The sequence below is a fragment of the Mytilus californianus genome, unplaced genomic scaffold (genome assembly GCF_021869535.1).
Source record: "Mytilus californianus isolate M0D057914Y unplaced genomic scaffold, xbMytCali1.0.p SCAF_1, whole genome shotgun sequence".
NCBI lineage: Eukaryota > Metazoa > Mollusca > Bivalvia > Mytilida > Mytilidae > Mytilus > Mytilus californianus.
In genome coordinates, this window is record NW_026262581.1 from 32,974,624 (window position 1) to 33,262,981 (window position 288,358).

A 288,358-nucleotide genomic window follows, 5' to 3' on the forward strand; every position below is an offset into this window, starting at 1 on the left:
AGAATGGAATCAGCATACAAACTTGCAATAGCATCATCAAGGAAACAACAAACACAACAAAAACTACATTATGATTTAAAATCAAGAAATGCTATTTTGGATATTGGAGATAAAGTTCTAGTTAAAATTGTTGCTTGGGATGGGAAACATAAATTATCTGATAAATGGGAGGAAGATGCATACATAATTATAGGACAACCAAATTCAGGAATTCCAGTTTTCGAAATTAAGAAAGAAAATGGTACTGGTCGGAAACGAACATTACATAGGAATTTTCTACTCCCAATAGGACACCTTTCTGAACATTCAAATACTGATCAAGGGCAAATTACTCTTGATTATAAAGAAGAGGACGATAATGATTCATTGATATTTGATCAAGTAGAGTACAATGTGAATGATACAGCAGATGTATCAATTAGTGATCCATTGCCTACACAGGAAACTGGAAGTGTGGTAGCAGGGGACGCCTTGCATCCTGGTGATCAAAGTGAAGATGATGAACAGGAACATTCTGTTAGTTTAGAGTCAGAAGTTGAAAGTGGTCAGGAATCAACAATTATTGTTGATGATGATATTGAGCATTCCAATACAGATATTAATCAGAGCTCTGAGACAAATGATATAGTTGTTAATAATCAAGAAGACATTGCTCCTACACCAGCTCCAAGGAGATCAAAGAGAACAACTACTCAGCCAAACTGGATGAAGTCAGGTGAATTTATCATGGCTCAACAGTCCAACTGGCTAGCAAAAGCTGAATTTCTTAAAGGACTAGCAATGTCTGGAATGTTTCCTTCTGCAGAAAAGGATATTGGGAGAGCACTTGTGAAAATAGTGACTGAGAATACATGAACTCTGTGAATTATTTTATCTTTGTGATTCTGATTGTACATTGCTTTATTTATTTATTTTTTATTCTACTCTCTGGTATGTAAATGGTGGGGTCACCATTTCACAAGCTGGGGGAGTATGTGATAATGTGTATTTCTCATATTTTATAATACATTCATAGAATATGCTTTGTTACATATGAATATTTGATATTTGAATAAAATTATATTTTAAAGTTATTTGACTGATACAGTTCTCTTTTGTTTAAAAAGAATATATTTTATTCATCTACTTGACAAAGTATTGATTTTGTCTTCAGGCTATGATTGATCTTTATAGTACATGTATTGTTATATTTAACTATACATTGGAATTAGGAATTTTCCAGAGGTGTTATGGTCAAGTGAGTTGTGAGTAGTTTAAGGTGTGTCTTGTTTGAGTCTTTCTATTGGTTGGATATTTCTAGATTCCTTTGTTTTGTGGTTGGATATAGTTTTCCCGCCTAAATCTATATTGTGACCAGTGGGTTCTTTGTCTTCATCTAGTTAAGACATATTTTCTATCATAGAGTTTGAGAATATTGCAGATTCTATATTCTTTTGACAGATATATATTTATAAGGTAGATATTCTTCCTTATTACCTTTTTTTCAGTTTATACCCCTTTTTGTGTGAATGAGCATGAGTGATAGATTTATGAAAAAATGTGTGTCTTTTGGTACATTATGGTATTCATTGTTAGATAATTTTAAAGTAGTATTTTTGTAATTGTGATATCCTGCAAGTATGATAATCAGACCTTTTATTTGAATAACTGATAAAGCATATTGTGTTCTGTAGCTTCAACATATAGTTTGATGATTTTAAAGATTCAGACAGTTATAATATTTTCATTGTTCATAGAGGTAAAAATGTTATTACTTTATATTTTTCAGATATTATTTACTACTGAATAAGAATATAGTTACTGATACATATTACCAGTATAAAACCTGGTCCCATAGACAGGTAATTACATGTTCTTGTATTTGTCTTGTGTCATGTCAGTTTTGAATGTATTGTTCGACTGGTTGTATTTTATGTTATTTTTCAAATACACTCTAGTTTCATAATTAAGTACCAATCATATTAAGCAGAGACTATTTTGATAAGCTACGTGTATTTTTGTACACTTGATTCAGTGTATTGTATTGTATTGTATTGTATTGTATTGTCTTACCAATAATGTGTATATGTCTATGTTTATTTGTGTATAACTTAATGTCTATTTATGTCTATTTATGTACTTGCAGGGTTGTTGTTTATACTGTCGTAATAAAAGTATTGACATTATCTAGTCTGCTCTACCGCCCACTGTACCCTACTACATTGTTAATAAAGTTATCTCGTCAATATAATTTTTATATTTTGATTCAAATGATGCTCGTGTTGCATGTACATGTAAACGCAAACACTTAATCAGGTGATTGTTTTTGTCACTGCTTATCAACCGTAAGCCCCCAGTTGATGAATTCTCGGGAATTATCGCGTGATTTCATAGTTTGGCTAATTAGGTTAGAAATGCGCAATTAAATGTGAAACTGGTGTATTCAATTCCATTTTTAAGGAGTAAATCATGGAAAAATGTCGATGACGTCACGGTCACATGACAAAATTATGTCTATGAGGTGATAGACAAAAACAACTTTCAGCCAATCAGAAAACGTGTTACATGTACATCCAAAATTAAATTATTAAAACAATACATTAATTTTTTTTTATATATAATTAGGGTCAAAATAGAGGGAGAAGATACCAATATTCAAACTCATAAGTCGAAACAAACTGACAACGCCATGGCAAACACGAAATACGACGAAATGACCGACATCAGTCTACAAAACACAACAAAGAAAACTAAAGACTGAGCAACACGAACCGCTCCGGAATAGTAAGCAGATTCTGGTTACAATATATGTGTTTTTATGATAAACGTTATGAAAATGATCACTACAAATACGTTCTACAATATTATGTTAGCTTAGCACATACATGTTTAGTTTCTTTTGCGACCATTCAATAAAATTTCTGCAATAGTATAGTACATGTAATGTTTCTTGTATTTTTAAGTCTATAGCCATGATATGATAAGTCTCTCTCTCTCTCTATCAAAAAGTTTAGATCAGTACACACTTTTTCAGTCAATAATTTGTAAAAATCAAATATGATAATTTTAAAATACTATATAAATTTATCTTCTCGATTCTTCGAATGTCGTTATTTAACTTGCGGGTGTCGTTATTTAACTTGGCAATGCCCGTTTAAAAAGTCTACCCATCCCCTTACCACTGAAAGCTATTTTCTGCTACCACTTTTTACTATAAAAAAAAGTGTATAGCTAAAGTTTTAATACATTATATCATAACATACATTGTAAAAAAGAAACAAACCTATTATGAGACTCAGGAATATAATCCTTAACATTTCAAAATCTGTTGAAAACAAGATAAGACCAGAATGTAACGACGTTAAATATATATAGAACACAACCGTCATACTGAAACGCAGTAAATTTTAGGCTATCTCAAAATGTACAAATGATGTACTAAATTTAAGACAAAGCTGTTATATTTGTCTTTCGATATAGCCATGATATGATAAGTCTCTCTCTCTCTCTATCAAAAAGTTTAGATCAGTACACACTTTTTCAGTCAATAATTTGTAAAAATCAAATATGATAATTTTAAAATACTATATAAATTTATCTTCTCGATTCTTCGAATGTCGTTATTTAACTTGCGGGTGTCGTTATTTAACTTGGCAATGCCCGTTTATAAAGTCTACCCATCCCCTTACCACTCAAAGCTATTTTCTGCTACCACTTTTTACTATAAAAAAGTGTATAGCTAAAGTTTTAATACATTATATCATAACATACATTGTAAAAAAGAAACAAACCTATTATGAGACTCAGGAATATAATCCTTAACATTTCAAAATCTGTTGAAAACAAGATAAGACCAGAATGTAACGACGTTAAATATATATAGAACACAACCGTCATACTGAAACGCAGTAAATTTTAGGCTATCTCAAAATGTACAAATGATGTACTAAATTTAAGACAAAGCTGTTATATTTGTCTTCGATTGTCGGTCGACGGCCACATCAAACTAAAGTCTGTGAAGTTTGCATTTGCTGCTTCTCAACTCAAAGCGCGGCATTTAATGTGGGAGTAAGATTAAAAATGGTTGGCTCGGACTCTTATATTATGTACATGTTTCCAGGTAGGATCAGGTGGGGTGTCATGTCTCCCTGTGCACCTAGACATATGTACCGCGTGAACATGAACCCCGACTCGGTATGTCGTCTAGTTCTAACTCGTAGCAGAATTTTACCACTTCGTACATGCGACTTTATATTTAGCAACTTGTATCCATCTTTTAAGTTATAAATGATCGTACGATTGCTTGCAAATTTGTATATCTGGTTACCATAAGTATCATAAAAAAAAACGGATTTTGTCGTCTTTCACAGCTGGTAACACCTGCCTAAAAGTAGAAAAAAGCCTTTCCTAATTGTTATCCTATCTAAATTGACTAGGAATGCCAGTTTTCCTGCCGAAGGTAGGTGGTTCTCTCCGGGTACTCAAGCCACCTCCAACAACTATTTGCCACGATATAGACAAGTGTGATGAAAGTGGCGTTAAACTCCATCAATCAATCAATCAATCAATCAATCATCATCATTGTTATTGTTAACTGCATCATATTCGAAAATAATTAAAACCTGTTTTGACGTATTAACCCCAAGGGTTGACAGGAGTATATAAATGACAACAACAAACAGGATGACAATCATTACAGTAAAAATTGAGAACGAAAACTGTTGTTGAAAGGGGCTATTATAATTGATTGAACTCATTAATTGAGAGATTTTGAATATATAGTTTTTTTTTCCTGAAATGACCATGAGAAATAAATTCACAAACAAAGGTTTCATAACTGGCGAAAAATCTGGAGAGTATACTTAAAACACTGGGATGGGTTTTACTGCATTCAAAGAGCATACCAAGTGTGACAGACACGTATTAGATACAATACAAAGGTAACAAAGAAACAGGCCGGTAACAAGCGTTGCCGGATAGTTTTTCTGCACGAGTAGTCAGGTGAAGGCCCGAGGCGATAGCCGAGGACCTTGACCTGACTACAATTGCAGAAAAACTATACGGCAGTTTGTTTCCGGCCTGTTTTTTGTTACCTTTGTATTGTATCTGACTTGTACGACGTTTCAAGAAAGAAGTAGTACATTTTGCATTTAGAAGAGGTAGCAAAATTAAACAGATTAGAAACTGAAATGACCATATACAAGTTAATGTAAGTTACAGTTTAAACAAACTTTTTTTCACTTTCCTTCAGCCGAGAGTTTTTTTTCTAAAATTCAAAAATCTAATAATTTTATAAAAAAGAACCATATCATATATTGTTTAAAAAATGCAGGATGTGCCATTCCATTCCCCATTCCCCCTTAAAAAAATAATAAAAATCGTCCGTTTGCTCCCAAATATATGAATTCAATATATATGATTTCAATAACAATATAAATGTATAAAAAGAAAGAATTTCTTATTTCATTAGTGAATGAAATGTTATGAAAAAATAGATTTTGGCTTGTTATTAGATATATATAGGCATATATTTTAGTTTTTTTTTTAATTTTCATGCTTGTAGGTCTCTAATAGTATTGATCAGGATTAAACACGTGTCACAATATAATCCAATCGCAGCTTACCGTCCAAAATTGGTGACATAAGTTGAAAGATTTTCTTCAAGATTTGCTGCCTATTTGAATATGTATTACACGGACACTTTTTATTTATAGGATCAATCGTGCATTGGTGAGTTGATAGGGATTTTATCTTTTGACTAGATTTGGTTTTTTTATATATATTTCCTGTCTTTTATATGGTCCGAGTACACAGTTATTTCGTAGTGCATTTCTTTTAGACAATAAATGAAAATGAAAAAAATCCCACCTGCGCTTTCTCAATAATATTTTTACAGTGTGTTGTACTACTTTTGGGACAAATTATATCAAAATTATAGAAAACTTCATCGGCTCTAACTCAAAATATGGACAATTTCATGTTAAGGGGGTCTTCAAATCTTTTGACAGCTTCCGAAGTGCTAATTTTTAACATTTTTCAGCTGGACCAAATCACTACTTTACTTTAAAATTCATGACCCAAATTTTTGTACAGTGTCATTTCACCCCCCTACTTACTATTTGAGTCATAAAACATGGAGAAATAAATTTGGAATGGGTATAAAAAAAATCGACAAGTAACACACTGTCCACACTAGGGACTATACTATAGAAATATAAACGTCGGTACCAGCATTTCTTGACTTTCAGCATTGTCCAGAATACTAATCATGCCCATATATTGAAAAAATACATTTACGGACCGACCATTATCTTCAAAAGGGGGTATGTTTTTATTTACTTTTTCAACGCTATCACCAAATATTTTTTTCGAAATTAGCACTATAATATACTGTATTTGGAAAATCAGGAATCAGAACATTATTTTGTCATCTGCTTGACCACACTATATTTTTTCTCATAAAATTGGGGATCAGAATTTTTTTTTTTGGGAAAAAACCATAACCCCCCTTTTTGGAGTTAAATGGTCAATTCCGTAGTGTACTGATATGAATAGTAATATACTGGAATTATTTGAAAAAAATATAGTTATTTGATGCCAACGTAAATATTTTAATAAAAAAGACAGGAAATATGTCGGTGAAACAAAAACTTCAAATCTTATTGAAATTTAAAGTGCCCATGAACTCACTGATCATGCACGAGTGATTCTATTCATAAAAAGTGTCCGTGTAACAACTAAAAAGTGTCCGTGTATCATCTATAAAGTGTCCGTGTTACACGAGTTAATGTACTGTTTTTCTATAGCTCTGCTGGGGGCAAAGTCGTACAAATTGAAAATATCTTTTCATTCTGGAGTCAAGGGCCTTTTGATATCACATATTTTACAATGATACTAGTGAGTAGATTTACAAAACTTCGTTAATGAGCTCCGTTTTACAAACACTTGTGATACAAGTAGTCAGCCAAAATAAACTATCTATATAGATCAATTTAAAGGTTACTCGAGTTGTAAATATGTGCTAGAATTGGAAAGTCTATGAAAAGGTATATACTATGAAATTAAGAGCTCGTATTCATACATCCTTGGCTTTCAAATATTAAGATTTGAGCGTTCTTGGAAATCCGGAAAAAGCGCCTTGGACGCACGAAATTCATGAAGTGTTATTTTCATTGAGATATATATGTAATTTTCTGCTTCTCAAATCAAAAGTAATACCTGATCGATTATATGCGGGGTTTCCCTTAGATTTGACAATGTCACAGTATAAAGTGTATTAATAGATACACTAGGAAGTAAGTTAAACAAAACAGTCAAAAAGAGCAATTTTGTAAGTATATAATTTATAATTAAGTTCGTTTGAATATACTCAGTTTCTCATTAAACTGAACTATGTGTACTTTTTTGGATTGTATGATGTACAGTTTCTTTTTTCCTCTAGTAAATAAAGTGTGTATGAAGGTGTATTTTGTTGAATTTTGAAGGTAAAATTATATGATTGAATGAAATATTTCAAATGGTATTTATTTATAGCTCAGGATACTTAGAAATATATCTAAAGAGTACCCTACTTACAAAACAATCGGGTATGAAACAGAGCACAATACACATGACAACTCATTGATTTTACTCTACCTTTACCTACGTTATATACACAAAGTTCCTAAAATGTTAGTTAAGGACAATTTTAACTACATATACCGGATGTAACGGATGTGATGGTATTTCATTAAATTCATGGTTGTTATATTTTTAGTTTGAACTGGAACAATAGGCAAATATAGAAAAATCAATATTATAGTAAAAGTACACCAGGATGTGAGCTATTAAACTGTATAGTAATTTTTGTCGGATTTCATGAAGAGAACAATTATTTCTCCGTTACATTATATTACATGCACTAGTCTCTATACCTAAGGATACTATTAGCTAGTTTGAAAGTGTATAAATGATAAGGATACATTTGACTTGTTCTGTGTAATAATGGAGGGGATCGTACGATATTTTTAGGTTAAAGGCGCTGTTATGGTCGGGTAAAGAGAGTCCCGTTGATTCATCTTTCCTCACCCCCGAAAACCTAATGCATCGCAATTGAATATATAACGTTTATTTTGTCTCTTCTCTGAAACACTACCAACTTTGTAACCTTTGCATAATTTTAAGGCTGCATTTTGATTTTATCTTCTATTTGAGTAATTTGGATGTTTAAGCACGTTTCTGATTGAAATTTCCAGTAATTCGTTTTATTTATGGTATTTATGCACAGGAGAAAGCACTTGAAATCAATTACCAATATATCGTTATTGTACATATATTTAAAAACAGTGTCCGAGCAGTATACCATCAATTAAGGCAACAGTGGTTTCCTTGTCCGAGCAGTATATCATCAATTAAGGCAACAGTGGTTTTCTTGTCCGAGCAGTATACCATCAATTAAGGCAACAGTGTTTTTCTGGTGTTCAAATCTAATAAATCAATTAAGAAGACAAACCAAGGTAACAAAACAGTAACTGCTGGAAACTCCAAAAAAGAGTGAGACCGGTTGCGTCGATAGTGTAATCGTCTCCTGCAATGCATGCATCACCGGCCATGCGAATCCATACTCCGTGCTAATGTTACAAAAAAAGGAAACAACACGTTATAAATTTCATGCGTCCGAAGCGCATTTCTGGAATCACCTTCATCAGGAACCCTCGAAGCCGAATATTTGAAAGCCAATGATTTTTAAGAACCGAAACAGTTGAAGAGCTTTATGACCAAAAAGGACCTAAATTAATAGCCATCGCTTAAATAACGTTTAAGACGACTATTCTGGTATATAAAGATCTCTAAGACTGCTAGAACTTATTGCTAGCGATTTGAGACAGAGACATATCATCTCACACAACCAATTCGTCATGGTGACCGTAGTACTTATCTAGTGTCGTTTTTAGTCGTTCTTCCTCATAACCCTTTTGAGCTATGTTGTCAGGAGCACCCCCTATTAATGAGGTCCGTATCATATGAACAGGTACGAACGTTGCGTATTACTTGAGATAAGAAAACGCCATACAATGCAAGGGGTAGAGGGAATGTTATGCTTAGAAATAGGAAGTTGACGACTAAAAGGTTAAAATTATCACGTTTGTCGTAGATTCTAGTGTAAAGTCATCCATGTGTGGCGATATCGAAGCAATTAAAATATCAAGATATGAAACAAACCATCACGTTCTGAAGTATCCTTAATCTTAACTTTACAGGGATATAAGAGATGAAGCACTCACTGAAATGTAGGTTATTGAGTGACAGGGAATTATTAATATATATAAAAGTGAAATTCAAGAATTTTGCGAGTTTTTTTGTCTTTGAGAAGGTTTTGTATGAGTTCTGCTTCATATGATAACACAAAACAAGTCGGCCAGTAGGGGTACACAATAAGGACCCATTATCTTACCAACTGTCTATTGAAATATCAATCCACCAAACTCAACAAATAAGTTGTCGAATAAAAAGTCAAGCACATGGAATCATTGCGGTTCCTCATAAAGTAAGATTTTTCAAGACTTAAAACAAGAAATTTGTATCTACAAACCCCAATATAAGTGCAATAGAAATAAGAAGATGTGGTATGAGTGCCAATGAAACAACTCTCCATCCAAGTCACAATGTGTAAAAGTAAACAATTATAGGTCAAAGGTCTTGTTATTGAAAACACTCAGGTATATAGGAATACACCATTCAACTTATTTGACCTATTTCAAATACCGAAATAAGTGATACTATCAAATTCATCTTTTCTTTTAGATCAAGCATTTTACATTTGCCAACATTAAGGACGGATATATGAAGGACTGATTCAATTGTTTGCCTTTTGCAGAAAAAAAACATATTTTCAAGTAAGTATATATATATCATTTTTAAAGGAGGTAAATGTATCTATTAAATAATTACGAGTTTTATTGAAAGTTAGAAGTAAAACACTAGGTATAGAAAAGGTCGGATATTCAAACAGAGTACAATTTCAAAAGTCAGTTCGGGGCGTATGTTTTGCTGTCGGTGAAGTATAAATACGCAACACCGTCCGGTCGAAGTTGTGACGTTAAATCTAACCCCTCGCGTTCACAAAGGGAGAATCCCACGCACTTTGCATGCTAAAGAAACCTTGCAGAAAAAATAATTGTATTATCTCCCGACGGGCGTATGTTATATTGCCTGCTGTGATATATGTCAAGTTGAAAACCCCTGACCAAAAATTACCCTTTTATACTATAAAAAATCAGTAGTTTCAATCAAAGAAAAATGTACTTGTGTGCCTCTGCAAACGATTATGTTTTCTTCATGCTTTGAGAATTTCAGCACGTTCAATGTCTTACAATATTAATTTGATATCATGTTAATCAATGAATCCAAGCAAAAAAAGAATTTGCAAGATTAAAAATTATTGTTAGCAAAAACAAATCTTATTTTCATTTTCAAATATCATCATCAAAAATCAAAGGAATAGGTTCGATAAGACTTTAAATGGCCACTATTTGTAGCTTAAATCTAAATTTAGTATGTTGTAATGGGTATTATTACAATAAAATCATATTTTAAACAATTATTAGATAGAATATATGTTTATTTTTGAAAATTAACATGTAAGCGATTTTTTTATGACGCCTCCTTAAGCACCAATTTTAATTTTCCATCAAATTAATTCAAATCGGGACACTCAATTGTTGGCCTATTTTGGTCGTAGATGTTAACGTTGCATAAGAACAGATCAACAAAATGATTCAATAGCACTTTCTAACATGTTTATTCGTCAACTTTATGTTTGAAACAATGGATTTGAAAATAGTGAATAAATATGACAAACTTTTTGAATTGACTTTTAAAATAGGGCAACATTGAAATACCGAAATACCGAAAAAGACTGGTCTTCAGAAGAATTGAATGCATACTTACAATGTGTATTATCATCACATATATATGTATACTCTAAATATATATAAGATCATAGAACAATATTTCCTTTAAACAGGACAAAAGCTTTGACCTTTTGAGGTCAGTTGTATTTCTTTAAAATCAGTTTATTTATAAGAGTCTTCGGATATGACTCATAAAATAATTTCTGAATCATTTATCAGAACTGCAATTTCCGTACAGAAGTTTTCTGTAATATCTTAATATAGATGTTGGAAGTGGCCTGTGATTTATTGTGGTATATCATGCATGTGTATAAAGTATTTAATAACCATTATTCCACTCGTCAATTTCAGTGCATGAGATATTGCTACAAGAGATTTTGGCAAGAAATAATCAACTAATGAATTACAATGTCTGTTTCAGAAATGACTGCTGAGAATTTTGATTGGAAAAATGCTTTCAGAAAGAATAGAGTTAAAATCGTGAAAGGCTTGGCCAACCCTGATGAAGTTGGAGGTCATCTTTATCAAATGAAAATTTTTAATGACGAAATGTACGACACTGTAAAAGTAAGTAACCTCATAACAAAGTAAAGTTAGCTTATTCAACCGTAACGAAGAAGAATAATAGTAGGAAAAGATCGAAATATGTGATTTGCGAAAAGAAAACGACGTACACATAAATTCTTCTCCATTTCTAAAATTTGAATGTTTTTATATCAATAAAAGATGCTTTAAAAATACATTAAATATTTTACAATGAACAGTAAAAGAGAAAAGTAAGAGGACAGTTGACCGTGAAATGAAACGAGTATTTCCGCAAATATGATCAAATATCTAATCGTTGTTAGTAACGTTTGGCTGCCCAGCATATCATGAGAACAGACAGTTTTTGTTAACGTGTAAAAACCAAATGTCCATGAAACGTAAACGATACAAAAAAAAAACACATTATTTTCCAACACTTGGCACAACACTTGGCATTTTGAAAGGCTGAACTCCAACCTTTCCGAAAAAAAATATGTTTTCGTTTCTTTTAATTTAGACGAACATTTTCATTGAATGAATATATTCTATTCAATATGAAATCCATTGATCAATAAACGGGTGACAAGTTTGGATACTCAAACAATACGTCTATTCTCGTCACATGATTATTTGGCTGGTCCATTTGAGAAACCTCGAAAAGAGAATTCAACGCTTTCCTCATGTTTAAGGTTTCTTGTGGAAACTCTTTGAACTAACAATTGTACAAAAAGGATTAAGCAACATAAGCCACAACAAGAACGGAGGTTCATTCAGATGATATGAGCTATACTTGGTTAGACATTTATTTCACAAATCATTGTTTTTGACATACATCAGCCCGATGCACACGGTATCTGGCTGTGAACCGTTCATCTTTATATCTTTCATTTTAACTTGGTTTTTTTAACCTTCAAAATTATGGTAATAAGAAAGATTTATTTTAGTTACATAAAAATGAAAAACAATTGGGAAGTTTAGCTTTTAGATAGTTTTATTTGAATTAATGTGCATTCATCATAAAATACATTGTAAAGTTGTAATTGGAACATGTCATGTGGATTCAGGCCCATGTATCAAGTGTTACAGTACTAAAATGCTAAAGCTCATGTCCCAAAAAAGCTTGATTTTTAGATACCATGTTCAAAATCAAAATCATATAATAACAATGGTATGACATATTCTCAGCACAAAGATTTTTGGGGTTGACTGTCTTTAAATGGCAGTGTAATTGACACATACTTCATATCTCATTATGACTATAGTACATGTATATCTTGATGGGAAAGAAGGAGCTATAGCTGTCAAAGTATGCATTACAACGTGTATTCCCCTATATTTAACCACAAAAAGCGTGCTATTACATTTAATTTGAAATTTAAATTTTGAAGCGTAACTGGTAAAAGAGAGGCGAATGATGCCCAAGGGACACTCGAACTCATAAATGTAAAAACCAAACTGACAACGCCATGGAAAAAACATAAGAAGACCAAAATACAAACAACAGTATGCAAAACACGATCAACATAAAAAGAGAACCTGGACCATATCAAGGGATTAGTTACTCCTCTTATCTATTTGGAGTGAAAATAACCATTAAAGTAAATTTGTACTGCACGAATAATCATTATGTATTCAAATAAACGAACAAAAAAGAATTTTACGGTCATTCGAAATTTTATTTTCTAGCTTGACTTATAGATACTTTTTTGTCTTTACATAATTCCAGCAAATAGAGGAAACTGAAAAGAAAACGAGAAAGATTTTGGACCTTTTAAACTATCGAGGAAAGAAAGGTGTAGCCGCTCTTCATGAAGCTTTTCTGGACAGTAACAACGAGGACCTTGCAAAAGACCTTGCACCTTATGTTATGGAAGTTGAAAAAAGAGACAACAAGACGGAACCATTAAGTGAGTATACCCTCCGATTTAAACATATAAAATATAGAATAATTTTCTATTTAGGTTTTACGAAGCATGTTACTTCTGTCATTGTAGCACGAGGCTAAAAGTTGTTTAGTGTTCGAAACAGTTGATTGTCGTCTTTTTTCTCGCCAAGTTGTGTTTGCCTCCAGAGTACAGGACAGCAGTGACTTATCTTAAAAGTATTCATTAAAATTGGCTTTGCTTTTCATATTATTTGTACTATGTTACCTCCCTTCAACTTGTTTGTTCTACTTTAATGAGTTCATTTTACTTTATATAAACAGCATTACGCCATATTTGGCACACATTTTAAAATAATACTAAGTGCTCTTCAACATTAATATTTTTAATTTTAATGCTATTGAAGAGTCTTCATGTGGACGAAACGCGTCTGGCGTGCTGAATAATATCTTTGTTAATTTTTAAATTATTTCTTACATTTGGCTATACTTTCTCAAGATTTATAAGAGGCAAACCGAAAAATCAGTGACCTTGCTCTTATTTACTTCTGTAATTATTACATTTTGATCTTTAATTAAAATGAAAATTCTGTTACATATATATCCGATTGTTTCACGATTAAAGCTTTTCAGTTTTTCTTCAACCGGTTTGTGATCAATTTTAGATAGAGTAAAAGTCATTTGTATTGCGAATTATCAAACAAAATATTTAATTATATTAGATATATTTATCAGCAGAAACATTTTTTATTGTGGAATTCTCAACTGTAGCTAGCGTAGGAGTCCTTCGACCATATACGTTTTAAAAATGAATACCATAAACTTGATGGGTAATTAACAGCTATTATAAGTTACAAACTGCGATGTTTTATTTAATAACATTAACGGTATGTGAAATATTGATTAAACAGTAACTCAAAACAATGAAAATATAGAAAAAATTATCTCCCGGCGTTGAGATGAAATATGGAGTAGCAAACGTTTGATTTACAATCAATGATGTTGAAGGTCAAGTTGATCTTGGTGTGTATGCATGACACACCGTACATAACAGTTATGATTCGTTCCTTTCAAATGTAGTTAAATTTATTGTTTCTTTTTTTCTTTTTCAAACTTCAAAACCAAATTAACGCACTGTTAAAAAAGGTGAAAAACAATTTGACATGTAATAATACGAAGAATGACAAGTGCTATATGTAGATCACAACTGTCCTTCGTGTTTTATTACTAATGTTAAACATTTTCTGATCATTCTATTATTCAGACGAGTTATAAATTCATTTTACTTAATTACTTAATATGTAATAACAAAAGTAAACTGCATGACTGAGGCTCACAAATAAATCAGTGCAACATATGTTCATTTTCTGCAAGAATCCTGATAATTAGCCCGACATTGGTATATGCACAAACACTCTGCATAATCAGAGAAAATACGTAGACAAACAATGTACCTTACATGGGATTGTATGACGAATAGGGGATAATTAAGGCAACAGTAGTTTACTGATGTCCAAATCTCATAAATCTATTACGAAAACAAATAAAGGTAACACTGATATATGGGGTTATATGATGTACGAGAAGAATAAAAGCAAAACCAATTTAAGAAATCACCATAAAGTCTTCCAAAATAGGTAACCTTGAACCCTTATCAAACTCTAACAATTTCTCTAGGTCTGTATTAACAAATTGTGATAAAATTTTAGACGGTAAGAATGCACAACAAATACCATATTTCTCAACGAACAAACTATATTTTCAAACCACTATCATCAACTTAGTTCTTTATTTGGGACAATTTCAAAACAAAAAAATGTGGTTTGATTGCCAATAAGACAACTGTACACCAGAGATAAAATTAAGCTTACGTCAAGCTTGCAACTTTATCTAATCAACTGTCTTTAACAATGAGGAAAACCAATACCGTATAGTAAGCTATGATAAGCACATTGTGTTACTGTTACAATAAAATTATCACGTGCTGTACACTTTTCGTGTTCTTTAAAGAATGGCCTCCAAGCAAATTAGAAAACGAGGATATGCTGAAGGATCAAGTCATCAAGTTAAAGGATCCCAAAAGTCCTTGGTGTATTCACGACTATGGAAAAGATGTAAGATATTGTTAATGCTTGGAGAGCAAAATGCATATACAAGTACTAATTCCTACGTGGAAAATGTTGCGCTTCTGTGATGAGTTTACTTACAACCACTGCTGGTGTAGTTTTCATTCCAGAGAGTATCACCAGCTCATGATCAGTAGTCAGCAATTCTGTGTTGACATTAATTATCATTGATATGGTCATTATTATAAATCAACCTTTTTAACTTTGAATTTTCCGAAAAACTAACGACCATCTACCCAAGGAATAGATTTCCTTACCTAGCGCTATATTTGGAAAAACCTTTCGGAATTTTGGGTCCTCAAGGCTATTCAAATTTTTTATTTGGCATTTTTAACTTTGGTTCGAGCGTCACTGATAAGTCTTATGTAGACAGAACGCGCGTCTGTCGAACAAAATTTTAATCCTGGTATCTATGATGAGTTTATTTAGTACAGCAATATATAGACTATTCTTTGATATTATCTTATTGTTAGGAAATAATCTGATTGATTCTTGAATGGAAATTTGACAGCCAAACTTTTAGTAAAAAAACGCAAGCGATAGTAATTACTATGCATTATACATTAAAATCTACATATGCCTATACTGCGTACGCGAGAATTTACATAAGTATAACATGTATAAGTCAGGACAATAAAGTCGTCTTTCTTCTTACAGACAAGTGTTTGATGAAGATCGTTTACATTACAAACGTGCGTTTAAGGAATCATTTACTATATGGTCTGTTTACTCCTATATCAGACCAAGGTTTTTAATGAGTCTGATTTTGATTCGACGAAAGCTACATGGGCTAATGTGCAAAATGATTTTCACAATGCCTTCTCAAGCATGTCATATATAAAAGGTATAATGAGTACCAAAAAAATACCATTCAATCATCTAATTTGAAATGAAGCGTTACAAAATGCAAACAGTATTAAAAAAGGCATGTCCATGAAATACTAGTGCTTGTGATCAACGTTATATAGCTTTTACCGTTTATTTTCGATACGCAAATCTAAATAAAAACGAAGTAGAAAACATAATGCACTGTTCAATGTTATATAGTTTTATTAGCAGGACGTTATTTAGGTATAAGTATAAGTATAAGGATATTGTTACTTCTACAGGTAGGCAAAATATTGATATCAGTTTCTTTTGCATAAGCAAAAATCCAATACGTCGATATTTGGTAATTGGAGCGAAAAGGCAGTTTTACTGTATTTTTACAAGGAAAAATTGCTTAGCGATGCTAACTCTATGATTCATTTACTTTCCAATGTATACTGAAAGACAGCAAATTTAATTCTATCATATATATTTAAATCTCATAGTATACAAGTATTTTAGAAAAGTGCTTCAAACATTTAATTCTCTCACAAGTTTGCTTTATATTTTGCAGCACGCATACACGATTCAGAATGAGTGTCGAGGGAAAGTTTTCATTATCAACAATGTAAATTTTAATGGACCATTGCAAAATCGAGTTCCTTCTAATATTGATGCAGAGAATTTGACCAAATTGTTCATTGAACTCCATTTTACTGTGTTGCAAGAAAATGATTTAACAGCACAAGTAATTAGATATGAATAAAAATTATATATTTTAATCAGAAATCTATCGCAAAACAAAATGACATTAAGATATAAACAATATTTCGAGAATTTAATTGCATTGAGTGTTTGAAGGTAGTACTTAAATATTTTAAACATGCGTTCAACGATCTAATTCACTAACGGTCAAAATGTTTAAGAAGAAAGAAAATCAAATTGCAAATTATGTTTGTACGGTCTTACCAAAAACAACTGCTTAACTTAATATCTATTTACATCTGTGTATTACATCTTGTACCAAACATCTTTTTGATGAGGCCTTGAGTCAAATTTATATACGAATTACAAGCTGTCAAAACGAGACTATTTTGATTGCTTTTAAACTGCATTTAAAGCAATGAGTTTGAAGCCCTAATGCTAATGTGTCACGAAAAATCTAAATATGAATGTAGACATCTGACCAATTTAAGTCTTGCAAACATCCCTTGCTCTTCTTTCGACCGTTGGTAAATCGCTTACCAAATAAGGGTAATTCGTTCGGCTATGCGGGATGTATAAATTTGCAACCACGTCCTATTAAAATAGGGACGTTAACTCCGATGCATCGTGTAGTAGGGCGTGTCACGCTCACTGCACGTTAAGAACCCTTGCAACAACTATTTGAGATTTTTATAATTTTTATATTTTTTGTCCCTATCAAATAAAACCTCATTTTCCAGTGGCATTCAAGATTTCTCAAAATTCATCCAGGTCTTCTCTCTTTACCAGGACCTTCCTATTGAATTAATTGTTATTTTGATCTCGTCCTTTACATGAATGAACTATTTACCACTGGATATTGAGCAAACAACAACAGTGTTTAGTAGATATATTTTTATGCATAACTGGATCTGATTTTATCCTAATGAAAACTGTATTCAACTAAATATTTCTCGGCGTACAAAAATAGTAAATTATACGACAATCGTTTTTAAAATCGAAAGATAATTTTTACTTACGCATTGAAATGATCCGACGACGTTAAGTGATTGAATTGTCAACAATATATCATTACAACAATGTTACTAAAGGAAACTAAAGGAAACGGTTTGTAGATATTGCAATCTTATATTTTCATTAAATATGATGTCAAAATGCTTGACGAAAAGAGGGTTCATTTTCTTGAGATAAACTTACAATGTCAATGACCAAAGGAAGTTCGATTATATATCATCGTGTAAGCTTATTGACAATCTATAGGTCACTCAATTGGCTTTTAAGTATTTCCTTATGTCATATTCCTACAAATTTATTGCGAAAAGAAATGGAAAAGTACAACTGTAGATAATAACAAATGAATTTAAACATTATTTTCTGGGCTGTCTTTTTTTAATCATATAATGTAAAGGGCCTTTTTTAAAAGCTGCGTAGGGGACTCTTTTATTTGAATTATTACAACCCCTGACAAAGATGAATGGTTAGAATATTGTTTAGCGAAAATTATTCATTTTAGGGTATGCAATCTTTCCTACGCAGTGAGGCTAAACAATTAGAAAAGGAGGAAAACTGTGCGGAATGTGTTATTTTGATAATAATGAGCCACGGCGTGGGGACAAAAGTGTATGGAGTTGATTGCTTGCCAGTTGAGATAAAAGAACTAACAGATTGTTTTTCAACTGCTAATTGTGAAAGTCTACATGGAAAACCAAGGCTTGTTTTTATTCAGGCCTGCCGTTCTGGTAAGGAAATAAAATAATTTGTAATGTTTACATAGTCAATTAATTGTTTACTCTTGAAAGTCGAATGGTGTATATTCAAGCATCATCATGTTTTTATCTATTGATATGAATTATTTTATCGATAAATAAACAAAATGTTGAATTCAATAGCGCAAACATTTTGAAATTTATTTAAGAGAAGCCAAACTTTATCATATAAAATAACTGTATGACAGAATAACTTTTGAACCCAAATATCACAATCATGACGTAGCTTTTAAACAAAAGTGAACTCAACAGAATATGCGAAATCGACTAAATATAAATAAGAAGATGTGGTATGAGTGCCAATGAGACAACTCTCCATCCAAGTCACAAAGTATAAAAAATAAACAATTATAGGTCAAAGTACAGCCTTCAACACAGAGCCTTGGCTCACACCGAACAGCAAGCTATAAAGGGCCCCAAAATGACTGGTGTAAAACAATTCAAACAGGAAGTCAACTTTGCATGAGAATATTATAATTTATATTTTTGTTGTTCTCTCATTGGTAAAATATTATTGATACCATAACAATACTTATAGGGGAATATCAACAAACAGCCTTACTTCTAACTATGACGCCCCCTGTAGTGAGAGGTCCAACCACTTCGAGGACACTTCGCTCTTTTAGTGGTAGGAGTGAGCAGCCGAAACATTGCCTTCCTCATCCTTTTCATATATTTTGAATGATACAAATGCATACCCTTTCATATTCATTTAAAAAAAAAAAAACCTGAGGCTATCATGATCACGATTTTTTTTTGAGAGATAAATTGATTTGACTAATATGTGTAAAAATCGACATATGACTGGTTTCAGATACTTATAATTCAATCAGCAACCTTGTCATATATTTCATCTTAAATTCTCTTCCTTATACATGTTATAACATTTCACGAAGCTGAAAAAAATTACCTATTCCTGTGGCTTATCCCATCTGCACATAACATGGTAATTCCCTGCTACCTCCCCCCTCCCCCCCCCCCCCCCCCCCCCGTTGGTTCAAACACCTCCTTGAGTGGTCCGACGTTAGCCTGTTACAAAGTAAAAAAAAGCAGTTATCAATGCATGTCCTCATGTTCCCTTCCAATTGAATTTCCCGTCCATCATCATTCCAGAATCTACTGGATATTTTGTTTTTTTGTTTTCTTCCTAAATATGCATGAAATATAGAGTTTGACATTTCGCAAATTACAGTGTATCTATCATAAAAATTGATACTTTTGCATTCTTAGTTTCCGTCCCAATACGTTTCCAAAATTTACTCAAAATTGATACAAAACAAGGCTTTTTGCCTAGTCATGTAAGGACTAATTTAAGACAAAATATAAGTAATAACTTTCAAATGAGGACTTAATTTGGGAGTCAATTAGGTGCCTTTTTGCCCCAAGGGCATTTGATTTATTTGAAAAAAGGAAAGCAATTTAAATTTTTGTAAGGGCAAATTTAAATTGCTTTCCTTTTGACATAAACAATTTTGGATTAAAAACCTGGACCATCACGTGAAATAAAAAGTTCTTAATGGACCTAAAAATACCCGGCTTTAATAATTCAAATTCCAGTTATTTGTTTTTTTTTTGTGTGTTTTTTTTATATTTATGTTCTTTTTTTTGGGGGGGGGGGGGGGGGGGGGGGGGTATATTACGGGTCATTAATCCCGAACCCGGATCAATGTTTTGGTTTCAAAAGTTATTTTTTATCACTATTTATTCTAAGGTAGTCATAGCTTTTTTGCTTTTCGAAATTTAAATCTAGTGAATAATTTGCTGAAAGGAAACAACTATACAAATTTAAATTAATTTCTCGCATATCGTCTGGTGCGTTCAGTGTACACAAAATCCTTAAGCCTGCTTTTATCTTCGTATTGAGAGGGATTTGATAACATTATATGGTAATCTTGTTTTCATTTCTATTTTCTTGTAACTTTATAATCAATTGCATGCTTGCGGAGAACGTGTAAAACTTTGAAGGATCTAGTTTTAAGTCTTTGTAAAAAAAATATTTTGGACACTAGTTTCCCTGATCTTTTAGGTCTTTCACGTATTGTCACATTTTAACCTATTATTTCTGTTTAATGGAACTTTAAAAAAAATTGTCATACAAGGGAAAGTTTAAACTAGCTATAAACCCAGGTTTAACCAACCATTTTCTTTGGAAAATGACTGCACCAAGTCAGGAATATGACAGTTGTTTTCCACTCGTTCTGTTGTTGATAACGTTTGATTTTGTCAGTTTTTATGGGCCTCTCCTTTTTAAATTTACCTTGGAATTCGGTATTTTTGTTATACTTCCCCCCTCCCCAGATTATTAAAAACTATCAAAAGAGTCTAAAGTTGGAGGAAAATATTACAAATATAGATTAAAATAAAGTTATAACTCTTATATTTTCATATCTATGTCTTTTAATTTTATATTAAATTTCAACGACGAACTATGAAAACCTTTTAGATTTGTATTGATCGATCCGTGTATTTGCAGGTATAATCAGATCTTTTAGTTCCATGTTCAAGTGTTTTACTGTCATTACTTAGCTAAAATAAAATATATTGAACACGGTTATGTAATTCTTTCATTTTATTTCATTCAATTTAAGTTGAAACAGCGTCCATAAATAAAACTGTCCACTTAGTAAAGCCTGGTGGGCAGGTTGAGATCGAATGTATTGTTAAGTCTTGCAAATCAATACAAAATGTGTATTGGGAATGGGATAAAAACAAAGTGAAGAAAGAAGATTTCTACCGTATAACAGAATGGAACAGCTCTAATAAATATTGCCTTCAACAGATGAAAAACGTGAGAAGCCTGTTTGTAAAAAATGTTTCAGAAAATGACAAAGGAAAGTATAGATGCATTGTCAAACATGACGATGGATCTTTTTCTGTCAGTAATTTTACTGACCTGCAGCTAGATATAAAAGATGGTAAGTCTCACACGCAGATAATTTTTTTTAAAGACAATCAACATTTTTATTGCAAAATAAAACAAAAACAAAAAGCACCACAAACAACTACTGGTACTTAATAAAACAAAACGAAAGTAAATAAGATCTGACTGATTTAATACTAGAATTTGTAAGGTGAAAAAAAACATCATTCTAGAGGTGTATTACCACCAAATCATAGTATGTCAGATCCGGTTTCATACGAAAAAAATATTCCCTTGATTTAGACAGTTGAAGGAAATTTACCCTGCATTTCATTGCAGAAAAAAATTTCTGAGTCATAAACATATCTCTTGGATGTCTAAAAGCACCATTCTTTTTATTTGCTTTTTATATAAATATTTCGGAATCTTCAGGTGACATGGTTACTATAGCTTGTTAACGGAAAAAAGGGGTGAAAAATTGATTGGTTTACTTCTGGTGATGGTTATTATCTTATATACAATGAAATGATATGTTAAATTTTCACTGTAGTACTGGACAGGATAAAACTTTACTCATGCCAAGTATTTCCTTATTTGAAACAAAGATAAATTCTGCACAATGTTTTAAAAAGTGCCAATTTAACAAATAGATATAAGAAGATGATGTATGAGTGCCAATGAGACAACTCTTCATCCAAGTCACAATTTGTAAAAGTAAAGACTAATAGGGAAAATTCAATGGTTGTGTTATTCCTTGGCAGGGTTACTGATTTCGACTATACTAATATTTTGTTTGTCTCTTTACGACGAATATACAAGCAAACCCTTTCGCAAAGATGAACTGCTACGGTAGACAGATTTTTATTTTATTGATAAAATTTCATAAGTTGCGCGGTCATAGCTTAACACTGTCCGTGTATCCTTAAATCGATTAGTAAAACCAGCAATACACGAACAAATTGCGGTTCGAGATATTGATACTATGCAAGAAGGTTAACATGGGGGACAAAATCAAAGAACAGTGCCATAAATATATGTACATCACAAGAAAAAAACAATTGTAATTCAATAGTTATGTGTTTAATACCGCAAACGTATATTGTACCAAATGTTTGCCTTTTCTAAAAAAAAGCATTGTAAAGCCACACATATAATTAATTTCATAAAATAGAATATAAATGGTCCTAAACTTATCAAAAACTAAGTACCTTAAACCTTTCTTGAGGAAGTTTATAACTAAGTTTTGTGCAGTAACATTGGTTATAAACTTTTGTTAATCCATTTTTATTTATTACAGTACTGATATATTCAAATATCTAAGATAATAGTTACATGTTAACTAAAATTTTCGAATACACTTCAGACAGCAAGAATGAACTGCCGGAAGAATTTGAAAAGTTGACAACGAAAGGACGTGATGAAATGGATTCAGTACCTTCAGTTCAAGAAACGCAGGATGAGATTTTACCAAAATGTACATTCCTTGATCATCCATATGCAGATTTCCTAATTGCATATGCAACACCAGAAGGTAATTGATAAAATATCAACATATATATTATATTCTTAAAAACGTATCTTTATATAGGGAACCCATATAGTTTGATCTTTAAATGCCGTTTCTAAAAGAGAGGCGAAAGATACCAGATGGACTATTCAATTAAACATAATCTCTGAAACAACTTATCGGGTTAAAGCCAAAGTCTGGTTTCTCTTCCAACTTGTCAATATTTGAGAGGAGTAGGTTCACGAAGGGCAAACATTGGTCCTTAGATTTTAATGTTTTCATTAGGTCAAAATATTACAAATCTCCATTAGAAATAGTAATTTAATTACTATTAATAAAGCATATAAAAAATTCTTTTTGGCACCCCATATTATAAATAACGAAGTAATAATCCCTTAAGTATGCATGATTTCCGTTGTAATGTCAGTTTTTGTCCAAGTTTGCCATAATCCATAATAGTTTAAGAATACTTTACTTAGGCTGCCATTCATGATCCAAATCATATTATATATAATTAGTGTTCAGTACTAACATCTGCAGCTTTAGGTAACAGAACACTTTAGGTTGTAAGTTTGGGACAGGGTTTTAGTTTGTAACCCGGATTTGTTTTTATCTCTATCGATTTATGAGTTTCGAACAGCGGTATACTACTGTTGCCTTTATTTTTCCTAAAGCTTTAGATCTAAACAATGCACAAAATCATCGCATTTTTGACAATATCCCTATAAAAGTTGCTTACTTTGGAGCCTATAATGTATGTACTATTGTGAAAATATTTGTTTAACATAGATATGAAGGCTTTTGATAAAGATCCATTTGAAAATCCAATACGGCATTTTTGAAATTGTGTTATAAAGTTGAAATTGAAGGTCAAATTTTGTCAAAAGCGAAATGTGTCCTTTGTTCAACAACACTTGTATTATGTTGAATGCACGTATGATTAATAAATTACGAAAAAGGAGTTTAGTTTTAGAATAAAAGAAGATGTGTGGTATACGCAAAGGGACAGAAATAAACAATAAAACAAACCAAAAACTTAGAGACACAAAAAGGTAAATGTATCATAAAAATATGTATGAACAGTACGTATATGAAAGGTTAAACCCAACGAAGCTAGCAAAGCGAAAAGTGAAAGAGGTTAACAAAGACTTTCAAGTATCTGTTATTATTACCTAAAACTACACATGTGTCACATCAAAGAACAATATGAAAAAGACAACCATTGACCTGGTTCCTGTAAAGAAGTTGAGGTAATTTTGGGCACTTATTCATCGTTTACGATTGATCTGTGGAAAAACAAGAATTGCATATTAAAGAACGCAAAATAAATCTCAGTTCATAAAAGCACTTTTTTATACAAGAAAACAAAAAAGTCACAAGTAAAACAAAAATTAAAAATAGCATGGATAAATTTCTATTAGTTGAGGAATAATTTACGTGGATTTCGTGAGAATACAGGGGTCATTGATGTATGTACTAGTATCCAATATGATGCAGATTTCCCAGAAAATGAAGTTCCTAAAAGCAAGCTCAAACTTCTTAATTTCTTAATTAATAAATAACGTCACCTTTTTATATTGTACTTTGTTCTCTGGGAAGATTTTATACAAAAACGTGATGAATCTGCTTTAGAAAAAAATTCTTATGCAATGCCAAAAGTTTATAGGTACAGAATAAAAAAAAACAGGAAAAAATGAAAAAAAAAACATTTTATGAAAATAAGGAGATATGATGTGATCACCGATTAGACAACTATCCACCAGATACTGGATAACGTGACTGTAAGTAACTTAAGATGACCGCACAGTCTTGGCTATAATGTAAATGAGCAATCTTGAACAATATTTCTTTTTTTTTCTTTGTTTGATTTTTATGATTTTGTTACTACATTTTATTCTGAGGTGTTTTGCCCGTCGTGTGTTCATGTGAATGTTTTTATAGATTGTTACCAACTATTTGACTATTGTTTGTTTGATTTATTGCTATGTTGCAGTAAATTTACCAAAAAAGGAATTTGAAAGTGTGAAAACCAAATCTAAATATGTTACTGGTAAATGAAATCAAAACAAGGCCTCGAGCATCATTGAAGAAACACTGATTGTCGAAATGCGCATCTGGTGCAGAAAAAATGATACCGTTTATGTTATTATTCAGATGGATGGTTTTCGGATCAAATAAACCACTTCTGCACTCATTAATTGGTTTTTTTTCGCACTCATAGAGCATTTTGCTCAACCTTTATATCTTTTATTGTGTGTTCACTCACTTTGTCCGTAATGCTCTTAAATTTCGTACTTCATTTGGCCTTTTTACTCTTTTGATTCGAGCGTCACTGATGAGTCTTGGGTAGAAGAAACGTTCGTCTGGCGTAAAAATTTATCAGCCTGGTATCTTTGATGATTTTGACAATCACTGGTCGATGCCACTGCTGGTGTAGGTTTCCTCACTTGGAGTATTGACAGCCCAATAGTCAGCACTTCTCTGTTGACGTGAATTGTCATTGATATGGTAATACTTATAAATTTATTCTTTAATGAACGTTGAATTGTTTGTAATACTTAGGATATTATTCTAAGCGAATATAATACCTTAGTTGTACTTGGCTAAACCTTTCGGAATTTAGGGTCTTCAAAGCTCTTCAATTTCGTAATTTAAATGGCCTTTTCATGTTTGTTTATTTGAGCGTCACTGGTCAGTCTTGATACTTTATTAATTATCCTCAGCATATAAGTAATATTTAATAAGCTACGGTAACCGCAGTTGAAATCAATTGTTTTAACCATGTTAGATTACGAAAATAAACTCATCATAGATACCAGGATTGAAATTTTGTATTTGTGCCCGACGCGCGTTTCGTCTACGGAATTTTGACATTCAAATATTATTTTACAGCCTATTATTATTATTATTATTATTATTATTATTATTATTATTATTAAGGTACTTCAGCCTGGCTTAATAACGAGGTTGGTTCATGGTTTATGAATGCCATTGTATGGACTTTCAAATACCATGCGCATGAAGAGGAATTACATCATTTATTAATCAGGGTATGTATTATGTGTATTTACAGTTATAAGAACGATATGTTTATAATTGAAATTCAAATTGAAGCTTTAAAGAGCCTGTATCGATCTCCTTAGTCAATGTGCATCTTCAACAATGGATATTCTCCGACATTGTGGACTAGTATAGAATTCATGACAGTGCCTCTATGTATCTTTTATAGTTTAATAAATAATAGGCAAAATTGCAAACAAATAGTAAATCGTCATTAAAGAGCAATAAGACTGAAGATTTCTGCCTTTATACTGACATGTAGATCTTTTCTTGCTGATCATTTCTGTTTTTTCAAGTTAAAGTTTAAATTTAAGTTTAAGTTTTATTATATATTATATTTTTTTTTTAAATTGTCAAAAACACCAAAGAATGTTAAACTTGTTCATTATATTGAAGTTTTCCACTAAGGAGTCGTCTGACAATTTTCATTTGACCTTATGGTTCATTTTGTCTTGCTGGTCATTTTTGGCTTTTTCAAGTTTCTAATATAGATTTTAAGATATAAGGCAAAAATGCAAAACAATTGGTCAAAATCGCCATTGAAGGGAAATAAGGAGTCGTCTGAAAGTTTTGAAGTCCATAGACAAAACGTAGAGCCCAGTATACAAACTATTCTGCAACTGTCAGAGTTTCTCTGTCTACAGAGGTTTCAAAAAATGTAGACAAAACATACATATATGTTGAACAGCGGTATACTACTGTTGCCTTTATCTATATTGGCCATGTGTGTTTGCAGGAGGGCTCGTAGTTGTCATGCAGCATAAATTATTCAACAATAGAATAGAGAATGGAAAAGGGAATGTGTCAAAAATATGACAAGCCGACTAAAGAGCAGAACACACCCCTAGGCCACCAATAAGTCTTAAACGCTGCGAGATAATCCAGCAACTGGAGGCGGGCTTCATACTACCCCTAAACAATAATGTATACTAGTTCTGCAAAATGGACGCCACACTAACATGACTAAACTCCGAAACATACATATTAACCAAAATAAAAAAAGACTATCAAACATGTGGCAGTGTTAAATATGTTTTCTGAGATCTCAACCCTTCCTTTATACATCTAGCTAAGTCCGAGTCCAAAGTTTGAATAGGTTACCAAAAAAAAAACTAAGCAAAATGACAATGATCAACATAAATCAAAAAAGGACTATTATCAGTTACTGACATACTAGCTCCAGACCTCAATGCAACTGATCGAAAGATTATGTTTTCATCATATGAAAATCAATAACAATTCCAAAAAATACCATCTTTAATGACTTGGCAACAGTATTGTTACTATATCCCTTGTGAATAAGTCTGTTTAAAGGTTTGGTTAACATCTTTTTCAAGCTTCTTGACAAGGAGCAAATTAATTTTAAGAAAGAGAGACTGAAACATATCTGATATCATTACCACATTCATCAAAAGATAATGTCATATATTTTAGTCAAAATATTGCATACACGTTTGTACAACTTCCAAATGTTAAAATTGTTTTATTACCTTTTCAATTTCTTTGGATATTTATTGAAAAATTAAAGATTGCATATTTGTATAAATTACAGTGGAAATCTTAGAAAAACTTCACAAATCTTATGATATCTCATACACTCAATTTTGTATTATATATCTTCATAAATTAAAAACTGTGAAACATTCACGTTTTGATAAATTTCTTATTGACCATCAATGCAGATTTGCGCATAAAAATGATCGAAATCGTATGAATAAGTATGCTTTATAATGCTCCATGCCACGAAGTATATATTGGTTCACCTGTCCATAAGTCTGCATGTTTGACGGTCAAGCATCCGAACTGTCATTTTCGTTTCTGAATGCTAACTCATTTTTATTGATATCCGATTGCAACTTACTAAGATATATGGATATATATAAAGAAAAGTTAATAGAATCCGTATGCTGGTAACATATAAGAAAATTAATAACGGTTTCAATTCAATTCATTGTATATACATGTTTATATGGCAACGTATATAATGACAGGAAGATCACTGTTGATCATGAGGAAATTGCTTCAATTTCAAGGTTACATTTACTAAAAGTATTTATTCAAAAAATTAGTTACCAAATGTTTAGTAAAATACTACATTAAGGAGGAAAACCTCACTTGGATATATGTTCACATGCAATTAGCAGAAGAGCCCTATTGATTTTGAGGCTAATGATTTTACTTTATTTGTTAAACAGATATAGGAAGATGTGGTATGAGTGCCAATGAGACAACTCTCCATCCAAGTAACAATTTATAAAGTTAATCATTATATGTTAAGGTACGGCCTTCAACACGGAGCATTGGCTCACACCGAACAGCAAGCTATAAAGGGCCCCTAAAATTTACTAGTGTAAAACTATTCAAACGGGAAAACCAACGGTCTAATCTATATAAAAACGAGAAACACGTATGAACTACATAAACAGACGACAACTACTGTACATCAGATTCCTGACTTAGGACAGGTGCAAACATTTGATGTTGCTTAATCTAAGGTCAAGGTTAGACTTTCTAAAGTAGATTTGAGTAAGACAAAAGTACTGTTTAATAGCATAACAGAAAAATATCAAACCGTAAAATAAGAAGGAAAAGATATATTACTTCAGGACACTACAGGCTGTTTCTCCTGATATGAAACGTGAAGTTTGTTCTCTTTTTGACTAAAGGTTGTTAAATTTTGATTCTTTTCGGCTGAGTACATTCGCGTATTTATTTGCCTATTAGATTAAATCAATAAAGAGTTTATAAAACAAAAGGTGGGAATTTCGAATTCGAAATTTTATAATCAACAATTCTTGAACTAACTTGATGATATTTACTTTTATCAAAGGTAAACAGATTAGTTGGAAAAGAAGGACATACAAAAAAGAAGGAAATGACTGTTGCTGAGGTGAAATCCAATCTAAGAAAAAAATTCTACTTTTTCCCAGGAATCCACAGCAACCCTCCAGAACTTTTTAAATAGTTACGATTGACAATATTATCATTTTGCATCTGAATTGCTATAACAATAAATATTATTTTTTTCGTTTTTATTAATTGAATGATAAGATATGGTTTAATTTTATGATGGCTGATATTGTTATTTTTATTATGCTTAGAATATTATTTTCAAATTTTTAACGTAAAAGTGTAAATGTAAATGCTTTCCAATGTTAATTATTGGTAATAATGTCTTAAAATGACAATACGATGATGTAAGAAACATATCATACTAAAACCAGTTTTAAAAAGGAAATTAAAAGTCAAAATGGTAGTATATTGTTGTTACCGAGAACGAAGTACTGGTATCTGCTTATTCATCAAAATTATATAAAGGTTTAATGAGGGTTTCATCCACCAATGTGTTTGTTTCATAAATTCTATATATGGTGATATAACTTTCATTTTACGACAAAATCTAATTGAAATTGTATTTCCCTCAAGATGATTTCATCTGCAATAAAATTTGCTATTCTTTCAAGGTTGTGATTTGTTTTCCCCTCTTGCTGGTGTTCGTGTCGCTCAGTCTTTAGTTTTCTATGTTGTGTTTTGTTAACTGTTGTTTGTCTTTTAGTTGTTATTGTTTTTTTACACGGCATTGTCAGTTTGGTTTCGACTTATGAGTTTGAATATTTCTTATCTCTTTTGACGAATAACTGATGATTGGATATGTTGAAATCTTGCGTACCCGATGAAAATGAATGTAAAAATATAAATGATACAAACAAAGGCAAACCTATTCATCCATGGATACATTCTTACTTTGACATTTCAAAACCGGTTACGCAAGGAAGTGATGGTTTGCTTACAATTGTAACTCCGAACAAAACGTGTAATGTAAACTTTTACACAGCATATCATTAAACAAGGACGAGGAAACGAAGGTGATTGTTTTTTTTCATTATATCAGTCTTTCATGTTTAAAAGCCTATGCTCGGATATTACTAAAACGGTGCTGTTGTCAACGAAAATACCAATATCGTGAAGTCATCCTGAAATAAGTATCAAAAACACAGGACATGGCAATACCCAGTTGAATAGAAGATCGCGGTTTGACCCCAGGTCTATCAGCAACAATAGAATCAAGCGATCGCGAAAATGCAGTAAAACTATGGAGGAGTCAATTATCAGTTTTACTCCTAACTACTTATTTACCACGATTTTTCTTTATTTGTTAATTTCTGTCTCTCGTAGAAATTATATATTATGAGGGATGGTAATGCACATGCCAGAGTTTCTGAAAAAAATATGGGGGGTTTAAATGAAGTTACCCATATGACGATTAACGGCAAATATCCATATGTTAAATAATTCTATAAACCTTTTATCCGTTTGACGCTAATAAGAGCTTAATAGTACAATGTGACGGATGACAATAAAACGTTGAGTTCATTTAACGCTAAAGGATGCGAAAGATGGACGTTTGCCTTGCGAAAACTTGATGTACAATATTTCAGAATTTTGTTCTAGATAATTAGACTAATACTTGATAAATGTTGCGCTTTTCTGAGTTAAATTTCAACAGGAACGCTCCGACCTAATCATTTGAAAGCCAGGAAGGAGTAAAACAGAAAATGTAGAATATTGAAATTATTTCAAAAGTGTTTCCGAAAAAGACGTAAGGATTTGACAACATTATGGTTATACGTTTACATCATGTAAGACATGCGAGACAATTCCTTAAAATATTTTCATTATCAATTATATAACTATTGAAAATATGGTTTAAAAAACTGTTTTGATAAAATGCATGCGTTTAGAATAGTATACATTACTATTGTCATTTAATTATAGCTTCCGCTTTATTAAATGGTATGATCAAATTAGCCCTAATGCAGTTAAATCAACATCTGCAATATACAGACGACGCGACGTTGCACGTTGATACTGATACAGCTTTGTAGTCGTGGGGCAAATAAACAAACAGATTAATTGACCCAGTTGTAAGTAATCCATGTGGGAATAGAAAAATACTTAAATAAACAAGGCATTAAATCAGATAAGGTTGTAAAAGAACAAAGTTTACCATCTTTAGGTAAGTATTTATAAAATATTATCAGTTTTAGTCGATTGCCAATTACTATGAATTATTCAATTAAATTTAATTTCTAAAACAAAAATCTACACTTTTGTCAATTATTAATGAAATAAATGGTTTACACTTTATTTCACAAAACAATAACAAATCCTTTTTGTTCAAATTTTTTTAAAAATTAACGAAAATAAGCATGGAATTAAGAATCAAAATCCGAGGTTACTTGACTTTATATTACTGAGAAAGATAATAATCCCTACTTTCAAAAACGACGAAAGATTTAAACAGATCTTGAATACAATATGTATATCATACGTCACATTATTCAGCTTTTTTTATGTAACCTTTACCTAGACTTTTATATATGAGAACACTATTAAAATTTCGTTGAAATTTAGATGGACGAGTTTTTAAACCATAATCTTATTTTTATAATTCCACGAAAAACATAAAATATATTAATAACTCTTTCTACGAAAAGACTTTATAAATTAAGGCGTTTTTTTTACCGATGTATATAAACCGATCTGATGTGTGCAAGAATTATTCAACGACGTATCCGACACTCGTGTACATGTAAGTGATTTAAAACAATAATGTTGGATTCATTAGATCATTTCTTTCTTTTTTAAATTAATAATTCAGTTTTTATTTTGCTCTGCAATTAATAATGTACGTGCAGTTATTAAAATACATGTATCGTGAATCTTTATACTTGATGGAAAGTCGTATTTTACGGATTTCAATTAATAAAATTCATAGTGTTTTTGTTTCTAATTTTTATTAAAGATATTATACCGGTACAGAGCATCCACATTTTAATTACATTTTTATGATCGTTTGAAAAGTGTCCCGTTTTTGTTGTTTTTTTTTTTATCCCGCCCAGATAATTCATTACCGTTGTCAATATATAGCTTAATTTGTTTTTTTTTCTACCTACTAACAATAATATAAAATGTGTAAAATGTTAAACATTGAATTTAATTTTGCAAACGTGACCTGATCTTCCTTTCAGGTAGCTTTTGTGTAACATTTTTTTTTCAATTTAATTTCCATGAAAAAATATCACATTTTTACCTCCGTTAGATTCATTAAAGACAACCTTTTGAATCATAAACCGACATAAATGATTTTTTTTTGCCACTTCACGAACATTTGTTTTGTTTTGCTTAATCAGGCGAATTAGTAAAATTCCATAAAATGAAGTTTCTGGCGTAATTCATACCGATTAGTCAAATCATTTAATATTTCCAAACCATTCGGTGATGAGAACTGAACTCATTGACGAATGATTTACTACTGATCAATGACTGCTGCCTGCGTGATAAAACATTAACGCCGAATATTGCAAAGAATGCAAGCTAATTTGTCAGCGTCATTTCAACACAAACATGTTAATGCCTTCAGATTTAATGGATCGTAAATCCGTAATAAAAAGCAGTGAAGATAGCAATTGAAAAATCTTAATTTGTTAGTCGAAGACCGGCAACATCATTGGAAAAAACGAAAACACAAATAACAGTCCACAAAAATCCAAAGACTGAGCAACATGAAACCCACAAAAAACCAGAAGTGATCTCTGGTGGCTCAATTTGGTGGTTTTCAGTAATCAAACCCTGCTTCACATTTGGCATACTTCGTGTTGCTCGTGGTAAGTTTCGGTAATAAATTCCGGGGTTGTCACAAACAAAGACAAAAATGCCGATATTGAGGCTACCACAATTGGTGCATATCCGTGGTCATCTGCGACACATATGGCACATAACGCTCAACCATCTCATGCTGCCTCCTATAAATTTTCAACATGCCGACTTCACCTTTAGCACTTGATCAATAGCTTCCTTGTAAGCAGCAGCCCTAAATCGGTAAAAATTACATTTTAACTGAATAATCAGACAATCGTCTAACGTAAATTTGGATATTTTGCCTGCCATATTTTGTTTTATTTTTGTTTCAATTAAAGTAACACAATTGTAAATGTTTCCTGATCAAATTCAGCAATTATTAGTAACATCTGTTTAATGTGTGAAAACATTTGATATCATATTTATTTTATATTTTATAATTTATGTAATTATTTTTCTTTTATCCACATAAAATTTTAAGACATCTTTATTCACAATCACATACTGCTGACTATTCATGTGTAATAACACATACATTTGAAGAAACCAACAGATAAAGATAATGAAGACTTAACATAAATTTTAAAGTATAATGCACTTAAAAAACTCTATACTTGAAATACATTATCAGAAATTGTTTTTTAATTCACTTTTGAAGGTTTTGATTTTTGTTGGCAGTATTTGTCTGATAGACGTTCAACACCATTTGCCAGAGTATACACAATAATTTCGAAGCACTGTTTTGATGAGATGAAATTATATTTGTTTTAAAACATATACACTCCTATGCCTTGTTATGCTGTTGCTCTAAATTATTATTTGTAAGGTTGTAAACGGACTTACAACAACTGCAAAGTGTAAGGAAAGAAATGAAAGCGTTTTGCATTCATGTAATATATTGCATCACTGAAGAGACATTGACCGTCGAAATGCGCATCTGGTGCAGAAAAAATGGTACAGTTTATGTTATTACTACCACTGGGTCGATGCTGGTGGACTGATAGTCCCCTAGGGTATCACCATCCCAGTAGCTAGTACTTCGGTACTGGCATGGAAATACGGATTTTGTGTTATTAAAATTTGCTGTTACAAAATTTTTGAAATTATTTAAAATTAAGGAATGTGTCTCCCTCATGCAAAGCTCTGATTCCTTGCCCGGCTTTCGCTATACTTTTTTGTCCTTTTTGCTTTATAGCTCTTCATCCTTTTAATAAGCTTTGGATTTTCAAATAGTTTGTCCTCGAGCATCACTGAAGAGACATTGATTGTCAAAATGCGCATCTTGTGCAGAAAAATTGGTACCGTTTATGTTATTACTACCACTGGGTCGATGCCTCTGCTGATGGACTGATAGTCCCCGAGGGAATCACCATCCTAGCAGAAAAATTGGTACCGTTTATGTTATTATTCCCTTGTATGAATATATCCCTATGCCTATGGGTTATGTCTTCTTTGTGAAATGAGTAATTAGGATGTTTATTCCAAAAACAAGTGTTGTACACATGATGATCATACAACATCTTTTTCAGTTTACTAGATTTCACGTTTTCAGAGCAATTCTACTTATGTTAATTATTAAAACGACCGGATACCGTGAAATATTACAGGGAATACAGAAAAGGTTTTTGAATATAAAAATGAAGACGTGGTATGATTGCCAATGAGACAACTCTTCACAAGAGACCAAATGACACAGAAATTAACAACTATAGGTCACCGTACGGCCATTAACAATGAGAAAAGCCCTTTTATTTTCGAAATAAGAAAGAGTTAAGATATTTTTCTACTTATAAATATTACATACCGCTTTTCACAGTTAAAGTCCTTGTAAACAATGATGGCTTTTTTGTTTAAAGTTAAAACATTATCAAAACTATTTGACTCTTTATAAGAGGGAGTATGCTATATTTCGACATTGATAATGGATTTTATTTAAATTGTCGTTTTAAGAGTGTTCTATTGACGCAACTCTTGATTGAGATTAGATTAAACACACTTTTACTTCGATTGAGCATTTACATTTGAGAACAAATATTTCTTTCAAATAAATTGACCTCAAGCCTCACAGAACACGTATTTATTTGAAAGGTACATCTAGTGCAATGAAACTGGCACCGTTAATGTTTTGCTAGGAATGATATATGAAGGATTGGTAATAATCTGCTTTGGACAGAAAAATGATAATCCAAAGTATGTTAATAAAACTTTTAAATAATACCGAAAGTACGAAGCTGATTCAATTCGGATTTTCTTTATCCGCAAGTATGTGTATGTGAAAGTACCTTTGTATGAATATAATCATAACACGAATTTTATCGGTAAAAGTATGTGACTGAAACGAATATGTTGCGGTTTTTGCATTTACATATTACTAATACGTGTAAAAATAGTTTTATATCAACCTGTTTACAAAGAGATATGAGATTTAAACAGAGTACAATACTTCGACTACATATCACAGTCAAAAATTACGTTTAAATTAGCTTACCTACACGGTAGATATATAAATTATCATTACGTTGCAATTTAAAAGGTTTAATTATGAACCGTAATGATTCCCGGAAAACATTTCTGAAAGATTTCTTTGTAAATAATATATCCCATGACATTACTATATAAGGTCCGATTTACTGTACTTCAGTTTGTCCAACGTCATATTTGAATCGTATGTGCATGTAAGTAAAATTAATTTATATTTTTCATTTTACTTTGAAAATCAGTGATTACATTTGAATTTTATCTCCTATCAGATTTTTGCTATTTATTTCGGTCAAATAGTTAAAACTACTTATACCGTAATTCGGGGTACATTGGGTAGACATCATATACAGATTTTAATTCGAAAGAACATTGGGCCTTCGTTTTTTTTTGTTTTTTTTTCATTTGAAGAATATGTGCAGATAAAAGAAATAAGTAGTTTAAGTATAAATGTTTAACATTAAATGTGAGGAAGCATACTATAAAATGATGATTTTTTTTTCCAAATAAGAAAAGGTTAAGATATTTTTTCCACTTATAAATATTACATACCGCGTTTGACAGTAAAAAGGTCCTTGTAAACAATGATGGCTTTTTTTTTTTAAGTTAAAACATTATCAAAATTATTTGACTCTTTATAAGATGCTACAAACTTATTTTTTGAGTTTGCGTATGTGTAAATATAGAAGAGGGAGTATGCTATATTTCGACATTGATAATGGATTTTATTTAAATGGTCGTTTTAAGAGTGTTCTACTGACGCAACTCTTGATTGAGACTTAACATATTCTTGTCATTTTTCGAATGACTAGAATTCGTTAAAATTGGAAATATAACAGTTTGTTTTCCATTCGTTCCGTTAGTTGATATTGTCTACAGTTTGATTTTGTCAGTTTTTATGGACTTAATTGGTTTATCCTATTAAATGTAATATAGTATTCATACCCTTGTACATTTGATATGCTATATATGTCTTTCGATTAGTATTTTTCCTAAAGTCTGCTTGAAACATGAAAATAAAATAAAACGTATGAAACAACACTAAAATAAAAAAAAACACTTCATAAATTTTGTCCGTCCAAAGATCTCTCTTGAATTACCTACATAAGGAATGCTCGAACCATAATGTGCAATCCAAGGATGTATTAATATCTGAGGGGGAAATAAATTATATCGATGAGTTTTGTTAGACTTTAATCATGATTGCATTCAACAAGTCTTTTGTTCTGATATAATATACGGTTTCAAGAATCCATTGTCGACTGAAGTTACCTTACATCGTAACTTAAAACTCATTCACTATTAAAATGTAGGGATCCACCCCACGCTCCCTGCCTTGTAAAATTAATCAAATTCTACAAAAAAAATATACTTTTGACGCTTTATAATAAACAAAATTATGTCTTTGCATAGAACTACGCATGAAGTCTTAAGTGTTTCTGAGTACGTACAAGTTAACAAGGTAAATAACATGAAACAAAAAAGCAATATACTTTCACTTCAGATAGTGGATTGCCATATAATATAACCGAGTAATAGTATATGACGGATGAATTCAAATATCATAAATCAAACATGAATGAAACAGAATGAAGAACGTTTGAAATATGCAGTAAATTTGTGTCGGAAGAGGAGCTATTTGTGTGTTTATTAAACTTTCTGGTCCGTAAGAATATTTGTTTATTAGTCGAATACTTGAAACCCTTCTTGGAAAGAATTTTAAAATGATTCTGCACCACATAAGAGATACCGATAGACATTTTTGACACTATTTTACATAAAAGTAAGTAATAGTATTCGTTTTAATTCTTTTTATTGGATATGTTTTCTATTTTTCTGGTGTAGATATTTTTCAGTTCAGTACTAACCAATGCAAACTCCGTGCGAATGGATTTTTGTTTTTGAGTCAGATGTAACAATGGTCGTTTTTCATCAAAGATACATTGATTATAATCTAGATATTAACAGTTAATCTTTTAAAAGATACCAGTAACTGTTAAAAAGACAAGCAATAGTAAGCAGTTGGCTTTCTATCTTGATCAATTCGTACAGTACCAAGGGATTGGTATCTCATTAACAGACATCGTATATACCTTCCCCTTGAAAGAAATATTTATTAACATATATATGTTTAAACAATAATTTACATAAACTGAAATCATTTTATATATATGGTTCATTATTGCTATTAACTGTTGCAAGGCAGTCTAAGTTCATACTGGTCGAACTACTTTGTAAAAACTCCGTGTTGCAATGAATGTTAAAAAATGTCACAAATTTGCGTGTTATGTTAGCAACAGGAAAGCAACAATCAATCAAAAGGGAGAGAAGAAGAAGTTGGACTTTGAAATAGCAATGCATGTATGTGCTTTATATTTGTCTGATTACGCCCATTTAGTTCCAATACAGAACTATTATTTGGTAGTTGAATACAAAAGATGACAATATAAATCGGCAAATAATACCTTTGTTTGGATATTGCAAAAAAAATATAGCCTTTTTAGTGCATTACCGACATGTATCTGTCAAACTGAAAACAGGTCTGTATATATGTGCATTTACGGTTTTGTAAAAGGGATCATTACACGATGTGCTACATGCTGTCTAAAGATATGCATAATGACGACTATCTCTACGGATATGCATCTCGAATTTGTTTTTATCCATAACATTCGAGATAAAATATAGGCTAACTATATAGAAGTGATTTCTTTTATTTTAGACAGAAGACACGCGTATTTTTACCACCATCAAGGAGGAGATTATAGTGAACTGCTCAAAGATTCCAGTGAAAAGATACAACGAAACATTCAAGTACGTAAATATCATGTGTGCCACTTTGTTCCACACACAGTTAATTTGTGTCAGTGATCTGTGTATATTTGTTACATGATTAGTATTTTCTATTCAAAAACGTTATAAGGAAAATTTGAATTACTAGTATTAATATATGAATCAAAGGATCTGTATTCCAGTTTAACCTTTTTTAAGATGTGCAAACAAAATCGGGTATTGAAAGTGCACTACTTACTGTCTTGTATTTTTATAATTGACAATACAAATAATACTGCAAACAAGGAAGAATTGTATTTATAAAAAAAGTTCATTAAAAACAGTTTATTTTAGCGTGTAGCATTTCTGGTAAACGCGCGAGGGTTTCCGTGTTACACTTAAGGGTCTAACTAGATGTTGTGAAAAACACTAAACCAGCCAGATTTGGCACCATGTTTTTAATTTCTTGGATTGCAATATTTTGTCCATAACTTATGATTTGTTTTAATGAGTATCACTGATGAGTCTTCCATACAGGAAACGTTTGTCTAAATCATGATCTTCAAGTATTTGTTTTTCTTTCAAAACCACTAAATGGTGTTCTAGTGTTTAAAAAATATGTAGATAGGTTATAATTTGTCATAACATACTGACTTAATATGTAGATAGGTTATATTTTGTCATAACATACTGACTAATTTTGTTGAATTGACTAGATAACAGTGATAAATGCATTTTTCGTAATACCATACAACCGTTCTGTCCTGTTTTAACATGCGTCAAATGTACTTCGATGTTTCTTGACAGTTCAACACATTGCAAAAAGATAGAAAATGCATTACTTATCTTTAACCATCCTCAACGTACTGAGCACTTGCCTTTCCAAAAGTTATGTTGGTCTTGAGTATCACTGAAAAGACCTCAATTGTCGAAATGCACCTCTGGTGCCAAACATTGGCACCGTTAATGTTATAATTGAATCTTTGAATTAATTTCAAGCATTCTTTGTACTCTTTGTGTTTATTATATTATATTTACGACAATAATAATCCGATAGGAAGAATGGGGGATTAACATGGTGTCATTTAAAACGAAATGAAATTATCAGTCCATACATACTGAAAATTGCTCAGATGTAGTACATAAGTGTACTTACCACCAATAACAAATATCAAAATAAGACATTGATAGAACAAAAATATAGGAAGCTTTTATTGATTCCGTGAACCTTTGTGTCCACCTGCAAATAGCATACAATAAAAACAGGAAATTCAAAACGATGAAAATTGATAATTGGTGAACTAGGTGAAGATATATCTTTAAAGCTTTCAGAAGGGCCTTTATCACATTTCTTTGTATTAGTGTGAAAACCACTGATCGAAAATTGTCCTTCTAAATTATACAATATAAGAAGTACTTCCAACCAAAGACAAATTTTCTTTTCTGACTCTGCAAACGATTATAGTTTTGACATTTACTTAGAATGTAAGTCCGTTCAATGTCTAACAATAATATACCTTAAAAAAGATTCGCCTAAAATCCAAGAGTAAGTAATACTTGGGAGATTTAAAAATGACTTCTAATTACATACTGCAATATTAAAAACAAATTAAGTAACAATAGTCTTGTAAGATTAATCAAATCATATTGATACAATAAGATAATGTACAATTTATTTTAGTTAATTAAATGCTCTTTTTAACAATTGCCACTTCTGATCTATCTTAAATTTTTGTGCAGGGGTTAGGAAGCATACAGAGTATTTTTTTATACTTACCCAATATCTTAAATATTCTGTCCCACCATATTCTGTTGGTAATTGGTTCTTATATCTACATTTATATATAGTATTTAAATAGCATCACAGTTTTATTTATTGTGTTACTGTTAACAAAATCCCCAGATCCCCCCCCCCCCTCAAAAAAAAAATTATTTCGTCCTCGCTAAAAGGCAAGACAATGTCATAATTGCTAATCCAGTCTACCATGGATAGCCAGAAATTTTGTACAACATTACTTTCCCCAAAAATGTGGAAAGATTTTTCTCTGATTTCTGAACAAAAAGTACCTAGTTCAGATTATTATAATTTGCATTTTGATAAAAATGAATTAGAAATACATTGTAGATTCCTATAAACAATCTTAAAGTAAAATTTTGTGAAAAAGAAACTTCTGGTTATAATAAAAGGCATAGAGTAAATAGTATCCAAATTGTCAATCTGCACATTTAAATCTATTTCCCATTTATAACGCTAATACTTTAATAACATGAATAATTTATTAAATAATTTACAGGAGCTTGGTTCTTATTTTAACTTTATCTATACCAATTTATATTCAATATTGTTCAATATCATACTTTTCCGTCTATTTGGTATTGCACATATAATACCATAAAATTCAAGAAAATAATTCTTGATATTAACTTTTTTTTTTAAATTCCTCATATGAAAATGATGAATTGTTATCTGACACCAGATATTTAATTAAGAATACACAATGTTTAATATATTTGAAATTCAAAATCATCTTGATATCTATTATGATGTTTGGGTTTCAGCCATATTGACTGGGCAAGATTATCAGTATGTTTTCAACATTCAACTTATTTAGCAACTTGGAAAAATTTACCAGGATATCATACCAATAGGGGTTGACTTATTTACCTAAAAAGGTAATCCATCTTGGCTGAATTTGTCTCTTCCCTCTTTATTTTATCTGTTTTCCCTTGTCATAAAAATTGAAAGATATGTTCTGAATCTCCTTCAGAACACCTTTCTCGGGTTTAATTTTTTTTTGGGGGGGGGGGGGGGGGGGGGGGGTGAAGAAAGGACAGTCATAAACCAATTGGGGTGCTTAGAATTTATAACTCTAACCCTTCCAATATATATTAGTTCTCTGTAAGCCCAAGTATTTAACAATGACTTAATACTGTTTATCTAAGCTGTAAAATTACTTAGTGCCTTATCCTCTTTGGCAAGCTAAAACCATATATCTAATAGCTTGAACATCCCAGAAAGATTCCAAACATTTTTTCCGTCAGGCAAAAGTTTTTCCATACTATCTTTTTTTTCCTAATCCATATGGCTTCAGCTGTGTCAATATTACACTTCAGGCCAGCACAAAAATCTATCAAACAAATGTAAACATTGATTTTTGATCACCATCCAGGACTAAGGAATAATCAACAGCTTATTGACGCAATAAAAATTTGTAGTCATTAATTGTTACCCAGCAACATCAGGGTCCCCTTTCTAAGGAAAACATTTCTGAGATATATCAGTTATTTAACACTGCACTAGAAACATCACAGTATCAAAGCCATAAAACTGCAATGTTTTAAGATATAAAAAAAAACAAAACATTCGACTGTGTCTGATGAGTTAAGCCCTTTTCAACTGATCTTTATAGTCTGGTCATATGTTGTTGTGTTACACTACTATCACAGGTTAAGGGAAGGGTAGTGCGCCCGTAAACATGTTTAACCCCGCCACATCATGTATGTGCCTGTGCAAAGTGTCTGGTTTAGTGGTTGTTGTTTGATGCTTTATGTCATATTTGTTTTTTCGTTCAACGTTTTGTACATAAAGTTTTCTCGTTTGAATGGTTTTACATTTGACATATGCACTGTAATTGGGCCTTTTAGAGACGACTATGTGGTTTTTTTCTCATGTTGAAGGCTGTACGGTGATCTATAGTTGTTAACTTTTATGTCTTTTGGTCTTTTATGGAGAATTGTCTGATTAGCAATCATACCACATCTTCTTATATTTATATAAAAGTAAAAGTCTAGGAATGTCATTATCCTACATCTTTTCGATCAGTTATAGATAAATCTAGTACATTCGCAACATCGGATACGGAACTTCTAAAATATAACTTTCTTCTACATTGTAGATCGGTATTGGTCATCAAAATGCCATTCCTGCATGGGCTCCAACAATTAAAATATAAAATCTGAGTCGCTGCTGATTCTCCTTTCCTCACTGGGGGCTCCAAATGTAACGGAGGTTCATGTGGCTAACAAAACCAATCCAGTAAAAGTTGATAAATTTATTATTGGCACCAGACGTATTCAATATAATGAAATAAACGCCCTACAAAACATAATAAATACAATTATAATTATATGCCAATATCTGTATTAAAATTCTTAATATAACATTCAACATATATAAATGCATTTACATAACACAATGCACAATAAAACATAGTATTTGTATTTCTCATCTTCTTAATCTGTATGAATTATCAAAAGAAAATAACTTTAGCTGTACGAAAATGTTCTCGGAACTTTAAAGTATCATTAATAATATACTCAGTCGAATTCTCCCGTGAATATGATCAATAAATACATACGATCGATATTACTGTTATCACGCAATATTCATGAAAACTATTATATGTAACTCTACAAAAATATACCTCGTCGTGCAATTGTAATTTGCACACTTGTATCAAACTAAGTAAAATATAATTATCTCAGTATTCTCGACAAAAAGATGTCGGCAATCACTGTATTTAAACAATGAAATATTTCTTCACGCTCATGTTAAACTGTATGTATTTCGTTAATCCTAAAACGGTCAAAATGACAATCCTTCTTAATTCGTAAATATTTTTCAATGTAATAAAATAAAAATAGTAGAAAACATTTTCTACATTAACATACACATTTCACCGGAAATATGGAAAAAGTACGCTCACACTAAAATAATATGTTTTTATAAAACATTATTATACACATACCAAAATTATGGATTTTAGGCTCACTGACAACTCATACTTGTGCATCAAGGATGTGCACTCACTGTAAAAATAAGAAACATGCATGCAATAAAGTGTTAATTTAACAAGAATAGCAAATCCCGCATTACTAGAACTAATTTGACAAATGCGCGCTATATGAACTATATCAAACCGAAAAATACAGAAACTCGACAATACAAATTATCCTACACATACCTGATATTTCCAACTATAACAACCACATGACTTTGGAAAAATCTTCAATATAAAAAAACATCCAGCCCCGTCAACTTTCAGCAGCGAACTAACTAGATAACTATCTACCCGTAAAACGAAAACTATAATCAAGCGTGCATGACTAGCGGGAAATCTACCCGGACTAAACTCATTTGCATAATAGTGTAAAGATAATTCACATTATATAAAGAGACCAGTTTCTATACAATAAATTCTAACACTTTAATTACGTAATTCAAACAATTTATTTAAAGATTTAACTGCTATCTTTTTATTATTTATTTTCTGACTTTTATCATTTTTATAGCAATGGTTTCACAATAAATTATTTTGATTTTTTTAAGTAACTTTTATTTTATAAAATAAAACACATATGTAAAATTAAATTCACAAACATCATAAGACCACTAAAAATGTCACTATTACATATATACCTACCATTTAGAAAACCTTTTTTGTTTTGTTTGGCTTGTTGTACTTACCAGCACCATTTAGGGTCGATTTGCTAGACTTGTTGTAGCTACATTATAGTCTACACACAGGAATGTGATAGGTCGCCAGTTCTTAAGATACAATGTTGACTTACCTTCCTTTTGTATACATGTAATGTGTCTGTCTTTGAGTGATAAAGAAATGTGTCCTTTTGAAATTCAAGTAACAATGTATTAGAACTAGTATAGATTTTTTAAAGAATATTTTTGTTCATTTCTAATATTACTTTTATCTGTTATCTCCGACTCGTCCTCCATTAACCCATTCAAGGCGTATGATGCCTCAAGTCATTACCTGGTAGACGCCGTTTGATGCCTGAAAGCATCACCTGGTAACGGCCGCGTGATGCCTGAATGCATCATGGAAAGTGAAAAATGCACTTCCTACTTTCAGTTTTAATATCAGATTAATTACGTAAATCTGTAAAGCGTACGTTACCATAGTATGTTAACAGGTTTCAAATTTAAATATTATGTATAAATTTTGACAATAATAATCATAGTAATGTCATTTCATGGTACTTTCGTTTTGAGTTTATGTGCCGCCATTTTTCAACTTTGTCTGACATGTGCAGTCAACGTGATCGCTTTAAAAATTGAAAGTTCATTACCTTACACACGAAATCTTTAAACCATTTATCTATCGTTGATTTAAAAATTAATAATCTATACTTAGGAGTGTTTAATAAAAAGATAAGCCGGTAATTTCTGTCTCTATCTGTTTCATCTTTGCATGTTTTTGATTTAAGCTCTGTTGACGATCGGAAGTTTACGGTTTAGCCGACAAATGAATTTCACACGACCATGCAGGTGTTCTCCCAAATAAGGAAATCCATATTTTTGTGCAGCCAATCAAAATTTGCTAGGCTAGAAGGCGGTCCCATAGTAAAATTGTAGTAAAACACGTAGTATTGGCGTCTGGGTGAAAATAAAAAAAATGTCTGAATCTTCGGATGAAGAGTTTGAAGGATTTTCTCAAAATGAAGTTGATGCTGCTGCACAGCGGTACAATCAGAGGCTTCAACAAATTGGAACAGGTGAATTAGATGCAGTTGAAAGTGAAAATGAATTTTCTGATGAAAATGAACCCCTTGTTGATGAGGCTGGTGACCGTCCTGCTGAAGCTGATGGGTGGCATGATAATTTTAACTATTATGAAAGGGGTTTACCACATTTATTTTTACCACGTGGGAATACAGGTCCTACAACAGTATAAGAGCCAAATAAAGAGCCTGTTGATTTTTTCTCATTGTGTTTACCAATGCAATTTTGCAATACATCATACAGGAGACAGCCAGATATGCTAATAAACAAATTCGTGACCATCCTGATGAAAATAAATCCCCATGGGTTACGCCAAATGCTGAGGAAATGAAGGCATTTCTTGGTTTATGTTTCCTGATGGGTATCAATGTAAAACCAGATATAAAATCCTACTGGACCACAGATGTTATGCTTGAGACCCCGTACTTTGGTAAAGTCATGAAAAGGGATCGCTTCATGCAAATCATGAGGTACATTCATTTTTCAAACAGCGAGCAAGCCCCACAGCCAGTTGATCCCAATTATACAGCTTTTTACAAAATTGAATCGTTAATGAATATGTTCACAGACTCCATGGTTAATCAGTACATTCCTAAAAGGCAATTATCAGTTGATGAGGTAATGATTCCCTTCAAAGGAAGACTGTCTTTTAAGCAGTATATGCCAGCCAAGCCTACCAAATGGGGCATTAAAATGTGGGCAATAGCTGAAGCTGACACAGGGTACGTTTCATTCTGTCAGGTGTACAGTGGGAGGATAAATGGAACAGCTCATGGTCTAGCAAACCGTGTAGTTAAAACTTGCATAGAAAGGGCAAATGTCATAGGGCAAGGGTACCATATTTATATGGACAATTACTTCACTGCTCCCTCATTATTTACAGACTTGTTTCAACATTATAACACTGCTGCATGTGGTACTGTAAGACTAAATAGGAGAGAGCTTCCTAAAGATATCATGAAGAAAAAACCAGAAGGTGTAACTATTCGTGGGGACATGCAGTTTAGACAGAAGGATGCAGTAGCTGCTGTTGTATGGAAGGACAAAAAAAATGTTAACTTAATTTCTAGTATACATGATTTCTCAGTTGGTGCAGTGCAGAGAAATGTGTAGCAAGCAGATGGTATTTTCCAACAACAAGAGATACCATGTCCACAAATGATATGTGATTACACACAGTACATGGGTGGGGTTGATAGGGCTGACCAGTACATCCAGTACTATGTTTCCAACATAAAACATTGAAATGGCCCAAAAGGATTTTCTTTACAATGATAGAAATGTTGAAATTTAATGCCTTTAGGCTTTTTTTGCTCTCTCCTCATCATCAACCAGGACCTGGTAAGAGACCGACAACCTTTTTGGAGTTTTCTAAGGCAGTAGCAGCGGGACTGATAGGTGGATACACAGGGGGGTCAGTTCGTAAGGGCCGTCCATCACTTGTCCCGGTTGACGACCGTCTTACACAGAGACACTTGCAAGGTTCCTTTGGGAATAAAAGTTGGTGCCATGTCTGCCACAAGAGGGTGAAAAATAATCATCAAGACACACGTAGACAAACAAAATATGGCTGCCTAGAATGTGGAAAACACCTCTGTCTCCCAGATTGTTTCACCTGTTCCATTCCGTTAAAAATTACTGTTAGTGTTATATCTATGTTGTTAGTTTGAGACAATTTTGAATTTATTAACTTTACCGTTTCAATTTGTGAATTTATTTATTTAAAAACTATGAACAAAACTAAAGAATAACTGATGAAGGATATTTGTAAAAGGATAGTATCAAGAGACATTGTAAAAATAAAGAGGGAATTTTATAGAGTGATCAGGACAACAAAATTTAAGGTCAGTGTGGGATTCCGCGATATACCATTTGTTATAGTTTTCCAGATACCGAGTATCAGGTCAGTGTGGTTTTTTCCGCGCTATACCAATAAGCTCACCTGAAAAAAAATTTAGATCAATGTCCTGAAATCTATGATCAATAATTCGACAACCAATGGATCCAATATATGTATATATTGTTGTATAGCTAGAGTTTGAAATATTTCAGGAAGATATTATACAATAAGGTGGCTTTTATGTGGGTGATGGTGCTACTAACACTAACAGTTAATTAAAACTAAGTCTGCAAATATTCATATACCATCAAATAATTTATAAACATATCCTTCGGGAGTGCTCCTTAGATAGGAAAAAACTACCAGAAAAAAGATAAAAAGACAAAGTAGTATTCAAACCAAAATATAGTAAAATGGAACACTGAAAAAAAAGACTAAGAAAGAGGCAAATAACAAAAAATTAAATTTGTTATTTTTGTTTGTTGAATAACCTTCTAGCAATTTAAAAAAAAATCAAAATAATCATTACCTTTAGTAGAATTTTGTTTTTCGATTATCTAATTATTCATTTGATTTTTAATTTTTTAAATGTATATTTTTATCGGCTTAAATTGCAATTAGGTTGCATGCCTGTTACTTTGTTTGAAATGTCCCTCTATTTGCCAGGAAGGTAATTAACTATGACAAATAGACGATTATTTGTTCAATCATTGGACAAATACACATTTTTATTGGTAATAGAACCGTAACAAGAATTTCTGAAATACCCCAAGTGACTTTGAAACATAACGGCAACGTATTAAAGAGTTGTCATCCGCCAAATTACAGTTGAGTTATCTCTCTTTAATTGTTGTTGACATGAACGACGCTTTGCAAATGGCGGATTTCAATCGCTGGTACTTCTCATGTTGTCGGTCGTTTATCGGCTTCCCAATCAGTTATGGTGTTGTCATAGACATTTAATGTTATTCTTTGTAACGAAAAGAAACATCGAACGTAAGTTAATAGCACGGAAAGGGAACGGTCAGAAGAAACTCGTCCCTTCGCAGTCATTTATTTGAAAACATTCAGTCATAAAAAAAAAACCTCGTTCGTCACAGAGCTAAACTGTTAAGATTGCTTCCTTTTCATATCGCTCTAACCACACCACAATGCATAACCAGTAGGGTACGACTTAACCTCAAAATATGTTCACGAAAATCGATCCCAAATAGCGGTAATTGTTGTTTGAAGTTCCAAGACTATTTTTTTACGAGCACATGTCAAATTAATCCCGGCCACGAAGCCGCTCGTGCTGATAAATCTCCGGCTATACGAACGCGCAAAACAAACTCAATTCCGTACTGAAAGTGTTAAAGTTTGGGAATAATGTATCTCTGTAATGTTGCTTTTCCAATTTGCAAAAAATTGTAAGTTCCCTTTTCACCCTCTAATTACCATCTTCCCTTTGCCCTTTTAGTTATCCATTTGAACTTTTTTCCCTTAATATTTTTAGTTCTTGTTCCACCCCTTCCATTTATATCCACCCCTTCCATTTCTTGGTGTACTGATGGCAAGTTATTGGCCAAAACTTTCTTATCCAATAATGACTACTTATTTTAGTATTTCTCTTTCTTTTTTATTTTCTTTTTTTTTCTGATATTACGGAAACGAGATTGCAGATCCACGGACTTGCACCATAATCATATCATATAAAAATTATAGCTGATAGCGTCATATGTTAAACTGTTTATCCTCTTTCTCAATATCCATAGATGGATGAGACTTATATTCTTCAATGACAGTTTTGATGCCCCCTTTTACTTTTCAACAATTTCAGTTTCCCTCAAAAGACTGATATTGGTATGGGCGATTTGTTTATTGTGCTTTATTATGACGTGATCAAAGTATTTAACAACTAATAGTCAAATCTTCAATTACAGTGCATAATATTTTGCTACATGACGTTAAGCAAAACAAAATCAATCAATGAACTATAATGTTTGTTTCAAAGATGACTGATGAAAATTATGAATGGAAAGATGCTTTCAAAAAGAATAGAGTAAAACTCGTTAAAGGCTTGGAAAATCCTGATGCAGTTGCAGGTCAACTTTTTCAATCAGCAATTTTGAATGCCGAAATGCACGAAATTATCGTAGTAAGTAAATGAAATAGGTCAGTTCGTCAAAAACACGAATATTCAGTAAAAAATCATACACAAGGGAAGAGAAATAGACAGAAAAGAAAAAAACATTTACATGAAATACTTATCATAGAATAGAGAACTATCGTATTACAACAGTCTGTTCAACTTTTCAGTTTCTTCTCCCAAAATCAATTAATTTGAAGTATGTGATTTGAGAGAGTGGAAACAACGTATTACGCATGAACACTTTTCCATTTTCCCAAGGTCGCGCAAAATGTTCCTCTTGATATCAATCAAGCAGTTTGCTTTGACGTCTAATATCAAATCTCATTTTGAATTGAAATAGGTTACAAGACGAATTAGATCTTTTTTATCGTTTTTTTCTTTTAGTGGTCCAAAAGTGTGGAATTCACTATCCAGTGAAATTAAAAATTCAAAAAATATATCTGCATTCAAATACTCTTACAAGTCATTATATTTTTAAAAGTGTGAAATTTTATAAGTTAAGCCACAGTGTATACTATAGGTGTTTTTTTTTTGTTTTTTTTTTTTTTGGTTATATTTGTGTATATATATATATAGATCTATTGTTTATATGTGTGTAATAGTAGATTAATTATGTTTTATTCATGTAGTTGATATTGTATGTAGAGAGCCTTATTGAAAATTGGTTTAATCCAAATGAGTTACTCTCTTTAAATAAAGATATTATTATTATTATTATTATTATTATTATTATTATTATTATTATTATTATTATTATGGGGCTAGCACCTCTTGTCTTCGTTTTTTTTACCTGTAATCACTGTATATTCACGATTTTTCACCATTCAAGCAAATGGATGAACGAGAACAGAAAACGAGGAAAATTTTGGACACTTTAAACTATCGAGGTAAGAAAGGTGTTGCTGCACTACATGACGCTTTTATGGAAACTGAAAACAAGGACCTTGCAAACGTCCTTGCACCATATGTTATAGCAGTTGAAAAAATAGCGAGCAAGACTGAGCCCAAAGGTGAGATTACCTTCGGTTTTTAGAATATAACAGTTAAGGGCATACGATACAGTTACAGGGGAGGTAATGACGTTGCTAACATAAAATGATGTATTTCGCGACGTCGAACTGTGACATAAGGGGGAAAGATACATTTTTCGACTGATTTTTATCATTCAGACTGAACAAGTTCATGAACCCCTCTTTTTAAAAATGATATTATGTTTGATTAGGTACGAAGATTATTTGTACCTATTCTTATTAAAAACAAAAATCACCGATGATATTTTTTGTAAATTTAAAAAATAATCAAACAGCAAAAAATGCCGTTTTTTTCGAAGATCATGAAACTTTGATAAAAAAATATTTTTTTCTAAAGAGCTGTTATACAAATTTAGAGCATACTTATGTAAAGAAGTTTTTCCAAATGTTTTTACAAAAATACGCTTGTGTTTGTCTTAAATAAGAAAGTAAAGTATGTCTATCCAAAGGATAGAAATGTGGAAAAAAAAACCATTTTGAGTATATGTCTAAAATTCCAACCCCATTTATTTCTTAAAGTAGCACATGAAGGTATATTTTTTCTAACATATTTGCATTGACTAGGTGAAAAATAGCTTGTATGAAAATTTTCGTGAAAAATCACCGTGGGAATCAAAACTGTATCGTATGCCCTAAATCAAGTTTGCTGTTTGCTATGTACTTTTTTTTTTATTTTAAGTCGTTATCTCTAAACCAGTGTAAAAGTTAACAATCTTGTCCGAATGATGTTGCTGTATTCAGCTTTCATGTTATAAATACCAAGTTAACACGAAAAAATGAACATTTCCTCTTCATTCTCTGCACTGCTTGCCTTTGATCATCTTTACTTTGGAACTCATTCTATTCAATAGAATGTTGTAACATTTGACAGGACGATTTGTGAGCTAAAGTGGGTTTTTTTTTGCGTTGTATCAAGTATGCCAGATTGTTCTCAAACTTCAGTTCATCATGTTTATTGTGATGTTGTCAATTAATTACACATTGTCTTTCTACATTAATTATGTTAATGTGTTATTGCATTCAGTCGATTTATTTACCTTGAGTAAAGTTTACCAATATTATTTAATGACTTTTAGAGCAATGTCAATGAAGTTGTAATATACACGAAGATCAGAAAAGGGGCAACTCAAACGTTTTCAAGGAGAATGTCTAATTGTCACTTTTAAATAGGTATCATCTGCGTCACCGACGGCAAAAGAATGTTTAGTAGCCGCTTAACTCCGTCCGTCCCTCTGTCTGATTGTCTGTCCGTACAGGGGTCGAACATTTTCGTGAAATCTTTCCATGAGAGCGAATAATCTAATATTTGGTATGCAACTTGATAATGCTGAGTTGTTGCGAGTAATCATTTTTTAGATCATCCTTGTGGCCTCTTTCTGTTAGTTTGTTTGAAAGTTTACAACACTCATTGTATAATGCAAATTGTCATCAAAGTTTTCGTGGCTGCTATAAAGGGGAATGGTTTAATATTTGATCTGCAGCTTTATAAATAAACTCATTATAGATACAATAGTGAGTTGTTGCGAGTACGCAATGTTAACATCCGACATGTAGCTACTTCCTGTTTCCTGAAAGTTTAGAATTCACAACACTCATTGTGCAAAGCAAATTTTCGTCAAAGTGTTATTGCCATTAATGAAAGGAAATGATCATTTATGCTTTAGTATACATGCTTCCTCAATCAATTGCATGCAGAAACGCAGGTCCTGACCCGATATTTTGATCTTGTTTTAATATCTTTTTTCTGAAGAGTCGTATAAGGAAGAAAATAAAGTTGAATAGCACAAATCTATAATTTTCGGGATTCAACTTTATTGAAAGCTAGAGCATCAGAAGTCAAAGAACTACAACGAAATTTGTACAGAAAAACAAAAACTTTTAGTTACTTTGGTTGCCTGGTTGATGCAATAAGAATTATTATTTCGATGCTTACTATTTATATGATATTACGTTTAATACATACAATGTAACGACCGTTCTTTTTAAGATTAAAAAAAAGAGGCAAACCGAAAAACTCGGAAGCTTTGGTTTGAAATAAGGTCGTTCATAGTGTCAAGTTGAACAGTGAAATAGAAAACAAAACAATCTCATCAAACGAGGTTATGGCATACAGGATTAATTGATGTCAACAAGTTGGATTGCCCCGGTGATGGATGTACATTGCAAAGGTATCATAAATACAGTGTTTCTAAAAAGGAAATTTTGACTAATACAGTCATATGGTAATCAAAAATCTAAAATAAAGCATCATAGATTTAAGGTATAGAACCACTATTTCGGCCATGTCAGAAAGAATATACAAGAAAGAAGTACATATTTTAAACAAAATAGTTCCTACGCATAGCTCTAACCTTGCCAATAATTGACATATTTGGGTAACTTTGAATTCAAAATGAAAGCTTAAGGACTCCGGATCACTGTAGAACCCTTGTTAAAAGTTTCTTTCGAATAATAAAAAAAATATATGAAATTAAGATAGGAGGCCATATTTGCCCTGTTGGTCAGATTAGAGGTACCTGTTTTAGTACTACAATTGTTCTACAATGATCACTAGCCCTTCGTCAACTTTCACTTGTTACCAAGATTACCATAATATGTAACACTTATGCGTAGGAACTTTTTTTTAATATGTATAATTTTCTGGAGTGCTCTTTCTGACCGGGTCCTATGTAGTGATGTTACACCTATGACTGAAGTAAATTTGCTATACTGACTTTTGCATTACTTGATTTCATTGTATGATCTATTTATAGCAAAGAAAAACATATATAAAGCTTTAGTCGAAACACTTTTTCACCAAATTTAAGCTCAAACTGGATTGGTAGTAACATTAGTGTTATGCAAAGAACACTGCATTTGCATATTACCATATACTTACCTATATGTCATCTTTTTGTCAGAATGTGTTTATTGGATTAAAATGTAAGATATAATTGAGAGCTCTACTTTCGTTTTTAGGCCTTTTTACACTTATGAGTCTCCTGTAGATGAAACTGCACGTCAGGTGTACAGAGTTCTAAGCTTGGTATCTTTGATGTGTTTTTTTAGATTAATTTGGCTAACCTTTTCAGATTCCCTTAACTCATATAGCTTTAAACGTTTCTACTTATTCATATAAAATATATTGGGTGTGAGAGTTCCTAATTAAGCTAAATCCAGGAAAGTGCTTCGGGTGTGCGAGGTATTGTCTTTTGTTCATGCATAGGTTCATCTGTTAATTGTTACATTTAATACGTTTTATGTATGTAGCAATATACATATACTGTTTATGTTCTATAAAGAATGGCCTCCGAGTAACTTAGAGGACACAGCGATGACGAAAGAGCACCTTATCGAGATAAAAGATAAAAAAAGTCCTTGGTTTGTTCACGAATATGGAAAAGAAGTAAGATATTGTTAGTGCTTGTAGTATAATCATGCATATATGTTATCATAACGATCTGTTGTTTTTGTGTGGAATATGTGGGCATATATATTATATTTAGCGTACCTATTTTCGTCCTTTATGAACTATTTGATGCTAATTAAGCAACAAAATAAATTTTCTAAAATGTTTGTTTGCTTTGAAGCACTACATTTCTTCAGTACAACCGATAAAGTGGGTGGAATTTTACACTTTTCGAAAATGTTTCGACAGAGCAAATATTTTTTTTAGAGATACTAAAACGATTACTATTAAAGTTCAATTAGTCATAGGTGAATATAGTGCAGACATTAGAAAGCAAGTCTTGGCATACCATTACCATATTTGATCTTTGCAACATCAGAGAGTGATGATATCAAACGAGCAGATGAAAAACATGTTTTCCGTTGGTATCCTATGTTTTTATCTATTTTAATATGTTTTATTTTTCATTCTTTAACAAATTAAGAACAACTAGTCACAAGCAACCAAAAGAGCAGTAAAACAAAATCGTTTCAGTTAGCATTTTTTTCTTTCCAGCAAAAATATTCTGGGCCAATTTAGCCTATATATACTTTCAGTCCACGAGATTTTATGAAATCTTATATCACAATCATTTCCAATTTGTCATGAAATGAGAACGTTTGATCTAAACTGAAAGCATTTGATATTACAAACAAGTGGATTTATCTTAGAGCATAAACCTGCTTTGTTAAGCAAATCTTCATTTCAGTCATTCTGGTGTCATTGTTTTGAATTTTGCAGTCCGTCTACGACATGAAAGGAGAGTGTCGAGGAAACGTTTTTATCATCAACAATGTATCATTTGGTAAAAAATGGGCATGTCGAACAAGTTCTTTTACTGATGCAAAAAACCTTAGTCAATTGTTTAAGGAACTCCACTTTACTGTACAACAATGGGACAATTTAACAGCAAAGGTAAGATATGAATGCATATTACCTACTTCGAGCGCTTATAATACCATATTCTAGTTAAGGTCGAGTTAGTGCGCATGTCTAGATAATGAATTCACTAAAATGTATTTCCCGAGTTTATAGTTTCTTAACATTGTGGTGTTGACAGACCTACTTTAGGAATTATCTATAGTTAATATAGTCAATCCATAATTCGCAAAAATAACTTTGGTTTGACCATAATAACGTCACCATCGAACTATCGTACAAAACGATCAGCAATATTGCTGGTGTGTATCAAATACATGTGGCTTAAATAATAAAAATTAACCGAAAACATTAAAAAAAAGATGAAGTTGGTCGTGTTTTAGGTAATCATAAATATTTTTGAAGATATAAAATAACATTGACAGTTTAAACACTTGTCGGTCATTTACAAAATGGCGAAACCCGAGCAGTGGCATGGTAGACTATAGATCGGTTGTGACTTTGTTATGGGCGAACTTTGGAATTTTTCCATGACTTTTTCTGATCTAGCTGCATATATATGCATATGATTAGCATGTTCCAAAGAGGAATACGGTCAGTAGAAAAAATAAATTGAAGTTGGTACTCCAGGAATTTATTCGCATAGCAACATTTTAAACCAATTTTACATCAAGCTACTATAGCCTGCTGTTCTCGTCGTGTAAGGAGGGGAAAAAACATTAAATGACGTGTATTTTCGTTAAAGGTGAACAGATTAGTTGGGAAAGGATGTACATGGTCGAATGATATGACCGTTGCTGAGGTGAAATCGAATCTAAGAAAAAAGTTATACTTTTTCCCAGGAATCTATGGAAACCCACCGGAACTGTTCAAAGAAAAATAGTCTGAATAACCAGAGAGTATTTCGAAGAGTTATAAGGATAATTATATTCATTGTTTTCTTCTTCTTATTGTAATATGTAATCATTATAATATTTTTAAGTGTAGGTATATTGCAAATAGTGATTTTTTTTATCTTGTTGGGGTTTGCCCACAGTTTAGTTGAATTCAGTTTCGAATAATAATAACAGGTACCTTAACAGAAATTCTTAATCAATAATGTATATATTTGAAGATGTGTTGATGTTGATATAAAAAGTTTTGACGTTGAAAATGTTAAAAATATTTTTATTAGTAGATATTGGATTTACTGGAAAATACTATAGATAATAATGCGAATGTTAAAAAAGGAAAATTGCTTAAAATTTTAAAAATTTAGAATTAGTGTTCATCTGTTAGCTATTGAGAAAGGTCAAAATAAATAATCGGCAGGTTGAAGATGAGTTTCAGTTTTTAATTGAATGCACTGCAAAGAAAATGCATTTTATTCTTGAGGAAACATGTATTTATGTAAACACTTCCCTTATATATAAGCACGAACACGAATATCAGTGTCAAGATTTATTAGTACTTGTTTTGAAATATGATACACATTTCCTTCCAGTGACTAAATATGCATGTTGTAGTGTTGTAATTAACATTCTTTATATTACAAAGGGTTAATATTTTTCTTAAACTGAATCTTGTACTGGGGATAGTTATTAATTCATTTATTTTCAATGTAATATATCTTAAAATTACTGTATAACTAATGATATAAAATATATATATATATATATGAATATGCTCGTAAACGGGCCTTTTAGTTGGATCAAATAAAGTATTTATATACGTATTCGTATTAAGAAATAGAGATGCTAGCTACTTGATTCAACATTTTATTTAAATATTTTAAATTTCTAGAAAATTAGCAATGATCTTAATATTATTTTGTACCAATTCTTTTGAAATAAGAGACTGACAAACTAAAGCAAACCAGCGTGAATCGTCAATATCACTTGACATTGGTAATCCATTGTCCAATATTGAAATTTGAATGCAATGTTGAACGGTTCTCGATCTATTTAACAGAAGTAGTTTTTGCCGACTGATACCCCGTCTGCCGGTCCGTCGTACTACCAAATATTGATCACCGTATTTTTGTTAAGAAAACCCTGTGAAAATTTGAATTTCATCATGGCGATTAGAGTTTTTGACGATTTTATGAGTAAACGGTCCATGACTACTTACCTGTTGATATAACCTAGAGGAATTTTGCTGAAAAAAATAAAGCAATAATTTACGAATATGTCAATAAATTAAGATTTCAATGATTATAATTGCTGTTGTAGACTATTTTGAGAAGAACAATAGAAAATTGTACATGTTTAAAAAAAAGTAAAATCACAAAAATACTGAACTCCGAGGAAAATTCAATCGAAAAGTCCCTTATCACATGGCAAAATCAAATGACAAAACACATCAAACGAATGGACAACAACTGTCATATTTCTGACTTGGTACAGGCATTTTCAAATGTAGAAAATGGTGGATTGAACCTGGTTTTATAGCGCTAAACCTCTCACTTGTACGACAGTCTTATCAAATTCCGTTATATTTACAACGATGCGTGAACAAAACAGACATTATAAATAAAATAGTCAAAATATGGGTACAAGTCACATTTTCACTGCAGGATTGGTCGATTGATTTTTGCGTAAACGCATAGTGGCAAATATCCAATGTATTATATTCAAGACAAACATATAAGACGTCGTCATCCAAACATATTTCTGAATTTCATGTCTAAAAGAGAATACCGAGTTTTAGTTCTGTGCAATAAACTTCTGAAACAAATTCTACGGCTCCACCTCGGCCAATATTTCTGAGCACTATTTTAACTACACGTTCGCGTAGACCTTTCGGCAAAGAAGAATATCAAATAATTATTGCACAGACCGCAAAACAACTCAATGAATATGTATGACACATGACATTTACAGTACAATATAGAAGTAAAAAGTGATTGACAATGCAGAGGCATGAAAATATTCTAGTGCGCAATGCGAATATTTTCCACGCCTTTGCATTGTAAAACACTTACATTTCATAATGTGTACGGTAAATATAACTTGTACGTCTAAGCAATCGTTACAGAAACTAAAAAAAAATATATTAATGCGTTCGTTCAAACCCAAGTATTTTTGTGTAAGAAAGCTTGCCCAAAATCTTAGATCCATAGAGAGACAACATGTCGAATATATACGTACTTGGCGAATGATATCTCCACACCCTACAAGATGCGATGAAGACCGAAGAGAATAACAGACGCAGAAGTAGCGCTTAAAGTCCTATGCGCTAAACGTTCGATTACTGATTTTCACCCTAGTTTCCAGTAAAGTACCAACACTCATTAAACTTTTAACGGGTATAATTGGTTCATTGCATACGAACATATCTGGTCAAGTAATTCATTCCTCAGAATTTCGCTATTTGCAGGCGAAAAGGAAAAGCCACTCGAGTCGCTGTAGCGTTCACGTGATGATACCATTTATTATTTAGATTCTTGAATGGAGGCAATAGAGAAATGTCATCAGCCTGAACAGGTCACTACAACAGTGTTATATAAGTAAGCCCCTTAGCTAGCTATAAAACCAGATTTAATTCAACATTCTCTACATAAGAAAATGCCTGTACCAAGTCAGAAATATGACAGTTGTTATCCATTCGTTTGATGTGTTTGAGCTTTTGATTTTGCCATTTGATGAGGGACTTTCCGTTTTGAATTTTTTCCTGGGAGTTTCGGTATTTTTGTTATTTTACTTTTTGATACTAGATCCAAGTTCGTTTTCCAGCACTACATTGACGCACACCTCTGTTAAGTTTAAACCAAATGGAAAGTTTCCCACCAGATAAAATATAACTTTATAAAAGCAAAAAATAATTGACTAACAGCGTTCAACAAATGAAATATAACAATGACATATCGTTGGTCGCTGTCTGTCATATTGGTTTTCTTTATTGTTGTAGTATAAATCAGATGGTAGGTTTTCTTTTTTTAACTACTTCTAACTTTATCATCTTCTGAACCTTAGTAGCTAACTATAAGATTTGGTTTGCTCCTTGCTGAATATCATACGGTTATCTTTAATTTTGCCCTTTTTCTTGTTGTTTCGTTATACCATATCTCCTTATGTTTATACTAATCCTGTTTGTGTCCACGACTCATTGGTCAGTTTACAAAATACTCCTGTAATGAAGTTCATCAATCGACAAATTTAAGACAATTCAATATAAAATAGATTACAATCGGCTTCTCCTTTTCTGTGTTTTTTCTTCGAGTGTCTTACACTTTAAGCGTTTTGCGCATACGATGTAAACTATTTCAGTTTTAAACATGGAATGCAGCAACGAATTCAGTAAATGCAAAGTGCATGGTTTATATTGATTTGTCGTTACTGATAACATGTGATGGTTTAAGTTTGTTTTCCTTTTGTTTTCTCGTTTTGTTAAAAATAAAAGGTCTCAAGAGAAAATCAACATGGAAACACAAAAACCAAATTACAAGCAAGTGCACACTCAATAGATAAAATATTATCAGAGAACCTTTGCAGTTCCTGGAAGCTACTTGAATTTTTTAGATGCAAAATAAATTATATTCTTCGATAGGGTAATTTGGATACATCCTAAAGCTTTTTTAACGAATTCACTCCAATAAGATTTGCTTGAACTTACAACATTGTTATGCAATTCGGTTTTTGACAGCAAATCTAAATCAAATATATACAAAATTTATTTGGAGTGCATTACTTTAAGGACACCATCAACTGTAATTTAAAAAGAATAAAAAATAAAGGATACCGAATAAACTGGGAATTTCAACAAAAAAACCATCAATGTACCGAATTGAAAAAACTGAAATAAGAAAATATTGTCAGACTTTTCCAGTATCAAACACATTTTGCCTAAGGTTAGGAAAAGCTGAATTGCTAAAAAAAATAATAGTGACACCAGCGTTCTATACAAAGTTTTGTTTCTTTTATTGAATAATAATTGCACGACACTTGTATTCTTTTTTTACATATATTTATTCTTGTTTACTAATGATACAATTTTGGAACAAGTATTATAATTTTTAAAGTATGAAAATACTTCCATATTATCAAGGTAATGGGGTAGACGTAACTTACAAAAACTCAAATACACACTTTTCTGGGTTGACATTTAAGTGTGTGCAATAAATCTATAAAAAGCGTAATATAAATAAGAACATGTGGTATGAGTGCCAATGAGACAACTCTCCATCCAAGTCACAATGTACAAAAAGTTGACAATTATAGGTCAAAGTACGGCCTTCAACACGGAGCCTTGGCTCACACCGAACAGCAAGCATAAGTCTTTAAGGCATTAAACTAAAAGAAACGGAATCATTTACGATCAATTTTAAAAAGGCTATTTAAAATCGTTTCGTCTTGACAACAGATCAGCACGATTTTGTAATTTAACATTCGGTTCTATGGAACGAAATTAATTCTCACTCTTTTTATTCACTCGATTTCCTGTTGAAGTAGAACAGAGAAAAATATTCCATCATACTGTGAGTAAGACTTCTAGTAATGTTGATTTTGAAATCGGACAATCAACTCCCAACGGTATATTACAATGTAATTAAGTTGAACTTCACTTTGATTTTACTTTGATTTCGGAGTAAAAGAAACTGCAATTGAAAATATTTCCTTAAGACAAAAGCAATCACCTTTCACATTCCGCTATATAGCACTTATAAACACGTTTCTATCAGCGCTTTTTTGTATTTCTAATAAAACTAGCAAACCATTATCGATAATCAAGATTTAAATGCGATGTAAAAGGTTTTTGACTTCTGAATCAGTGCTCTATGTAAATTTCGAACTGAGGTATGTTTGAAACAACCCGTATTACTTTTATCTATTTTGGAACTGAATGCTTTTATATATGCTAATCTACCTAACCAGTATCTTCTCGTATATTCTTTGTTTTATTCATCAAAATTATATAACTATCTATAGATTGTAACTTTTTGACAAATTGACTGTAGATAAATATATCTTTATTATGTTGTCTGTGATTTGTCTAGTGGCTTATAAGTTTTCTCTTCAGTCCAGAATTGTTATGAATTCATTATATATTATCATGATTAAAGTATATTCGAAATAAAGCCCAAATATGCCCTCAAAACAATTTAACAAAGCAAACAAAACATGTTTATTTTATTATAGATTAGTACTGAATCAGGTATACCTTCAACCTATTCAGCAATTCTCCAAATTCTCCCAACCGACTTTGGACCTTTTTAACCTCATGATCTAGAATTGTTTTGAACGCATCTACGTCACCTGGGTTAGGAGCTTGAAAATAAAATGACAATTTATTTTTTTTAAATGATAATACATGTATTCATAATAGAAATAACTTTTTTTTTCAAAAACAAATAGTCATGATTGAGATTTGCTGATTTTTCAACACCACAAAAAAGTGCCTTTTGGACATAGTGAGATGATAAAAATGGGTTTATTACATTTTGTTAAATCCTCAGTGTACAATTCTTGCTGCTAAATGTCCTTCATATGAAACACATATGTGTTCAAAAGGTAAAAATGGTTGCCAAAATGTATTATCATGCTGCATAATATGTTGTGCGACAGGTATCGTATGCAAGGAAATAGTGATATTTTTAGTACAAACGGCATCGCTCTAGTTTGCGATGATGTTTCATTTTGTTATTTGGATCAAGAAGGTTATTCTGCACTGAATTCGGTTCGAATGTTATCCGGTGTTGAATATATAAATCTTGGAATGACCTATTTCTGATACCTAATTTGCTGTAGTGGTCTTGGGTATTTTGTTACAAATAAAACATAATTATAAAGGATTGACATTAGTTATTTGAGATGAGTATTCTTATGTCACTTCATCTAGTATTACACAGTAAGAGTTATTCTGTATGTTTCTTGCAAGACGATCGGTAGTATACAAATTGTACCAAACGAATGTCCGAAGCGCTTTTCTGGAGTAACCTTCATCAGGAACGCTCACATCCGAATATTTGAAAGCCAAGGATGTATAAGAACCGAAACAGTTGACGAGCTATATGATAAAAAAGGATCTAAAAATAGCCAAATCCATCAAAGGTCTATTTCAAAATTTATAAACTGACAATTTTAGAAAGGTTTGTTATAAATCATGTCTATACCGAAGTAGTGACTACTGAGCTGAAGACACCCTCGGGGACTGATAGTCGTTATCTTTGTTAAATGGGTTAAGTTGTGATTTGAACCCTTACCAATTAACTCAATAAACGTAATACTAGTAATTATGTTCCTGGCATCATGTCTCTGCATAAGTAGAAAACTCAGTTTAGATATATCAGTGTCAGTTAGTGAAAGAAAGACTGAAAATATATCCTAATATAAAACTGTCAAATTCAATTTATTTGGTAGAAAGGGTAACATACTACTGGGAAATCAAAATAATTAATCATAAATTATAGGAAAAAAATCAAGCATGGTCATTTTGAAGACAACAGCAAGGTTTTGCGGTTGAATCAATACAGAACGATTGTTGTGTCGATGAGGCACCGGCCTTTTATTTATTTTATTTTTTTCATTTTGCTAAATCTGATATACATGAGCCAATAGCTGTTTCTAAGAATGCTCGTCGCACCGAATTTTTGGAATATCTATTTAAGCACATCCATACAGTCTGCATTACTATAAAAGAAGGAGATTTGCCAATGAGACGACTTTCAACCAATGACCAAGGGACAAGGATGCAACAACTTAACGTCAACAGGTGTCCTTCAACAATGATAACTAATATTTTTAATATGTTTAACAGATATATCATGTTCAGGAGGGTTATTACTGAAATATACCAATCAAGATCAGATAAATTTCATGAACCGTCAGGCAAATACCCATTCTGAAGTTTTTTTATCTATTCAATTACACAGAATGTGAATAGAAATTGTATATTTAAGTTAAACATTCGAAATTTAATGTTTGCGCATCTCTAATGACGATGGTAAAATATGAACACAATCTATCTTAAAAGGAAATATGCATTAGAAATATCGACCAATGAAAATCGAAGATACTTATATAAGGTGTAAGTAATATAAAACAAAACATACAATGATACCAGTCCGACGATGTAAGCACTTCGCTCATCTCTACACAGTAAACCAATATCACGTGATCATCATGTCTGTGTACATGGCTTGCGTACCCTGTAAAATAAAACAAATTTAATTTTATCAAAGTTATATCAATCGAAAAAGCAGTTTCGATTTGTTAACCCCCGTATGTTATCGGAAGAATGTGAGGCGACGAAAAATCTTTATTTTCAATAATTTAAGATACATGTCCCGAATCGATTATTCGACATTTTTAGCATGACCGTGCATTTATTTATTCTAAAACGGTACAATGAAATACACAAGACGTTTACTCATCTATTTATGTAATGATTTTATTCACATTTAATTGAGTCAAAAACCATATGAAAACTTGGTCAAGCATGTCGATAAGGACTTTCATATGATGTCACAGTGACATCACAAATGACATTACTGCACTCAAATTACCAGACTATAACATCAATCATAATAGTGAAATTATCAAAACATTTTGCAATTTCGGGCTCAAAATAATGGTTGAAGATTATGTTAATATTTGATCTGCATCAGATAACTTATTTTTTGTTTTACTAAGCATGTCCCTAATGGGTAATGTTACAATAATAATGTGCACATATCGTTTATTTGACCGAAAAGACAACAATACATGCATGTATAATATATCAATAGCCAAAACTTCATTCAATCATGTTTATTCTACAGTATTATTACATTGTACGCGCTAAGACATACTTTGCATATCTGGTCATAAAATGCATATGACATGTTGTAGTCGATTTGTTTTTTCTTTGGTTTTTTTTATATTCTTTTTTTTTTTTTTTTGGGGGGGGGGGGTCTGTTTTGTTTCTTTGAGTTTTCTAATTTCTGTCTTCGTGGAGAAGTGTAACACTTTGTCAACTAATGCATTGTAATAATGACACAAGCATAGCTGAAAAATATAGACATAAATCCGTCGTTTTAGATGTCTCCACGTTTGTCTTTGAACATACCTGTCGAAAGTTAATCCAAAATCCCGCATTGAAAGCATAAAAACAAATAACCTTCAAAACTGAGTAAGTCACATATTCCAGAAATCAAAATAAAGTATAACATCAAGGTTACAGATCATATATCTCCCAAATCAGCTAAGAAGACATAAATCAAGTTAACAAACAAAAACTGAGGAAATTGCAAACGACTTGTCTTGTTCTGCTTTTCAAGTACAGTTTGATTTAAATACACTTATTTTGAAACACGATGTTATCTAGACATGCTTGAGTGGAGGAACTATGAGCTGATTTGTGCATTATACTTTTAATACCTTATTTCCTGACCTTGTTTAACACATGATAGTGTATATTTGTAATTGTTATAGCAAAAGATTGGATTTGCATGACTTATTCCGCTTATTTGCGGGGCTATGATAGTTTAATGCCATTGGATCTGATAATTTGGTAATACCACATAAACTAGTTGCTTTATGACAATGTAAGTCCGTCTGTCCGTCCTGCATAAGATTTATGTTGTATGACAAGTTAAGATTGTCTCATCTGATTTTATTATTTTTTTTGCATATCTATAAAACGAGGATCCTTGTTAATTTTTGTATAAATTGGGGAAAAACACATAGTTTAAAAAAAAACGTAGGGAAAGCAACTGTCATATTCCTGACTTGGCACAGGCATTTTCCTAGAAAAAGGTGGGTTAAACCGGGTTTTTTAGCTAGCTAAAACGCCTACTTGTCTGACAGTTATTTAATGTAACGTAGTATTGACAAATTGGATGAGCAACCCAAACCGACATAATTGGTTAACGTGGCCATAACTGGTACCGAGCAACCAGAAGTGTAACAACTTAGCAGACATACAACACAACTGGATTAACCATTCATACATACTTACAATTAAATCAAACAGAGACGCAAACAAAGAAAGTTTTTTTGTAGTTGATACATTTTGTAATACAGTGAGTATAGTAAAGCATAATAATCTATACACTTTCCAGATAAAACACAAAAACCTGAAAGCTGGATGTACATATACCGAATCACGTCAAGACTCATACGTCCAAATGAAACATAATAGTATAGAGACAAATAAAGGTAAAACTGTACAGTAGATAGAATTCTACACACCTAGAATCTATAACTTAAGACCATCCTGTATTATTTTTGAAGTAGACATGGAATATTTATCTATTAGGTCTTGGTATTTTTCATGGAACTTTTTTAGGAAAAGGACAAAACGTTCTTTCACAAACCCATGGCTCATTATTCTTTGAGAAGCAGCTGCCAGCTCCTGAATATCGTATAATTTGAGAAGTGTATACTCCATACGCGGATGAATTTCATAAATTGCTGCTAAGGTGAGGAAAATTTATAATTTCAAAATTGAAATCATCTCGTTTGTCATAGACTCTGGTATTGAGATGACCGCTATAGTCAAATTCGGGGTATATGTCTAAAAATGAGGCCATGGAAGCTGCATAATTTATGTGGTGTCTGTAATCTCTAGTTCAGGACTATTAATGGGATCCAATTAGAAAGGTTTATATTGTTAAGAGAAAGAATATCTTCAATATACCTTTATGTAAAGTTAAATGATATAGCTTCTTTAGTCCAAGTTAAACCCTTACGAAAACAAAAAACGTACACATTAAGATATTTCCAGGAGAAGACCACCAGACCCCCTCTCGCTTCACTCATTCGTGGATGCATCTAGCATTATGAATAAATAGATTTTACTTTTTGACAATTTACGCTCCTTGGGGTCTTATTATCTTGGATGCCTAGTTAGCACTGTCTCTTATATGAAAACAGGTTTAAATATGGGTTTATATGTATACTAGTAATGTATATATACCACCAAAATAATGAAAGCATTAATTTACGTTCTTGGTAAATAATTACACGTTTCAACCAATTACAGGTATATCAATTAGTAAAAAGAAGTTGTTTTCTGATCTTTCAGTTCAGTTTATTAATAAACATATCTTATTTGCTAAATCTATGCAAAATGGGTGAGACACAAGTAAATCATACTTATGAAGTGTTCTCCAAAAAGTCTGGTCATTCAGTCTGGTCACGCCTTGTCTTTCACGATCAAAATAATTCGTTGCCTGATCTTTCACGATTTTGATTAAAAATAAACACAAATTTACTTTTTCAAAAATATAATGAACTTTTCAAGTAATAACATAGTTTTATTTTACCGGAATATCTGACACACTAAAGATTAAATTTCAAATATATCATGATATATTGGAATGTGACCACGTAATTTTTTTCTGAATGATTCATATAAGATTGTGTGTCGCCTTTTGTGTTTTCTTAAAAAGTACAGCATTTTTTCTTTAACGTAGTGCACAAAATTATTAAGGAAGATGAATCATTTTGACAGACATATTTCTATTTTCTAATTTGTTCCACCTTTTGAAAATACTGCAGATTTTTCACAGATTTTGAAGTAGAATTACATTTTACTTAATTGCATTCACGATCCTAACGCAATGCTTGGCCACCGTTAGTTATTCTTTTACGATCATTTTCTCGATATACCGAATGATACTCGTGCAATAACAGAACAACCAATATGCTTATCAGAAATGAGTTAACCAACGTTGACCCTAATTAAATGTTTACTCTGTCTGCGGACAAAAGGATGTTATGTAATATTACAACCTATCATTTGCAGTAGCTACATTTTGACGTATTGATTAACTAATCATACAGGAAAATGAATGATTGATAGAGGCAGATAAACAATTACTGATGACAGAGAACACGTTAGAAAACACTGCTTTTTATATATGAAATTATAAATGACAAGTTCTATCAATGGGTATAAATGCAGTGATTTAAATAAACGTATATTGGTATGAAGGACCTCGCGAGCTGTTAATAAAAAATGATACATAGTATACAAGTATTAAGCAAAAAAAAATGCACATCCGGTGCTGTTACCGTTAATTTTATCACAGGGTCGGTACCTCTGCGGCTGGACAAGGGGACCACCAGCTCAATATGAATATTGTGTTGGTTTTTGATTTTTTTGTTCGGGTTTGGCAATACTTTTAGTCTTTTTCGTTTGTTATGATAAGCCTGTAATCTTTGTTTAGCTTTATAATGTATGAGATTTTGGATGTTAAAATATTTTGACCTCTAGCAACACTGAAGAGACTTATTGTAATGATTTGCGTTTAATCCCTTGTTACTGGCAAAACTGATTGAAATTGTACATTCCAGGAATTCGAATTCATATAAATAAACTATTATAGAAGAATCTGTATATTCATAACTTCTTGAACGTACTTTCAAATTCTATTTTCTTTTTACTGTCACTAAAATAAATCTTGTAATAAAATCTCCCTTAAATATCAAGAAGTCTGGTACAAGAAGCTAATTTTGTTTCCTGTAAGAGATATAAGATGTCTCAAAAGATATACTACAAGCTTCTAGTAAGTCTCTTACGATCAAATTATGTAATTATGTAAAAGCTGCATGGAATATTCGATCTAATATAGTTTCATAACTTTATATGTCATTGTATTATACTATTGTTCTCTGCTGTCTATTCATGTTTTATATTATGTAATATATGTTGTTAATTTTGCCATAGCATTTTTATGCTTTTGCAATAAAGATTCATTCATTCAAAAGTCTGGTTTTTATCTATCAGTTATCTGTATATGTCGTTGGTAGACTGGAAAATTACCATAAATGCATATACACACGACTTTAAATAGAGTCATTTTCATCCTAGGTTTATGGCAATTCTTTCCTATTGATAGCTGAAGTACATCTTTAATTATCGAATTTTTGCATTTAAAAAATAACAAAAGGCATAGCGGTAGACCTGAAATCCGTTACCCTACCATTAATTTGCATACAGCGAACGATGAGTTAGAATTCATACGGTAGCATTTTTATGAGGTATCGCCGACGTTAAGAAATAAGAACTTAGTTCATACTTATAACAGTTTATAGCATAAGGTTAAATGACAACTTTTAACATTGTTTCCTTTTGCCCACCTTTCCAAATTTATCTGTGAACGTAGAAGTTTTCGCGGTCATTAAAAACAAAGTTGAAGAACATTCAAAACTGAAAATTTCGATAGGTTGTGACCAATACGGCTAAGGCAATCTTAACCAGGATGTAGAGAAACTTTAATGTATTTATGCAAAGTTTCATCGATACATCATTACTTACTAACACTAGTAGAAGCTTCGAATATAAAAATGAAAAGGCTGAAAAAACTTCCTGGAAACTTTAAAGAATTATGATACTTGATCTAGGTATACCCCTATAAATGAATCTGTATAAAATTAAAGATGCATTTATTTAGCAACAAGATTTTAAGTACAAATACTTTGAACAGTTCGGTGTTTATGTATTTGCAATTATACGTTTAGGTGAAAGTCTGAAAAAAATACCTGTTTTACATTATTTTTCTTTGACGTCTTTACTATAAACACATACAAATATTCCCCGTTACTTATCTCCGTGACAACAGTGTGGTGTTTTATTTCTACATGTATTGTAATGTATTTGATGTCAAAAATTAACTTACAAAAATCAATTTGACGTTGAATTACGACACTACCTAAAAGTATATCTCTCTTATAAGCAGATTAATGGTTGTTGTTTGTTGTTGCATCGTTTTTTCGACACTTAGGTATTGATCTTTGTGTTCTGACTTAAGTTACAGTCCATTAACTTCATATTAATTATTGAACACTGGGTAGTAATTAAAGATTGTTTAAAAACATTAAAAACATAACTTTGCGTCTTTTGTTACTGATTAATACTTTTTAGACAAGAAGATATCAAGGGAAAAATAAAACGCATACACTTAAAAAAAAAACAGAAAATACAAGGCACAACGATAAAAAGATCATAATCTGTAAACCGTTACTCGAAATCTTATAAATGAGCCTCACGAAGCCCATTAAAACACCAGATATGGTTTTATGTGCCCCAAAAAGTTCCATTAGCGACACCTGTATCCTTTAAATAGAAAAAAATATCATGGTGTTTGCAGTTAATCATTTCAATCATGTCTTTAAATAGTATTGTTTCTACTGATGTATGCTATTGGAATACAGATTTTTCAAACCTTTGTACCTTGTTCTTCGGTGGATAGTTGTCTCATCAGCAATCATACCAAATCTCTATACTCTAATCATGCACACAAGTATTTGTTAAAAAAAATATATCTTTTCTTTTAAAAAAGATACATGTTAGTACGTCGCTTAAATTAAGCACTAAACCGTTATACAGTCGTATGACTCTTATTTGCCTTCCACAAACTGTTTCCTATTTTGGTCCGTGAAATCCGTATTAACATATATAAGTTTTCGGCACGTGGTTTTCGGTTTAGTATATCAACATTAAAAGACTAACTATATTTACCAAGACTTTTACATTGAAGATTATTAGAGAATATTAGCAATGGAAAATGTCGGATTCAATTGGTCATTCTGCACAGTTACACTACTGAAGATGCATTAGTTCGAGGATTAATGTTTCACATTAAAAAAAAAACATGCAATTTTGCATCATTTCACTCATATTCTCTGTTGCATGCCAACATCGGCAAATACTAGATAACAGTATATAGAACCACCAAGACAGAGAGCAGCTTATATATTTCAATGTGCATTTCCCAAGATAACTTTACAACTAGTTTAACGTTAAACTGTTTTTTTTTTCTAACAATTAGATATTATTGGTTTTGAAACATGTCCGGAAGTAGTCGTGAACAATTTGAATCCATTTTATTAGTTGGTCAAATATATGAATAATATATATGGCAGTGTCGTACCGATTATGAAAGAAGTACAAGACAATACAAAAGACAATACTCATGAATACAACATAAGGTAACAGGGTATATAGCTGAGAGAAATAATTATCTGAGCCAATTACAAGCGGTCAAAGCGGGGCATACCAACTTTAAACATCAAGTAGTAGTAAAATCCTTATTGTATAAACAACATTATAAAAACATGTTCTGTGAAGCAAATTTAGCAAGGATAGAATAAATACATACAGGCTGAAATCCAGTTTAAATCAAACAAAAGGAATTGAACTGTTTATAAGGGAAGGTAAAAAGCAAAGTTGGTATATTTTAATTGTTTACACCTGTTTCTATGGTCTTTAAAAGATGAGTGTAGGTGCAGAATGTAGGATTTTTTGCATCTTATATACGTGTGCATACTCAAATTATGGTATGGAGCTTAGAGATATTCGCAAATTTTGAAATTACAGAAAACAATCACAAAAGAGTCGATTATGGTAGGTGCACTATTTTTGAATTTTGATATAAATAAGCATAAATTTCAGTGATACAAAAATCCCCATCAAGATAAAAGATTTATCTTTTTTTAAAGCGTTTCAATTTGGATCTCAGACTCCGGCAACGGCAAAAATATCATAAAATTGGGCAATAATATTTTCAAAGAGAGAAATTCGAGTACACCTTTTTACGTTCATGCGTGTTTTGTTCTGAAACCGAATAAATAAAACAAATTTGGAACATCATATCGCATCAGATTCCATTATTTCCATCTTTTATGGCTTCATGTTGATATAATAACATTCAAAATTCACAATACTAGACAAAAATACATGGGCCCAGTAAAATATCTTTCTAATAATTCATAACAACAGAGTAGGTATGTTTGAACTTGGGTTGTAGTTCTTACTTTTGTACATGTATTTTGTTGGGGGTTTTTTTTTAGGGGGGGGGGGGGGGGTTCGTTCACTCGTTTTTTAATTAAAATTTAACCATATTAGTTATTTTATTCATGAAATGTACTAACATTAAAAAAGTCGGACACACAGTTCACTAATACCCCATAAACTTTTCTTCTAAAAAGCCCTTGACGACATACTTGTTGATCTTAGGAGCGCATAATTTAAAGAGAAAAAAATTAAACCTCTGCAATTTTAAGTTCTCCCTTCCACGAAATATTCAGAGAGATTTTTTGTTGGTGTTTTTTTTTTTTTTTTTTTTTTTACTTTTTAAAATTCCCCATGACAACCAATCAGACAAAACTTGTAAGTTGACAAAAAGCCTTCAAAATACATCAAATGATGCTTAATAGCTAGAACTTCTAAATACAACTGTCATGTAAAGATTGTGTTGATGCCATGTGGACAAATTTATTGGTTTTTAATAGCTAAATTGACAGAGCGTCATCCATACCATGGCATCCATTTTCATGATTGAAATAAATAGGTAGCATACTGGTGAGATAATTTTGACAATGTAGAATCGTGACTGCATAACAATCTTTATCATCAGAAAACACAGGAAGTGAGATATCAAGTTTAAAGATCGATATTAGCAGATACATTTTAAAAGCAAACACAGTTCAAAACATTATTACACTATATAACACTTGTATGTATATCTTACTTCTATAAAAAGAAAACAGTAACGTTACCTATTGATTTAACAAGAGATTTGGATATGAAGACGCACCAAAACTGGAAAGAACACATGCTCTCCAAAAAAGGTAAGAAGTTCCTGCTCCATACATCCTGTTGATAAACAGCATTTACTAATGTCATAAACGTAAAAGGAAGGTTGGGGGGATCTTTGCTACGATAGATGAAACATATTATGTGGTTATCATAAAAATTACATAACCGTAACCCAAATAAATAGCTTCGATTTAATAGTTTCCTTTAAAAAATCAACCTTCTATAAAAAAAAAAAAGTACTGATAAGAAACGCAGTCCTTGGAATATCGTATCAGCTGGTAGGTATATACTCTATTTGCTGATGATCCTTGAATTTCGAAACATAAAAATAAAAAGTTCCCTATGAGAAATTGAAGGCATCTCTAAATTGCAAAAACGATATTTCACTACAAGCTTAGAAAGATATGCATATTTAGTCATAAAGTACACATTGTTATTATACACAGGCGAGACAAATAATTGTTTTGCGTGACTCTTATCGTGTATGTTAGTAAATAAACTCATTATAGATACCAGGATCAAAATTTTGTACACCAGACGCGCGTTTTGCCTAAAAAAGACTCATCAATGACGATCGAATCTATAAAGTTAAAAAAGGCCAAGATAATTGAGGACCAAAAATTCCTTTACAGCCTTTTGTCCAAGGCAATGGAATTTTAAGACCCTTCTTATGAAGTCTCGCCTATTGACTAATGAGGCAACACTCATTTTCTCATACTAAAGCAAACACAGTTCAAAACATTATTACACTATATAACACTTGTATGTATATCTTACTTCTATAAAAAGAAAACAGTAACGTTACCTATTGATTTAACAAGAGATTTGGATATGAAGACGCACCAAAACTGGAAAGAACACATGCTCTCCAAAAAAGGTAAGAAGTTCCTGCTCCATACATCCTGTTGATAAACAGCATTTACTAATGTCATAAACGTAAAAGGAAGGTTGGGGGGATCTTTGCTACGATAGATGAAACATATTATGTGGTTATCATAAAAATTACATAACCGTAACCCAAATAAATAGCTTCGATTTAATAGTTTCCTTTAAAAAATCAACCTTCTATAAAAAAAAAAGTACTGATAAGAAACACAGTCCTTGGAATATCGTATCAGCTGGTAGGTATATACTCTATTTGCTGATGATCCTTGAATTTCGAAACATAAAAATAAAAAGTTCCCTATGAGAAATTGAAGGCATCTCTAAATTTCGAAAACGATATTTTACTACAAGCTATTTTGAAGTCTTTTCTTTAATCACAAAGTGATTACAATTGTCATAGAGTTGTCTGTCTTTGCTTGTTGTTATTGTAATTCACAGATACCAAGATTAAAATACTACATGCTGTCTGTATACTATAGTCAGTTGTGTAGAGGTTCCATCCTCTGTTATGCATTGATAACCTTTACCACTTATACAAAAAACAATCATTTAAATTAAACATACATTTTATTACACCAACTTGTATTTACATTTTCATGACTAGCATATACATATTTACTTTGTGGCATTACTTTGGCTACAGAGTATTTTATAATATTTTGTTGAGGCGCCAGGGTGACTACCGATTACTTATACACAATGGCTATCAACTGACCTATGTTGACATAGTGTCATAAAACACCTGGTAGTTAAACACGGTTAAACCACCACCTACTTTGGGTAGTGACCGGGGAAAAAACTCGTATTACCAATGCTCCAGTTATAAGTGCCCCACCTGTTGGCAGGTGTAGGCATCCCCTCTAACAGATGAGGTGGAGGAGGTCCCAGAGTTACCCATCTGTAGACCACACCGTTACCACTAACCACATTTTCCAAACCTGTAAATTGTAGAACTTGTCAGGCCAAGCGCAAGGGCCGAGTGAAATACTCCCCCAATCACTACCAGTCTCCCTGGACCGCCACATGAGAGCCCAAGTCAGCTACCAAATGGTCTGACTTGGGTTCTCACCTCCACAAAATTTTAATTATTGAAGCATTGTGGAAAAGTTGATTGTGTTGTGCTTAGAAAAGACTCAACCCCCCCCCCCCCCCCCCCCCCCCCCTCTTGTATATTATTTATTTCCAGTTTGTGATAAATGAGTTCCAACTGTTCTGTATAAAGACACTTCCCTTGCCCTAATGTTCTCATGTAAAATAGCTTTCCCCCCATTTTCTATTACAAAGTTTTTGACCACTGAATTAACTCTTTTCCTCTTCTGTTCAATTATTGGACCAGCATTTAAGGGTGCAAAATGCCAGTAACTGCGCTGTAGCATTGAAGACCAGATTATAATAACATTTTTGAATAAAGCCTGGTAACGTAGGATAGAACATTTCACATTTTCAATTAAACCCTTCCCTGTCAATTCTAAATCTGTCAAATCATTAGCTCCACAGTGAATAATCATGAAATTAGGAGAAAGTAAAAATTTCCTTTTCGCATCCAGTAGGGAGTCCAAATCTTTTAACTGTAAACCAGGTTGACCAATCCAGTATGTTGTGACTCCTTTGGACTACAGTCCAAGGTTGGTCCTACCATATTTCTTTGCCTCTACATTGGCCCAATGAACAAGGGAACTTCCAACAATCCATAAAATCTTTGGACCTGTGAAAACTTATAGCTTGTTAGCTTTTTGGTAAATAGAAAAATTGCAACCTAATATAGCGAGAATAAGCATGCGATTTCCATCTGCCTAATTTCTTAATTACCTCCTCTGAGACCCCCTGCCTGGCCAGTTCAGTGGCACCACCAATTCTAAAACTATGTGACCTAAAATGACCTTTACTGATATGAAGGAAATTTGAAGCCTTTTCCAGTATACTGCTGAATTGGTATCTAGTTAAAGGCATACCATTATAATGTAAAAAAAATCTTTATTGTTACAGCTAGGTCGTACATTTAAGTAGTCTTAGTGAGTCGTAGCGGACAGTAGTTTTTTTCTGTTTCCGGGTATCAATAAAGTAACGGACTTTCCCTTTTGGTCAGTTTTTGACCACCTTACTCTCAGCTCCAGGACTTTTCACTAAAATATCAGCAATTGTTAAGTTGGAGCCATTTATAACAGACTTATTTTTTGAAGTAGTGATTTCCCCCACGCTAAGCAAACCAAAGAAGGCAACTGAAAAAACTGCTTATAATAAAGCCGATTCATATATCTTACATACTTTATCTAAACAACTTATCATATCTGATAACAATTGCACTCTAATTGGTGCTCTAATGTCATTGCGTTTTCCTCCTTGAATTCTTTTTATTCCCTCTAAAGCCTTGCCAATGATAAAGAATTTCGTAGTATCCTGTATGCCTTGTATTTTATGATGATATGAAACTCCTGATATATAAGATGATATGGTACCCCCTGAAAGACCTTGTACTGACAAAAAAGCACATATTTATTTAGCACTGGCCATAGCTGTTTCAATTTGTAAGATGATCTAAAATTACAAAGTTTTGACAGAGCCAAATTGTATGATTTTTGTGTATTTTTTTACACTCCTTGGTTGAAATTATAATCCGCCACCTGACTTAAGTGTTCCAGATCTGTGTTGGAATTTTGGTTAGCCACTAGTCTGCTTCTGGAGCTAGGTTTCTGAACTTTCCCACTGAGAACGAGAAAGACAATCAGCAATTTGGTTTTGTTTTGAAGGGATATAAATTGCCTTAACTGACGTATTATTTTTTTTAGTTCATTAAAACCATTTGTCTTACTTAAGTCATAACTCTACTTGATTTGCTAGTTTTCATATTAATGATTTGAACAACCGCCTGATTATCATCATGAAAAAATACTTTTTGTTAAAAAAATATGATTCCCAGGACATAAGTGCTGCTACAACTGGAAACAACTGTAACAGTGTCATATCCCTGGTTAATCCAGTTTCAACCCAATGTTTTGGCCATATGCCTTGGGCCCACTGACCTGCGAAATAGATTCCATACCCACCTTTGGACCCCTCTGCACTATCCGTGAACAACTCCATTTTTTCGTTTGAAACCCATACATTGTCGGTTATTACAGTGACACCATTGTATTGTTTTAAAACGTCTAACCAAACTTCTAAATCTGCTTTCATCTGCTTGTTTACTCGAATTTTGTAATATGATTTCCTTACCCCCATTGTTGAATTTATGAGTCTGCGGCAGAAGGTGCGGCCTGGCGCAACCACCTTGCAAGCAAAATTCAGGAGCCCAAGAAGAGATTGCATGTCCTTAAGAGTAATTTTAGAACTGTCTAAGGTATCTCTGTTTTTTTGTGCGAGTTTGACAAGTTTTTCAGTTGGAAGCCTCATGATTAAATTTGGCGTATCAAATTCTATACCCAAAACAGTGAGTATTGTAGTAGGCAAAGTAGTCTTGTCACTAGCAAGAGGAATACCTATTTTATCGCATACCTCTTGAAATATCTTCAAAGTATTGCCAACTTCTGATGTTTCGCTCGACTCGACAAAATAATGGAATTATATTAACATTTCCACTTTTTTGCTGTATTATCCAATGCAAAACTTTTGCAAATTTCTCCCAAAGGGCGCAACTGATTGAAGCTCCCATTGGAAGCATTTTATGAAGATAATATTCACCCTGAAATTTTATCCCCAACAAGTCAAAATCCTGCGGGGCAATAGGCAATAAGCGAAAAGCCGCCTTTACATCACACTGGCTTAAACGGGCAAATATTTTGTGTCTATTAATCAAACATGCTGCTTCGTCCACTGAACTGTACTGCACTGAACAATGTTTTTTATCAATAAAATCATTTATTGATTTATTCTCAGGATAGGATCAATGTTGAATAAGTCTAAAATCCCCATCCTTTTTGGCACTAACCCCATTGGTGATACCTGAAGTGTGGGAAAATGCGGGAATCTGAAAGGACCAGCAGTACAACCAAGTTTAACTTCTTCATTAATTTTTCTTTAAAAATGTTGGTTAGCTGTATTGCACTTTTTAAATTGGAACTTTCCCTTGGTTCCCTGGAGCCAAAATATTTTAATGAAAAACCATTTTTGAAACCAGATATAATTTCATGTGCTACAATTTTATGTGGGTAAAATTCTAAATAATTTTCCAAGACAGATTCTTTAACAGGAGTATTTCCTAATGAATAAAAATTAATACTTTTTGTTACTTCTTCCTTGGGCCCGATTATTACATTGGGCCTTTCTGTGTTTGCCACTGCATAAAAGGGGGGAATGACCGTGCATCCTCCTCCGACTCATTACCTGATAACACGTCAGCTTCTTCTTGTTCTTGTGTCTCCACGTGTGCCACCTCGGCCTCCTGTCTTTTCCTGTCCATTCTTTTACGTCCAACTCCGTTCTTCTTTTGTGTCATGTCCACGGTCCTAACTCCCTGTCCATCTTCCCTTCTGGTCGTCTTCCTCTTCATTCCAATGGCCCTTGATGGCGATCTCCTGGCATTTCTTTTGTTTGGCATCTTTTAGTTTTAATTAAATAAACTATGTCCTGCAGCACCTGCTTCGTTGTCGACAACAAATTAACAAGTGCCAGACACGGGAATTCCAAAATTTAAATTCCATTTGAGAGCGCCACACAAATATTTGATTGAATTAAACCAGATTATTGAAAATATAAAATTTTGCTAATCTCTATTATACACAGGCGAGACAAATAATTATGTTTTGCGTGACTCTTATCATGTATGTTAGTAAATAAACTCATTATAGATACCAGGATCAAAATTTTGTACACTAGACGCGCGTTTTGCCTACAAAAGACTCACCAATGACGCTCGAATCAATAAAGTTAAAAGGACAAATATAGTAGACAGTTGAAGATAATTGAGGACCAAAAATTCCTTTACAGCCTTTTTCCAAGGCAATTGAATTTTAAGACCCTTCTAATGAAGTCTCGCCTATTGACCAATGAGGCAACACTCATATTCTCATACTAGTACGCAAAACGTTGGGGATTAATATTTCGACAAATGTGTAAATTACAGATATGTATTCATTTGCTAGAACATGAGAAAGAGCCCTTTTCCTCTGATAACAAATTGACTTTTCATACAAACTGCATTATATTTTTTTTTTAAATCTGTCTAAATGGACAGAAATTTAGTCTTGGAAAGTTTGTATGCCATTATCTATAAATCAATGCAATTATTCCAGTTATGACCCCGAAACATGTAAGTTAAATTTTTGTTCCTATGAACTTTAAATGTTGAAGCATGGGACAACATAAGCATCTTTCGAATATGGTGTTAACTTAATTTATAACAGAGAAATCAATTCACAAAATATGACGAAAACCATAAGTAAAGTAAAGCTTTTAATACTTCAATGAAATAACAATTTGACACGACTATCATCTTCGCTAGCTAAGGGTAACGATCCAGTCCCTCCTCTCAACCGTTGGCGGATTAAGATAGAATTTCAGATCCACGATTGGTCGCAGTTGTATATGGCTGAATCCAATCAAAAAGCGCCTTTAAGATGATCACGTGTAAATGTGGGAAATGTAAATATACAATTGCCACTTGTAGATTGTGCAACAAAGTCTTTACCCCAAAAACATAGGACGATATATAGTGACAATTTTAGAGTTCTTAAGCAACTAATTAAAGTTCCTGGGTATGTTTATCGAGCAAATGTTGGAATGCCAACGTATATTTTCAGTTACTGCTTCACGAACTTGTAAAAAAAACATACAACAATTTTAACACCTTCACACTGTAGAGAGTTCAAGCACTGCCATTGGTCAAGAATGATGTAGTCAAAATGGCCGTGACTTCTATCTACCGGTAGATGGCGCAGCATTGTAATCGCAAATGTTGGCTTAATCTGCCAAGGGTGAAGAGGAGGGGGACTGGATCGTAACCCTTGGCTAGCGAAGATGCACGACTATATGTTCTATAAGAAAAAAAAAAGATAACTAATATTATGTTTACTCCGCCGAAAGGAAAAGGATTGACATACACTGCGTTGCAATATAGTAGTTGGTGCACACAATTCATTCGACCGCCGTGCTATATTGTGTATGTACAAATGATTTGGCAGATTTATTAATATCAATCAATGCCCTTCTTACACATGTTGACGCAACCCAGACAAGAATTTATCCAAAATTACATCTGGATTTACCTTCAACGATCAAACCCAAAAAATTAAAGCCAACTAGAACATTGTAGAAAGATGCTTAAACACATGCATTATTGAGAAGCTTTATTTGGAATAGCCAAAAACATCTTACATAAACTTTACATGAAGGAGTGTCAGCCAAAGTTTCTTTACAATTTTTTTAATTTGTCAACTGAAGATGACACCTGATTCTACCTTAAAAGTGATTCAGATATCTTTCCAATGTTGAGACCAAATAGGAAATGAAAGAACATTTGAAATTTGCATCAAAGTAAACGAGAAATTAACAAACATTACTGTGCCATTCTAAGGTCTCTTCAATTTACCAGCATGTATTGATCCTTAAAAAGATGTTGAGTGTGTGGTCAAAACAAGTTGGCATGGCAATGAAAAAGATAAACATATACATTTGAACACTTGATAGTCAAAACAAAGATGCCAAGATGACAACGGAAATTCAAAGACGAAAAAGAAGCTGCAACACTATTGCTAAAAGAAAAACACAGAAACACAAATAACTGTCCAGTAAACATGACAGAAAAAAAATTGTGCAGATAAAAAACAATTGGCAAAAACGGTAACTCATGCGCATTGTATTGTACAAAATGTTTGATTAATTATTGCCAATTATCGTAATGCTCTTAAAACATGCATGTAAAATACTTAAAGTGAATCTCTAACAAGTATGAAAAACTCATCCAGGCAAATTACACAAACAATCGTCATTCACCATTCCTTTTGAACTTGTCTTACCCTCTTACGATTTGAGGGATAAAAACGATCCTGCAGTGGATTTTCAGAAATGGAATCTCAGTTTTCATGTGTAAGAAACATGTGTAAACTAACGTGTGTGTCATTACAACTATTCAGTGAGTGTCGTATTTACTGAGGGATGATAAGACGATTTTAAGAGATAAATATAAGAATTACTAAAGACGGAAATATTAAATCAAACAAATCGAAGTGAGTTCGTTTTTTATAATGCGTTAAGTGGACACAGAATGATCATTAAGGCTTTTCTGTAGTATGACACAAACAAGTCTAACTACAATGTATTCTAGTGTATCAATCTGTTATAAGCAGTATAGCTATTATGTACGACGGAACATACATAATTTAAGTAACTAATGGCTTTATATTTAATTTTTTCAAATGCTGAACATAATTGAAGTGATTATGTTGGTTTTTATTGGTGCATCACATAAGAAATTATCGATTATATCACAGCATGGTTCCAAATGCTTATATAAAGTAGTTTCATAGTAAAACGTACATAGTTATTGACTAGCGTTTGACTGTTTTATCAGACAAAACTGTGCCAAGAAGCTGAAGCAACAGGTCAATTTGACGGTCAAACAACAACTGTTTACCGAGAGTCCTGTCCAAAACTGTTTTGTTAAACCGACACCCTATCAACTGTTTTATATCCCATGTCATCAATGACCAATGTTATACGATATTCTAATGAGCTGGATTTGTTGTCGTTCAACAGTCCATTTTCGGGAGAGTGTTTCGAAAACTGTAAAAATATAATGTCACTAAAAAATATCACCAGAGAAATGTTATAAAGATTAAAACAAATGACATATGCTCTCTGTCATAGATTCCACTTTGCCGCTGTTGTAAATGCGACATTCATATCTGGTTAGTATTGTTCCTGGCATTGATTCTTACTTCATGTAAGTGCATTCGTGTGACAAATGATGCTTTTTGGTATAAGTGTGAAAAGATTCCCCTGATGACACAACTGATTACATTCTGTATTGAGTTTGTTTCATACATTGAATTTTTTAAATATTAAATCATCCGACTTTAATACTTATCTTTCGACTGATAAAGATTACGTAGTATAATAGTGATGTGAATAAAAAAACTTTCCGGATTTTCTAACTATTACAACAGTATTAGATTCTATGAACAAAATAAAATTAGAATAAATATACTAATTATATCGACGATATGACCAGTCGTAGGTCAGAGGTTCTATACGAATACCCCGGTTTCTTACACCAAAAAACAAATACCGCCATGATCTAGCACATAGTGCTGAAAGTGACGATCAAAACCCACATTAAATCAGCTTTTATATGTCTTTACTAAATAATATAGTGCTGAAAGTGACGATTAAAACCCACTTTCAATCAACTAAGAAAATGTCTTTACTAAAACTATGTAGTTGTTTACATCCTCGTCATTTTGTCACTGTTGGAAGTTTGTCTCACTTGAAGTCAAATTACATTTCCTTATTTTTACGATATGAACCGAGGCTCGGACTTTATTTTAAATTCGATAATTTAACTATCTCGATTGGACAAATTCGATAATCCACTGGTACCAATGTAAGAATCTGTATATATATATTGTTGTAAATTAGATAAATATATTCAAGCTCAATAAAAATTAAAAAAAAATAAGAAGATGTGGTATGATTTCCAATTAGACAACTCTCAATCAGAGACCACACGACGTAGCAGTTAACAACTATAGGTCATCGTACGGCCTTCAACAATGAGCACAACCCATAACGCAGAGTAAAGCTATCAATTGCCCCAAAATAATAATTGTGAAACAATTCCAACGAGAAAACATATGGTATGAACAAACGACAGTGGTGTTACAGTACAACATACGAAAAACTGTACAAATCGATTGAAAAAAGTCCTGAAGCATGAATGTCTCCTCCTGTATCTGTATCAGAAGGTTTGTTTTTGGACGGATGGTAAGTGATGGTGGATAAACCCGCACCAACGTTCAGATAAAAAGGATCAAAAGAAAAACAAATATTTGAAGTTCGAGTTATATATTATCTAAATAAAAAGATATCTATGTATAATCATTGAGATTATATATATCTTATTCTCAGTTTTTGGTTTTGTGATAAACGAATATTCTAATCTTACTTTTGCTAGCTAAATAGATAACTAAAAAAAATTCCAGTGAGAACATTTTTTAATCATAGCAAACGGAGATGACATTTGTTTACTTTTACACGGCAACTACTTACCTTATTTTGGTGAGGACGGGCATTGGCTTATTTCCGGGAGAATCATTATTTCAACTTTAATCAAAATCATTGAAGAGCTATTTTTCAAAAACAAATTATAAGAACAAGGATGTTTTAAATCAGTTTGTTGTTTATCTATTTTTTTTTAATTATTTGTAACATGTTTAATAGAGCGAACAATGTTTTGTTTCACCTCCCTTTCTGAAATAAATTATTCTCCTTAAGAATCAATCAATTTTAATTAAACGTTGCAAAATATTGTATTTTTTTGTAAGTGGTCTTAACACTGTTATGTGTTTATGATGACAAGGTAACAGTTACTCGCAAAACATTTTTTACATCGAAGTATTAATTAAAAAATTACTCCCGGGCTCGTCATCGGTTTAATGTTTTTGGCAGAGCTCTGAAATTTCGACTTTGAAAAAAAAGTTAAATGTCAAATTTTTTTTTACTACGTCCCTAATTCGCTTCCGTAGAATAGCTGCTTGCAATGTCTACTTTGACACTTAGATATATCTAGCAAAACGATGAATAATTTTTTGGTTGGTTGTTTCATATTTAATTTCTGCAATTTCAGACCACCTCAGCTGCAACGTCATTCTACAATTAATGTTGCACTTCAGTTATCTGTCATATTGTCGAAAACTTTAGACAAACTGTATTTTATTCGAAGCTTTGCTATTCGACATACATGTTGTGCTTTTTAATGTTTATATAAACGAAGAAAGATTTCTTTGATTATATAAATTACCTATCAATATAATTAATTTTAAACTAAACAATCATAAAATTCAGGTGATTCTCAGGATAAAAGCACCGATAAAAACACAGGTAAATTCGTGTAAACGTAAAACCATTTTTTCGCACAAACGTTATACCTGTGAAAATTTAAATTCGCGCAAATGTAGGTTGTCAACAAGCAGGTGGTCGTATCTTACTTCATGGTCATAATCTCAAGAATATAACTATAGCAAACAAACTTGTACTGAAACAAAACCATAACATGTTTTCCGAGAAGCTTTTAACTGTCTAATGTAGAGCAGTTAAATAAAGTGCTTAGATCACGTGGAACTAATCATTTGAATTCGAGCCCCCTCCTTCCAGGAATAGTAAATATTTTGTTCTGGCAATTGGATGTTAATTGCATTTTTATTCTTCAAACATATCTGTAACATCAAACAAACAAAAAACTGAATACTTCATTCGCAACATCTTTGTGACGGATGCGAGGCTAAAATATGTTTCATGCGGTGTAAATTTTTACTTATTTAAAGATGATTAATTCTTGTGTGTTGAAAAGTACATAATTATTAATAATTTACCACGATACAGAAAGTTTATATTGCACTTTAACTTCGCAATAGGATTTTTTTTGTTGTACATGGAAATCTTGCAAGGTGGGAAAGTTTGTTATGATATTATCTATCATCAATTTATTTGTTCGGAAGATAATTTTTTAAGTTTACAAATTCAATGATTTTTTAATCTTACTTCTATTTATCTGACTTATTCTTTATTTTTAAGTAATTCTTTGAAGATGAAAAAACACAATATTATACTTTAACAGTGTCAGATAAAGGCAATAGTAGAATACCGCTGTTCAATAGTCATAAATCGATTTAACTGAAACAAATCCGAGTCACAAACCAAAACTGAGGGAAACACATCAACTATACGAGGAAACAAAACGGAACAACAGAAATACTGAACTCCTACAAAAACAAACGCCAACATACATAGAAACGGACTCTGTGATAACAACTGCCATATTCCTGACTTGGTACAGGACATATGTTTTCTTTTAAAAAAGAAGTATGTTTTCTTTTAAAAAATACAGGTAAATCTTAGGTGAATTTTTAACTAACCGTGATTGTTATAAAAAACAAATTATTAATCAAAACATCTATTGTTATTTGCATGTTGGAATAGAAGGAATAGTGATTTTTAAAAAGTCGGAATAGGAGGAAGACACCGTTTAAACAATGCAAAAATGTTGACTAAATATGTGTGTTTTTAATTGCCAATTTCTTCACAACGACTTATATTACACACATAAAATTTGGAACACACGTGAACTGTGTGTTATTGCTTTAATCAGAATAAAAAATATAATTTTGCTTTCGATGAAAATGTAGTTAATTTCGGGTAATATTTTAGTTTATTAAAATTCTAAAATACTTATACTAAACTTACGTAAATATTTTCCTCGTTTGTTATAGGTATGATATATTAAATAAATAAACTATATTCTAAATACTATATCACCCACCAACAAAGAGCGCAAAATTATCATATTAAAGATTCCACTTACAATACGGTATCTGGGGGTACCCTGTAAAAAATCGTGACCACGGGAAGTTACGACGACAATCATGATTGTAAAATATTATGATTTCCCTATAACTTGCAAATAAATTTAGCCGTGTGCTATTCCGTTAACTTAAACTCGTTAACTAGAGGTCTTGTTTGACACTGGGCACTCTACTAAAAGAGCCCCGTGATTAGGAAACTAAAGAATTTGAATTCAACACTAATAAACTAAGCGTTTAGTAAAGATTTAAAGCAAATCAGATGTTCATTATGACTGTGTGAAATGAATTGCCTGCTTTTCAAATGTATATTCAGACAAGTGGCGAAACTGCATCAAATATAACCGGCAACCGACAAAGAGAGACATTTTTTTACTGACATTTATGAAAGTGGAACAAACTGCCATTAGTATCTGACGAAAGGTCTGTTGTAAAAAGTGCTGAAGAACGGTGATGCTCGAACTCTCATGAATCAATGACATTGTTGTGGAAATAACGAAAGGTGCTACTACATAATCACGTGTTGTGTAAATAACGAAAGGTGCTACTACATAATCATGACTGTGTAATCCTGATACAAAATAAAATTGATTTTTCACAAATTGCTTAGTGAAACATTCTCCCGTAAAATCTTATTCCCTGCACTTATTTTATGTTTTTTAATTACAAAATTGCCTAAATCTTGAACATTATGAATATGACTTCTACTACAGACTCACAATCTCATTTATTTGATCGTATCTCTAAACAAAATAATTGCAATAACATGCGAATGATTATATGTTCAAGTAAGGTTTATGAAACTTTGTTACCAATTTAAGTTCATTGAGACCATTTACCTCTACTAACGGTAACACTGTTTACGTTTATTTTATGACTCACTAAAACTTAGTTACAATCTCTTTATCCGTCCTTGCGTTCGTGTTTCCGTCCGTCCGTCCTTCCGTCGTTCCGTCAGTCGTTTCAATAATATTTTGATCATAATATTTACAAAAACTGCAGAGCTTCCTGGAAATTGTATCACGGTTTATGTGAGCATACTATACTGTTACTGTCAAACCAGTATATTAAGGTCAACCTCGGGACAAGAGTAAACTAACCTTATAAGGGAGGCGCATTCAAATTAAGGTCTTTTTTTACTCGAGCGTTACTGGTGAGTTTTTTGTAGACGAAACACGCGTCTGGCGTACAGCGTTTTAATCCTGGTATCTATGATGAGTTTATTTACAACCACTGGGTTGATGCCACTGCTGGTGGAGGTTTCCTCCCCGAGGATATCATCAGCCCAGGAGTTAGCTGACATTATAATCATTAATATGTTCATAGTTATAAATGACTAGTAACTGTTAACAAAACTTTGAATTTTTCGAAGTACTAAGGATTTTCTACTCCAGGAATATTTTACCTTAGCTTCCAAATTAACTTCTTGTTAACCGAACACTTATTGTGGGGGTATCATTACCGAGCAAAAGCTCACCGTTCAACTTGTCAATTTGTTAGTACTTTATTCTTTCCAAATTTTCATAATTTTAAAGTCAACTAATTTTTCAAAAAGATACATCTTTTTAAATACTTACCAATTTAAGTTCATTGAGACCTTTTACCTCTACTAACGGTAACACTGTTTACGTTTATTTTATGACTCACTAAAACTTATTTACAATCTCTTTATCCGTCCTTGCGTTCGTGTTTCCGTCCGTCCGTCCTTCCGTCGTTCCGTCTGTCGTTTCAATAATATTTTGATCAGAATATTTACAAAAACTGCAGAGCTTCCTGGAAATTGTATCACGGTTTATGTGAGCATACTATACTGTTACTGTCATACCAGTATATTAAGGTCAACCTCGGGACAAGAGTAAACTAACCTTATAAGGGAGGCGCATTCAAATTGAGGTCTTTTTTTACTCGAACGTTACTGGTGAGTTTTTTGTAGACGAAACACGCGTCTGGCGTACAGCGTTTTAATCCTGGTATCTGTGATGAGTTTATTTACAACCACTGGGTTGATGCCACTGCTGGTGGAGGTTTCCTCCCCGAGGATATCATCAGCCCAGGAGTTAGCTGACATTATAATCATTAATATGTTCATAGTTATAAATGACTAGTAACTGTTAACAAAACTTTGAATTTTTCGAAGTACTAAGGATTTTCTACTCCAGGAATATTTTACCTTAGCTTCCAAATTAACTTCTTGTTAACCGAACACTTATTGTGGGGGTATCATTACCGAGCAAAAGCTCACCGTTCAACTTGTCAATTTGTTAGTACTTTATTCTTTCCAAATTTTCATAATTGTAAAGTCAACTAATTTTTCAAAAAGATACATCTTTTTAAATACTTACCATGTGCCGCAGGTACACGAACAATGTGTAAAAATAGTTTTGATTCATTTTGTGGGCGGAGCAAATAATTGTTCAGCTGCTTAAATAATAAAATATGACGGATTCAAACGATTTTGTCATGCAGCTAATGATAAATCAGTATTAATATATTGATTATTATCTTTTTTTCATTGATAATGACATATGTAAATGATGTGGTTCATATATCTTAAGTATATGTTATGTATCACTTTATTATACATAAATGTATATATCATGAAATTTCTTTCATAAATGCAAATACTGGCATGTAAAAAATCGACTCACCACAATTGCGGCGACTTTATTGTACTCACGTATTCAATTGCCTATTAAATTGAATCAATAACAGGATTGATTGTTGATTGCTAAACCTCCAGTGGCAATAGTTTCAAGCATATTAAGGACGAGAGCAAATTCACAATTCATACAATAGGCACGTTCTGGAGGGTCGACCGGGGTGAAAGATGATAAACTTTAATTACTATTGAAAAAGAGTGTATGTTGTATAGGGGCAGACACTTTGCCTTACAACAGGTCACCTACAACCGATCAAAGACATGTTGTACACGTCTTGGCACTCTCCCTAAATGAATCATCGAGTTTAAAGTTCCCATTCCGACTGGATATGACTGTTTATTTATACATCCCATACGGACTCTCAACTTTAGCAAGGCTTTTACAAACGGTAGAAGTTCAGGAATTTCTATATTTTTTTGGATACCCAAATCACCCCTTAGGGTGTAAAAACATTTTGCTGGGATGTTGCTATATCTATGTATTCACATTCTTGAACAAACTGGATCATATTCATTTTAATTTAAGGTGAACAGATTAGTTGCAAAAGCATATACAAAGAAGAACGATATGATCGTTGCTGAGGTGAAATCAAATCTAAGAAAAAAGTTCTACTTTTTCCCAGGAATCCATAGTAAACCAGCAAAACTGTTTTAATAGTTCGAAAGAACAAGAGTAGTATTTGGAATATTTAAAAAAATTGATGAATAACAATGAATGTTATATTTTTTTGTATCAATAATTATATTATGTGTATATGTAATTTAATGTAATAATTATTTTTAGGTCTTTCCATTTTTCCGTGGAAAGACCTATTGATTTTGTTCTGATTATTTTCTTTTTTCTTCCTCCTGATTTTTTTCTTGCGTGGTATTGTTGTTTCAAAAGATGTCGCTTAGATTTTTGGTATACGATATCGAACAGTTTATACACTTTTGAAACTGACTCTGCTTAACCGAACACTTTACTTTGTAAGAGATATCTTCCCAAACACTGTTTTTCTTGTGTGCACTACTTCTTCGCAACCGTAAAAGATTACGACAAATTTATTTTACCAAATTGCTCGTTATATCCTCAGGTTTTCGTGAATAATTTTAATCGAAGAGATCTGAAGATTCCTTATGGGATTTATTTCCTTTTATGTATTTGAGATAAGAGAAATGTAATAGTAACTCATAAACCATAAGTGATAGAGACCTAGGGTCTTAGATTTGAGGGCCACCGAAAAAAAAATGAGGTCAAGGTCAAAAGTCAAGGTCATGTTTTATTTTTTTGCTTTTGCTTGTGCATGGTACTCCTAAAAAACTGTAATATATATCGACAAAGGTTTTTCACTAAATTGTTCGTTGCGAACTGTCGTAACGGGATTTGTTTTCTTCGAAGTGATACGGTTACTTTTACTAGGATTTTTCTTCTCTAGAATATTAAGATTAAGATGTATGGTAATATAAGTTATTAACAATACATAGTAATGACCTAAAATCTTTTGATATGAGGTCCTTGCTTAATGACCTTGAAATTGAAGTCAAGGTCAAAGGTAAATTTGACGTCCTAGATTTTGACATTTGCTATAACTTCATTTCGATACATGATTAACACAAAGGGTCTTTTGCATTTGGAAGGAATCAGATGACCTTGAAAAATTCAACCAGATGTGACCTTAAATAAATCGGAAGTAGTCATTTTTTGCATTAATCTAATAAAAAAAGGTATCTAAAACCATATATTTTTTGAATGAGTGTCAAATTACCTATCATGTAAAACCAAAAATCACATTTTTCAAACGGAAGTAGCAAATTATCCTCTTATTTTAAGCAAAAGTGCGCAGAAACCATATATTTTTGGAATCAGCTTCAAGTAAGCTATCGTGTGACGCCAGAAATGACATTTTAAAACGGCTTTTAATATTTTCAAACAAAATATGTGCATTTCGGGTGGAAAGACCTTCAATTGTTCTCTGAACAATTTGTTTTTAATTCTTATTATTATTATTATTATAATCGGTGTCTTATGATGGTCTTAAAGATAAATCTATTGATGCTTAATTTTTATCTCAAACTCACTGTTTGGAACTATTTATTGCAACATTAAAAAGTTTACTTAAAACAAAAGATTTCAGCTTTTCCGTTTCATTCAGTGGAGCCTATTGATCGAAATCTGTAAAGTAAGGATTCCTTTTGCAGTACTTAAAAAGTTGAATTACTCTGTATATATTCATATATGAACGATGGAGGAGGTTTGCCTTTTGAACTTTGTAATGTATGAATCTGTGACACAGTGATTTCAATCACTCAAAAATATTTAAATATTTCTATCGATGATTTAGCACATACTTACATTTTCTCGTCCAATCAAATGGCTTGAATTTGCCTTCTAATTTTATAGCACTAACCTTTTCCGTGGACTAAGTAACTATGCATGAATGACCTCAAGGGTAAGATTTAATTGTATCGTAATCGAGATATAAAATAAAAAATTGCCACTGGCATGACTGGCTATTTTGGAATAAAATGCTGTGTCCCAAGTTAAAAAAAATTATTGTAATTAGTTTTCACATTGATTTTTATATATCCTGCTATTAAAATCTTCGGTTTTAAAATATATTTTTGACATTTGCAAGTTTCCATTATTTAAATAAAGAATAACAAATATGGTGCTTAATATATTAATTAGAGTACAACGCTATCTGATATTGGTGTTAATTTATCATCCATGCAATTACTTTGTACACAAAAGTGTGTGTGCATGTACTTAGAAACCTTGTGAAGGGAAATTATTAAATGCAACTTGAAAATGATTTTTATTTAACTTTCTTAAGGAACTTGATCCATTTCATCATGAATTGAAAGTTTAGTATAGCTTGAGTTTTACTGTGAAATTGAAAAATATTTTCAAAACGTGTAAATCTCTCACTGCGATTTTTAAAATTATATATGCCTGTTTTTGGTGAATTTATTTTGTCATCTTACCATGTAAAGGAGTACATGCAGTAAAACAACGCTTTATATCAATATACATACACCAGCAGCTACCATCTTTTCATTCTGGAGTCAAGGGTCTTTTGAAATCACATATTTTGATGAGAGATTGACTTATAAACCGTTATTTTCGTGTTTGCTGCATTTATAAACTCATGATCTGGTTAATCACTGTCACAAAATGAACAAATATGATCGCTTTGCAACTAGTAAGTAAATTTACAAACCATAAAACTTTATAAATGAACTCCGTTTTACAAACACCTGTGATACAAGTAGTCAGCCAAAATAATCTATCAATAGACCAATTAAAAGATTACTTGAGTTGTAAATATGTGCTAAATTGGGTAGTCTATGTAAAGGTATATACTATGAAAAAAAGTGCTCGGGGCAAGCCCCTCGCTCTAAATTTCATAGTATATACCTTTTCATTGACTAACCGATACATAATCTGTCATGGTACATTTGTAATAGTTGGTCATCATTGGATTATTTCATTACTGTTAACAAATTGTATGTATTAAAACTTCCTTTGCAATATTAAAACATGATGTAAATTTACCCAATATCAATTGAAGAAACGACTTGAGTTTACATGAATATTTACATTTGACATGCTCATTTAAAAAAGGTGCAACATCTATTTCATACTCTTTTATTTACTCTCGAAGAATAAGGCTTTTCGGTGCACAATCTTTGATTCGTTTAATTTAAACGCCTGAGCACCTGAGCCCCCCTCCCCTGATTTTGGTGGGTTTCGTGTTGTTGAGTTTTTAGTTTTTGGTAATTATTTATAGACTGTTGTTTATAAAAATAAGAATATGTGGTATGCTTGCCAATGAAAAAACTGTCCAACAGACTCCAAATGACGTAGAAGTTAGCAATTATAGGATTGTCCTATTAAGTGTGTATATTTTTTTTTCTTCATAATTTTGCCGGTGTCTCTTCCGCTAATGAGTTTCGATTCTCATGTTGGTATCCTCCGACTCTTTTTTCAATTGGTCATTACAAATTAATTTAAAAAGCAATTTTGCTTAACATTGTATAGTGTGAATGCTTTCTACATAAAGATATGTACTACGAAAACGTTGAAGCTATGACGAGATTGTGTGTTCAATAGAACACTTTCGATTTAAATCTGTACTATCAGCCGTCATTCAATGATCTCGTCAGATATTTCAATTCATAACATCATTATTAAAGCAGCACTAGCTACGATTAAGACAAAAAGTTGTAAAACATCTTCCTCATTGTTCAGATCTATCATTTCCTTGTTAAAGAAAGGCGAAAGATACCAGAGGGACATTCAAACTCATAAGTCGAAAATAAACTGACAACGCCATGGCTTAAAAAGAAAAAGACCGACAGACAAACAGTAGTACACAAAACACAACATAGAAAACTAAAGACTGAGCAACACGAACCCCACCAAAAACTGGGGGTGATCTCAGGTGCTCCGGAAGGGTAAGCTGATCCTGCTCCACATGTGGCACCCGTCGTGTTGCTCATGTTAGTACAAACCCGGTGATAAGCCAAGTTAAAGTTATTTCAGTTATAATAACTCATGAAAATGTCTATTATTCAGATATTTTTAAAAAGTCAGAATGCGAATTTCGAATATGTATGTATGTCATTTTTTAGTAACAACAAACAAAAGAATCATGTTAATTGGACCTGCTTTGATACGATAACTGCACTTGAATTTTTAGTAGATAACACTTTTGTTCCCTATGGAGATTCCGTATATCGTCAAGATATCGTAATTCCAATGGGGACTTACTGTGCACCACTGACTGCGGACCTGTTTCTGTATTGTTACGAGTTACAATTTATGACTAAAATCAGCAAAGACCCATCGAAACAATATCTCATACAAAAATTTAATAATACTTTTAGATATTTGGATGATATATTGGCTGTCAATAATGACGATTTCAGTGTGTACACTAAAGAGATTTATTCTGCTGAACTGACTTTATATAAAGCTAATAACAATGAACACTGCCCTTTCCTGGATCTTGATATATATATCTCTACCGGGAAACTTAATACCAAAATTTACGATAAAAGATATGATTTTTCATTTATATTGTTAATTATTAATTTGTAAGTGGTGACGTTCCTTTGTCACCATCTTATGGTGTTTATATATCTCAACTTGTTCGATTCGCTCGTGTATGTAACAACGTTTTGATTGTAACGAAAGAAATTTCTATATTACTGAAAACTTATTACACCAGGGTTTTCGATATCAAAACATTTACTAAATTTTATCATCGGTACAAGGACATCATTCGGAAATATAAATCAACGTGCAGACATCTTATACGTTCATGTATTTCACATCCCATCTTTTATGGTAATGTTCTATACAAAGCACAAAAATGTCGTCATTCACCTCAAAAGCTAACCAAACCTTTAAACAGACTTACTCAGAAGGGATATAGTTACGATACTGTTGTCAGGTCATTAAAGATGACAATGTTTTCGAATAAATATTGATTCACTCATATGGTCTTTGCATCGGAAATAAACATATTCATTCTAAAACCAGTTGTTGGCATGATACAGGTTATGTTCTTCTCGTATATTTTATGATGGTAAGATACTAAACCCTTAACGGGAGGGATTGTGCTTAATTTTCATATGATGACGACAACCTTTCAATCAGTTTAGTTGAGGTCTGGAGCTGGCATGTCAGTAACTGCTAGTAGTCCTTTGTTAATTCATGTTGATCATTGTCATTTTTTCCTCAATTCTACTGGTACCTATTCTAACATCGGACTCGGACTTCTTTTAAACTGAGTTTTACAGTGCGTATTGCTTTGTGTTTGTTTATTCTACATAAGCTAGAGGTATAGGGGGAGGGGGAGATTTTACAAAACATGTTTACCCCGCCGTATTTTTGCGCCTGTACCAGTCAGGAACCTCTGGCCTTTGTTAGTCTTGTATGTTTTTTTTTTAATTTTGGTTCTTTATATATGTTTCAAAGTTTAGTGTGAAGTCCATTTTCTCTGATCAAATATACATTTTTGTTAAGGGGACAGCTAAAAGCCTGCCTCCGAGTGCGGGATTTTCAGGCTTTGTTGAAGACCCATTGTGGCCTTGAGCTGTTTTCTGCTCTTTGGTCGAGTTGTTGTCTGAGGCCTATCTATTAAAATTTAACCATTTTGCAAGTGGTTTTCCGATGTAAGCGAAAAATTTTATTAAAATAAGTGAACATGAGATCATTTTGATGATGCATATTCTGGTTTATTTCATTGCATGCTAATATATTAACTACACATTTCCGTTTTGGACGGAAGAGGTGCATGTTAACTTAACTGATAATACTGTTGTACTTGTTTTTAAATTAACGTTGTTACACTCATTGCTAATCATCCAATTTTTGTTCTGGTAAGTCTTTCCTCGTTAGTCAACTTTTGGTATTAATTTAAATGTTGTTCTTAAGATCCTATACGAATAGATCAATTGAATCGTTTTATTTTTTGCGAGATATTAATGTAGAAAGGGAAGTTTACCAAGTTCAAGTGGAGAGTAAGGAGCCAGTATAATAAATTATATCCATCATACCGTAAATTGTTCTCAGTAACTTTTTGATATTGCAATGATCGATATAAAGAAAAAGGCTAAGGGTTGATTATTTATTGTAATTACAATAAGGTAAACAGATAAAACAGTCAATAATTATTAGAAACTGATTAATCGATCCGACAACAATTTACTACGTATTCCAAGTACAGGATTTGCCAGGTCACAAGTTATCTTTGTTTATATCTTGCAATTTATTTTGTATTTATGAATTTAATTTTAAAGGAGAATCTATTGAATGTATTTTTGGCCTGAAAGGAACTCGAAACATAACCTTGACCAATGAAAAGTTTGCCCAGCAAAGATCAAGAATACTTAATATGTAAAAAAAGTAAAATAAACTTTCGCGTGTCAAAGCAGCCCAAAACAAATATTAAAATTAGGTGAAAATTAATATTCCGTCGATTAAAAAAATTCTTGTCTTCTAAGTCGGAGCACACAATGTCTTCTGTATATGTTAAAGGGTAAGAGCGATAGCCTCCTACAATGTCCCTACACACGAAATTATTCCCCGAAGTCGAAGATGAAATGGAATTGATTGGCCATGCAGTAGTCGGCACTGCTGTGTTGACATGAATTATCATTCATATGGTCATAATTATAAATCAAATGTATACAATACTTTGAATTTTTCGAAATAGAAAGGATTTCTACCCAAGGAATAGAATATGTCAAAGAACGTCTCGTCCTTTTTTCTAAAAAAACGTTCATCGGAAGATACGAAGACCTTGTTGATAAATATTCCGTATCAACTTCACAAATAATACATGATGATGTTGAAGTATAGATTCTAGGTGGTGACGTTGTTTGCTATCTTAATTGCGTGTTATTGTGTTCTTACATTTGTCTTTGTGTATTATTAACCTTCACTGTTTAATTCATTTTGCTAATATCCTTTTGGCGTGGCTCGGTCCTTGTGTTATAGTGCTATGGTAATTTTTTGTATTCTTGTCTTTCACGTTTGCTTATGTGCTTTGTCTATATGCCATTTTGTTTTTCTTTGACGACATATTTGTTTGTTTTTATCTATACTACTAAAATAACGAGGTCCAATTTGTTAGCCGGCATGACGTAAAAACGACGAATCAAAGAATTCAACTTTATATATAAGTTAGGAATCTGATGTTCAGTAGTTGTCGTTTGTTGATGTGGTTCATAAGTGTTTCTCGTTTTTTATATAGATCAGACCGTTGTTTTTCCCGTTTGAATGGTTTTACACTAGTAATTTTTGGGGCCCTTTATAGCTTGCTGTTCGGTGTGAGCCAAGGCTCCGTGTTGAAGACCGTACTTTGACCTATAATGGTTTACTTTTATAAATTTTGACTTGCATGGAGAGTTGTCTCATTGGCACTCATACCACATCTTCTTATATCTATATATAGGACAATGGTGTTGTTAAAAAATGACACCATTTCAGGCCCTTTTGTTTTCCATATAATCAATATTACCTATAATTAACAAGTTCCGGGTCGAATCCGATACCGATACCAATAGAATATATCACATGCAGTTTCCGGTTGTAATCACCTATTACCTTCTGTAAATCCTTCCTCTATCAGAAGAACCTGGAATTCTTCCAGTTGTTGTTATATATCTATGTTGCACTATAGTACACTATTTAACAAATCTGCTTTCTTCTACCTCAATACCACTATTAATATAAATTTTGGTTAGTTAGTTAAAAAATTATATTTTGTTTATAGTAAGTTTATTGTAGTAAGAAAACCAGGACGGGTTCAAACAGAAAGATTTAGAAAGCAGAGAAAAACTGTGAACCTTACCATCAACATGGCTTTATCAGAAAACAATACGAATACTAAAAATCCAGTCTAAAAATAAGGCATAGGTACTTTAATTCAGTCACGGACCCGCGAGTGTGTTCTAGTAGTGATTAAGATTATAACCAATGTTGACTGCTGTACCCCAATTTTTGACATTTTTACATATTATGTCTGTTTGTTTTGTTCACACATTGTTGTCAATATAATGGAATTCTATTCGACTGTCATACAAGTAAGAGGTTAAGCTAGCTATAAAACCAGGTTTAATCCACCAATTTCTACACAAGAAAATGCCTGTACCAAGTCAGGAATATGACAGTTGTTTTCAATTCGTTTTGATGAGTTTGAGCTTTTGATTTTGCCATTTGATAAGGGACTTTTCGTTTTGAATTTTCCTTGGGGTTCGGTACTTTTGTAATTTTACTTTTTAGCTGTATTTAGAAAAACCTTTTGAAATTTTGTGTCCTCAATGGTCTTCAACTTCATACTTTATCTGGCCAATTAGTTTATTTATTTGAGCGTCAGCAATTTTAAGCCTGGTATCCATGATGGGTTTATTGGTACCTTTTATGTTATTAGTCAGTAAAAGTGGGAAAAATGGTTCATAATGACCGATGTTACAATATAAAATGTGTGCATGTCTTAATATAATAAGAATTATTTGAAACATATTTTTTTATCCCTTGAATTGAACTTGATATCCATACTTTGAACTTAAAATCTATACTTCATAAATTTTGACAGCTGGATCTTAAAATTTCGACTGGATTTGTTTCCCAAGCTATATGATAACAATCACTTTCTTATAAAGGTGGACACAATTAGGCGTTTTTTAAAGAAATGGACATAATTTAGCGTTTATCGAAAGGACACATCTCGGCGTCCTAAACTAACTGGACATAGTTAAGCGTACAGTGACGCCATATGGACATGTTTGGGGGAATTTTACACGTGTGGATGAAAAGGCACGTTTCTGACTGTTACACAGATTCTGGTCATTAAAGAATATATCATACCAATATAATGATAAATGCAACAGTTTAAAGTTGTTTTTTTTATTTTTGTTTGCTTAATGTCCTGTGGAAAATATTTATTGCATATTCAGGACAAGGAGGAGTCGGAGAAATGGAGGAAGCAGATACTTAGCGTTGTAGTTGCCTTCTATCGACCATCAAAGAGATTAAGAATGTACCTTTTTTTGTTCTTTTTTGTGTTTTTTTTTTTTTTTTGTTAAATTCCACTTGACCATGGTCTTGTAATAATATTATACCTAATGCACTAAGATTACATTTGTGTGAAGGCATTTTGTTCCTTTAATAAAATGTTTGATTATAAATTTACCGAAGAACGAGTTTTAGAAGGGTGTAAAAAAATAATAAGTTTCTTTAAAAAAACAATCGATGATTAATCCACATTTTTTTTAATAAGCACATTAATGCAAAATTCTTTATTTTTCTAATTAAAGTGAAAAAAACTATAAAAAAGCAAAGTAAATAGTTGGTGTCTTATACTTCCTATTTCCGACCTTGATGTATGATAGGGAAAAGTCATCTTCTAAATGCCCCTCTTAATTAGTAAAACATAAAAATGGGTTTATATAGACCAAAGACAAGTCTTACCAAAAAGGAGATGTTTCTATATTCTATGTTCAACCGACAATGTCTGAAAAAAACGCAATGATAGCATTGGATCTAGACTATTTAACAGGATGCTGACTCTCAAAATATGTAGCAAAAATGTTTTTCGTTATTTTGTATCACAAGGAAGAAGGAAATGTCTACCCCTAGAGACATACGGCTTTGTGCAGCAATATAATTAATATATATGTATATGTAATGTATATACAAAGACAAAAGATAGTGGGAATTCATACTAATTCAAAATGTTCAACAGACCATGAATGTATAAATTTTGACGATAAAGATCAATCTTGAATATAGAGACATCAAAATATGTTCTTTTCTTCTTCACGTTCGTCTATTTATTATACTTTGACGGAATCATCAGCAAAGTAGTCAGTGCTTCGGTACTGACATGATTTTTAACGTTTTTTTTTTCTGAAATTCACTTGATAAAATTAAGAAACTATTAGGAAACTGAGGTTCCAACTCCCTAAGGAAAAATGAACTTATAAACATTGACGATAAAAATAAATCTTGAATATAGAGACATCAAAATATGCTCTTTTCTTATTCACGTTCGTCTATTTGTTATACTTTAAGGGAATCATCAGCAAAGTAGTCAGTGCTTCGGTACTGACATGATTTTTAACGTTTTTTTTTTCTGAAATTTCCTTGATAAAATTAAGAAACCGAGGTTCGAACTCCCTCAGGAAAAATTTCATCTTGTATAAACTATGCTTATCATTTAGGTTCGTTTTGGTCATATAGACCTTAACGATTTTTCGTATTTATACATCATTCATTGTCCCTGGTTTATAAGTGTTAGATTTGAGCGTTCCCTGAAATCCAGAAAAGCGGTTTGGACGCACGAAATTCATAAAGTGTTAAATGTAAATGTAATGTACTGCTTTTCAAACCAAAAGTAATACCTGGCCGATCAAATTTGGGTTTTCCATTACATTCAACATTGTCACAGTATAAAGTATATTTATAGATAAACAAGGAAGTAAACAAAATAGTCAAAAGATCAATAATGTAAGTACTCAATGTATATTATATACAAATTCGTTTGAAGTTACTTTGTTTCCCTTGTTTTCTATTTTTGGATTATAGGATTTAAAGTTTATTCCGTTAGTATATATCAGTGTATGTTCATGTGGTATGGAGGTGGTGTTGTGCGGATATATTCATAAGTAGAATTGTTTAGGTAAAATTATTTGATTGAATGAAATATTTCGAATGATATTTATTTATAGAATACTAAGAAATATACCTACAGATTACCCTACTTACAAAACGATCGGGTATTTTCACAGAGAGCACAATGTACATTAATATTATTAACATCTATTTTTGCATTACTTTACCTACGTTATACATGTACACGAAGTTCCTAAAAATGTCCATTAAGAAGTTATTCAAATGGCCTAGTTTTTAACCTTAATAATATTTTGATAATTCCAGGACTACTTTTCTTTAACATTTCTTGTAAAATATTTGTATAAAAACCGAGCTATTGCAATTATGACTTGTTCAATTACATATTCGACACTGATGTACATGCAAGTAATATAAATGAAAAGTCTTCATTTATGAAATTATTTCTATCTTTTTAAACACGAATTCTCCCCATGTCTAGTAGGTGTTAGGCTGTAGGAGAATTTATCACCTTCTCGATCGTTTTAAAAAATCTTGAAGACTAATTTTGCCAGCTAGATGGGATGCCTTTCGCAAAGATTTTGATTTGAAACTAAGAAGTATATTAGTATGGTGTTTATATATCTCAACTTGTTCGATTCACTCGTGTATATCACAACGTATTTGATTTTAACGAAAGAAATCTCTGTATTACTGAAAAATTATAACACCAGGGTTTTCAACATCACAAACTTGTCAACACATTTACTAAATTTTATCATCGGTACAAGGACATCGTTCAAAAATATAAATCAACGTGTAGACATCTAATACGTTCAGGTATTTCACATCCCATCTGTTATGGTAATATTCTATAAAAAGCAGATAAATGTCGTCATTCACCTCAAAAGCCATGAAAGCTAACCAAACCTTTAAACAGACTTATTCAAAGGGATATATTTACGATACTATTGTCAGGTCATTAAAGATGGCATTTTTTGGAATTATATTAATATTGATTCACTCATAGGGTCTTTGCATCTGAAATAAACACATTTATTCTAAAACCAGTTGTTGGCATGATACGAGTTATGTTCTTCTCGTATATTTTACGATGGTATGACACTATACCCCTAACGGGAAGGATTGTGCTTGATTTTCATATGATAAAGACATAATCTTTCAATCAGTTTAATTGAGGTCTGGAGCTGGCATGTCAGTAACTGCTGGTTGTCCTTTGTTAATTTATGTTGATTATTGACATTCAGTTACTTATTCTGATACTAAACCCCTAACGGGAGGGATTGTGCTTGATTTTAATATGATGAAGACATAATCTTTCAATCAGTTTAGTAGAGGTCTGGAGCTGTCATGCCAGTAACTGCTAGTAGTCCTTTGTTAATTTATGTTGATTATTGACATTCAGATACTTATTTTGACATCGGACTCGGACTTCCTTTGAAATGAGTTTTACTGTGGGTATAGCTGTGTGTTTGTTTATTCCAAATTGACTAGAGGTATAGGGAGGATTGACATCTCAGAAAACATGTTTAAACCCACCGCATGTTTGCGCCTGTTTCAAGTCAGGTTCATTTATATGTTTCGGAGTTAAGTGTGACGTCCAATTCGATTGCTTAGGGGTTAGCTGAAGCCCGGCCCCGGGTTCGGTACTTCCTCGCTGCGTTGAAGACCCATTGGTGGCCTAGGGTGGATTTCTGCTCTTCGGTCATTTGGTTGTCTCCTTTACACATTCCCTTATTATAATCTCTATTGTAAATTCCTCTTTCCGCCAGTATATATTAGTTTTGTGAAGATGACTTTGAGTGGATATAATCATAATAAGAATTTTGCGGGTAAAATTATACAACTGAATGGAATATTTCGAGATATATATTATTTAAATAGTACTGAGAATTACTAACCTTAAGTTATAAGATTTAAACAAAGTACAATAATTTGATCAAATTTTACAGTTAACAACATTTTTTACATGACCTTTAACGACACGTAGTGTATATAAATCATCGATCATTATGTTGCAATTTAAAAGGATTACTTGTTTACCCTTATCATTCGCGGTATACTTTTCTGAAAGATTACTTGGAAAAGATTTTATCCGAGAAATCATTTTATAATAACCGAGCTACTGAATCTAAAGTTTGTCCAAACGGCATATTTGACACGTATGTGCACGTAAATAACATTAATCTATATTCTTCATTTATTACAATCTAATTTATCTTTGCAAATCAATTAATTCAATTTCTATTTAATCAGATTGTTAATTTATGTCAGCAATTCAACGGACCCTCGTTTGTTAATTTTCCTGTCAAAGGTCGGTAAATCTCTCCGGGCACCACGGCTACCTACAGCAATAAACACTGACCCTCACAAATAGCCAATAGTGCTGAAAGTGACGTTAAACACCAATCATTCAATCCAACGATTATACTTATAACGTAAATCGAGATACATTGGGTAGTCATTCTATACAGATGTTATGCCTTCGTTTTTTTTATTTTTATTGGAGATAAAATAGAGACGAAAGATGCCAAACACATAAGTTGAAAATAAGCTGACAACGCCATGGCAAAAAAAAAAAGAAGACCAAAAGGCAAACAACATTATACAATACACAACATAGACATGTTGAGTTCAGTTATATGTAAATGATTTTCTTTACTTATATAAGCTTGACGTATTGTTTCATGATCATATACATAATCTGGACATTAATAAAGGATCAAGGTTATATGATTAAAAGGGAAAATGTTAATTGCCACTTTAGCACTATTGGCTGTCGTGGCGGTCAGTGTTTATTTTTTGGTGGTAGCCTGAGTGTCCAGAGAGAACCCCTATCTTTATCAGGAAAACTGACAATCGAGTGCCTATAAAATTGTTGGACATAAATTAACAATTTGATAGCAGATTAAATGAAAATAAACAATCTGGTAGCAGATTAAATGAAAATTGAATATATGTTTCTTAATGTGCAGATACACCAAATCAGTTGTTGAAGTACAAATGGATAAATGTTAAACATTACATATGAGCAATCATGCTATATAGACAAAAAAAGTAATTAATCGAAAAAAATGAATAGTTCAGACATTTTTCCTTTTACAATTGAAAGTAGAAGTCTTTGTAATCAATGTTAACTATTTGCAAAGTTCACAAATGATTAAAATCAATTTGACTCTGTATAAGATGCCGCAAATTTTGTTTTAAAGTATTTGTGTAACTATGTGGAATTATACAGAAAAGGAACCCCCTTTTCCGTATAATTCCACATGCTATATTTTGAAATGGACTATATATTTTAACTAAATGGTCGGTTTAAGGGTCTCCCGTTGACGCACCTCTGATTCAAACAAAACTAGCTCTGAAACTGACATCATCATAATTCATGGTTTTTCGATTGATATAATTTTTTCCAAGGGTTAGAGGACGTTACTTTCCAACATACAATCGGCATCCCTATGGGAACCAATTCTTTTTGTCGACTTGTTCCTTTACTGGAGCTTACCAGGAAATAAGCTGTCATTATCCTTTAACTTCACGTTCCGCTATATAAAATATGTCCTTTCACTAAAAAATTCAAAGGTTTGTGACTATGTTGAACTCATCTTTTTCCCTTTTGATTATAAAGCCTTGATTCTTATTAATGTCCAGATGATGTTTGTGATCATAAAACAATATTTCAAGTTTATATAAGTAAAGAAAATATCATCAACATATAACTGAACTCAATTTACATAAATGATTCGTTTTTTGTGTCGGAAAAAAAAGTTTATTATTCCTTTATTGTGTCTTGCTTTTGGTTATTTTTATTACATGTACGGTAACCATTCAATCCTTCAAAAGAAAGTGTCTTATTAAGGTTTGCCTGGGAAATAGAAATATGGTCATACTTAAATTTCTCTCCTTTAGCAGTAAGAAAATATCTTGCGTGGGGCTTTTTTTTAAGTGGGGGATGTATAGATACGCAGCCACTTCCGGTCAAAATAGGGCCGTTAAACCAAACACATTGTATTGGGTGAGTTTCACGCTCTTTTCGTGCTATATAATCATTGCACCAAAACTCTGAGCGTTACATGACAGGGGTGACCTATTCCAATACACAATGTCTGTCCATATCGAACACCCCCTAATTTTCTAGGTTCTGTTTAATCTCCAATACAAAACTGGCGTAGCTACCATTGACGCAACGACGCATGTGCTAGCACAAACACAAAAGCCGAAAAATATTATTGGATGAAAAAAATCGAGAAAGAGAAATATATATAGAGAGAGTCGATAAATAAAAACGAGGGTCCATTTACCTGGACCTTTCTGTATTTTATTGACAGTTAAGAATATCATGTCAAAAATAAATATTCTTGTTTCGGAGGAGACAATCGAAAAAAAGGATGCATCAGATGCAATAGCTAATCTGTTTTACTCTCTGAGTATAGAGTCAGAACCTCATGCCACTAATCCTAAATAAACTAAAACTATGCCAAGTAATTCATAAGATATTCAACAAATAGTGCAAATATTGTGAAATGCTTTTCAGAGTATACTGATATCGGAGAACTTTCAAAAGAAAACATGACGAAAAACAATGACTTCATTGAAATATCAGACAAAATGGCAATCTATTGACCTGCTAGATAATTTAAACTATGAAAAAGATTATTCAGGGGGAGGGGAGGGGTAAATACACCGCACGAAGAACGGTTAACCCGGGTGAATTATCAGGTCATGTGTGCAATCATTAGTTAATTAAAAAAACAAAATGTATTTGTCCCTATGATACAATCTCATCTTAACTAAATACGAGTTTCAAAGCGAAGCCAAAATAGAACTGTGGAGTCACTGAAGAGGACATGCAAATTCCAATACAAAAATAAAAGTTTGCTTGCTTGCTTTGCGTGCCTTTAAAACTTAGTCATGAACAATCTATGTTCGGAACGACCGTCAAACATGAAATAAAATGCCAACCATTAAATATGAAATTATTATTCCATATAAATTTGTTTTGTTTTTTTTTGGGGGGGGGAGGGGAGGTGGGGTACATTGCATTTACCTTATCCGTCCGTCTAACAAATATTTCCTTCAGACTTCTTTATTTATGTCGACCCAAAGGGTCACCTTGGTCTTCTTCCGACCTGCACTAAATTCCTTGCCAAAGCGGGCGCCTGTTTTGGCTGTGGGATGTATAAATATACAGCAACGTACGTGAGAATGGGGACGTTAAATCCAACGCCTCGTGTAGAGAGCATCCCACAATCTCCGCACTTTAAAGAAACCTTGCAACAGTTCTCTGCTAGTCCACATGGCCATTCGCAAGGCAAAATGTCTGTCTCTATCCATAATAGTCCATTTGTTTTCCAGTGTCAATTAATCCCTGCAGTCACAGCTTGTAGGACCTACATATCGTATTAACTGTTTATAGTTTCTCGTCCTGAATATGCCTGAAATAAATGCCACTTATTTTCATTTATGGCGATAGGTTGCTGTCTCGCTTGCGTATGTATACCCAAAATGCCAGCAAACTTTTATACACCATTCATATATATCGGTATGTCAAGCAAACGTTGAATAATTGCTTTGTTTTGAGTCTGTATGATTTGTTGTCGAGACTACTATGTTCCACGTACGAAAAAGTCAAAAAGTAAAATGTATAACCATCGGCCTAATTTGTGCACCTTTTTGTTTTATTGACTTACCCAATGACATTGTTTAATTCATAATATCATGTGAAGGCTTACATGGTACATTTGTACGAGGTTTTGTAAGGTTTGCATCACTCTCTGAAGGTCGAATGGTCGCCATCGAGTTCTCTATAAAATTAAGGAGAAATTATCTAGTGTACTAGTACTCAATAGGCAAATTAACAGCATGATATTCTACTGGTCATTACAAAAAAATGTTGTCAACAAATGACCTAACCGTTTACTTCAATTTTATAAAAAAAAAAAAAAGACTGGACAGAGGAGCTGTTGAAAAACAGATAATTTCCAATATCAAAATTTATTTTGGTATTTGCTAAATCCACAGAACCTCCGGGGGCTTCGCCCCCAAAGTTCCCCATACCGGTCACCCAGCGGTCCAGACCCCTTGTCGACCGATTCTCACTGCAAGCAGAACCTAGTTACGCAACTGAATTTTGGTTGTTGAGTACATACGATGAACGCATACATCGGCGACCATACCTGTGTTTGATTTTGTTTTAAAGTTTAGGCACTTTTTTAATTCGTTAACAACATTCGACTGTCAACATGAAAACCGGATTAAAAGCGCTGTATATGTGATCATTACTGTTACAGGCGGTGTATATGTGAGCATTAAAACTCTGAATTTGCATTGTGTGTATATAGGTATATTCAAAAGTTACCTCTGCAAATGTGGACATTTAAAGCGCTGTTGTGTATTTATTATTATCTAGTTTAATTCGCAACAACTTTAAAAATGACTTTAAAAAAGTTGTCTTTAATTTTAGACATAATAACTACTTTTCTTAAATAACACCAACGAGGGATAAATAATAAAAGAGCTCAACGATTCAGTGAAACTTTCAAGTAAGTTAATAATGTAATTGTGCATTTGTGTGTATATTAATCTCATAATTAGAATTTTCTATGTTTATATGTTTGGTTCTTAAAATTATTATTTCAGTTATAACTTCTTAAATTATAGTCGGGTATTGAAAGGTACTAACTGAAGTGTATTTTGAAAACTGACAACTGCACGGATTTATTTTTTTATTTACTATTATGCCTAGATCTTCTGAGGAATTTCTGGCTTTCAATGCACTTCGACTTCGTTATTAAATTTGGCTTTTCTACTATTGATTCGAGCACCTCTGGTGAGTCTTATACACATGAAAAACATACGGCTAAATCATAGACACGATACAATATTCTGACTTATTTAGTTTGCGGGTGAATTCTTTATGGCTATAATCTTTAACCTTTCTCAATTTTCTGAGGAATTGTGAAATCCCGAGTCTTATATTTTTTTGTCAAAAACTAAGAATTGCAAATATTACCGTCTGACCTGTTATTTCATTAAAAAAACAAACCAACTTAATTAAGATTGATAAAAAAACGATTGAAAGGAACCTTGACATAACTCAATACTTTCTATAATATTTATGACAACAATAATCGGTTAAGGAAGAATTGGGTTGGTTGACATGGTGTCAATTAAAACATAAGAAAAAATGATTAGTCCAAACATAAGAAAAATATTACCGTTGTGCCACAGTTGTGTACTTTTTTGAATAAAATGTCACAAATGTATTGACAGTATGAGAAAAAAGGAAACGTTTAATGATTCGGTAGATTCATGAAACAACCTTCAGTTATCAAAGTATCAAACCAGAAAATTCATAACAAGGAAAACTGAATATTGTTCAATTGTGTAATTGAAATATGTATTTTCCTACGGACCTTTGATAAATTTCCTTCTGTTTTGCATTTTTAGAATTTTAAACCCCCATCTCGATCGCATTCTCTTTTATGCAATAAAAAATTTATTACAATTTTCAATCAAAGAATTTTAATTTCCAGCCTCTACAAACTTTCATATTTGTTAACATGGACGAGGATTCCAGCAGAATCAATGATAAACAATTAACTTAATCTTAACAACTTATGTTGTGTTTTGTGTACAGTTGTTTGTCTTTTGGTCTTTTTTTTTTTTGCCATGGCGTTGTCAGTTTTTTTTCGACTTATGAGTTGGAATGTCACGTTTGGTATCTTTCGCCTCTCTTTTGATCAAAAGTTTATCTCAGAATCTACGAATGAGGGGAATTTAGAAGATTTTTTGACATTATGAAAATACCAATAGACTCTGGCTTCAGAAGTAATGATTATTTACTTACAATTTGTATTGACATGACATTTTTTATACTCTAAGTATACACAAAACATAATAAACAAGTCTAAATTGAAAACAACGTTCAAACCTATATTTGCGTTGGATAAAAACCGCATTTTTTATTCGTGTGCATGCAAAACAAATTTCTTGGTAGAGGGGTCTAAATACAGCACAAACAACATTTTCCAAACGACCAAAAGAGTGAGAAAGTATATTTTAACAAAACGCATTTGACTAGCAGGTCGAACAACGGATGTTCTTATACCCTGCTGACTGCCATTGGCGATTGCCAAATAAACGGATCACCAGATGTAACAAAATGGATCTTAACTATAAATTTAATACCAAACAGAAAACAATAAAAAAAAACTTGCGGAAAAGATGGTATACCGCAAACAAAAGGTGCAAAAATAAGTACACCATATCCGGATTTCGACAATTAATGTCTCTTCAGTGATGTTAGGAATCGAAACGGTATTTGGAAGGCCATAACATAAACATCTTTCAGCAATCATTGCAAAATGTTCACCCTTCGGGTATTGCTTTAAAGTTAGTTAGCTTACAAGAGATTTCTAAAACGCTACCGTAAGTCATCTCAAAAAAGTTCGAACTTGTGTCTTCAATCTCCGAGTATACATTTTCGATTTCTTCATCTAAACTGCTATTTGTGTACAAAGGCTTTTTATATTATTTCAATATGCTAATATAGATATTAGGAGTGGCTCATTTTATTTCTTGTGGCATATCATATAGTTCACTGTATATAATATTTGATTTCTACCAGTAAACAATTCAATTACAGTGCATGAAATATTGCTGCTGGACGCTTATTTTATAATAATAATCAATTACAATGTCTGTTCTAGAGATGTCTTGTGATTGGAAAACCGCTTACAAAAAGAATAGAGTTAAAATTGTTGGAGGCTTGGCAAATCCTGATGCAGTTGCCGGTCTCCTTTTCCAGTCGGAAATTTTTACTGACGAAATGCACGAAATTGTAAAAGTAAGTAAATAAAATAGGCCAGTTCATAACAAACACGATTAACCAAATATTTATGTTTCTAAACGGAAGAGAAAAAGACGCAATAAACCTGCATTGATCATAGAAAAGTTAATATTAGTATTTGAAAAATCTGCTCAACTCTTTTGGATTTTCTCTAAACACTAATTCGAAATGAGTGATTTGAGAAATGAAAACATATTAAATATAAACTCTTTTCCATGTCGTAACTTATGTTTATATCGATGAGAAATTATATCAAGTTATACATTTCACAATAAAAAAGTAAAAAAAAAAGATGTTTAATCGAGAAATGAAAAGGGGTCTATGCGCCATTGCTGTAAAAGTCGATTATCCGACCGTTCTTCTTTAAACGAGATTTTGATTCATATATTAATTATCATCGGGGAACAGAAGTCACCGTAGTCCATTCAAAATTCAAAATTCAAAAAAGATTCTTTGGTTCCAGTCAAAAGTTTAAAAAATGACAAAATTCAATCACACCTTTTTATTTAATGCCATGTCTTAAGTTTATGATATTTCTAATAAAATATTATAGTATAATAATGCTTACTTGATTATCCGTACTGGCGTTACAAATCTACAATACAAAGAACATACACATAAAAATCAAATAAATAAATGTTAAACAGAGCATTTGAAAAACATGTTATTTCATTTTTTATTATTCTTTATTTGTGTGACCCAGCAAATTTTTAAGTTTGAAAAAGGAAAAATGGACGAATTTAAGCCTCAGATTGGTCTGTTTGTCAACTTAAAAATTGATGTCAAAGAGAAAGTATAACAAAAATACCGAAAATTTAAAAAAAGGGGAAGTCCTTAAAACTGACAAAATCAAACGATTTACGTAATCAACCAACAGCACGAATGGAAAACACATGTCATATTCCTGACATGGTACATGTACAGGCATCTACCAAAGAAAATGGTGGGTTAAATCTGGAAATATTTTCAATTACATAAATATGGGAAAAAAATGTTACTTTAGCTTTAAGGTCATTTTACATGTTTTATGTGAATTAGATGTTCTGTCATCATGAAATACATTGTAAAGTCGAAGTTTGATTATGACATTTTGATTCAAGCACACATATGTATTAAGTATCATATTATTACGTACGATTGTCCCGAACATTTTTGATTTCTGCATACCGCGTTAACTTGAAACATTAACAGTTTCTACTGAGTTTTGAGGATTGACCATGTCATTTGATGACTTGGTAATTGACGCATTCCGAATGTCTCCCTTTGGCATATTGTATCATGACAGGAAAGAAGAAGGTATAGATGTAAAATTATGCAGCATACAATTAAATTTTATTAAGGCGTAATCTTGTTTTGAAGTGTAACTGGTACATGTAAAATACGATTTTGACCACCTCGATCATGGGGTTAACCACTTCTGTTGTCAAATTTGAGGAAACAATGTAAAGTAAATCAAATGTGTACTACACGAATAATCATGTGCCATGGAATGAACGAACGACATCAAAAAATCTAGATTTAACGTTTCTGGTTTGTACTTATTACTGATATTCATTTTTGGTTTTCCATAATTCAAGCAAATAGATGAAAATGAACAGAAAACGAGAAAGATTTTAGACCTTTTAAACTATCGAGGAAAGAATGGTTTAGCCGCTCTTCATCAAGCTTTTCTGGATACTAGCAACAAGGAACTGGCTAAAGGTCTTGCGCCTTATGTACTAGCAGTTGAAGAAGGAGACAATAAGACGGAACCAAAAGGTGTGTAGATACTTCCGTTTGAAAAATGTAATACATAAACAGTCTTTTTTATAAATAATAAGGTTTTACCGGATAGCTTAACAAAGCTTGTTGCTTATGTCATTTCACTAATATGCTATACGGGTGTACTTGCTTAAGTCTTCATAACAGTGAATAGTTTTCTGCTTTTTCGCAAAACTGTTTGCCGTCAGAGGTCAGGACATTAGTGGCAAATTTGTACTGTGTTTTGTTAGACCAGTTGCCTTGCTGATTAGATAATTCTAACTATGAAACTTCTCTTCAGCAATTTCGTTCCATCTTTGATGAGTTTGCTTTACTGGATAATCTGGACCGTTGACAGAAGTCTCTTTCGTGTAGTAATTTAGAAGTTGTTTTCGTTCTAATTATGTAAGTGTTAAAGTAAAATCACTTTATTCAATACAATGTCGAAAAATTTGACAGGACTCTTCAACCCACACTGAGCACAGCTTATGTTTTTCCCTTTGATAGTTTATGTCGACCAAATGTTAACAACACTTTCATTCACTATAGTGCAGTAATTGAATTACGTTTCCATCTTTCCAAAAACAATTTGAGGGGATTTTTTAGATTTGTTCTCCATTAACAATGCTCAGATCTGTACTTAGTGTCTTTTTGTTGTGGAGATGTATAAGTACCCTGCATTTAGGAGCTAGAACAGAGATTGAATGAAATGAAAAAACTGTTTATCATGTATATGTAATTACTGAATATATATCAAAATATATTTACAACACATCAGACCACCGACTTCTATCTGCAAGTTTTAAAAACAAAAAGTAAAAAATGCAAAGCAAATAGCTATAAAAAACTAGACAGTAAGAGTTGATGAAGTGGAAATAAATCACAACGACAATATCAAAGATATTCAAAAATATTGTTTATCTATTTTTTTTAACTATCATCTTGCATTCAATCAAATTTTTTTTTCTATGTTCAGCGAATTTAAGTACTTCACATTAGTACCAACTTAAAGACAGTTGTCATACTGGGTTTGTTTTATTTGCTACAAGAGATTATTATGTTCAAATTAATTTTCAGACGTAGATAATCTTAAAATTTTCATAACTGGTGATTTGCAATGTAAGCAGGGGGTAAAAAATAAATTGAATTATACAAAGAACGTTTTAAGTAATATATACGTTGTAAGCAAGTGTCCCTAATGAGTAAGGGACCAGTGTAAAACTCTTTCAGAGCATTTTCTTTTTCACATGAATAGTTATAAAATATAAATGCATTTTTACTTCATTATTTATGTTATTACAAAAGTAATCTGCTGGACTTTTCCTCACGGGGGCACACAATGAATAAGTGCAACATTCTTTCATTTTCTGCAAGAATCCTGATTATGTGCATAATTTAAATATATGAACATAGCCTGGTAAACCCATGGCCTACATATAAATGTGACGGAAGAACGGATAGAGGTAAAATGATTTGCCTCCCTGGTATTTCGATGGAATAAAGATGAAACGAAATGAAATACAATATCACTACTATGTCTTTCTCAACAGTGTCGGTACCTTTATTTTGGCATTGCACAAGGTCATGTTTTTCTCTGACTGTTAACGACGTCTTTACAATAAATCCACTGGATGTTGGATGCGTACTGATTGATATTTTAGTCTTAGATACATGTTTTTTTTTATTAGTTAATATTGGCTTTGAACTAGCTGTCAGTAACTGCGAGTACTCTCAGATCTGTACTTAGTGTCCTTTTTGTTGTTGGGGATGAGGGATGGATAAATACCCTGCCACGTCCGGTTTGTGTTTATGTTTGATGTTTTTCTGCTTTGTATCGATCTGACGAGTTAAGCCTTTTTCGACTGATTTTTATAGTTTGTTCTTATGTTGTGCTGTTACACCACTGTCCAAGGTAAGGGGAGGGTTGAGCGCTCACAAACATGTTTAACCCCGCTGCATTCTTTATGTGCCTGTCCCAAGTCATGAGCCTGTAGTTTATAGCGGTTCATGTCTGTCTTATTTGTTTTTCTTAAATTGTTTTGTTATAAATTAGACCGTTAGTTTTCTCGATTGAATTGTTTCATATATCTCATGTGGGGGCCTTTTATAGCCAACTATACGGTATGGGTTTTTCTCATTGTTGAAGGCCGGCCGTACGGTTACATATAATTGCTTATAACATCCACTTTATTTGAACTTCGGTGGATAGTTGTCTCATTGGCAATCATACCTCATCTCCTCATTTTTATATCCATATGTCTATACTTAAATTTCGTTATCAAATTAGAAAAAAAACACTGTTACAATCTGGCAATAATACCATATTTCTCAATGGCCTAAACCATATTTAAAAGTATTATTAAATATCATGATTTGAGACAAGCATATTTGGGTGATGTAACAATTTTAAAAACACTAACATTACATGCTGTATACTTGTTTATGTTTATTAAAGAATGGCCTCCGAGCGTCAAACAGGTAGAAGTTATGCTGAATGATCCGGTTATCAAGATAAAAGATACAAAAAGTCCATTGTTTATTCATGAATATGGACAAGAGGTAAGACATTGTAAATGCTTGTAGTATATTACATTTCATTCATTCATCTATTTGCTGTGTCAGATCAGGTAAAAATTAAATGTTCATCCGTTAACTCCCATTTATTACGTTGTTTAACAAGGAACATTTAAATTTACGTGGTCGCCAAAAGTTTCTTTAACCAAATAACTTGCAAAAATACTTAGGGAAAAACATTTGTTTTGATTAACATTTTAATACTTGAACATTCTTTACTGGCGTGTTAGTTAAGTTTTGATGTACAAATAAATATGTGTTTGCAAAAATCATTGTAATCGATAGTCGCTGACAAACAAAATGAAGGTAAATCGTTCGGTATTTTTTACAAAATACGAGTTACATTTTTCGAGCCATTTACGGTTTTCCCTCATTTTTCATTTTTGGGTTTTTTTTTTGGGACGGCAAAGACAACAAAGATGATAAATAAAGTAACAAATATAAAACTAGGTAAAAAGAAAATATCAGAAGACAAACAGCAATAGAAAATGTCGGAGCCAATGTTATATGACTACCCAGAACCTTTCTCAGTAAAAATCATTTTAGTCCTCTGTACTAGATAATGATTGAAACAAATGAAGTCACATTGAAGACATCAACGATCAGATTTGTTTGTTTGTTTAAATATAATGCTAAAAATTTTAACTCCGGGAAATATATCATTCAAGTATCATATAAATCCGGTCGTTGATGTTTTGTGTGATCACAAATCGCGGCTCGTTGTTTTGAATGAGTTTCCTTGAAGAAATAACTAGACAGTTTATAAAAAAAAGTAATTAAGGTTTTGATTGGTGTAGAATAATATTAAAGGAAATGTCGGTTGTTTGTCAATGAAACAGCATCGCAGCGACACAAAAATCTAAAGATATATAATTATAATTCCATCACGAAAAAAGTAACAAAAAAGGAAATGTTAAATATTCAAATTGAAAAGTTTTTGCTTTAATTGCAAACGACCCGGCAGTTTGAAGTTTGAATGGAACGGATCTCAAAAATCGAGCTGGTTATTATATAATAAGGTCATTTATCAAACGCACCACAAAACACCGTGTCCTTCGTCAGATACTTGTTGACTAGGTTGACCTAAAGTTTTTCTCATTTTCTTTCGTTCAGTTGCATTTATTCAGAAAATAACAGAAGTAGGATTTCATTATTAGCTAAAACGTTTAAGAATAACTTTTCAGGTAAAACGTAGGAGGTAATTCCGGTCAATGAGGTGTATATACACTTAAACTGTATAATTTAATTTGAGGACCCGCATTTGAGACTATCATTTTCATTTTGTAAGCTCAACCATTTCCAACATTTCAAAGTCCTCATACCCCCACGTTTTAACAAAATAATTTTCCCTTTTACAAATAAAATTCGCACTTATTTTTTTTTTTTGGGGGGGGGGGGGAGGGGGTAACCCTATATGTGTTTCAAATACATCTCCATGAATTAAAATATTATGTTCATAATACAGAAACATAAAAAAAATTTGTAGATAATTATGCCAAAATTAGCCTGTTACAGTGTAATCATACGCATTTATTTAAGTGTGACTAAATATGTGTTGTGAAAATATTATTCTAATACAATGTGTAAAGGAAAGACTTGACGTATTGATTTCAATAAAGTAAAACTTACATATACTTGAAATAATTATAAGTATAAGAATAAAAATAATAGAAATAAGAAGTATAAACGCTAAAAAAAAACTTTTGTCTGTCCTTCACAACTCGCGCCGGTTTTAACAATAAACATAATCGGTCCAAGTAAAACAACGCACTTAACCCCGATTTGACCTTACAAATACGTTTATCAGCAACAGCAGAGTCTCGTGACTGCGAAAATTCAGTAAAACTTCAGTGGAGACACATATATTAAGTTTTTCTTATTTATATTTTAGCGTCATGATAAAATCTTAATGCTCAAAATAATGTTGTATATATATGTGTTTCACTCGTCAAACCTTACACAGCAACTAGTAGTTCTTACCGCCAACTTGAAGATTGTATGGAAACTGTCAAGTCTTCTTATCAAAAAGTCTACTGTTGTATCTTGTAAACAAAGTAATTGAAAATACTTTGAAATAAGCTGCAACTAAATGAAGCCAATCCTTCACTGTTTTAAACTAGAAACACTCCCAAAACCAGCAACCAAATGGCATGGTGGTGGTAACCGAAATTAAAGTATATTTTAAATTAGTAAAATAAATAATGGCTTAATTATAATTATTTACATGTAAAAAAAGTATTCCCAGTTTCATGTAAGATATTAAACGTTCTTTTTCGTAATTGCATATATAAAGTTACGTCAAGTTATATAATTTCGATTTTTTTTTTACAAACAAAAAGTTGACCGAAATATTTGAGGACTGAAGCGATGAAGTGATTTGATAATAAAATTTTATCTGACAAATTTTGGATGCATGTTGTATTTATTCACAACTTTGCAAACTTTGAAATTTAATTATATAACAAATCATTGCATGTATGCTAAAGTAATAAGTTTAAACGTCAAATGTTTTAGCCGATTGAATTTCGCGGAATTGTTGTCGTCACCGATTATTTTTGCCACTTCTTATGTTACAGATAGAGCTTTACGACAATGGACGTTTTCTAGGAGTTTGATTCCAACTGATTATTGTTTGTCTCAGTCAAAATAAATGTATGACGTCATACGTTGACGCCATTGATGTTGCCCGGAAAATAGCGATTTACTGATTATAAATTGTCTTTTCATTCTTTTTGTTTAAGACCCCATTGATAATGTATAATTTACTTCTGGTAAATATTATATACACTAGGAAAATGGCAAATATATATTACATTTGAATTTAATTTAATTTAAACTGGAGGCTAAGACATCAACATGTTTTTCTATCCCAAATTTAAAACGCATAGTTTAGTATCATCGCAGAAAGGTGCTATTGGGAAAACAAATTATTAAATTTTATGTGTATGTTTTGCAGTACGTGTACACGATTCAGAGTGAGCTTCGAGGAAAAGTTTTCATTATCAACAATGTTAATTTTAAGGGGCCAATGCAAGATCGGCCAGCCTCTATAAAGGATGCTGAGAATTTGACCAAATTGTTCGAGGAACTCCATTTTACAGTGCTAAGAAAAGACGATTTAACATCACAAGTAAGATATGAATAACAGTTTGTTTATTGTGATAGAAGCAACTCAAAAACAAAACGACATCGAAATAATGTCATCAACAATAAACAGCAGTCTAAACAATATGCCGAGCATTAAATTGCCATTAGAGTACGCAGGAAGTTAATAAATTTTACATAGACTTTCAAAGTTGAACATTAAATTCTGTAACGGGAAAACATGTTGTTTGTTTGTTCAACGTCGTACAGAATAAGTGTACACAAGGAACTATTTTGAGTTTACCGCCATTTTATTGGTTGAGACATTTTGTGGACTTCTTACCATTTAGAGTGCATGTAGAGCTATAACGTAACACTTTCCATTCCGGTTATCACGTTTTCATAAAGATCATCGACGTAAGAGTGAGATTTGAACACTTTCAATGTGTGTAATAAATTGATGGTCATCGTAATTCGATTTCCACACAAACATTTCCAGGTTCTCGGCATTTAATGGCAATTTCCAAAACAGTACCATTCTTCCAAAGTAATTTTTTTTAAGTGTAACTGTCTATGAAAACCTGGTGCAGTAGTTTTATTGATCGACAAGAATATTAGGGAGCTACCGTTTGATTGTTATGGGGGGCTAGGATGAAAAATTTTGTCCTGCATTTTTTTTAGTTGTAATCTCTGTCCTGCCTTTTTATTTTTCAATCTATTCGGTCCTGCCTTTTTTTTATTAGTTTATCCTGACTTTTTTTACATAAATTGTCATCCTGCCTTGTTTGTTTGCCAAGTTGCTCATCCTGCCTTTTTTTTTTTTTGCTCAAAACTCCTGTCTTGCCTTTTTTCAAATTTCATCCGAGCCCCATGATTAATGTTACCGAAAAAAGTGGTTACGACACAAGTATGAGAAACATAACAAATGCCTTGATCACAGGAAATATATTAATTTTAATATACCAAATTAGTGGCCGTGGCTTCGGACATTTTTTTTACTAATGAGAGATGTTTTATTGCCTTAGAAATTAGCATACTTTGTGGAGTCTCTTCCCTCATCAAAATGTAATTAAGACAATGAATGCCTTCAACAAAGTAGGACAACACGTGTGGTCTGAGTAGTTCATATACATTGACCACTAGCCTGTCAACACCGAGGTTGTAAGTTGGAACCCCGCTTCAATAAGGTAAACCGAGGCTGTAAGTTGGAACCCCGGTTCAGTAAAGTATGCCGAGGTTGTAAGTTGGAACCCGGCTTCAATAAGGTATATTCGACTCCTATCTTAAATGAATAGGATTGATTTTTTTGCAGGAGGGCTGTGGTTCATTTCAGATACTACAGTGTAATCCACCAATAAAAAGTAACCTCCGTGATATACATGTAGCCAAAAAAAGTGTGCTGACAATTACATTAAATGCTAGCAATCAATCAATCTCATTTGGTAAAGATAAAGAATTTGTTCCATAATTTACTTGCACAATGAAAGACCAGGATGTCAGTTTATAAATCATTAAATAATTTCGACTTCGGATTTCCTCGATAAATTCTGTGTTTGCAGTTAATTGTTATCTTATATCAAAATGTCTGCATTTGCATCGCTTATTTCATATTTAAGTGATGTCCAAATTTATTTTCATTGGCATAGTTATCTCAGAAATTAGTATGCGCTGTTTTTTCATTCATGGTTCATTGACTTTGAGTATTTAGCATAATTAACATATAGCAGTATTGCTATTTTAGTATCTACATTTACATTTTACTATCAAGCTATATACAGGCGAGACATATGTCTGTGTCAACAGATTATTTTTCCCCAAATATATCTCTTTTTTATACATAGTTGTGTGGGGAAAATCTAAATCTTAGCTAAATGATTAACAATATTTGAAAATCCACAGATAATCTGAATGCATTGACATGGTCTATTGACGTTTAAATTGCTAAATTACTAAATTACTTACAATATTATTATGACCACGCGTGATTATCGGAATATTCAAAACATATAATTATTTCCATGAATAAATAATTTTTTATGCCACTCTTCATACTTCTTCAGAAGTTTCTTCCAACATGTCAAATTTTTTCAGTTAAAAAGGCTGTTTAACTCCTAGAAATAAACCACTTTACAAAATATATATGACTTAGGTAATATAGATCATACCAGTATACCCGTGTAGACTGTTTATTTTATATATAAGTGCCTAAGAATGTAACTTTAACACACTATTGAGTGTTATAAAATTAGTTGTTATATTTTATATCATTCACGCAATATTTCGCTAAACAAATTAGCTTCATCGGGCGTGTGCATCTCTCAAGGTGAAATCGGATGCATGACAAAAAAATATTTTTGTAGCTTGAACTACACAAAATTTGAGTAAAAGTTTAACAAAATTTATTGATGTTCTATAAAAAATATATGTTTGTAAATTATCTATATAAATACTTTTGCCGCTTATTGTTAGCTTGAAATACACAAAATTTGAGTAAAAGTTTAACAAAATTTATTGATGTTCTATAAAAAATCTATGTTTGTAAATTGTCTAGAAAAATATTTTTGCCGCTTATTGTACAAAGCAATTCTTAAATCAAAACAAATAGTTGTTTTAGTTAAATAGAATGAAGTTCAGGATTTATTCCTTTGGTTTTGGGTAGAACTGTTTTTCATCTCTCTCATTAAGTCCATGAGGTTCAAGAGTACGTAGCTGATGCATCCAGAACCTTTCTCTCTGTTTTCTTCTTTGGGAGTCCCAATTTTGGTTTACCTCAATTATTTGAAAGGTGATATTTTCAAAAGTATGCCCTGTTCTTAAGAGGTGTCTCGTAATTGGACAGTTTCTTCCTTTTGTATAAAAAGACCGGTGATTGTTAAGTCTGATGTTGAATTTCGTTTCTGTTTCACCAACATACTGCAGCTTGCAAGTTCCACAAGTAAGAATATAAATACTATTTTCCGTTTTGCAATTAGATGTAACATAGATGTTGTATCGCTGTTTTGTTACTGTGCTGCTGAAAGAGTAGTCAGTGTTGGCGACTTTACAGCACTTACAATTGGTTTTTCCGCATTGTTTGTAACACCCAATTTTAGAAGTCTCTTGTTTCTTTACTTTAGATGTGACAAGTATGTCTTTGAGATTTTTGGGTCTGCGATAGGCAATAACAGGAGGTGATGGAAAAATTTCTTTTAAGGTATAAAACCACTAATTCATAGCCCCATTGCTTTCTATGTTAAATTCTGCAATTTCAAGCATTAATGGCTACTTTGTCTTAAGTTCAAATAAAGTAGCAGTTATTTCATGTCAAAACTATACCTTATCCTGACTTGTGCTGAAAAATTCAACATACCTTTAATTGCATATTAGAGCGTACTGGTTCCCGGAAGTTTGATAGTACAAAAACAGGTACTTCTGATCAGAACAACAGGGCAAATGAGCCCTCCTATTAAAATTGTATATACTTCTTTATTATTCAAAAGAAACTTTCAACAAGGGTTCTACAGTGATTCCAAGTCCCCAAGCTTTCATTTGATACCAAAACTACCCAAATATTCCACCTATTGACAAAGATACAGCTATGCGTAGGAACTATTTTGTTTAAAATATGTACTACTTTCTTGTATGTTCTTTCCGACCGGGCCTTAATTAGTGGTTCTATACCTTAAGGAAGAGTCATTTTCGATAAGACGCCAGTGCTTGCGGATAGTAGATGAAATATTTGTCAAATCGGGATGGAAGGTGACAACAAACGGAATTCTATCTGCGTGGGTCGTCTTATCTTTGTATTCCAAGTGGATATCTCGATCTTTTTCTAGGGCTTTATCAAAAGCGTCTGTGATGTTTTTGCTTTTGTACCCTCTTGTTTTTGTTGTTTTTTTAGTTGTCCCAAACGATAGTTGAGTTTGGATTCCGAGGAGCAAATTCGCTTTAGTCTGATGGCTTGACTGTAAGGTATGCTCCTGGAGCAGTGTTTCGGGTGACAACTTTTTGGAGAAAGGAACTGGTGTTTATCAGTTTTCTTTGTGTGGAGATCAGTTGTAATGACCCCGTTTTTTACAAATGTGGTGGTGTCGAGAAAAGCAATTTTCTCGCTTGAAAATTCAGATGTAATTTTAATTGAATGATGGAACTGATTACAATGATCTAGGAAATCTTGTAAATGTTCTGCAGTATCGTTCCATTTCATGTCAATATCATCAATAAAACGGAGCCATGACAAGGGTTTGTATGGCACACTCAAAAGGATGCGTTCTTCAAGATCCCCCATAAAAATGTTGGCAAAAGAAGGTGCCATTTTTGGTCCCATACTAGTTCCGTCAATCTGTAAAAAGTGCTTGTCGTTGAAAATAAAGTTGTTATTTTCAAGCACTAGCTTGAGCAATTGAACTAGACAGTCAGTTTGTGGATGTTTATCCTTTCGAGTGTTCCATACTTTTTCACACGCGGCTATTCCTTCATCTTTTGGAATATTTGTGTATAAAGAACACACATCCATCGAAACCAAAATTGTGTCATTAGGTAAAGGACTTAAGGAATTCATTTTTTTCAAATAGTCAGTTGTATCTTGAATATGAGATGGCAGTTGTCTAACATGTGGTCTAAGGTGGTAATCAACAAATTCTGAAATTTTTTCGGTGGGATGGCCATTAGCTGATACTATAGGTCTCCCTGGAATCCCTTCTTTATGGAGTTTTGGAAGTAAGTAAAATCGACCGGCTGTGCAAGTTTCGTCTGGGCGTAGATAATCGTACGTATCGTCATCAATTTGTTTATTTTTATTCATTTCTGAGAGGACGTCATTAATTTTTTTTGTTGATTTCTTTGGTTGGATCACATGTTAATTCTTTATAAAATTTAGTGTTGGAGAGCTGACGATTCCCTTCTTCGATATAGTCTGCCTTGTTCATCACAACAACGGCACTTCCTTTGTCCGCTTGTTTGATAACAATGTCATCACGGTCTTTTAAGTTTATCATGGCTTGGCTTTCTGACTTTGAAATATTTCGCACTTGTTTACCACTGATTGAAGATCTGACTTCAGCTTTGACTGATGTAATAAATGATTCCAAATTATCGTTTTTGCTTTTAGGTGGATTCCATGTACTTTTCTTTTTAAATTTTGGGATGCATATGTCTCCTTCATCACTCTCATAACCAGATTCATTCATTCCGGCTTCTTTTAGATTTTTCTTCTGTTGTCTATTGAAGTGTTCTTTCAAACGAAGACGCCTGGCAAATGCTTCTACATCTGTCTCAAGTTGTAAATTATTGACGGTTGCTGGAACTGGACAGAAATTAAGGCCTTTACTCAATAGTTTTTCTTCAGAGTCAGTTACCCACCAAACACAGAACATTTTAGAAACGTTTTTTAAAGGTTTCAAATAAGTTAGTGGCGAAAAAACGTTTTAGAAATGTTTTTAAAAGGTTAAATTGAAACGTTTTCTGTAACTATAGTAGAAATGTTTCTGCAAACATTTTTTAAACGTAAAAAAAACATTTTTTCCAAAACGTTTTTGATGAACATAAATAATACATTTTAAAACAACGTTTTGAATTTGTTTTTTAATAATGTTTCAAAAATGTTTTTTTATATAGAATAGAAAAACTTTATAAACCATGTTTCTCATATTGCCACAATAATTTTGTTAATAATAACTTTCAGTTTTTGATTTACAAAATGTCATCTTTGATCTTCAAAATGTTATTATTATCTGGGAACAGTATATCCAATATATATGTTCCTGTTATTATATACGTTTAAAAAATTTTGGCGCCTTGAAACTGGTTTCTTTTCTTTAGAACCGGAAACCAGTGTAAACTATTAGATAGTTTCGTATTTTATTTCTATATTTTCCTTTATCGCACCTCTAAAGTATTATAATATTAGAAGATTGACATTTCAATTAAGAAAATGTATTATTTACGATAATAATTGGTATTAAAGCAGAAATTTTCACTAGATTTAATTTGTTCGAAACTTCCGGATACTCTCACCGCCTTTTTTAAACCGGGAAAACAACGACACCAAAGACAAAGTTTTTACGAATACCTTGCAGTCATACCTTGTTGACATTTAGATTGAGATTGTTGGCTTTAATATAACGGAACAAAATACAGAATTGCGTTCAGTCTAAGAGGTATTTAGTAAATCATTAAATGTCCATGTATTTTGTAGAAATTGAGATTAATTGTTGCATTATTTTCTCCATGACATTTTGTGATGGAATTGCATGAGTCTATTAACAGATTTAACCGTACAGGCTTACAATGATAATTTCACATTCACCACTGCTTCATATGTCATTGTGTCATGCCTCATGCATTCATTGGCTACTGCAGTGGCGGATCCTGCTATTTTAAAAAATGGATAAAAGGGGGGTTCCATTCTGGCATTCATTTATAACGAAAACCCATGAGACGATGATACATTGATTGTCAAAGAAAGTGGTTATAACCCCCTAGAACTTCCTGGATCAACCACTGTACTGGTTTGATTTTCACATGAGTTAAATAAAAACAAGTCTCAGAAAACACCATAATTAATTATTTTAACTAGCACAGTCAAATAATATCAATGACATTTTGTACAGCTTTCTGATGTGAATATAGAAATATGAACGCCTTTCTTACTTCCAAACAACAGCAAAAATCTACATTTATAGTATCAAAGTGAAGTACTTGAACTCTTGCATGTGCAAAGTACACATGTCACGTGTCCATTGTCAGTAGTCCAAACAATTATGACGTCTTGAAAGGCTATTATATCTGTTGGTTGACGCCGTCGATGTACATTGTAAGGCGTCAAAGAAAAAAAATGTTATAGCCTTTCAAGACGTTATAATTATTTGGACTGCATAAATGTCAGTAAAATGCTCTAAGGACGAAGATTTACGGACGCCATCACGAGTTGGTTGACCATTATGGAATAACCGTTTCACAGATGATATCGGATATGTTCCTTATGTCGTAACTACAATACCCTTCCCTTTTCACGAATGTGACTTACCGAATTAGACTATTTACCGGATTTGTAATAACATAAGCAGCACGACGGGTGCCACATGTGGAGCAGGATCTGCTTACCCTTCCGGAGCACCTGAGATCACCCCCAGTTTTTGGTGGGGTTCGTGTTGCTTAGTCTTTAGTTTTCTTTGTTGTGTCATCTGTACTATTATTTGTCTGTTTGTCTTTTTATTTTTGGCCATGACGTTGTCAGTTTGTTTTCGATCTATGAGTTTGACTGTCCCTCTGGTATCTTTCGTCCCTCCTTTATACTGAGCATATTTTTAATGATGATTAAAAGAAACTTTGCATGCATGCCATGTATTGTTGTTTTGTAAATTTGAAAACCTCCAACCAATTTTTCTTAAACTTTTAATGATTATGGAGGATATTTAGATGTTCTAGGACATAGGATTTTCTTTCTATTTATTCATTCATTGAAAAGTGGTGTCAACAAAACCGAAAATTAATCCTCACAGATTAAATTGTTAAATGCTTTAATTTGTGCCCAGTAGGTAGGTAATTATACGTGACAAGAGGATTTTTTGTATGCCGGACATGTAAAATTACACAAAGTAATAAAAAAAATTAAAGTACAAATTTAGAAAAATATTGTTATACATTGTAGGTTACTACCCAGCACTGTAGTCTTAGGTCTGTCTTTTAAAAATTATTGATGAATGTTTCACTGCAATGCAAAAATTAACACTTCAAACCAACGCAGTCTATGTGAAATTTCATGTATATTTTTAACTAAATTTTGATGTTTAAAAGACTTAATGAGTTCAGGTTTAACTGATTTACAGACATGACAGGTGCAATACTTTATGGAAGAAATATATCTGTGAACAATTCCAAAATGTATTCCTGATCTTAAGTCATTCTAAACTGACATCCTTTTTTGCTGGATGTTCTGAAAAATTTCACTTAGGCTGCCAAGGTTTCACAAATAACTTTTTGCTTGCATGTCTGATTAAATTTTTTTTATTTATTTAACATGTTTAACATCCAACAAAGATCTGTTACTGCTGGTTATAAATGATGTTTTGAACCACACTGACTGCTTATAAACATTTTGTGTAACATATATATTTAAAGTGGTTATAAGTACAAAATTCATTTTTAGCTCACCTGGCCCAAAGGGCCAAGTGAGCTTTTCTCATCACTTGGCGTCCATCGTCCGTAAACTTTTACAAAAATCTTCTCCTCTGAAACTACTTGGCCAAATTTAACCAAGCTTGGTCACAATCATTATTGGGGTATCTAGTTAAAAAAAATGTGTCCGGTGAACCGGCCATCCAACTAAGATGGCCGCCATGGCTAAAAATAGAACATAGGGGTAAAATGTAGATTTTGGCTTATATCTCTGAAACCAAAGCATTTAGAGCAAATCTGACAAATAAAATTGTTTATCAGGTCAAGATCTATCTGCCCTGAAATTTTCAGAGGAATCAGACAACCCGTTGTTGGGTTGCTGCCCCTGAATTGGTAATTTTAAGGAAATTTTGCCGTTTTTGGTTATTATCTTTAATATTATTATAGATAGAGATAAACTGTAAACAGCAATAATGTTCAGCAAAGTAAGATCTACAAATAAGTCAACTTGACCAAAATGGTCAGTTGACCCCTTAAGGAGTTATTGCCCTTTATAGTCAATTTTTAACCATTTTTCGTAAATTTTTGTAATCTTTTACAAAAATCTTCTCCTCTGAAACTACTAAGACAAATTTAACCAAACTTGTCCACAATCATCATTAGGGTATCTAGTTTATAAAATGTGTCCGATGACCCCGCCCGCGAACCAAGATGGCCGACATGGGTAAAATGCAGTTTTTGGCTCATATCTCTGAAACCAAAGCATTTAGAGCAAATCTGACGAGAATGAAATTGTTTATTAGGTCAAGATTTATCTGCCCTGAAATTTTCAGACCAATCAGACAACATGTTGTTGAGTTGCTGCCCCTGAATTGGTAATTTTAAGAAAATTTTGCAGCTTTTGGTTATTATCTTGAATATTATTATAGATAGAGATAAACTGTAAACAGCAATAATGTACAGCAAAGTAAGATCTACAAATAAGTCAACATGACCAAAATTGTCAATTGACCCCTTAAGGAGTTATTGCCCTTTATAGTCAATTTTTTACAATTTTCATAAATTTTTTTAATTTTTACAAAATATTTTCCACTGTAACTACTGGGCCAAGTTCATTATAGATCGAGATAATTGTAAGCAGCAAGAATGTTCAGTAAAGTAAGATCTACAAACACATCACCATCGCCAAAACACAATTTTGTCATGAATCCATCTGTGTCCATTGTTTAATATGCACATATACCAAGGTGAGCGACACAGGCTCTTTAGAGCCTTTAGTTTATTATACCATCACAGCATATATGAAGATTGTAGTGGTCCTAGTCATGCCAGTCAGGATCCTTTTTCGGTTAAAAATTTAGAATGCAACAGTAGCTATGATCATCAGAGCAAATGCCCTAGTTTAAAAGTGGAAACATTCAAGAGTAGCATATTTTGTACTCCAATTATTGGTCCGGTAGAGTGGCTATTTCCAAATTTGTATATACTTATCATTGACCATTGATGACACCATACCATAATATTTAATAAGGGATAAATATACAAATGTAAATTTGCATGTTTGCATGAGTTTTGTTGTTCTTTACAGTATGGATGATACCTGCACAAGTAGAAAACAATACAGAAAAGAATACAAGAGACAGTGGATAGCTGCTTCAAGAGCTTTGAGGCAGTCGTCTAGTCATGCTATTACCCAAGAAAACTTATTTAACAATTACAACAGTGATGTTGAGCATCACTTCAATCATGAACAAGAAGATGAAGATGAGGGCAGCCTATGTAGTTCATCATTCAATACTTGTTTACAGTTGGCGTCACATGAACTGGAAGAAATAGTTCCAGTATCAGATAACAGTTTCCCTACAATTGATCTTGAAGAAGATGAAGATGATTTGTTTCACTTTCATTCAATAACGACAGACCTAGAAAATGTTTTGGACTCTGATTAAGAAGATTTTGAAATTGAAAAAGATACTATTTTAGCAAATGATCTTGCTCAATGGGTGAATGAAAATTCTATTGAACATAATGCTGTTGATGCTCTTCTAGGTGTCTTAAAAAAGCATGGACACTCTTCATTGCCATTGACTGCCAGAACATTGTTAGGAACTATGAAAAATGTAACAACAGAAATTAAATCAGGCATGGAATATATTTTTTTTGGTATAGTTAAACAGCTGCAATCTTGTTATTCTTCGCTCTCAGAAGAAAAACAGAGTGAATTGTCAGAAGTTAGCTTATCATTCAATATTGATGGTCTACCATTGTTCAAAAGCACTAACACATCTCTGTGGCCTGTCATTTGTAAGGTTCACATCAAGCCTGTTCAAATTTTTCCAGTTGCCCTAACATTAGGAAGATCTAAGCCATCAAATCTAGATTTTTTGAGAGAAACTATAAGATAATTAGACAATGTACTTCAAAATGGATTTCCTTCTGGCAATCGCACTATTAAAGTGAATTTGAAAGGCATAGTGTGTGATGCTCCTGCTAGAGCCTTTGTCAAAGGAACTAAACTATACTGCGGCTACTACGGCTGTGATAAATGTTCCCAAAAAGGAAATTGGATGGGTAGGATGACTTACCAAGATATTAATAACTTGAGCTTAAGAACAAATGAAACATTAAGAAACTCTTTAAATCAAGAACATCACAATTATCTCTCTCCATTTTGTGATTTACCAATGGACAAATTAGACATGATTAAACAGTTTCCTTTAGATTACATGCACCTAGTATGTCTTGGTGTAATGAAGAAGTTACTTATAACTTGGAAAAGAGGCAAATTGGAAGTTAGACTGTCCAATCAACAAGTTCAAGAAATAGGTCGCAAACTAGTTAGATTACGATCATTTGTTCCTGAATTTTTTGCCAGAAAACCGAGAAACTTGGATGAAATTGATCGATGGAAAGCCACTGAATTCAGACAGTTTCTTCTGTACACTGGCAAAATTGTCTTGAAAAACATTTTGAGGTCAGATATGTATAAGAATTTCATGGCATTAAGTGTTGTAATATCAATATTGGTATGTTCAAGTTCAGTCCAAAATCATGCTGACTATGCACACAATCTGCTCGAGTATTTCGCTGAAAGTGCAAGAATAATTTATGGTCCAGAGTTTTTGGTTTACAATGTACACAGCTTACTTCATATTACAGACGAAGCTAAAGAATATGGAAATTTAGATGAATGTTCAGCATTTGCGTTTGAAAACTATTTACAAACATTAAAAAAAATGGTAAGATCAGGAAGGAGTCCCATGGTACAAATTGTGAAAAGATTAGATGAGCTTGAAAAATTCAGTTGTACCAAGAGAGAAGAAAGTTTTCAAAGGTCAACTGTTCTAAAATTTAAACAACCAAACAATGCTTTTGTCATGGACAATAACCAGTGTTGTGCAATCATTTCAAGGACTCAACAAGTTGATCCAAATGATCCTGAAAAATTATTGTTGCTGTGTAGAGTTTATGAAAGATCAGAACCACTTTTCCATGCACCTTGTGATTCGAGACTGATTGGGGTTTATAAAGCCTCACCAAGAAATACTAGGATGAAGCTCCTGTCACCTGAAAAGCTGGGCAAAAGGGCAATGCTTATAGATATGGACCAGAATGAACCAGTAGCATTTTTAACTATACTGCATGAAATGTAATGTGAGTAAGTAAAAATAAATAGAGCTAATATCTCCTTTATAATGTACATACATTTTGTAATTACATTTGATATGTTAAAAATTTACTATACATGTAGTAAAAAACTTAAAATTTCTTTTTCGATCAGACAAACTCTCAAATTGTTTGGCATAGACTGTGTTTATTAATAACATGTATGCAAGACTTGTCAAAGCTCTACCCACAGAACTAAATCTCCAACTGGTGAGACAAGCAGAAATTACTCGGTAATAAAATGTGTTCCCCAATGATAACATGGTTAAGTGCTGAAAGAAAAGGGTACATTGTACCAAATCATGTAAATGTGCATGTTCGTGTTCATGTAGATATGTACATGTATTAATTACAGCAACATGCATGTACGTGTAATAGTGTAGAGAGCATGGTACAAATGTACATGTAGATAATACTAACACTTAAATGGAAAGCATTGTGCATTAAAGAATGACCATGCAATGAAGTACATTGTAGTTAACTTGGTAAGAAGATAATTTATATGTGACGTGAAGTACATCATTATGTACATTGTACAATGTATTATGCAGATGAAATAGATTCTATCAATGTAGCCACCATGCGCTGAAACATCATTTATGTGTATTTAATTGTACATGGTATTCAGTATTTAACTAGTTTTACTTTTCATTATCTTTCAGATGTCCAACCATAATGTGTATGTTGTTGTTGAGTTTCTAAGAGAAAAATCAGTTGGCGTGGTGCACTAAGCATGGCTCGAGGGATCTGGAGAGGTAATATAATGTTTGTAACTTTTAAAACATTCTTTTAAAAAAATAACTGTATACTTTTTCATACATCCGTTATAGTATTAGTACAGTAGTTTTCCTCAGTGTTAGTACTGCCGGTCACCAAGTTTCTAAATCACATCCCGTCCATAATTACTTTAACACCTGTCTACAGTACAGTTTATGAACATCTTAGTGTATTTTAATTTTATGTAAAAAAAAAATAGATTTTCACTCCATACTATACTTTTGTGTATTCATTTATTTTTGTTGATTGGCTGAAGTCTCTACAAGGCTATAGAAATTTTGTTTTAGTTGAATATTTAATTTCATGGTTCTCCAGTCCAGGAAAAAGGTAATATCAAGCTTACAATTATCCGTGTCAAAAGTCTGTGATGTGAAAATCAACTATTGTGTTGATAAATTATGAGTTTGAGGTTTGTTTACTTTATATTTCTAGGATGCAGTTTGTTATTGGCCCCCAACCACAATAAATATTACCCAAAGAATTAGAAGAGGAGAGATACCAGATAAGGAAAGGTGGAGCGTCCACCCTATTAGAACTTTTCATCATACAGGTAAACAAATTGATGGGCTGGAATACAGTTTATCAGGGAAGGATATATATTTTTTTTTAAACTTAGGGCATAGATAGAAATTTTACATAGAATTAAGAAGATATGGCATGAGAGCCAATGAGACAACTCTCCATCCAATATATATATATTCATATTTTTTTTTTCCATTTTAACTGCACCAAAAAGCAAGTTACTAAAGATGCCTGCCTTGATCTGTCATTGATCATCAAAAAGTGGATAAGCAATTATTTCCAACACTGCTTTAAGCTTACCTAACTCAAATAGACTAGTTAAGACATACATATATACAAGTATTGTATAACCATGCATGGTTATTGGTTATGTTTTCACTTTATTGTTTATAGTTATTACATGTATTTCATTCATGACTTTTTTTAAAAGACAAGACAAACATTTTTATATGTGAACAAGTAAATTGTTAATACATACATGTTCATTTACATTTTAACAGATGACTATGATAAAGCAGATCAATACTGCAAAAAGGTTGAAGTTACGAGTAATGTCGAGTCAGACATAGAGCAAGAAGTGGAACAGGGAAGAGTAATAAATAAGCCTGACAGATTAATCTCTGATGATTCTGATGGAAATAATAGAGGTAGGTATATTTGGTGAAAAGCTATTTTTATGTCTTAAACAATATTTTCAAAAGTAACACACATGCTTTATTTACCATGTATGAAATTCTCTATAGCAGATTAGACACTTAATCATAAAATGCAAAATAATTTCATGCTAAATAAAACAAGTGCAACTTTTATTTGAAACAAAACTAATCTCTGAAATGAGTCTGCAATTACTTGTACTTTAGTATTGTCACAAAACAATAGTTTTAATTTTATCTTCAAAATTGAAAAAACGCCGCAGATGGCTAAACTATTTACCATTTTGAATAATTAAAACCGTTTCATTTTTAACTGTTGCCTTCCCTTAACTGTTCTTGGACGTTTTAGAAAAATGGGAAGAAAATTCATGAAGTAGTGAGATTTAACAGTCAAAACAAGTTCGTTGAGTGAAATTTTGACATCTATTTTTTTTAAAGGACACCCAACTTTGAAGTTATCTCAAAATGACTAAAATTATGTGAAAAATTTCAAGATCCTTGTTCATGTGCTCATTCATAGCACAGCTGTTGATTATCTAATTTATTTGTAAAATTTCTTTCAGAAGAGCATGATAATGAAAAATTACCAGACTTACATGCACAAAAGCAGAAAAGGTTTAAAAAAAGACAGCGTGAAGAAAAAAATTCTGACAGTGATGGTATGTTTTCCTATTCCCACCCTTATAATGAGTCTCCTTTTCTATCAGGCTCTGACATAATTGTGCACCATTCATATCAGCTTAAATTATAGTAGTTATTTTTATGGTGAGGGTTGGACTTTCCTATGTTAGTCTTAATAGGATTCTTATTTCGTCCTTTTTTACACTCTGTAATCTGTTACAAATGCTCTTTTGTCGGGTTGTTGTCTCTGAAATATTCCCCATGACCCATATGGCCCAGAGCTTTTTGTACATACAAAAAGGTGCAATTTTTTTATAGGATATGTAATACATCCTTGAATTAAGGCATAAGCCCAATTTATTGTACACCAAGATTTGATAGTTTATCCAAAATTATAGACTTCCATAATTTTTGAGGGGGTCTCTCACAAATTTACCTTATCATATGGTTAAGCATTAGAAATGAAGGATATATGATTATGTTCAATGGCATTTTGGTGTAAATATTGATATAAAATGTATATTGTAGAAGAAAGTGGACAGGAACCAAGAAAAAAACTTCCAGCTGCACCCAAGGCTCCTACATTTATACCAAACAGAGATGGGTCAAGGACACAGAAGTCAAGTCCTACTCCTAGGCCTGATCAATCTAGCCTCATTTCACCTAATAGAGATGTATCAAGAGGACATAACTCAAGTTCTTCATGTAGGCCTGATCAATCTAGGCTAATTTCACCTAACAGAGATGTATCAAGAGGACTTAACTCAAGTCCTACATGTAGGCCTGATCAATCATTGGTGGTTACACCAAATAGAGATGTCTCAAAAAGACCAGACTCAACATATAGGCCTGTTCCGTCTACTAGTGGCCGATCCAGACAAGATTCCTCATGTAGTAAGTGTTCTATGGCCTTTTTAATGATGTATGTATCATTCTAGAGACATACATTTATGTAATGATGAGCACTTTTAAATAGATAATTGATTAATTATCAAGTAAAATGTGACAGGCTTGTGAATGCAATAATTTAGTACTCACATTTTCAAAAATAAAAATCACATTTTGGTCTGAAATACTGTATAGTGTATGTTAAATTACTTGATTTTCTATAAATAAGGTATACAAAACTTTATCATGTTTTTAATAACTCCTTATACGTGAACATAATTGCAGGCAATAATTTCTGATTTTCCAGAACATCATTGCCAGTATGTCTGTCCCAAAAATTTGTGAAGATGACATTAAACCTTCAGTTGATTATATGTTTAGTTAGCAGGTACAAGACATGTAGTTTTTATTTCACCCAGTGTATTTATAGATAAAAAATTATGCACTTCATACCAAGACAATTTAAGAACTTACTTTCATCATAGAAATAGGCTATTTGATATTTTTTCCAGCTCAGCAGCTGAATTCTCTAAGATTTTTATCAATTTGTCTTGTAGACTGTCAAACTGTTATTGTACAAAAATTAAGAACCTTAGAGGATGGCATCAAAGAAATCAAAACTGCCATTGAACAGCTGGCTGCAACAGGAAATGGTGGTGTTGTGGCCACTAATATTGTGGAAGATGTTATTCAGCACCCCATTAACTATATACATGAAATGAGGGACCTTGCAGATAAAATGAAAGATGATCATTTCAAGAATAAACTTGTAAGTTGGTGTCTCTGATTATTCCAATATGGTTACTGTTCTCTTTGACATCACCTTAAAAAGACTTTCTTTATGTTTTTTTATCAAACTGATGCACTCTAATTTCACTTATGTTTGTACTTTTAAATTCATAGGTTAAATGCATAGAGCATACATAATTGGAGATACAAATTGAAAGAGTCTGTTTATGTATTGTTGTGTAAGTTATCTTAGAAAATCTAATGAGTCGCAAACATTTAATTTCACGGAAAATACATAAATAATAACATGACTAAATTGTAATTTTGTAAGTCCAGTATTTGGTGTCACAAGGTGGTCACAGTCGTTCAGACTGTATTAGACGAATGATGAAGAAGTGTGGCACCAATCTGTTATGGGCCAAATACAGTTTAAAGGGGCAAAAGGGGAAAGAGGCTTTCACAGGTCACCCTTTGTGCAGGATTATCATGAGTAAGTTGATTACGAAAATATGTGGAACATTTAAAAGCCATTGCCATTAATATAGAATGAATTTTTCATCTGACTTTAATCTCAAAAAGAATTCATGTAATGATTTTGAATATCACTTTTCTCACTTATCCAGAAACAGAGTGCAAAGTTATATAAAATAATTATATATGTATGACTCAAATCTATGGTGGGTCCCAGATCTATTGCAGAGTCTAAATCTATGCTAAATATGACGTCACGTCATCCCAAAACTATGGCAGATTTTTTTAATGTCCTAATCAATGGCAAGTTAATATTTCCTATTCTATGGCAGATTTTTCTTGTTTCCAAATATATGACAAATTTTGTGCAAAATGAGGGCTTCTACAGGTACAGCAGATTTCGTCCTAATCTTTGGGATGATAAGTAAAATCTTCCTTTAAACCATCCGCAAATCGTTGACAAGGGAAATACTTTCAACTGGAAATTCAAATCTACAGGTTCAGCTATCTTTAGTGGCTGGGACAATTTAATATGGCATTATTCAATTGTGACATTTTCTGTTACCTTTTTTCCCTGGAAAATGATGCAATTTATCGATCTCCCATAGTAAAAACAAAAATCTGCCACAGACTTGATTTGTTTGACATTTGTAACGTCACATATGCCATAGATTTGAGTCCCAAATATATATATATATATATATATGAAAGTTCAATGAAGTTAAATATAATAAGAAAATCTGTAATACTTTTTCAGAATGTTGTGCAAGAGTGTTTCCAAGATCAAAGGTTGCCGATATGGAGGAAGTATTAATTGACTTCCTAAAACAGGCCCCGCACAAGCCAGGAGGACCAAAATATAAGGTATTTTTCGATTGAATAGAATATCTTTTACATTTAATTGGAAGGTGTTATTTTTTTTAAAGTTTATTTTTTGCAATTTGAATACTTAGATAAATAAACTCATCATAGATACCAGGATTGAAATTTTATATTTACGCCAGACGCGCGTTTCGTCTACAAAAGATTCAGCAGTGACGCTCGAATCAAAAAATATTAAAAAGGCCAAATAAAGTACGAAGTTGAAGAGCATTGAGGACCAAAAATTCCGAAAAGTTTTGCCAAATACAGCTAAGGTAATCTATTCCTGAGGTAGAAAAGCCTTAGTATTTCAAAAATTCAAAGTTTTGTTATCAGTTAATTTATAATTATGAACATATCATGTTCTTGACAATAAAATTATTGTCTTTATCCTGCAATTAAAACTTAGCGTTATGTTTGTAGCATTTGATTTTGACATGTAAAATATTATTTGTTTTTTGCCCATCTTAATAATTACTTGATATGCAAAAATTGCAGAAGTTTCCATTGATTGATTATATGAAATTTGCATACATGAGAGCTTGATTAAAAGGGATTACAGCTAACTGGGGCTAGAGTTATATGCTTTAATAGGGTGCTTGAAAGTACTGATTTTGTTAACAAATTGCTTTTTTATAATTTCAGAAACCTGTAAGAAAAGGACAGACCATAACACAAGATGAATTAGAGTCTGAATAAATAAATGATTAATAAAAGTACCTTGATTTTAGTCCTGTCAATACTGTTTTGTTTTTTTTTGTTTCAAAGTAATTAAAGATGTTTATAGAACTTATTCCAATTTCTGCAACAAGTGAAGCATTGGATATATACTAGATCCAGAGTCAGATCATTTTATTTAAGTTATTATGATAATATGTCAAAGGTCTCCGTTTAAGAGATATGTTATCTCCTGATCAAGGCAAGAACTTATTGTTTTTTGCTATAAAGAATATCTCCTTTTAGAGCTTATGGTGTAATGATGAGTGTGCTCCCCTCAAGTGCAAAGGCCGTGGGTTTGAACCTCAACCCGGCCAAACCAATGATTGCTTCTCCTCAAAATTAGTTAGAGCAAAGACTTGTTGGCCTGTAATCAGAAAAAAGGGACATGTCTTCCTGCAAACATGCCTTGTGGGCTAAGAACCAAAAAAGCTGGCAAAACATGTTGGTCTATTTTAAGACAGGGTTAGTATTGATTTCTTATAATCATGTTCTCATCTAGAATATGCATTTGACTTGCAACTGGACATTTAACAACTATCCATCCAACCAAGCTTTTCTTCAATTAAACGTGCAATACAGATAAAGAAATGCATGAAATACAAAACACTGCACAAATCAATTAAACCAAAGTAATGGTGGTAGCACTGATGCATCATTGTTGCACAAATGTATTAAAAAGGTTTGTTGGAGGTTGAGAAAAACGTTTTCCAAAAAACCTTATTTCAACGTTTTCTGAATGTTCCAAACAACGTTTCTTCAAAATGTTTTTGAAACATTTAGGATAGTCTACAAATTTTGGTTTTTAAAACGTTTTCTTAAAACATTCTAGAAACCAAAACAAAACATTTTTAAAACGTTTATAAAATGTTGAATTGTTTGCTGGGTAGTTCTATTAATGACAGATTTACAACTAAATTATCTTGAACTGAGTGTTTCTGTTTTTGAAACGTGTTTTTCTCGGTTGTTTTGATTTACTCTCTTTTAACATGTTTAAAATTTGATCTTCTTCCAAAACGGACCTTTGCTGGTTTAAACGGTCTCGTTTGAATATTTTATTCTGTTTGGCTTTGAAATTTTGTTTCTCTATTCTTTGGATGTCGGATAGTCTTCTTTGAATTACTTCCAAAAAATATCGAAAATGACTCTTCCTTAAAAGAAATTTTTCCATCACCTCCTGTTATTGCCTATCGCAGACCCAAAAATCTCAAAGACATACTTGTCACATCTAAAGTAAAGAATCAAGAGACTTCTAAAACTGGGTGTTACAAACAATGCGGATGAACCAATTGTAAGTGCTGTAAAGTCGCCAACACTGACTACTTTTTCAGCAGCACAGTAACAAAGCAGCGATACAACATCTATGTTACATCTAATTGCAAAACGGAAAATAGTATTTATATTCTTACTTGTGGAACTTGCAAGCTGCAGTATGTTGGTGAAACAGAAACGAAATTCAACATCAGACTTAACAATCACCGGTCTTTTTATACAAAAGGAAGAAACTGTCCAATTACGAGACACCTCTTAAGAAAAGGGCATACTTTTGAAAATATCACCTTTCAAATAATTGAGGTAAACCAAAATTGGGACTCCCAAAGAAGAAAACAGAGAGAAAGGTTCTGGATGCATCAGCTACGTACTCTTGAACCTGATGGACTTAATGAGAGAGATGAAAAACAGTTCTACCCAAAACCAAAGGAATAAATCCTGAACTTCATTCTATTTAACTAAAACAACTATTTGTTTTGATTTAAGAATTGCTTTGTACAATAAGCGGCAAAAATATTTTTCTAGACAATTTACAAACATAGATATTTTATAGAACATCAATAAATTTTGTTAAACTTTTACTCAAATTTTGTGTAGTTCAATCTAACAATAAGCGGCAAAAGTATTTTTATAGATAATTTACAAACATATATTTTTTATATAACATCAATAAATTTTGTTCAACTTTTACTCAAATTTTGTGTAGTTCAAGCTACAATAATATTTTTTTGTCATGCATCCGATTTCACCTTGAGAGATGCACACGCCCGATGAAGCTAATTTGTTTAGCGAAATATTGCGTGAATGATATAAAATATAACAACTAATTTTATAACACTCAATAGTGTGTTTAAGTTACATTCTTAGGCACTTATATATAAAATAAACAGTCTACACGGGTATACTGGTATGATCTATATTACCTAAGTCATATATATTTTGTAAAGTGGTTTATTTCTAGGAGTTAAACAGCCTTTTTAACTGAAAAAATTTGACATGTTGGAAGAAACTTCTGAAGAAGTATGAAGAGTGGCATAAAAAATTATTTATTCATGGAAATAATTATATGTTTTGAATATTCCGATAATCTCGCGTGGTCATAATAATATTGTAAGTAATTTAGTAATTTAGCAATTTAAACGTCAATCGACCATGTCAATGCATTCAGATTATCTGTGGATTTTCAAATATTGGTAATCATTTAGCTAAGATTTAGATTTAGACAATTTACAAACATATATTTTTTATAGAACATCAATAAATTTTGTTAAACTTTTACTCAAATTTTGTGTAGTTCAAGCTACAAAAATATTTGTTTGTCATGCATCCGATTTCACCTTGAGAGATGCACACGCCAGATGAAGCTAATTTGTTTAGCGAAATATTGCGTGAATGATATAAAATATAACAACTAATTTTATAACACTCAATAGTGTGTTAAAGTTACATTCTTAGGCACTTATATAATTTAATGTAGTAACTGCATCAGTTTATTTACAAACTGATCCACACCTAGATAGATTGAATGTTGATTGTTGCTATTTTTAGACACTATATATATATATATATAAATGTGTTTTTGTTACTCAAAACAATCAAGGACTCACCCAAATGGTTGCCCCTGTTTTCAAGTTAACATTGTCTCATAAAGTTACAAATGTAGCGCAAGAACTAATTGAAAAGTACAACATTAAACAATAAAAGAGGAAATTAAATCATTTTCATAATATTTTACGACAAATGGCATTTAAAAACCGGACCGAATAATAAATATAATTCAATCGTTTTTTTTAATAATTCCTGACAAAAAATGAGTTAATGATCATGGTTTTATGGATTATGTTCATTATAGGATATGAAATCGTTTCTGCTTGAAGAGGCTAAACAACTAGATAAGGAGAAGTGTGCAGAATGTGCTATTTTGATAATAATGAGCCACGGTAGCGGGACAAAAATTTATGGAGTTGATTGCTGGCCAGTTGAGCTGAAATCTTTAACAGATTGTTTTTCATCTGAAAATTGTGAAAGCTTACATGGAAAACCAAGACTCGTTTTTGTTCAAGCATGTCGATCTTGTAAGAAAAAGAAATTTGTTTTTAGACTTTATTATAATACTTGCATAGTTAACTAATGTTTTACTGCATGAGAATTTCTATTATAGAAATTATTTTAGTGAAAATCAATCAAATTTGAAAATCAATATCAAGAGGACATTCAAAACTCATAAGTCAAAGAGAAAAGGACAACGCCATGGCAAAATAAACCGAAAAGATATACAACTTTACAAAACACTACACTGTTACAAGTAACAATTCTTATTTGGTGATGTCACAATTGATATCAGGAGGACGGGATTGTGGTAACGACATTTTGAGAATATCCGTGATCATCTTTGACACAGATATTCCTTACTAGTTAACCAAGTCGTGATGGCATCTGTAAAATATTTCGAAAGATATCTTAAACTTTACCCTCATTGAACCTTTGCTTTGATAGTTTTCTTGTAAGCATCAACTCTTTATCAAAGAAATTTCAAAGAAAATGCAAACAGTTGAGGTAGTAACAACACGACTTAAGAACAAAATGTGGATGGTTTGACCCCAGATTGACAGCAAGCAAAAAAATAACAACTAAAATAAAGATTAAAACAAAAAAACTTAAACATGTACCAATTTAGAATATTAGCATTTAACAAAAGGTAGATTAAAGCCAATACCAACTAATACATAATGATGTAGTACAACACTAAACAAGTCTTGCAATAAGATTGTTTAGAGACTGTGTGCTTGATTCATTCAAAGAGTTAATGAAGGAGTTAGTAATATGCTGATGAGATGCATAAAAAGTCCGTACAATGTACAATTTATACAAACGATACAACTTGTACACATGTACAGCATTTATAAATTAAAACTACACTGAGGTGCTCGTGTAAAGTTTTAACTATAGGAACGTAAACAACGCCACTCCGCGAATTGTCTCGTGCCATATGTCTGATCCTCTAAATGACTTTTCATTCATTTTGTCTGTATAGGTTTTTTAACCAGATGAACTCTTAAGGTAGCACTACAGTCTAACAATGATTTTTTGAAGATATTTTTTTTATCACATAATTTTGAATTAAGTATTATTCTGCACAGTTTGTAAAAATCCCAAAGTCATTATCATATCACAACAGGGAGTAAATTGATAATGAACTTATGTAAATAAAAGCATATGGTAATTAATCTAAATATATAGGCATTTGGGAGGGGCTAATATGTCAATCATCTGTTGATACCAGTGTCCAGCTGTTAATCCCTGACCACAAGATAAATATTGTGGTCTTATCTCATTGTATTGCAACAAAAGTAATTTATATAACATGTTTATAAACAAAGAAAAAGAAAAAGATATGAAGGAAAAAATCTAAAGGGAAGAAATCTACAAAAAATGAAAAAAAATATGGAAAAGAGTGTGAAAGTATCTTTGAAAGCCTCTGACTGCCTGTATAAATTTCTTCTATTTGGTCTTCTACATTTAAATACAGTTTTAGGCATTTTAACCAATTTTAAGTTTATGTGAAATTTTTCAATTCCATAAAACTCAAAAATCATGTGGGAGTGTCTTTTTTTAAAGAAGTGGATGGTCTTGGATCTTTTTATTAACTTGTCTTTTGATGCACAATTTTAATGTTCTAGCTTAAATTTCAGTAATAGTATATTTCTTTTTAAAATACAAATGAAATTTATTCTTTATAGTGAGAATAATGATGTTAAATATTGATTATATGCAGCTGGTCAATCCTGTTATTCTCTTATCTTAGACTGTCTGGACAGAGGCGGAGCTTTGTCTATATTTAATTACTACATCACAGATATTAGTCAAATCTGTGACGTCAAACTCCCGCCAAATGCCAAGTTAGTGTTGCACAGTGCCACACATAATGCAAAATTTACAGCATAAGAGCATCAAAGAGACAAAGTGTGTGGTTCTATTGATAAAGTAATGGTGTCAGAATACTCCTGGGGTGTTCCCAGTGGAATTTTTGTATTTATGTTGCATTTATAGGGGTTCTGAGGGGGAAATTCCGTTTTTAGTCATTTCTCAGAACAATTTTTCATGAGATTTGTTAGGAAAAAATGAAAATATAAACTTTATGGGTACCCCCTTTTGGCTTGACTTTGATATATGTGATTAAAGGGAGTATTTTCTACAATACCGTGTCCCAGTTTCTGGATAATTTGTTTCTAAATGAATTTATAGGTCTCCAAAGATGAAAGTTGAAATGAGGTTTGGCACCCAGCAGTTAAATCAATATATCTTCTTACTGGAGGCATATATCAAAAATATGAGACACAGTTTTGCAGTTCGTGTATGGTTGATTAAAGGGATGAAAACAAATTTTTACTACCATTTGACCTGAATGTGCCATTTCCATCCAAGTTGGAAGACCACTTTTTTGGCAATTAATGAGCTATATTTTGAGATTTATCATACCATAAATAAATTTATCTATGGATTAAGAAAGAGTAATATTTCAGCTTTAAAATGAGTTAAAGATTTTAAAAATCCATTGAGTAGTTTTGGAGAAATTAATCTTTAAAGACTGTTGGTTGGAGTCAGAAAATTCTGACTGTAGTGCTACCTTAAAGACCGACAAATCAAAATGATATCGATCACATTCAAAAGTTGCAACTTGGTAACAAAATATATATTTTTGGTTTGTCCAATTTATGATCTTATTTAGTTTTTCCATAATACGTGTGAGGCACACGAAAATCCTACCATACGTTTTTACTACAACTGGGATGATATAAACGCTGATGGATTATCCTTTGCGATATTATCATGCTTAAAAATTATAATATAATTGTAATGGTATAAGATTGCAACTCATTTAGGCAATCTTGACGGTTTAGGCTATTCTGCTTATGTTTTTAAATGGTATCGTTTTGCGTTACTTTTTATCATTACTGAATCATTAAACGCCTATAGGGCATTAAATCTACGGGGGTACCATCAACCTTATACTCAATGAAACAATTCTTTTTTTGTAAATTTCAAGTTCCTTAAGTGTGTTACTGTTAATAATCTAAGAGTTCCTCAATATCATCCACACGACATTAACAAATATTTCCGATAACATGATCAATATACTAAGTAATCAACATTTTGAAAAGCATATTAAGATATTAAACGTTCGCAGGATTCCTTGACGACATTATAACTACTGATGCCTGCGAGATATTAAAAGATTAGTGAAATAAATATTCATTTATATTTACACATGTGGACGACTTCAAACTAAAATCTGTGACAAACGTGATGGTTTGACCTTTCCTATTGCTCACTTTCCGATTCTCAATAATAACATTTCCTCTGTCCCATCGTATGTGGTTAAGATATCTCAATTTATACATTAATATCATGCATGTTCACACTATACGGATTTCAGTAACAAGGTGTTTCTTTACACAAAAATAAAAAGGTGAAATTGACACATCATACGATTTGTGGTCACCGTCACGGATTGGTTGACCGATACGATATGTCAGAGTCTCAACATATTAGCTATATGTGTTTCGCGGTCTTAGATCTTAAAATACCAAAAATAATCGTGTCTTATTCCGATTGATTCATTTTGTATGAGTCTGGATTTGCATTGCAGGTGATGCATGTATAATAGGATACGATTACCTTGTCGACGCACACATTCTCGCTCCGTTTGAATTTCATGCAATTCCCTCAATGTTTTGTTTAAAAATAAATTTGTACTTATTTATGAGATTTGAACATCGATGAACTATTTTTGCCTCTTAAATATGGTTCAATTGTTTGTAACCGTACCGATTTATCGAAATATCTAAAATTACAATTGTATTGATTTTTTTTTATATATAAAAAAAACTAGACGACAAGAGTGACGTAACAGAAAAATTTCAAAAAATGACGACAGAACCACGCGATGAAATGGATGCAGAACCCTCGAAACTTGAGGTCAAGGAGAATAGATCACCCAAATGTACATTTCCTGATCACCCATCAGCAGATTTCTTAATAGCATATGCTACGCCGGAAGGTAATAACTATATATTTAAGATCTGTTATGTGGTTATGTGTCTGTTTTTCTTAGCTGATGTTTTTTTTTTTATTTTAAAATAGTTTTTAATGATGAAATAGAATATCGGCATTCACCTTAAGCAGACAGTTTTTATTTTTCCACTTGAGTAATGTTTATCAGATCAATCTTTTAAATATATTTGTTTCAAATAAAAATATCAGTTGATATATGCGTGCCTGTCTTTGATTAAAACCTATACATGACATATATCAGCTCTTACTATGCGATGTGATTCGCAAATTGGAGCAAAGGACATATCATGATCATGCGTCTTGTTTTTTCTTTGTTTTTCACTGCCACTGCATTAGTCCAGTATATGTATGATTCTGAAAGGAAATGTCTGTCACAATTGTCTTGGATGAAGTTATAAAAGAAGACAAAGAAACTTAGGGTGCCATTTGATTGCGATTTGTTTTTCAAATGAATTCAGCAAAACATGATTGAATTTTCGTGAACATAAACAAAATTGTGGGCACTTTGAAAGTTTTGTTTTAGTATCAAAAATGACACAAAAGTGTAAAATACATTTTGACATAACATTTTCAATAGATATGACCGTTGAAAACAATTTAAACTTGAGTATGAAAATATCATTTATAACCGACATTATAGATTAGGGTTTTAATTACGATCCTGATGTATATTTGTCAATAAATTTAAAAAATTAACGATTTAAGTAATTTGTGAACTTCATTGCAAATCTATTGTTCAATCTTGTTATTGTTGTTATACCTTTGTACCTTTCTCTTTGGGACCAAACAAATTCTTTATCTTGGAAATGTCCAAGTGAGAATTTCACCTCGCGTTATGGTATTAGTATATTATATTTATAAAGAATAAACACTTATGTAGATGTGCGTAATTGAAATGAAATCATAAACTTATAAGGAATCCTTTCTCATCATTTAAAGATCATTTAAAAGCATTTACAGACCTTGCCGTCACTGTTAAATGTGACAGGTCTATCCACTTATCCACTAATCTTATTGAAAAAAGGTATTGAATGTATGTGTCGTCCTGCAATGTATTTTACAAAAGTTTTGAAGAGTGACCTCTAGTTGTATTAGATGGTGCTAAAGTGAAAAGATTCATCCAGTTTATATTATCAATACCATATTTAACTTTATAAACTTGAATCATTTAATTTCTGTCTCGATGATATTCCAACATTGGTAATCCCAATGAACGTAATCTATCATCGTAACTTAAATGTTTCATATCCTTAATGAGTTTTGTTGCCTTTCTTTGAATCCCATTTAAGAATTAGAATATCTATTTTATACCAAGGTATAAAAGCCTGGTATCAAATATGAGTTTATTAATAACAAATATGCGGTAACAAATCAAAGAAGAACAAATGGTTATGCGGCAGTTTTATTTCGGAGATACTAAAACGAAAATCGTTTTCTTCAAACATCCCGTCAACATATTGTTTTATATACTGATTTTTATTTTTTTAATGAACACTGTACATGCTGTAAATATCTCCAAATCACTACTTAAGACTGAATTTATAATCATGACACTTTCATATTTAAAACGAGCCACATAAAATATCAGGACAAAGAATAAAAGAAAGTTCGTAACCCTTCCGGAGAACCTGAGATCACCCCCGGTTTTTGGTCAGGTTATTGTTGCTCAGTCTTTAGGTTTGCATGTGGTGTTTTGTATACTATTGTTTGTCTTTTGGTCCTTTTCTTTGCGTTTTGGCGTTGTCAGTTTATTTTATACTTATGTACTTTTGGTATATTTCGCCTCTCTTTTATTGCAGTAATCAAAATGAAACTTTGCTTTGAAAATTTAGTGCGTTCGAAGCGCTTTTCTGAATTTACATCAGTAAGGAACGCTCTAGCTAAAACAATGAAGCCTACGAAATATATCTTTCATAATTGATTTTACTTTTATCATATTTCAGCGTAGAGTTAACGAAGGATATGATATAAAATTAAATGCAATCTTACTTTTTTTTTTAGATGAGACTAATTCAGTGAAACTGTTTATATTAATATATGTAGGCAGTTGACGGCAATATTTTTTTTCTATAAATGTTGCAAATTAGAAAGAAAAGTATCTTTCAACCTTCCTAATCAAAAATAAATATATAAAGACAAGACAATATACTGGATCGCTCATCAGCAAAGTAGTTTAAAACAATCTTGTCATTGTCAAACCCATACATCATGAACATGTAGTTCAAAATCAAAATGTAATTTATGTTAAATACGACAGATATATACATATACGTATTCAAAAGTTTTCTTGTGTATCTGCCATATTTTGCAATCCTGAAAAAATCATGAGATAGCAAAAAATTATTATTTCACCATTTTTCATCACTAGAAATTATCGAATATGGACAAACAATAAACAGAGGTGGAAGATATCAAAGAGATATTCAAACTCATTAGTCAGAAATGACTTAATAATTTAATAGTATAAAAATTACTAAATGATAAATAACCGTATACAAAACACAACATAGAAAAACTAGACTGAGCAAATCGAAATCAACCAAAAACCTTGGGTGATCGCAGGTTTTCCGGAAAGGTTAGTTAATCCCGCTGCTATGAAATGCGGTAATGAGCTTTATCAAGAGATTATCAATTATGCATTAACAGATTGGTACTTAACCTTTATCTAACCATGTGAGATTACCAAGTTTGTAAACCGACGATTATGTAAATATTAATCTAACCCAGACACTTGAGTAAACATGTAATTTATTAACTATTTGATATACGTTTTGAACTTTAATAAAACACGTTTTTATGACAAATAATAGCCAAGATTGTTATTGTAATCGGTAAAACAACACAAACACTGAAAAGCACAGAGCAGAGCACTTAAAACTAAAACAAGAGCAATACCCTTTTATGCAAAACTAGGGTTGATCTCAGATGCGCTAGAACAATACACAGATCCTACTCCACATGTGGCACCCGTAATTTTGCTCATGGTAGTAAGAGCCCGGTGATAAGTCTGGTTCGGCAAGTCACATTCGAGGAAAGAAGACAATATTGTAGTTACGGCAATGGAGAGATATCCGTCGTCATATGTGAAACAGATATTACATAACAGTCAACCAACTCGTGCTTGCGTCCGTAATATTTTCGAATGGATGACTTCAACTTCACGAGTTGGAGCTTTTGGTTAAAAAGCTTTTTTGTAAGCGACCACTCTATCAAGGGAATCAAAAATAGATAATGCAAGAGCTAACATATTCTATGTTGTCGTATATTTTGTTTTCAACCGACCCTCATTGTCAATTTCTGGATGTAAGTCAAGATATATGAGACAGTTTAAAATGTATCTGTTGTATCTTTTATTTCAAATTTGATGTTATAGACGATTTCAACAAAGTCATCAAACTTTTTGTTTAGTCCAAAAAAATCAGTGTTGACAATAACCATCAAGTTTGTTCCTCAAAATGAAATAACTCTTGAATAATTGTGTTTGCCTGATGCGGTTTCTATATTAACCTTCATCAAGAACGCTTAAGGGCATACGATACGCAAGCAATGGCGGAGAATAATGAATAAATTTGTATATGACAGTAATTCGTATTGCGTTTTGATGTACGGCGGGAAAAGCTGCTCGACGATGTTGCATTAAGAATACACCGCATCGTAAGTTAGCGCCAAAAAAAGAGAATTCGGTGTTAAGCAATTTAAAGACTATGTGTGTATCTATTTCTAGCTAAAAATGAGCACATGGACCCATATTTCTTTTTTTGCATTCGACTATGTACTATTTCAAGATTGTTATATCGAAAATGCAAGAAAAAATCAACGGTATATTTTTTTCTGTATGGATTTGTAACAGCAAGGGATCTTTTCTGTATCGTATGTTCTTAAATGACTATCATGATATTGGAAATCTGTATTCAACAGTTTGTCGAAAAACCAAAGTTCATCATCAATGAAAATTCTGGCTAATCTCGCAAACAGCCAATCAATTCAAACTACAGCATCCAACTGAGTTTTTCCTAAAAGTAAATCATGATTGTTCACATATAGAAATTTTCTGAAACTAATTGGCAAGTTATATTCAACTTAAGTATAGATAATATCAATTTAACTATCCTGGACGTTTACATTATTGGTTGCTACCATTTCTAACCATTCATGAAGCCTGTGATCACAAATATTAGGAGTTTTAGTATCATTTTGGGGCCTGTCTATGCAAAAAAGTACAGCAAGAGTTGTTGAAAAATATTGTTAAAGTTCATTAAAATATTTTTGAAAAGTTTGTATTAATTTTGATACTTATAAACTAGTTAAATCTGTCCCGAATGTGTCCCATTAAAACTGAAAAAGACGCAGAAATTTCTCAAAATTTTGAATGTTGTAAGTGAGAAGATCCGGAAAAATGTTATACTGGTCCGAAATAAAACCGTTGATGAAAATTAAGAGAGAAATGTCAACAATGTTATCATCTTTACCTATGTGTAAAAACATTTAAAAAAAAACATGTTTAACAGTTACACGAAATGGGAAATGCAGACATGATCTTATCTTGTGTTTTTAAAATTGAAATATAAGTTATATTTAGTTGTTAAATATTATTTGTCTCAACTATCCTTTTCGGCATTCAAACCATCAGTACTATCAAATGGCATCGATTTCTACTTTGTAAGCCAGAATCTTATATTCTCTGTTATATTGGCGACAAAAGAGAGGCGAAAGATACCAGAGGGACATTCAAACTCATAAGTCGAAAATAAACTGACAACGCCATGGCTAAAAAAGACAAAGACAAACAGACAAACAATAGTACACAAAAGACAACATAGAAAGATGAAGACTGAGCAACACGAACCCCACCAACAACTGGGGGTGATCTCAGGTGCTCCGGAAGGGTAAGCAGATCCTGCTCCATGAGTTGACAACAGTCAACTAGCTATTAAGACAAGGACAAATCAATATAAATTTTGAAACGTTAATTCATCATTTTGGAACTTTTTTGATGGACAAGCAGACTCAAATAAAAAACATTACATAAACAGAGAACCTTCTATGCAAACAAAAAAAATCTTAATCATGTAAGGAAATGTTATCGTGTTTTATTAATTACAAGTCTGCTACCAATATGTATGTACACTTTTGAATATTGCGTTTATTTTCCGTTTTTCACCTTTTTGCATTGACTAGTTCAAATAAAAAACTATGTATGCGATACAAGTAAATAAGACCGCACAATGATACAAGGTCAAAAACAGAGGTCGCCACATGGTCCTTAACAATAATCACCTCTCAATTAATCTAAGCTTACAGCTCCATATACATCAATAAAGTCGTAAATAATTTAATAGAATCTTTCCAAGATATGTTATCAACCCGTACGACAACACACATATACTAGTAACCAAATATTATAACTGAACAGTTCCATGTTGAAGTACAAGCACATGGATATGCAAGTCTCGGCCATACTCTTTTAATGTTGATCAATGATATGACAAAGCATTTTCTGAATTAATGTTTCATCACATTTTAGATATTGATGATTTTTACTTGACAATTAAATTGATAAATTTTGCCATCTTGTATGTATGCTATTATATGCAATATTAATATTAACAGTATTAATAGTTGTATTAATATTTTTATAATTATTATTACTATTACTATTATTGTGATTATTATTATTGTAAAGGTACAAAAGCATGGCTTCACAATGATGTTGGTTCCTGGTTTATGAATGCCATTGTATGGACTTTCAAATATCATGCACATGAAGAGGAATTACACCATTTACTAATCAGGGTAGGTTCAACGTGTACTAGTATTTAAGGTTGAAAATACCACCAGTTAAAATATATAATGGAACAGCACTTTCTATGAATTAAATGAGCAGCCATAACATGATTTGGGTGACATTTCAGAATGTAAACAAAACATATTTGGTTACAGGAATGAGACAGCATCAGATATATCAGTAGTACCAAAAAACGACGTTTTGAATTCAGCGGTTTTCAACAATTGATGAGTATATGAATACAATATTAAGTTTGAATAGTCCCTAGTGTATACAAAAAGGAAATTGATGTAACAGAAATTCGAAAGATTTAACTTCAAAATTAATTTCCTGTGAGGACATAACCATTCAGATTAAGCAATAGGAAACGAACGATATCACCGATTTTTGTTATATCATTGCATACATCTTGCACGTGTTCAAAATTCTGAGATGTTCTTTTGTGTTCCCTTATGTACAACTGCAGAATCACAAATCTGTCCTTCTTTCCTATGTTATTAACATAAAGTAGAATAAAGAAAATCGCCTTCCATTTAGATATAATAAAATCATCACATGCACTACGAAGAACGAAATACAGCCGGATTGTCCAAATGTTCAGCAAAACACCCTTTAAAATTCTTCTACTCATTCTTTCTTAAGAAAAATTTCGCTTCAAAAATATTTTCAAGAGACATTATCAACAAATGTTGTCAACCAGATGTTCATCGTAAACATTCTAGTTTCCAGTCAGAGTCTCCTTTTGTTCCGAAATGATAATAGTAATACCTTTGATATTTTTACAATGCAGTCTACACTACTATAACCGTCAAATCTGACTGTGTCTCAACTACCAGAGAATATTTTAACGGTCCTTTATTATAAGATACCATAACAGGCGTTTAATACCAATTGTATCTCTTCATTTTGGGGAAGTATAGACTATCCGGAGCACCTGAGATCGTCCTCAGTATTTGGTGGGGTTTGTGTTGTTTAGTCTTTAGTTTTCTATGTTGTGTCTTGTGTACTATTAATTGTCTGTTTGTCTTTTTATTTTTTAGCCATGGCGTTGTCAGTTTATTTTCGATCTATGAGTTTGACTGTCCCTCTGGTATCTTTCGCCCCTCTTCTATAGTGTGAATTTCCATGAATAATGAATCATGCATTGTAGGAGACGCTTACATGTCATATATCCCCCTCTTTTTGGAGTTCATTCGATTACCTAAGATTTTTTATCTTGATTTGTACATTGTAAATGTTTTTATAAAATTTGAATATCCTTTAGCTACTATTGCCTGTGATTTGCTGATCTAAAATAATTCTAGGGTTTGTCGTTCGTTCATATTCAGTTATTATTTATGTTAAAACTACCCATCAACATTTTAGGTATTTCTCATACGTTTTGCATTCGAAGTCAAATATCAAGTTGACCACGGACATGTTCTTATTGTCAAATTGCGATAATCACAATCTCGTCCTATTTCCTCAATTTTGACATTCTCAAATTAAACAATTCACCGAGTTCCTACAAATCATAAATAACACGATGGTTGACACTTGTGGAGCAAGATATGCTTACCCTTCCAGGGCACCTGTGATAAACCACAGTTTTTTTCGGGATTTTTGTTGCTGAATTTTTACTTTTCTATCTAATGTTTTGTAATATTTTTTTTTTATCAATTAGTCGTCTTTGTTTTTGTCTCATGGCGTGGTCACTTTAACTCGACTTATGAGTATCTTCTACCTATTTTTACGTCCCCTTGTAGAAAAATAGATTAAATTTAAGTTGAATATGACCTGTTGTATTATTTTTTTCCTTTGCATTGTTTGAAAAAGTTATAGATTTTGTTTAAAGGTTTTGTCATTTTCAACTGGAAAAAAAAAAACAAAAAATATTATTTAGGTACTTAAAGGACATAACTCTTGAACTGCAAATGTTTAAACCGTCAAAATAAAACTTGACCAGTATTTTATGATCCATGACATTGTGCTTAAATTTCACAAAATTTTGGTACTCTTATCAACACCCACAAACCAGTGAAATACCAAATATTTAAGATAGGTAAGAAGCACATCTCTTAAACGGTACATGTGAACAATCATTAAAATCTATCTTTAGCTTGATTTAGGTAGTAGGAAATGTTGGACGCTATCTGCATCACTTCGAGGCGAAGGTATGAAAAGATGTACAAACAATCCTCATCTTAACACACGTGTGATGAAGAAAATCAAATTTTGCACTTGCAAAGTAGACTGATACATTTCAATTAGACTAGTTACTGGTCTATACGACGTCTTTTATCAGTTACTTCCATATGGTATGGTTTGCCTAGTTGTCAAACATATTGGTTATAATTGATAATCTCTCAAACATATGATTATTAGAATTTTACTCTTTCCGACAGAATTGACATCAGAAGGTTTCCGATACCCAGTTTAGTTCCCCCTTTTTAGAAACACGTGACATGCGCACAAAAACCCGAATCGTATGGTGACATGAGTCACTTGAACTTATTTGGTTTTGGGATTATCGTTCTTGTGGAATATATATGCAACAGTTTATATCAAAATTTAAGTGCCCTTCGAATATAGCAATCCGTTAAATTTCAAATACTATGAACAAAGTATAGGCAACATAATATCCCTTATTTAGTTTGTAAAGAAATATGTGATACATAATATAACATTTTATAACAGATGCAAATCATTGAGTGTTTATGATGGAGTCAACACAATTGCTGCAACCATATTATATTCACTCAATTATTTGCCTCATAAATTAAATTCATGATATAAGTAGTATAACCAAATGTTCCGGAATTTTTTATGTCAATTTATTGATATCCATATTTTTGGACTAAATGACGTTTATTTTTGTTAAAGGTAAACAGATTAGTTGGAAAAGGATCTACACTAAAGAAGGAAATGACTGTTGCTGAGGTGAAATCCAATCTCAGAAAAAAGTTCTTCTTTTTCCCAGGAATACATAGCAAAATTCCAACACTGTTTTAATAGTTATGATTGACATGAATAACTTGCTTAATCGTGAGAAAAATAAGAGTTATACTATAATTATGTCAATCGTTTCTTTTTATCATTTATTAATATAGATGTGAATTACTCTTAATAATTATTAGTAGTAGTAGTGTTACTGTATAATAAGATATTTTTTCCTATTTTGAATATATAAATTAAAGGTAGATTCACTGTATACCGCCATCTTTGATGGTGACATAGCAGTACACAATCAGTCTAGTTCTTTTACATGTTTAATTAAAACCGCAAGTTTTGAGACAGATTGGCAATTCATTTGTAAGACTTTATTTAAAAATAGAAAAATAAGTGATTTATTACATTATTCATACTGTTCTTACAAATACCAAATATTTATTTGAGTTCGATTAATATTTTCAACTAGCCGTTTAAGGGGAGATAACTCTTATAGTAAACATTTGTATAAAGGATATTCAACGTTAATGAAATTTTCATATGTTTACTTGTAGCAAGAAAACAAGTTCGGTGATACCATTCTTTCATATTATTTTCTTAGAGAATTTTTATAAAACCTATCTTCGCATGTTTTATTTCAGAATTTTATCACATAGATTTCTTTCCATTCCCAAAAAATGATTTTTTTCATGAATAATATATACAAAATTGGGAAGTTTTGCAACACTAGTATCTTGAAAAATCGCACGGTGGCCTATACATTTTATTATATTTTGTAAAATAAAAAGTAAAATAACAAAAATTCTGAACTCCAAGGAAAATTCAAAACGGAAAGTCTCTTATCAAATGGCAAAATCAAAAGCCTAAACACATCAAACAAATGGAAAACAACTGTCATATTCCTGACTTGATACAGGCATTTTCTTAAGTAGAAAATGGTGGATTAAACCTGGTTTTGTAGCTAGCTAAACCTCTCACTTGTATGACAGTCGCATAAAATTCCATTATAATGACAACAACGTGTGAACAAAACAAACGGACAGAATAGGTAAAATGTCAAAAATAGGGGTATAGCAGTTAACATTGTAATCACTTTAAAAACAAACAAATATGTCAACAAAGACAAACAGAATGGCATATAGACAAAGCACATAAGCAAAAATGAAAGACGAGAATACAAAAAAGATCATAGCACAATAACTCAATGGCGGGATGTATAAGTAGCGAGCCACACCAAAAGGATATTACCAAAAATGAACTTACAGTAAAGGTTAATAATTTAAAATTAAGATGATAAACAACGTCAGTACCTAGAAACTATACTTCAAGATCATCATGTATTATTTGTGAAGTGGATACGGAATAGTCATCAACAAGATCTTGGTATCTTCCGATGAACTTTTTTAGAAAAAGGACGAGACGTTCTTTGACATAACTCTGGTTCATCAACTTTCTGCTCAGACACTGGAGACGTTTTATAAAGTCTGAGTAGCAGCTGCAAGCTATTGAATACCGAATGAGTTGGGAAATGTATATCCCATATGCAGTTGGTATATTGCTACTAAGGTGGGGAAATTGATAATTTCAAAATTAAAATCGTCTCGTTTGTCATAGATTCTGGTACTTAGATGACCGCTTATGTCAAATTCGAGGTAAAAGTCTAAAATGAGGCGGAGGAAGCCGTGTCTGTTGTAATTTCTAGTTCTGGAGGATATATTAACGGAACCCAAAAAGTTTGGATTGTTAATGGAAAGAACATCATCAATATATCTGATGGTGAAATTAAATGATCTGGCTTCTTTGATCTTCTTGTTTTTGACAAGTGTCTGAAGGACCTTCGACTCATATGAAAATAAGAAGAGGTCGGCAAAGGGAGGCGCACAGTTCGTCCCCATAGGAATGCCGACAATTTGTTGAAAAAGTCTACATCCAAATTCAACAAATATGTTGTCAATAAGATACTCCAGCATACTGATCACTTGTTCCTCTGTGTAGCATGTTTTACCTTTTTGTTCATTATTAACCAAATATGCCGTATGGTATCCCAAAGTAATGAATTTATAGCGTATGCTACCATTTTTTATATTGAAAAGCATTGAGTAGACAATTTTTCAATTTCACATGGGGAATGGTGGTATACAGGATTGAAAAATCAAAAGTTTTGGTAGAGTTGATTTAAGAGAAAGATCGAGATTTAAAATTATCCAGAAGTTCTTTATAGTTTTTAAGAATCCACATATGGTTAATACCACTACGCGAGTAAACAGTTTTACAGTATTTCTGAAGACCCTCTTTCACTGCGGACAGATTTTTTGTCAATCTAATGGACAATTTCTTTGTAGAACATGCAGATGAGCCGGCAATGTACCGTTGTTTGTACGGAATTTTGTGAAGCTTAGGTATCCAATACAAACAAGGTAAGTCCTCACATTTGCTGTTCAAGATAATGTTCATTGTCTTGAAGGACTTATGATTCGCCAAAATCTCATCCTTGTCAAATGATATGTTTTTGTATGTGGGATTACCTGAATTTATTCCTAATTCATTTAAGACACTCGTAGTAGTACGATCTACATACAGAGACAATATTATTTGAAGCTTTGTGGCTTTAAAAGCATGGTAAAATCATTTTTGCAAAGTATATAAGGAAATATATAGTGATGATTCATCTTAAATGATAAAGTTAATGCTTTCAGATGTAGATTATGGAGTCAAATAGTACATTAAGTAATGTATATTAGTATCTTAAAGTAAAGTTGAAGACAAGATTTTTTGTTAAATAATACAATGAACAGGGTTTTTTTTTAGATAGATTGTTGTTTATGACAAAGAATGTTTTGTTATAAGGATAGGCATTGAAAAATTAAAAAAAGTTTCATTAGAGTTTTCCTCCACCTTGTGTTCTGTTTACTAAATTCTTATGCGATAATGAAAATATCACTTCATAACTTTGGTGCGTCTGAAGTGTTTTTATGAATTAACCTTTGTTAAACAAAAAAATCGAAGATTGCAATTCCCTCAAGCAGATTTCATGTTAAATTAATATTGCGTTTCTTTACAGACATGCATTCTGATGTCAGGTCCCCATAAAATTTGTAGTTCATCTCGTTCCTTATGTTTGGTTGCTTAAGTTTAAGTGTTAGCTTACCCGATGATAATGAAGGTAAAAATAGGCAACGAACACAGCAAATACCGCATGTTTTACTTTTTATTGAAAAGTGGATCGATTCTAACTGTAAGTCCCATGTCGTATCATTCGACCAATAATCAATGTTTCGATGTTTGCATTGCTCAATACGTGTAGCTTAAAGGAAAGGTCTTATATATGACATGAACAAAAACATATCAACACATTAGAAAAGGGGAAAAAAATAAAGCAGACAACATTCGATCTTCAATAATAGAATGACTAGTCTAAGGTAGAATAATGTGTGTTTTTTAAAATTCTTCATCTCCCTAATGTTTTTTTTTTTCTTTTTAGTCCTGTGAAAATCGAAATAATAGCAGTATTTTTAATTGGTAATTATCACACCCGTTTCAACAATGAAAGGACTGTATAAGTACAATGGTAACCTAGAACGACATCAAGAGGTTAAAGTCTTGCCGGATATTCAATATAACTTTTATAAAATAATTTTTTTTAGATGAGGACACTTATAAATCCTGAAACGTGCATTATTTGTAAAGAATACACAAGAGGTTAACCAATTGTGAGTTTAGTTTAAAACATATTTCGAGAACCAATGTTTCGCTATTTCAACAAAACGAACAAATACATGTACATAAACCAGCGTCGTTCAAAATACAAAAGTTAAGTTGTGACCTAATGTACATGTATACCAATTATTTGTTGAAGTACAATGTTAGAACATTGCCGTGTTGACGCTGCGAAAAAGCTAACTCAGGTAGGCCTTATAATCTTTTTTTAATCATACTAAATCACAACAACAAAAAAACAAAAAACAACTATCCAAGTATTAAAAAATGGTGTTTAAAATGTTATATGGTTTTCTAATGTTGATGAGTAACTGTATGTACTTTGGTATCACCAAGCACAATATCTCTTACAAAAATCTGAACAAATGGTGACTCTTTTGGTCATAAAGCTTTTCATGTGTTTCGATAATCAACCATCAATCGCTTACAAATATTTGGCTTTGAGAGTTCCTGGTAAAGGTAAATACAGAAAAGCGCTCCTTTGAGCATTCCAAATAAAGATAAATCCAGAAAGCACATCGGACGCACAAAGTTTACTAAGTGTTATTTTCATTTTTAATTCCTATACTTTCAGCTAGACATATTATTTCTTTCAATCAAAAGTTGATCGGATTGAAATCTTTTATGGTGTCTTTGTCTATTCATCTTTTGTCTTTCGCATACTCTTTTAGCAAAACAAAAACGTAGAGTTGTCTATCTGTACAAACTATATAGGTTAACCTTTCGATCCAGGTTTTGAACATATGATTCAGATATAAGATTTGACTTACTTGGATTTTGACACACACATGAAGAAGATTAATGAAAGCGCTAGTAGAAGTGTATTTAAAAAGGAAAGACATACACGTACACTGAACGCATATTAGTTTAATGGTACAACACTATTGAAAAACAAAATATAACAAAATGATGACAAATGTTTTATCTAGCTTATAACGGCTTCTTAATGACACAACTATAGTGACATCAGGGTTCAAAACTGAAATCACACCGTATGTTTTCTCGTTCTTTATTTTTTCTTCGATGGCCTTTTTATGAGTTACTTTACCATGTTTATTGTATGGCTTGCTAATTGATAAAGACCGAACGGTGACCCATAAGTGCTTACATCCACGTCCTTCGGTTTCTGGTCAAAAGTTGTCTCATTGACAATCATTCATAAAATCATTCATGTAAGGACGCCAGCATGAGTTGGTTGACGACGGATAATTTCCAATTGTCGTAACCTAAATCCCATCCTTTTTTCCTCGAATTTGACCTACCGAATTAGACGTATCACATGGTTTGTACTTACATGAGCAATACGACGACTGTCACATTTGGAGCAGGATCTGCCCATCCTTCCGGAATTCCTGATATCACTCCTGGTATTTGGTTGGGTTCGTGTTGCCTAGTCTTTAGTTTTCTATGTTGTGCTTTGTATACTGGTTTTTTTTTTTTTTTTGCCATGGTATTGTCAGTTTAATTTCGACTTATTCAGTGTGAATATTCTTTTGGTGTCTTTTGCCTCTCAATTATTTGATTACAAAACTGTTATAGTTTATCATACCATTATCCTTGCATACAGTTGTGGAATAAATATTGTAGCTTAACACTGGATCTAGTGTGTAACGGATCGGCATTCCAATATGAACGTAACAATGAAATGTATATGCTTTACTTGCTTTACATGAAATCTATAAAACTTCCAAACTCTTAATACATGATAGGAAGATTGAAAATGTTTTATTCTTTATCAAATAAAGTAAAGGTTAATTGTATTTGGTTTCTATTTCTTTTCTTTGAATCTGCAAACGAGTACAGGGACAGTAGAATGGTGAACTAGATAATCACTGACACTCCCTAATAATGTTCTTCGTATTTTACCAAGACCTCTTGTTCCAGTAACGATCAGAGAAGCATCTTCTTCTTTAGCAACACGGATGATTCCTTCTCCAGGTTTTGGGGCTTGTGCACTCTTCACAACTCCATTAAGCTGAAATATTGATGGGAAACTGCATTTCTATGTTGTCTTAAATTATATACTTTGATATGTAATTTTGACATTTAGAATTGACCTATTATATAGATGGAGGTTTCTATTATATTTAGATCCTTTTGGTTCTGATACTCTGAACAGATTTTAATTTATCTCCCTCGTGTAATTTTTGTTGTCGAGCGTATGTATATTTTAAGAGTAAATGACACATACACAGACATTTATTTACTTTCTTTGGACAGTTATCGTATGTGATGTCTTTCATTGAAAGGAGACTATCAGGTCAGAAGCAAGTGCTGTTGTGTCGTCCTATTGTCATCATTTAAATAACACGGTTTGACTGTTGTTTATATATATGATTTCGTAATATTAATAGATCTAACATGCAGGTTGTCTTTCGGGCAAATTTGGGTTGACACGGTTTTAGATATTATGAATAGATTTACCAAATGTCCCTGCTATTACACGTAACAATGTGTGGTTTTCCAAATGTTAAGATTCTTTTAAACATTCTTTGAAAATATCACATGTATATAAAGGCCAACAAAATATTGATGCATAATAAAGAGCCCTTCCTTTGATGCTTTTCTTATTTGGGTTTACAAAGTCTATGCGCACAAAGTAATCGTTCGCAGTAATTCGTGTTACCCTACCCACACACATTATTCTGATTCAAAGCACAAAAATTCCAATATTTTGCTTCTAAAGCTGTAAATTCCATTCCAAAGGTCTTTGGTTTGACCCGGCCGTTTCTAATTTTAAAATATTTTATTTAACCCTGCCTATTACCAATTTGCGGACTCTGCATACGGGAACCATACATTTTTTAAGTTATCAATCCATAAAATATGGACTCAATTATGATTTCTTTCATACAGATCAGCCCGTTGTTGCAGTTTAACATGCGGTTCCATTGAACCAAGTCGATTCTGCTGTACGTTATCAATTGTAATATTTTTATTAACTCGATTTAACTTTGTTCACAAAGCAACTACCAAACAGTGATCGCAGAGGAAAAGAGACATATATTCCATCTAAGTGTGAGTTAGCCTTCTAGTAATGTAGATTTTTAAATTGGACATTGAACTCTCAACGGTATATTCATTGTGATTCCAATATGATTTCGGATAAAATCTTAACAATTAAAAAACGTGCCCTTAAAACAAAACAATCACTTTCCCCGATTCTGTTATATTGCATTGATAAACATCGTATCTATCGGCGCTTTTTGTATTTCTATTTAGAAACGCAAACAATGATCGATGAAAAAGATTCAAATGTGATGCAAAAGGCTTTTTGATTTCTGAATCAGCGCTGTATGTAAATTTCGAACTGCCGTCTGTTTGAAATAACTCATATTCCTTTTATCTAATTTGGAATTGAATGCTGTATTTTGAAATTTATGTGATAATGTATCTAACTAGTATATTGTCTTAAATTCTTTATTTTAGTGATCACATTTATATATCTTCAGATTGTAGCTTTTTGACAGCTTTACTGAAGATTTTTAATATGAATATGTTATCTATGATTTCTCCAGCGGCTTATAAGTTTTCTTTTCAGTCCAGAATTTTTTTTAATACATTATACATAATTATGATTATAGTAGGTTCGAAAAAAAAACATTTGCCCTACAAACAATTTAACAAAGCAAACAAAACATGTACATTTTACATATAGATTATTACTGAATCAGTTTTACCTTTAACCTCTTCAGCAATTCTCCAAATTCTTCCAACCGACTTTGGACCTTTTTAACCTCATGATCTAGGATTGTTTTGAACGCATCTACGTCACCAGGGTTAGGAGCTAGAAAATAAAATGGCATATAGTCTCATGAATAACAATATACTTATATTCATTAAAATGCAGAATTTTTTACATAAAAATAAATATACATGTATTCATGATTAAACTGACATTTTTAAACATCACAAAATAGTCCATTTAATTTGGAAATTGAGAGAATATAAAAAAGAGGTTTAAAATATTTTGTTAGGTCCTCAGTGTGAAATTCTAGTTGCTAAATATCCTTCACATGAAACAAATATGTGTTCAAAGGGTCAAAACGGTTGCCGAGAAACGTCATTCTGTATAACTATAATTACAAATATTTATCAATATACTATGCGACGGATGTCGTTTGCAAGGAAATGGTGATATTTTTAGTACACGCGGCATCACTCTATTTTGCGATGATTTTTCATGTTGTTGTTTGGATCAAGAAGGTTACTTTACACTTAATTCATTTTGAAAGTTATCCGGTGTTGTACAAATCTTGGAATAATCTATTTCTTACACTTAAGGTAGCTGGGGTGTCTAAATGTTCGACGATCGATTTTTCTTAAACTTCTGTAATAGACTTCTATGTCGATGTACTTTCAAGTTCAAATATACAAATTGGGGGTTACAGGCCTTGTTTTTTCGTTAAAAAATACATTGAAATTTACGAAATCATGGTTATTGTATATGGGTTACTGTTTATATGGGGAAATTTAATTTTTCCTTTTTGAGGAAACTTTAAACGATAGAATTGGTTAACATTCAATGAGATAATTGCTTTTCATAAATACTTCAGAAACATCAAATAAAAACAGGGGGTAACGCGACTTATTTTCCTGAAAAATAATAATAAAACAAATTGTTCTTTCAAATTCTGTATAACTATCTGCCCTTGCTGTAGTGGTCTTGGATGGCTTGTAACAGATAAAACAAATTTATCAATGGTAACATTAGTTATATGAGATGATAATTCTTATGTTTCACTTGATCTAGTATTACACAGTAAGAGTTTGATGTAACTTGCAAGACGATGTGTAGTATACAAATTGTACCAAAAGAATGTTTTTTAATCATATGTATGTACACTTTGTAAATTAATTTCCGTTATTGAAATGGGTTAAGTTTTGACTTGTACCCTTACCAGTTAACTCATTAAAGATAATAATTATGTTCCTGACATCACATGTCTCTACATTATTAGAAAACAACAATTTAGATACATCAGTATCAGTAAGTGAGAGAAAGATTTGGAAATGTACTCTAATAAACAACCGTCAATTTCAATTTATTTGGTAGAAAGGGTTGCATACTACTGGGAAATCAAAATGATTAATTATAACTTATAGGAAAAAATCAAGCATGGTCATTTTTAAAACAACAGCAAAGTTGTGTCGGCCGAATCAATATATCAGAAAGATTGTTGTGTCGATGAGCACCTACCTTTTTTTTAGTAAATCTAATATACTTATCGATGTATCTAAGAAAGCTCGTCAAAGAAGTTTGGAATATTTATTAAAGCAAATCCATGCACTCGATCAGCATCACCATGAAATTATGAGATTTGCCAATGAGACAACTATTCACTAAATACCAAAGGAAAAGGATGAGGATGCAACAATGTTAAGTCACAATGTGACTTTGAGCATATATATCATTTTCAGGAGTTATTACCGACAAATACCAGTCAAGGGCAGATTAAATTTCCTAAACCGCCAAGCAACTATCCATCCTGAACTTTATTTATCTGTTTAATTACACAGAATATCAATAGAATGTGTGTATTTAAGCTTAACATTTTAGCGGATATACATGTACCAAGACGATGGTAAAATATGAACACATTCTATCTTAAAAAGGAAAATGAATAAAAAATACATTCACCCAATAAATATCGAAGATCTTTATATATGTAAGATAATGATAATCCCTTTCTTCATATTTAAGTACGAGCGTTAGCGAGTACTCATCACGAAGAAAGGGATTATCATTCTTTTACAAACTTAGAATATTGTTAAGTGATCAAGGTTCAAATGATCTCTTGATTGGTTGTATTCAAGAATAATTTTCATTGTCAGTTCCATGTTTGTAATTAAAAAAATTAAGAATGGAAATGGGGAATGTGTCAGAGTGAAAACAGCACAAGGCCACCAATGGGTCTTCAACACAGCGGGAAAATCCTGCACCCGGAGGCAGGCTTCAGCTGGCCCCTAAACAAAAAAAATGTGTATTAGTTCAGAGAAAATGGACGTCACACTAAACTCCGAAACATATAAATGAACTAAAATTAAAAAAAACATACAAGACTAACAAAGGTCAGAGGCTCCTGACTTGGGACAAGACGCAAAAATGCGGCGGGGTTAAACAAGTTATGTGAGATCTCAACCCTCCACTATATCTCTAGCCAATGTAGAATAAACAAACGCACAGCAATACGCACAGTAAAACTCAGTTTAGAAAAAGTCCGAGTCCGATGTTAGAATAGGTAACAGAAGAATCTTAGCAAAATGACAATGATACATAAATTAACAAAGGACTACTAGCAGTTACTGACATGCCAGCTCCAGACCTCAATTAAACAGATTGAAAAATTATGTCTTCATCACATGAAAATCAAGCACAATCCCTCCCGTTAGGGATTAAGTATCATGCCATCATAAAATATACGAGAAGAACATAACCCGTAGCATACCAACAACGGGTTTTAAAATAAATATGTTTATTTCCGATGCAAAGACCCTACGAGTGAATCAATATTAATGCAAAAAAATGACATCTTTAATGACCTGACAACAGTATCGTAACTATATCCTTTCTGAATGAGTCTGTTTAAAGGTTTGGTTAGCTTTTGAGATGAATGACGACATTTTTGTGCTTTGTTTAGAATATTACCATAAAAGATTGGATGTGAAATACCTAAACGTTTAAGATGTCTGCACGTTGATTTATATTTACGAACGATGTCCTTGTACCGGTGATAAATTGTAGTAAATGTTTTGACAAGTTTGTGATATCGAAAATCCTGGTTTAATAATTCTTCAGTAATACAGAGATTTGTTTCGTTAAAATCAAATACGTTGTTACATAAACGATCAAATTGAACAAGTTGAGATACATAAAAACCATAAGATGGTGATAAGGGAATGTCACCATCTAAAAATGAATAATAAACAATAGGAAATGAAAAATTATATCTTTTATCGTACATTTTGGTATTAAACTTCCCGTTAACGATATAGATATTAAGATCCAGGAAAGGGCAGTGTTCATTGTTAGTATTAGCATGCATGACTTCCTTTTAGGCCTTTCATTTATGAATTAGTTTTAGTGATGTAAGGACTTTCTTATAATTTTGGAAAATGAAATAGCTTGTGTTTTAGACAGTAGATGACAAAACAGTACAATGAAATGATAAGAAATGTTTCCTGATTGTGAGTATGAATGTAAATCATGCAATATTTAAGCGAGGAATTATCTTTTTTTTTTATTTACAGTTCAAATCAATAAATTGAGTTGAGTTACAACTACATTTTGTTTTACAGCTAATATTTTAGTCCAGCCCTTTACATCAAATACTACCTCATTGTGTCAGGAAAATGTTCGAATACAATGCCTTTAATGTTTGAAATAAATTCAAAAGTTAAACAAAATTCTTTTTTTTTTAATTTTATCCGAATTTTGGAAATTACTATTTTCACCAAACCAGTAATCTGAGTTTTTGAAAGAATATAAGCTTAAGATTTAGGTTTTATTTAATTTTAAAACTTTTTTTTCTTTTTTTTTTTTTTTTTTGCATTGATTTGATATTGTTTATATTTCTTTTAACAATTTGAAGTTATTGATATTCTCATAATAATGTTGACGGTACCAATGTCATTGCACCAGTAAACTTCATCTTATTTTGATTTTTTTGTTTGTTTCAAAATTCAACTTTTAGTCAGTTTCAATCACAAATTCTTTCAAGCAGATAAATGTGCTTCAGGGTAGTTGTAACTCATTTATAGAAACTCTTTGTTTCGAACTGTAAGTAGACCTATACAATAGGATAATCCCTTACTAAGAATATGATTTTATTCATTCTTCACAATTAAGAAACACAAAATCCTACCATTTCATTGGTCGAGTGCACTTTGCTATATCCTAAATGTTAGGTGTAAAATACATACAATGATACCAGTCCGACGATGTAAGAACTTCGCTCATCTCTACACAATAAACCAATATCACGTGATCATCATGTCTGTGTACATGGCTTGCGTACCCTGTAAAAAGTAAAAAATGTCACACATTTACAATAAAACAAATTAAATATCATCAAATATGAATCAACAGAAAAAGCATTTTCGATTTGTTATCCCGTGTAATTCATCGGCAGTATATGAGCCGACGAAAAAAAAAATTCTCACTGATTTTAGATACATGCCTGGGTCTATTATTCATGATTATTAGCATTAATTCTAAAATGGTACAATAATAGAATAAAGACGGTAACTCATTTAATTATATAATGATCTTATTCATATTTAATTGAGGCAAAAACCATATGAAAACTTGGTCAAGAATGTCGATAAGGACTTTCATGTGATGTCATGGTGACATCACTAACGACATTACTGCACTGAAATTACCAGACTATACCATAAATCATAATAGTGAAAGGATTAAAAACTTTTTTTTTGCAATTTCAGGATCAATATGAGGGTTTAACAGATGTTATATATGATCTGCATCATTTAACTAAGCATTTCACTAATGGGTAATATTACCAAAATAAAGTGCACATATCGTTTATTTGACCGAAAAGACAATTATACCTGCATGCAGTATATATCAGTGGCCTCAACTAATCATATTATCATCATATTTATTCTACAGTATTAATACATTGTACGCTGTAAGACATATTTTGCACATCCGGTCATGCAATGCAAATGATATGGTGATTGTCGATTTGTTTTTTCTTTGTTGGTTTTTTTTAGTGGGATGGGGGGGGGGTCTTCTGTTTTGTGTCTTTGAGTTTTCTAATTGTTGTTTTGGTGGAGAAGTGTTGCACATAAAATCGACATAAATCAGTCGTTTTAGGTATCTCCACGATTTTTTGTGAACATACCAATTGAAAGTTAATCCAAAATCCGCCATTGAAATCATAAAAAACAAATAACCTTCAAAACTGAGTAAGTCACATATTCCAAAAATCAAAATAACGTATAAAATCAAGGCGACAGATTTTATAATCTCGCAAATCGACGAAGAAGAGACAAATCAAGGTAACAAAACAAAAACGGAGGGAATAGCAAACGACTTGTCATGTTCTGCTTTTAAAGTACAGTTTGATTTTAATACACTTATTTTGAAACACCATGTTCTCTAGACATGCTAGAGTGGAGGAATTTTGAGCTGATTGGTGCATTATGCTTTTAATACCTTATTTCCTTACCTTATTTAAACATAACGTAGATTTGTAATTGTTATAGCAAAAGATTTGCATGACTTATTCCGCTTATTTGCGGGGCTATGATAGTTAAATGCCATTAGATCTGATTAATTGGTAGAGTGGAGGAATCGATTAGTTGCTTTATGGCAATATAAGTCCGTCTGTCCGTCCTGCATAAGTTTTATGTCGTATGACAAGTTAAGATTGTCTTATCTGATTTTATTAATTTGTATGCACAGTAATATCTATAAAACAAAGATCCTTGTTAATTTTTGTATAAATTGAAAAAAAACGCAGGGAATGCAACTGTCATCTTCCTGACTTCGCACAGGCATTTTCCTAAGAAATTGGTGGATTAGACCTGGTCTTCTAGCTAGCAAAAGCGCCCAATTGCCTGACAGTTGTTTAATGTTTCGTGACAAATTGGATGAGCAACCAAAACCGACATAATTGGTAAACTTGGCCATATTTGGGACCCAGAAGCCAAAGCTGTGTAAACATGCATAGCAGACATACAATACAACTGAATTAAACATTCATATATACTTACAATTAAATCAAACAAAGACGCCAACACAAAAGGTTTTTGTGGTTGATAATACAGTCAGTATAATAAAGCAAAATTACATATACACTTTCCAGATAAAATACAAAAACCTGAAAGCTGGATGTACATATACCGAATCACGTCAAGACTCATACGTCCAAATGGAACACAATAATAAAGGTAAAACTGTAAAGTAGATAAAATCTCTACACAGAGTCAGCACCTAGAATCTATAACTCAAAACCATCCTGTACTATTTTCAAAGTAGAACCTGTATATTTATCTATTAGGTCTTGATATTTTCCAATAAACATTTTTAGAAAAAGGACAAAACATTCTTTCACAAAACCATGTCTTACTAATTTTTGCGCAGACACTGAAGATGAAATGTATATATACTCCATACGCGGATCAATTTGATAAATTGCTGTTAAGATAAGGACAATTTATAATATCAAAATTGAAATCATCTCGGATTTCATAGACTCTAGTATTGAGGTGACCGCTGTAGTCAAATTCAGGGTATATGTCTAAAAATGAGGCCGAGGAAGCTGCATATGTGGTGTCTGTAATCTCTAGTTCAGGACTATTAATGGGATCCAACCAGAAAAGTTTATATTCCTAAGGGAAAGAACATCTTCAATATACCTTTATGTAAAGTTAAATGATATAGCTTCTTTGGTCCAAGTTAAACCCTTACGAAAACAAAAACGTACACATTAAGATATTTCCAGGGGTAGACCGCCAGACCCCCTCTCGCTTCACTCATTCGTGGATACGTTTAGCATTATAAAAAAAAATTTACTTTTCGACAATTAACTAACGCTCCTTGAGGTCTTTTTATCCTGGATTTCTAGTTAGCCCTGTCTCTTAAATGAAAACAGGTCTATATGTATAATGTATATATACTACCAAAAAAATGAAAGTATTAATTTACGATCTTAGTATGTAATTACACTCTTCAACCAATTACATGTATATCAATTAGTCAAAATGTTGTTTTCAGATCATTCAGTTCAGTTTAAACATATTGTATTTGCTAATCCTTACCAAAATGGGTGAGACACAATTAAATCATACTTATGAAGTGTTCTCCATAAAGTCTGGTCATTCAGTCTGGTCACGCCTTGTCTTTCACGATCAAAATAATTCGTTGCCTGATCTTTCACAATCAATTTTGATTGAAAATAAACACAAATTTACTTTTTTCAAAAATATTATGAACTTTTTCAAGTAATAACATAGTTTTTTTTTTCACTGGAATATCTGACACACAAAAGATTAAATTTCAAATATATCATGATATATTGGAATGTGACCACGTGATTTTTTTCTTAATGATTCTCATAGGATTGTGTGTCGCCTTTTGTGTTTTCTTAAAAAGTACATCATGTTTTCTTTAACGTAGTGCACAAAATTATTAACGAAGATGAGTCATTTTGACAGACATATTTCTTTTTTTCTAATTTGTTCTACCTTTTGAAAATACAGCAGATTTTTCACAGATTTTGAAGTAGAATTACACTTTATTTAATTGCATTCACGATCCGATACCAGATCTTTCACGATTCTAATGCAATGCTTGGCCACCGTTAGTTATTCTTTTGCGATCATTTTTCTCGATATACCGAATGACACCCGTGCAATAACAGAACAACCAATATGCTTATCAGAAATGAGTTAACCAGCGTTGACCTTAATTAAATGTCTACTCTGTCTGCGGACAAAAGGATGTTATGCAATATTACAACCTATCATTTGCAGTAGATACATTTTGACGTATTGATTAATTAATCATACAGGAAAATGAATGATTGATAGAGGCAGATAAACAATTACTGATGACAGAGAACACGTTAGATAACACTGCTTTTTATATATCAAATTATAAATGACAAGTTATATCAATGGGTATAAATGCAGTGATTTAAATAAACGTATATTGGTATGAAAGACCTCGCGAGCTGTTAATAATAAATTATACATAGTATACAATTATTAAGCAAAAAAAATGCACATCCGGTGCTGTTACCGTTAATTTTATTACAGGGTCGGTACCTCTGCCGCTGGACATGGGGACCACCAGCTCAATATGGATATTGTGTTGGGGTTTTGTTTTCTTTATTTTTTAAATTTTATCATTTTGAATTAAGAAAAAGGTATATTCCATAAAGTTTTGATTTTTTGTTCGGGTTTGGCAATACTTTTAGTCTTTTTCGTTTGTTATGATAAGCCTGTAATCTTTGTTGAGCTTTATAATGTATGAGATTTTGGATGTTTAAATATTTTGACCTATAGCATCACTGAAGAGACTTATTGTAATGATTTGCGTTTAATCCTTTGTTACTGATAAAACTGGTTGAAATTGTACATTCCAGGAATTCGTATTCATATAAATAAACTATTATAGAAGAATCTGTATATTAATAATTTCTTGTACGTACTTTCAAATTCTATCTTCTTTTTACTGTCACTAAAATAAATCTTGTAATCAAAATCTCCCTTAAATATCAAGAAGTCTGGTACAAGAAGCGAATTTTGTTTCCTGTAAGAGATATAAGATGTCTCAAAAGTCTGGTTTTTATCCATCAGTTATCTGTATAAGTCGTTGGTAGACTGGAAAATTACCATAAATACATAGACACACGAACTTACACAGAGTCATTTTCATCCTAGGTTGATGGCAATTATTTCCAATTGATAGCTGAAGGACATCTTTAATCCGAATGAAGACCATTATCGAAGTTTTGCATTTAGAAAATAACAAAAGGCATAGCAATAGACCTGAAATCCGTTACCCTACCATTAATTTGCACACAGCGATGTGTTAGAATTCATACGGTAGCATTTTTATGATGTATCGCCGACGTTAAGAAATAAGATCTTAGTTCATACTTATAACAGTTCATAGCATAAGGTTAAATGACAATTAAAAACATTGTTTCCTATTGTCCACCTTTCCAAATTTATCTGTGAACGTAGAAATTTTCGCGGTTATTTTCACTTATATTGGTATCGGCCAAATCGAAAACAAAGTTGAAGGACATTCAAATCTGAAAATACCGATAGGTTGTGACTAATACGACTAAGGCAATCTTTGCCAGAATGCAGACAAACTTTAATGTTTTAATACCAAGTTTCATCGATACATTGTTTCTTATTAATAGACGCTCCGAATATACTCATGAAAAGGGTTGACAAAACTTGCTTGAAAGTATAAAAAGTTCTGTTAATTGATCTCGGTATACCCCTATAAATGAATCTGTATAAAATGAAAGATGCAATTATTTAGCAACAAGATTTTAAGTACAAATACTTTGAACAGTTCAGTGTTTACGTATTTGCAATTATACGTTTAGGTGAAAGTCTGTTAAAAAAAATTACCTGTTATTACCTAATTTTTTTTTTTTTGACGTCTTTACTATAAACACACCAAAATATTCCTTGTTACTTATCTCCGTGACGCCAGTGTTATGTTTTATTTCTATCGTAATGCATTTGATGTCGAAAAATAAACTTACATTAATCAATTTTGCGTTGAATTAAAACCCTACCTAAAGTGTATATCTCTCTTATTCGCAGATCAATAGCTGTTATTAATAGTCGAATCGTCTTTTCAACACTTTGATATTGATCTGTGTGTTCTTACTTAAGTTACAGTCCATTAACTTCATATTAATTATTTAACAATGGGTAGTAATTAAAGATTGATTAAAAACATTAAAAACATAGAATAACGTCTTTTGTTACTGATTTATTTTTTAAGACAAAAAGAAACCAAGGAGCAATAATCACATGAATTTAAAAGAAAACAGGAAATACAAGGCACAACGACAAAAAGACCATAATCTTTAAACCCCTTTTAAAATTCCAATGAATTAGCCTCATGAAGCCACCAAAAAATACTAGAAATGGTTTCTTATGCTACGTAAAGTGTCTCTAGCGACACATGTATCCTTTATAATTGTTCACTAACTTTACTAGATTAAGTGCAGTTTAACTGCTGTTAAGGTAAGTGCACACAATGCTGTCAATGAAACAATAGCGATTAGTAAATAAATAGAGAGAAAAAAATCATGGTGTTTGCAGTTAATCGTTTCAATCATATCTTTAAATTTGTTAAATAGTATTGTTTTTCCTGATGTATGTGCCTGAAATACAGATTTTTCACACCTTTCTCCCTTGGTTTTCGATGGATAGTTGTCGCATCAGCAATCATACCAAATATCTTTACTTTAAGAAATCACTTGTCAAGTATTTGTAAAAAAAATATATCTTATCTTTAAAAAAAAACTACATATCAGTACGTCGTTTAAATTAAGTCCTAAACCGTTATCTCGTCATATGACTCTTATATACGATCCACGAACTGTTTCCTAATTTGGTCCATAAAATCCGTATTAACACATGTATATAATTGTTCGGTTTAGTAGCTCAACATTAATAGACTAACTATATTCACCAAGACTTTTATATTGAAGATAATTAGAGAATAATAGTAATGGAAAATGTCGGATTCAATTTGCTATTCTGCACATTTACACTACAGCGAATGCTTGTTCAATGATTTAAGTTTAACATTTTAAAAACCATGCGATTTCGATTTTGCATCATTTCACTTATATATATTTTTTTTTTTTTGCATACCAACATCGGAAAAGATTAGTTAACAGTATAGAGAACCAAATAGACCTAGAACAACTTAATATATATTTACTTTATGCATTTCCGAAGATAACTTTAACTGTTTTTTTTTTTATATCAATAGAGATTATTGATTTTGAAACATGTGCGGAGGTAGACTTAAACAATTTTAATCCATTTTATTATTTGGTCAAATATTTGAAAAATGTCAATGGCAGTGTCGTCCTGATCATTAACGAATTACAAGAGAATAAAGACAGTACCCATGAAAATAAATTAAGGTAACATACTAAATAACTATGAGAAAAAATTACCTGAGTAAATTTTAATCAGCCAAAGCAGGGTATACCAACTTATAACATCAAGTGGAAGTAAAATGTTTATTGTATAAACAATATTATATGTACTGTTCTGTGCAACAAAACGTAGCAAGGATAGAATATAAACAAACGGGCTGAAATCCAGTTTAAATAAAACAAAAGAAATTAAACTGTTTTTCAGAGAAGGTAAAAACAGCAGAGTTGGTTTATTTTATTGTTTACACCTGTTTCTATGGTCCTTAAAAGATGAGTGTAGCTGCAGAATGTAGGATTTTTTGTATCTTTTATACGTATAAATACTCAAATGATAGTATTTAGCCTAGAAATATTTGCCAACTTTTAAATTAAGGAAAACAATCACATAACAGTCGATAATTTTTGAATATTGATATGCATAAGCATAAGTTTGAGCGATAAAAAAAACCCATCAAGATCAAAGATAAATATTTTTAAAGCGTTAATTTGCATCCTTGCCTCCGGCAAAGATATTTTGGCAAGAATATCATAAAATTGGGCAATAATCTTCTCAAAGAGAGAAATTCGAGTAAATCTTTTTACGTGCACGCGTGTTTTGTTCTGAAAGCGAATAAATCAAAAGTATCTGGTAAATCATATCGATTCAGATTCTAATATTTTTATATGTTTAAGCTTCATGTTGATATAACAACATTAAAAATTTACAGTACCAAACACAAAATATTTGGGTCAAGTGAAATACCTTTCTAATAAGTCATAACAACAGAGTAGGTCTGTTTGAACAAGGAATAAAAGCTTAGGACTACACTATAAATGTTAAAACTGGAGGTGTTCTTCTTACTTTTGTATATCTTTTTTTTAGGTTTCGTTCACTCATTTTGCATTTAAATTTATGCATATTAATTGATTTATTATGAAATGTACTGACATTAGAAAATTCGGAAGCAAAGTTCACTAATACCCATTAACTGTTAACTGTAACTGTTTAAAAAAAAACCTTGACGACAAACTATACTCATGTTACTTGTTGATCATCAAAATGCATAAGAAGAGAAAAAAATATACCTCTGAAATTTTAAGTTTGGCCTCCCACGCAATATCTAAATACATTTTTTTTCTTTTTTTTTTGCTTTTTAAAATTCCACCAGACAACCAACTAGACGTAAATTGTACGAGGACAAAAGCTTCAACGTACATCAAATAATACTCAATAGCTAGTAGATACTTTTTTCTTTTGAAATACATCTGTCATGTAAGGATCGTGTTGATGTCATGTGGATAATTTTATTGGTTTTTAATAGCCAAATTGACAGAGCGTCGTCCCTACCATGGCTTCCATTTACATGATTGAAAATATTAGGTAGCATAATGGTGAGATAATTTTGACGAAGTAGAAACCTGACTACAAAACAATCTTTGTAATCAGAAAACACAGGAAGAGAGATATCAAGTTTAAAGATCGATATTACCAGATAAATTTTAGAAGCAAACACAGCCCACTACATTATTACACTATTTTAAAACTTCTATGTATCACTCACGTTTATCAGTTACTTTACAGATTGGTTAAAGAAAAGATTGAGAGAGTTAGACACATAAATAAAACAGGAAAATACTCATGCTCTCCGATCACGTTAACCAGTTCCTGCGTCGTGCAACCTAATTAACTGCATTTACTGATGACATGATCGCAGAAAGAAGGTTGGGTGGGATCTTTGCTATGATAGAAGAAACATTTACGGTTAACATAGAAATTATTTAACCGTAACCCAAATAAATACCTACGATTTAATAGTTTATTTGAAAGAATCCAAGCCACCTTCTATCAAGAAATTACTGATAAGACAAGGAATCCTTGGAATATCGTATCAGCTGGTAGGTATGTACTATATTTGCTGATGATCCTTGAATTATGAAACATAAAAATACAAGCTTAGAAAGATATGCAGAGGCAGGTCCAGGTGAAGGCGTAATTGGCGTACGCCACCCCCTCCCCCCCCCCCCCCCCCTTAAAAAAACAAACTATCGTAATCTGCTAATATTGTATTGAATATGGCAATTTATCATATTCAATAATTAAACACATACTCTGAAAATGGTTCTAATGAATCCACTCTAGTCTAACCATTCATTGAAAATGAGAGTCCGTCAGTATTTCTGTGTTCATTTTAGGTTTTGCGTTAAGGTACATTTATACTAGTAACATGTATATTTGGTATAGCATTTTTACTTCCCATCTGGATAGCCTTTGGTAGTATCATATTTTTTCAAAATCAATTAGTGAGTAACTAAGTCACATTGACCTACATTTTGCCATGAAGTTCAAGCACCATATTTATTTATGTACCATATACAACCTATCGGAACTAGACAGTGACATGATTGCTTTTATTTAGTACTGTAGTACAATGACGTCAATTTTTCATATTCAATCATGTATTCCACATTAAAGCCTACAATATTTAGAACGAAAGAACTTTATACTTCAGTGTTTGTTTGTCTTGTATCATGTGTGTCGTCAACGAAACCAGAACTAAATTTAAAATACAGAGACATTTATCAGTCTGGCTACTTCATAATTTGATGCTAAATTGTTGAAATCCAGGAGCTTCCCCATAGACCCTCTACCAGGGCAACCGTAATTACGCCTCCCGTTCATAAAATCCTGGCGTAGGACTATTGAAATGTTAAGTAACGCCTAATACCTTTGAATTTGGAATTTCTCGTTATTGGTCTACTGCTGTTAAGATCCATCCAATCATTTTAATATACCATAGACAATCAATACAGAGAATTCGGCATAAAAATGTCAAACCCTGACACTTTAACTGTAAAATATACATGCTCCAAGTCAGGAACCGTTACATTAGTGCATTTCACAATTATTTTATCGTAATTTTTGATTTGATTCTACACTCCCTCTTTCAAATATCCTAGAAACGCCCCTGATATGCATGATTAGTCATAATGTGCACATATTATAATGATACACAGGTAAAAAAACAAATAACTTTGTTTTGCGTGACTCTTATGGTGTATAGATATAAGGCGTGACTCTTATGGTGTATAGATATAAGAAGATGTGGTATGAGTGCCAATGAGACAACCCAGTGTGTCAGTTTTAAATATAACCTTTTTTGAGAGCCAATGGAAAATTTTCTTTAACAAGACCCTTCTAATGAAAATTAATGTATTACAACTGGAACCGAGATGAATAGTCAAACATCATAGATAAACTTTACATGAGGGAATATTAGCCAAAGTTTCTTAATAACTTTTAAATCTATCAACTAAAGATGATTCTACCCTACATTTGATAAGGATCTCTTTCAATATTGAGACCAACTGGGGAATGAAAGAGCTTTTGACATTTTTATCTAGGTAGACGAGGAATTAGCAAATATTACTCTGCCACATTGATGAACTTTAAACCTTGATTATACTTGAAAAACCATGAAAAGGAAAGTATATAAAGTAGAGTGAAGTGGATTTCTAGAAATGGAATTTCAGTTGACAGACTGTCAACTGGCGTGTATTTCATTATAATCATTGTATGAGCGTCGTTTCCGCCGAGGGATGATAAAGTCATAAGACGATTATCGAAAGGCTTTCTTCACATTTACCAACTCTTAATGTTTTTTTTTCTCCCAAAAGATGAATCATGTTACAAGTTCAAAGCAATATTAAAGGTTATGTATGGGGTTTTCACTTTCGATATTTTACATCGGTCAAATCCTCCACAAAAGTCCATCGAATTCCACAAGAATAAAAATCTTTAAAAGATACCAGGCTTATCAAGCAGAATGGCAGATGCGCGTTTCATCTATACGAGACTATTCAGTAACGTCATAATCAAACAGTTGAAAGGTCAAATAAATAACTATGCTGAGGAGTATTGAAAATCAAACGTTGTACCAGAACCGACTATGGCAAACAATGCCGGCCTGGGGTAGATAAGCCCTAGTTTTGTGAAAGATCTAAAGTTTTGTCAACAGTAAATTTTCAGAACCTTGTCGTATCAATAAAGTACCATATCAACATGTGTCAATTTTAACATGTTTATGACGTCAGAGTACTTCACTGCTTTTTTTCTGAACTGAAGTGTTCAGATTATATCATTCTATTCAATAATCAGTAAAACGAACATAATTTTGAACGCATTGATTTTCTTCCTATTTTTCCTAATTATACGGACCACATAATGACCCTTGAAATACCACCTGTCGCGTTGTTTTCTACTGACGTTGCTGCTACTATGTAATGAATGTTTTAAAGAGATAAATAAAAAGATACCAAATGACGGAAATATTAAATCAAACAAACCGAAGTTTTTTTTTTATATAATGCGTTTAGTGGACGTAGAATGATCGTTAAGAGTCTTTTATAGTATGACACAAACATGACTTATTATGATGTATTGTTATTGTATCAATTTATAATAATCAGTATAGCTATTATGTACGGCGGAACATATATAATTTAAGTAACTAATGGCTTTATATTTAATTTTTTTTAAATGCTGAATATAATTGATGTGATCATATTGGCTTTTATTGGTGCATCACATAAGAAATTACCGATAACATCACAGCATGGTTCCAAATGCTTTTATAAAGTCATTCTATAGTAAATATAACATAGTTAAATAAATGACTAGGTTTTGACGGTTTAATCAGACTGAACTTTGCCCAAAAGCCAAAGGCTGTGAGCAACATGCCAGTATGAAGGTCAAACAACAACTGTTTACTGAGAATCCTGTCTAACATGTTGTGCATTCGTGTGACGAATGATGCTTTATGCTGTCAAAGGATGAAATGATTCCCCTGATGGCACCACTGGTTACATTCTGTATTGAATTTGTTTCATACATTGAATTTTCAAATATTAACTTAGCCGAATTTTATACCTATCTTTCGACTGATTGACATTACATAGTTAATAGTGATTACAACAAAAATCCGGATTTTCCAACTATTACAACGGCATTAGATTTTATGAACAAAATAAAACAAAATATACTAAATACATCAACGGTATGACCTGCCGTAGTTCTGTGGTTCTTGCGAATATCCCGGTTTCTTCCAACAATAAATAAATACCGCAATGATTTAGCCGATAGTGCAGAAAGTGACGTTTAAAAATCACATTCAATCAATCAATCAATCAAGTATCTGTCTTTCTTAAAACTTCGTAGTAGTTTACCACCCCGTCCTTTGGTCACTGTTGAATATTTGTCTAACTTGAAATCATATTACATCGCCTTATGTTTACATCATATTTACGAAATAGATGTGGAAGACCGTTGATTCTATGAACTGTTCTTCAGTATAGAGATATTCGTAATAATTATGATAGAAATGTCAAAAGTAAACGAATACAATAAAACACTATTTAAACTATACATAAAACACTTTTAAAGCATTGGCAACTCTCTCATCCTAGAATAGAGTTAATCATCTACTGGTTAACTCGGTGGTAAAGTTTCCAAATTATTTATGATATTATTAGTGTCATATACCTGTCTTGGGACCATGCAAACTACTACGATAGGTTGAAGAAGGATGTATAGCCCCAACCTACTATTGCATGATAGTACTTTAAGTTCTAATTAACAATCAATCTTCAAATTAACATGAATATGGCATAATTCTTAGAAAGAATTATAGTGAACCCATTCGAGTAAAAAAATATAAATTGATTTCAGATTAGTTGATATTTTCAACAAATCACAGGTCCTCGAGAACAGGACACTGTCTTGATTCTACTAATTAAATCCCTTATCTTTCTTATCAAAAAATATCTATATGTCCATAGGTTTCATTTATTTATCTCATATATATACAAATATGTCTTTGTTTCGTACTACACATAAAAGCGAATTTTGTATTTAGCTTTTAAATAATAAACTCCTCGTAGATATAATCCATAAAATATGGTGTATGCCAGATGCGCGTTCCGTCTACACAAGACTCATCAATGATGCTAAAATAAAACAAAGTTAAAAAGGACAAATAAATATGAAGTTGAAGAGCATTGAGGTCCAAAAATTCCAAAAGGTTTCGCAAAATACAGCTAGGGTAAACTATTACTCGGGTTAAAATCTTAGTATTTCGAAAATATCACCAGTTAATTAATAATTGTGATCATAAAATGATAATGCATGTCAGCAAATAAGTGCTGACTACTGGGCTGGGGATACCCTTGGGCATGAAACCTAAAATATTTAAACGGATGATGGATGCATGACATGGGGCGTTTACCCTGTCGACGTACCTAGTTTTGCTAATGTTGAAGTTCCCTCAAGATTTGATTTTTCTGTATTTTTCTTCTTGGATTATTAAGATTTGAATACTGGTAAACTACTGTCAGCTCTAATTTAAAAATAGATATTTTGTAGATACGTACAGATAATCTACATGTATACAAAATTTCAATCTTCTTTTTACATTTACTCTAAAATGTCTTCCAATGTAATTGAATATCCAGCAAAATTGTTGAAAAAAAACTCCAAATTATTGAATCTATCATTTTGTATAAACGATCATGTTGTAAATAAGATAAATATGTTCAGGTCAATACAAATATGGTCATCGTAAGGCCTTCAACAATGAGCAAAACCCATAATGCATCGTATGCTATTAAAGGACCCAAAATGACGAAATGACGATAAAATAAATTCAAACGAGAAACATTAGCAAAAGACAACAATTTAATTACAGGCTCCTGACTTCGGAAAGGCAAATACTGAATGCCGTTGGGTTAAACAGGTTTGCTGGCGTCAATTTCTCCCCGTCAAACTCTTCCGCTAACCTTGGACAGTGGTTTAACAATACAAAACAAAATCGGTTGAAAAGGGCTTCATCAGATCGATACAAACCAGTTCACTTGGAGGAAAAAAAAATATTGATTATGTAAATAAATACTTTATGATAAAATGATTTCAGCGTTATGCTCACATAAAATCTTTTTTACACATAAACGTGTTGAAATAGAGAGAATGTTGTAACTAATGTCATTCATTTGAATTCTAATATGATACAACTTTCTTTTACATACAATATTGTCTAGTTTACTTGATAACTGTTACAGAAACGAACTGTCTGAATTAGACCATTTTAAAATTCCTTATTTGTATTCATAAAGAAAAAGGATTTCTATCGGAACTTTTGCCATGCTTTAAAATTGCGTTACGTATTGCAATTGTGTTTCAATAAAGGACCCCGATTAGACCTACTAAAGTGAACGCCCAAGGGAATCCGACGTAATGGAATTTAAGGGTTTTTCTTTCTTAAAATCTCGTCGTTTTACTAAGTGCAAAGACCTAACTTTGTATTTAAGACACATTGAATGATTCACCCTAAAAATCCTGAAAACGCTACTGTAAACGAATATGAAATTAGATATTTATTGTTTGCCATGTTTTGTTTTCAGTCTCTCTTCGACTAATGGGATTTTGTATCTTCTTCCTCTTCTTATTCATATCAATGAATATCAAATATCTGACAAAGGATTATTCTCAATTAGTCAAGATTGTTTTGTTCTGAATAACATATCCTTGATGTAATAAATTGTTGTGAAAAATGAAAGTATGTATGATACTGTGATATAATATTTAAGTAGATGAACATGTTATCTTACAGCAAAACAAACCCACAATTATGCCTTTTGCATGTAATATTTTACTGTTACCTTCAAATCTTTGCGTTTATTTAGGTAGGCCATTAACAAAGTTCTATGTTAAGCAGTGCAATATACAGATGTGATTCAATTTCATTCCAAAGCCTATCAAAGTTAATTCTAATGATGGATTGTGATATTATCAATTGAAACTTGAGTAAATGAATTTGAAGGTATTGTGTAGCCACTTAATTCTAGATATATCACATTTGCTATGAAAATGAAACATGTGAGTGTTGATTGATTGTTTGTTCATTTATTTGTTTGTGTTTCGCGTCTCTTTCAGTGATATTGGAGATATAATGGCGGCATTTTGTATCGATGGAGGAAGCCGGAGTACCCTCAAGATAACCATCGACCTACATAATTGACATCGTTGCCTAGAATTCGAATACAGTTTTAAAACTATTGAACAATTCTTGTATCATAGGCTCAAATTTTTAAACATAGTATTTTTGGTTTAAAAAAATATATATAAATAGCAGCTTCGACCAAAAAAGTATCACAAAATGGAGCTATTTAAGTCAATTTTAGTGGTCTTCGTCAAATAGAGGGCATTAAATTTATAAAACGCTATATAATATTTGGTATCTTACAGACTTGTTTCTTTTGAATACTAAATGAAGGCGTTTGTTTTATAAATAATACTGCTTTATTGAAAATAAGAGTTCTAATTATATCTTCGGTTTACCCTTAAACCGTCGCATGCTGTTCACATCTTCCAGTGTGATAGAAGGACCTGTGCTTAGGGGAAGTATCTCTTTGAATGTTTCAATTAACAATCCTGACCAGATTCAAGTAAATAGTATTTTTATATTAATCAGTTTGCACTTTCACTTTATAGTTGTGCCAATCTCGAAAACATTACAGCGATTAAATAGTTCTTTGCAAAATGATGTGTTAATTTGATTTAACAGTTTGTCTCTTTAATATGCATATCATACTGTATGCATTATGCGTCAAAGGTAAGAATGTGCCTTTATTTTTTTAAGAACTTTATATCTATGCAAAAAGGGTGTTTACGTTAGTCAACATTTCAAAAAAAGAAGAAAGAAATTATGAAATTTAAGATAACTTTTGAATTGGTTGGAGGTGGTGGGAGGGGCAAAATTCTAACTATTTAAAACTTACAGTTCATTTTCAAAGACACCAAATGTTTACAGTAAAGGTAGTGGGACATGTATTGTAATTAATGCGATACTAGCTGTTTACGTTTAGATACGTTTTCAAGTGCTCTTTAACTTCGTCATTAACTTGGACCTCCAACTCTTTTGACTCAAGCGAGATCCCATTCTTAGATTAGACGAACTGCGTATTAAAATATAATCCTGGTATCTATGATGAGTTTTTAATTGGTTTACTTTAAAAACAATTAATGCATTAATTTATCACCTTTATTCATATACCTGAAATTTCAGCGTAGCTTTATTTGACAAAACCTTTTCGGATTTTAGGGTCCTCAATGCTCTTCAACTTCGTACCTTATTTACCTTTTTAAGGATGTACTTAGGTGAAATTTAAAAAATTTAGAATTTAGAATTGATAATTTAAGTCAGAAGAGCATTATTTAAGGAACAAAATAAGCTAAAAATATTGATAGGTTATGGAGCTCCCTTTTGAGATATTTTATTCTTTAAAAATGGCGGAAACAGGCTGACTCGGACTTTTACCTTATATTTACATTGGTATTAATTAGTGCTCAAATCAAAAGAAAAAATTGTTGGTAAATGACCTTTTATGAGCTATTGAAGTCTTATATGAAAAGAAAAATGGGTGTTATGGGGTAAAATATTTTACCCTGTATCGTAGGAAAAAAACCAGAGTCTGAACATCTGACAAAAATTCCTAAACCTGACATATGTACATCCTTAACGTTTTTATTCCAGCGTCACTAAAGAGTCTGCAGGACACAAAACGCGCGTCTAGCGTTCAAAATTATAAGCCTGGTATCATTGATGAGTTGTTTTCATTAGCTTATAATGAATTAAACGACGAGTGTAAGTAATTAAATGCAAAAAGCAATCATTACATGTTAAACAGCACATCCCAGAATGTTTAATTCATTTTCTGTAATCAGACATAATTATTCAGTCTGTCTCAATTGAAACGTCAAAAGAGTTACGGAAAAAGTGCAAATTAAAGCATTATTAGGTGAATACACATTCATAAAGTTAGAGTTCTAATATACGGTAAACCATTCTTATTGCTACTTTTTATTTAAGAACATTTAGATAAAGCATTTTCAATGCATCTATGGTCTCTAAGTTTTTAATTTTTATTGAGAAAAAATCATTTTGACAGTACACTTATGCAGCAAATCTAAAATGATTAAAAAACAAATAGGTTTCTACTATTAATTGTACGGAGAAAGTGTCGATCTATAACCTGAAACATCACGTGTCAAAAGGAAAAAATAGAAAATGGTATTTTTTTATCTCAAAACTTAAATGTATAAAATTTAGTTTCTTCACAGATCTATTTCATTTGAATTATCGTAATTCTCCCTGCTACTGACTCAGAACTTGAAGTATTGAATGTGGTGTTATTGAGAGAAAATATGACACAAGGGATTTAAATATCATAATTATGTTAAGTTATCTTGCTGTTATGTAGACATCGAAGAGCTTGCGGCGATCGGCATCAAAAAGTAAAACAAATCCAGAGATCAACACACGATCTTCAAACTAGGGAAAAAGTAGTATTACATTTTCTCGGCTTTATGTTGGCTTTTTGTGTACCCAAGGCAGGTGAAGGAAGTCATCTTAGGAGCGCTGTGATTGGATGTAAGGGTACAATATATGTTTTATATTTATTTATGAATAACTGCAGTGTGTACAATGTAAATTTTGAAACCAATTGAATATTTTCTTGAGAATTATTCGAAAAACTTCCAAATTTTCATAAATTTGATGTAAAATGACGATGGGCATGGATACCATAAACAAGCTCCGTTGGAAATTGGTCATGATACTATTTGACTTCAATTTCAAAAACAGAATAATAAAGTACTAATACCACACATAACTGTTTTGTCCAGGTTTTTATCATAAAAAGTGGTAATTTTAGAAAATTTTAGTATTGTCGCCTATGGAAGAATAAATACTACCGTTTTCCCAACAGACATGTCCCAAATCAGGAGCCTGTAATTCAGTGGTTGACGTTGTTGCTGTATAACTTCTTTGTTTTTTGTTTATTGTTTTTTACATAGTTATTGTTTTAGTTGTTTTATATCTGTCAATTCAGGGCATTCTGTAGCTAACTATGCTGTACGGGTTTTGCTCATTATTGAAAGCCGTACGGTGACCTATAATTTTTTACTCTTAACTCATGTGGTCTCTGCTGAAGTGTTGTCTCATTGGCAATCACACCACATCATTTTATTTTCTATATTTGTCAAGATCTTAATTGTCCTGGGCATAGACAAGTAGTGAATGTATCTTGTACTTCATGAACTTGCTTTACCGAACGTATATAAACTAAATGAATAATTAATATTTTATGACGAACTGGTAGTTTTCCAAAAGTGTAAACTTTTTTAAATGATAATACTACTTTACTCCGGTTGTTTATTCTCTGAATAGGTAAAAATGTGTTAAGCTATTATCTTAAAATCCAAAATTGCAATGAGCTTCCATATTTTATATCATCGATCAATTATTTGTGATTTATTCTGAGAATATGACACTTTGCTAGTTTGTGCCATAAAACAGAAATACCATTAACACGAATCGTTATATTTCCCTTGTGTAATAGTTTTAATCTCTATTACGATGTTAGTGTTAATGATTAAGTATTATTACGAATAACCAACATATGATATTATTTTCTTTGTCGTTATATACTGTAAAAAGTTTGGTGCACTGTTATCAAAAATGTGGCTTTACTGTAATATGGTTTGAATTTAATCTTTTTTCTTATTTATTAATATTTTTATTTTATTGAACTTTGGGTTCTCAGTGCTCTTCAATTGTGCACTTTATTTGACCTTTTTAACCTTTTTTATTCGAGCGTCACTGGTGAGTCTTTTGTAGACGAAAAGCGCGTCTGGCGTACAAAATTTGAATCCTTGTATCTAAGATAAGTTTATTTTTTGACCATGTATCAATGGAACGGCAGCTTTAATATACAAGGTCTTAATCGTGACTATCACCAGAAAGTCTAAATAATCGAACATTTTAAGTTTGAGTACAATTATCATGATTGTCCCTTCTACTGACTCAATACTGTTAGGAATGAATGTGATGTTATCAAGATATTATAAATGCAAATAGTAAATATTACACAAGGGAAATACCATGTGTTTCGTTTAATTATCTTGCTGTTATGTTGCTTAAACAGGCCAGGTGTCATTCTGAGAGAAAACATCAACTTTTTATTTATATGAGATTCTATTGTCCGCATATTAAGGCTATGTTCGATCTAACGAGAGACAAAGAAACATCCCTTAATGTGGGCAATACAGAAATTGTTTTAGTCTCGTCAATATTTAAAAAAAAAGACGCATCCTATTAACATTTGCATTTCCTATCATTATATCCTTGATAGAGGGTTGCTGCTCACAAGGAAACTATAAGACCAAGAGTTCCAAGTGGTGAAGTTGATATCATCCCTTCGTAAATTTTACGGATGCCATCACGAGTTGTTTGACCGTTATGGAATATTTCGCAGATGACGACGGATATTTTCCAACAATCCCGTTCTCTTTTCCCGAATGTGACCTACTGAATTAGACTTGGTTTGTACTTACATTAGCAATACGACGGATGCCATTTGTGGAGCAGGATCTGCTTACCCTTCCGCAGCACCTGAGATCACCCCGATTTTTGGTTGGTGTTCGTGTTGCTCAGTCTTTTGTTTTCTATGTTATGTTTTGTATACTGTTGTTTGTCTATTGATCTCTTTTTAGTTTTTTTTTTTGCCATAGCGTTGTCAGCTTTTTTTCGACGTATGAGTTTGAATATCCCTTTGGTATCTTTCGCCTGTCTATTAACGTGATGAGCTTTATGCTTTGATATTCGAGTTATCCTAAATGATATCGCATGGCGGGATACCTCTCATTTAGATCAACGAAAAACGCGCCATGTTTTTCTTACTGTTAAAGTCATGCTTAAATCGTAAGAAATTAAAATATTACCGAAATATATATATACAAGTCTTCATAAAAACATATACATTTTAGTGTTAGTAAAAAGTAAAATCACAAAAATACTTAACTCCGAGGAAAATTCAAAAAGGAAAGTCCCTAATCAAATGGCAAAATCAAAAGCTCAAACACATCAAACGAATGAATAACAACTGTCATATTCCTGACTAGGTACAGGCATTTTCTTATGTAGAAAATGGTGGATTTAACCTGGTTTTATAGATAGCTCTCACTTGTATGACAGTCGCATCAAATTCCATTATATTGACAACGATGCGTGAACAAAACAAACAGACATAATAGGTAAAAATGTCAAAATTAGAGGTACAGCATTTATTTGCCCATTCATTTATGTGAACATAAGACACCTTTTTTGTACACAAGAAGTGGTGTATTTTAATGGTCATATCAAAAGTTTAGTGTACTATGTTAAGTCAGTAAGATCCACGTGCTTAGAGGTGATTGTATACATATATTGTTCAGTCTGAGGAAACGGCAATATCAATAAAATGTAGTAAAACAATAATAATACTTTTTTTTTTCTTTTTAAATATTTGAAAAAAATAAGGCAGGCGATTATTGCGCCGTCACATACATGTTCATTGTATCTTTAATTTCATTACTCAGATCTATTCAAAATACAGCAATTACTGATTTGTGCTATCCATATTTAAGATTAAATACGTAGTTTCGAAAATTGATGCAAAATAGAATTCAGGAATATATGTTATTGAAAATGCAGTGAAACCGGTTTGAAGATGTGACTGTTTGGAATTTTTTTGAAAAGTTGTAATTTGATTTTGTTATTTAATCAATTTTATTTATTACTGCGTTTCCAAATTATGCATCTATACAATATATCGAACAATAAATGCATTTATTTCGTCTATCTGACTACATTATACAATTGAATGCTTTTTTTTTTAGAAAATTTATAGAAAAATAAAATCAAAAGAACTTCAGATTTTACATGAAGCGCTTCTTGCTAAAATCTGTGATAGTCACTTGCTTCCTATCGGATACCTTGAAAAAAAACAGCATTCAATTCTTTTTAGATCGAAATATTATTATGTGTGCGTGTATCAAACGCAATCATAGGTTTGAACGTTGTTTTCAATTTAGACTTGTTTATATTTTTTTCGTTTGGGTTTGTATTATACTTGCCTTCGGGTTTATATAATCCTATTTCGACTCTTCAAAATTCAAGAGTCTATCCTAAACTGAGGTAAATTATATGGCCTTCCAAATACCGTTTCGATTCTTAACATCACTGAAGAGACATTAATTGTCGAAATCCGGATATGGTGTACCAATTTTTGCACCTCATGTTTGCGGTATACCATCCTTTCCGCAAGTTTTATTGTTTTCTGTTTGTTATTAAATTAATAACTAAGATCCATTTTGTTACATCTGGTGATCCGTTTATTTGCCAATCGCCATGGCAGTCATCAGTGTTTAAGAACATCCGTTGTTCGACCTGCTAGTCAAATGCGTTTTGTTAAAATATACTTTATCACTTTTTTGGTCTTTTGGAAAATGTTGTTTGTGCTGTATTTAGACCCCTCTACCAAGAAATTTGTTTTGCATGAACACGTATAAAAATTGCCGTTTTTATCCAACGCAATCGTATTTTGAACGTTGTTTTCAATTTAGACTTGTATATATATATATATATACTAGCATATGCTTTTAAATCAGGCCGTTAGTTTGAATTGTTTTACATTTGCCATTTCGGGGGCTGACTATATGCGGTTTGAGTTTTGCTCATTGTTGAAGGCCGTACGGTGAACTATAGTTGTTAACTTCTATGTCATTTGGTCTCTGGTGACGAGTTGTTGCATTGGTAATCCTTACACATTTTCTTATTCTTTTATTTTCACATTTTTTAATCTAAAAGTCAAACTTTAAGCACAAAACTTCGGCAAGAATGTTCTAGTAAGTTGAAAGCAGTTGTATAATTATACATCATTTAGCTGAAATTGGCATGATGAAGATGTCGCTTTCAAAATGAAAGGTCATAAAATATTTATCAAATTTCCATTATTTTGATTTTACAGTTTTGCGATTTTTTATAACATTACCGTTTGCAGGACACCAACGACATGAACGATCAATGTTGTTAATTTATTTTGGCGCAGCTTCTAATTCTCTAGTTGCTATCAAATAGTATTGCAAACATATTATTGCGGACCTGTTTATGTATTGTTATGAGTTACAATTTATGACTAAAATCAGCAAAGTCCCATCGAAACAACATCTGATACAAAAAATTAATAACACTTTTAGATATTTGGATGATATATTGGCTCTCAAACATGACGACTTCAGTATGTACACTAAAGAGATTTATCCTGCTGAACTGACTTTAAATAAAGCTAATACTAACAATGAACACAGCCCTTTCTTGGATGTGTGGAGAAGACCCTTTGGTGGCCTTGGGCTGTTTTCTGCTCTTTGGTCGGGTTGTTGTCTCTTTGACACATTCTCCATTTCTATTCTCAATTTTATTTTATATGGCAGTACAAAATCTGTATGTGTATGAATTGAACGTCTACTTAAAATTAATACTAAGTAATTGAAACGAAAATGGTTTAATATAATCAAACAGCCATATAGTGCATCATAAGCCTATTTGGCTGTCTGAATCATTATGTCAATACTCAATGTACATTATATTGTATATATGCAGGTTGCACTCTAATAAACTATTTATTCATTCATTCATTCATATGATACAATAACAAGAAAATATCAGTCGTTGCCTGAATTTAACATAGATGTTTGAATGAAAACTTGTGAGAATCCATTACTCATTGAAAATCTCTAGCCAGAGGAAAGTGCATAGTTTGTGTTAGAATCCTATAGTATTAAGTTTTAGTCCCCTTATTTTGTTAGCTGTTTGTTTGAAGAATGATTAAGAACGATAGATTTTTTAAGTAATAATCAGTTTATCATTTTTAATAGACAGAAAAAATGATTTTGAATAAACTAGTTACAAATAATTGTCACTTTATCAAAAAATATTATCTTTTTGTCATGTTTGTAAGATTCTTAGATTTAACCAGTTGGTCGTAGACAACGACGTTCATTTATACAGCAATTTGTAAAGATGAAATCGAATTACAGTCATTGAATTTGATATTGTGATTATTCTCAGGAGGAAGATACTGTTGATTACCATACAAAATTGTGTAATGTTTTTAAGACTAAACCATATTTCATTTCAAACAATGTTCAATCTAAAAAGGCTTATATCCTTGGTATCTGATTTTATTCCAATCAAAGCTTACATTCAAGCTCATTAAGGTTTTGGTATGCTAAGAAGAACATCTGACTGTTAATAACTAAGACAATATTCTGATATATAGTTATGCATACATTCAGGACGATAATGAATCAAGCAAAAAAGTATATACCAAAAACAAATTAATACTTCACATTCATCGTCGCCCTTGAACATCTCATTCTCTGTTCAGCAATCCATGACAAGGATATTTTAAGTTGCCGCCATTTCCTGTCATAAAATGTTTTGTACGTTTGAAAATGTAGTCTGCTTATGTTGAAGGTAGTATGGTGACCTATAATTGCTTAAATCAACGTTATTTGCACTCTATTAGATATTTGTTTCTCTTGAAATCATCAACATCTCCTTCTTTTATATACATCAACCCTACGGACAGAGCCACCTCTATATATGGTACTTGTATATGAAGATTTTCCATTCAATGTACATCTATTTCATGTATAATATTGGACGCACGTATGCCTATATCGCTAGGCTTTAATGCAACAGTATGTGACCATGCATCAAGGGAACATCAACTTGTGATATAAAGTTACCAGCAAGGCGTATAAACCAAACATTAATGCCATGCCTCTGAACAGATATCATAATTATCCACAGACAATATTGAATGTATTGTCATTAAATTGCAAATATTACATTAGGGAAGTATCATGATTCGTTTTTAATCTTATAGTTATTTCATTGCCATAACAAGCCTGGTTGTATTTTTTGTTACAAATAAATGTTTTGATGTCTGCATATTTTATGGGCCGATGTTCTATGGACCTCAATTCAACGTGGCATTATAAAATGGTTGTCTGTTGTGGCAGTAAAAACTCCTGTCGTGGGAACTAGACAATCGGAGATTTGTCATCAACATCTCAATCCTCCTTCATTGACAAAATGTTGATAGTAATAAGATTATTTTACAGACGTGCATTCTTGGGTAAATTCGGCGAGCTTTCTGGCAAATTGAATAAAATTTATACATGAAGGATTGTATGTGTTATGCTGATAGTGAAAGCCTAGTAAATCAATAATTCCTTAAAAAGTAATTTCAATTTTTTCAAAATTCAAAAAAATAATCGGATCGCAAAATAAATTGATAATTTATTACAAAAAAAGTTGCTAATTTCTACTTAAATCGTCAGTTCATAGCATTTATAAAATGTTGAATTTGTTCCTTTTTAATGGTGTTTACCATCGAAATTCAATTGTACATACCCTCTGTCTGTCTGTCTTATTAAGTGAATATGAGAACGACTAAAGTCGGCATTACATCAGTTTCAATTGTGCATGTGTCTCATCTTACTTATGACATCTTTTTAGGTCTAAGATATTTCGATGCAAGAGACGCTTACCTTGTCGACACGGTAGACGAAATAATTACGGTTGGCATACTTAGGGAGGCCTGCTACGAATGATTACGACAACAAAGGTAGGCGTGTTATACACCATTGTGTAGATAAATCAATTTAAATTTACGGCATAACAAGTTTTAGTGGGGTTGACAACCGAGAAATCGAAAAATAACGGAATTTCGCGACCGGGTGACATTTTTTCAAAAATGCGAGTTAAGTATCTTGTGTTATATTAAGGTATATAGGAATATGTTTTCAGAGACCAGAGCATGTGCTTTGCAAGGATCGGACAATTTAAATAAAAATCAAAACCTGGTCAGAAAAACACCGCCAACCTTACTATGCTATTTTGAAGAAACTATCATCCTGTGTCAGAAGTAGTATGTCTTTCGTTTCTGTATGTCTGGTAATTCAAAATAACTCAAGATAAGTTTTGGTTAGAATGATAGCAAATTAAGGAGTTATCTGTTAAATGTTAATCTATAGTGCATTCCAACCAAATTGTATCTTCTATTACCAGAACAGAAACGGAAAAGAAAGTTATTTTCGTGCATTACTACCTATTATAAACTGAAATCAAAGTAATCTTCAGTGGGGTTTTATTTGTCATGTTTTCACCAATGCCTGATTCTAAGGCAGACTGGCACTTAATATTATTATATGAGGGATAAAACGGAACAGCCAAACAGTATCGTGTGTATAGGGCTTTCATGATAGACAGCATGTGTCCTATTAGAATCAAAATAATTCATGGCAGCCGAAGATTTGTTTTAATTTAACCATGGGTTGGGCATTAATATTCGATTATTCTATCCCTCGTTTTCGCCCAACCTATGGTTAGATGAAAACAAATCTACGGTTACCATGAATTATTTCTTTAATAAAAGATAAAAATTTGTATTTACTTCAACGTGGTTTTTATGCCGTATCAATCATTTTTCATACCATGAGTGTGATCAGAGTGATTATCTCTCATTTAGACCAATAAATCATATAGTTTTATCTTGTATTACAGTTTTACAGTATTTACACGCATAAAAACTTAAAGTTATTGAAATAAACATTTCGTATAAAAGCATATAGTACTTTTCTTTCTCTGTTGAACACTTTTTAATTCTAATTCTTTTGAAAAAAAAACCGTTATGTAATATTGGTATAAAAAGTACTGCTGCTATTTCAGAAAGTTTGACGTCAGAGTATGCACGGATATGTCATTCAGTATGCGGAAATGATAATATCGATAAAAAAAATAATAACCGACACGATGTTTCAACCATTTTTTTCCCTGGGGAAACGAACTACATACGAGCTAGTCCAAATACAAGTAACAACGTTTAAGATCTTATTTCAATCTTTATAAAATGAATGTTTTTTTCGAATTTGCGCCGACATATACATTGTTTGTTCATTATTCAAATTAAGTCAAAATACAGTCATTAACTGTTTATAAAAGATCCGAACTTTGATTCAATACTTACGAAAGACATTTGATTCACAAAAGGCTAAAACTTACATTTATGTACATTAACATGTACATGCAAAATTATTTCGAGTCTAAAGTATGCAATTATTTATATATACCAATATATGACCCGCCTGATATTCCATCTTCATGCCATCATGAATTAAGTACTGTATTACAACCCTAGATAAAACAGACGATGAAAGCCATCACTTGACTAAAAAAAGGCTATATTTTCATAAAATCTGGTAGACCTAGCCTAGTGGTCGATCTTTCGGCAACTGCGAGTGCTCATAGATCGGTACCTTATTTTTTTGTAAGTTGTTTTATTTGTGCTGCTTACCGATCTTCACAATAATAAACTTAAGTCCTTTACAACAGACTTTTACAGATTGTTCTTATATTGTGCTGTTATAATGCTGTTCAAGGTAATGTTAGGGTTGTGCAAATGTTTTTAACGCCGGAACATTCTATATGTGCCTATCCAAGTCAGGAGTCTAAAATTTAGTGGTTGTTGTTGGTTGCTTCCATATTTTATTTTTCGTTCATTGTTTTATGCTAGCATTAATCATGTCGTTGTTTTTTTTGGTTTGAATTGTTTCACATTTTGTCTATAACAATATATATATATATATATATATATATATATATATATATATATATACGAATAGGTTTGCTTATTTTTTAGACCGATTGGGGACTTATTGCTCCTCAAATCCGCGTCTGTTGTTCTCTGGTTGTACGTTTTCTCATTCGCAATAATATCACTTCGCCCTTTTTATATAAGTTGCTGGATGTAGTGCAGACGGAGTTGCCGCGATATCAATGTTCAAATCCGGCCTAGGGAAAGACGGTTAAAGAAAATTTGTAGACGTAACTATGTTTGCCTATATAACATTACTTTCAACACAACAAGTCAAACATGAAATACATCAATAATAATTTGGTTCGAAATTAACGTAAGATGATGGTTGCAGTATCTTCAATGATAATTTATATGGCACTTAGCAGTTAATTGAAAATTCTGTAATTTCATCAATCTTGATTAACTAGTTATTCTAACGAAAAGTGTAGCATCAATACATCGTTTAGAAGAAAATCGTTAGTCGTGTCAGGATTCCAGGACTCCTGCGAAACCACCGTGACAGCGTCTTGTGTATATCACGAAGAAATCCTAGAATAATTATATTTAATCTCCGTATAGCCATACAGTGTATAAGATTCTTCACAAAATACATGCAAGTAACGAATAGACCAAATTACTAAGTACTAAGGTAAGCCACTTATTACGAATAAAACCCTCAACCAAATTGTGACAGTAAACATTCTAGAGTTAAACAATTAGTTAACGGTGTAGATAGGTTTATGGACTAAAATTTTTCTATTGTTATTTTTAATACAGGCTTGCTATTCCATTTAACAAGTGTCCAAATATAATGCGACCGTTACAAAACGTATTACGCATAAAAGAGTTTCTCTTATTTAGAAATGAAATCTACAGGCGTTGGAAATGATTGACACTTTATAACATTAATTATTCATAATTGTGAAATTTTTATTCAGAGATAATTTGTTTCAAATTATATGTACTGCAATTCCAAAAATTTCGTTTAATATAACTATTTAATTTTGTATTCTGATTATTCTCTGAAAAAAAAGATACTGCTGAATTAAATTAAACTCTGTATAAGTCTTCATTTCTTAGAACTGCTAAGTCTAAAAAGGTAAATATCTTTAGTATCTGAGCTAGCATTCAAGCTCATTAAGGTTTCAGTATGATGAAAAGCAGGACATCCGTTTTCAATAATGTCTGTAATTAACTAAGGCTGATTAAAATCGAACTGGTAGTTTGTCGATTGCTAAAAGAGTAATAGGTTTGCTATGTGAAAAATGACTATTTTCTTATTTCAGTGCAATTACATATAGTTGATTGAAGGAATAAGTGTTGACGAATAGTCTTGAAAAAAAATATCTGCTTTTTGATTGATGGATATTTTATTAATTTCCAGTTGCAAATATTTCATGCATATGCTGAAATATAATGAATCAATCAGGTATAAAAATAGCAGGTAACACTTCTTGGTCAACACCACTTCTTGACTTTTTTTTCAAAGACCTATAGATAGTTTCCAATTGACATAATTTGAGCTTTCAGACACTCATTCTCAGGAAATCAGGTCCAAAACGTGATTTGTTGTCCCTGTAGATATTTGAAGCCTCATCTGCTTTAAAATGTCTAAACAAATATGTTTTTGAAAGTCAAGGAAGATATCTAGCTAAAACTAACACAATTGCTACGTAGAAGAATATTAAAATTACTCCAGCCTTACACTAAAACGTATTATTTTGAGTAAAACGAATGTCCCTGATGGTATAGATATTTTTTCTGTTGAGTATTTAACTTTAGAAGCTTGTAAAACATATACCTGTGTTGCCTTTTCAGATCTATCACCATTTAGCCAATACAAATTTATGTCATTTCAAGTAGTTTGTCATAAAATAAAAATGGTCCCGATTTGCTGAGAATCAGTGTTAAATCAAGAGTTGTTTCCCTTTGTCACCATGTTGTAGGGCAATGTACACAAAATCCTTCATAAAACAACCAGTTGATATTCAAATTGTAATATTGACAACTAGACTTTGAAAAAAGTTGTTTTCATATCCACTATTATTTGTTTAAACACATGTTTAATATCCCTTTAATTGAGTAAGGATTTTTTATCAGATTTGATTGTACCACAAGTTCAAATTTGGTTTTTCAGGTAAGAAAATCAATCTGTTTGCATTACAACATGGATGCCAAAGAGAAATAACTCCAACTTAAATTGTGTCAATGATAACTATCTATTAGGTCGAAATATTGGTCCGCCTTTGTATGTCTTGTGGTTTTTTTTTTGTTTTTTTTTTTGTTTTTTTTTGTGTTTTTGGTATTTTACCTGCAATTTTGGTGCTTGTTTATTAGAACAGATATTGATTTTTGTAAGAAGTTTCGGTGGTAACCTCAAAGTAATTCTCCTTCGATTAAGATCTAAAATGAATGGTCTGTAACTGTGTGCCCGAAGCACTGGGATGACAGTTGGAAATGTTTGGACTGCAATTGTAAAACGAGTGTTAACATATTTTATTGATTTAATTCAAGTCACATAATATACATTATTTTGCAATAACATATTAATAAAACTAAATAATTAATAGGATCCGGAAACAAGCTTTTAGCAGTCCTCGTTTCTATTCGGTGAAAGATGGCTTTTCCCTTGTCAAGTAAATTTTAAATTCCGTATATATTTCTGTTGATCTTATTCATATAATAATTATAACTTTCTTCTTAACTACAGAAACTCAGAAATGTATACCAAAAGTTTCTAGAAAGCTGAAAATTAAGATTAATATGAGGATAAAGGGGAAATATCGTTTTGTTTAATTGTTTTAGTAATATTTAAAGCCTACAGGTGTAAAACTTGATGTGCAAAATATAAATACTAGTATTTATCTTAAAGGTTGTTTAAACAATGAGAATGCATTTATCAGCTGGATATCTTTTCTTAATGTTGATAATGATCTATTTTTGGCTATTTTGTAAAGAGATAATGCAGCAGCTTCATAGCATAGAACGGGTTTATCTAGTGCAATATCTAGTTATATAATACAAGAAACGTTAAGAAATTCTTATTTCTCTTAAATTGTATTTGTATTTCTTTTTATATTCGTTTTCAAAAAAAAACTCCAAAAGAAGTTTAAAGTTATATATTACATTTCATTCTTTCGTCAATGTCTTTGTACGAAATGGCCGTTTCAATATTGTTAAAGTAACGTACTTGTTCAGAATGCGTAAGGTTGTAGGTTTTACCCCCAGCATATAGTCAAACTCGCAAATACTACGAGGTTCTAGCATAGAGTGAAACAAACGACATTGAACTACTAAAACTGAGAGTTGAGGATTCTTCGCAATGCACATGGCATGTAAATAGTATCAAAGAGCATAGAGAGGTCAACAAAATGGGAGAAAAGAATTAAATTGAGGTGTGATTGCATGAAATTTTCTACTCGTCACTCGGGTTTGAGGCAGTTCACAACTTTTTTGTTGTAGGGAGGAGCAGTTGAGACATTGAGTTGGGACACCCTTTTCAAATATTTTAATACCCTTTTAAATATTTTTGTCAAAAATATAAAAAGTTACATTTATCTTGCTTCCGCTATTTTATGGAGAGCTAAATAGATTTGACAAATATCTGATGTATTTACGACTGCAGTTTTAACCGCATCTGCTTTGGTTTCAGATTCTTTTGATTCAATCAGCAACCTTGCCATACATTTCATTTTAATTTCTCGATTTTATCATATAGTATGAAGCTGAAAATAATAACATATTCCAGCGGCTCATCCCTACCGCTCATTGTATAGTAAATGAACCCCCGTTATTACTGGATACCATAGGTTTTTTTTTCTTTGTATTTACATTGTTATAACAAGACTTTGTTATTGAAAATGTCAGGAGTCATTATGGCGCCCTTCGCCTCATTTGCACAGTTATTTTGGTCGACCTTTTGTTTACAAAATGTACAAAACACTGAACATATAAAGCAAGCTCACTATGTTCAACATGTATAAAAATGTCAAAAATGCCATTAGTACGAAATCAATGAACTTGTTTTTCTTTGATGCTTGTGAATTGTCCCAATATGAAGTCAATTGTGTTCATTTGGGATAACACACTATAGTTTTTTTTATGCAAAAAAAAAACATATACCAATCTAAACATGTATTACTAATATAGCATCTAAATAACTAGATAATCAAATGAATTCATAACGGATGTTATTTATCTAGTAATTAATAAAATAAGAATTATGTCAGATGTCTACAAACAAATGAAACTTAAATAATGTTTACTAGCGAACATAGAGTATTACAAATAATCTCGTGCATATGTCGTGCATGTAGACTTCACAGTGAGAAAGCTTAAATATGATAATTGATGTTTATTTTTATAGTTACGCTGAACTATTCCATTTGTTAGTGTCGTATTTAAACGCGTGTGTTCTTACAAGAAAATAGTTTGCATTATGACATTTCTTTATACCTTTATTAATTATTCTGTCCTCGGGCTGACAGAGCAGTCTGTGGTTCTAAATTCGTGTGCTTAGCAGAGAAGCAAAATATTCTGTTCCAAAGTATTTCACTTAGACCCTCCTGTAAATAAGAACACGGCGAGAATTTACCATTATTGGTATTTTATGGTAAACTTCCAAACAAAGAATTGTTGAAGACTGACCAGATTTTATAAAATTATGTTAAATTGAAAACTTGCTGCACAATTTTGATTAGAATAATTATCTAAATGGATGATCACCCTTATATATTTTCGGACAATTGTTGTACTTATATATTTAATATAAAGATTTTTATCTGACAAATTTTACCCTATCCATCACTGTACATTCAAGATTAAATTTTGCAGCACCCTTTGACAAGGAATTCCAAATTGAAGAGATATATACATTGACTCACAATCATATTCTTGTCGTTCAGACCTACGATATACTAGACGGTCTTATTTCAGATCAGCATATTGAGAAGACAAATCCTTTTTTACGCCATATTGGTAACATTTATTTCATCGTTACACTCTCCACTCCCACCACCCCCCGGAAAATATCTAGATCATGCAATACAATCGCATTACATCAAAAACAAATAACAGTCAGTCATAAAGTGATATAACGAACAAGCAAACTTAAAATTGAGAATGGAAATGGGGAATGTGTCAAAGAGACAACAACCCGACTATAGAGCAGACAACAGCCGAAGGTCACCAATGGGTCTTCAATGCAGCGAAAAACTCCCGCACCCGGAGGCGTCCTTCAGCTGGCCCCTAAACAAATATGTATACTAGTTCAGTGATAATGGACGTCATACAAAACTCCAAATTATACACAAGAAACTAAAATTAAAAATGATATAAGTGTTGTCGAATGGTCCCTTGATGGTTGATGGTTATTTCATTAATATTCAGTTGCAAATATGTCATGCATATGCAGGAATATTATGAATCAAGCAATACAATAGGCACAAACATATCAAGTAACATTTCTTACATTTAGTCAACTTCGCTTCTTGACTTTTTTATATTTTCTGTAACACTTGACAAAGACCTATTAGGTCGAAATATCGGTCCGCTTTTGCATGTTTTGTTTTATTGATTTTTTTGCGGTTTTTACCTGCAATTTTTGTGCTTAATTCTTCGAACAGATATTGATTTTTGTAATGAATTTGGTTAGTTACTTCAAAGTACTTCGCCTATGATAAAGATCTGAAATGTGTGATCTGCAACTGTTAAAGGAGGGTGTCCCCGAAGGACTAGGATGAAGGTCTGAGATGTTTGGCCTGTAATTGCAAAACGTTATAAAAAAAAATTGTATACAGAGTAAGGCATAACTTATTGGCTGCAATATTTCTTTCTTTAAATCGGTTACAGGTGGCTTTTCCCGTGTCCTTTAGATTCAAATTCATGTGTATATTTCTGTTGATCTTATCTTTACAATAATCATGACTATCTCGTTTACTATCGAAATTCAGAAATGTATAAAAAACAAATTTCAAGAAAGTCATGAATTAAGGAAATAAAAGTGTGCACACGCTGAAATGTCTCGCCTGCTTTACTGACCATTGATTTTATGTTAAAAGTCTTAAAGAAACAGGTTTTACTGCAAGTATCACATAAACTTAACATTTTTAAAGATCCATGACAATGAGGTCAAGGTCAGATAAATCCAGTGGCACAGACATGTACACCTTTTTAACCCCGCCACATTTTTTATGTGCCTGTCCTAAGTCAGGAGCCTGTAGTTCAGTGGTTGTCGATGGTTCATGTCTGTCATATTTGTTTTTCGTAAATTGTTTTGTTATAAATTAGGCCGTTATCTTTCTCAATTGAATTGTTTCATATTTTTCATGTCGGGGCCTTTTAAAGCCGACAATACGGTATGGAAGAAGACCGTACGGTTGCTTATAATTGCTTACATCAACTTCATTTGAACTTTGATTGATAGTTGCCTCATTGGAAATCATACCTCATCTCCTTATTTTTATATATGTACACCTTACAATTATTCCATACACCAAATATAGTTGATCTATTGCTTATAGCACTTAAATAAACAGACCAAAACACAAAAACGTAACATTGACCAATGAACCATGAAAATGCCCTTACGATCATTCGCTTATGGTATCTGAGAAACGAACCTAAACACGCACCTTTAACCTTGATCACTGATCCATGAAATGAGATCGAGGTCAGATGAACCCTGACAGACATGTAGACGTTGCAAGGAACATATACACCAAAAATAGTTATTCTATTACTCATATTTAGTGATAAATTCACATGAAAAAAAACAATTTTCAAGCAGTCAATGAAGCATGAAAATGAGGTCAAGGCCAATGGACATATTACAGACGGAAACTTCGTAACATAAGGCATCTGCAAACAAAGTATGAAGCATTCAGGTATTCAACCTTCTGAAATATAAAGCTGTATACAAATATTTTACGCAGCCACCGCCCCCGCCGCCAGATAATTATCCCTATGTCTCGATTATTGCGACTTTCGTAGCAGGCGAGACAAAAACAAATATTGGATAAGATATAATTTAAAAGTTATGTTTAAATTGTTTACTTATATTTTACTGCTACATGTGTAAAACTTGATGTGCAAAATATAAATATTTATCTTAAAGGTTATTTAAACAATTACAATGCGTTCATTTATCAGTTGGATATCTTTTCTAAATGTTGATAATCATCTATTTCTGACTATTTTATAAAGAAATTATGCAGCAGCTTCATAGAATAAAACGAGATTTCTAGTGAAAGATATAGTTGTATAATAATACAAAATTCAGAATTCTTTTAAATTGTATTTGTTTCTTTTATATAATTTACATTCATTTTATCAAATGACTGCATTCAAAAGTAATTCAAAGTCTTGTAAGCTATAAGTGTTTACATAAATTGTCTTTCTCAATGTCTTGAAACGAAATGGCCGTTTCAATATTGTTGCATTAATGTTCTCGTTTAGAATGCGGAAGATTGTGGGTTTCACCTTCAGCATATAGACAAACTTAGAATACGGAAGGTTCAAGCATCAGGTGAAACCAACGACATTTAACTACTAGAATTAAAAATTGATGCTTCTCCTCTTGGCACACAACATTATAATAAAGAGTGAAAAAAAAATAGAGAGGTCAACAAAATTGGAGAATACAGGAATTAAGTTGTGATTGTATAATGTTTTACTTCCGTTTTCACAGGATCCTTATGGGAAAAAACGAAATTTTAGCTTATTCTTTGTAATTGCATTGGTCACAAAAACTTTGATTCTAAGAGGTAATTTTGACGCTTTTCTCCTCATTGTTATTTGGATCGACTATTTGTTTATATGTACACAATACACTACAAAAGTCTAAAAGTCTGAAAAGACCAGTTTTTGTCTTAATTTGCATGAACTTTTACTCGACATTCTCCAAAAGTATGACTTGTGTCTTAATTTTTCTTGACAAATTCTCATTTATATTAAATTTGTATGAAATTTACTCGACATATTCTCGACATTCTGAATATGGTCTTAAAATTTCTTGACAAATTCTTGACATTTGAATACTGTCTTGAAATTTCTCGACATATTCTCGACATTCTTATTTTTTCTCAGTATGGCTTGACATATTCTGAACATTTTGAATCGTGTCTTAAATTTACTTGACAGTTCTGAGTTTTACAAATCATGACCAATATTCATGATATAACTTTAATCTTTATTTCTCTTTATATGATATACTGTTGTTTCAAGTTACACTTCTTTACAACAAAACTAAAAGTTGGGCATGTAAAATAATTGAAAATTTGGGTATATAAATATTTTTACAAATGCAAATATGGCTATGAAATATAAAGTATAAAATAATTCAAATGTGGGTGTGTTGATATAAAACAATTTCAATGTGGGTTTTTAAATAATTACAAATTTTGATTCCTAAATCTTATAAATTAAATGAATCAAACCAATCATACTGTAGACATATTTCATTCTACATTCATAATATTCAATGTTGATATGGTAAATAATTATTATACCAAAATGTGGTTTATATAAATAGCAAATTATGATGATATACAAATCATTCATTTAATAGAAGAAAAATTTGTGTAATGTCATCTGTTGGAATATATTAAGTATTACACATGGACAGGATGTTCCCCATAAAATTAAGGTATTCCACACCCCAGAGTTCACCCAACTGTCAAATAGAAGTTATTGCTTTACCTGTAATCAGCCATACAACTTATCAGTTGACCGACCATGCCACTACAATTTAAAAAGTTTGTTGATAGATGAAAATGAAAATCATCATTTTGATGAAAAAAAAATTGAATTGAAATGGATTTTCTTCATCAAAATTATGAAGTTAATTATTTTAACATAAAAACAAATTGAATAATTCCCAAAGATTAAAAGAAAATTATTATCTACTCCAGGAATAATAAAAAAAATGTATTTATAATGGGTCCCATCAATGATTTCTATAGAAATCATCAGTCTTATGAAATGGTTCTCAAACAGACATGCATAATATAGATCTAAACATTTTTTTCTTTTCAGGAAGGAGTTATCACAAATATTTATTTTTGATAAAAAATTATAAAATTCAACACTCAAATTTGAATAAAAAATGTTTTTGGGTTGTTCTAAAAAAAGAATAAGGTTTTTGAATCAAGATGGGAACAAATTCTTTGACCTAAACGAAAGCCCCCCCCCCACCCCCCTCTTTTTTTAGCCACACAAACCCAAAAGATGAATTGTGGGGTCCAAAAGAGATACAAGACACCTATTTTAGTAAAGCAAATTTGACTGGCAGTTTTGCGAACGGCAAAAATCTAAATGCTGTTTGTCAATACCTTCGACTTATATTCCAAGTGAAAACAATTACTTAAATGTTTAATAAAAATAAATCAAAATTAAACTACATGGGGGATTATTCAGGGTATTCCAACTTAGTTGCACCAAAAGGGTATCTTACTATACCAAATTAATCCTTGATTCTTCAAAGTTTAGTTTAGCCATAATAAAAAGGAGTATATAACAGCAATAGAATGTCATAAACAGTGCAAAATAAGTCTGTTCACATTTCACGCGAAATTTATACTGTTGAGATAGTGTCAAGACATATTTAAGACTGTCAAGAATGTGTCGAGACATATTCAGACATTATTTAGAATGTCAAGAATATGTCGAGACATATTCAGACATTATTAAGAATGTCAAGAATATGTCAAGACAGATCGAGACAAATTTAAGACAGTCAAGAATTGGTCGAGACTATTCCAGACTCTTATCAGATGATACAGGAAGTGTCGAGAAATTTTAAGACAATGTTCATACTATCAAGACACTTGTCAAGAAAAATCAAGAACCTTATTAGACAAATTCATACTATGTCAAGAATTTTTAAAAATTATTCAGACAAATTAAGAATGTCGAGTCAAAATTCATGCAAATTCAGACAAAAACTGGTCTTTTCAGACTTTTTGACTTTTGTAGTGATACTAAAGATAACATATAAGTTGAACATTTTTATAAATGTTAAAAATGCAATTATTTTTTTTCTTTGATGCCTGTGAATTCGCTTAATGTGTAATGAATGTTGTATTTTGGAATAACACATTTTATTTATTAAATACTTATCAATATAAACATCTATTTAAAATATAGAATCTAAATAATTACATAACCATACGAACTATCACACAACAGGTGCTGTTTATCTAACAAGGGGATAAAAAATGAATTATGTCAGATGTCTGCAAACATTTAAAAGATAATAATGAAACTATGATAATGTTTATCAGAAAGGCATTACGTATTACGAATAACCTCATGAACACGAAGACTTCACTGTGAGGAAGCTTAGATATGATAATTGAGTTTTATTGGTTATCTTGATACGCATAACGCTTTAACTTGTTAGCTTCGGATTTAAACGTGTGTGCCAACAAGACAATAGTTTGCATCATTACATTTCCCCATACCTGGAATCATTATTCTGTCCCGGGGCTGACCGTGAAGTATATGCTCCTCAATTTGCGTGCCTGGCAGAGAGCAAAAGATAGCAATTTCGAGTATACCTTGCCGCAAATTAAGCACATGACTTGCCTCTGTCCGAGGTGAGACGAGACCATTTTTGATATTTGAAAGTAAACTTCCAACCACATTATGATTTTAAACTGAATTAACAGATTTTGAAAAATAATATCAATTTGAAAAATTCATTATTTTAATACACAAACTTCATAAAAATGCTTGCCTAAATGGATTATCATTCTAATTGACTCAATTTGACTAACAAATCCCAATTGAAGGGAGATTCATTGAATCACAACCATATTCTTGTATATTAGACCTACAAAATATTGTACTGACATCGTTCAGATCAGCATATACCAAATACTGATCCTATTTTTCGCAATGAAAGTACTATGCATTACATAAGAAGTAGCATTAACCCAACCTTTCTCCCTTGATACTCTAAAGATCATGCAATACTTTCTTTTTGTATTAGATGATATTTGTAAGGTGATATAACATTTAGGAGATCATTTCAAGTGGACTTCACAGTATTTCTGTGTATACATATAAAGTATGTTCTCTGCCATCACCATCTAACTTCCCCGCATATATTTTTTCACATTCTTATGTCAAACCATTCCAAACTGATTTTTACAGTTTGTTCTTGTATTATGCCGGCACGCCATTGTCCAAGGTTAGGGTAGGGTTGATAGCTGATTGGCTCAAAAACATTAGGGCGACACGTTTACCAATGTTCAAATCTCAGAAATTGATTAGGAAGCGACAAAACAAGGTAACAAACAAAGAAAAGGGCAATCGCAAAAACTCCAAAAGGAGCGAGACCATGTAAGTCGACAGGATAAGCGTCTCCTGCTTTGCATGCATCACCCGCCATGCGAATTCTTCACGCTCAGTCCAATGTCACAATTAGTAAAATTGCAGATCTGACGACTATACTAAGTCTTGAGACAAACGACCGCGAAGATATGTCGCTAGTGAGTTGAGACACCGACACATCATATCGGTCAACCAATTGGTGATGATGACCATAAAGGTGTCGATTTTAGTCGTTCTTCTTCATAACTCTGTTGGGGCAGGTCTTCGAAAAGAGCGTACCCCTGTTCCGTTAATTAAGTCCGTATATTGTGAACACGCACGAGTGTAACGCATTAACTGATATGTGTAAACGCCACACGATGGAGCAGGCGGTACGCTACTGCTGAGAAAAGGGAAGTTGAGAATTCAAAAGTTTATTTCATCGAGTTTGTCATAGATTTTAGTTTGAAGTCATCTATCTGTGTCAATATCGAGGAAAAGATAAAATATGAAGCAGACATTCTACTTTCAGCATCCTTTAGTTAATCTCAAATTTAGTCACAAGGACATGTAAGCACTCTTTGAAATGTGGGTTATTGAGTGACAGAACATCATCAATATAACTGTTAGTGAAATAAAAGAACTGTGCAAGATGCTTTTTCTTTTGTCTTTGAGAATAAGGAGCCTGTATTTCCGTCTATGTCGTTGGTTTCTGTCTGTTATATTTTTGTTTTTTTCTTTTATTGTCGTTATAAATCAAGAGGGTAGGAATGCCATTTACCGTCAGGCGTCAAACGGTCATTTTTGGCTACCGTTAGCGTCAAATTGGTTAAAATGTTACCGTGATTCGTCAAAATATCCTTTTCGTGATTCGTCAGAGGTCTCAAATAATTATCGTTACCGTTATTTTTGGAAAACATTTAACGTGATTCGTCAAAATCAGTTGATTTTTTTATCGTCTAAAAGAAAGTGTACATTTTATCGTCATGTACCAAAAATTACCGTTAACGTCATTGGGCAAGAATTTTTACCGTTATTCGTCATGAAGGTACCCCCATTACGACCCTCAATCAAGCCTTCTGTGTTTTCGTTTGTATTGTCTCACATTTATTCAAGTCGGGGTCTTTTATAGCTGATTATACGGTATTAGTTTTTATCATTGTTGAGGATCATACAGTGATACAGTGACCTAAATTTGCTTAAATCCGCTTCGTTTGAATCTGTTTAAAATACTAGTAGTCTGATTGGTAATCATACCACAGCTACTTATTTTATATTTATGTTAATACATATGCAAAATATCATACTTTTAAAAGCCAACATATTTGGTTAAATGTCGAAATATTACTTTCAATTCTTGACAATATTTCTTTTAATCAAAATAAAAATGGATAAAAAATTCAATATCACTTACATTCAATTGCAAACAGTGAATTTTCGCTCCCATCAATGCCGATAACTACAGTTTTACCGGTTTTGGTTTTATCAGAACTCTCTGCCATCCTTTTTTCTGATGAATTTCTCAATATCCTTTTAGTGAAAAACTATAAAGCACTTTTAATAGTTGATCGGTTCAATAAAACAAAGTGCTGCTCTTTAAGACAATATGCCAATCGGTGTATAAAATGCAATAGATTTGTTTACACAATTATTAATCATGCTTAGCTTTCCAATTATCAGAGATCATTGATTATAAGAACAGAACAGTACTTAATCAAAGTCCCATATTAAACACAAGGGAGAATATATTTCTCAAGCGTAATTATTCCACAAGTACGACGTCTGTCTTATTATATTGATTGTACTTTTGTAAACGCTATTAATATGAGATAGCTGCTAGTATCCGAAACATTGAACAATTAACAGTAATGTGATCATGATCTACAAAATGTATTTTTAATTATTGTAACATGTAACACACTAGTAGAATGTAAACATAAACAGTTATAAAATGGAGAAAGAAGATACCTAGGACGCAGTCGAAAGTCCTATAAAAAAACAGACAAAATCTTGACGTAAAACAATAAACAACATTAGCAAAACGGTACATAAAAAACTAAAAGCTGAGAAACACTAACCCAAAAAAAAAATCGAGAGCGAAATCATGCATGTGCTTGTGAAGGGTCAGCCGTTCCTGCTCCACATGTGACACCCATCGGATGTGTCATGTTCATTGGTTAGATTATCAGGCATGATTATTTTTATTTAGCAATAATTTAATTTTGGATGTAACGGTCTTCTGATTGGCTGAAAGTTTTTTGTCTATTAGCTCATAGACATAGTTTTGCCATGTGACCGTTTTTTCTTGATAAACTCCTAAAAAATGTTTTGAATTAAATTATAAGGAATGACTGTAATATTTTTCTGTCTATTCGAAATAACCTCAAAAATGCGGCACACTCTTAGATAACCCGCTACGCAGGTTATTTACTGTGCACCACATTTTTATGTTATTTCTTCATAGACATGATAGACAGAAAAATATTACAGTCATTCCTTAAATAATACAAAAGTAGCATGTTGTTATATAATTAAGTGCCAGTCTTTGTAAGAATCAGGCAATTTAGAAAAAAATTCTAAACATTTTGAAGTTACCCTCATCCTGAGTTGGAAATGGTAGGTCTTTTTTTTCTGCTTGTCTGGTAATTCGAAAAATCTCTAGATAACTCTTGGTTAGAATGATAGCAAAATATGGAGTTAGCTCCCCTTAATTGATAATTTTTAGTGCATTTCAACCAAATTATATCTTGAATAACCAGAACAGGAAAAGGAAATGAATGATATATTTGTGCACCATTATACAATTTGAACATAAAATGTGAATAAAAAGAAATGGAAAATGGCAAAAAATAAATACCTGTATTAAAAAATAGATAATATTTAGAAACAAATTTAATAAAAAAAGGGGGAATTTTAACACATTCAACAGTGGTCCAATGTGAATTATTGAACATCTGTCGACAGCGGCAAACTTTTTCTGGCTGCGTTGAAGGCCCATTATAGTGGCCTTGTGCTGTCTTCTGCTCTTTGATCGGGTTGTTGTTTTTTGACACATAACCCGCTTCCATTCTCTTTTCTATTGTCAATGGCAACCTTAGGCTTTTTATCGTTTAAACGAAAGGCGACTTTATTGTAACATTTTCTGTAGTAGGAATTTTAATCCATTTTTTTCACAAAATCTATTATGTCACGAATTTTTCATATTTATTTAAAGCAAGTCGCAGTAGGAAATCTATAGATAAGTTTTATTGTGTTCTCAAAATTGCCATAATCATCTTAATAAAGATAATGACGTCGAGTCTCATGCTGTATAAATCAGTTTTCCTGAGAGGATATCATTTTTCAATAAAATGTACTGTTTTTAGGACAAAAAAAGTTTTGTTTGGAGTCTAATTTAATGTCATACTACATATGTTCTAATTAATAGAAATGAACATTATAAAAGCTTTGAGTATTGCAAGAAGATGTGCTGGATTGTACCAAGTCAGGAATATGACAGTTGTTGTCCATTCGTTTGATGTGTTTTATCATTTGATTTTGCCATTTGATTAGGGACTTTCCGTTTTGAATTTTCCTCGGAGTTCAGTATTTTTGTGATTTTTCTTTTTTCGACATTTCAAATAAGCTGTTCTCAAATATCAGGCAATTGTCAGGCTTTCAATGAATTTGCCAATTTCTAGAAAGGAAAATGGGTCCTTGAAGCAATATAGGCTGAACAAAATTAATAAGGTTGCATTAGGGTATAAGAAGATATGAATTTCAGTATCAGCAGATTTAGATCTTATATCAAGCTAGCTTTCAGTAACAACGTGCATTCCCTTATCAGACGACCATTCGTTACGGCTACACACATTGTGTTTGCGACAGCATGAAGTAAAACTTAGATGTTATAGTGTAGCGATGTATCTTTTACAAATAATTAAGAGGTATGTTTTCCGACAAATAATAAAAATGAATGGAGGAATGAAGCAGTATTTCAAGTCAACCGGACTAAAATGTCATATGTTCAGCAGGGAAACAGGAAATGACACTTTTAGACTATTTTAAAGGCATAATTTTGAAATAGGTAAATATAACCCTGTAGTTCGGTTCTTCAATGCACAGTTGTAGCGTGGTCGACACTTTGCTAAGAATGCCTCTCAAGCTGGTGATAGGAACCGAATAAAACTTGCAGTGAGGAGGGAGATTTTTGCAACATGTTCTGTGACTTGATGAACAACAAAGAAAGTGTTGTTCCTTCACTCGTAGTGTTTAATGTTCATGTAGTAATTTTGTGTCATGAATTCATATACCGGTCCTTTCTGTTCCTTTCTTTTTAAAAGTTCTTACTTTGACCCGAAAGGTAATCTAACATACGATCTCACGCGCCAAAGGAAGCACGAGGACACCGAGATAGAAAACAATGCAAAATTTGGAATATAATTCACATGTGGAGCAGGATCTGCTTACCCTTCCGAAGCACCTGAGATCATCCCCAATTTTTGATGGGGTTCGTGTTGCTCAGTCTTCAGTTTTCTATGTTGTGTTTCGTGTATATACTATTGTTTGTCTGTTTGTCTTTTTGTCTTTTTTAGTCATGGCGTTGTCAGTTTATTTTCGACTTATGAGTTTGAAAGTCCATTTGGTATCTATCGCCTCTCATTTAGAAATGTCTATGTGTTTGATTATGTGAATCTAAAGATTGTTGATAAATGCATCAGCTATTCCATTGTAGCTTTTGGTTTTTTAATCATTTTTTGTTGTTGCATGTAGATCAGCAAAGTTCATTAAAGGGAAACTTCGCAAAAAAATGAAAAATTGATATTATGTTGATTATGTATCAAAAACCACAAATTCATAAATATTAAAGTTTAATTCTGCTAGATAAGAGATCACCATCGATTTTAAATTTAGAGTATCACTTCTCCGCGTGCGGCCATTTTGACATCATCCCTGAATAGAAACCACGATATATCTATAAACCACAAAGGACCAAAACAAGCAGTAACCTAACGTAGCCGTAATTGAGTGTCGATATCTTGTCAAGCGTACGGTTGTTTTACCCGACAAGGAAAGCCTAAACAGTTTCCCGGGTCACAAAAAAAGATTATAATAGACATGGTTGTGCATGCAACCTTTCCTAACTAACTTGATACGGAAAATGTAATTATATATAATTTTTTTTGAATAACTAGTACTATGGTCTGTCGTTTTGAAACTGTTTTTTTTTAATAAGTTTTTGAAACAAGAAATGTTAATGGAAATTAGTTAAAAAGTTCAAAGTGATAAATTAAGTGTTCCGTGTAAAAATGTTTTCGAAAATCTAGTGTGTTCATAATTCATTTATGTAATAATCTTATTTAAATAAATTCGGACCTTCCCTTATCTGATCACCAGCATTGCTAAAGGAATTGTTCCCAGAGGTATTGTGAGTTGACACGTCCAGGTATTCAAGCGATTTCCTGTCGGGCTTTTAAACTCTTATTACACAATTACATAAAGCAAGTTCGTGCATCACTTCACCTCTGAGGGTATTGAGAAGTGTACACGGCCGATAACTTGTAACTTTCCATTTTGAAACTATCAGGTGAATATACATCTTTGTCTTGCGTGTCCGATAGTGATATGCTAGTCTTTACTAAACCCAGAGACATATATATTATATGTCTCTGCTAAACCATAGATATAATAGCAATTATATATATGACTAAACTCATACGCTTGTTTATAAATAACATTTATGGTGTAAAGAACATTTATGAAAATCTAAATAATTCCAAAAAAAGATTTGATAAAATAAAAATATATTTACATATTTTCCAAACGTAAATTGGGGAAAATATAAGTAATTACTCGTTGTCAATAATTATGGACATTTTGAAACGTACAAATATTGATTTAACAAAATGTACGCACTTGTCGATCATTGGATTATACGCCTAGATAGATGGTTACGGAACTATAGATAGTCGCAATTTAGAATATATACATGTATATTGAATATACGAAAGAAACATCCAAAACCAATCTGATTTAAATACAGGTCGATATCTAAGTGTCTCATAAGTCTATTCTAAGGCTGGATATTTGATCTCTGTTTTTATTATGAATTGTTGTATATATATATTGTTTGATCAAATATGTGACACTATAATAAAATAATTATTTGTTTATTTATTTTATTTATTTATTTTAATTTTATTTATTTTATTTATTTTATTTATTTTATTTATTTTATTTATTTTATTTATGTATATCTAACTTGCTTTGGTTCATCAAAGTTATGCACATAGTAAAATCACAGATTTTTATTTCCATAAGATTATTTTGAACAGTTTAAGAAAGTCGTCATCATCTCAATGGTTGTGTATTATATATAATAATGTAATAATGTGAACATGGTTCTATTATACCTCATGTCAATTTTCCTGTTCCGACATGCATGTAATATATATGCCACTGGACGTACACTAATGATCCCCAAAAAGCTTATTTGAAGAAATAAAGAAACTTCACTCCGAATTGTCTGATAGTAGATGTGTTAACGTCTGGTCAGCTAGAAGGTTGATTAATTTATTTAGTTAGCTTAATAGGGATGGGGGATAAACCATTCCTAATATTGCACTTATGCATAAAATATTAAATGAGAGTAATATAAGAGAAAATATAAATACGAAAAGTCGCATATCTGGTAAAAAAAAAAGTCTCACTGGCAACTATAGAATTTCACGTACACTTGTCATTCTTAATCGAAATAACGGACAGTCATTAAAATACATGCATGTACACTTTGATAAAAAGGGGTGCTGCAGTTGCATATTATCATCATAAATCTATTTCAAGTATATACTTTCCTGTCATTCTTATAAGTTAACGCAGAGACATGTAACTTTACATCTCTAGTTAACGACAATCAACCATATAAATATTTGAATCTGATGTGACTTACCGTTCATCTCTTTCTTTTTTCATCTTTTTTTTTTTATTTTGGCAGGTACACAAACAGTGTTATGTTAGATATACTGTTCCCAGGTTGGAAGGGGGCGGTGGTTGGGGGTGAAGTATATCGAAAGTTACAAAATAAGAACGTTGTATTTATGAATTTACATGAAGAATTCTGATCTTGGGCGTATGTTTCTTTTTTTTTTTTAAGTTCAGTGATTTAAATTGAGAGAAAAAAATATAGTCAGAATTTAAATCGTACCGGCAATTTCCACCTAAGACTCCTCTAAAATCATGAATGGTCATGCTTCACAATCATCAGAATTTTCTTTGCATTGGTACATTCTGTATCGGTAGTGATTTACCTTGACATTTCCGGGTATAACAGAGCTACTTGTATATTACCTGTATGTGGTTAGGTGACGTCCCATGAGGTCTTACGTATACAGGTTCACATTTATAATGGTTTCTGATATAACAAGGTTTTATGACATTCACACTTCTGCATGTTCTGTATACCAAATTCTTATCTTATTTTCAGACCAAACGAGGATATGAATATTTTCCAGGAAAAATATTGAGTATCAAAGTATCAAATTAATTTCGGGATTTTTTTCTTTCTTGGTATTAAATCACAGAAACTTAAAGAAAATACTGCTTGTCCGCTTTAGGTGTATTCTTGTCAGTTAAAACTGACATATATGTCTCTGGTATAAAGTGGGTTTATGAATGAATGATAAGTCTTGCAAAGGTACAAGATATAAAGCACATTGAAAATTGATTCCTCCGGTCTGTCTCCATTCAAAAAAGGAAAGTTGACGTTAGATTGATTCTGTTATTTTTTTTAAACATCGTTGGTCAAATAGCTAAAGTATGTATACGTTGTGAGATTTTAAATATTTTAATAAGGGCATTCCCGATTAGGTAAATGTAGATCGCTGTGGACGGACCAAGCTATATTAATCATGTAACCGCGATAATTTTCTCTAAACATTGAAATATTCACGGTTAATACCCATGATAATTTGAAAAAGTAAGTACAGTGTTTGGTTTATACGCTCGTTTTCGTGGGCCATTTTTATTTGTAAAATTATTTAATTGAAAGTAATTCAGAATTTCGATGTTACAACAAAATACTCACCTATCTATTTTAAAATTAAGCTTACGCAAAATATAAAAGATATACATGTATATAACGGCAATTCAGGTATTTTGCCACCATATTCCTCCCCAAATAATTAATGTTTTTATCATTCATACGAAATGTTGTTCACACCTGTAACGGTGAACCGTGTTGGCTAAAATTCACCGAGTGAAGATCAAAAGAATAGAATTACAGAATGCTAATCTTTTAATTACCTTGAATTTAACCACGCATTCAACAGGTGGTCACTTAGTGTCACAGTACAATACACATTGTATTTACACATTACTCGACTAAAGTAAAAGCCTTCAGGTGGGAATACAAACATGCATTTGTAAAACAATATCAGTTAAATATATTTGTTCAAAATATCCGTCGGAAAAAAAATTCATGAAAATATATTCTATTGTATGATTTACTTTTATTACTATAATCATATCAGAAATCCTTATAAGTAAATTGTACATTTTAATTTTGAAAGTTGCACGGCGGATCACTTTACTTTCTTAATTATTAGTTGGTTAATAGCTACGCCAAAAGTCGTCGATGCGCTTTAAATCGCGTTATTAGATGATTAACGAACAAGACTTACAACGAGATTTATTCACTCCCGGCATGCAAAAAGACTTAAACTACGTCACATAAGTCAGGAAGTTGGAATAAATTAAATTATTAATTCCCAATTTTCTTCTTTATTAGTGTTCATATCCAGATAAAACTTGGTAAATATGTTTTTTATGGTATTATGAACATAATAAGATGAAAAGTAAAAAATCGCGAATTTTCCCTTTAACTTACCTGGAAATGTAAATATGTATGCTATATTATGGGATATCCTATTTTATGTTTATGTTTTGGTTTACTTTCATTCAATCAATACTTTTAGATTGGAATGAAGTTGAGACATTGTTTGTTCCTGAAAATGTGAAATTCTCCATTCATTTTACCATTCTGGTAATTCTTTAAATAAATTATTACGATGGAATACACTGGTTGTTTAAGCGCATACATTTCAGTTTTGATGTCACTCAACTTGAATGTGTGATGTCTTAAATATGTAGAAATTCACAAATATGACTTAATCGGTTATTTCACCTATAGGGTTTCGCTTAACTTAATATGAAAAACAGCCTTATCCAAAAACATAATTTAGCAATAACATCATCTCTGTTTAGGCCATTTTGCAGCAAGCTATCTATCTTTGGGTTGAAATATTACTTAAATTTATATATGTCTTCATATAAATAAAAAGATCTTAAAATAGTCTATTTTAGCATTTCTTGTACAGATTTTCCTTTCATTGGAGAAGTTAAACAGCAAAAATCTAATAATCTAGTTTAATATTCGTAACATACTGATGTTTTACAAATACATCATTATATTGTGAGCACCGGCTTGATATAACTTGATAGTTGCATAATACATTTTAATTTATAGGGAGAAATGATGGATCAAGGATAAAATAAAGGAATTTATGGGTGATCTGTGTAATTCAAAACGTGTAATGCTACTAACAATGCGTGCTGGTAATACAAAATAGTTTGAATTAAATTAACACGTAATGTAATGATAAGATTTTCTGTACACTTCAGCTTTTTGATGAAATGCGCGTTTGACATACCAATGTATACTACACTTCACCTTTTTGATGAAATGCGCGTATGGCATACCAATGTATACTACACGTCAGCTTTTTGATAAAATGCGCGTTTGACATACCAATGTATAAGCCTGCAGCTCTTTTCACAAAAAATCTTAAGAGTAAAATTACTCTTAAGTCATACACATTTCAGTATAACTTACGATCAATTCTAATCGTAAGATTTTTTGTGAAAAGAGTCGCAGGTACTTTGATCTTAATGGAAGCAGGAAGTTGGTCTCAGATCAATTTGTTTCTACGCATCTTTCAGAATAGTTTGATTGTTCGTGCTTTCTTGTCCTGATATTTTCTTTCCTTTTTCTTCCCTTAGCTGTCAGTAGAGCATTTGCTATCACTTAGGTGTATGTTGTCCTTAGACTTTTTCAAACATATTCTTCTATTAGGAAATTGAACCAACTGATATCAAATCTTAACTTCACACAGTTGATCCTTGAAATAGCTTAATTATAGCTTTCAAATTACATTTCATTACATAAACAACCATGGTCATAGCGGCTATATATAGAACATACGGGTAAAATGCAATCAAGTGTTATATATCGCGAAAACAATATTTGGTACTTAACAAAAAATCTAAAATTTTAAACAGCAAACTTCAAGTTAAAAACCAAGCAAATTGAGATCTACAAATCATCCAGTGCGTGTTCCAAAAAAAATCTGTATTTCTTTTTTGTCTACCAAATCCTTCACCACATATATTGTACTTCACATGGTTTTTGATAAGCATGAGCTCTCATGGGAACTTGTATAAAACCATCAAAGAAACCCGGCTTATAATTCAGTACGGCAGATGTACATTTAAGCTGCACAATACTCATTAGTTGCGCTTGCACCAAAATACCTGATACAATCTAAATTGCTTAGATTTTCTGTGTCGGATGTATAAAAAACTTAGTGTTTTCAAATGATTTTAACCATTTATAGAAAACAACTCCATCAATGATATTTTATTTTATATTTTATGTCAACACATTACATTTTGTGTATTTGGTTGGTGAATCAGCACACCTAATGGTCGTAGAAAGTAACCAAAGCTATCAGGCTTATAATTTAGTTCTCTAGACGCGCATGTCTAGTACAACCATACCGTTTGTGACATATATCGCACTATGAGGATCAGAACCAGTATGCGTTCTTGTGTGTTTAATGTGTTCGTGAAGGAGACCTTTGTACAACATCCTCTACCATAGTCATATATGTATTTAAAAGGTGTTCCCAGTTAGTGTTCTTGTGTGTTTTTTCAGGCTTCTAAATCATTGACCTCTTTGTAAAAAACATGGAAATCAAATTTTAAATATTTATAACTTCAACGCATTCTTATGTGCGACTTATAATCACACTGCACCATAATATAACATCCTATTTATTAGTATCAGCAGGTGTATTCGCGTTTGTTCTTTCAAGTTCTGACTATTACTCAATTTATCCTCTACCCAATACATTGTATTTTAAATATAGGTGTGAACTTTCATGTTTCCCAGTAAAGGATGGCTGTACGGTTACCTATAATTGCTTACATCCACTTCATTTGAACTTAGATGGATTCATGATACATGAGTGTCATGAACATAAATAGGCACACATAAAAACGGGTTGTTGTATATGTAACTGCATGTGTTTGTTGGTGTATTTCAATTTACAACTTGAATTTTATTACACATGGTTGTCTCATTGGCAATCATACCACATCTCCTTATTCTTACATTACTACTTGCTTGGAACTTCGATTAAAACCTTTTCTACACACTTCACATTTTTCGGGGTTATCGCGACCGCCAGTGTGTGGTATAGTATGTCATCTTAAATCAAAATTAATGCTCTTACCCTCTACACACAACTCATTAAAAATGTCAATATCAAATCAACAAATTATTTTCCATTATTACTACAATAAAATCTTAAAAATGATTTATATTAATCATAAAACATACAATAAATTGATTTATTCGTCCATAAAACAAATAGTTTTGAAACAAAATGGAGTATGATCTGCTTAGTACTGATTCTTAGTATGCTGTTGCTGGTTAGTCAATACTTGCTTGTGGACATGGCAGTGAAAGGTATAAACGCCGATCATTAACCATCAATATTCAACATGCATAACAAATTTAAGAATTGATGTAAATTGTATGAACCCCACCATCCATGCCAGCTTGGAGTGACTTAGTACCAAAGCCCAAGAAAGGTTCGTTTGTAGTCATTGTAAAATTTTCCATCCATGCCAGCATAGATCGATGTCCATGTCATTTCGGAAATCCACGAAATATAAAGCATCTGTAATACTTTTTCTGAAAGCATTGTCGTAAAATAGATGATTGTGATGACCTTTGCGTCCTACTTCGCTTAAAACATATCATGAATTTGGAGTGTCTGAATGACCACTTGCAGTTGTCTGACTATGACTGGTCTCTTCTTTAATAAATGATAAATTAACCCTTCCACGAATAGCGTCTTCGTATGAAGGAGGCAAATCTTCGTATTTAGGTAAAGAGTTCGTACCAGATATGATGGAAATGTCATTGTGTTGTCTCATGTTATCCAGCTCTGTTCCGTGGCCTACAAGTAGTTCATTAGATATGTGTAAATATAAAAAAATTTGACACACAACAATGTCTCGACTGATGCAAAATTTGATTTTTAATAGGCAGTTATTCTCAAACTGAGATCAGCTCATTAATCAAATAGATCTGTCAGAAGCACTTGTTCATGTTCTTAATAAAATAAGTTCCCATACAAACTATTTCCGTTCTTCAAATGTTTCATGTATCATTTTTTTTTAAATAGACCTAATAATAAGATTTTGACCAATGAACATCAGGGTGTGTTGCTTATCTTTTTTCTTGTTCGGAATATCCATGAAATATTTGCCACTTGACGTTAAGCAAACAAAAATTAATCAATCAATCCGACGATAATGTATACCACGTATAAGCTTTAGCATCTTTATTTATAATACAGATTAAAACTTACTTGAACTTTGACTTCGTCGATTTTGTTGAATGGAAGGCAGTATACATAGTTTGATAACACATATACAAAATCCAAAGAAAAACGTTGTACTAATTATTGCACCAAATGCTATCCCAAATATTTGTCCTGTCGAACTGGAAAAAAAAATAGATTCGTATTCTTAAAAAAATACTATATTTTACAAACAAGATATTATTGATAAGAATAATTATAAAATTTATCCAAAGGTAAATCTCAGTATATTTCAGTGTCTAAAATGTGTTAGATAAATGTATAGATTTTGTGTTTCTCAATTTACCGAGTTTTTGTTTTGTTTCCTCCTTTTTGGGCGTTCCGGCCCTTTGATGGGCGTGTCCGATAAAAGATACTCCATACAAGTGATATTATAACTCTTGAGCATATGATTACTTGTAATTATTTATATCACTGAGTTAACAATACTGATGCTACCGGAGAATAATGCCGGCTATGAAAAAGTGACATTGACAATTGTGCGTTAAATTGAGGTCAATGCCATATAAAATTTGACAAAAAAAATATTATAGCTTCTTCTTATGTTGTGACCGTAACCTCGCTGTCTCAAGTAAGGTGGAAGGTTCAAACATGTTTAACCATGCCACAATTTGTATGTGCCTGTCCTTAGTCAGTAGCCTGTAGTTCAGTAGTTGACGTTGGTTCATGTCTGTCATATTTGTTTTTCCGTAAATTGTTTTTAGTTTCTATCAAATAATTTCCATAGTTATGTAGTAATCAATTCTCTGTTACGTTTTAATCAAATACTTACAATACATGCTTAAAGTTTTCTGCCGAACAACAAAACTGTGAACGGTTTTCTTCACAACATCCGCTTGAACAGTATAGATATATTATCTTATACTGAGATGACGAACTATTCCAAAATAATGTTGTACAGCTTTCTGCAACAACACAATCTGCAATTGAAATGAAAATGTGTGAATGATTAAAAATATTTAAAAAATCAATGTGTTAAAAAAGTAAAAATTGTGTGAACTCAAAACTTAACATTTTGTATTATATTAGGCATGCAAAGAAACGTATTGCCCATAATTGTAAACAGAACAGATATATACATGCACCATTCACTGTACTCTGCTTATTTTTTGTAATTTTATCAACATTGTTTTTCTTGACAAATATGATGATACACATCATATTGTTAACTGAATACTTGAGTACTAGTATATATAATTAAAAGTAAATTAATTGAAATAGACTTGGATATGATTTAATCAAGTTTACTTCACTGCACTATGTTGTGCGTACTCACAAATAACAGGTAGAGAAGATGGCCGAGATATTAGCTATATAACCAGTTAACAACTATGGAGATTGAAGTTTAATTAACGATATCGTTACAGAACATTGCTTGTATCAATTTATTGTGAAATAAAATTGTTAACATGAAGAGGTATCAGCTCATTGTATATCCGTTTATGGTGTCAGCTTTGCAGCAAAATAAATAAACAAATTGCTAATTTTGTCATGTCGGGGCTTTTTGTAGCTTGGTTTGTGGAATAGATTTTACTCATTGTTGAAGGAGCTTCTGGGTGGGTCCTTTGATTCTATATTCTTTAATCTTTAGACCATTGTTCTCTATTCTTTCTTTTTTTTTACATTTATAATGCACTTTTTGCCCATTATTTTCCATTCTGTAAACTCAATCTAGACCCTCTTGAAAGCTGTACGGTGACATATAGTTGCTAAGATCTCTGGTGGATAGTTGACCAATAGCTTTTTAAACAGACAATATCAGAAAAATAAATTCTACGGAGCGTCATTGAAAAATTACCTATCAACGTTTAGAAAAGGGGCATTATCTACATAAATGCTTTATAATCAACTGATTTTTATAGATTGTCTTATGTTGTACTGTTACACCACTGCCCCAAGTTAGGGGGAAGGGGTTTGGCACCAGCAAACATGTTTTACTCCGCCACATTCTGTATGTGCCTGTCTCAGTCAGGAGCCTGATATTCAGTGGTTCTCGTTTGTTGCTGTAAATCCTATTTGTTATTCGTTCATTGTTTTGTACATAAATCAGGTAGTTAGTTTTCTCGTTTCAATTGTTTTACGTTTGTAATTTCGGGGGCTTCTAAGCTTACTATGCGGAATAGGTTTTGTTCATTTTTTAAGGCCGTACAGTGACCTATAGTTGTTATTTTCTACGTCATTTGGTCTCATTGGCAATCATACTTCTTATTTTTATAATTATCTTTTTTATCTAGCATTCCTCAGTTTTCAAGCTGATCTCTTTTTTTTCGGTACTTTGTATTGTGAGTCATAGCTGTGAACTAGTTGAAACAAAGGGTGCATACCACTAGTCAGGGAACACTCGTCTTAACTCGATCGATTCCATGCCCCCATCTGGATAGAAGGAGAGTAGCGGACTCGCCCGAGGATTGCCGATTGAGTCAGGGACCTTGTCAGTGGTAGTCGTTTGTTAAAGGGGCATAAGCTACGAGATATAAAAAAAATAAAAAAAGGTTTTCTTTTGTTCAATCATTAATGAAAGTGAAATAGTGAAATAATAATTCGCTTTTAGCAGCCAATTTGGTTCAAGTTTGTCAAAACAAGCTAGGAAACATCGCTGATGAATTATTCACTTGCAAGTGAATAATTCGACCTCACTGAATCCGTATTCATGTGACCTTTATTTTAACCCCTTAGCTGGACATGGGCTACGCATGTATTCAGCTATTAAAAGGAAAAGAATGTCAACATTGAAATCGAAAAAAGGATGAACCATTTAATTACTAATTCGATCCACAAAAAAAATCGTTCTTATACAGGTAAAAATGATGATAAACATACTTTTTAACCTTCAATATGAAATTAAACAGACCAAGAAAATTCCAATTCCACGTGGTCACTATCTGTTTATATTTATTTTTATGTGGGGTTACATTACCGTCGGCAGTCTTCGGAGGTCATCTCGATGGTTAATTAGACGGCGTCTAGACAAAAATACAGACGAAACTTTGATATACATTATCGAGCCCATGCATTGTTAATTGTTTATATTAGAAATTTTGTAATTTGGATATACGTTTTAGTATGTTATAAATCAAATATGAGAATTTGAGTCAAATCGGTGAACATGAATTTGACAGCTAATGCCCCTTTGATAGTTTCTTATAACTTAATATTTTTTTTTATTTTTGGGGATTTTTGTCTTGTTGGCAAAGCTTGGGGTATTGCATAAACAAAAAAAGAGACAAGATAATTAGGGAACAATCAAACACCATAAGGGATATTATAAAAAATTGATTGATTGATTGGTGTTTAGCGCCACTTTCAACACTATTGTGCTATTTCGTAGCGGTCAGATTTTATAGGTGGAGGAAGCCGGAGTGCCCGGAGAGAACCACCGACATTCGGTAGGAAAACTGACAATCCTAGTAATTTAAAATTGGAGTCGAGAGCACCTGCCCGTGTGGGATTCGAACTCACAACCTCAGTGTTGACAGGCTAGTGATACAGTAGTTCGACTACTTAAACCACTCGGCCACCGATAACCCTGGAATATAAACACAAGCATAGTCCAAATCAAAATTGACGAAAAGACAAAAATCGTTTACAAAACACTACACAGAAAACTGAGGATTGAGCACCGCAAACCCAACCAAAAACCGGTGATGAACTTAAATATTATGATTAGACATCTTACAATAGAGGATTGATACAGTCTCTTGTTTAATCCTTAGAAATGTAAAATTCAAAAACCATCGGTACAGATACCAATTTATTGATGAAGACTGTATATAGACGACTATTTTAGTTCATTTATATGTAATGGAGTTTAATGTTACGTCAATTTTCATTGAACTAGTACACATTTTTGTTTAGGGGGCCAGCTGAAGCCCGCCTCCAGATGCGGGATTTTCTCGTTGTGTTGAAGACCCATTGGTGGCCTAGGGCTGTTTTCTGCTCTTTGGTCGGGTTGTTGTCTCTTTGACACATTTCCCATTTTCATTCTCAATTTTATTTTTATTTATAAAATTGAAAATGGAAATGGGGAATGTGTCAAAAAAATGTGTACTAGTTCAATGAAAATGGACGTCACACTAAACTCCAATACATATAAATGAACTAAAATAGTCGTCTATATATACAGTCTTTATCAATAAATCGGTATCTGTACCGATGGTTTTTGAATTTTGCATGTCTAAGGATTAAACATTATGGTTATTTTTGGGTCGGTTTTCCGTCGTATAAATACAGTCTTCGTCAATAAATCGGTATCTGTACAAGAGTAGCATACATCCTTTAGTAATTGAAGGGTAGAAAACATGTGCTAAAAACTCATAAAAAAGATACCAGGTTAAAATTGGGTACGCTAGACGCGCGTTTCTTCTACAAAAATATAATCAATACACCTTATCGCTATTTGTCCGCCATTACTGGACATCCCACAAGTTCCCGTAAAATTTTGACGTCATAATAGAAAATGTCTGACGCCACAATGGAAAAATGATTGTTGTATGACGTCAAAAGTTCGAGCGGGACAGATTCTCGGGTCAAGCGGGATTAGCGATAAGGTGTATTCAGAAAGATTTAACAAATTAACTGACTAATTCAACTGCATTACAAATAGCTGCGAGCATATTCAGTTTCGCTTTTTAAAACATGTTGGCAATATTTCCAGATTGTATTTGCTATGTTAATATTTGAAACTTCAACAACTTGTTGTGACTTATTAGCGAAATTCAATGTTTCGTTTTCACTTGTTGCTTGGCCGGTTTTAACATGATCCCTACTCGAAAATTATCTAATAGTCCTCTCCTTAATCAATTTCTGATTAACTTCTTTTGATCAATAGGTTGAGCCATGCAGTAGAAAAATACTCAGCCTTCGTAAATCTGAGTCTGGAAAAAATTCGTAAAGGTTCCGCGGAACCCAAGTGTCTCGCCTACTTTTGCTGTTAATCGAAGGCTCAACAAAAATGAGAAAAAAAAAATTATCACAATATTCCTTTCAATACTATTTTTTGATTGTAAGAAGATTCTGTCCAAGTTTGGTAAAAATCCAGGATAGTTTATGAATCTAATAAATATTTTAAATCTTTAACTGCAGACTGTATGTAATGTTAACTGGAAGAAAAACTAAGTCCATCTATAAGTAAAATACGGATTAACAGGTACAACATTTTAACAAAATTTTCTTCTAGATACTAGCTTTTGATCATAAACAAGCTTCTGACCAAGTTTGGTACAAATCCAGGATAGTTTAAGAAAGTTATTAAAATTTTAAAAACTTTAACCACAAGGTGAATGTAATGTTCCCTGGCAGAAAAACTAAGTCCATTTATAAGTTGAATACGGAAAAAATGGAATTTTGTTTTTTACAAAATTTAATTCTGGATACTATCTTATGATCATAAATAAGCTTCTGTCCAAGTTTGGTAGAAATCCAGGATAGTTTAAGAAAGTTATTAAAATATTAAAAACTTTAACCACAGAGTGAATGTAATGTTTCCTGGCAGAAAAACTAAGTCCATTTATAAGTTGAATACGGAAAAAATTGAATTTGTTTTTTTTAAATTTACTTCAGGATACTATCTTATGATCATAAACAAGCTTCTGTCCAAGTTTGGTAGAAATCCAGGATAGTTTAAGAAAGTTATTAAAATTTTAAAAACTTTAACCACAGAGTGAATGTAATGTTTCCTGGCAGAAAAACTAAGTCCATTTATAAGTAAAATACGGAAAAACAGGATATTTTTTTTTACAAAATTTAATTCTGGATACTATCTTATGATCATAAACAAGCTTCTGTCCAAGATTGGTAGAAATCCAAGATAGTTTAAGAAAGAAATTAAAATTTCAAAAACTTTAACCACAGAGTGAATATTTGTGGACGCCGCCGATGACGACGACGACGACGCCGACGGAATGTAGGATCGCTATGTCTTGCTTTCTCGACAAAAGTCGAAGGCTCGACAAAAGTCCAGAAAAAGGTCGAACCAAATTCAGAATTTCGGAATCTAAGGATTTTGTGGTGACAAATATTTACAAAAACGTACATCTCCGTAAAAATGCTTTGAATTCGGAGACGGTGACATTTTAAAGCAACAAATACTTCAAGATGCCTTGTGCTAACACATCATTGACTTCAGAAGTGAAAAATTGTTTCCTGGATTTGAAGTTTAGTTGCCTTTATGATGTTCAAGGTGGAATAAGGAGGGTGTTGATGGGGGTTTACAGAATAGATAATAATGGGCCAAAATATAAAGAATAGAGAAAAATGGACCAAAAAAAGAAAGAATAGAGAATAATGTGGTGCTAAAATATAAAGAATAGAGAATAATGTGGTGCTAAAATATAAAGAATAGAGAATAATTACTAAATTATGAACTGCAAAACAAGTTAAACTTTGCTTGTATTCGCTCCTCATGCAGATTGTAATATGCAAATCGAAAGAATATAGCTGGTGTAGGTAAAACCGATTAAACATAATTATCAATTCGGTCGCTTTGATATGTAGTTCTAATTTTAACAACGTCCGTATAGGTAAAAATGTCGATTGCATGTTTATCTGAATAATTGAGGGCCTATGATTTAATCGAAAAAATAAGACGAAAATGAAAATGACACATTCAAAAACTGACCTGGTCACCGGTAGTCGATCTAGCTTCCAAAGGATAAAAGAGGGGGTCGAAATCGGGGTCAGGAAAGTTTAGTGATTGTTAAAATCCGGGTCAGGAAAGGTTATGTTTTTATAAAATAAATTCCTAATCATCCTAATTATCACCTAGATTGAAATAACTAAACAAGTTATTGATAAAAGGCGAAAAGATGAATGAAATGAACAAAAAAGAAGAAAAGAGAATGATTCACTTACCTGTATAATGATTAATAAACAGAACTATGTTAAAAGTAACATAGAAAGGTGGAAAGTCCATGTTGTGATATAAAATTTATGACTCTTTATTTACCTGTTCGATGACGAAAACAATTTAGGCCACGCAAATTTAAATTCTAGTCCGTGTCTCTTTTCAGGAAGATTTTGACCATTTGCTTCTTATTAGAAATGGCGAAACATCGAGTTTAATTACATTGTTTGATTTCGGACCAGAATTTAACTTCAAATTCCAGTTAGATTAAGGAGGGTCTGGATGGACGTTAACAGAATATGAAATAATGGGCGAAAAAAAATAGAATAGAGAAAAATAGACCCCAAAAATTTTAAAAAAGAGGATAATGGGTGCTATTATATAAAGAATAGAGAATAATGGGCCTAAAAAAACTAAAGAAAACAGTAATGAAGGACCCCATCAAGCCCCTCATTAAGGGAGACTATTTGAAATACTGTTATACTTCCTGTGTAACAGCAAGTCATAGTTTTACCATGCATATGAAGTTCGAATAAAAGTTGATTATTAGGCACTATTAAAATTCGAGTGAATACTATAATAATAAGTAATTAAATAAAATACACAAAATGTGTGGTATACTTATTTATATTTATAAGTTACTATAAAATTATTGTTTAAATCATAACATGAAGTTATTATAGATATTGACGATTACTAACGATTTTCTTCAAATACTTTTCAGTTCAAAGAGGGTCAGAATGGGATATCGTTACTGAAAACGGGAATAATGGGATAAAAAATACAGAAAAAATGGTCAAAAAATCAATATTTAAAAATATGCCCTAAAATGTAGAATAGAGAATAATGGGGTGCTAATAAACAAAGAATAAAGAATAATCGGCAAAATTAATAAAGAATAAAAAAAAATGGCATAAAAATCAATGAACAGAGAAATACAGTCCCCCAAAGCCATCCCCTCTTAAATACGCAGTTTGGAAAAAAAAATATGACGAACATCATACAAACTAATATATTAGTGGTATCATGGTTTTAGTATGATACCCGTCTTAAATAACAGCTTAGTATGATTATTGTTTTCAAGTGTACTGGCTTCTTAAATGAAGACTATTCATTATATTTGACGACTCTTTTGTAATGAAACTTTTTTACTCTGCATGCATATATTTATCTTTTTTCGTATTAAGATACTTTCAAAAATGTGCATTGTGTTTCAAACGGCTTGCTAAATTGTCTTGTATCACAACTTGACGACTATCCTATCTCAGTAGTTCCTTGTTTACCAATCCGGAATAAAATAACCAGCCTATATATACCTAGTCATGACAATTTATCTCATCGCAGTACCATTCAGACTCATTTTAATTAAAAAACAGATCCTGTGTCAACGCTTCTGTGTTATCGTTTCGGTGTGTGTGGAGGGGGACCTAGGGGGGGGGGGGGGGGGGGGCATATGTTTTTTTTTCGAGGCACAACCGATCTTTTCAAAAATAAACAGGAACAAGGATTTTTTTTTTAAAACAACCTTCTAAATCAGGTTTTACTTAGTTATTTCGACACAAACGATTTTGTACCCTCCCCCCTCAAAAACAAATCCAAACATGTATGATCGATGCCTAAGTACAGAAACTGTAATAATCAGAATTATATTCAGCTTTACTGAAACAAAAAGTACCTTTGAAAAATTACCTACAAACATGATCGTCCTGAATATGTATGAAATATTTACAACTGGACGTTTTGCAAGCAGCAATCAATCAAAACTATCAGAAAGCTGACATATTGCGTGAAACTAGTGAAGCTTGGATTACACAAGTACCAGTGCTGTAAAAGTCTAGGGCTAGGTCTAGGTGTAAGGTCTTTGTTTTCCATCTTGTGGTCAGTGTAAGCTCTATACAGGTTTTGTATTTACTGCCCATTGATATTACAGCTAGCTAATCCATTAGTATTTTGGAAAAAGTAGTCTGACGTGTTCAACGGAAAAAAAGTTGGGGTGTCAAGTTTTATGAATCTAATCCCGTCTACGTGCACACTATAAAAATAGGGAGAACTGACGATGTGCAACACATGAGAACTATGTCATTATTACTAAAATATAACAAACTGAACTTCGCAGTGAGTATAAGAAATCATCTTATGGTAATACGCTACAAACCTTCATTTTCCTTTTCTTGATACGGATATTTCATTGGCTCTTTCTTTTAGATGACACTTTTCTTAGTTGTATCTTTATGTGCATGTTTACGATTGTCTACGCTTGGACCAATAGATGTTATTTTAGTTCCAAGTCTCAAAATTTCAATGACCATTTTTTGCATAAATTGAACATCCACGTCTCATAAATTGGTCAACACTTTATATTTTGCTATATGTCCATTCATAACTATATTTCTTCCGTCTTTTTACAAACCCTTTTAACTTATCTACTGGTAAACGTTTACGTGTTTGTTACCATACTGACCTTTGAAAGCCTTTCTCACACAAAAGGCTCAGGGAATGGAGCCTCTTTTTTCTATATTTTTTTTTGTGTTTTAATTTTTTTAAATAAATATTCTTTAATATGTTATTTTATTTTCACTTATTCTATGCTTTTTGCTTTTATAGATACGATATAACAATAACAGAAGTTTATAAGAATGAAGGAGCATGACAAATTAACAACTTTTATTGTTATATCGTATGGATAAGAGTAGAAACTCATCAGATCAGTTAAAATATATAAATAAAAATATATAAAGGAAGGACAAATGATCTTCCTATTGGTGCTTTTTTTCGGGAAAATGAATTGTCACGAAGCACTTAAATATCTTTCGGTCACAATGTCCTGTGCTTTCTCAAAGGATATTCGGTGTCCTGTGGCAATATATGTATTATGGAGGGTGCAAGTGGGGTGCTCATTTCCCAAATCTCGCTTTTTATGCCCCCGCAAGTGAAAGTTGGACTTGGGGGTATATTGTTTTACCCGTCCGTCCGTCCGTCTGTCCATCCATCCGTCTGTCACATTATGGGTATATAGTTATTCCAGATATCTCCTCCTACAGTTTGAATGCAAGGAAGTTTTCACTTTGCTGGCTGTTTGTACACATACTGAAGGTGTGCATGTGGTCAGCGTTTTGATTTTTATTGATATTTGCTCTTATGGGAGATAGTTGAAATTTGTCAGTTTTGGAGTATGTACTTGCATAAGAGGTGCATAGCGTTTCCGGATAACTCCTCCTAAAGTTTGAATGCTAGTGATTAGTTTTCACTTAGCTGACAGTTTGTACACATACTGAAGGTGTGCATGTAGTCAGGGTTTTTATTTTTATTAAATATTTGCTCTCTTTTTTTGGAGTATTTACTTGCATAAGAGGTGTATAGCGTTTCCGGATAACTCCTCCTACAGTGAACCTTAGACCTATATGTGCTCTAATGTTCAACTTTGTGTATTTTAAAATAAGACTTTGCATCTGCGGGGGGCATCATTTGCGTCTCCCAGACACAATAATATCTCAAAGAAAGTCCTACATTAACTTTGTTATAATACAGATACTCCAGACTGGAGTGCGGGGGCATCACTTTGTCTAGTTTGTATTTTTTTTTTCCACGGTTTTCTTCTTTTTTCCAGATCACGCCTTTGTGTAATCCCTTATACATGTACCAAAATAGCGTGTCATGAGGAAATATCTATTCTTATGGTAGCTATTTTTCCATTTGCATGAATTTATAAAATGTGGACACACTACAGTGAATCACCGGCTTGTAAATTATTTATAGATAACTGGAAATTTTCAGATAATTATACATTGTATTTATACTAATTGTAATAATTTCACATTTAAATACCAGTCCTAATCAAAAATAAAACATCTGACAATAAGATAAACATTATTCAGACACAATTCCTTTTATTAGAATAGTACAAAAAAATACATTTCCTGACATCAGCATTGTTTTATTCATTTTTAAAATATTGGTCTATTTAACTATCTTTGATATACTAGCTGTAACATATACTTCATGAAAAGACTAAAAACAAATACACCAGCAAAGCAAATAAAAAAAACATAGTGACTTAGTAAGACTATTCAACTAAATAAACTTTATGAAAGGAAAAACTTCTGTTGAAAAAAAATCACATAAAATTTCTCCTGCTTTATGTGAAGTATTGTACACAAAGTAATAATAAAACTGTGTGTAGTATAACATATATAATTCAAGTTTAAAAGTGAAACTAATCAAACACAGTTGCCTTTACCACACACCATTTTTGAGGCCCCTCATGGGGAAGTCCAAGTAATCACATAATCACAATTTTTTTGAAAATATAACACATAATCATTAATTATTTTTTAAAACAAGATAATCAAAAATACAGTCCCACATTATCAAATAATCATGAAATATTTGGTCTGGTAATCAAATAATCACTCTAAAAACGGCCAAGTAATCACATAATCACATAATCAAAAACCCCATGAGGAGGCTTATTTCTATGTGTACATAACAATGATGTATAATGAATTGCATAGGAGTCTTCGTAAACTTTTAATACATTTGTGCATTCATAAGTTGTTTAAGCTATGGAACAACACCTATTTAAATTTTCAGGGGGAGGGGGGTTTGTAGTTTACTTGTAGGTCACTTTAATTTATTGCAAAACCAGCTTTTTAAGCATTAGAAAATGAAAGGATATGGAGTAAATTATCAATTGTATGGGGAAGTATGGTCTTGGGAAAGATTATATAATTTCATTTTTTAATAGGCCAGCAGATCCATTTTAAAAACCCTCCTGCAACCATCCCCTCAAAAATAAATTCGAATGGTTGTGCCCCAACCAGTATTCTTCTGTGTGCAGTACATGTCAGTAAGTTTTGACCATAATTAAACCCCTTTCCACATATACATGATATACAATTTGAATTTCATAAACGATTATTTTAAATATTAATGCTTATCATTAAATGTGTGTGTAACTTCCGGGCATGATAACCTTTAGTATGAGTTCTTACGTAATTTTTATTCGTTGGTTCGGATAATTAAATAAAAATAACATATTCAGCAAAGTCACAGTAAACCATTTTGAATATGTTTCAAGGTCACAAGTCCTTTCAACTGAGACGTCTGGTCGGAAACCCCCCCCAATCGCAGGTCGGATATGACCATGTTGGAGCCAGTAAATTGGATAGAAGGTTTTGACATTTTGACCACTTTTGTCCCATATATCCAATACTTGTATTTTACATCCCCAAACCCACGTTCTGTTCTGTCTCGGTGGCCATCAGTTATTGGAAGGCGAGCTCATCGAACACAATTTTTAATCTACATACCCAAAGGATGAACAAGGTCACATTTGTATCAAATTTATCGAGTAGATTTTAACAAATGGAAACGGACAACAAACATCAAGTGACGAGACAGCTTACGTTGCGTTTTGAACAGATAAGCTTATTAATAAATTCAATCAATGTCTCCTCAAATGTGTGTGTAATGCTTGATTCCGACTAAACTGTTTATTGCATATTTCGCATCTATAAGGTGTCTCACCAGTGTGTATTTTCAAGTGCGTTTTTAGAGCCCCTGCATGAGTGAACCTTTTGTCACATACATTACATTGATAAGGTCTCTCACCAGTGTGTATTCTTATGTGTATTTTCAAGTTACGAGAAGTTTTTAATCCTTTACCACAAGAATCACACTTATAAGGCGTTTCACCAGTATGAACTCTCATGTGGACCTCTGAGTCATACCTTTTTCGACTTTCTTTACCACAGACAACACATTCATAAGGTTTTTCATTTGTGTGGGTTTTCAAATGTTCTTTCAGGGACGATTTAGTACTACAACATTTACCACATACATCACATTTAAAAGGTTTCTCACCAGTGTGTATTCTCATGTGCTTCTGTAACTGTTTTATTTCTTTACCACATATATCACATTTATAAAGTTTGTCAACATTATCAGCCGTATGTATTTTCTTACAGTGACGTTTTAGGTTTTTACTCTGGATAAACCCTTTACCACATATATCACATTTAAAGGGTGTCTCCTCAGTATGTATTTTTTTAATATGCATCATTAAGTCACTGTATTGACTCATTTCTTCTCCGCAATCGTTACATTTATAATGTGTATCTAATATATGCGTTTTTCTATGCACATGCAAGTTGTAACTTTCACTAAATCCTTTATCGCATACATCACATTTATAAAATTTATCACAAATACGATTTCTCGTGTGTCTCCGCAAGCTGCCTTTCTCGTTAAATCTTGTACCACATTTATCACATTTATAGGGTTTTTCACCAGTGTGTATTCTCATGTGTTTCTCTAACTTAAGACTCTGAGTAAATGTTTTATCACAAACATTACATTTACTAACAGACATGACAGACTGAGAGTGGAAGGTCATGTGTGCTTTATAAGTCTTACCATATCTAAAACTGCTACCACAAATCTCACAAATATGAGGTTTTTCACCAGTATGTATCCGCATGTGTATCTTTAAGTTGTATCTATTACTACACGTTTTACCACATATATCACATATACAAGTTTTGTCAGCAGAATGTGTTCTCATGCAAGTCTTTAAAGGTGCATTTCTACTTGACTTTTTTCCATACACATTGAGAGTGTTTCTTTTCATCCCAGTGTGAGATCTCATGACAGACTGAGAGTGGGCGGTCATGTGTGCTTTATAAGTCTTACCATATCTAAAACTGCTACCACAAATCTCACACATATGAGGTTTTTCACCAGTATGTATATGCATGTGTATCTTTAAGTTGTATCTATTACTACACGTTTTACCACATATATCACACACACAAGTTTTAACAGCAGAATGTGTTTTCGTGTGGTTTTCTGTAGGTACATTGGTACTTGATATTTTGCCACTCCCATTGAGAGTGTTCCCCTTCATTCCAGTGTGAGATCTCGTATGAATTTTGAGCTGATACTTTGATGTACACTGTTTACTACAAATACCACAACAATACAAAGTGCTCTGTCTACTGGTCCCGAGATAAGTTTAACATGAATAAGTTGTGTAACTGTACCCTTTTGATTCACTTTGCCCTCGTGGTGATTGCTGGTTTCTTGGCTGCAAAATAAAACATAAACAACATTCATAATACATAATACAACTATTGACAGTTTCTTATACGACTGCAGGTAAGCACTAGGAGAAGCGTTACTTGTTTCTACAGTGTTTAAATATCTGAAAACCTTTTGTTTTGTCCTCAATATTTTATCTCACTTTATGCTGGTTAAGTTATAAAATTTATGTTTTAGTGAAAGTTAAAAACTAAAAGTGTCCAGACAACAAGACGCCCCTTTCCGCTCAAATGCCAATTAGTCCTAGAAGTAGTTCATATGAAACGAAACACATTCTTTTTCCTGATTTGTAACCCATCATTATACACTTTTAAAACAATTCCTTAATCTCAGAGTACCAGAGATCTCCCCCTTTTTGGGGGTTGGATTCGTTTAGCTCATTTTTTTTTAAATTTTCTGTAGACTGCTGTTTGTCTTTATCGTCGTTTTTATGCCCAGCCTACGAAAGTAAATAAGGGGTATTTAGGTTTTTCGGTCTGTACGCAAGTCCGTCCGTCTGACACGTTGCATGTTAGAGTTTTGGCTTAAGGTAGGTTAAAGTTTTGGTTAGGGGTAGTTGTTAGTTATATCAACTTGAAAATTAGTACACATGTATACATGTTCCTTATCAAGCGAGTTGTTTAATGTATAAATATATATGCCAAATTAGGATTTTGGCCAAGATTTCAAAGTTTACTTAGCATGGAAATGTGATAGTACGAGCGCGGAATGGTGACCTATAGGCACATATTCTTGTTCTTTTTTTTTGGCGATGGTGTTGTCTCTTTTTCTTTTATTAACAAGTTTTGATTGTCTCCTTGGCATTTTCTGTCTCTCTTTTATAATTGACTCAGAAACTGTCTCAATCGTGAAAACTTAATGACGAACAATGGACCATGATAATAAGGTCAAGGCCAGATGAATCCTCGAGAACGATATCATTTTGTATATAAGAAATATACTTATTCGTTGACATATTTTCTTATAGTAACCAGGTTTTTTGGCTCTGTCTTTATGTTTTTTTACAATTTGGGATTCAGGTGATGATGTCCTTCGATGCTCTTTCGTACATATGATATCGAGATAATTTTTAGATTCCAAGAGATTAGAGCTTGGCATATTATAGACACACGTCAAATTTTGATGTTGGCCTCGAAATTTCTTTTGGTTAATGTTGGGGTGCTGTCTCATTGACATTTATTCCATATTTCTTTTTATACATGTTTTGGTGATTTTCATTTCAAAGCACAGAAGACACATATAAATAATACGCTAACTGATCCATTATAATATTATTACAGATATGAACCAAAACATGATTTCCTATTCTATCTAATTGAGAAATGGTAATTGATAATGTGTGTGCTGGTAAAACTCAACAAATTATGTCTATCCATAAGCATGCATGTCCTTGACGCTGGACATCCAATAAGAAGTATTTGTTCATTGCCATTCTTTCAATTTACTATCATGGCGATCAGGGGTAAAATGAAACAAGGAAATTCGGTATGATTAACCAATGAGACAACAATCCACCAAAGACCGAATGGCGTAGAACGGCCAGGGTCACTGCATGGCCTTCGTCAATGAGCAAAAGCAAAACCCATAACACGAGTTTTTAATACTGAAATTTAATACTTTACAACTATTTGTAGTAAAAAATAAATATAAAAGGTTCGCTGAAATAGAATTCAATTATTCTTTTTTTAAATATATTGATTTTTTTCCATGGTCGATTGCCATATCAATTTGTATCAGAAAGACGAGACAACTTAACAAAGGATGCGTGGGTATTCTGGCTTTGGTCCCATATAAATCAAGGTGTCACAGCGCTTTCTTGACTGAAAAACACGTCACAATTCTTTCTTTCTAGGGCAAAAATGCCGTCTACCTTAACTGTTCAATGTGTATCGCACTGTTTAATCTTTAATTATTGGTTGCTTACAACTTCTTCTAAACTTAGTATAATTTTGAACTTTCAAAATCCTCCACAAAATCCAGATACCTATGGCTGTGAAATGAAACTTAAATTTGTCGAAATACATACGGACCTAAACGTCTTCCTTGATCAACTATTTTCTGTCGATACTTTTAGGTTATGTAAGATAGGCGTTCCATAGATAAATCACATTTAGTTAAAAAAAAAAAAAAAAAAGAAGTAAACGAAAAATAGATCTAGCTAGAGCTCTACAGATTTCAACTTGATTCTGTAAAATAAAACTGGAGGCTATGTATCATGAAAACATAATGTCACATGAAAGCTTTCCTCATGTTAACGACAGAATGCAACAGTACAGTACTAACTCCATGTGACTGTGCAAGGACCGTGATTGACTCATGACATAGACTATGTAATCTTTAGTTATTTATACAAAACCGGCTTCAAGTGCCGTCGATTAAAAAAAAAATGACATCCTGATCAATTGCAATAAAAACTTACAATCAAGAGTTGTCTTTCAAATTATTTAACCAATATGCTGTATATATTTTAAGCTGGCGATGTAAAAAAAATAATATTTCTATGGAGCGCATGCTGATCATAATAGAGGCGTAAACGGTAAGGTGTTATGATTGTTTGTGTCATGGAGTTGCTGTCCCATTGACAGGCATATACCTAACATATTCTTCAGTTGAATTAAAATAGGTCAGTAAGTGTGATCTAAACTAAGTTCTAATATTTCGTCGTTAAATGATTGAATTAATTAATTCTGGAAAATTTCTATCAAGTTTGGTAATAATTCATATTCAAATTATTTTGAATGCTTTGTGTATTATACTTTAAAGTAAATAGAACATTGTTTTTTTTTTCTAACGTTTAGCAATTCAAAAATGTTCAACCTTTAATTTGACAACACATTATTTTGTCATATTTGAAATAGTTCGTGTATTGACTAAAAGTTGAAATGACTAAACAGTTTTCTCTTAACCACCTGTAAATGATATAGGTTTGAGTGTTTTTGAAATTCAGTTTTGCAGCTAAAATTAAAATTAAAATTTTAAAGTTTTTATTATTCAATTTGAAAAAGTCAAAATAAAACCCAAAATATAAAAAATGGTTTTTGTGGGATTTGCAAGTGAATTTCAAAATCAAAATTAAAAATTGCTAATTAGAATTCAGATTGCTTGATATGATTTTGTTGTTATTAAAATTTATACTTTCAAAATATTAAAAGATGTGTGAGGCAGAATTGAAGTTTGAATAAACAACTTTCGAGTTCGTTGCATTTCCGTCAAAAACTTTGGTTTTAGTGAACATCATTCGTGCGTTTAGGGGCGTCGTCACTTCCGTTCCTATGTTGAGCGAGTGGTTGGAAAAATATAATTGCTAAATTGCACGAATCATTCGGAAAATTAAATTCCTATAATTGATATTCAGCACTGCTGTCATTAGGGAATTGTGATTAAGTACCTACGGAACAAATATTATTTCTAGTGTATCCTGCATAATGACGACCACAAAGACGCTTGGCGAACTTTAAAAGAGCAGGGATACAGGTGATATATACCCTCTATCTGGTAAATGACGTCACAAAGGCGCACAAAATTAAAGAAATTTTCCGGTGAAGGACATAACTCGAAAGTGGTCTATTAATTCGAGATCGATTTCAAGCAATCAGGTTTGGCTGATATTACAATGTCGTGTCAGTTGCAATTGAAAATAAGTTCAACTTAATTAATGCTTAAGTTAACAGTTTAGGTTAAAGTTAGGGAACGCGGGACTCCGGAATGGTAAGAAGTTCATATCTCAACAAGTTGCTCATGACAAGAAAAAATTGTGATAAGTCATATCAGGATGATCAGTATCACAATTGAGAAAAGATAAATGGGAGTTGCTACGACAGTTATTGCATTCGGAATAAAGTTGGAAATATAGAACTCCATGCATTTAAAGGAGTAGAATCAAGAAGGGCCAAAATTGGCCCTAAGATGTTTTCAGATAAAGACAAAATGTTTCAAAATTCAAATAGAAAAAGGAGTAATATTAGTTCTAATAGAAAATAACTTCTTTTTGGCACCTCACATTAAACATTACGTAGATATGACCCCTTAATCACGCATTATTAGTGTTGAAACGTCAGTTTTGTTCTTATTTTTCCATTAGATAATTTATAACAGTTTTCAGCATAATTTTCCTTGGCCGCCACCCCCGATCCAGAAAGAGCGTCGGGAGAATTCTTTTGAGATTGACCATTCGTTTTAATCTGTTGCTACGCATGCTTATTTATTTTCTCTTTTGTACACAATTGTTTCCTGCATTTTGTGCTACAGAATTTTCATTTTCATCCTGTTTTATGCAAGGTTATTCATTTTGCAGCTCTTACCAGACCATGAAATTGATCATTCATTTTCTAAACCCCCCCCCCCCCCAAAAAAAAAAAAAAATCAAACGATCGTCCCCTTATAAGAGTTTGATCTAACTTTGGAGATAAAAATAAATCTTCACATGAATGACAAATGAGGCACAAAAGTATAACAGTGAAATTCGAAAAATAAATGCATATACATGTGTAGATATGAAAAAGGTCAACTCTAAGTATTGCACTACATCAGCGAATTAAACATATATAATATATTAAATTATGGGTCGGAAATATAATTTTATCTTTGGGTTCCCACAAATAGTCTCATATATTTCCAATTAACTATTATATGTGTTCATTTTTAGATCGGAAAATAAAAAAGTAAAAATTAGATTGCAGTAAAAAAACATCATTTATATATTCCATCCTATTTGCCTTTAGACAGAACATATGCGTTTTAATGTGAATGTTTATCAAATATCAAGTACATTTGTATAATGATAAGGCAATTATATAATTTATGTTTTGAGAGTGTCCCTGTACGCGTTGTGTGCGTAATATTTAAACAACACGCTAGTATGGTTTTATAAGTCTGTGCTTATATTTTGCATAGTAATATACTAATAAAATGGAAAATAAGACTTGAAGAAGAGATTGATTACTAGACAAAAAAAAATGTTCATCAGTAAATAATTTAATTTTGGATGTAACACGTCTTCTGATTGGCTGAGAGAATTTGTTTATCAGCTCATAGACATAATGTTGTCATGTGACCGTGACGTCATCAACGTTTTTTTCATGATTTACTCCTTAAAAATGGAATTTAGAATTAAATTATAAGGAATGATTGTAATATTTTTTCTGCCTATTCGAAATAACATAAACAATATGGTGCACACTGTTAAATAACCCGCTACGCGCGTTATTCAGTGTGCACCACATTTGTGATGTTATTTCTTCATAGACAGAATAAAATATTATAGCCATTCCTTAAATATTTGACGGTTGTGTTTATTGATTAGATATAATTATTTGAACAATCATTATGTAAAAAAATATAATAAAATAAGAAGTATTCAAGAGTTTCAGAGAAAAACTGATTTAGAACAATAATAATTTTGTACAAAATGTCTAGACCACAGCCAACTCTTACATTGTCTTTTAAAAGTGATCATATTTGATACTACTCACAAAAACGTATCAACGAAAGACGTATAACCTGTATATGAACTTGACATCATACATTAATTCCCATCAGCAGCTTTGGCTGAAAACAGTATTGCATTTAGAAGTTAGAAAAAGGCGTAAAAAACAAACAACAAAGAAGCAAGAACCAAACATTCCTTCCGAATTATTTGCCACATGCATACGTTATTTCATGCCAAGTTATCTAAAATACCCTTGGTGCGCCCCATGGTTGTCGAGATGTTTGTATTGTTTCTAAATCTCATAATAAGAACGTCGGGCAAATTATGACATTATTGTCAGATTTCCAAGTTTGCCAGTTATAATTTATGATTTGTTGTTATTACAGAGATGTAGCATACTCGATATCTCGAATATATATCCTCGTAATCAGTGCTAGAGGCCATCTTGAACTTGCAGTGAGGCGAGAGTTTTTGCTCCATGTTGAAAGCTTCACATGCAAAATAAGGCTGCTGTGGTTTTGGGTAAAAAATTGAAAAACAATACTGTAAATTCAGAAATTATTGCGATGTTTTTATTATTGCGAAAAATGCGACAGGGTTATAATCGCAATAATTTAAACTCGCATTTTGAAATTTTTGATATGAATTTAACAGGATTTTTCTCAATATCGCAAAAATTAAAATCGCATTTTAGTCTAAAAAGACAAAATCGCAATAATAAATGCACGAAATAATTTCTGAATTTACAGTATTTATTTTTTTTCTCACTAAAAACAACAAAGAACTTACCAGTGAAAACGTCTGACGGTTAGGACCAAACTTTAGACGCTATGACGTTTCACAATTCGGCAATACAGCATTTGCTAGTGACTCGGCATTACCATTATTTGAATGATATGTATTATATGAAAAATAAGGAGATGTGGTTTGATTGCCATTGAGACAACTATCCACCACTACCTTCAACAATGAGAAAAACCAATACCGTTTTATCGGCTATAAAAGACCCCGACATGAAAAATATGAAAAATTTCAATTGAGAAAACTATTTCTGTTATTTTAAATTTACAGTTCATAAATTAAAATAATGAAATCGTTAAAAACTGAGTTTGCAACTTCCGCAGGCTAGTTCTACTGGGTGTTCTATTAAGGCCCTTTTAGTTTTCGTGCTCAATATGTTTCAAAATTGTTTACCTTAAGTGTACTTGATGAATGTTAAAGCCAGATAGACACACGTGTTTGTGCACATGGAAATCATGTTATATTTTTTAACAGGAGTTAAGTGTTAGCATCTTCTTCGCTTTACACAAATAGATTCAACATGAGTCTTCTTTTTCATGTCACAAATTTAAGCTATTGGGTCCCATTTCAAAACGGGGAAAAAACCTGACATTTGCTGTATTGGCTTGTACGGACATAGCCTTTTTTTCAAATTAATACCTATTGCTTAATATTAAAAATATCATGATATTTCAATTTGTAGTAGCTTTTATTAAGTTAGATAACATGAGTCTGTCGAACATATATCTGTATGTTATCCCAAACGCCAACCAGAGAACGTTGATTTGCCATATTGGTTGTTGTTTAATTTGCCATCCCCAGCGAGTGATTCGTGGTTACGAACAAATACATTGTCACCCCTGACAACGTCCACCACTACCGTGTTACTAACTGAACCATCGGCATCATATCTAGCCCGAAGAGAGATTGAACCAAAAACTGTGTTGTTGATGACAAGCTGCATGGAATGCTCGGCTGTATACATACGGATTACCCAGACAAATACATAAGTACCACTTTTAGGAACTGTAAATATACCGGTTGATCCATTGTATCCGTCGCCATGATTGGATATTGTCGTATCGAATATCAGAGTTTGACCAGCACCTAGAGACTCAACACTTTTCGACATGTTAGCATGGAATGCAATGAATTCTGACTGTTTTCTTTCACAATCAATATTAATATTACCTGAAATATAAGATGATAGTTTTAATTAAAATACTTATATGATACCACACTACTAACTAAGTGTCGTTAAGAGAACTTCTCTTTCGTCACTGTTTGTCTTCCTGACTGCACGCCGCTTAATAAACTATTGAAATGACCCTAGAAAGCTGTCGATAGACAGGTAGCCCTGTTAAAGTCATAAATATAAGGTTAGCTTACAATACAAATAGACAGATATCGAGCAACATTATATGCTACTAGAACACACCCGCGAAATCGCGGGCATTTATAGCGTGGTTGAAAGTATGTAAACTGTTGTAGGATGATTTTTTATAAAAGATTTTTTAACTGGAGAATTTCAGGAAAGGTATCAAAAGTCATAGGTACTTGAGGACAGGACAATTTTTTTTTTTTTTGCCCTTCCCCTTTTTTTCCAAAATCCGTAATTTTTTGTTTTCTATTAAATTCAATTATTTTCGCGCTTTTCTGTATACTATGAACATACATAAAGTATAAATATTAAAAGTGTATTTGCTATTTGACAGGACAGTTTTTTTTAGCCATCCCCCTTTTTTCCAAAATCCGTAATTTTTTGTTTTCTATTAATTTCAATTATTTTCGTGTTTTTCTGTATACTATGAACATACATATACTATAAATAAAGTGTATTTGCTATTTGACAGGACAATTTTTTTTAGCCCTCCCCCTTTTTTCCAAAATCCGTTATTTTTTGTTTTCTATTAATTTCAATTATTTTCGCGTTTTTCTGTATACTATGAACATACATATACTGTAAATAAAGTGTATTTCTATTTACTATTCTAACATGACGTTCTACAAACGCTTTGAGTACACACCCGTGGTAAAATATGAATATATTGTTTGGGCTGTTCCGATCGTACTTCCTCGTCATATGCTTTTTTATGAATGAGCTACCCGACGTCATAGAACGATGATGTAAGAATATAAGCATTTTACGATAAAATACACGCTTGTGAAACCGAAAATCATCACAACAAGGAAACGTAAACAAACGATGCTAAAATGTTTTATATAAGCCATTTTTTGTATACATATAAGACATATAAGTACAATTATCATTTAGATTCATCCAAACCTATCTAAATATGTTATTGTAAATAGTTTAAGCATGTCATTTATTCAGTTTGCTCCGCTTTTTTACGTCAATTTAATAGTGCTTTTATTTATGGGAACGGCAAATAATGCCTTCATCTAGAGCGATTCGATCAAAATCAAATTGCCGTATTTGTCCTATTAGAGGTTTCTCAACATCTTACGAACGAACGAAATTTGCCCTAACTTGACGTAACTTGCCGAAACGAGAAAAGAGGGAGCATTAATTTATTTGATAATAATATAATTTTGAATGTAACGCGTCTTCTGATTGGCTGACAGTGTTTTATCTATCAGCTCATTTACCCATAATTTTGTCATGTGACCGTGATGTCATCAACGTTTTTTATGATTTCTCCGGCTTAAAATGGAATTTAGAATAAATTATAAGGAATGACTAACATTTTTTTCTGTCGGTATACGAAGTAACATACACAATGTGGTGCACACTTTAAAATAACTCGCTACGCGTGTTATTCAGTGTGCACCACATGTTTTATGTTATTTCTTCATAGACAGAAAAAATATTACAGTCATTCCTTAAATATTGGATTATCGGCTATGCTCTTCTTCCCTTTGAAATGTCTTTTACATAAACAATATATACATGCTGGATTTTTTAAGACCGTTTTGAGTCGTAGACATATTAAATATATTGACTTGATATATATAATATATGATATACAATTTACGGTTCAATCAACACAATTGAAAATCTTATTGATCAATAAATTATGGCGAAGAATATAAAATATTTAGACCAAGGAGAGCAATCTTTGATAAACATGACAACATCATTTCGAATTTTTTAGTACATATATGTGAACAAGGTTAAATATAGAACTTTGGAATGGAAGAGGATAGGAATCTTATCAAGGATCAAATCAATGGCAGAAGGTCTTTCGCAAACAGGAGTTAACAAAAATCTAGGCGTGAACGCCTTAGTTTTTAATTTGAAGAAAAAACATCCTCGGATCCGGGGTAACTTCGTTGCCCCAACTCTAAAATCCAAATGATAACTTGTTCACCTTAAACATGTTAAATGATTATAACTGATTTATATTCTAGCTAAACTGGTAAACTTAAGAAGCTAACTAAAGGGAAACATTGAAATAAATATTTGGAAAAAAAACAAAAAAGTTAAAACTTTAAAAAGATATTCTGTAATTTGTTCAGTTTTTTTTTTTTTTTTTTTTTTTTCATGGCCGTTCTTATTCTTTTTTGTATGTTTTATTTTCGTACACATCTTAGTATATATATAATTAATTTTGTTTTCTTGTTTTCGTGGAGTTTTTATGGCATGCTGTTTATATTTTCTTCTGTTTATATTTTTCTCATTTGTCTTTTTACTTTGGGAATAGAATTTTTTTTTTAAATGTACCTTTAAAGATATGTAACTATCAGTTTTGTTGGTGCTGTATCACTCATACTTTCAACAAGAACGAGTGCACCTTTATATTTCTGTAACTTAATTGTTCCCCATAAATAATTTTCTTTTGAATAAATAAATAGCGTTGTAAACGACATATTTATTCAAGATACTCTCGAACACGAAAATGACGCTCATGCATAACAGGAAGTCGGACCAATTGGACCCACCTTTAGTTTTTCCTGTTGGATGCTTTATTCTAGGAGACAGCATTTACCCAAACACCGTAGGCTCCTCCTTTATTCGTTCCATGTATATAAAGTATGTTTGGATATAATAAATGATCAATACTAAACTTGTGTCGTCTCAATCACTTTTCAATCCTTTATCAAACGCTAATCTCGTCGTGAAATGCATGGAATACTTGCCAACAGAGACATATGTCTCTGTCTCTGTTGCCAACAACCAATCAATCAAATGCAAACCAGACGCGCCGATTGTTTTTAACAACAACATTACAAAACAATACTCATTTTAAATTGATAAGGGAGATGAATCGAACGCATATACGATATGTAAACAAACGAAACTCAACATAAGAATACGTAACATTCAACAACAGAAAATGAATTAGAACACTGATGTATAACCACAAAAATAAAATGCAAGGTTGCAAAAAGACTATGAAATTGTTAACTGTTCTCTTTAATCACACTGCAATATCGGTAGAAATATATCCGCGGATATATTCAAGCCCCCATGAATTATTTCTTAATCAATTCCAAGTTTACGGCGGTCACTGATATATTGTATAGAGATTCGGTTGTTGTCTGCTCTATGGTCGGGTTGTTGTCTCTTTCACACATTCCCCATTTCCATTCTCAATTTTATTAATTTTAGACTCTCTATATAAAATACCAGTGACCGCCGTGGATAGTAAACTTGAAATTGATAGTAAATAGCAAATTCACTTTATTTATAGTATATGTATGTTCATAGTTACAGAAAAACGCAAAAATAATTGTCCTGTCCCCAATGGAAATTGTGTGTAATTTTAAACAGTCCTAAATGGAAGTAGATGAGTGTCTATGACATAATAGTCCGTCCGATGACGGAAACAATATCCAGACGCCTTTATTTTCGTTTTCCTCCCAAAATAACCCAAACGGAATAATCATAAGCGAGGGTGAGAAATGCGACTATGTATGTTACAAGATGTACCTAGTCTATAGAACACAGAGGCATGGTGATTAATTCATTGTGGAAGGAAGAGAAGCGACACACAAAATGAGGTCTTCTCATTTAATAGTATAGATATTTTCTTAGTTCTGTTTGATCTCATTTCAAATTAAAAAAATATATATGTAGATGTTGATCATTTACTGATAACTTGTATAAGACTGATTTTTGAGTGTTGAATCAATCAACGAAATCGGACTTTCCACTACTGCCTTCTCCATTGTGTATCATCGCACTGGAAATTGGATACCACCGAAGCGGAGAGCCTCGGGAACCGGAAAGAAAGTTATAACTCTATTATTTTCTATTAAATCATTTCTATTGATATTATGAGATTAACGCGTATGAAATAATTTTGTCATATATGATGCTCTATTCATCATGTCAACAAGTCAAAATTAATAATATATCTTTTAAATAAAGAGTACCTTTTTAGCTTACCTGACCCAAAGGGCCAATTCAGCTATTGCCATCATTTGGCGTCCGTTGTCGTCGTCCGATGTTCGTCCGTCCGTCTTCGTATTAAAACTTTTTTTTTTAAATCTTACTCTCTGGAATACTGGGCCAAATAAAAAAAAATGTATTCGGGGATTGATCCATCAACAAACATGGCTGTTGTTTCTTAATAGAATTTAGAGGTAGTTTTTGGATATTAACTCAAAGACTGACAGGATAAAAATGATCACCAGTTAAAGGTCTTCAAATTTCAGTAGAATTGGACATTCCATTGTGGAGTTATTGCGCATAAATTTATAAGCTTTTTTTTTTTGGAGAAATTTCGAAGTTTTGGTTACTATATTGAAAACAGTTATAGATATAGTAAACTAAGATCTACAAATAAGTCAACATGATTGAAATCGTCAATTGACTCCCTTTGTGGAGTTATTGTCCTTGAAAGATAATTATTACCAATTTTTCAAAGTATTTTTTTTGCACAAACTAAATTAGATAAAGAAAAGCTGTACTGAGCAAAATGTTCATCAAAATAAGATCTACAAACAAGTCAACATTGGGAAATTATCGACTGACCCTTATAGAAGTTATAGCCCATTAAAGGTGATTTTTACTCAATTTAAAAAAAAGTTTTTTTTTGTAGAAACAATAACAGATAGAGACAAATTGTAACCACCAAAAGAGTTCAGCAAAATCAGATTTATGAATAAATCATCATGGTCGTAATCTTCAATGGACCCATTATAGGAGACATAGCCCTTGAAAGACGATTTTTACTCCATTTATGTAGCTTTTTGCAGAAACTTTCATAGATAAAAAGAAAACAGCGAAAAAGAGTCAAGAAAATAAGATCTACGAACAAGTCAACATGGCTGAAATCTTCGATTGACCCATTATAGGAATTATTGCCCTTGAAAGAAAATGTTACCTATTTTTGAGGTTTTTTGAACTGATTGCAATAAAGGTTATAATAAATATACAGCATAATTCTACCGGTGTCTTCATAAAAATATATAAAATATATATTCCTGGAATGCCATCAACATGATTCGAATTTATGTTGTTTTAGTAATTTTTTAAATATAAGGAAATTGGAAATTGGTATGAAATCTTCAAAGTGAAAAGTGTAAATTAACAATGAATTAATCATGTTTTTTTAACACATTAGAATGAAAACAGAAAAATTGAAACAAATTGCAATGGAATTATGAGGGAAATAGTATAAAACCTTTTAAAGTTGAAGGTAAAACTGTTTTGTTATCAAAAATTATATTTTTCTGAAATGAAAATTAGAATGAAAAGAAATAAATGAAATATTCTGCATTATAGAATTTGCCTTTTTTATAAAGTATTATATAAAAAGTCATTAAAGAAGGGATGATTTTTTCAACCATTACATATGCATCTTAAGAAAGTCACAAGAGAATAGGCCTTCAAACATCATACAGCAACACGACATGCTGCTGTGTTACCTATAGCGCCTGTTGAGGTAGTTGAATACCTCTGATATCACGCAGTAGAGAACTGGAAAACACCAATCATAACATCGATGGAGGTACATAGCTGACTATGTTACAGCTAGGGTATAGGAAGGAAGCTAACTGACATTTCTGGGACCAATACAGAAAAGAAGGACCAATGACCACTATAATCAAGAAGGCTGTTATTTCGAGATCAAGAAAGACGAGTAATCTCCGCGTCCTAACATTTTCCGTCTCATAGAGCTACATGTACTACAGCGGCAAGATACACTTACAAGATGACAAAATCAGTATACTGCAGGTGGAAAGCGTGTTTTACAAAAACGGATGAAAAACTGACCAACCTGATGATCATACGATTTCTACAATTTAATACGCAGATGCTGTCTCCTACATAAAACACATGGACTAGATTGACAAAATAGTGTCTATTGATCTAACTTTACAAATTAATTGTGTGCTTAATACATATGTTATATGTCATGTGCTTTGACTTTTATGTGCCTTCTTATTGTGCATTATATATCTATGTGCTTGTTTTACATGGTAGAATACAGTCACATTGTTTTTATCTATTGTAAATCATTAAGCATCTACTTAAATAAATTTATATTTTTATATAGGCTTTCAATTAGCTGCCAACAAGAAATACGTTCAACTTTGTTTTCAATCCTTACAAAATACAAAATAATAATTCATATAAAACAGAAAGATAGTTATATTTCCTTGAACAAATACCCATCAAAGATATCAGGCTTCTAGTTTTGTACCCCAGACGCACGGTTCGTCTACAAAACACTCACGAGTGACGCTCGAATAAAAAGTAAAAGGGCTACTCAAATACGAAATTGAAGGGAACTGATGACCCAATATTCAGAAAGTTTGGCAAATACAGTCATGTAATCTATTCCTGAGTTAGAAAATCCCTAGCATTTCGAAGAATTCAAGGTTTTGTTGACAGTTAGTTTTTAAATATGACCATATCAATGATATTTCATGTCAACACAGAAATGCTGACTACTAGGCTGGTGATACCCTCGGGGAGGAAACCTTCATCAGCAGTGGCATCGACCCAGTGATAGCAAACAAAACTCATCAAAGATACCAGGCTTATAATATTGTAAGCCAGATGCGCGTTTCGTCTAAAAAAGACTCATAAGTGACGCTCGAATATAAAAACTTAAAAAGGCCCCAAAAAAAATCGAAATTGAAGAGCATTGACGACCCAAAATTCCTAAAAGTTTTGCCAAATATAGCTAAGGTAATCTATTCCTGTTGTAGAAAATCCTTAATATTTCGAAAAAAAGTTTTGTAAACAGTTAATTTATAATTATGACCATATCAATGATAATTTATGTCAACAAGCAATATTTCCAAAAATAACATTTTTTACGTACCTACGTAAACTTATGACTCGCTACGAGTATATAAAAATAAGGAAAAGTGGTATGATTGCCAATGAGACAACTATCCACCAAAGTTCAAATGAAGTGAATGTAAGTAATTATAGACAACCGTACGGCCTTCAACAATGAGAAAAAGTCTTTTTAATATTTTCTGTTTGGCATTGTACAAGTTCGTGTTTTTTCTCTGACTGTTGATGACGTCTTTTTATTAAATTGTACTGACAGATATTTTTAGTCTTAGATACATGATCTTTTTATTAGTTGTTTTTTTGGCTTTGGACTAGCTTTCAGTAACTGCGAGTACTCTCACATCGGTTCTGTGTGTCTAATGTAGTTTTGCTAATGTTTTTTTTTTGTGTGTGTGTCAAGACTTTCTTAACTTACTTTTATAGTTTTGTTTTCTAATGTTGTGCTGTTACACCACTATCCCAGGTTAGAGAAGGGTTGTACTCCCACAAACATATTTAACCCCGCAACATTCTGTATGTGCCTGTTCCAAGTCAAGAGGAGCCTAGCTGTAATTCAGTGTTTGACATTTGTTGCTTTGTATTATATATTATTTTCATTGATTGTTTTGCACATAAATCAGGCCATTTGTTTTCTCGTTTGCATTGTTTTACGTTTGTCATGTCGGGGACTTTTATAGCTTGATATTGCCTATGGGTTTTGCTCATTCTTGAAGGCCGCACGGTGATCTATAGTTGCTAATTTTTACTTCATTTTGTCTCTGGTGGAAAGTTGTCTCATTGACAACAATATATAATCTTCTTATTTTTAAGATAATTTCACGAAAATGCCTTATATCATCTCAGAGAAGTTAAAATGCGTTTTCTGCTGATAGAGAAGAATTGCCTTCTACTCAATACACTTGATATGTTTATTGGAAAAACAATTTAATCCAATGTTAATGTAAGTTACAGAATCAAATACAGAACAGAAATAAATGGAACTTTTTGTCGTGTTTCAAAAGAGAGGCGAAAGATACCAAAGGGACATTCAAACTCATAAGTCGAAAATAAACTAACAAAGCCATGGCTAAAAAAGAAAAAGACCAACAGACAAACAATTGTACACAAAACACAACATAGAAAACTAAAGACTGAGCAACACGAACCCCACCAAAAAACTGGGGGTGACCTCAGGTGCTCCGGAAGGGTAAGCAGATCCTGCTCCACATGTGGCACCAGTCGTGTTGCTCATGTTAGTACAAACCCGGTAATAAGTCTAAATCGGTAGGTCACATTCGGGGAAAAGGGGACGGGATTGTAGTTACGACATTTGGAACATATCCGCTATCATCTGTGAAACGGATATTCCATAACGGTTAACCAACTCGTGATGGCGTCCGTAAAATTTACGAAGGGATGATTTCAACTTCACCATTTGGAAATCTTGGTTTTAATAGCTTCCTTGTGAGCAGCAACCCTCTATCAAGGAAATCAAGACACAAGCCCTGAAATATCGTATCAAATGGGAGATATATACTTCGTATGCAGGCTCTGCTGGAATGTTGCTACAAAGGAATGGAAAGTTCACAATTGGGAAGTTTTGTTTTCAACCGACCCTCATTGTCAATTTCTAGATGTAAGTCAAGTTATGAGGCAGACTTATAACTGTACATGTTGTATCCTTTATCTCAATTTCGATGGGATAGATGCGTTCAACAAAGTCACCAAATTTTGAATTATTAAGTGAGAGAACATCATCTATATAGCGAAAACTAAAGTTAAAAGATACTGCTAACTTCTTTTCTTTCTTCCTAAGAAGTTCTTGTATGAAGTCAAACTGTGACTAGATTAATCGATCTTTTTCATAGATATAAAATAACCTGGTAAAACATTTCGACACGGGAACGTTGGACAAAAAGATGTTTTTTGACGCCCTTATCAGCTCCCAATATAATTAAAATATAGAACTCTGATCCCGTTATACTTCACAAGAACACACCCGCGAAATCGCGGGCATTTAGAGCGTGGTTAAAAGTATGTAAACAGTTGTAGGATGAATTTTTGTAAAAGATGCCCGGTTATTACTGGAGAATTTCAGGAAAGTAATAATAGGTACTTGGTGACAGGAAAATTTGTTTTTTGCCCAACCCCTTTTTTCCATAATCCGTTTTCTTTCTTTCTGTTTTTCTATATACTATGAAAATACATATACTATAAATAAAGTGTACTTGCTACTTACTATCAATTCCAAGTTTACTATCCTAGGCGATATAGTATTTGTATTTATAGAGACTCTTCATATAATATATCAGTGACAGCCGTGCTTAGTAAACTTGGAATTGATAGTAAATAGCAAATACACTTTATGAATAGTACATGTATAAATATGTATGATCATAGTATACAGAAAAACGCGAAAATAATTGTCCTGTTTTTAAAAACAGTCCTAAACGGAAGTCTTGTCCACGACTTAAAATATATCAGTGAGAGCCGCGGATAGTGTACTTCAGGGAATTGATAGTAAATAGCAAATACACTTTATTTATAGTTCATGTATATGTATGATCATAGTAAACAAAAATAAACTGCTTCGGTAAGCGCAGCTGGATACGCCCGCAGAGGCCCAACCCTGAACAGTTGGGGCAAAACTGGACACAATTAATTAATATTCAAGCTTGATACAGGTCTGAATTTGGATTGTAATTAAATATTTGACATATTAAAGGTTTCTGAATAAACGTAGTCAAAGAACTTGAAATTGGTTATATGAATTGAATTTATATTCAATTAAAGATTTCTTGCTGTTGTGCAATACACTGTGCTGTTGCGCAATACTAAGTAAATATGTTGTCAGACTATAAACAAATAAAGTTCAATTTCTTCTCAATGTCATATTTGAAATTTATGAAAATCAATAGGGAGATTACATCAATAGCTATAAATAAGTCACCAAAGTTTCATGAGAACTGATGAAAGCATTTTTGAGTTATTGTCGAAAAACTGGAAAATCCCCCCTTTTTTAATGAATAAAACCCTATAACTCAGAAATGTAAAATCTAAAATTTATAAAATTCTAAAGGGAGCTTACATCAACAGATATAAACAATTCACCAAAGTTTCATGAGAACTGCTGAAAGCATTTTTTAGTTATTGTCCGAAAACTGGAAAATCCCCCTTTTTTATGAATAAAACCCTGTAACTCGGAAACGTAAAATCTGAAAATCATAAAAATCGAAAGGGAGCTCATGTCAATAGATATAAACAATTCACCAAAATTTCTTGCAAGTTGGTGAAAGCATTCTTGAGTAATTGTCGGAAAGCTGGAAAATCCCCTCTTTTTTAATGAATAAAACCCCAAAACTCGGAAAAGGTAAATCTGAAATTTATAAAAAAGCGAAAGGGAGCTCACGTCAATAGATATTAACAATTCAATAAAGTTTCATGCATATTGGTTAAAGCGTTTTTGAGTTAATGTCCGACATGTTGACGACGGACGGACGGACAGACGGACAGACGGTCAACGGTATACCATAATACGTCCCGTACACGGGCGTATAAAAACGCGAAAATAATTGTCCTGTTTTTAAGAACAGTCCTAAACGGAAGTCTTGTCCATCACTTAAAAGTCAGACCGATGACGGAAACAATATTCGGACGCCTTTATTTTCGTTTTTCTCCCAAAATAATCAAAACTGAATAATCCTAAGCGAGGATGACAAATGCGACTATGCATGGTACCTATAGGACACAGAGGCATGATGATTATTTATTGTGTAAGGAAGAGAAGCGACACACAAAATGAGGTCTTCTAATTTAATAGTATAGATTTAATAGTAACACATTATATTTTCAACTTGCATTATGCTTTCAACTTGCAGTAGCATAATTTGTTGTTGAGTAGGCGTTATGGGTTGTGGACTATTGCAATGTTGATATGAATTCGTATTGTTTTTAGATTTTTTCAAACCTATACTTCCATACCGTTATGTGTTGACAATACACTTGCAATTCGTGCAGACATGTATTCATATAACGTTATGAGTTGACATACATTTGCAATTCAGACATATATTCATATAACGTTATGAGTAGACATGTATTCCTATAACATTATGAGTAGACATGTATTCATATAACTTTATGAGAAAACATGTATTCAATTAACGTTATGAGTAGACATGTATTCATATAACGTTATGAGTAGACATGTATTCATATAACGTTATGAGTAGACACGTATTCATGTAGCGTTATAAGTTGACATACATTAACAATTAAGCCATGTATTCATATAGCATTATAAGTAGACATGTATTCCTATAACGTTATGAGATGACATACATTTGCAATGGAGATATGTTTTCGTATAAGGTTAATAATGATTCTCTTCGCGTAATTGGTTATATGGTCTTATATGTTTCATACAGAATTCTTCGTCCTAAATAATACCACAGCTTACATCGTATTCATATAACATTATGAGATAGCATAATCATTAATGCGTTGTTTGTTATACACAAATAGTTAAAAGACTCTTAGATTTGTATATAGGCATAACTAATTTTTACCATATTTAGCAAAACGTCGGTTTGTGACCTTGTTCGACGTTTTTTTTAATTGAATCATGACAATTCGGTTTCACGGTGTGTTGATTCTTATTATATGATTTGCTTATCAACAAATACTTGAATTTGATTGGTCCGTTAAAGTTTCTTTCCTAGGTTTACACTTTGATAAACTATGTTGGTGAAACTACTTACGATGCCTTATAAAGAAAGTTAAAATCAAAAGAAATAATAAATAACGTTCCGATTTAGAATTATAAGGATTAAGGGGGTACCAAACACTTAATGGGAGTTAACTCTTTAAAAATCAGCTGAACGTTTTAATCATATACTATTAGTAAAGTTCTCAATGATCAAAATTAGTGTTTGTCAAACTGCTATAATCTAATGAAATTATTCCTGTAAATTGTTTGGTTCAAATTTCTTGAAATTTTTATATTTCTATCAACAGGTCCAAGTCACTATTTTATCAAAATTTCATGAAAATTAAACTAGCCAAATCTATTTTAGTGAAAGTGTTGGGTACCCCCTTAAACACATTTTCTCTAGAGGTTATTGATGTGTGAACTGTGTCGATGACTCATAAACTAAAAAAATAATTTTGTGAGTTAATCGACCAAGTTTACACATCAATAACCTCTAGAAAAAATGAGTTTAATCCTATAATGATCTTTATCATACCCAGACATGTTCTCTGCTTTAAACCGTAGCTATACAAACCCGAGCATCCATATCATGATTCACTTAGATTTAAGGACTGTACTCGTATATATTCAGAGCTTGTATGTGCGTTCATATCGTAATGAGTTACCATTGCGCTAGGCATGTGTACATACATACAATGTCATGTGTTTAAAATTCGAACAAGATTAGATAGATATTTAGTAATATTTACTATGAATATAAAAATTAGAAGATGTGGTATTATTGCCAATGAGACAACTCTCCACAAGAGACCAAATGACATTGTACCCGTACAACAGTGTCAAATCTTATATTTGTCATGATTGTACCCTTACAACAGTGTCACATCTTATATTTGTCATTGTATCCCGTTATATACAACTGATTACACCGTCACATCTTACATCCATCCTTGTACCCGATTATATACAACTTATAACACCGTAACATCTAACATCTAACATCAATCCTTGTACACCGTCATATATAGATTCTACCACTGCATCGAGTGTGATACGATATTTATCCACTCGAGACAGTTAAATTTTCAAATTTAAAACGCGAGGCTCGCCGAGCGTTTTAAATATTTAAAATTTAACTGTCGAGAGTGGATAAATATAGTATTACACGAGATTTAGTGGTGGAATCTGTTTCTCTAATGATTTTCAAACAATATGCAGGCAAACTTATTCCTTCTTTTTGAATGATCTGCAATAGGATGTGTTCTTTCTATGTGACGTCATCAGGCATGCATCGCCTTTTTTCATGCCGTCACAATAGGAAATTCAGAGGAAAGCAAGAAAATTCGACGTCATAATCGGATTTTAACCAATGAAGAACTGAGATCAAACGAACCACACGTTGATTAATTTTTTTTTATACAATGGGTGCAGAAAGGGATAAATTGACGAAGAATTAGAGAAATACAACTTATCACACCGTCACGTCTTACATCCATCCTTGTACACCGCTATATACAACTTATAACACCGTCACATCACATCCATCCTTGTACGCCGTTATATACAACTAACTACACCGTCACATCTTACATCCATCATTGTACCCTTACAGCAGTGTCACATCTTATATTCGCCATTGTACCACGTTATATACAAATTACTACACAGTTACACAACTTACATCCGTCATTGTACCCCTTTATATACAACTTATGTCACTGTCACATATCATATTTGTCATTGTACCCCGTTAAATACAACTTACTACACCGCCACATCTAACATCTATCCTTGTACCCCTTTATATACAGAGTATCACACCGCCACATCTTACATCCATCCGTGTACCCCTTTATATACAGAGTATCATACCGCCACATCTAACATCAATCCTTGTACCCCTTTATATACAGAGTATCACACCACCACATCTAACATCCATCCGTGTACCCCTTTATATACAGTGTATCATACCGCCACATCTAACATCCATCCTTGTACCCCTTTAGATACAGAATATTACTCCGTCACATCTTACATCTATCCTTGTACCCCTTTATATACAGAGTATCACACCACCACATCTTACATCTATCCTTGTACCCCTTTATATACAGTGTATCATACCTCCACATCTAACATCCATCCTTGTACCCCTTTATATACAGAGTATTACTCCGCCACATCTAACATCTATCCTTGTACCCCTTTATATACAGAGTATCACACCACCACATCTTACATACATCCTTGTACCCCTTTATATACAGAGTATCACACCACCACATCTAACATCCATCCTTGTACCCCTTTGTATACAGAGTATCACACCGCCACATCTAACATCCATCCTTGTATCCCTTTATATACAGAGTATCACACCGCCACATCTAACATCCATCCTTGTACCCCTTTATATACAGAGTATCACACCGCCACATTTGACATCCATTCTTGTACCCCTTTATATACAGAGTATCACACCACCACAACTAACATCTATCCTTGTACCCCTTTATATACAGAGTATCACACCGCCACATCTTACATCCATCCTTGTACTCATTTATATACAGAGTATCATGCCGCCACATCTAACATCTATCATTGTACCCATTTATATACAGAGTATCACACCACCACATCTAACATCCATCCGTGTATTCCTTTATATACAGAGTATCACACCGCCACATCTAACATCCATCCTTGTACCCCTTTATATACAGAGTATCACACCGCCACATCTTACATACATCCTTGTTCCCATTTATATACAGAGTATCACACCACCACATCTTACATCTATCCTTGTACCCCTTTATATACAGAGTATCATACCGCCACATCTCGCATCAATCCTTGTACCCCTTTATATACAGAGTTTCATACCGCCACAACTAACATCTATCCTTCTACCCATTTATATACAGAGTATCAATCCGCCACATCTAACATCTATCCTTGTACCCCTTTATATACAGAGTATCACACCACTACATCTAACATCCATCCTTGTACCCCTTTATATACAGAGTATCACACCACCAAATCTAACATCTATCCTTGTACCCCTTTATATACAGAGTATCACACCACCACATCTAACATCCATCATCATACCCCATTATTTACAACTAACAACACCGTAACATCTTACATCAAACTTAATTCATAACCCGTTATATACAATAGGCGGATCCAGGGGGGCCCGCCCCCCCCCCCCCTTCCTCTTTTGTGGGAAAAGTTTGGTTGGTTGTATAGGGTATTTAACGTCATATCTTACACCCATCATTGCACCCCGTTATAAACAAATACGCAGACATTCAGGGCAATTCAAAGATTTTTAATATTTAATATATGTAGATTCTTCGCAGCATTATGGTGTCAAAAATAAATTTGTTGGCTCAGAATCAGTTATATGTGGTTGAGTGCAACGACATGTTTTTATTTAAACTGTTTAGTGTGCAAATACGATACAAAAAAACGGACTGCATGAGTGTGTCGGTCAAGTACTAAACAATGTTCATCTCATTTTTTCTTAAATATAACTTGTTCTCGTCATGACATGACTTAGAATTTGCTAATTCATTTCTACAAAAATTTCATGTATCAATTCACCTGATGTCGCAACAGTGTTACAAAAAATAAAGACATAATAAACCTTACAGTACAATTTTGCTTGACTTCAGCAAGTGAGGCTTGTCGTGTGTTTAAGTTTAGAATGAGCCGAGTCTCCACTAAGGAAGAGAAATACATGTAGTGATTAGTGGGAATCATTTCGGTATAAAAGTCGCAGAAAACCATTACTGAAAGCACAATGTATTACATGCTTAGATTTTTTGCCAGATTTAATTTATCAACATTACTCTACAAACTTTATGTTTCTTTTCATAGTGTGGCGTGATCGTTATTTAGCAAAAAAATGTCTTTTGACTTGCAGTAAGGTGAGAGTCTTGTTGCGTGTTGAAGGCCTCACCGTGACTTTGATGTCAAGAAGTCTTTTGACGGGTTAGGTGCCATTTTCGGATCTCAGCCTCCCAGGACGTGCGCCAGTTTCAATAGTGGTTTTTCAATTATCATTTCATAAAATATACTTCTGTAACAACTTCAAGCTATCGATCTATCTCATTGGCTGAACATTTTGCACTTAAACTCGCAAGTAAAAGGGTTGAGATGTCCCGAAAGGTACCAAACATGCAGAAATAAGTCTACTGTAAGTGTTTTCAGACGTTGGGAGCTACATAATGGATGCCTCCGGTTTCAGGACAATATGGCCTTTGGTAAACTACTATAGCAATGCATTTCTTCTCCCAACGTTTTCTCTTTAGAAATAAACGAAAACAAAATATATCATTGACAATGTCTTACAGCAGCAAGGATTAGCTCATTTGCATTTAATTTTCATATTTTTTTAATTTTCGAAAACCGTGCATTTCTCAAAAAACAACTCAGCATAATATAAGGGTTCATAGCGCATATATATATATACTTTTATAAAGATAAGATTTTGGAATAGCCGTAAATCAACTTTCTTACAGATGATTCAGCTGTATGGAAAAAGGTATAGGCTGTTTATAAATAAACTTCTTACAGTTTTTTCTTTCTCTCTAGTACTTACATTCGTTTGCAGACTACTAAGTTTACTAGACAACAGTCAACACAAAGTCATATACTTCTTACAAGTTAGCGTAAAAATGGGCTGTACAATTATAAATTTGACATCTGACTTTTGAATATATTAATTTATATCTATGCTTTTACATTGCGATTTTTGATAAATTTCAATTCTTTTTTTAGTTATTTATTTATTCTAGTATCATACATGTGGTCCGAGTACACAGTTATCGTCCTTTGATTTTCGTTGTCCACAAATATAGTCCCTAGTGTGGACAGTGTGTTACTTGCCATTTTTTTTTATACCCCTTCCAAATTTATTTCTCCATGTTTTATGACTCAAATAGCAAGTAGGGGGGTGAAATGACACTGTAAACAAATTTGGGTCATGAATTTTAAAGTAAAGTAGTGATTTGGTCCAGCTGAAAAATGTTAAAAATTAGCACTTCGGAAGCTGTCAAAAGATTTGAAGACCCCCTTAACATAAAATTGTCCATATTTTGAGTTAGAGCCGATGAAGTTTTCTGTAATTTTGATATAATTTGTCCCAAAAGTAGTACAACACACTGTAAAAATATTATTGAGAAAGCGCAGGTGGGATTTTTTTAATTTTCATTTATTGTCTAAAAGAAATGCACTACGAAATAACTGTGTACTCGGACCTAAGAGGTGAAATCAGGAAATATAGAATCTCTACTTTGGCAACTTCCCTGAATGATTTGATGGTGTCAATTTGTCAAATAGCATAAAACTAAAGGATTTAAACTTTTATTTGATAGAATTTCTGCAAAAATGACCAATTTGGGCATATTATGGTCAAAATAAGCATTTCATAGCTTTTTCAATTTTGATGCATAAGTGGCATTCTGACTTTCTATCTGACAGGTTTTTATGTGTCAATATTTGTGTTTCTATGCTTCAATCCAGTTGTATTACTCATTTGTGAACTCTGAATCTAAAGAAAAGAAGATTATCTCAGACAATATGTACAAAATGTGTTGTATATATGACCCTCGTTTAACGCCCTGTTTGGATCAAGTTAAATGTGAGGAGCTTGGAACATAAAAGTTGAAGTCCATAATAAAGACCTCACTAAATTTGTATAAAAAGCACTTAACAATGTCTTTTGTACCTGTTTCATGTCACATAATATCTTTCTTTTCTTCTGTAGGATAGCAAGTGGTTCAAATATAAGCTTGTTGCGACTAAAATTGCATGCATGCTTTTCACTAAAAAGTGAAAAATCTTTGTATCAGACCATACTGTCAGCAAAAAAAGTTGAATGCAAGAGTCTTTTTGTGCTCAGATTTATTGTATCATGTCACCTGAGTATAGAAATGATAGAAAAGACACAAATTTTTATTTCCTATAGCTTCAATATGCATTTTTAAATGTAAATATGAGCTACGGCCTAAATTGACCCTAAATTATTTTCAGTCTTACTTGGCCTAAGACCCTTTTAAACTAATATGATATGTTATTTGTGAGTTTTCTTTCCATTTAAAGTACATTAAATACATATGTAAGGATTATTTATAACCAAAAAGCTTCACAAATTTAAAATTGCTGGAAAATATTACATCTCCATGTAAGGCCCCCCTTCATTGGAAAACCTCCATTTTTTGGGACAGGCTCATATAAATTTGACTTTTTAATAATTATGATAAGTCTGATAAATCAAATGAGTACTCAATTGCTTTTAATACATAATGTTTTATATATTAAGGCATTTCAAAAGTATTTTTTTGCAATATTTTAATTTTTTAAGCTCCAAATGTTGATAGTTGAATTTTTTCAATTTTAACGTCTAAATTTAACACGCAAAGTTGAATATAGAATTAGTCATATTGTCTATAATATATATCCTATTGCCATGAAACTTTGTAGGCAGTCTTATAATTTATTAAGCTTTGGTCATACCAAGTTTCATTAAGATTGGTCAACTTTTTCTACCCTATTAGGTCCGAGTACACAGTTATCGTCCTTTGATTTTCGTTGTCCACAAATATAGTCCCTAGTGTGGACAGTGTGTTACTTGCCATTTTTTTTTATACCCCTTCCAAATTTATTTCTCCATGTTTTATGACTCAAATAGCAAGTAGGGGGGTGAAATGACACTGTAAACAAATTTGGGTCATGAATTTTAAAGTAAAGTAGTGATTTGGTCCAGCTGAAAAATGTTAAAAATTAGCACTTCGGAAGCTGTCAAAAGATTTGAAGACCCCCTTAACATAAAATTGTCCATATTTTGAGTTAGAGCCGATGAAGTTTTCTGTAATTTTGATATAATTTGTCCCAAAAGTAGTACAACACACTGTAAAAATATTATTGAGAAAGCGCAGGTGGGATTTTTTTAATTTTCATTTATTGTCTAAAAGAAATGCACTACGAAATAACTGTGTACTCGGACCTAAGAGGTGAAATCAGGAAATATAGAATCTCTACTTTGGCAACTTCCCTGAATGATTTGATGGTGTCAATTTGTCAAATAGCATAAAACTAAAGGATTTAAACTTTTATTTGATAGAATTTCTGCAAAAATGACCAATTTGGGCATATTATGGTCAAAATAAGCATTTCATAGCTTTTTCAATTTTGATGCATAAGTGGCATTCTGACTTTCTATCTGACAGGTTTTTATGTGTCAATATTTGTGTTTCTATGCTTCAATCCAGTTGTATTACTCATTTGTGAACTCTGAATCTAAAGAAAAGAAGATTATCTCAGACAATATGTACAAAATGTGTTGTATATATGACCCTCGTTTAACGCCCTGTTTGGATCAAGTTAAATGTGAGGAGCTTGGAACATAAAAGTTGAAGTCCATAATAAAGACCTCACTAAATTTGTATAAAAAGCACTTAACAATGTCTTTTGTACCTGTTTCATGTCACATAATATCTTTCTTTTCTTCTGTAGGATAGCAAGTGGTTCAAATATAAGCTTGTTGCGACTAAAATTGCATGCATGCTTTTCACTAAAAAGTGAAAAATCTTTGTATCAGACCATACTGTCAGCAAAAAAAGTTGAATGCAAGAGTCTTTTTGTGCTCAGATTTATTGTATCATGTCACCTGAGTATAGAAATGATAGAAAAGACACAAATTTTTATTTCCTATAGCTTCAATATGCATTTTTAAATGTAAATATGAGCTACGGCCTAAATTGACCCTAAATTATTTTCAGTCTTACTTGGCCTAAGACCCTTTTAAACTAATATGATATGTTATTTGTGAGTTTTCTTTCCATTTAAAGTACATTAAATACATATGTAAGGATTATTTATAACCAAAAAGCTTCACAAATTTAAAATTGCTGGAAAATATTACATCTCCATGTAAGGCCCCCCTTCATTGGAAAACCTCCATTTTTTGGGACAGGCTCATATAAATTTGACTTTTTAATAATTATGATAAGTCTGATAAATCAAATGAGTACTCAATTGCTTTTAATACATAATGTTTTATATATTAAGGCATTTCAAAAGTATTTTTTTGCAATATTTTAATTTTTTAAGCTCCAAATGTTGATAGTTGAATTTTTTCAATTTTAACGTCTAAATTTAACACGCAAAGTTGAATATAGAATTAGTCATATTGTCTATAATATATATCCTATTGCCATGAAACTTTGTAGGCAGTCTTATAATTTATTAAGCTTTGGTCATACCAAGTTTCATTAAGATTGGTCAACTTTTTCTACCCTATTAGGTCCGAGTACACAGTTATCGTCCTTTGATTTTCGTTGTCCACAAATATAGTCCCTAGTGTGGACAGTGTGTTACTTGCCATTTTTTTTTATACCCCTTCCAAATTTATTTCTCCATGTTTTATGACTCAAATAGCAAGTAGGGGGGTGAAATGACACTGTAAACAAATTTGGGTCATGAATTTTAAAGTAAAGTAGTGATTTGGTCCAGCTGAAAAATGTTAAAAATTAGCACTTCGGAAGCTGTCAAAAGATTTGAAGACCCCCTTAACATAAAATTGTCCATATTTTGAGTTAGAGCCGATGAAGTTTTCTGTAATTTTGATATAATTTGTCCCAAAAGTAGTACAACACACTGTAAAAATATTATTGAGAAAGCGCAGGTGGGATTTTTTTAATTTTCATTTATTGTCTAAAAGAAATGCACTACGAAATAACTGTGTACTCGGACCTAAGAGGTGAAATCAGGAAATATAGAATCTCTACTTTGGCAACTTCCCTGAATGATTTGATGGTGTCAATTTGTCAAATAGCATAAAACTAAAGGATTTAAACTTTTATTTGATAGAATTTCTGCAAAAATGACCAATTTGGGCATATTATGGTCAAAATAAGCATTTCATAGCTTTTTCAATTTTGATGCATAAGTGGCATTCTGACTTTCTATCTGACAGGTTTTTATGTGTCAATATTTGTGTTTCTATGCTTCAATCCAGTTGTATTACTCATTTGTGAACTCTGAATCTAAAGAAAAGAAGATTATCTCAGACAATATGTACAAAATGTGTTGTATATATGACCCTCGTTTAACGCCCTGTTTGGATCAAGTTAAATGTGAGGAGCTTGGAACATAAAAGTTGAAGTCCATAATAAAGACCTCACTAAATTTGTATAAAAAGCACTTAACAATGTCTTTTGTACCTGTTTCATGTCACATAATATCTTTCTTTTCTTCTGTAGGATAGCAAGTGGTTCAAATATAAGCTTGTTGCGACTAAAATTGCATGCATGCTTTTCACTAAAAAGTGAAAAATCTTTGTATCAGACCATACTGTCAGCAAAAAAAGTTGAATGCAAGAGTCTTTTTGTGCTCAGATTTATTGTATCATGTCACCTGAGTATAGAAATGATAGAAAAGACACAAATTTTTATTTCCTATAGCTTCAATATGCATTTTTAAATGTAAATATGAGCTACGGCCTAAATTGACCCTAAATTATTTTCAGTCTTACTTGGCCTAAGACCCTTTTAAACTAATATGATATGTTATTTGTGAGTTTTCTTTCCATTTAAAGTACATTAAATACATATGTAAGGATTATTTATAACCAAAAAGCTTCACAAATTTAAAATTGCTGGAAAATATTACATCTCCATGTAAGGCCCCCCTTCATTGGAAAACCTCCATTTTTTGGGACAGGCTCATATAAATTTGACTTTTTAATAATTATGATAAGTCTGATAAATCAAATGAGTACTCAATTGCTTTTAATACATAATGTTTTATATATTAAGGCATTTCAAAAGTATTTTTTTGCAATATTTTAATTTTTTAAGCTCCAAATGTTGATAGTTGAATTTTTTCAATTTTAACGTCTAAATTTAACACGCAAAGTTGAATATAGAATTAGTCATATTGTCTATAATATATATCCTATTGCCATGAAACTTTGTAGGCAGTCTTATAATTTATTAAGCTTTGGTCATACCAAGTTTCATTAAGATTGGTCAACTTTTTCTACCCTATTAGGTCCGAGTACACAGTTATCGTCCTTTGATTTTCGTTGTCCACAAATATAGTCCCTAGTGTGGACAGTGTGTTACTTGCCATTTTTTTTTATACCCCTTCCAAATTTATTTCTCCATGTTTTATGACTCAAATAGCAAGTAGGGGGGTGAAATGACACTGTAAACAAATTTGGGTCATGAATTTTAAAGTAAAGTAGTGATTTGGTCCAGCTGAAAAATGTTAAAAATTAGCACTTCGGAAGCTGTCAAAAGATTTGAAGACCCCCTTAACATAAAATTGTCCATATTTTGAGTTAGAGCCGATGAAGTTTTCTGTAATTTTGATATAATTTGTCCCAAAAGTAGTACAACACACTGTAAAAATATTATTGAGAAAGCGCAGGTGGGATTTTTTTAATTTTCATTTATTGTCTAAAAGAAATGCACTACGAAATAACTGTGTACTCGGACCTAAGAGGTGAAATCAGGAAATATAGAATCTCTACTTTGGCAACTTCCCTGAATGATTTGATGGTGTCAATTTGTCAAATAGCATAAAACTAAAGGATTTAAACTTTTATTTGATAGAATTTCTGCAAAAATGACCAATTTGGGCATATTATGGTCAAAATAAGCATTTCATAGCTTTTTCAATTTTGATGCATAAGTGGCATTCTGACTTTCTATCTGACAGGTTTTTATGTGTCAATATTTGTGTTTCTATGCTTCAATCCAGTTGTATTACTCATTTGTGAACTCTGAATCTAAAGAAAAGAAGATTATCTCAGACAATATGTACAAAATGTGTTGTATATATGACCCTCGTTTAACGCCCTGTTTGGATCAAGTTAAATGTGAGGAGCTTGGAACATAAAAGTTGAAGTCCATAATAAAGACCTCACTAAATTTGTATAAAAAGCACTTAACAATGTCTTTTGTACCTGTTTCATGTCACATAATATCTTTCTTTTCTTCTGTAGGATAGCAAGTGGTTCAAATATAAGCTTGTTGCGACTAAAATTGCATGCATGCTTTTCACTAAAAAGTGAAAAATCTTTGTATCAGACCATACTGTCAGCAAAAAAAGTTGAATGCAAGAGTCTTTTTGTGCTCAGATTTATTGTATCATGTCACCTGAGTATAGAAATGATAGAAAAGACACAAATTTTTATTTCCTATAGCTTCAATATGCATTTTTAAATGTAAATATGAGCTACGGCCTAAATTGACCCTAAATTATTTTCAGTCTTACTTGGCCTAAGACCCTTTTAAACTAATATGATATGTTATTTGTGAGTTTTCTTTCCATTTAAAGTACATTAAATACATATGTAAGGATTATTTATAACCAAAAAGCTTCACAAATTTAAAATTGCTGGAAAATATTACATCTCCATGTAAGGCCCCCCTTCATTGGAAAACCTCCATTTTTTGGGACAGGCTCATATAAATTTGACTTTTTAATAATTATGATAAGTCTGATAAATCAAATGAGTACTCAATTGCTTTTAATACATAATGTTTTATATATTAAGGCATTTCAAAAGTATTTTTTTGCAATATTTTAATTTTTTAAGCTCCAAATGTTGATAGTTGAATTTTTTCAATTTTAACGTCTAAATTTAACACGCAAAGTTGAATATAGAATTAGTCATATTGTCTATAATATATATCCTATTGCCATGAAACTTTGTAGGCAGTCTTATAATTTATTAAGCTTTGGTCATACCAAGTTTCATTAAGATTGGTCAACTTTTTCTACCCTATTAGGTCCGAGTACACAGTTATCGTCCTTTGATTTTCGTTGTCCACAAATATAGTCCCTAGTGTGGACAGTGTGTTACTTGCCATTTTTTTTTATACCCCTTCCAAATTTATTTCTCCATGTTTTATGACTCAAATAGCAAGTAGGGGGGTGAAATGACACTGTAAACAAATTTGGGTCATGAATTTTAAAGTAAAGTAGTGATTTGGTCCAGCTGAAAAATGTTAAAAATTAGCACTTCGGAAGCTGTCAAAAGATTTGAAGACCCCCTTAACATAAAATTGTCCATATTTTGAGTTAGAGCCGATGAAGTTTTCTGTAATTTTGATATAATTTGTCCCAAAAGTAGTACAACACACTGTAAAAATATTATTGAGAAAGCGCAGGTGGGATTTTTTTAATTTTCATTTATTGTCTAAAAGAAATGCACTACGAAATAACTGTGTACTCGGACCTAAGAGGTGAAATCAGGAAATATAGAATCTCTACTTTGGCAACTTCCCTGAATGATTTGATGGTGTCAATTTGTCAAATAGCATAAAACTAAAGGATTTAAACTTTTATTTGATAGAATTTCTGCAAAAATGACCAATTTGGGCATATTATGGTCAAAATAAGCATTTCATAGCTTTTTCAATTTTGATGCATAAGTGGCATTCTGACTTTCTATCTGACAGGTTTTTATGTGTCAATATTTGTGTTTCTATGCTTCAATCCAGTTGTATTACTCATTTGTGAACTCTGAATCTAAAGAAAAGAAGATTATCTCAGACAATATGTACAAAATGTGTTGTATATATGACCCTCGTTTAACGCCCTGTTTGGATCAAGTTAAATGTGAGGAGCTTGGAACATAAAAGTTGAAGTCCATAATAAAGACCTCACTAAATTTGTATAAAAAGCACTTAACAATGTCTTTTGTACCTGTTTCATGTCACATAATATCTTTCTTTTCTTCTGTAGGATAGCAAGTGGTTCAAATATAAGCTTGTTGCGACTAAAATTGCATGCATGCTTTTCACTAAAAAGTGAAAAATCTTTGTATCAGACCATACTGTCAGCAAAAAAAGTTGAATGCAAGAGTCTTTTTGTGCTCAGATTTATTGTATCATGTCACCTGAGTATAGAAATGATAGAAAAGACACAAATTTTTATTTCCTATAGCTTCAATATGCATTTTTAAATGTAAATATGAGCTACGGCCTAAATTGACCCTAAATTATTTTCAGTCTTACTTGGCCTAAGACCCTTTTAAACTAATATGATATGTTATTTGTGAGTTTTCTTTCCATTTAAAGTACATTAAATACATATGTAAGGATTATTTATAACCAAAAAGCTTCACAAATTTAAAATTGCTGGAAAATATTACATCTCCATGTAAGGCCCCCCTTCATTGGAAAACCTCCATTTTTTGGGACAGGCTCATATAAATTTGACTTTTTAATAATTATGATAAGTCTGATAAATCAAATGAGTACTCAATTGCTTTTAATACATAATGTTTTATATATTAAGGCATTTCAAAAGTATTTTTTTGCAATATTTTAATTTTTTAAGCTCCAAATGTTGATAGTTGAATTTTTTCAATTTTAACGTCTAAATTTAACACGCAAAGTTGAATATAGAATTAGTCATATTGTCTATAATATATATCCTATTGCCATGAAACTTTGTAGGCAGTCTTATAATTTATTAAGCTTTGGTCATACCAAGTTTCATTAAGATTGGTCAACTTTTTCTACCCTATTAGGTCCGAGTACACAGTTATCGTCCTTTGATTTTCGTTGTCCACAAATATAGTCCCTAGTGTGGACAGTGTGTTACTTGCCATTTTTTTTTATACCCCTTCCAAATTTATTTCTCCATGTTTTATGACTCAAATAGCAAGTAGGGGGGTGAAATGACACTGTAAACAAATTTGGGTCATGAATTTTAAAGTAAAGTAGTGATTTGGTCCAGCTGAAAAATGTTAAAAATTAGCACTTCGGAAGCTGTCAAAAGATTTGAAGACCCCCTTAACATAAAATTGTCCATATTTTGAGTTAGAGCCGATGAAGTTTTCTGTAATTTTGATATAATTTGTCCCAAAAGTAGTACAACACACTGTAAAAATATTATTGAGAAAGCGCAGGTGGGATTTTTTTAATTTTCATTTATTGTCTAAAAGAAATGCACTACGAAATAACTGTGTACTCGGACCTAAGAGGTGAAATCAGGAAATATAGAATCTCTACTTTGGCAACTTCCCTGAATGATTTGATGGTGTCAATTTGTCAAATAGCATAAAACTAAAGGATTTAAACTTTTATTTGATAGAATTTCTGCAAAAATGACCAATTTGGGCATATTATGGTCAAAATAAGCATTTCATAGCTTTTTCAATTTTGATGCATAAGTGGCATTCTGACTTTCTATCTGACAGGTTTTTATGTGTCAATATTTGTGTTTCTATGCTTCAATCCAGTTGTATTACTCATTTGTGAACTCTGAATCTAAAGAAAAGAAGATTATCTCAGACAATATGTACAAAATGTGTTGTATATATGACCCTCGTTTAACGCCCTGTTTGGATCAAGTTAAATGTGAGGAGCTTGGAACATAAAAGTTGAAGTCCATAATAAAGACCTCACTAAATTTGTATAAAAAGCACTTAACAATGTCTTTTGTACCTGTTTCATGTCACATAATATCTTTCTTTTCTTCTGTAGGATAGCAAGTGGTTCAAATATAAGCTTGTTGCGACTAAAATTGCATGCATGCTTTTCACTAAAAAGTGAAAAATCTTTGTATCAGACCATACTGTCAGCAAAAAAAGTTGAATGCAAGAGTCTTTTTGTGCTCAGATTTATTGTATCATGTCACCTGAGTATAGAAATGATAGAAAAGACACAAATTTTTATTTCCTATAGCTTCAATATGCATTTTTAAATGTAAATATGAGCTACGGCCTAAATTGACCCTAAATTATTTTCAGTCTTACTTGGCCTAAGACCCTTTTAAACTAATATGATATGTTATTTGTGAGTTTTCTTTCCATTTAAAGTACATTAAATACATATGTAAGGATTATTTATAACCAAAAAGCTTCACAAATTTAAAATTGCTGGAAAATATTACATCTCCATGTAAGGCCCCCCTTCATTGGAAAACCTCCATTTTTTGGGACAGGCTCATATAAATTTGACTTTTTAATAATTATGATAAGTCTGATAAATCAAATGAGTACTCAATTGCTTTTAATACATAATGTTTTATATATTAAGGCATTTCAAAAGTATTTTTTTGCAATATTTTAATTTTTTAAGCTCCAAATGTTGATAGTTGAATTTTTTCAATTTTAACGTCTAAATTTAACACGCAAAGTTGAATATAGAATTAGTCATATTGTCTATAATATATATCCTATTGCCATGAAACTTTGTAGGCAGTCTTATAATTTATTAAGCTTTGGTCATACCAAGTTTCATTAAGATTGGTCAACTTTTTCTACCCTATTAGGTCCGAGTACACAGTTATCGTCCTTTGATTTTCGTTGTCCACAAATATAGTCCCTAGTGTGGACAGTGTGTTACTTGCCATTTTTTTTTATACCCCTTCCAAATTTATTTCTCCATGTTTTATGACTCAAATAGCAAGTAGGGGGGTGAAATGACACTGTAAACAAATTTGGGTCATGAATTTTAAAGTAAAGTAGTGATTTGGTCCAGCTGAAAAATGTTAAAAATTAGCACTTCGGAAGCTGTCAAAAGATTTGAAGACCCCCTTAACATAAAATTGTCCATATTTTGAGTTAGAGCCGATGAAGTTTTCTGTAATTTTGATATAATTTGTCCCAAAAGTAGTACAACACACTGTAAAAATATTATTGAGAAAGCGCAGGTGGGATTTTTTTAATTTTCATTTATTGTCTAAAAGAAATGCACTACGAAATAACTGTGTACTCGGACCTAAGAGGTGAAATCAGGAAATATAGAATCTCTACTTTGGCAACTTCCCTGAATGATTTGATGGTGTCAATTTGTCAAATAGCATAAAACTAAAGGATTTAAACTTTTATTTGATAGAATTTCTGCAAAAATGACCAATTTGGGCATATTATGGTCAAAATAAGCATTTCATAGCTTTTTCAATTTTGATGCATAAGTGGCATTCTGACTTTCTATCTGACAGGTTTTTATGTGTCAATATTTGTGTTTCTATGCTTCAATCCAGTTGTATTACTCATTTGTGAACTCTGAATCTAAAGAAAAGAAGATTATCTCAGACAATATGTACAAAATGTGTTGTATATATGACCCTCGTTTAACGCCCTGTTTGGATCAAGTTAAATGTGAGGAGCTTGGAACATAAAAGTTGAAGTCCATAATAAAGACCTCACTAAATTTGTATAAAAAGCACTTAACAATGTCTTTTGTACCTGTTTCATGTCACATAATATCTTTCTTTTCTTCTGTAGGATAGCAAGTGGTTCAAATATAAGCTTGTTGCGACTAAAATTGCATGCATGCTTTTCACTAAAAAGTGAAAAATCTTTGTATCAGACCATACTGTCAGCAAAAAAAGTTGAATGCAAGAGTCTTTTTGTGCTCAGATTTATTGTATCATGTCACCTGAGTATAGAAATGATAGAAAAGACACAAATTTTTATTTCCTATAGCTTCAATATGCATTTTTAAATGTAAATATGAGCTACGGCCTAAATTGACCCTAAATTATTTTCAGTCTTACTTGGCCTAAGACCCTTTTAAACTAATATGATATGTTATTTGTGAGTTTTCTTTCCATTTAAAGTACATTAAATACATATGTAAGGATTATTTATAACCAAAAAGCTTCACAAATTTAAAATTGCTGGAAAATATTACATCTCCATGTAAGGCCCCCCTTCATTGGAAAACCTCCATTTTTTGGGACAGGCTCATATAAATTTGACTTTTTAATAATTATGATAAGTCTGATAAATCAAATGAGTACTCAATTGCTTTTAATACATAATGTTTTATATATTAAGGCATTTCAAAAGTATTTTTTTGCAATATTTTAATTTTTTAAGCTCCAAATGTTGATAGTTGAATTTTTTCAATTTTAACGTCTAAATTTAACACGCAAAGTTGAATATAGAATTAGTCATATTGTCTATAATATATATCCTATTGCCATGAAACTTTGTAGGCAGTCTTATAATTTATTAAGCTTTGGTCATACCAAGTTTCATTAAGATTGGTCAACTTTTTCTACCCTATTAGGTCCGAGTACACAGTTATCGTCCTTTGATTTTCGTTGTCCACAAATATAGTCCCTAGTGTGGACAGTGTGTTACTTGCCATTTTTTTTTATACCCCTTCCAAATTTATTTCTCCATGTTTTATGACTCAAATAGCAAGTAGGGGGGTGAAATGACACTGTAAACAAATTTGGGTCATGAATTTTAAAGTAAAGTAGTGATTTGGTCCAGCTGAAAAATGTTAAAAATTAGCACTTCGGAAGCTGTCAAAAGATTTGAAGACCCCCTTAACATAAAATTGTCCATATTTTGAGTTAGAGCCGATGAAGTTTTCTGTAATTTTGATATAATTTGTCCCAAAAGTAGTACAACACACTGTAAAAATATTATTGAGAAAGCGCAGGTGGGATTTTTTTAATTTTCATTTATTGTCTAAAAGAAATGCACTACGAAATAACTGTGTACTCGGACCTAAGAGGTGAAATCAGGAAATATAGAATCTCTACTTTGGCAACTTCCCTGAATGATTTGATGGTGTCAATTTGTCAAATAGCATAAAACTAAAGGATTTAAACTTTTATTTGATAGAATTTCTGCAAAAATGACCAATTTGGGCATATTATGGTCAAAATAAGCATTTCATAGCTTTTTCAATTTTGATGCATAAGTGGCATTCTGACTTTCTATCTGACAGGTTTTTATGTGTCAATATTTGTGTTTCTATGCTTCAATCCAGTTGTATTACTCATTTGTGAACTCTGAATCTAAAGAAAAGAAGATTATCTCAGACAATATGTACAAAATGTGTTGTATATATGACCCTCGTTTAACGCCCTGTTTGGATCAAGTTAAATGTGAGGAGCTTGGAACATAAAAGTTGAAGTCCATAATAAAGACCTCACTAAATTTGTATAAAAAGCACTTAACAATGTCTTTTGTACCTGTTTCATGTCACATAATATCTTTCTTTTCTTCTGTAGGATAGCAAGTGGTTCAAATATAAGCTTGTTGCGACTAAAATTGCATGCATGCTTTTCACTAAAAAGTGAAAAATCTTTGTATCAGACCATACTGTCAGCAAAAAAAGTTGAATGCAAGAGTCTTTTTGTGCTCAGATTTATTGTATCATGTCACCTGAGTATAGAAATGATAGAAAAGACACAAATTTTTATTTCCTATAGCTTCAATATGCATTTTTAAATGTAAATATGAGCTACGGCCTAAATTGACCCTAAATTATTTTCAGTCTTACTTGGCCTAAGACCCTTTTAAACTAATATGATATGTTATTTGTGAGTTTTCTTTCCATTTAAAGTACATTAAATACATATGTAAGGATTATTTATAACCAAAAAGCTTCACAAATTTAAAATTGCTGGAAAATATTACATCTCCATGTAAGGCCCCCCTTCATTGGAAAACCTCCATTTTTTGGGACAGGCTCATATAAATTTGACTTTTTAATAATTATGATAAGTCTGATAAATCAAATGAGTACTCAATTGCTTTTAATACATAATGTTTTATATATTAAGGCATTTCAAAAGTATTTTTTTGCAATATTTTAATTTTTTAAGCTCCAAATGTTGATAGTTGAATTTTTTCAATTTTAACGTCTAAATTTAACACGCAAAGTTGAATATAGAATTAGTCATATTGTCTATAATATATATCCTATTGCCATGAAACTTTGTAGGCAGTCTTATAATTTATTAAGCTTTGGTCATACCAAGTTTCATTAAGATTGGTCAACTTTTTCTACCCTATTAGGTCCGAGTACACAGTTATCGTCCTTTGATTTTCGTTGTCCACAAATATAGTCCCTAGTGTGGACAGTGTGTTACTTGCCATTTTTTTTTATACCCCTTCCAAATTTATTTCTCCATGTTTTATGACTCAAATAGCAAGTAGGGGGGTGAAATGACACTGTAAACAAATTTGGGTCATGAATTTTAAAGTAAAGTAGTGATTTGGTCCAGCTGAAAAATGTTAAAAATTAGCACTTCGGAAGCTGTCAAAAGATTTGAAGACCCCCTTAACATAAAATTGTCCATATTTTGAGTTAGAGCCGATGAAGTTTTCTGTAATTTTGATATAATTTGTCCCAAAAGTAGTACAACACACTGTAAAAATATTATTGAGAAAGCGCAGGTGGGATTTTTTTAATTTTCATTTATTGTCTAAAAGAAATGCACTACGAAATAACTGTGTACTCGGACCTAAGAGGTGAAATCAGGAAATATAGAATCTCTACTTTGGCAACTTCCCTGAATGATTTGATGGTGTCAATTTGTCAAATAGCATAAAACTAAAGGATTTAAACTTTTATTTGATAGAATTTCTGCAAAAATGACCAATTTGGGCATATTATGGTCAAAATAAGCATTTCATAGCTTTTTCAATTTTGATGCATAAGTGGCATTCTGACTTTCTATCTGACAGGTTTTTATGTGTCAATATTTGTGTTTCTATGCTTCAATCCAGTTGTATTACTCATTTGTGAACTCTGAATCTAAAGAAAAGAAGATTATCTCAGACAATATGTACAAAATGTGTTGTATATATGACCCTCGTTTAACGCCCTGTTTGGATCAAGTTAAATGTGAGGAGCTTGGAACATAAAAGTTGAAGTCCATAATAAAGACCTCACTAAATTTGTATAAAAAGCACTTAACAATGTCTTTTGTACCTGTTTCATGTCACATAATATCTTTCTTTTCTTCTGTAGGATAGCAAGTGGTTCAAATATAAGCTTGTTGCGACTAAAATTGCATGCATGCTTTTCACTAAAAAGTGAAAAATCTTTGTATCAGACCATACTGTCAGCAAAAAAAGTTGAATGCAAGAGTCTTTTTGTGCTCAGATTTATTGTATCATGTCACCTGAGTATAGAAATGATAGAAAAGACACAAATTTTTATTTCCTATAGCTTCAATATGCATTTTTAAATGTAAATATGAGCTACGGCCTAAATTGACCCTAAATTATTTTCAGTCTTACTTGGCCTAAGACCCTTTTAAACTAATATGATATGTTATTTGTGAGTTTTCTTTCCATTTAAAGTACATTAAATACATATGTAAGGATTATTTATAACCAAAAAGCTTCACAAATTTAAAATTGCTGGAAAATATTACATCTCCATGTAAGGCCCCCCTTCATTGGAAAACCTCCATTTTTTGGGACAGGCTCATATAAATTTGACTTTTTAATAATTATGATAAGTCTGATAAATCAAATGAGTACTCAATTGCTTTTAATACATAATGTTTTATATATTAAGGCATTTCAAAAGTATTTTTTTGCAATATTTTAATTTTTTAAGCTCCAAATGTTGATAGTTGAATTTTTTCAATTTTAACGTCTAAATTTAACACGCAAAGTTGAATATAGAATTAGTCATATTGTCTATAATATATATCCTATTGCCATGAAACTTTGTAGGCAGTCTTATAATTTATTAAGCTTTGGTCATACCAAGTTTCATTAAGATTGGTCAACTTTTTCTACCCTATTAGGTCCGAGTACACAGTTATCGTCCTTTGATTTTCGTTGTCCACAAATATAGTCCCTAGTGTGGACAGTGTGTTACTTGCCATTTTTTTTTATACCCCTTCCAAATTTATTTCTCCATGTTTTATGACTCAAATAGCAAGTAGGGGGGTGAAATGACACTGTAAACAAATTTGGGTCATGAATTTTAAAGTAAAGTAGTGATTTGGTCCAGCTGAAAAATGTTAAAAATTAGCACTTCGGAAGCTGTCAAAAGATTTGAAGACCCCCTTAACATAAAATTGTCCATATTTTGAGTTAGAGCCGATGAAGTTTTCTGTAATTTTGATATAATTTGTCCCAAAAGTAGTACAACACACTGTAAAAATATTATTGAGAAAGCGCAGGTGGGATTTTTTTAATTTTCATTTATTGTCTAAAAGAAATGCACTACGAAATAACTGTGTACTCGGACCTAAGAGGTGAAATCAGGAAATATAGAATCTCTACTTTGGCAACTTCCCTGAATGATTTGATGGTGTCAATTTGTCAAATAGCATAAAACTAAAGGATTTAAACTTTTATTTGATAGAATTTCTGCAAAAATGACCAATTTGGGCATATTATGGTCAAAATAAGCATTTCATAGCTTTTTCAATTTTGATGCATAAGTGGCATTCTGACTTTCTATCTGACAGGTTTTTATGTGTCAATATTTGTGTTTCTATGCTTCAATCCAGTTGTATTACTCATTTGTGAACTCTGAATCTAAAGAAAAGAAGATTATCTCAGACAATATGTACAAAATGTGTTGTATATATGACCCTCGTTTAACGCCCTGTTTGGATCAAGTTAAATGTGAGGAGCTTGGAACATAAAAGTTGAAGTCCATAATAAAGACCTCACTAAATTTGTATAAAAAGCACTTAACAATGTCTTTTGTACCTGTTTCATGTCACATAATATCTTTCTTTTCTTCTGTAGGATAGCAAGTGGTTCAAATATAAGCTTGTTGCGACTAAAATTGCATGCATGCTTTTCACTAAAAAGTGAAAAATCTTTGTATCAGACCATACTGTCAGCAAAAAAAGTTGAATGCAAGAGTCTTTTTGTGCTCAGATTTATTGTATCATGTCACCTGAGTATAGAAATGATAGAAAAGACACAAATTTTTATTTCCTATAGCTTCAATATGCATTTTTAAATGTAAATATGAGCTACGGCCTAAATTGACCCTAAATTATTTTCAGTCTTACTTGGCCTAAGACCCTTTTAAACTAATATGATATGTTATTTGTGAGTTTTCTTTCCATTTAAAGTACATTAAATACATATGTAAGGATTATTTATAACCAAAAAGCTTCACAAATTTAAAATTGCTGGAAAATATTACATCTCCATGTAAGGCCCCCCTTCATTGGAAAACCTCCATTTTTTGGGACAGGCTCATATAAATTTGACTTTTTAATAATTATGATAAGTCTGATAAATCAAATGAGTACTCAATTGCTTTTAATACATAATGTTTTATATATTAAGGCATTTCAAAAGTATTTTTTTGCAATATTTTAATTTTTTAAGCTCCAAATGTTGATAGTTGAATTTTTTCAATTTTAACGTCTAAATTTAACACGCAAAGTTGAATATAGAATTAGTCATATTGTCTATAATATATATCCTATTGCCATGAAACTTTGTAGGCAGTCTTATAATTTATTAAGCTTTGGTCATACCAAGTTTCATTAAGATTGGTCAACTTTTTCTACCCTATTAGGTCCGAGTACACAGTTATCGTCCTTTGATTTTCGTTGTCCACAAATATAGTCCCTAGTGTGGACAGTGTGTTACTTGCCATTTTTTTTTATACCCCTTCCAAATTTATTTCTCCATGTTTTATGACTCAAATAGCAAGTAGGGGGGTGAAATGACACTGTAAACAAATTTGGGTCATGAATTTTAAAGTAAAGTAGTGATTTGGTCCAGCTGAAAAATGTTAAAAATTAGCACTTCGGAAGCTGTCAAAAGATTTGAAGACCCCCTTAACATAAAATTGTCCATATTTTGAGTTAGAGCCGATGAAGTTTTCTGTAATTTTGATATAATTTGTCCCAAAAGTAGTACAACACACTGTAAAAATATTATTGAGAAAGCGCAGGTGGGATTTTTTTAATTTTCATTTATTGTCTAAAAGAAATGCACTACGAAATAACTGTGTACTCGGACCTAAGAGGTGAAATCAGGAAATATAGAATCTCTACTTTGGCAACTTCCCTGAATGATTTGATGGTGTCAATTTGTCAAATAGCATAAAACTAAAGGATTTAAACTTTTATTTGATAGAATTTCTGCAAAAATGACCAATTTGGGCATATTATGGTCAAAATAAGCATTTCATAGCTTTTTCAATTTTGATGCATAAGTGGCATTCTGACTTTCTATCTGACAGGTTTTTATGTGTCAATATTTGTGTTTCTATGCTTCAATCCAGTTGTATTACTCATTTGTGAACTCTGAATCTAAAGAAAAGAAGATTATCTCAGACAATATGTACAAAATGTGTTGTATATATGACCCTCGTTTAACGCCCTGTTTGGATCAAGTTAAATGTGAGGAGCTTGGAACATAAAAGTTGAAGTCCATAATAAAGACCTCACTAAATTTGTATAAAAAGCACTTAACAATGTCTTTTGTACCTGTTTCATGTCACATAATATCTTTCTTTTCTTCTGTAGGATAGCAAGTGGTTCAAATATAAGCTTGTTGCGACTAAAATTGCATGCATGCTTTTCACTAAAAAGTGAAAAATCTTTGTATCAGACCATACTGTCAGCAAAAAAAGTTGAATGCAAGAGTCTTTTTGTGCTCAGATTTATTGTATCATGTCACCTGAGTATAGAAATGATAGAAAAGACACAAATTTTTATTTCCTATAGCTTCAATATGCATTTTTAAATGTAAATATGTGCTACGGCCTAAATTGACCCTAAATTATTTTCAGTCTTACTTGGCCTAAGACCCTTTTAAACTAATATGATATGTTATTTGTGAGTTTTCTTTCCATTTAAAGTACATTAAATACATATGTAAGGATTATTTATAACCAAAAAGCTTCACAAATTTAAAATTGCTGGAAAATATTACATCTCCATGTAAGGCCCCCCTTCATTGGAAAACCTCCATTTTTTGGGACAGGCTCATATAAATTTGACTTTTTAATAATTATGATAAGTCTGATAAATCAAATGAGTACTCAATTGCTTTTAATACATAATGTTTTATATATTAAGGCATTTCAAAAGTATTTTTTTGCAATATTTTAATTTTTTAAGCTCCAAATGTTGATAGTTGAATTTTTTCAATTTTAACGTCTAAATTTAACACGCAAAGTTGAATATAGAATTAGTCATATTGTCTATAATATATATCCTATTGCCATGAAACTTTGTAGGCAGTCTTATAATTTATTAAGCTTTGGTCATACCAAGTTTCATTAAGATTGGTCAACTTTTTCTACCCTATTAGGTCCGAGTACACAGTTATCGTCCTTTGATTTTCGTTGTCCACAAATATAGTCCCTAGTGTGGACAGTGTGTTACTTGCCATTTTTTTTTATACCCCTTCCAAATTTATTTCTCCATGTTTTATGACTCAAATAGCAAGTAGGGGGGTGAAATGACACTGTAAACAAATTTGGGTCATGAATTTTAAAGTAAAGTAGTGATTTGGTCCAGCTGAAAAATGTTAAAAATTAGCACTTCGGAAGCTGTCAAAAGATTTGAAGACCCCCTTAACATAAAATTGTCCATATTTTGAGTTAGAGCCGATGAAGTTTTCTGTAATTTTGATATAATTTGTCCCAAAAGTAGTACAACACACTGTAAAAATATTATTGAGAAAGCGCAGGTGGGATTTTTTTAATTTTCATTTATTGTCTAAAAGAAATGCACTACGAAATAACTGTGTACTCGGACCTAAGAGGTGAAATCAGGAAATATAGAATCTCTACTTTGGCAACTTCCCTGAATGATTTGATGGTGTCAATTTGTCAAATAGCATAAAACTAAAGGATTTAAACTTTTATTTGATAGAATTTCTGCAAAAATGACCAATTTGGGCATATTATGGTCAAAATAAGCATTTCATAGCTTTTTCAATTTTGATGCATAAGTGGCATTCTGACTTTCTATCTGACAGGTTTTTATGTGTCAATATTTGTGTTTCTATGCTTCAATCCAGTTGTATTACTCATTTGTGAACTCTGAATCTAAAGAAAAGAAGATTATCTCAGACAATATGTACAAAATGTGTTGTATATATGACCCTCGTTTAACGCCCTGTTTGGATCAAGTTAAATGTGAGGAGCTTGGAACATAAAAGTTGAAGTCCATAATAAAGACCTCACTAAATTTGTATAAAAAGCACTTAACAATGTCTTTTGTACCTGTTTCATGTCACATAATATCTTTCTTTTCTTCTGTAGGATAGCAAGTGGTTCAAATATAAGCTTGTTGCGACTAAAATTGCATGCATGCTTTTCACTAAAAAGTGAAAAATCTTTGTATCAGACCATACTGTCAGCAAAAAAAGTTGAATGCAAGAGTCTTTTTGTGCTCAGATTTATTGTATCATGTCACCTGAGTATAGAAATGATAGAAAAGACACAAATTTTTATTTCCTATAGCTTCAATATGCATTTTTAAATGTAAATATGTGCTACGGCCTAAATTGACCCTAAATTATTTTCAGTCTTACTTGGCCTAAGACCCTTTTAAACTAATATGATATGTTATTTGTGAGTTTTCTTTCCATTTAAAGTACATTAAATACATATGTAAGGATTATTTATAACCAAAAAGCTTCACAAATTTAAAATTGCTGGAAAATATTACATCTCCATGTAAGGCCCCCCTTCATTGGAAAACCTCCATTTTTTGGGACAGGCTCATATAAATTTGACTTTTTAATAATTATGATAAGTCTGATAAATCAAATGAGTACTCAATTGCTTTTAATACATAATGTTTTATATATTAAGGCATTTCAAAAGTATTTTTTTGCAATATTTTAATTTTTTAAGCTCCAAATGTTGATAGTTGAATTTTTTCAATTTTAACGTCTAAATTTAACACGCAAAGTTGAATATAGAATTAGTCATATTGTCTATAATATATATCCTATTGCCATGAAACTTTGTAGGCAGTCTTATAATTTATTAAGCTTTGGTCATACCAAGTTTCATTAAGATTGGTCAACTTTTTCTACCCTATTAGGTCCGAGTACACAGTTATCGTCCTTTGATTTTCGTTGTCCACAAATATAGTCCCTAGTGTGGACAGTGTGTTACTTGCCATTTTTTTTTATACCCCTTCCAAATTTATTTCTCCATGTTTTATGACTCAAATAGCAAGTAGGGGGGTGAAATGACACTGTAAACAAATTTGGGTCATGAATTTTAAAGTAAAGTAGTGATTTGGTCCAGCTGAAAAATGTTAAAAATTAGCACTTCGGAAGCTGTCAAAAGATTTGAAGACCCCCTTAACATAAAATTGTCCATATTTTGAGTTAGAGCCGATGAAGTTTTCTGTAATTTTGATATAATTTGTCCCAAAAGTAGTACAACACACTGTAAAAATATTATTGAGAAAGCGCAGGTGGGATTTTTTTAATTTTCATTTATTGTCTAAAAGAAATGCACTACGAAATAACTGTGTACTCGGACCTAAGAGGTGAAATCAGGAAATATAGAATCTCTACTTTGGCAACTTCCCTGAATGATTTGATGGTGTCAATTTGTCAAATAGCATAAAACTAAAGGATTTAAACTTTTATTTGATAGAATTTCTGCAAAAATGACCAATTTGGGCATATTATGGTCAAAATAAGCATTTCATAGCTTTTTCAATTTTGATGCATAAGTGGCATTCTGACTTTCTATCTGACAGGTTTTTATGTGTCAATATTTGTGTTTCTATGCTTCAATCCAGTTGTATTACTCATTTGTGAACTCTGAATCTAAAGAAAAGAAGATTATCTCAGACAATATGTACAAAATGTGTTGTATATATGACCCTCGTTTAACGCCCTGTTTGGATCAAGTTAAATGTGAGGAGCTTGGAACATAAAAGTTGAAGTCCATAATAAAGACCTCACTAAATTTGTATAAAAAGCACTTAACAATGTCTTTTGTACCTGTTTCATGTCACATAATATCTTTCTTTTCTTCTGTAGGATAGCAAGTGGTTCAAATATAAGCTTGTTGCGACTAAAATTGCATGCATGCTTTTCACTAAAAAGTGAAAAATCTTTGTATCAGACCATACTGTCAGCAAAAAAAGTTGAATGCAAGAGTCTTTTTGTGCTCAGATTTATTGTATCATGTCACCTGAGTATAGAAATGATAGAAAAGACACAAATTTTTATTTCCTATAGCTTCAATATGCATTTTTAAATGTAAATATGTGCTACGGCCTAAATTGACCCTAAATTATTTTCAGTCTTACTTGGCCTAAGACCCTTTTAAACTAATATGATATGTTATTTGTGAGTTTTCTTTCCATTTAAAGTACATTAAATACATATGTAAGGATTATTTATAACCAAAAAGCTTCACAAATTTAAAATTGCTGGAAAATATTACATCTCCATGTAAGGCCCCCCTTCATTGGAAAACCTCCATTTTTTGGGACAGGCTCATATAAATTTGACTTTTTAATAATTATGATAAGTCTGATAAATCAAATGAGTACTCAATTGCTTTTAATACATAATGTTTTATATATTAAGGCATTTCAAAAGTATTTTTTTGCAATATTTTAATTTTTTAAGCTCCAAATGTTGATAGTTGAATTTTTTCAATTTTAACGTCTAAATTTAACACGCAAAGTTGAATATAGAATTAGTCATATTGTCTATAATATATATCCTATTGCCATGAAACTTTGTAGGCAGTCTTATAATTTATTAAGCTTTGGTCATACCAAGTTTCATTAAGATTGGTCAACTTTTTCTACCCTATTAGGTCCGAGTACACAGTTATCGTCCTTTGATTTTCGTTGTCCACAAATATAGTCCCTAGTGTGGACAGTGTGTTACTTGCCATTTTTTTTTATACCCCTTCCAAATTTATTTCTCCATGTTTTATGACTCAAATAGCAAGTAGGGGGGTGAAATGACACTGTAAACAAATTTGGGTCATGAATTTTAAAGTAAAGTAGTGATTTGGTCCAGCTGAAAAATGTTAAAAATTAGCACTTCGGAAGCTGTCAAAAGATTTGAAGACCCCCTTAACATAAAATTGTCCATATTTTGAGTTAGAGCCGATGAAGTTTTCTGTAATTTTGATATAATTTGTCCCAAAAGTAGTACAACACACTGTAAAAATATTATTGAGAAAGCGCAGGTGGGATTTTTTTAATTTTCATTTATTGTCTAAAAGAAATGCACTACGAAATAACTGTGTACTCGGACCTAAGAGGTGAAATCAGGAAATATAGAATCTCTACTTTGGCAACTTCCCTGAATGATTTGATGGTGTCAATTTGTCAAATAGCATAAAACTAAAGGATTTAAACTTTTATTTGATAGAATTTCTGCAAAAATGACCAATTTGGGCATATTATGGTCAAAATAAGCATTTCATAGCTTTTTCAATTTTGATGCATAAGTGGCATTCTGACTTTCTATCTGACAGGTTTTTATGTGTCAATATTTGTGTTTCTATGCTTCAATCCAGTTGTATTACTCATTTGTGAACTCTGAATCTAAAGAAAAGAAGATTATCTCAGACAATATGTACAAAATGTGTTGTATATATGACCCTCGTTTAACGCCCTGTTTGGATCAAGTTAAATGTGAGGAGCTTGGAACATAAAAGTTGAAGTCCATAATAAAGACCTCACTAAATTTGTATAAAAAGCACTTAACAATGTCTTTTGTACCTGTTTCATGTCACATAATATCTTTCTTTTCTTCTGTAGGATAGCAAGTGGTTCAAATATAAGCTTGTTGCGACTAAAATTGCATGCATGCTTTTCACTAAAAAGTGAAAAATCTTTGTATCAGACCATACTGTCAGCAAAAAAAGTTGAATGCAAGAGTCTTTTTGTGCTCAGATTTATTGTATCATGTCACCTGAGTATAGAAATGATAGAAAAGACACAAATTTTTATTTCCTATAGCTTCAATATGCATTTTTAAATGTAAATATGTGCTACGGCCTAAATTGACCCTAAATTATTTTCAGTCTTACTTGGCCTAAGACCCTTTTAAACTAATATGATATGTTATTTGTGAGTTTTCTTTCCATTTAAAGTACATTAAATACATATGTAAGGATTATTTATAACCAAAAAGCTTCACAAATTTAAAATTGCTGGAAAATATTACATCTCCATGTAAGGCCCCCCTTCATTGGAAAACCTCCATTTTTTGGGACAGGCTCATATAAATTTGACTTTTTAATAATTATGATAAGTCTGATAAATCAAATGAGTACTCAATTGCTTTTAATACATAATGTTTTATATATTAAGGCATTTCAAAAGTATTTTTTTGCAATATTTTAATTTTTTAAGCTCCAAATGTTGATAGTTGAATTTTTTCAATTTTAACGTCTAAATTTAACACGCAAAGTTGAATATAGAATTAGTCATATTGTCTATAATATATATCCTATTGCCATGAAACTTTGTAGGCAGTCTTATAATTTATTAAGCTTTGGTCATACCAAGTTTCATTAAGATTGGTCAACTTTTTCTACCCTATTAGGTCCGAGTACACAGTTATCGTCCTTTGATTTTCGTTGTCCACAAATATAGTCCCTAGTGTGGACAGTGTGTTACTTGCCATTTTTTTTTATACCCCTTCCAAATTTATTTCTCCATGTTTTATGACTCAAATAGCAAGTAGGGGGGTGAAATGACACTGTAAACAAATTTGGGTCATGAATTTTAAAGTAAAGTAGTGATTTGGTCCAGCTGAAAAATGTTAAAAATTAGCACTTCGGAAGCTGTCAAAAGATTTGAAGACCCCCTTAACATAAAATTGTCCATATTTTGAGTTAGAGCCGATGAAGTTTTCTGTAATTTTGATATAATTTGTCCCAAAAGTAGTACAACACACTGTAAAAATATTATTGAGAAAGCGCAGGTGGGATTTTTTTAATTTTCATTTATTGTCTAAAAGAAATGCACTACGAAATAACTGTGTACTCGGACCTAAGAGGTGAAATCAGGAAATATAGAATCTCTACTTTGGCAACTTCCCTGAATGATTTGATGGTGTCAATTTGTCAAATAGCATAAAACTAAAGGATTTAAACTTTTATTTGATAGAATTTCTGCAAAAATGACCAATTTGGGCATATTATGGTCAAAATAAGCATTTCATAGCTTTTTCAATTTTGATGCATAAGTGGCATTCTGACTTTCTATCTGACAGGTTTTTATGTGTCAATATTTGTGTTTCTATGCTTCAATCCAGTTGTATTACTCATTTGTGAACTCTGAATCTAAAGAAAAGAAGATTATCTCAGACAATATGTACAAAATGTGTTGTATATATGACCCTCGTTTAACGCCCTGTTTGGATCAAGTTAAATGTGAGGAGCTTGGAACATAAAAGTTGAAGTCCATAATAAAGACCTCACTAAATTTGTATAAAAAGCACTTAACAATGTCTTTTGTACCTGTTTCATGTCACATAATATCTTTCTTTTCTTCTGTAGGATAGCAAGTGGTTCAAATATAAGCTTGTTGCGACTAAAATTGCATGCATGCTTTTCACTAAAAAGTGAAAAATCTTTGTATCAGACCATACTGTCAGCAAAAAAAGTTGAATGCAAGAGTCTTTTTGTGCTCAGATTTATTGTATCATGTCACCTGAGTATAGAAATGATAGAAAAGACACAAATTTTTATTTCCTATAGCTTCAATATGCATTTTTAAATGTAAATATGTGCTACGGCCTAAATTGACCCTAAATTATTTTCAGTCTTACTTGGCCTAAGACCCTTTTAAACTAATATGATATGTTATTTGTGAGTTTTCTTTCCATTTAAAGTACATTAAATACATATGTAAGGATTATTTATAACCAAAAAGCTTCACAAATTTAAAATTGCTGGAAAATATTACATCTCCATGTAAGGCCCCCCTTCATTGGAAAACCTCCATTTTTTGGGACAGGCTCATATAAATTTGACTTTTTAATAATTATGATAAGTCTGATAAATCAAATGAGTACTCAATTGCTTTTAATACATAATGTTTTATATATTAAGGCATTTCAAAAGTATTTTTTTGCAATATTTTAATTTTTTAAGCTCCAAATGTTGATAGTTGAATTTTTTCAATTTTAACGTCTAAATTTAACACGCAAAGTTGAATATAGAATTAGTCATATTGTCTATAATATATATCCTATTGCCATGAAACTTTGTAGGCAGTCTTATAATTTATTAAGCTTTGGTCATACCAAGTTTCATTAAGATTGGTCAACTTTTTCTACCCTATTAGGTCCGAGTACACAGTTATCGTCCTTTGATTTTCGTTGTCCACAAATATAGTCCCTAGTGTGGACAGTGTGTTACTTGCCATTTTTTTTTATACCCCTTCCAAATTTATTTCTCCATGTTTTATGACTCAAATAGCAAGTAGGGGGGTGAAATGACACTGTAAACAAATTTGGGTCATGAATTTTAAAGTAAAGTAGTGATTTGGTCCAGCTGAAAAATGTTAAAAATTAGCACTTCGGAAGCTGTCAAAAGATTTGAAGACCCCCTTAACATAAAATTGTCCATATTTTGAGTTAGAGCCGATGAAGTTTTCTGTAATTTTGATATAATTTGTCCCAAAAGTAGTACAACACACTGTAAAAATATTATTGAGAAAGCGCAGGTGGGATTTTTTTAATTTTCATTTATTGTCTAAAAGAAATGCACTACGAAATAACTGTGTACTCGGACCTAAGAGGTGAAATCAGGAAATATAGAATCTCTACTTTGGCAACTTCCCTGAATGATTTGATGGTGTCAATTTGTCAAATAGCATAAAACTAAAGGATTTAAACTTTTATTTGATAGAATTTCTGCAAAAATGACCAATTTGGGCATATTATGGTCAAAATAAGCATTTCATAGCTTTTTCAATTTTGATGCATAAGTGGCATTCTGACTTTCTATCTGACAGGTTTTTATGTGTCAATATTTGTGTTTCTATGCTTCAATCCAGTTGTATTACTCATTTGTGAACTCTGAATCTAAAGAAAAGAAGATTATCTCAGACAATATGTACAAAATGTGTTGTATATATGACCCTCGTTTAACGCCCTGTTTGGATCAAGTTAAATGTGAGGAGCTTGGAACATAAAAGTTGAAGTCCATAATAAAGACCTCACTAAATTTGTATAAAAAGCACTTAACAATGTCTTTTGTACCTGTTTCATGTCACATAATATCTTTCTTTTCTTCTGTAGGATAGCAAGTGGTTCAAATATAAGCTTGTTGCGACTAAAATTGCATGCATGCTTTTCACTAAAAAGTGAAAAATCTTTGTATCAGACCATACTGTCAGCAAAAAAAGTTGAATGCAAGAGTCTTTTTGTGCTCAGATTTATTGTATCATGTCACCTGAGTATAGAAATGATAGAAAAGACACAAATTTTTATTTCCTATAGCTTCAATATGCATTTTTAAATGTAAATATGTGCTACGGCCTAAATTGACCCTAAATTATTTTCAGTCTTACTTGGCCTAAGACCCTTTTAAACTAATATGATATGTTATTTGTGAGTTTTCTTTCCATTTAAAGTACATTAAATACATATGTAAGGATTATTTATAACCAAAAAGCTTCACAAATTTAAAATTGCTGGAAAATATTACATCTCCATGTAAGGCCCCCCTTCATTGGAAAACCTCCATTTTTTGGGACAGGCTCATATAAATTTGACTTTTTAATAATTATGATAAGTCTGATAAATCAAATGAGTACTCAATTGCTTTTAATACATAATGTTTTATATATTAAGGCATTTCAAAAGTATTTTTTTGCAATATTTTAATTTTTTAAGCTCCAAATGTTGATAGTTGAATTTTTTCAATTTTAACGTCTAAATTTAACACGCAAAGTTGAATATAGAATTAGTCATATTGTCTATAATATATATCCTATTGCCATGAAACTTTGTAGGCAGTCTTATAATTTATTAAGCTTTGGTCATACCAAGTTTCATTAAGATTGGTCAACTTTTTCTACCCTATTAGGTCCGAGTACACAGTTATCGTCCTTTGATTTTCGTTGTCCACAAATATAGTCCCTAGTGTGGACAGTGTGTTACTTGCCATTTTTTTTTATACCCCTTCCAAATTTATTTCTCCATGTTTTATGACTCAAATAGCAAGTAGGGGGGTGAAATGACACTGTAAACAAATTTGGGTCATGAATTTTAAAGTAAAGTAGTGATTTGGTCCAGCTGAAAAATGTTAAAAATTAGCACTTCGGAAGCTGTCAAAAGATTTGAAGACCCCCTTAACATAAAATTGTCCATATTTTGAGTTAGAGCCGATGAAGTTTTCTGTAATTTTGATATAATTTGTCCCAAAAGTAGTACAACACACTGTAAAAATATTATTGAGAAAGCGCAGGTGGGATTTTTTTAATTTTCATTTATTGTCTAAAAGAAATGCACTACGAAATAACTGTGTACTCGGACCTAAGAGGTGAAATCAGGAAATATAGAATCTCTACTTTGGCAACTTCCCTGAATGATTTGATGGTGTCAATTTGTCAAATAGCATAAAACTAAAGGATTTAAACTTTTATTTGATAGAATTTCTGCAAAAATGACCAATTTGGGCATATTATGGTCAAAATAAGCATTTCATAGCTTTTTCAATTTTGATGCATAAGTGGCATTCTGACTTTCTATCTGACAGGTTTTTATGTGTCAATATTTGTGTTTCTATGCTTCAATCCAGTTGTATTACTCATTTGTGAACTCTGAATCTAAAGAAAAGAAGATTATCTCAGACAATATGTACAAAATGTGTTGTATATATGACCCTCGTTTAACGCCCTGTTTGGATCAAGTTAAATGTGAGGAGCTTGGAACATAAAAGTTGAAGTCCATAATAAAGACCTCACTAAATTTGTATAAAAAGCACTTAACAATGTCTTTTGTACCTGTTTCATGTCACATAATATCTTTCTTTTCTTCTGTAGGATAGCAAGTGGTTCAAATATAAGCTTGTTGCGACTAAAATTGCATGCATGCTTTTCACTAAAAAGTGAAAAATCTTTGTATCAGACCATACTGTCAGCAAAAAAAGTTGAATGCAAGAGTCTTTTTGTGCTCAGATTTATTGTATCATGTCACCTGAGTATAGAAATGATAGAAAAGACACAAATTTTTATTTCCTATAGCTTCAATATGCATTTTTAAATGTAAATATGTGCTACGGCCTAAATTGACCCTAAATTATTTTCAGTCTTACTTGGCCTAAGACCCTTTTAAACTAATATGATATGTTATTTGTGAGTTTTCTTTCCATTTAAAGTACATTAAATACATATGTAAGGATTATTTATAACCAAAAAGCTTCACAAATTTAAAATTGCTGGAAAATATTACATCTCCATGTAAGGCCCCCCTTCATTGGAAAACCTCCATTTTTTGGGACAGGCTCATATAAATTTGACTTTTTAATAATTATGATAAGTCTGATAAATCAAATGAGTACTCAATTGCTTTTAATACATAATGTTTTATATATTAAGGCATTTCAAAAGTATTTTTTTGCAATATTTTAATTTTTTAAGCTCCAAATGTTGATAGTTGAATTTTTTCAATTTTAACGTCTAAATTTAACACGCAAAGTTGAATATAGAATTAGTCATATTGTCTATAATATATATCCTATTGCCATGAAACTTTGTAGGCAGTCTTATAATTTATTAAGCTTTGGTCATACCAAGTTTCATTAAGATTGGTCAACTTTTTCTACCCTATTAGGTCCGAGTACACAGTTATCGTCCTTTGATTTTCGTTGTCCACAAATATAGTCCCTAGTGTGGACAGTGTGTTACTTGCCATTTTTTTTTATACCCCTTCCAAATTTATTTCTCCATGTTTTATGACTCAAATAGCAAGTAGGGGGGTGAAATGACACTGTAAACAAATTTGGGTCATGAATTTTAAAGTAAAGTAGTGATTTGGTCCAGCTGAAAAATGTTAAAAATTAGCACTTCGGAAGCTGTCAAAAGATTTGAAGACCCCCTTAACATAAAATTGTCCATATTTTGAGTTAGAGCCGATGAAGTTTTCTGTAATTTTGATATAATTTGTCCCAAAAGTAGTACAACACACTGTAAAAATATTATTGAGAAAGCGCAGGTGGGATTTTTTTAATTTTCATTTATTGTCTAAAAGAAATGCACTACGAAATAACTGTGTACTCGGACCTAAGAGGTGAAATCAGGAAATATAGAATCTCTACTTTGGCAACTTCCCTGAATGATTTGATGGTGTCAATTTGTCAAATAGCATAAAACTAAAGGATTTAAACTTTTATTTGATAGAATTTCTGCAAAAATGACCAATTTGGGCATATTATGGTCAAAATAAGCATTTCATAGCTTTTTCAATTTTGATGCATAAGTGGCATTCTGACTTTCTATCTGACAGGTTTTTATGTGTCAATATTTGTGTTTCTATGCTTCAATCCAGTTGTATTACTCATTTGTGAACTCTGAATCTAAAGAAAAGAAGATTATCTCAGACAATATGTACAAAATGTGTTGTATATATGACCCTCGTTTAACGCCCTGTTTGGATCAAGTTAAATGTGAGGAGCTTGGAACATAAAAGTTGAAGTCCATAATAAAGACCTCACTAAATTTGTATAAAAAGCACTTAACAATGTCTTTTGTACCTGTTTCATGTCACATAATATCTTTCTTTTCTTCTGTAGGATAGCAAGTGGTTCAAATATAAGCTTGTTGCGACTAAAATTGCATGCATGCTTTTCACTAAAAAGTGAAAAATCTTTGTATCAGACCATACTGTCAGCAAAAAAAGTTGAATGCAAGAGTCTTTTTGTGCTCAGATTTATTGTATCATGTCACCTGAGTATAGAAATGATAGAAAAGACACAAATTTTTATTTCCTATAGCTTCAATATGCATTTTTAAATGTAAATATGTGCTACGGCCTAAATTGACCCTAAATTATTTTCAGTCTTACTTGGCCTAAGACCCTTTTAAACTAATATGATATGTTATTTGTGAGTTTTCTTTCCATTTAAAGTACATTAAATACATATGTAAGGATTATTTATAACCAAAAAGCTTCACAAATTTAAAATTGCTGGAAAATATTACATCTCCATGTAAGGCCCCCCTTCATTGGAAAACCTCCATTTTTTGGGACAGGCTCATATAAATTTGACTTTTTAATAATTATGATAAGTCTGATAAATCAAATGAGTACTCAATTGCTTTTAATACATAATGTTTTATATATTAAGGCATTTCAAAAGTATTTTTTTGCAATATTTTAATTTTTTAAGCTCCAAATGTTGATAGTTGAATTTTTTCAATTTTAACGTCTAAATTTAACACGCAAAGTTGAATATAGAATTAGTCATATTGTCTATAATATATATCCTATTGCCATGAAACTTTGTAGGCAGTCTTATAATTTATTAAGCTTTGGTCATACCAAGTTTCATTAAGATTGGTCAACTTTTTCTACCCTATTAGGTCCGAGTACACAGTTATCGTCCTTTGATTTTCGTTGTCCACAAATATAGTCCCTAGTGTGGACAGTGTGTTACTTGCCATTTTTTTTTATACCCCTTCCAAATTTATTTCTCCATGTTTTATGACTCAAATAGCAAGTAGGGGGGTGAAATGACACTGTAAACAAATTTGGGTCATGAATTTTAAAGTAAAGTAGTGATTTGGTCCAGCTGAAAAATGTTAAAAATTAGCACTTCGGAAGCTGTCAAAAGATTTGAAGACCCCCTTAACATAAAATTGTCCATATTTTGAGTTAGAGCCGATGAAGTTTTCTGTAATTTTGATATAATTTGTCCCAAAAGTAGTACAACACACTGTAAAAATATTATTGAGAAAGCGCAGGTGGGATTTTTTTAATTTTCATTTATTGTCTAAAAGAAATGCACTACGAAATAACTGTGTACTCGGACCTAAGAGGTGAAATCAGGAAATATAGAATCTCTACTTTGGCAACTTCCCTGAATGATTTGATGGTGTCAATTTGTCAAATAGCATAAAACTAAAGGATTTAAACTTTTATTTGATAGAATTTCTGCAAAAATGACCAATTTGGGCATATTATGGTCAAAATAAGCATTTCATAGCTTTTTCAATTTTGATGCATAAGTGGCATTCTGACTTTCTATCTGACAGGTTTTTATGTGTCAATATTTGTGTTTCTATGCTTCAATCCAGTTGTATTACTCATTTGTGAACTCTGAATCTAAAGAAAAGAAGATTATCTCAGACAATATGTACAAAATGTGTTGTATATATGACCCTCGTTTAACGCCCTGTTTGGATCAAGTTAAATGTGAGGAGCTTGGAACATAAAAGTTGAAGTCCATAATAAAGACCTCACTAAATTTGTATAAAAAGCACTTAACAATGTCTTTTGTACCTGTTTCATGTCACATAATATCTTTCTTTTCTTCTGTAGGATAGCAAGTGGTTCAAATATAAGCTTGTTGCGACTAAAATTGCATGCATGCTTTTCACTAAAAAGTGAAAAATCTTTGTATCAGACCATACTGTCAGCAAAAAAAGTTGAATGCAAGAGTCTTTTTGTGCTCAGATTTATTGTATCATGTCACCTGAGTATAGAAATGATAGAAAAGACACAAATTTTTATTTCCTATAGCTTCAATATGCATTTTTAAATGTAAATATGTGCTACGGCCTAAATTGACCCTAAATTATTTTCAGTCTTACTTGGCCTAAGACCCTTTTAAACTAATATGATATGTTATTTGTGAGTTTTCTTTCCATTTAAAGTACATTAAATACATATGTAAGGATTATTTATAACCAAAAAGCTTCACAAATTTAAAATTGCTGGAAAATATTACATCTCCATGTAAGGCCCCCCTTCATTGGAAAACCTCCATTTTTTGGGACAGGCTCATATAAATTTGACTTTTTAATAATTATGATAAGTCTGATAAATCAAATGAGTACTCAATTGCTTTTAATACATAATGTTTTATATATTAAGGCATTTCAAAAGTATTTTTTTGCAATATTTTAATTTTTTAAGCTCCAAATGTTGATAGTTGAATTTTTTCAATTTTAACGTCTAAATTTAACACGCAAAGTTGAATATAGAATTAGTCATATTGTCTATAATATATATCCTATTGCCATGAAACTTTGTAGGCAGTCTTATAATTTATTAAGCTTTGGTCATACCAAGTTTCATTAAGATTGGTCAACTTTTTCTACCCTAAGAGGTGAAATCAGGAAATATAGAATCTCTACTTTGGCAACTTCCCTGAATGATTTGATGGTGTCAATTTGTCAAATAGCATAAAACTAAAGGATTTAAACTTTTATTTGATAGAATTTCTGCAAAAATGACCAATTTGGGCATATTATGGTCAAAATAAGCATTTCATAGCTTTTTCAATTTTGATGCATAAGTGGCATTCTGACTTTCTATCTGACAGGTTTTTATGTGTCAATATTTGTGTTTCTATGCTTCAATCCAGTTGTATTACTCATTTGTGAACTCTGAATCTAAAGAAAAGAAGATTATCTCAGACAATATGTACAAAATGTGTTGTATATATGACCCTCGTTTAACGCCCTGTTTGGATCAAGTTAAATGTGAGGAGCTTGGAACATAAAAGTTGAAGTCCATAATAAAGACCTCACTAAATTTGTATAAAAAGCACTTAACAATGTCTTTTGTACCTGTTTCATGTCACATAATATCTTTCTTTTCTTCTGTAGGATAGCAAGTGGTTCAAATATAAGCTTGTTGCGACTAAAATTGCATGCATGCTTTTCACTAAAAAGTGAAAAATCTTTGTATCAGACCATACTGTCAGCAAAAAAAGTTGAATGCAAGAGTCTTTTTGTGCTCAGATTTATTGTATCATGTCACCTGAGTATAGAAATGATAGAAAAGACACAAATTTTTATTTCCTATAGCTTCAATATGCATTTTTAAATGTAAATATGTGCTACGGCCTAAATTGACCCTAAATTATTTTCAGTCTTACTTGGCCTAAGACCCTTTTAAACTAATATGATATGTTATTTGTGAGTTTTCTTTCCATTTAAAGTACATTAAATACATATGTAAGGATTATTTATAACCAAAAAGCTTCACAAATTTAAAATTGCTGGAAAATATTACATCTCCATGTAAGGCCCCCCTTCATTGGAAAACCTCCATTTTTTGGGACAGGCTCATATAAATTTGACTTTTTAATAATTATGATAAGTCTGATAAATCAAATGAGTACTCAATTGCTTTTAATACATAATGTTTTATATATTAAGGCATTTCAAAAGTATTTTTTTGCAATATTTTAATTTTTTAAGCTCCAAATGTTGATAGTTGAATTTTTTCAATTTTAACGTCTAAATTTAACACGCAAAGTTGAATATAGAATTAGTCATATTGTCTATAATATATATCCTATTGCCATGAAACTTTGTAGGCAGTCTTATAATTTATTAAGCTTTGGTCATACCAAGTTTCATTAAGATTGGTCAACTTTTTCTACCCTATTAGGTCCGAGTACACAGTTATCGTCCTTTGATTTTCGTTGTCCACAAATATAGTCCCTAGTGTGGACAGTGTGTTACTTGCCATTTTTTTTTATACCCCTTCCAAATTTATTTCTCCATGTTTTATGACTCAAATAGCAAGTAGGGGGGTGAAATGACACTGTAAACAAATTTGGGTCATGAATTTTAAAGTAAAGTAGTGATTTGGTCCAGCTGAAAAATGTTAAAAATTAGCACTTCGGAAGCTGTCAAAAGATTTGAAGACCCCCTTAACATAAAATTGTCCATATTTTGAGTTAGAGCCGATGAAGTTTTCTGTAATTTTGATATAATTTGTCCCAAAAGTAGTACAACACACTGTAAAAATATTATTGAGAAAGCGCAGGTGGGATTTTTTTAATTTTCATTTATTGTCTAAAAGAAATGCACTACGAAATAACTGTGTACTCGGACCTAAGAGGTGAAATCAGGAAATATAGAATCTCTACTTTGGCAACTTCCCTGAATGATTTGATGGTGTCAATTTGTCAAATAGCATAAAACTAAAGGATTTAAACTTTTATTTGATAGAATTTCTGCAAAAATGACCAATTTGGGCATATTATGGTCAAAATAAGCATTTCATAGCTTTTTCAATTTTGATGCATAAGTGGCATTCTGACTTTCTATCTGACAGGTTTTTATGTGTCAATATTTGTGTTTCTATGCTTCAATCCAGTTGTATTACTCATTTGTGAACTCTGAATCTAAAGAAAAGAAGATTATCTCAGACAATATGTACAAAATGTGTTGTATATATGACCCTCGTTTAACGCCCTGTTTGGATCAAGTTAAATGTGAGGAGCTTGGAACATAAAAGTTGAAGTCCATAATAAAGACCTCACTAAATTTGTATAAAAAGCACTTAACAATGTCTTTTGTACCTGTTTCATGTCACATAATATCTTTCTTTTCTTCTGTAGGATAGCAAGTGGTTCAAATATAAGCTTGTTGCGACTAAAATTGCATGCATGCTTTTCACTAAAAAGTGAAAAATCTTTGTATCAGACCATACTGTCAGCAAAAAAAGTTGAATGCAAGAGTCTTTTTGTGCTCAGATTTATTGTATCATGTCACCTGAGTATAGAAATGATAGAAAAGACACAAATTTTTATTTCCTATAGCTTCAATATGCATTTTTAAATGTAAATATGTGCTACGGCCTAAATTGACCCTAAATTATTTTCAGTCTTACTTGGCCTAAGACCCTTTTAAACTAATATGATATGTTATTTGTGAGTTTTCTTTCCATTTAAAGTACATTAAATACATATGTAAGGATTATTTATAACCAAAAAGCTTCACAAATTTAAAATTGCTGGAAAATATTACATCTCCATGTAAGGCCCCCCTTCATTGGAAAACCTCCATTTTTTGGGACAGGCTCATATAAATTTGACTTTTTAATAATTATGATAAGTCTGATAAATCAAATGAGTACTCAATTGCTTTTAATACATAATGTTTTATATATTAAGGCATTTCAAAAGTATTTTTTTGCAATATTTTAATTTTTTAAGCTCCAAATGTTGATAGTTGAATTTTTTCAATTTTAACGTCTAAATTTAACACGCAAAGTTGAATATAGAATTAGTCATATTGTCTATAATATATATCCTATTGCCATGAAACTTTGTAGGCAGTCTTATAATTTATTAAGCTTTGGTCATACCAAGTTTCATTAAGATTGGTCAACTTTTTCTACCCTATTAGGTCCGAGTACACAGTTATCGTCCTTTGATTTTCGTTGTCCACAAATATAGTCCCTAGTGTGGACAGTGTGTTACTTGCCATTTTTTTTTATACCCCTTCCAAATTTATTTCTCCATGTTTTATGACTCAAATAGCAAGTAGGGGGGTGAAATGACACTGTAAACAAATTTGGGTCATGAATTTTAAAGTAAAGTAGTGATTTGGTCCAGCTGAAAAATGTTAAAAATTAGCACTTCGGAAGCTGTCAAAAGATTTGAAGACCCCCTTAACATAAAATTGTCCATATTTTGAGTTAGAGCCGATGAAGTTTTCTGTAATTTTGATATAATTTGTCCCAAAAGTAGTACAACACACTGTAAAAATATTATTGAGAAAGCGCAGGTGGGATTTTTTTAATTTTCATTTATTGTCTAAAAGAAATGCACTACGAAATAACTGTGTACTCGGACCTAAGAGGTGAAATCAGGAAATATAGAATCTCTACTTTGGCAACTTCCCTGAATGATTTGATGGTGTCAATTTGTCAAATAGCATAAAACTAAAGGATTTAAACTTTTATTTGATAGAATTTCTGCAAAAATGACCAATTTGGGCATATTATGGTCAAAATAAGCATTTCATAGCTTTTTCAATTTTGATGCATAAGTGGCATTCTGACTTTCTATCTGACAGGTTTTTATGTGTCAATATTTGTGTTTCTATGCTTCAATCCAGTTGTATTACTCATTTGTGAACTCTGAATCTAAAGAAAAGAAGATTATCTCAGACAATATGTACAAAATGTGTTGTATATATGACCCTCGTTTAACGCCCTGTTTGGATCAAGTTAAATGTGAGGAGCTTGGAACATAAAAGTTGAAGTCCATAATAAAGACCTCACTAAATTTGTATAAAAAGCACTTAACAATGTCTTTTGTACCTGTTTCATGTCACATAATATCTTTCTTTTCTTCTGTAGGATAGCAAGTGGTTCAAATATAAGCTTGTTGCGACTAAAATTGCATGCATGCTTTTCACTAAAAAGTGAAAAATCTTTGTATCAGACCATACTGTCAGCAAAAAAAGTTGAATGCAAGAGTCTTTTTGTGCTCAGATTTATTGTATCATGTCACCTGAGTATAGAAATGATAGAAAAGACACAAATTTTTATTTCCTATAGCTTCAATATGCATTTTTAAATGTAAATATGTGCTACGGCCTAAATTGACCCTAAATTATTTTCAGTCTTACTTGGCCTAAGACCCTTTTAAACTAATATGATATGTTATTTGTGAGTTTTCTTTCCATTTAAAGTACATTAAATACATATGTAAGGATTATTTATAACCAAAAAGCTTCACAAATTTAAAATTGCTGGAAAATATTACATCTCCATGTAAGGCCCCCCTTCATTGGAAAACCTCCATTTTTTGGGACAGGCTCATATAAATTTGACTTTTTAATAATTATGATAAGTCTGATAAATCAAATGAGTACTCAATTGCTTTTAATACATAATGTTTTATATATTAAGGCATTTCAAAAGTATTTTTTTGCAATATTTTAATTTTTTAAGCTCCAAATGTTGATAGTTGAATTTTTTCAATTTTAACGTCTAAATTTAACACGCAAAGTTGAATATAGAATTAGTCATATTGTCTATAATATATATCCTATTGCCATGAAACTTTGTAGGCAGTCTTATAATTTATTAAGCTTTGGTCATACCAAGTTTCATTAAGATTGGTCAACTTTTTCTACCCTATTAGGTCCGAGTACACAGTTATCGTCCTTTGATTTTCGTTGTCCACAAATATAGTCCCTAGTGTGGACAGTGTGTTACTTGCCATTTTTTTTTATACCCCTTCCAAATTTATTTCTCCATGTTTTATGACTCAAATAGCAAGTAGGGGGGTGAAATGACACTGTAAACAAATTTGGGTCATGAATTTTAAAGTAAAGTAGTGATTTGGTCCAGCTGAAAAATGTTAAAAATTAGCACTTCGGAAGCTGTCAAAAGATTTGAAGACCCCCTTAACATAAAATTGTCCATATTTTGAGTTAGAGCCGATGAAGTTTTCTGTAATTTTGATATAATTTGTCCCAAAAGTAGTACAACACACTGTAAAAATATTATTGAGAAAGCGCAGGTGGGATTTTTTTAATTTTCATTTATTGTCTAAAAGAAATGCACTACGAAATAACTGTGTACTCGGACCTAAGAGGTGAAATCAGGAAATATAGAATCTCTACTTTGGCAACTTCCCTGAATGATTTGATGGTGTCAATTTGTCAAATAGCATAAAACTAAAGGATTTAAACTTTTATTTGATAGAATTTCTGCAAAAATGACCAATTTGGGCATATTATGGTCAAAATAAGCATTTCATAGCTTTTTCAATTTTGATGCATAAGTGGCATTCTGACTTTCTATCTGACAGGTTTTTATGTGTCAATATTTGTGTTTCTATGCTTCAATCCAGTTGTATTACTCATTTGTGAACTCTGAATCTAAAGAAAAGAAGATTATCTCAGACAATATGTACAAAATGTGTTGTATATATGACCCTCGTTTAACGCCCTGTTTGGATCAAGTTAAATGTGAGGAGCTTGGAACATAAAAGTTGAAGTCCATAATAAAGACCTCACTAAATTTGTATAAAAAGCACTTAACAATGTCTTTTGTACCTGTTTCATGTCACATAATATCTTTCTTTTCTTCTGTAGGATAGCAAGTGGTTCAAATATAAGCTTGTTGCGACTAAAATTGCATGCATGCTTTTCACTAAAAAGTGAAAAATCTTTGTATCAGACCATACTGTCAGCAAAAAAAGTTGAATGCAAGAGTCTTTTTGTGCTCAGATTTATTGTATCATGTCACCTGAGTATAGAAATGATAGAAAAGACACAAATTTTTATTTCCTATAGCTTCAATATGCATTTTTAAATGTAAATATGTGCTACGGCCTAAATTGACCCTAAATTATTTTCAGTCTTACTTGGCCTAAGACCCTTTTAAACTAATATGATATGTTATTTGTGAGTTTTCTTTCCATTTAAAGTACATTAAATACATATGTAAGGATTATTTATAACCAAAAAGCTTCACAAATTTAAAATTGCTGGAAAATATTACATCTCCATGTAAGGCCCCCCTTCATTGGAAAACCTCCATTTTTTGGGACAGGCTCATATAAATTTGACTTTTTAATAATTATGATAAGTCTGATAAATCAAATGAGTACTCAATTGCTTTTAATACATAATGTTTTATATATTAAGGCATTTCAAAAGTATTTTTTTGCAATATTTTAATTTTTTAAGCTCCAAATGTTGATAGTTGAATTTTTTCAATTTTAACGTCTAAATTTAACACGCAAAGTTGAATATAGAATTAGTCATATTGTCTATAATATATATCCTATTGCCATGAAACTTTGTAGGCAGTCTTATAATTTATTAAGCTTTGGTCATACCAAGTTTCATTAAGATTGGTCAACTTTTTCTACCCTATTAGGTCCGAGTACACAGTTATCGTCCTTTGATTTTCGTTGTCCACAAATATAGTCCCTAGTGTGGACAGTGTGTTACTTGCCATTTTTTTTTATACCCCTTCCAAATTTATTTCTCCATGTTTTATGACTCAAATAGCAAGTAGGGGGGTGAAATGACACTGTAAACAAATTTGGGTCATGAATTTTAAAGTAAAGTAGTGATTTGGTCCAGCTGAAAAATGTTAAAAATTAGCACTTCGGAAGCTGTCAAAAGATTTGAAGACCCCCTTAACATAAAATTGTCCATATTTTGAGTTAGAGCCGATGAAGTTTTCTGTAATTTTGATATAATTTGTCCCAAAAGTAGTACAACACACTGTAAAAATATTATTGAGAAAGCGCAGGTGGGATTTTTTTAATTTTCATTTATTGTCTAAAAGAAATGCACTACGAAATAACTGTGTACTCGGACCTAAGAGGTGAAATCAGGAAATATAGAATCTCTACTTTGGCAACTTCCCTGAATGATTTGATGGTGTCAATTTGTCAAATAGCATAAAACTAAAGGATTTAAACTTTTATTTGATAGAATTTCTGCAAAAATGACCAATTTGGGCATATTATGGTCAAAATAAGCATTTCATAGCTTTTTCAATTTTGATGCATAAGTGGCATTCTGACTTTCTATCTGACAGGTTTTTATGTGTCAATATTTGTGTTTCTATGCTTCAATCCAGTTGTATTACTCATTTGTGAACTCTGAATCTAAAGAAAAGAAGATTATCTCAGACAATATGTACAAAATGTGTTGTATATATGACCCTCGTTTAACGCCCTGTTTGGATCAAGTTAAATGTGAGGAGCTTGGAACATAAAAGTTGAAGTCCATAATAAAGACCTCACTAAATTTGTATAAAAAGCACTTAACAATGTCTTTTGTACCTGTTTCATGTCACATAATATCTTTCTTTTCTTCTGTAGGATAGCAAGTGGTTCAAATATAAGCTTGTTGCGACTAAAATTGCATGCATGCTTTTCACTAAAAAGTGAAAAATCTTTGTATCAGACCATACTGTCAGCAAAAAAAGTTGAATGCAAGAGTCTTTTTGTGCTCAGATTTATTGTATCATGTCACCTGAGTATAGAAATGATAGAAAAGACACAAATTTTTATTTCCTATAGCTTCAATATGCATTTTTAAATGTAAATATGTGCTACGGCCTAAATTGACCCTAAATTATTTTCAGTCTTACTTGGCCTAAGACCCTTTTAAACTAATATGATATGTTATTTGTGAGTTTTCTTTCCATTTAAAGTACATTAAATACATATGTAAGGATTATTTATAACCAAAAAGCTTCACAAATTTAAAATTGCTGGAAAATATTACATCTCCATGTAAGGCCCCCCTTCATTGGAAAACCTCCATTTTTTGGGACAGGCTCATATAAATTTGACTTTTTAATAATTATGATAAGTCTGATAAATCAAATGAGTACTCAATTGCTTTTAATACATAATGTTTTATATATTAAGGCATTTCAAAAGTATTTTTTTGCAATATTTTAATTTTTTAAGCTCCAAATGTTGATAGTTGAATTTTTTCAATTTTAACGTCTAAATTTAACACGCAAAGTTGAATATAGAATTAGTCATATTGTCTATAATATATATCCTATTGCCATGAAACTTTGTAGGCAGTCTTATAATTTATTAAGCTTTGGTCATACCAAGTTTCATTAAGATTGGTCAACTTTTTCTACCCTATTAGGTCCGAGTACACAGTTATCGTCCTTTGATTTTCGTTGTCCACAAATATAGTCCCTAGTGTGGACAGTGTGTTACTTGCCATTTTTTTTTATACCCCTTCCAAATTTATTTCTCCATGTTTTATGACTCAAATAGCAAGTAGGGGGGTGAAATGACACTGTAAACAAATTTGGGTCATGAA

The 288,358-nt window shown here is 32.0% G+C and overlaps 6 protein-coding genes and 2 long non-coding RNA genes across 18 annotated transcripts; 5 read left to right on the forward strand and 3 right to left on the reverse strand.

Moving 5' to 3' along the window:
* Positions 1-6,692: 6,692 nt before the first annotated feature.
* Positions 6,693-59,787, forward strand: LOC127718890 (caspase-2-like). Of its 7 annotated transcripts, none has more exons than XM_052224963.1 (12): positions 7,259-7,309; positions 8,305-8,474; positions 9,763-9,854; positions 11,293-11,438; positions 13,123-13,303; positions 15,289-15,392; positions 16,786-16,959; positions 18,430-18,655; positions 21,271-21,597; positions 22,906-23,073; positions 25,990-26,099; positions 54,575-59,787. In XM_052224963.1, the coding sequence occupies exons 4-12, from the start codon at positions 11,295-11,297 to the stop codon at positions 54,710-54,712; spliced, it is 1,572 nt and encodes a 523-aa protein (XP_052080923.1). In that variant the 5' UTR covers positions 7,259-7,309; positions 8,305-8,474; positions 9,763-9,854; positions 11,293-11,294; the 3' UTR covers positions 54,713-59,787. The 7 variants fall into 7 exon arrangements, with proteins under 7 accessions (XP_052080941.1, XP_052080934.1, XP_052080950.1 ...); XM_052224997.1 differs by lacking the exon at positions 54,575-59,787 and adding an exon at positions 28,940-29,572 and having other exon boundaries at positions 7,261-7,309; XM_052224981.1 differs by lacking the exons at positions 7,259-7,309; positions 8,305-8,474 and adding an exon at positions 6,693-6,876.
* Positions 48,354-53,859, forward strand: LOC127718973 (uncharacterized). The gene is made up of 4 exons (XR_007990070.1): positions 48,354-48,498; positions 49,322-49,502; positions 52,805-52,908; positions 53,692-53,859. It is a non-coding gene; the product is annotated as an uncharacterized LOC127718973 (long non-coding RNA).
* Positions 59,788-96,332: 36,545 nt separating the features above from the next.
* LOC127718923 (caspase-3-like) lies at positions 96,333-147,406 on the forward strand. 4 transcript variants are annotated; one of them, XM_052225024.1, is made up of 10 exons: positions 96,333-96,391; positions 102,978-103,056; positions 105,226-105,362; positions 106,943-107,123; positions 109,561-109,664; positions 112,636-112,809; positions 133,890-134,112; positions 137,931-138,098; positions 143,796-143,905; positions 146,760-147,406. In XM_052225024.1, the coding sequence occupies exons 3-10, from the start codon at positions 105,228-105,230 to the stop codon at positions 146,886-146,888; spliced, it is 1,224 nt and encodes a 407-aa protein (XP_052080984.1). In that variant the 5' UTR covers positions 96,333-96,391; positions 102,978-103,056; positions 105,226-105,227; the 3' UTR covers positions 146,889-147,406. The 4 variants fall into 4 exon arrangements, with proteins under 4 accessions (XP_052080984.1, XP_052080986.1, XP_052080987.1 ...); XM_052225025.1 differs by lacking the exon at positions 96,333-96,391 and adding an exon at positions 96,415-96,563; XM_052225026.1 differs by lacking the exon at positions 102,978-103,056 and having other exon boundaries at positions 96,350-96,391.
* LOC127718953 (uncharacterized) lies at positions 121,584-128,752 on the forward strand. The gene is made up of 7 exons (XM_052225028.1): positions 121,584-124,518; positions 125,189-125,281; positions 125,736-125,853; positions 126,326-126,472; positions 127,042-127,137; positions 127,628-127,993; positions 128,545-128,752. The coding sequence occupies exon 1, from the start codon at positions 123,428-123,430 to the stop codon at positions 124,511-124,513; it is 1,086 nt and encodes a 361-aa protein (XP_052080988.1). The 5' UTR covers positions 121,584-123,427; the 3' UTR covers positions 124,514-124,518; positions 125,189-125,281; positions 125,736-125,853; positions 126,326-126,472; positions 127,042-127,137; positions 127,628-127,993; positions 128,545-128,752.
* LOC127718979 (uncharacterized) lies at positions 129,053-130,762 on the forward strand. The gene is made up of 3 exons (XR_007990074.1): positions 129,053-129,206; positions 129,945-130,051; positions 130,694-130,762. It is a non-coding gene; the product is annotated as an uncharacterized LOC127718979 (long non-coding RNA).
* A 4,777-nt stretch (positions 147,407-152,183) lies between the features above and the next one.
* On the reverse strand, positions 152,184-198,065 carry LOC127718965 (universal stress protein YxiE-like). Its single transcript, XM_052225039.1, has 4 exons — positions 197,502-198,065; positions 158,466-158,561; positions 154,223-154,329; positions 152,184-152,517 (listed from the first exon to the last, which is right to left on the reverse strand). The coding sequence occupies exons 1-4, from the start codon at positions 197,587-197,589 to the stop codon at positions 152,311-152,313; spliced, it is 498 nt and encodes a 165-aa protein (XP_052080999.1). The 5' UTR covers positions 197,590-198,065; the 3' UTR covers positions 152,184-152,310.
* Positions 198,066-207,740: 9,675 nt separating this feature from the next.
* Positions 207,741-215,724, reverse strand: LOC127714175 (uncharacterized). Of its 2 annotated transcripts, none has more exons than XR_007987600.1 (4): positions 215,411-215,467; positions 209,567-209,714; positions 208,783-208,916; positions 207,741-208,368 (listed from the first exon to the last, which is right to left on the reverse strand). XR_007987600.1 is itself a non-coding variant. In XM_052220196.1 (4 exons), the coding sequence occupies exons 1-4, from the start codon at positions 215,702-215,704 to the stop codon at positions 208,166-208,168; spliced, it is 546 nt and encodes a 181-aa protein (XP_052076156.1). In that variant the 5' UTR covers positions 215,705-215,724; the 3' UTR covers positions 207,741-208,165. The 2 variants fall into 2 exon arrangements, 1 of the variants encoding a protein (XP_052076156.1); XM_052220196.1 differs by lacking the exon at positions 215,411-215,467 and adding an exon at positions 215,644-215,724.
* Positions 215,725-219,426: 3,702 nt separating this feature from the next.
* On the reverse strand, positions 219,427-222,704 carry LOC127719246 (zinc finger protein 239-like). The gene is made up of 3 exons (XM_052225297.1): positions 222,358-222,704; positions 221,300-221,994; positions 219,427-219,431 (listed from the first exon to the last, which is right to left on the reverse strand). Exons 1-3 carry the CDS (start codon positions 222,537-222,539, stop codon positions 219,427-219,429), a joined length of 882 nt encoding a protein of 293 aa, XP_052081257.1. The 5' UTR covers positions 222,540-222,704.
* Positions 222,705-288,358: the final 65,654 nt, after the last annotated feature.

Excerpts from the sequence above, each read along its gene's own strand:
- LOC127718890 (XM_052224981.1), top strand. The coding sequence starts at position 11,295 with ATGACTGCTGAGAATTTTGATTGGAAAAATGCTTTCAGAAAGAATAGA. Across the intron at positions 11,439-13,122 it reads AAATGTACGACACTGTAAAA|CAAATAGAGGAAACTGAAAA; the intron begins GTAAGTAACCTC and ends ACATAATTCCAG. Across the intron at positions 26,100-54,574 it reads TACATCATTTATTAATCAGG|GTGAACAGATTAGTTGGGAA; the intron begins GTATGTATTATG and ends TTTTCGTTAAAG.
- LOC127718923 (XM_052225024.1), top strand. The coding sequence starts at position 105,228 with ATGTCTTGTGATTGGAAAACCGCTTACAAAAAGAATAGAGTTAAAATT. Across the intron at positions 112,810-133,889 it reads AAGACGATTTAACATCACAA|GATATGAAATCGTTTCTGCT; the intron begins GTAAGATATGAA and ends TGTTCATTATAG. Across the intron at positions 143,906-146,759 it reads TACACCATTTACTAATCAGG|GTAAACAGATTAGTTGGAAA; the intron begins GTAGGTTCAACG and ends TTTTTGTTAAAG.
- LOC127718953 (XM_052225028.1), top strand. The coding sequence starts at position 123,428 with ATGGGTAGGATGACTTACCAAGATATTAATAACTTGAGCTTAAGAACA.
- LOC127718965 (XM_052225039.1), bottom strand. The coding sequence starts at position 197,589 with ATGGCAGAGAGTTCTGATAAAACCAAAACCGGTAAAACTGTAGTTATC. Across the intron at positions 158,562-197,501 it reads TTCACTGTTTGCAATTGAAT|GGTACGCAAGCCATGTACAC; the intron begins GTAAGTGATATT and ends TACTTTTTACAG. Across the intron at positions 152,518-154,222 it reads AATTGCTGAAGAGGTTAAAG|CTTAATGGAGTTGTGAAGAG; the intron begins GTAAAACTGATT and ends TCAATATTTCAG.
- LOC127714175 (XM_052220196.1), bottom strand. The coding sequence starts at position 215,704 with ATGGACTTTCCACCTTTCTATGTTACTTTTAACATAGTTCTGTTTATT. Across the intron at positions 208,917-209,566 it reads GAAAACTTTAAGCATGTATT|TTCGACAGGACAAATATTTG; the intron begins GTAAGTATTTGA and ends TTTTTTTTCCAG. Across the intron at positions 208,369-208,782 it reads TCGACGAAGTCAAAGTTCAA|GCCACGGAACAGAGCTGGAT; the intron begins GTAAGTTTTAAT and ends AACTACTTGTAG.
- LOC127719246 (XM_052225297.1), bottom strand. The coding sequence starts at position 222,539 with ATGAAGGGGAACACTCTCAATGGGAGTGGCAAAATATCAAGTACCAAT. Across the intron at positions 221,995-222,357 it reads ACTGGTGAAAAACCTCATAT|TAAATGTAATGTTTGTGATA; the intron begins GTGTGAGATTTG and ends CATGTCTGTTAG.